The 288,358-nt window shown below is 43.2% G+C and overlaps 13 protein-coding genes across 24 annotated transcripts; 6 read left to right on the forward strand and 7 right to left on the reverse strand.

The window, feature by feature from the left end:
- The first annotated feature begins 479 nt into the window (after positions 1 to 479).
- Positions 480 to 17,022, forward strand: LOC122402456. Its single transcript, XM_043405246.1, has 8 exons — positions 480 to 602; positions 9,744 to 11,380; positions 11,728 to 12,284; positions 13,975 to 14,090; positions 14,388 to 14,525; positions 15,729 to 15,930; positions 16,216 to 16,440; positions 16,802 to 17,022. Exons 1-8 carry the CDS (start codon positions 480 to 482, stop codon positions 16,888 to 16,890), a joined length of 3,087 nt encoding a protein of 1,028 aa, XP_043261181.1. The 3' UTR covers positions 16,891 to 17,022.
- Positions 17,023 to 18,117: 1,095 nt separating this feature from the next.
- Positions 18,118 to 21,631, reverse strand: LOC122402432 (vacuolar protein sorting-associated protein 52 homolog). 2 transcript variants are annotated; one of them, XM_043405206.1, is made up of 9 exons: positions 21,250 to 21,631; positions 20,793 to 20,968; positions 20,339 to 20,723; positions 20,079 to 20,261; positions 19,561 to 19,686; positions 19,311 to 19,495; positions 19,151 to 19,235; positions 18,873 to 19,076; positions 18,118 to 18,813 (listed from the first exon to the last, which is right to left on the reverse strand). In XM_043405206.1, exons 1-9 carry the CDS (start codon positions 21,481 to 21,483, stop codon positions 18,364 to 18,366), a joined length of 2,028 nt encoding a protein of 675 aa, XP_043261141.1. In that variant the 5' UTR covers positions 21,484 to 21,631; the 3' UTR covers positions 18,118 to 18,363. The 2 variants fall into 2 exon arrangements, with proteins under 2 accessions (XP_043261141.1, XP_043261142.1); XM_043405207.1 differs by having other exon boundaries at positions 20,793 to 20,934; positions 21,250 to 21,341.
- Positions 21,632 to 21,908: 277 nt separating this feature from the next.
- On the reverse strand, positions 21,909 to 24,184 carry LOC122402446 (kinetochore protein NDC80 homolog). The gene is made up of 2 exons (XM_043405231.1): positions 23,823 to 24,184; positions 21,909 to 23,726 (listed from the first exon to the last, which is right to left on the reverse strand). The coding sequence occupies exons 1-2, from the start codon at positions 24,040 to 24,042 to the stop codon at positions 21,997 to 21,999; spliced, it is 1,950 nt and encodes a 649-aa protein (XP_043261166.1). The 5' UTR covers positions 24,043 to 24,184; the 3' UTR covers positions 21,909 to 21,996.
- Positions 24,185 to 24,991: 807 nt separating this feature from the next.
- On the forward strand, positions 24,992 to 34,590 carry LOC122402470 (transmembrane protein 131). 4 transcript variants are annotated; one of them, XM_043405284.1, is made up of 24 exons: positions 24,992 to 25,106; positions 25,167 to 25,413; positions 25,963 to 26,027; positions 26,211 to 26,239; positions 26,744 to 26,827; positions 26,904 to 27,027; positions 27,158 to 27,271; positions 27,349 to 27,471; positions 27,565 to 27,728; positions 27,797 to 27,983; positions 28,054 to 28,162; positions 28,248 to 28,507; positions 28,594 to 29,010; positions 29,095 to 29,289; positions 29,358 to 29,586; positions 29,680 to 30,061; positions 30,139 to 30,354; positions 30,447 to 30,586; positions 30,793 to 32,039; positions 32,140 to 32,467; positions 32,547 to 32,977; positions 33,064 to 33,292; positions 33,358 to 33,539; positions 33,853 to 34,590. In XM_043405284.1, the coding sequence occupies exons 2-24, from the start codon at positions 25,320 to 25,322 to the stop codon at positions 33,940 to 33,942; spliced, it is 5,439 nt and encodes a 1,812-aa protein (XP_043261219.1). In that variant the 5' UTR covers positions 24,992 to 25,106; positions 25,167 to 25,319; the 3' UTR covers positions 33,943 to 34,590. The 4 variants fall into 4 exon arrangements, with proteins under 4 accessions (XP_043261219.1, XP_043261218.1, XP_043261221.1 ...); XM_043405283.1 differs by having other exon boundaries at positions 25,001 to 25,413; XM_043405286.1 differs by having other exon boundaries at positions 25,001 to 25,413; positions 33,064 to 33,271.
- Positions 34,591 to 35,053: 463 nt separating this feature from the next.
- LOC122402440 (cilia- and flagella-associated protein 97-like) lies at positions 35,054 to 36,115 on the reverse strand. The gene is made up of 2 exons (XM_043405218.1): positions 35,256 to 36,115; positions 35,054 to 35,137 (listed from the first exon to the last, which is right to left on the reverse strand). Exons 1-2 carry the CDS (start codon positions 35,922 to 35,924, stop codon positions 35,054 to 35,056), a joined length of 753 nt encoding a protein of 250 aa, XP_043261153.1. The 5' UTR covers positions 35,925 to 36,115.
- Positions 36,116 to 36,380: 265 nt separating this feature from the next.
- Positions 36,381 to 37,758, reverse strand: LOC122402441 (THO complex subunit 3). The gene is made up of 2 exons (XM_043405219.1): positions 37,464 to 37,758; positions 36,381 to 37,163 (listed from the first exon to the last, which is right to left on the reverse strand). The coding sequence occupies exons 1-2, from the start codon at positions 37,641 to 37,643 to the stop codon at positions 36,381 to 36,383; spliced, it is 963 nt and encodes a 320-aa protein (XP_043261154.1). The 5' UTR covers positions 37,644 to 37,758.
- A 489-nt stretch (positions 37,759 to 38,247) lies between these two features.
- LOC122402449 (protein king tubby) lies at positions 38,248 to 40,718 on the forward strand. The gene is made up of 8 exons (XM_043405233.1): positions 38,248 to 38,383; positions 38,847 to 38,982; positions 39,052 to 39,144; positions 39,227 to 39,402; positions 39,543 to 39,710; positions 39,786 to 40,131; positions 40,282 to 40,434; positions 40,579 to 40,718. The coding sequence occupies exons 1-8, from the start codon at positions 38,342 to 38,344 to the stop codon at positions 40,710 to 40,712; spliced, it is 1,248 nt and encodes a 415-aa protein (XP_043261168.1). The 5' UTR covers positions 38,248 to 38,341; the 3' UTR covers positions 40,713 to 40,718.
- A 2,155-nt stretch (positions 40,719 to 42,873) lies between these two features.
- LOC122402468 (endochitinase) lies at positions 42,874 to 46,854 on the reverse strand. The gene is made up of 10 exons (XM_043405281.1): positions 46,703 to 46,854; positions 46,524 to 46,592; positions 45,377 to 45,712; positions 45,035 to 45,257; positions 44,736 to 44,859; positions 44,441 to 44,638; positions 44,220 to 44,301; positions 43,891 to 44,102; positions 43,374 to 43,643; positions 42,874 to 43,162 (listed from the first exon to the last, which is right to left on the reverse strand). Exons 1-10 carry the CDS (start codon positions 46,704 to 46,706, stop codon positions 43,037 to 43,039), a joined length of 1,644 nt encoding a protein of 547 aa, XP_043261216.1. The 5' UTR covers positions 46,707 to 46,854; the 3' UTR covers positions 42,874 to 43,036.
- Positions 46,855 to 50,823: 3,969 nt separating this feature from the next.
- Positions 50,824 to 221,014, reverse strand: LOC122402469. The gene is made up of 30 exons (XM_043405282.1): positions 220,830 to 221,014; positions 188,343 to 188,528; positions 119,768 to 119,816; positions 114,271 to 114,523; positions 110,669 to 110,879; positions 106,755 to 107,851; positions 106,090 to 106,306; positions 105,710 to 105,958; positions 105,044 to 105,410; positions 103,579 to 103,876; positions 97,742 to 102,109; positions 74,686 to 74,953; positions 73,712 to 73,869; positions 71,833 to 71,945; positions 64,712 to 64,915; positions 61,605 to 61,697; positions 60,920 to 61,156; positions 58,846 to 58,926; positions 58,400 to 58,549; positions 57,900 to 57,920; positions 57,479 to 57,746; positions 57,014 to 57,406; positions 56,765 to 56,908; positions 56,474 to 56,664; positions 56,018 to 56,251; positions 55,065 to 55,571; positions 54,730 to 54,912; positions 54,551 to 54,653; positions 54,343 to 54,477; positions 50,824 to 53,663 (listed from the first exon to the last, which is right to left on the reverse strand). Exons 1-30 carry the CDS (start codon positions 221,012 to 221,014, stop codon positions 53,551 to 53,553), a joined length of 11,076 nt encoding a protein of 3,691 aa, XP_043261217.1. The 3' UTR covers positions 50,824 to 53,550.
- Positions 221,015 to 239,372: 18,358 nt separating this feature from the next.
- LOC122402463 (nischarin) lies at positions 239,373 to 244,474 on the forward strand. The gene is made up of 3 exons (XM_043405255.1): positions 239,373 to 239,757; positions 240,180 to 240,492; positions 240,585 to 244,474. The coding sequence occupies exons 1-3, from the start codon at positions 239,630 to 239,632 to the stop codon at positions 241,548 to 241,550; spliced, it is 1,407 nt and encodes a 468-aa protein (XP_043261190.1). The 5' UTR covers positions 239,373 to 239,629; the 3' UTR covers positions 241,551 to 244,474.
- Positions 244,061 to 265,210, reverse strand: LOC122402464 (protein lethal(2)essential for life). 6 transcript variants are annotated; one of them, XM_043405259.1, is made up of 4 exons: positions 264,853 to 265,210; positions 255,967 to 256,041; positions 254,734 to 254,881; positions 244,061 to 245,425 (listed from the first exon to the last, which is right to left on the reverse strand). In XM_043405259.1, the coding sequence occupies exons 1-4, from the start codon at positions 265,038 to 265,040 to the stop codon at positions 245,231 to 245,233; spliced, it is 606 nt and encodes a 201-aa protein (XP_043261194.1). In that variant the 5' UTR covers positions 265,041 to 265,210; the 3' UTR covers positions 244,061 to 245,230. The 6 variants fall into 6 exon arrangements, with proteins under 6 accessions (XP_043261194.1, XP_043261192.1, XP_043261195.1 ...); XM_043405257.1 differs by having other exon boundaries at positions 254,734 to 254,920; positions 255,943 to 256,059; XM_043405260.1 differs by lacking the exon at positions 264,853 to 265,210 and adding an exon at positions 260,770 to 260,923 and having other exon boundaries at positions 254,734 to 254,920; positions 255,943 to 256,059.
- Positions 265,211 to 271,617: 6,407 nt separating this feature from the next.
- LOC122402465 (thyroid transcription factor 1-associated protein 26 homolog) lies at positions 271,618 to 272,475 on the forward strand. The gene is made up of 3 exons (XM_043405263.1): positions 271,618 to 271,822; positions 271,941 to 272,073; positions 272,145 to 272,475. Exons 1-3 carry the CDS (start codon positions 271,690 to 271,692, stop codon positions 272,395 to 272,397), a joined length of 519 nt encoding a protein of 172 aa, XP_043261198.1. The 5' UTR covers positions 271,618 to 271,689; the 3' UTR covers positions 272,398 to 272,475.
- Positions 272,476 to 273,008: 533 nt separating this feature from the next.
- LOC122402450 (AP-2 complex subunit alpha) lies at positions 273,009 to 281,128 on the forward strand. 3 transcript variants are annotated; one of them, XM_043405234.1, is made up of 14 exons: positions 273,009 to 273,141; positions 274,049 to 274,137; positions 274,965 to 275,176; positions 275,294 to 275,487; positions 275,583 to 275,814; positions 275,883 to 275,991; positions 276,188 to 276,831; positions 276,913 to 277,044; positions 277,118 to 277,315; positions 277,391 to 277,722; positions 277,817 to 278,085; positions 278,186 to 278,330; positions 278,614 to 278,821; positions 278,898 to 281,128. In XM_043405234.1, exons 2-14 carry the CDS (start codon positions 274,074 to 274,076, stop codon positions 278,973 to 278,975), a joined length of 2,817 nt encoding a protein of 938 aa, XP_043261169.1. In that variant the 5' UTR covers positions 273,009 to 273,141; positions 274,049 to 274,073; the 3' UTR covers positions 278,976 to 281,128. The 3 variants fall into 3 exon arrangements, with proteins under 3 accessions (XP_043261169.1, XP_043261170.1, XP_043261172.1); XM_043405235.1 differs by lacking the exon at positions 273,009 to 273,141 and adding an exon at positions 273,193 to 273,755; XM_043405237.1 differs by lacking the exon at positions 273,009 to 273,141 and adding an exon at positions 273,193 to 273,577.
- The last annotated feature ends 7,230 nt before the right edge of the window (positions 281,129 to 288,358 follow it).

Genomic DNA, 288,358 nt, shown 5'->3' on the forward strand with positions numbered 1-288,358 from the left:
GACGTTCACCGTTCTGTTCGTCTCCCACCTGGTCTTTGCGTCGGGAACTCTTCCCCTGCTGTACAAGTAAAACTCTCAGACGTTTTCCGATCTCTAACAGTTCCGAACCCGTCCTCGCCAACGTGCGAACTAGTCAGCTAACCAGAGTCTGATGCCTCATCGCCATTGTTCAACCGCGACCTCCGAATACGGGGCAACTATCGCCGGAAATAATCATAGATACCCCCTCTGGTAATAAGAAATCGTTCGAGGAATATTCGAATTCCGTTTTCGGGTGGATACGGTACGAGATACGTCGAGAATTCGGAACCCCACCTCGGTAGAACCGAGGAACAAGTGTTACTGTTCGTTCCATCCGAGTTTTTGATCGCAAGGAAGACAAGAAGTGGGATTCGATGTTCCCGGGGTGAAGTTTTACGAAGAACAGAGTATATTTTAGTGAGATCGATCGAGAATCGAGGAAAGGGATCGCCGACGCGATGAGACGGAAGAGCGCGCTGTGTTTCCTGGGGATCGCGGTGATCCTGAAGATGGAGTCTCTGGTGGCCGGCGAGGCCGATCCAGCGATCTTGTCCGGGCCCGATTTAACCCACTTCCAACAGGTAAAAATAATTACCGATAGCAAGTCAGTTCGTTTCGATCGTCTTCGATTTTGTAACGTCGATTAACCAGGATAATTGCCAAGGGAAAGAAAATGTAATTCCACGCGGAACAGAAAGAGAATTGCACGAGAAACACTGTGCTTTTGTGTATTTTCTCACTATTGTGCACGGCGAGAGCGCGGAATTATTTGCAAGCCCCCCCTCCCCTCTACCCCAGAAACGACAGCCATAATTATTCGTGCCCCCGACAATAAAGAAATTTGCAAGTCGCGGTCGGAGATTTGGATTAATTAAGCAAATCGTGAAATTCCACGAGAACTAAAATATAAAATAAATTATCGTAGTCCGATATAACTCTCTATCTTCCGGTATAATGATAGGAAGAAATAATAGAACTTTGAGGCGCCCCTTGAATTAACGCTAGAGCTACCTACAATTATGGTGTATTTGTTTCTACCAAAGACATTGAAACGATGTTCATTTATTCTGTTATAGGAAATTACGGTTCTGCAAAATTGCATTCAAGTAAAGTAACAATTTTTATTAGAAAATAAGAACTTCGTAGAGTGTTGTTTCGACCCTTAAATATAACAATTATTTAGTATCTTACTTTAAGTATTTCTTATAGTTCTGTATATCGAATGCGTTCTGTAGCTTTTCGAGAATAAAAATTTCCCATAAATGCATGAACATCCGCGGCCTATTAACGAGCCAGGCGTTTTAATTCCGCCAAGTAAAAATTCTTTGGAAGAGATCGCGTTAAACAATTAAATATCAAGCATCACACCGTGGATGAAATTCGCAGGTAGCACGTTTCAACGTGCAATTAAATCTGTTTCGAGATTTCTCCGAGTCCGGTAAAATGTATATATCGTGTAGCACGTATTTGCAATAGGTATGCAGATTTGATGAAATTACTCCGGGCCGGCACTCGCGTCTGACGTAATCAGGCCATAGTATACTACGTACACCCTTTCGCATGGCGGGCATAGCTATCTTTCCCGACAATCGTGCGCAAGTTTCACTGGTAAAGTGGTAAACCGACAAAAAAATTCTGTGCCTCCACAGTTAATTGTGCTCGCTCTGTTAACGCGCGACTTCCTCGCCTAGTATTCATCTGCATCGTTTCTGATCCCCCTCGATTTCGATTTCGATTTCACTCGCACGTTTCCGTACGATCTTTATACTTTCACGATACACGCCGGAGCTCTCCAACTTCCAAGCTCTGGAATCGAGGCTGTTCTACCAGAAGTATACATACGAAAACAATCCACAAACTACGCGCTAAAACAACCAAAAAATATCCTGGCTACCTTGGTTTTACACTTTGTCTTTTTATTAATAAAATTAAAAAATGGTAGTTTGAAGAGGGTTGTTTCAACCCTTAAGTATAATATTCTGTATCTTACATATAAATATATAAATGCACAAACATCCACAATCTATTTATGAATCTAACTAATCTACTCTGGGTCCCATTTCAACCTTCCATTAAAAAATTAAACGTTTTAAAACTATCGTTTCTATTATTGATTTCTTTTTCTATTATAGCTTGTAGAACGTCTTTATTTTACCTAACATTTATTAAGACAATCAAAGTCAAACTAGTTGACTCTGGGCCCCATTTCAACCTTCCACTAAAAAATACCAAGATGTGCTCAATAATCAGATGGTTAAAGAAGAATTAAATGTGCCAAAAAAGGTTTCGTTTCACCGTAAGATTTATTGCAACAATCAGAATTCTACTACTTAAAAAAAAAAAATAAGTTTACTTTTAATACTTCTTTCACCCTTATTATTTAATATCTCAAGCTATGTATTCACCAGTGTACTATTCATGTCATTGACCTAGTCAACATATTTACTAAAAATTCTCCAATGGAATTGATTGTAAATTTAGTGGTGTGATAAATAAAAAAAAAATAATGTTAAAAGTCATGTAACTTAAAATAATATTCATTCGTTTTATTAACAAATACCAAGTGTTCAACTGGGTCGTTGACTTCGTATAATTGAAATCAGAGCTAACCAGCCGTACAGTGTTTCTATTAATGATGTTATGAATAATAAACATCAACCTACACGAATTTAATTCAATAATTATGGTTGAATATGAGTTGTTACTTTGGATCATAGTTAATATTTATATACGAGTTTAGGTTAGAAAATTAATTTGAACGATCTCTATTCGTCTAAACGTTTAAAAAGATTTTTATCGTTATTCTTAATCTTTAATGGGAGCTAGAGGGTTGTTTCAATCTCCAAAATATAATAATTTCTATCTTACTTTAACTATTTCTTATATTTTCTTGTATTAAGTGAATTCTGTAGTTTTGTGGGAATTAAAATTCCCCATAAATGCATAAACATCCACAGATTAATAATAAACAATCTGAGGCCGGATATTGGGGGGAGTGGCACATTTTACACCCTTCTAAAAAATTATTTATTGTCAAGGACTTAAAATAGTAGCCAGGATATTCGTAACTTAATTTGAAATGTTCCAACGTAAAAAAATCGTTGAATTGATGGAAAATTTACGAGACGCTACAGCTAAAAATAAAGCGGTTGTCCCATCTGCGGGAGAAATCTAGCAGTCGGAATCAGAGGCATAAGAGAGGTCAGAAGTCACTCTGTTAGTGGGTGAACATCTTGGTCCTACTTTCATATACGCTATCATTCGCGTTCATGCTGCACCGTGCACCTGGCAAATGGCGGATAGTGTCATTATGATTAACAGCCCACGGAGGAAGGAAAGAAGACACCTGACAATTACGTTGAATCAACCAACAATCGTTGCTCGTTTAAAGAAAAGACTGGGAACGAATCGACCATGTCTCCAAATTAGAAAACGTTCGCCTGGCACACTAGCACATAATACTAAAATAAAAAAACGATATTCTACCAGGATTACGATAAATAATAATAATAATAATAATAATAATATTAGCGCGTGACGCGTATCTCTTTTTATAATAATAAATATCGTAAAATTCCTCGCGTTTCACCTGACCGGGAAGGGAGACCATAATGCATATAACAGGCGTTCAAAGCATAATCGCCGGGTAATTGAGGATGAAGAGAAGGCCGACGGCACCGATTAAAGAAACCGGAGTCGATCGAAGATCCTTTCACTCTCGATCACCCGGAATGAAGGAAAGACGGACGCCTTCGATGAGCGCGTCGTGCATGGAAACGGAAGTATTAAATAGTGACATCCTATCGGCGTAGCTTCCGGTTACTCTTCGAACTTTCAATTTCACGGATGCCACCGCAGCCTGTTAACGCGAGAGAAACCGTTCGAAAACGGGAATCCTTCTGGAGTATGCCTCGTGTCGGAGATCTGAGCCGATAAACAACGTGTTTTCGCAAAGTTTATCGTCGCGTTTAGTGAAAGTACGGTGATAAAAAAAGTACCGGAAGCGCGAGGAATTCTAGAAAGACGACTCGCTTGACCGGAGATCCTCGACGGAGGTCAACGATGACGCCTTTGGGCGTCTTCGTTAACTTATTATCCTGAAATTTAATTGCTTTTCCATGATTATTGAGTTAATAAATTGCTGGTAAATTGGTTAATTTTCTCCTGTGCAAATAAAGGATTAAAAAAAGAATATTTGTGAGAAACGAAAACTTTCTATCGACGTAATATTGTGTCCTTTATTCGAAGGCCAAACTGAGAACAGTCTACGTGAAAAGATTAATTTGCATTGTTTGCAGAAAAGAAAATAAAAGAGTAAGGTTCTAAGTTTTCAATAAATCAATAAATAACTCTGTGCACTGCCATAAGTGTTGGGACACTTGGTCGAAACGTTCCTCAGATTATTTTAAAAGCTGAATCTACTTTCCACGGCCTCAAGTTAAATTTTCTCAAAGATTTCCGCCAAGAAATTAATAAGAAAACAAAGAATGTATCGATCTAATGAATCAGACAATTTGACTGCTGTCGATATAATTTGGATTTAGATCAAGTGAAAAATAACAAAAGCAAAAGATGAGAGGAGTTACGAGGTATGGAAATTAGTTGCTTAGAGTTAAATGGAGATGTACTGGTCTGGCACACATGATCTGCATATCTTGATGGCCTGCTCGTCGCAGACAGCCGTTTTACATCTACAGAAACCTAGTTTTGTTTCGCGATCTTTTTCACGGCTACATATTTGGAAACACTTTCGTCCCGGCAAACTTTCTCGCCACTAACTGTTCCATATCCGCACTATTTTATTTAAGTTTCGATATTAATAAATAGAATTTACATCCTAGCTCAGATAAACGCAGAAAGAAATTTTTTTTTTAAATGTTTCAGTATCAGACACAATCGCAGAAAAAATTATTTCTGCATTTGCTGTATTCAGAATGACATGAGACATCAATATCGATCATCTTTCTGTTATTATTACATCAGAGTAATTATTACTTATCTGATCGATAGTATCAACGTCTATCTTCGTTACATAATAAAAGAAAATCGCATCGCGAGTATACCTATCTCGATAATTCGATATAAATAATTTATAAATACGTGGAGTATGTTAGTGGTGAGACAGAATATATGTATAAATTTCAATAATTATGCTTTCTTCGATCGGAATGAGTCGCGTCGGTGCTCTCACAAGCCACGTTGTCTCTTTACTTTACAATGTGTGCTTGCTCAGACAATATTGGCATATCGTTTGACGCATTCATAATTATTCGTTTGAAAAGTATACAAAACCAGATACTATGTATTTATCTATTACAAAGCAATATTTGTCAAATATCATCTTTCTAAACTTCATTCATTCTTTTCTAATTATTAACAATGCAGGTTTTACATTTCAAACTCAACTTTCTGTAAATCAAATCATACTTGTAATTTTATTCTTTCTTTTAAATTGAACTCTACAATCTTGACTGAACTATACAGTTCTTTTGGTCTCTACAAAAAAAATATGAAATATTTATATGAAAAATATTTAAAGTTTACCAAATTATTTTACTTTAAACTGGTATAACCTTTGAATTATTAAATTTAGGACATTGGTACTTTAATACTTTCTAGTAAAGAAACATTTACAGAAAGTTGAATTTGAAGTGACTTTGCAACCTGTATTATTAATAATTGATAAAATTTCAAAAAAAAAAAAAACGTATTTCAAAGTCAGCGAATCACAAATAGTAACTCTGTCAAAGGATCGAAATTCGACGTCAAAGAAGTTTTCCTATTAATTATTTATCGACGCGAACGTTGCTCGCTATTTATAAACTGCATGTGTTTTTTTTATTTGCTATGAGAAATTATTCAGAGCGTGTCGCAAATGACTCTACCGCAGACTGCAAATCATTCTAATTATTATAAACGCACGCAGTCTTCGAGGCATTGTATTATAGAGGAGTTTCAAAAGCGTTAAAAATTAAGATAAATTTAATCAGTCAAGTAGAAATCGTACTCAGAAGTAAATTTGCGAAATTAATTATTAAGTAAAAGTGATTTTTACGAGGGGGAAGAAGCTGTTACTATCGTGAATTAAAATGCACCTATCGTGTGCATAATTTGTGTTAAATAATACACGTTTCGAGTCGTAAATACCATTCGTGATAAGAAATAATAAACCCGGGGGAAAGTATGTAAAATATACGGTTCGAAGATTATTAGAAATATATTTGTGGAACACTTTTACTGATTTTGAAACACTGAAATAATGTGTTTCGGTAGATATTCTTTGTAGAAATTCTATCTCGGTCGTATTCATTGATATTTAACACTTGGGGCATTGTTTATTGGAGCCTGAATGCATAGCTCGATGCCAAGTGTCAATGTCCCGATTCGATCCAGCTTTTTCGAGGACACGAGGCGGGATCAAGGCGAACATATTCGAGACAATAGGTGAAGGTGAAGAATGCCTACGTGTTCTCTCACTTTCTCCAGAAACCTTACAGATTAACTGATTTCAGCCAACGAACGGACTCGTCGCGGTTTGAATCTCGAAAAATCCTCTTTGCAATTCTAAAATCATCAAGTAGACTGCAACTTTTTACTTTTGACGCGTCCAATAATTTTTAATTAGCAATAATTTCTCCGAGAAGCGTTTGAAATATTTGTAAATGCACAAAACGATATCGCGAACAATGACAATTTGATTATTGCCGGCGATTTTTAACGTACGCTCAAAATTAATAAGGAAGCTAGTTTCGAAAGTCGTGGGAAGAGGAACCGATAAAATATTGCCGACTTTCACTGCGCTTTAACAGTGGCTCGTTATTCCCGGTGTCGTTAAAAACATTTCGTGCATAATTCACGGATTATAAATTTCGTGGAGAGGCCAATCACGAACAATGATCGCCGGGACGAGTATTCGCACGGAAACGAGAATTATCTCGTCTTTGGCGACATTGTTGTCATAACTGGGAATAATTAATACCGACAGCCCAACAATACACCCTTTAATTACTTAACTGACGAGAAATTAATACGTGACATGCGATGAGTATGAAGTAAGAACTTTTTTTTTTTACTCGATTGTTACATCAAAATCAACTACCAGTTGCAAAATTAATTTAACTTCCGAAATTAAAAATATATAGTCGCTCACCCAGCGGACTGGAAAAAGCTCGTAACTCCTTTGCTATTAACACGTTAACTGCCTGTTTTCCATATCCAGAAATGTCCTCGGCGTTTGTTCAAATTATAGCCTGAAATAGAAATATTTGTTAATCGAACGGTGAATTTGTTATTTTACAATATTTCAAATTAATGTAGCGTTATTTACAACTTTACAAGTATTTCTTCCATTGTAAACAATATTGCAACACTATTGTTACTATTTTGTTTATCGCTTAGATTCTCCAGTTATGGATTATTTTTCAATCGCAAAACCCGAATACATACACGATATAAATACGTCTACTTGGTTTCTACTCGGTTTATCGCCTTATCACTCTAAAACTGTGCCTTTCCCGCCTAATATACTTAAACCATTTCGTGCTTGAAATATAAAATTATCAAGAAATATCGTTACACAGATTTCGATCGAACTCAAATCCGGTGTTTTGGACGACCTCTGCACGATTTTAAGCACCTATGATCTCCAATTATGTTTAATAATTCTGACACACTTTTGCACTGTGTTTAAGGCAATTGTCTCCTACAAAAACACAGTTAATTCGCAGTAAGTAAATTGCAACGATGAATTTACATTTTTGTTACTAAAAAAAGGGTGTAGGATTTAAAATGGGGCACTCGACGGTGACCTTGGCCTTGACTAGAGGTCGATTTAAAATCAATTTAATAAAATGATAGCAAACTGGTAGCAAAAATAGAAGTTTACGTTAAAGTCTAACTAACCCTAACTTTGACCTCTACATCAGGGTCAAGATCATCAGATACCCCATCTTTAAACCTACTTTTCATTCTTGGGTCCTGATACTTTACCTGACATTCTATTATACAAAAATACTGTGTTCAATTGTTTCAGATGATTTTTACCAATTACTTATAAATATTATATACTATATATTAGTTATAAATATATACTACCACTTTGCAATTTATATCTCGTAAACCTTCTAACATCCTGGCGTCTTACGTTCAATTATTCGGTGCTTGACTTGAAATTTACCGGTAGTATATTTTACGTTCTATATTTCCAGAATCGGTGCGTTTCATAGTCGATTATTTTACGATCGAAAGTAAACAAATGATTGTCGTAATACCGGCGGGACAAAAAACAATCGAACAACGTAAAAGCGACGGTTCCGCGGCGGTTAGAAATTTTCCGCGAAATGTGAAAGAAAGCGAAAGGTGGCAAAAATCTTCTCCATTCGGCCGAATGCCAGAAAGTCCGTGAGCCTGGTGAGCGTGAAAGTGAAGGAGCACCCGTTATATAACGGGAATTGTTTGCAGCGCCGCGTGTTTCGCGATGAATTCGATCGTATATGCCGATACGCGATTATGCCACGAGTATAGTATAATACCGTAGCACATATACTGTTGCAAGAATGTAATCACAAAAGAAAATATGGAACAGTTAAAACCAGGAAAACCACTTTCTGATATAATTTCTCTAGGAAGCACAACTTTCAAATTTTCAATCGTAACGCCCGAGTAACCATTTTCCTGTTCGATTATTTTCTGGGCATTTTCTTGTAATCGTTGAATCGAGTTTTACTTGAATACAAATTTAAATCTTAATAAAAAGGTGTTCCAAATTTTTAGAGAAAGGAAATATTGAAGTTTGCCACCTTCAGTTGTGGAGAATAATATTTGAGAAAAGTAAGACCAAAGAGACACGTAATTATTTTCTAGAAATCTTTGTGAGCAAACATTTATCTACACATTCTCTGATTCTTCATTGTTATTCTTCCACAACTTTCTCGACCGTTATAACGTAACCCCATCTATTGCTATCCTACTTGTAGCAAACCGTTCACCGGAGTTTTAAGAGTCCACATAACCGCCATAACCGCTTAAGGCATTCCCTCGACGCCAGACGAAGGAAATGTACGATCACCGATCCATAGAGTCCGTTTGGACACGAGATATGCACTTTTTGCTCGTATCGAGGATCGTTGAAAGTTAGAAATAGGAAGCCACGCCCAGAATAAGCGGCCAGCTTCTCACATCAGCTGTGGGAAATCCGCGGACTGGTCTGCGATCACTATCCGCTGAAGAATTCGATGGATAATGCTTCCACCTTGTAACATAATGATTTAACTATAACCTAATCGCTCTTACGCTGTTTGGAGGGTTACGTCCCCTCGGGTGTCGTCGTTAAAATCCTCATGGTTGTTAAAAGATTGCCCGCTTAAAAAGATTTCCGTTCGTGATTGTTGAAACGAATTATATTATAAGAGTACACAGTGGAATGAAAACCGAGAACAGTCGTACTTTCTCGAATCCAAGGAGATTGTCTCACAGTCTTGGTAAACTCGAGATGGGGAAGGGAAAGAGAACAATGCGCCGGTTAATTGCAACGATACTAATTGCATCGAACTCTCTTTCTTTCTTTCTCGTACCGAGTTGATTATGAACTAACTCGATCGCAAGATTTTCTTGAAATTAATAACTCAATCTATAATCCCCGCTGTACTACGGCTATAAAGAACGGGACAGGCTGAACATCTCACATTTTCCAACTAATTAAAACCTTTTTCTGAACTATCCAGGGTCGACAATCTCACGACCCACGACCACGTCTCTCGGCTTCTCAACAGGCTCAAATACTCAGCGACGTTCAACAACACCAACAACGTTACAGACGACCGCCGCAAGATGCCAGCAAACAGCAAACCGGCGGATCGTACCCGTCCCTGGCAAAGTACAAAGTGGACCGCTCCAAACAGCAACAGATTCAACATCTGTTGCAGCAACAGCAGCAGGTGCAACAGCTGATCCAACAGCAGCAGCAGAAGATAGCGCAACAGCTGAGCAACACGAATTACCTGGGAAACGTTCAGACCCAGCTTCAGCCACAGAAACAGCAACAATTCAGCAGCCAGTATCAAAGCGCCAACGGCCAGTTTCAGAATCTTCAACAGGACCTGTCGCAGCCACTGTTCAGCGACCAGCACCAGGTGCAGTTGCAGGAGTATCTGGAAAAGCAACGCGAGTTGGAATTAGTGCAAAAACAAAGGCAACAACTGTTGTTGGAGCAGCAGGAACTGCAACGGCAACAAGAACTGCTGAGGATCCAACAGCTTCAGAAACTCACGTCGACGACCTCGTTGCCCACGCCTGTCGCCTCGCCGAGCACCATCTCCGTCAGCACCACTTCCTCCCCAGTTCTGGTGTCGCTGCCCACGGCGAGGAAGATCACTCCCTCGGAAGCACAGCTCTTCCTGAAAGCAATCGCCACTCATCAGAAGAAATACTCCACAACGCCGATCTCGGCGCCCACGACAACAACAACGACGACGACGACGACAAGCAGGCCTGTGACGACTGTTTCGCCTAAATACTATCAGGAGAAAGTAACGGACAGCCCAAATATCCCGGAGAATCTCCTGAGCTTGATTCAGGATCAGGAGAACAGATTTGCGCAACAGGGCAAGCAAAAGCCTCAGATCAAAGTGATTTATCAGACCGAGAAACCAGCGACGGAGAGAACAGCGAGTACGAAGATCAGGTCTGCCTCTTTGGGCTCGGAACGGGATGTGTTGCTGAAACAACTGAAGCTGGCCTTGGCTCAATCCGTCGAGGACGATGTCAGGAACGTTAGCACCAGAGATATCGTTCTTCCTAACGGAAAGAAGATTCAATTCATAGACGCGCCGAGTGACCCGTCCTCCGTTATTCCCACGAGTACCTCGAATTTCTCGACTACCATAGCATTGAGCGCCCCGACGACCACTATTAAGCCTCCGAAACTAATCCTCGAGGAGCTAACGAAGGGTGTGCTTCCGCCAGGGGCGGATTTCGAGGTCATCAGGCAGAAGAGCGACGGGAAACTAGAGGAGATCGGCAAAGCGCCGATTCAGAGCCTCCCAGCGAAGAAGGTTACGTTTGTCGTGTTAGAGGAGCAACCTGACGGCAGCTACAAAGTCCAAGGGGTCAAAGGGAACGCGGACAAAGAGGGAGGTGACGTGGACTCTATCGTGGAGAAGATCAAAAAAGGGGAACTGAAATTACCACCGAGTTCCTCAAATCCGGCGACTGTGTCCTCGCTCGAATCTCTGAGAACTAGCTTCAATACTGACCTACCATCCACGAGGAGCTCATCGATATTGACTCAGAACACTGGTCCTACGACCTTTAGGCCAACCACCGCCAGGTCCACTTCTCTTTCGCCGAGGTACATCGAAAGGTAATTACTCTATCGTTAGATTTTTGGGATTCTAGTTCTAAGTAGTCCTAAAATATGAAGGAAAATCTCCTGAATATGTTCGTATGCGTATTATAGCTATTAAGGATTTTGATTTTGGATCATTGTAAATGTATATCAAAATTTGGCAAGGTGCTACTTATGACCTAAACCTGGTGGTTAAGTAAAATTAAACTTGATAACAAAGAGAAACACCGCTGTAAAAAGCAAATTACTTTTAACAGAAGCACGTACAGTAAAATGAAAATATGTAGTTGTACCCAAACTTTTGAAACAAAAATATGAAATACAAAATAGTCTAAAGCGTTAAACGAAATGTCTTTTCGCAGCAGACCCACGGAATACTTCCCCCATGTGACGATCTCTCCAAATTCAGTTTCCTCGACGGACAAATACGTGTCGTCAGCGTCTAGTGTCGCTAGCCACGTGTTCAATTCGCTGAGCACCGTGAACACCACCCCCGGTCTGACCCCTGTGAACCAGGACAACCGAGTCACCGCGAAATATTCAACCTCCACCAGGAGTCACTTCATCCCAACGATGGCCCCCGTCAATGAAATCATTACAACGACACCGTCCTCGGTGCAGACAACTTTCCCGCATCATTCAACCAATTCTTACATTCACTTCGCCTCCAGACCGACCAGTGAAACTCCCTCGGAGCTCAGGCCAATTTCTACTACCGCGAGACCGACCACCTTACATAACGAAAATATCATTTACCACGAGGGCTTCGAAAAGTCCACCTTCTCCCCTCCGACGGAATTGCCTTCCGGGAAAAGTCAGGTCCACGACAGTCTGTCGACGTTGTTGAAGAGGGAGGGGCTGTTCGCCATGACCAAATACTTGAGACAATCGGGCCTCGACAACGTGTTGAACGAAACCGGTGAGTAGACACACATTTTCTGAAAACACAAGAACATCAATTTTGCCATCAAATTTCACGGATCAATTTTTCTAACGTTTATTTTAATTCGAAAGTAAGTAGTTTCTATTTTGGTTGATTGATAAAAATTCCTGCCAAGAGAGATAATTCCTTATGTTTGCTTTTAAAAGAGATGCAATTAGGGCACAATTTTTAGGGAAATTAAATTAAAAACTTTTCTTCGATACGCGAGTATACATGAAGACCCAGTTGTTAGGATCACCCTATACGTGATGCACTTATGGCAATTACTGTTACGACGGCGTCTTATTCTTTACGCGACCGGTCGTTAATTCCCACCGGTCGGTTTTAGTCGTGGAACGTTCATTGGAAAAATGTTCTCACGGATAAACGAATATTTCGACACGGTTGCTTCTTCGCCGAGAACAATGATATCCGTTTCGTCGTTGTAAGAATCTTTAAAATTATAAATTTGCAATTTGCAATCATCGATACACCTCGAACTGTCGCGTTAATTGCCCTACATAACGTTCTATCCTGGACAATTTATAAGTCAGTCATCGGTTTTGCAATTACCTGCTAATTACTAATTGGATTCTATTGAACAGTCAATCACGATGGGAACAATGCTAAGAAACTACGGATCGATTTCATATTGAGTGATCCTTAACTGTCGTAAAAGCTACAAAAGTATTTTTTAAGCAACAAAGTGAAAACCCATACAAAGACCAGAAGGGTTTCCAATAATTCCAGATAATTACAAATATAATCGTTCCCTAATTTCCATATACAGGGTGTTCGGCCACTCCTGGGAAAAATTTTAACGAGAGATTCTAGAGGCCAAAATAAGTCGAAAATCGAGAATACCAATTTGTTGATTAATTCACCCCTGCAACTAAAAATAATTTTTCTAGAATGATTTGAAATTTTTTAATTTCGCCGAAAAATTTTTCCGGTCGTTATGGAACTTTAAACTCTTTAAAATCTCCCACTCAAATTTTTCCCAGAGGTAGCCGAACACCTTGTATATTCTCTACCTTTTTTCTTATCTATATATTTTAACAAGTTTGGGAATCATCGATTTAAACAAAATGACTATGCTGATAGATAATTCTAATTACTGGTAGGTTAATCAAGCACAAGAATCTTCCTTCGATTAAAAGTTGAAGAAGCGTGACGATGTCATTTCACGATTCACTATGAATGACCGGATGGTAATTACTATAGCGATTGAGAAAGATGCATTCGTTCCAGCGACAGTAATAGACTTTTTATCCTTCTATTTGTCTCACAATTAGTATTGCACCAAGATGGCGTTAGAAATAATTTCTCTGATTAAAGGCATCTACAAAAAGAATATAATATTATAATGTTATTAATTCCATTAATAACTGAAACACCAGATATAGCAACACGCAGAAGCACGCAAAACAATTTGAGTTAAACTCAAAATTCGTTGGAATAAATATTGCCCCCCTCTTTTCTTATAGTTCTGTATATCAAGTGAATTCTGTACTTTTCTGAAAATTAGAATTTCCCATAAATGCATAAACATCCGCAGTCTAGCAATAAGTTTACTAAAGCTTGTGTTTAGAGAAGAATAAATCCTTATTGGATTTTTTATCGAGCCATCGCAAACTGTTTTATAAGAGACAGTCGACAGAAGTTATAATGATATTGTATATTACAGGTCCGTACACATTATTCGTCCCGACAGACAAAGCTTTTAGGACACTGTTAGTGCAACTCGGAGGTCCTGAAAAAGCGGAGCAGAAGTTTCAAGAAAATCCGAGACTCCTCAGCGGGGTATGCCATACTTTCTTAATCATTACTACCCTTAAGGATTCTTGCTGCATTTTTATCTGAATAATTAATATCGAATAATCTGTTCGTCTCTTCTAATTTAAAAGCTGGAGTATCAAGTGTCCTAGTTTTATTTTATTTTCTAATTATATGTATATATGCATACCTAATAGAAATTTTCCAGAAAGGAGACTCTTCGTCCTCGGTGCTAAAATACTCGGGCATGGTTCTTTTGTCCAAATGAATCTGTAAACATATAATTGTAAGTCGTTAATAAAATGATATATTTTATGGAAACAGCTCCTATTGCATCACGTGATACCGGGAGCGTTCAGAATCGATTCTTTGCAAGACGAAATGACCGGTGTCAGCTTGGCTGGAACGCAACTGCGAGTGAACGAATATGCGATGCACGACCATGAGTGGAACGACGTGAAGGTATAATCTTATTTCACGATTTCACGATTCTTAAAAATGGCAGAAAAACTTCCCCTAAATAGATATGCAATATTTAATGTTCGGCCACACCTGGGAAAAATTTTAATGGAGGATTCTAGAGGCCAAAATAAGACGAAAATCAAGAATACCAATTTGTTGATGGAGGCTTCGTTAAAAAGTTATTAACAATGAAATTCAAAAATTTTAAATCGTTCTGGAAAAATTATTGTCGGTTGCGGGGGTCAATTACAATCATTTTTGGTGAACACGCATACCTCCGAAATCCTATCCACTTTCGAGAAAAAAAATCGGGTAGGTGTTGAAATTTTTCGGCGAAAAAAAAATTTTTCGAATCATTCTAAAAAAATTATTTTCGGTTGCGGGGGTCAATTACAATCCTTTTTGATGAACAGACATACCCCCGAAATCTTGCGCATTTTCGAGAAAAAAATTCAGTACGGGCGAAACTTTAAACGTTAATAACTTTTTAACGAAGCCTCCATCAACAAATTGATATTCTTGATTTTCGTCTTATTTTGGCCTCTGGAATCCTCCATTAAAATTTTTCCCGTGGGTGGCCGAACACCCTGTATAGAGTTGGAATTTTATTGAATTTTATTTATGGATTAATTAATTAATCGACATACGCGTCAGTGCCAATGACACTTAGCTAAAGCTATATATCGATCATCTTTATCGATCAAATGCTTTTCCTTGATCCAATTTTCTGACCTCCTATTATGGAATGCGATAGAAACATTCCGTTCACTCGTAAATAATGCATGACATCGAACATTCTTAAAGAAAAGATCATTAATCTTTCTTATATGTTAAAACCGATCAACGTTTCGTCGAAGATGATCGTAGGATTCACCAGGAGTCGACCTACTTCGAGTTTCAAGCAAACCACGAAATTTATAATAAATACTAGTTTGCAATATTATTTCTATAATCCTACAGTTACTAAATTGTTTGTTAATTTAAAAGACTAATTTCTGGAGTTTAGCATTCTTTTTAAATTTTTATACACACAGAAAGAATGTGCAGAAGAATATTAAAGAAATCCCAAAGGACCATATGCTTGAATAAAGAATAAATTATTATACCGTCTTCCTTTTTGAAAACCGTTTAAATGGGATATCCTGTATAGAGAGGTAGATAAAGGGCGTTTATTTCTTTATTCCTTTTCATCTTTCCAAGCAGGTGACAACGATAAATGGTGCAAAAGTGGCACCAAACAAACGAGATATCGAAATCCCTCAAGGTATCGCCCACGCGGTGGACAGGGTCATGTTCCCACTTCCGGTCGGCGATTTAGTGCAAACCTTACAAGCTGATCGCGAAAAAAGATTCACGACCTTCTTAAAAATGCTCTACACCTCTGGCCTCCAGGACACTCTGTCAGGTAACCGAAAAGGAATATTTTATTATATTCAATTGAACAGGTATCGAGTTATTATTTACACTAAATCGAAAAGAAAACTCGTTCTAACATCAGTTATAACCCTCTAAAATCAAAAGAAATATGGCGCCCAAAATCTGATTAACTTTTTAGTTTGAAACATTTCTTTGGTAGATTAGCAAAAATGGATGTAAAGTGATGGTCAAATTCATTGTCTACATAGTGTATTAGGTTACTAACGAAGATGACTGCATTGAGAAATGTGCGTACAAATATGATATATTTTAGGGCCAAAGACGTTTACCATTTTCGCTCCAATGGACTCCGCTTTCGAAACAGCCACCTCGAAAGATGGAACACCGATTTGGACGGATGCAGACGGTCCTGAAGCTGCGAAAACAATCATCTCTAGGCACGTTATTCCGTCTACCCTTTATACAGCGGGGATGAGGTATTATCTTCAAAAGGACACGCTTCGTCCTCAGTCGCCCGTCCATATCCATAAAAATGGCGGTAAGTGAAACTTGGATACTCTAGGGTTGTTTTCATCCCGCCATCTGACGATAAAACAGGGAACTAGATGCGTCTAGATACTTTACATTTAATGCCAAAGAGAAAATATAACTGTGGTTGCAATATTTGAATAGAAACTCGCGATACGACGGTTGAAAATTGCTGGTTTAACAATTAATATATAAACAATTTAATTCGCTTTGCTGTTAGTTTTATTTCCCCGTAACTGATACTTGTACACAAACTGGAATCTACGTTAATACGTATTTATAATTGTACGCACATTTATTATTATGAAACATTGTTCTAGAAGTCGGTTCTGTCGCGTGAAAATGTTAGAATGTTACCTTTTATGTTGCAGGTCGAGTACGAGTGAACGAAGCACATGTTGTAACACATAATGTACCAGCAACGAATGGGGTTTTACACGCGATCGATGGTGTATTATAAACGCGCAACAACTGTTAGATCATGTTTTGAAGAATTAGTCGTTCCAACGAACATTTCAGTCGCAGACCAACCGAAATATTTAATTCGTTAAGCCAGGTACATTCTCTATTCAAATCAAAATATAATACAATTACAACGATCGTCGTTAATTTTCTGAAAAATCAACGATTTTAAATTATTTTTAATTAAAATTATAATCGCAAACGATGAAACTTTTAAGTTTGAGTTTTGCACATATCTGCCACAAATTTTAAAATACTTGAAAAGAAACACTATTTCCGTGTGTGTATAAATTAAATATCGTCCTTCCACGAGAAGAAGGCACAGCGTGTTTAGATCCCCACTCTTGCTGCAAACCGCTGATTGGCTGTCACCGATCTTCGTCGCCGTTTTCGACCAATATCTGTGAGTCAGCAGACTGCGACAGGAGCGGGGATTAAAAACACGCTGTACCTTCTCGTGAAAGAATGGTACTAAATCATTGAATCGTTAAACGTAATAAGTTATTGCTTTATAATGTCTAAGTATTTTATAAATACGAATTTTTAATACAATATCCAAATTAAATTTTTGTTTTTAATATATTCGTTATAAAAATCAAAAATCAAATACTTACGCATTGAAAACACAGTTTTTGAAAAATTACTCTGTAAAATAAACATCTGCGACTATCACAGGTTTAACAACTAATAAACAAACAAGATTTGCCATAGATGTTGCAAAAATTACATGAAAAAGAGATAATGGGACCTTTTTTATAAGGTGTGCGCATAAAAGTAGTATAGTCTGGTCCAAGAAAGAATTGACTTGAGGAACCTTCCAAAACTTATCTTAAAAATATAATACATGAAAATCTTAACATTCCTAATAAAGAATGACAGAAATATGGCAAAAACTGGAAGCTCTCAGTACTGAAACTTCCGTATCAATTAATTAAATTCTTTAATAAATTGTATTTTCACATAGTCCATTATTTCTTCGTCCCGACTGTAATTTTTAGAACGTAGTGTATATTACTCGCTCGTGTGCTTTCAGCCCTGCGGATGCGAAAAATTCATTTTTGTATAGAATGATAATGCAATACCATGATTAATATTATTGGAGTGTATTATTTTATAAATAAATGTACAGTACAATTTTCGTAAATTATTATTTTTATAATAGTATTTCGCTAATAATATGAACAAAGCACTTTCAAAGTGCTTTCCTAAAAAATAAATCGTTTGGAATTATAAGTTTTTTTTTTTAAATTAATATCACGCAACAGGAAACAAGGAGTACTGTTCGTTATTGTTATTGACAATATCTTTTAATTAGACTTCCTTTACTGTTAAAAATCTTAACGACACAATTAGTACGGAAAAAACGGACGTATTATACGACTGTATTTTCAATACAATTGTCTTTAACTATTTTTTAAATATAAGTTTTCAAATGAAATCATATTTTTATCCGCAGTTGAATATTTACAATTTATTTTGGACTAACAACATTCAGAATATTGTTTGCATTGTATTTCTTGATTTCCACTTTTATATGATGAATATTTGTCAATTGTGTTCGCGCATTTAGCGGTAAGGTATTGTGAAATCTGTGGTAATATTGCACCAGTTGTGTCATTGCACGTTGCACCAACGCCGTTCCGAGAACCAGACTAGGGAACGAGTTCAACACTTCGCGATTAATTTCTTCTAATGCCCGTTTCCAATTATTCGTGAACGATTGTACGAGAGCTAACGCTTTCCCCTCTTGCCTCTTTAAATCATCCGTTTGCCCTTTTTCGATTAACACCTCTGATTCTTTGACTAACTGTATTATACCACCAAAATACGGATTTAAAACTTCCTCGACATATTCCGCAGAACGTGCGTTTAATTGATCCCGGAAACTCTCCGCTTCCTTCGAATTATCTCGCGTTCTTTCCTAACATTTGTATCGTTATAACCAGTAATTAATTTTTATTTTCCAAATTAATATCTCACCATTAATACACCGAGAACTAAATCGTAATTATTAATGAGGAAAACTAATTGCTCGATTCTGTTAGGAAATATAGTTGCCATTCTTAATAGAAAGCACTGAACAGCTTCCCGTAACTCTGCTAATAACTGTATTGCACCTTCGCAAGGAAATCCTTCGACCACGCTAATCATCGCGGCGCTAAATTCAGCATACCTTCGCGTAATCTGTAAACAAATATCTTCGTTTCCGAACAAATATTTTTGTCTCGTTTTCCTCAAGTTTGTTATTCCGAACTTACGTAATGTGGACCGCTTTCTTTATTGAGTTTCAACGGATCACAGTCCTTTATACTTTGGATATTCATTTGAAAAACACATTCAAATCTGGAATATGCAAATGTCAAATAATACACCGAATTGCCGAATGAAATTATTAACAATACCGTTATTAATATATACCTAGGCCAAATTACCGACGTCATATTGTCCCAATATTTATCTAAAGCCGGTACTGCTCTTTTATGACACGTTAATTGATAACGCATTACCAAATGTAAACAAAGGAATAAAGCAATTGTATCGTAACAATCGTCCACAAAAGATTGCAAGTTTTTCACCATCAAATTTAATGTCTTTCCCATTACCTGCACATGACACACATATTTATGGCATTCATTCTTACTCATCTTCGTGCAAAAACGTAATTTACCTGATTAAAAATATCCATTGCTTGCACGCCGCGTACTTTAAAAAATTCGGTTAAAAACAAATATTCTCGACAAGCATTATCTACAAGGGCATATTGTTCGCTTCTGAACAAGGCTTCATAATGATACTATGGAAACAAGATACATGATTAAGTTTCCATGCTAATAATATAAAAGTAAAATATATGATTAAATTTTTATACTGTAAAAGAATTATAATAAAATCACAAAAACTTATCAATTTTACACTGTACAGTAATGATTCTTAAAATGAACCCCAGACGTGATTCGTAAGTTTAAGTGAAACGTGAAAGACGGCATTTAAAAAACTCGCTGTCCTTTTTCTCGGATGTCGACTACAGCAAAAGATAAAGGTGACTTCGAGGCTTAAGAATGTCGCTGTGTATAAATATCTGTTAATGTCGAAATTTGCCTCCGCTGTACGAAAGATGAACATGCCAAATCCATCTTAAGAATCATTACTATACTGTTTTATTTTTGTAATAATTGGTCTGCCTACTTTTGTTTTAGATGCAGTATGAGGTACAATAATAGGCGCTTCCAGCTGAGAGGCTAAAATATCACCTCTATTGCCAATAGAAAATACAGTGCCCCTGTTTTTTAACGTAGTTTTATGGAAAATACCTCTCCCTATATTGTCTTCCACTCCCATCAGATCATCTTTGGTAGCACCTTCCTCAAACTATAGAATTTAACGAAATTCGAATAAACCTAAAGTTCATTTGTATTCTACACTTACGATTTTGTTAATCTTATTACCTGCAATTTCATTAGTCTTGATGAATACGATTTAAAATAAGAATAATATATTTTACTCATTGTGCTAACATATTCTCCGCATATTTCTTCCGCGACATTACGTTCGTTCGCTAAAATGAATTCGAAGAAAAATTTGTATTTCAACATATTATTCTGAGGCACTTGGTAATTCGTCATTGGCTTTCTGAACTTATAAATCTGTTCTAAAAGATATGTCCTGATTTTCGCCATTGCTTTCACTTTCAACTTTTCTAATATATCTTTCACGTCTAAACACGATTTTGCTTCTTTGAAAGTCTGTTCTTTTACGAAATTTATTTTGTGATTTAGCGTTTGTAGCTGTGTCAAGAATTCTTTTTCTGTTACAGGACAATCCATAATTCCCCTGGAAACATTAGATGTTTCATCAATTTTAGCCAAAATATGATAGTACTTTTTTTAAACTAATTCTTACGCGATCAAAGCTTCAGACACCGTCATATCTTCAATAAATTGGCTAAGAGGACCTCTAATTATTTGTCTATTAGACAGCTGTTGGCTCATTGCTACCGACTTACGCTGGAGATAAAGTATTTCTGAGCTTATACTCCCTAAATCTAATTGAAAGTTCATCAACATTAACTCCATTTTCTGCAAAGGAATATATTTTTAAATTATCTTTTAAGAATAAAGGAACATTCAAATCTCTTTAAAAAACAGCATTATTCTATATTTTTTAGAATATAAAACCTACAAATAAGCAAAAACTACTAGATGTTATCAACATTCTCCTCGTTCATGATACTTCCTTTTAATTCGATACAAAACTTACAATACGCATACATAAATAGGTACAAAATTCTATCTTGTTACTAATATTTACACTGTTAATGAAATTAAGGTATACAGGTCGATAGAATATGAATTCTAACCTCCAATATGTTGTCACACGCAGCAATTTGATTATGAAGACTCGCTATATTTTCGCTTTCTTTGATGTAATCTTGAATAGACTTATTTTCTACTTCCTTTAGTTCTTTCTCGATTTGCCTGGAATACTGACGCAAATCTGTACCAGTCTTCAGAACTTCTTGGACAACATCGTCTCCAAGATCTTGAGGCAACTGCATTTCGTTATCATCGAAAATATTAGTTTCGCCTGACATCTTACTGAGTTTGGTTTATATCTCAAAAAAATACGATTCTATAAATTTATATTAACTATCTGTACAATTGTATACGATAATTCGCACTAATTTTAAGGTAAAATTATGGCCACCATCTGTCACAATCACCGGCTACCCCTTCACCCTACTGACTGACAGGCATGTCAGTGATAGACTGGGCTTCCCCCGCGGAACTTCCGTGTCTACTTTTTTAATAGTCACAATATGATCAAGGGGGTCTTAAAACGTGATCAACGCGAGATGGCGCTCATTTATCGACCTCTGTGGTGCCCACCAAAACAGCTATTTGGTAATGGTACAGCCATCGGTTGAGATGGTTGAGATAAACAGAAACGAAAAACAGTAGTTACAAAATTTATTTTTTAAGATAATTACTACAACATTATAAACTGTACAGATACAATATTTCGTTCTTTAATTAATCGTAATATTACATATTTGTACATAGAATTAAGTTATATTACATCAAGTGTTTCATTAAATACATTTATATTATTTATCAAGTTTCTTTAGTATATTGCAAACTTCATTTCTGTGCTCACCTACGGTTTCGTAAAATTTATCGAAAATAAAGTTAGTAGATTCTTTTAGATACATCATTCTTTTACGAACTGCATCTAGTTTGTCAATTGCCTCTTCCAATTCTGCTGTAACCCTCTGTCTATCTGGCATTGAATCTTGAATTTCTTTAATGGTCTCCTGCAGAGCTTTTATTTGTTCCTTTAATTTTGTTGTTTCATTTTTAGCATCAGTTTTAATTTTATTTATAAAATTTTGTTTTTCTTTAATATCATTAGCTAGATCACTACTTTCATCTTCTAAAATTTTCATTCTCTCCTGAAGATTTTCTAATTCATTGGAATATAATCGCACTGAACACTCTTTCTCAACAATTTCTCTTTTTATTGATTCTTTTAGATTGTTCATTAAATCAGCTTTAGCATTTAATATATCCATAATTTGGGGATGTAGTATACCTTTTTCTGGCATTTTCAATTCTTCTATATTTACACCCATATCACTGTTAATGTGCATAATAATTGCTTTATTGTATGTTAAAACCTCTTTAGTTAGATTGTTATTAATAGATGCTAATTTTATGTCCATTGTGTAAAGTTCTTTTTGTATATCTTCCAAATGTTTATCAAATTGATGTGTATAATTTTGCAGTTCCGTACATTTCTCTAATATTTTATCTTTTTCTGCTTTAGACATTGATTGCTGTTTAATGGCTGAAAGTAATTCGTCATGATGTTCATTTTGTAAACGAATTTGTTCGCACAATGAATTGCACTCTGTTTCTAATTGATCTGCTTCAAAAGTAACTGTTGCTATATACTCTTCTCTTGCATTTATGTCACTTAATTGCTTCTCTTCATCACTTTGTAAAGATGACAACACTTCTCGTAAATAGTTTACTTCTGCATCAATTTTATTTGCATTTTCTTCGACTGCCTGCAGTTTTTCAGTTTCCTTTTCCAATTCGAAACGTGCATTAGAGAAATCCTCTTCACTGATACCTTGTTGCTCAATTCCTTGCAAATATTTGTCAACCAATGCTTCTTCTTCCTCAAGTTTTGCATCATTCCAAGCATTATACAAATCAAACATTGAAAACAGAGCATGTTTATGAAAATTTGCTTGCTTTTCACTACCCACAAAGGGCAAATTCTCTAAATTATATTTCTGTAGAGCTATTTCCCTTACTTCACAAATTTCTACTAACCAGCAAATCCAGCCTAAAACATTTGGCAATGAGTGCATGGCATTAGCAGTTTTTAACCAAGATTTAGCAATAACACCAGGATAATGAAGTTTTTTTGCAATTTTTGGCAATTCTTCCACATAATTAGATATTGTAAGTGTCTGTTTAATATTCAGCATTTTTATCAAATAAGCAGAAACTTCTACAAATATTTTCAAAGTAACAGGTTTTATGCTACCATTATTATTAAGCATTGAAGTAAGTCCATTATCATTAAAGTATGTATCGATTTTTTGAAGCATGTGAGCTTGATACACCTTGTCTGATAGAGGTCTTGTGTCTTTCTTGGTACTCTTTAAGCCACTACTAGCACGATCTGAGGATAAAGACCTACGTCCAGTTGGAAGTGCAGAATGAATTCTGTTAGAATTTCCAACAGAAAGGAACACAGACTGTTTGGAAGCAGTTTTAGCAGGTGTCTTTGGAGTCGTTGATCCATGACGAATTAAGGTTTTCCCTATAAAAGTAACAATAAAGAATAGATTTGCCATTATTGTTAGTCATCGTATATAACTTTTTTTTAACGAAATTAGACAAAGCAACGACACTTTACCTATTTCCTTCAAATTTGTTCCTCTGTTACTCAATCTGTCGCATGATTGGGCTCGAGGTCTGGGTATATGAGAATTTTCGATCGAAGAAACAGAATTCTTTTGTTTAATATTTTGAGTCCTTCTCGAATCACCCCGTATCGAACTTCTATGTTCCCTCTCAATCACAGATATTCTTACGGGATTCGTGGATGATCTACGATCTACAGAGCTGCTCCGCATTATTATAAAAACAGAAACTGTCCTTTTCGTTCGATAACCGTGCAATATTAAGTTTCATTAAACACATAAGATTGTACAATTTCAAAGTCTTGCAACTGTTTTAAACTAAACGTTTTAAATTTAATCGTTGCACGGTAGCGAACTCTGTGTACTACTTGCATACTTTTGAGTCGCAAGTATGGCTGCCGTCGTCCGTTATTTACTAATCAGATTCACTAGATGTTACCAATTCTATTCAAATTATAATTATTATTCCACTATATTTAAATCAACGTACTTCTCTATATATCTAAATATATTTTTATTGTACAAAATAAATATACGCGTTCGTCACAATCCTTTGTAATATCCTTTAAAAGAGAATACAGGAAGGGCTCGATCAGCTAGGAATATATACAGGGTATTTTTCATAAGAGTTTTCATTGGAAAGAACTCTGTGTTGGGAAAACTTATTTTACTCAATTCTGATTATACGATTGCAATGCCTACTTTTTTCTATAAATATTTACACATATGTATAATCGACTATATGTACAATAATTTTTAATTACAGTTATTTCATCTGATTGGTTAAGCGAATGAAAAAAACTATGAATTAGGAACAAGCAATGCTAGTAAAATCAAGAATATTCCCAGAATGAAATACAATCTGATTGGATAACTTGTATTGTGAAATGTCATTTACAATGCCTATATAATTATTTGCAAAAACAAACAATTACAATAATCATATCAAATTAAACACGTAAAATATAGAGTCAATTGTCATTACTCACAATAACAGCAATAATCGTACATTATATAATTAATATATTGCAGGTTACAAATTACTATACATACATATATATATAGAGAGAGAGAAAAAAAAACAAAGTATCAATACTTTTCAGTCGAATTGGAGATGAATTTTAATATAAACTCGTTGTTCTACCTGTCCTAAATATTATAATTAATACATGAGAGTGTAATTGCTTAAAGTCGTCCATGAAAAAGGACCAACAATTTCTTGGTGAAAATAATTATTCAGAAGTTTAGCGTATTAATACGAGCCTGGAATATCAATGGTATATTGATGTAATAATAAAAGATACGAGAACTACATACATATAATCTATCTCCGTCAGATTGGTCGCACGAAATTTACTCGTGGAAAGGTTTCAAATCGGACGGAAGTAGAATCGATACTCCAGAATTCGATAGTGGCAGAAGTATGGCCGAAAGCGGATTTTCATTTCTGCTAAAGACAAAACAGCAAACAACACAGTGAAACTATTATTATGACTGAGTTAAAAGTACTTTATTGCATCCTCTTGTTAACGTTTTTCGAGCTGACGTCACAAATTCGACCGTCCTTACATGGGCACAACAATGGTATGCTCATATTTATGCTATTTTAACGTTCTTCGTTTATACCGCGATAATACACATCCTAAACGTTACTCGTGCATTGTTATTTAACATAGAATCTATAGACGTTAACGTTCAGTGTTGCGTTTCTTTTCCAATGCTCCGTATTATTTCTCTGAAGGTGCAGAAACTTTCGTTTTTTAAGAAAACCGAAACGTCTGCATGTAACTTTAAAAAAAAAAAAACAATGTTACAAGTTCGCTGATAATTCTTTTTCTTTGTATTATGGACATGCAAATGAACTTCTGTTTATTGGTAAAAGTCATGCAAAGTTGTTCATACAAAAGTAACACATTTAAGATTGTTTTCAATGATGGTACTAGTATATAATCTCGTGCAATAGCCGATAAATGTTGTCTAATATTATATGCAAACAATGTTATTACAATGTTAAAGCAATTAGTAAATTCTGAAAGTAAAATTTTGATTATTCCTTATTATGTTGTATGCAAATGCATCCATAATTTTATATATTTTCTTTAACATTGTTGTATAATATTAAATATTTTGTAGCCTTCGTACAGGATGACAATGACGTTCAATATCTTTTGGACAACATACCAATGTCTATGCGTAAGGTTGGTTGCATTACCATTTTTTATGTACACTATATTATTACTCATGTTTTATGGCAATTTTATGTTATTATGTTGTATCAGATACTACAGGTATATAGCATTTACTTTTATAGCGTGTTAAGCCTTAAAATATAAGTTTCTTGCACTAATTACATACAATGTAACAATTCTTTTATTTTGTAGGATTTTACCAATACAGTACATGGGGCTGGGTAAGCATAATACTCATTAAAATAATGGTGAGTGGAAGTAGGAAAGGTTTTCATTATAAATTTCCTTCCTTACTTTAAAAATATTTATACACAGTATTGTAATCTTTTACGGATGATTTGATTACATGTAGAAAACAGTAAAAACAGTTGCTTAAAAATAATTTTTCGTAGAATGATATAAGTGAACATCACGGTCTCATAATTATTTATTGCAAAGATAGTGCAAAAGTTAATATTTTAAATATAAAGTAGTATCCAATATGCATTATAGGGTACAATGTACATAATGTATTTACTATTTGAATTAACATTTTAACCATTTAATCATTTCATCATAGTACCATATCTAAACAATGGAGCTTTAAAATTCTAAACACTGCTTTACTAACTGTGATTACTTCAAACTAATTTTTCTTGTACCTTTCCTATTTTCAATTTCCACTATTAGACGTATATTTAAGGATTGATACCGAATGTATAAAAATCCTGTAACTATCTTTTAAGGGATACAACATCAGACGAAGATAAAGCACAAGATTCGTTATCTCATGTTCATTTCGAACCACATGTTCTGGACTTCAAAGAAAGGTGAGTAAATCACAACTATTATTGATTGTACTCTCGTAAATGGGCTCAAGTACAATGAGGATATTTTTCTCTTTAGACAACTTGGTATACCTCACCAAGAAACTGTGATCTTATTTAATAAAGATCATAACAAAACAATCCATCTTTTATCAATTTCTGGAAGTACGCGTCATTTCTATTCATCATTCTTTCGAAGCAAAGTAAGTTTTGGCCAATTTTAAAATTGATGTAAGTAGCGTCCAATTCTGTCGGCACGTAAATATATCTTATCTATGAAAAGTTTAAATAGTTCAACAAACTCGAAAAGTTAGCAGGATTTGATTTATATAGGTAATCCCACCACTGGGGAACACAACATTTGATGTTGTCTTTCTTGGGCGAGAGGAAGGTGATACTGATACGCATCTTGTTATACATACTGCAGATGGATCTGTGAAATACCAAGTAACTAATTTATTGTACTTATAGTTACGGACTTTGAATATATTTTTCTTTATTAAAAGTACAATGTTATCTTATAGGTGAAAGGATTCAGCGTTAGTAGTCCGTATCGGCTCAGACCTCTAGTGGGTGTTAAACTACCCTTAAATGCAACATTTACTCCACGTATATACATGCACAATCCACACGCAGAAGCTTTACAAGTAAGCGTTTGTTATTAAATTACATCCAAAACTGTACTTTATTTTGGTAAGTTTTCATTATATTTGCCTATTATTATTGTTGTATCATTGAAGGTTCTAGAGATATATAGTAGTGGTGGAGAATTTCAATTGGAATTGCCATCAGGAGAGGCAGAAGGTTCGCGTGAACTGTGGGAGATCCCACCATATCAGACAAAGCCTATCATAAGATTACATTTTAATGCTTACACAGAAAAAAATCATACCGCGTATATTAGGTTTGTAGCATTGTGCGTTTTCTGCCGTAAAAATACTTTGTTCTAATTAACGTCCCTCCGAATTGCAGGCTTAAAGTAAATAACACTTCAGACGTGCTTGTCGTCACAGTTGAAGTCGAAGTTAAAAGTGAGGCTGGTCTTCATTGGGGTGGAAGTACTGGCGTAATTAATTTAGGTATGGGTGGTTCATTACAACCTGCCATAGAGTACCCCATTGCTTTGAAGAATTCAGCGAAAAAGTCATTTCAAATTCTGGTGAGTTATAGATAGATACGGATATAGATTGATCGTAATTTTAAATAAACTTGTTTTTTTTTTTTTACAGAATATAATTAATACGCCAGTTTCTGAAGCATTAAAACTTCATTTTAAGCAAGCGGTAATTCCACGAGATGCAAATATACCGATTGCTATTGGAGCACTTGTCTATGACTGTACGTAGTTAAATTTTGCATCACACTACTGTACTACTGTACAGTGTATTTGTGCATCGTATAATAATATGTGTTTGTTATTCAGGGAAGACTGGATTAGAATTACAACATTTTAAAGGGAAATTAGTGATAAAGGCAGTAAGTCTTGATGGTTCTAGTCAAAAATTAACAATTCCATGGATAGCACAAGTTCTACACGGCGGGCTAGAAGTAAACGCATCAACTACGCATTACTGTTCTCTCCAATCTAATCAAGTGCGAAACTTTAGTGTCGTTAATAAATATAAATTACCATTAGCTATCACGAATGTTACGATGACATCGCATGTGAAGTCACTTTTCATGGTACGTAGATCCGACGTAATTTTAATCGCCTAAATGAAGCACGCTAAACTCATTTCTAACCGCGTTATAAATATTAAATGTTGCAGATAAAAAATTTTATCCCAAGAGTGTTAAAACCCAAACAAAAGGTCAATATATTTTCTTTACAACTTGCCAAAGATAGAAAAGTGGATAACGTGAAAATGAAATCTTCGATTCTAATTCATTCGAATGTCTCCATAACCGAGGTGCCGTTGTTCAGTTATGACGGGAAAGTGATAAAAATTATCCCCGAGGAAACAGAGAGCGACGAGGGCACGATAAACTTCGGCACCGTAGGAAGTGGAACTCAAAACGAAGCTATTTTTGCTCTAGAGAATCAGAATCCGATTAACATAGATTTACATGGATGGGGAGTTAATATATCTGGTACAGTACTGGAACTAATGGGTTGCCAAAGAGCTCCAGTGAATTTTATGGACAAAGAGCTTCGTAATATAACCACGTGCAGTCACACTGCCAATGTAAGTGGATCATAAAAAGTAACAGTAGTAGAGTTATTATCTCTGAAACATTTCTAATTCCGAGATTAAGAAAATATCTCTTAGTTTCAGCATTACATTAAACCTGGTTATTTAGCTATTTTTAAAATTAAAGTGAAAATTCCAATGATCGACGACGATATCATCGTGGGTGATATATTTGTAAAAACAGATTATGAAAGATTCATTTTACCTGTTTACATGCGTGTCGCATACGGGAGCCTTTCTTTAAAGAAACTTATTTTTACGGATTGCTTTCCTGTAAGTATTAGATAATGTTAGTACATCATTCTTCGTAATCTTTCTTTAATAAAACGATTGCCGCGCAGGGGTCAATTTGTGTGCAACAAGTCAAAGTGTATTCGACGTTTGTAAGGTCCATGCAGATAATTCGAATCGCGCCTGTTTATAAAGATAATAGAATAAAATATATTCCATTGGAAGAAGCATCGATGCCTATCATAAAGAAAGGCGAAAATTATGTTGGATCAATAAGAATCGAACCGTCGATTACTTGCAGGCATCATTGTTACTTAGGCTTGTCGTTGGAGAGTAATGGTACGCATCAGCGATACTCGAATAGATTAACATTTTTTTTTTTTTTTAATAAAAATGTACAGAAACTTGACGTAAAATGACGTTTTATTGCAGCTGGCAAACAATGGTTGAATACCTTGACGCTTCCTTCGCACACAAGGGATTCCGATTTAAATTTGTTGAATACGAGATACACCCGTTTTCTTAATTCAACAGGCGGTCGTTCTTGGGAAAACATAACGATGCGTCTAGATACTACCGAAGTTCGCGGGCACACATTTCATTTAAACATTAAACCATACTGGCCAAGCTTATTGAGCGGTGTCAACAACAATAAAAACAAAGTCCCTTTAGTATTTCCCTTGACACAAGTTGGAAATACGTCTTACAGTACGATTAAAATACACAATCCAAGTACCAGCCCTTTAATAGTACAGTTAGTAATGGATTGGAACTATCCGCAAGGAACGCGATTGTATCATTCGTTACCAGCCAAGTATGTATTTTAAAAAAAAATTTGCTTAAGCCGTACTGTCGCGAACTGTACTAGTGTTAAAATACGACTGTGTGCAGGTTTAAATTCCCATGCGTAGAATGTGGGTCTTCAGTCGCAGAGGAATTTAAATTGGAAGAAAATGTGGAAGATCAAAAGCGGCTTGAAAGAACATGGGATGTTACAGTCGCGCCGCAATCGATTCCGTTGTATTTGAAACGCTCGGAATCGAGAACCATACGAGTGTCATACACTCCTTTCTCACCTATTTTATCATCCGCACTTTTATATATTAGGTACAATTTTTACGCGTATCTCTATTTCAAAATATAAATTCGTTGTTTTTCAACGATATACTCAAGAAGTCTTATTTTCGTTTACATATTAGAAATAATATGACGATTTTGGAAGTATTGCGCGTGATGGGGCAAGGGGCAACTGCACAATTTAGATTCGGGAACCGGAAGCCAGGTTCCACTACACCTTTGCTCTTCGAACTCGCCGATAAACATCTAAAAGATTGTGAACGTATGTACGTTTCTTTACTTTGATCCTACTGTTTCAGCAACATTAAAAAAAAAAAAAGAAAAAACACGTATCCTGACAAAACTTAAATAATCGAATGTTCAATTACTCTTGTCACACGTATATTACGAAACACCACGTACCCGATCATAGGCTTAAATAATGATCGATAACGTATTCTCAGTTTTTGTTTTATTTTTGTCCGGCAGGTGAACGATTCAAACGAAATCCCGTTCCGAACCTGACGGTGAAGAGATCTTTTATGGCGAGAAACACGGGCGAGCTACCCATAGAAGTGTATGATTTTTATATAAATGGTCTACAGTGTGAAGGTTACGGTTTCAAAGTGTTGAACTGTATGCCGTTCAAGCTCAGTCCGAACGCGACCAAGAAGATAGAAATAGCATTCACGCCAGACTTCACTTTGTCGCGGATCGAAAGGAAGCTTTTGATATCGACGAGCTTAGGTTCGGACAGCGACATCGAAAACGGTGTAGTGACGCTCAATTTACTCGCGACTCTTCCGCCGCAATCGTTAGAAGATTGCACAGCGTCACTAGCGAGACCATCGTGGGAGTACGCTGTGCAATGGGCTGCCATGAGCCTCTCGTCGGTACTGTTAATATACGTCCTCGCGATTTCGTTTCTCGAGGCGGACCGTATACTGCGAGGAGCGTTAGCCAGTTTTTCTAGAGAAAGCGTCGTTCAGCCGCCTTTCGATTTAAGATTGTTGTCGCACATGCCGGTGCATTCGGTGCAAGAGTCGACATCGTTGAAGGAAAAATTGATAAACGAGGAGAAACAAAAGGTGGTGAAAAAGGAGGATTCGCATCCAGATTGGGCGCTGATGAACGTGAAGAAGTACAAGGATAATATGCAGAAAGGGCTGAAGATACCCGATTGGTCCGCGGAGGAAGAGCGTAGATTTAAATTAGACACAGAGGCGAAGGATTTGTTGTCGTTTAAACGGTGCGACGAGTCCACGTTGGACAACAGTAATAACGTTATAAGCAATATCGCACTTGGTGCCAAAAAACGGAATAGCAAGAAACAGAATAACGCGCAGGACGTTCAAACCGACAATTGTGCGACGGAGAACGTGTTTCCGGACATTCAAGGAGCGCAGGAAAAGAAGTATACCGTGAATGCGTTTATGAAGTCAAGTCCTGTCACGAATAGAAAAGGGAAGTCTAATCAAATAGGAAATGTTAAGGAGGAAACGAAATTGGTCGATCACGAGGTTCAAGTGGACACCACGGGGCTCCTGAACAATGCGCGCAGCAGTAAATTGGATAGCAAAAGAAAACAGAGTACTGTTGGAAATAGCAATAACAATCACGTGACCTTCAAGAAATTCGAGTCAAACGGTAGCCAAAGAAGCATTCATTTGTCGGAGGAAGAGACGTCGTCTACGACGACGGAAAGTTCTGTTCAAGACGATCCGCCGACATGTAAGGTGAGATTATTAATCGACGTCGGGCAAAATGTAAACCCGACTTTGTTGTTTGTTGTAGTTCCATCCAAATAAACCGTACGTAAATATTTTCTCGTTGCAGAATTTTGATCAGCCTTGCGGAAAATCAGAAAAATTACAAAGAAAACCAGTGACCAAGAAGACCAAGCCTCAATCAATTGCTCCTGTGCCATGCGTAGATTATAGAGATAATTACGAAGGTGACTGCGACGACGACGAGTACGATAAAGAGAGACAGAATAACCCGAACAGATGGAAAACGAGTACAACAAGATCTACTATAAAGCATCACATTCACACGTCACGTACCGTCGAATCGTCTTTCAAGTTACCTCGACAAAACAAGAACCCTCCTAGGAAAGATAAAGGATCTCAGAAACGCCGTGGCATCGATAAAGCTCACGCGAAAAGTATGTAATTTTTTTCATTCATAAGTTTGTACAATACTAGAATATCAGTCAAATTTTAATCAAGTATCTTATTTTCTAGCAACATCGTTGAACGGAAGCACTAGTCAAAGGGAAGATCCAACGCGGACATTGGGTACAATTTCTGCTCCATTACCACCACCGCCCTCGTGCTGGGGTGAAAACAGAGCCAGATTCAGTGATGTTGTGGCAAGGAATCAAGAGAGTATTTCACCGTTCCCGAGCTTAAATAAATTACACAAACCTCAAACGACCACACATAATTTGTCGATGGTCTTCGCTAACGACACCAAAGATGTAGATTATGCTAAACAGGAATCGAGTCAGGAGCTAATGCAAAGTACGAATGAATACAGAATGGTATCCATGTCTCCACCTCTCTGTGTTCAAACTATCGAGAAGGAAAAGACATTTAGTCAAGATTCCTTGAAAATGCAGAACTGCTCGCAGCATTCAAATAGTTACTTTATGAATGCTTTTACAGAGCCACCAGTAAGTGAACTATAACTTAGTTATTTTATATGAATTTCGAATTTGCTTTCTATTTATGATGTGTATTATGATCGATTGCTTTTCAGTTTGAACGAGAATTGGTGCCGTACGATGATCTTCCAGAAACGGATGAACCTTTAATGGAACTAGAGAGCCCTGAGGAAGACACGCGATGTCAGTTATGGGAAGACAATAATCCCGTGTTTAATTTACTGTCCGACGGAACAAATGGATTTCAATTGGAACCGCCAAAATCCTCGGAAAAGCCTCCAATGCTAACAGACACTTTAAGGGGTAAAGGCGTACACCGAGAACGTAATGAACAAGTTCGGTAGAATTTTCGAATTTAAAATAAATAATATATTAATTTAAAATTGTAGACAACTGGGCAACAGTCGAAACAAATTGGGAACCACTGTATACGAGGGCTGCAGTGGGAGAAGAAAGAAGTGGTGTCTGGGGTGTGAATACAGGTGGTGTATGGGCTGCGGGTCCATGGGGTGCTGCCACACCACCTGTAGGTTCACAGTTGTCCTCGTTACAAACAGAAACGGATTCACAAGTAAGACGATAATTTGAATCAATCTAACCTCTAATTTGAATATTTGGATAGAATTATATCCAAAAATGATTGACTTCCTTTCACTGTATTGTACTTTAAATTATTTTTATTTTTAGTTGTTTTAGTACATAGCTGCAATTTTAGATTTTCTAAACTTTCCTAAAAATTAATTATCGCAACGTGTTTGCCTCTTAATTAGTTCGAATGTCAACATTCTACTGTACTCTTGCAAGTTCTCACGAAAACATCCAAAGTAGAGAGCGTTCCTCTTTCCAGAACATTATCCTTTTCTATTAATTAATTCGTATTACAGGAGAGATCAGGCTTTGATCCGTTTCGTTCGCTCAGTACAATATGGACGCCGTCATCCACAGAATCTTGGAAAAAGAATCACGAAGACTAATTTCGTTCCCAATATTCCCGATATTGTATCTTGTGATATCGTAGACTTGGTTGAGCGATTTTCTTTTCTAATACGGAAAGTAATAACATATTTATTAGCGACACTTTTGTGATCGATAACGCTTAAAAAAAAGGAACTACAGGCTGGTTTTTGTTATTCATATTTCGCGTATTTGTGATATGTTGTTAAATAGTACCTCGCATAATAATACCGAACATTTTTCGGACGAAATTGATTTGTACTCGTTAAATTATCACGTTATCATTTGTTAATCTATGTTATTGAATTTTGGATGTGGTACATTGAAATTTCTTCTATTGATACAAGATCGCACGTTTCTCTTTTGTTTTTCTTTTTTTTTCGTTCTTTTTTCCTTTTATAATTTCGAGTCTAAATAGTCAATCGAAATCGTATACCTGAATTCGAAGTGAGATTTTCGCAGCAGTTGAGGCACAGGTTAATCGTGACGACGAATATGTAAATTTAAACAAATTTCAAGTTTATGGATTTTTACCTCTTGGTTTCTATCATCTTCGTTTCTGTCGTACTTTCTACACAAAACGTACATAGAAAGTGATCACAATACTCAGAGAACGTTGGTCTTGGTGTTACACAAAAGGTAATAATTAAGTTACTTGGAACGAGTGAGAACTGTGATTTTTATAGTCTTGACTTGTAGAAATTTCTTCGGTAAGTTTTCAAAATATTTTACAAAGTTGTGATGTATACAAAACAAAATAAAAATGTGTACCTACACTTCAAGACTGGTAACTGATGTGTTTTAATAACTTGAATCTCATTTTTACGAACGTTCGTGATGATCCAATATCAGACGTTTTTTTAATTTTTTTAATCTTACTATTTCTGAGTAAGGTAACTTACGAAAATAGTAACTTGACTTGGTAAATTTATTACGAATAAATATATCCAATCATTTTTCTATATTTTTTCTTTTATTTGTAAAAAATACATATTCGGTGAACATTTTTCGTTACAATTTGTACTATAAGTCTTTTGTTTAAAAGGTAAAAATATGATATATAGGAATTTTTTTGGAAAAAAAATAATTTGATTAGTATAAAATATGTAAAAATAGTTTCTTTCTTACAGATTATAAAATTGTCTGTCTGCAACCAGATTTTACCATGGTGCTCGTAACTCGTGGCTTAGTATGTTGTAATCTTTGAAGGAGCAACTGTAAATAGAAATGTTATTTTAATAATAATTTCTAGTAACGTTATAACAGTGCCTTTGTGACTTGTACAACAGTATCAAATTATGTTATTTGTCTCAACTCAAATATCCATACATACTATATTTTCACTTTCGATTTTCTTCTGCAATTTTCTTCTGTTTATCTCGGAACTGCTTGTTCGGAATTGTGGTACACTTTGATGAAGTAGTTTCTCCTTTGGTCTTTGTTGAGCCATTATCTTTTTTAAAAGAAGCTGATTTTCCCATTCTATTTTCCTAAGTTCTTCGTCTGTGAAGGTCATGTTCTTCCTTTTGCTTTTCATTAGTTTAAGTGCTGTAGATTTGTCTTCGGTTATTGAACTGCAGCAACGTACCGAATTTATAGTTTCGTCATCTTGCGTTACGCTGTTGCATCTTTTTAGGTCGTCTTTGTTATCTTCTTTCTTGTATCCATGATTAGTAATTTTAGACGAAACATTAGTCTCGTTGAATGTTCTCGATGTAATATTGGTCCCTTCGGACTCGTCGCAAGATTCGTCGGTACAAAATGATTCATTACTGTAAATTGAATCGTCGTCTGCAGTATCTTTTGTTAGACCTTCGTTATGTTGAACATCTTTAAGTGTTGTCAATTCCTGATCGCAAACGTATTCTTCATCAGTTTCTTCTTCGTCCACCTCGTGAATACTGGGTACATGATTAAAATTATCTTTCGTTTCAGAAAATTGTCCTCGAACTACTTCGTTCGTTAACGTCAATGTATACTGACATTCGCAATTAGCTTCCATATTTGTTAAGCAAAAGGCACGAAAATCGTCGGAATAATTAGATACAAAACGAAAAATTAGTAATCGTAGATAATTTAAAGAATTTATCCAGGTTAAGAAAGTGAAGAGATAGGAACATATTACTATACACTTCTGGTATCCATATCAACGGAATATCATAACAATGAATTGTGCATAAGTTTTGTTACTGAATCTACTGGGTATAACGATTGAAATATATTTTCTTTTTAAAGATTTTTAACATTTTTAGGACAATTATAAGCGAATCAAATTAATTTAGCGATAAATTCATGACATTATTTTCACGTAACTTTAGCAATTCCTTTTCATAGAGAGTTTTAGTACCGATTTCAAATATTAAAAAAATACGTTAGGAAAGGTGTGGCGAATAAACTGTATAGTCTTTTTTTTTTTATACAATAATATATTTCAATAAAAAAGTTTAAAAATAATTATTTAATCATTAGCAAATCCAAATACTTTCAGACTGCCGGCGTCTCTCTTTCTGTCGTAAGTATCTTTGTCATCGCACGCGTATGCTAATAAATATTGTTTCGGATGCCACGCGACTGTGAAAGTTGCTGCTTCCACGGGTATGTCTGTGATCTTTTCGCCGGTTTCCACTTCCCCTATATCTATAACGAGGTCCTCGGACGCCGCAGCTAATAACTGTCCGTCGTAAGAGAACGATATAGTTCTCACTGGCCATTCTAATCTTGAAAATGTTCTTAAACAACATAATTCATCTGCATCCCATAGCGAAACTAACGCGTCCGCCGAACCGGTAGCGAAGTACCTTCCGGTAGGATCAAATTCTATACAAATACATGTCCCAGGATGTGCCTTGATTACATGTAACAATTCTAGATCTGGATAGCTAAGAATATGTACACAGCCTTGACCGTTTGTGAGATAAAAAGTGTCGGAGTCTTTGTTCCAGGAAATTTCATTTACTTCGAAGTTGAACTGTTCTTCTGCGCGAATCTTCATTATTCGTGCATCAATGAAAGTTACCAAATCTTCCTTGTTTCCAACTGCTATTGTATTGCCATCAGGTGACCAGGATATATTAATATTTTCTCCTCTTGTACTGATATTTGCAGTGCATTTTTGAGTTCTTGTGTCCCATATACGAACTGTTTTGTCTCCGCTCGCTGTAGATAACAGTTCTGGATAAAAAGCATGCCAACATAGTTGGTCAACGCTACCACCGTGTCCTTTAAATGTTGTTTCTTGTTTCTATAACATTTAAAAAATAGATGTCGGTTATTTATCTGCGACGACGATACAAAATTTTAGTGGGTATTTTTGTAAAATGTGCAGAACATAAATCATTGGAAGTAATTGATTTTATTTATACAAACATAATAATATAACCTAAAATATTGCACTTGACTAAGTCGATATTATTAACTACAGTTGTAATAAATGGAAAGTAATTAATTGTTGTACATTTTGATAAAATAATAAATAAACATCCAACAGGACGAAACGCAAGAATCGAAGAGAAGCCGGTGGTAGGCGGTTATGTTTATTTACCAAACGATCGGGCCCGAGGGAAAAGATACAAACGGATTTATCAAACGAGCCCGATGCTAATAGTTTTCCATCGCAACTCCATCCTACACTGTGTACTTTAGCAGAATGACTTTGTAGTTCCCTGATTTTGTTGTGGGACTTAAAGTAACTGATTAGTTCTTCAACGCGAGAAACGGACATTCTTGTTTTATTCACCGTTTGTTTCTCTGACTATTTCTAGACATACATAATTTTATAAACTACGAACCAGTTAACGAATAAGTGGCAAAGTAACATTTATGTAATTCTTATAACATTTGAAATCCTATAGGTTATGTGTACAATAAGTTTTCATACACACGGCATAAAAAACATAATGCTTATAGCGTCTACGGTCTACCCTATGACAGTGTGCTTTCAAAAGATTGAGAACATGCCTTAACGTGCAACGTAAGTGCATCTGAATCCTCCAATAGGAGACCAGTTTTCAAAAACTAATGTGCATTGTCCGAAGACCTTTACGATATTTATTATTTTAAGTCGCGAGATATTCTTGTTGTAAAAATTAAAGAAACCTTGTTTATTCTTGAAACGAGCATTTACTCGGTTACAAAGAGTATATTCAGATATTCAGGGATAGAATTTGGCGCCACTGTAGAGCATACGGAAGTTGGCCAGTTTAGTAGCTCTCTAGTAGCAAGACGGAAAACATCGTGATTGTGCTTTCGCTTAGTGTGATCACACCTTAAGAAACGATTAGGGTTTTCTGTCGTACGGTTGCCTAGGTAGCCACAGGCGACGAAATATGTTTAGCGTAAACAAACTGGTTTTCTGACAAGCTAAATCGTTCTGTGAAAATCAATCGCATATGACAGTTCCCGTTAGCACGTATCGACAAAATGACATCTCTAGATTTAAGACAACAGAAACTCGAACAACAGGTACAAGATACGATTAAGCTTTAAACAGTTTTGTGTGCAATAATTGATGAGTGTTTGATTATACGTTTGGATTGCGATTATTTGTTTCGTACGATAGATGTTTGGAGAAATACAATGTTGTTAAAGTGTGGTGCGTTGTACGAACGGGACAATTATGTATTTAATTTTTCTTGTAAAGTGTCTTTATTAATCGGGTTTCGTTACGCATGTGGAACACGCGATTAATTATAAATGAAATAGGAAGTAGGTCACATTTAAATGTTCGTTGAATTTATGTACATCGATTATAAAATAATTGCTTTTCTTGTCATAAGAATCTTCGTAATACAGAAATATATATTTAAGAATCGTTATTATTAAATCATTATTCAAGAAATGAGTTTCATACATTTTGCATAAGTTTAAAATTTTCAACAAGTTGTATGAAATATGTATCATTCTGATGATTTGTTTTTGTTCACAGAGGCAATTGATTGCACTAAAAATGAAACAGAAAAGGCAGAGTGGTGCGGGTGGAATGGTACAAGCATCCAACATATCTAGTACACAGCTTACAAGTCATTCCACAAAGTGGATGAATCCAAATAAAGAACTTAGAGGTAATTTGTTAAAAATGGATATAATAGAGTTTACGTATATTACACATTTAAAAATTATATTCACTGTAGGGTATGATGGACCACTACAGTTTAATATGTCACAGACAAATCCTGAGTTAAGCAGTTTCACAGAGAATAAGGATATGGAAACAATAATAAATGGTACGTTAATATTACAGCATATGATTATACAAAATGGAAGAAAGATATATCTAATTTGAATGATTGCATTTATCTGTTATAGAAGTCAGTCTAGAAGGAGGCTTTTATCAAACTATGGAAGGGGCTGACTGTGCGGACGAGGAATCATCACCTATAGATGTACATTCACCTTCCGAATCTTTACCATGTCCTTCGTCACTTAGAGTAGCACCGTCCGATGGTGCAAGTACCCTTATCAATAGAGATAATAATTCTTCGGTATGGAGAAATAATTATATCTTGAAATCATATTTAAGTTTTGGTTACTTTCCGTTCAGACTGCGTGGGGCGTATACACCCCCCCGCGGCATGGAACGTATTAATAATTTAGAAACTAGCAATGTTCATCGTTTATTTAGAGTCCGGAATTAGAAGGGAACGTGGAAGGGAATATTGAGCATTTCGTGTTACAACCGGCGAATAAAAAAATGCATTATAAGTGTAGAATTACGCGTGACAGAAAGGGTATGGATCGTGGCCTATATCCAACATATTTTCTACATTTAGAACGCGATTATGGGAAAAAAGTATGCATCGATTTTATACGACTATTCGGCTGTTAGCCCGAGAGAAATCAGTAAAAAGAATTTAATTACATACAGATTTTCTTACTGGCTGGTCGTAAGAGAAAAAAGAGTACAACAAGTAACTATTTAATTTCAACTGATCCTACGGATCTTTCGAGAGGCGGAGAGGCTTACATTGGTAAATTAAGGTCGAATCTCTTGGGAACGCAATTCACTGTTTACGACAATGGGTATTCGCTAATGAAGGACGACAAACGGGACGAACGATTTAATCCTAGACAAGAGCTGGCTGCCGTTATATACGAGACGAACGTTTTAGGATTTAAAGGGCCGCGTAAAATGACCGTCATTATACCAGGAATGACGTCTGATCAGAAAAGAGTCGAAATTTGTCCGAGAGACGAATCGGAAACTTTACTTGGTATGTGTTATATAAGCGATTACAATAAAATGTCGATTTCTCTAAGTACAGTAGTATACGGTTGGACTATTGGGCCCTTGATTTAATTGAGACTTCGTAATCGACATTTTACTGTACTTTTAATAGCATTGTTTCTCGTTATTTTTACAGAACGTTGGAAAACGAAAAACATGGACAATTTAATAGAATTACACAACAAGACTCCGGTATGGAACGATGATACGCAATCGTACGTGCTTAATTTCCATGGACGAGTAACGCAAGCATCTGTAAAGAATTTTCAAGTTGTGCACGATAGCGACGGTTTGTATTTTCTATTTTTAGTTTAAACATTTTAACTTCTATAGCGATCATCGGCGGCTGACTTCTTCTTGGTAGATCTGGTGTTAATCGAAACGAGTAAGCGAGGTGTCCAAACCATCTGATTTAATTGATTTTACGTTACAGTTGATTATGTTGTTATGCAATTTGGTCGTGTGGCTGAAGACGTCTTCACGATGGATTACAGATTTCCACTGTGCACGCTTCAAGCATTCGCCATTGCTCTCAGCAGTTTTGATAGTAAGTTGGCTTGCGAGTAGCAACGCAACGCATCATCAAACGAAATGTTTATCACACGTTCGTGGCTAGTAAAGTATGCCAATCAGAATGATCTACAATGGACAATCACTAGGTTCGAATGTCTTTCTTTTTTTTATTTTTTTCTCTTTTTGTAATAGAATATTTGCAATGATAACTGTTCTATCGAAAATCTGACGTAATAATAATCAGTATAAATCGTGTGTTCACTTTTCTTATATATGGAAAACATTTTTAAGTATTCAACGTACGTGTATGGTAGTTAGACCGGTTCACGAGTTTAAACAATTGTAACCGTATCATTGTTGACGCTGATGCGTTTGTATTCCGCTACACACGCAGAGCTTTGTTATCAATCGATTAAGAGGATAATAACACATTACGGGTGTTGGATGATTCACAAATAATATTCGTGGCGATTGATCATTCCTTCAAAGGAGACACATATCATGAAATTTATTAATCGATATAAACCAGAACCTTTTCCATTCGTAACTGTTATAACGTCATTTCGGTCTTTAAAGGGTTTCAGTCAAATCCTTTATTATAACTGTTTGATACAGTTATTTTCAGAACCTTTTCGACCTCTGACGCTAATACACTGCACAATTTACTGCCTCAAAAAAAGAAAATGTTTCTTTGTATTACAAAGCAAACATTAAATTCTATTCTTTTTTTTTTTTTACTACATTTCAATGAATAATTGAATAATTTCAAGAGACACTTTGTTTTGTGTTCAGAAAATGTTAAATTTTCATTCGATTCCCGTGTTATGACATATCTTCGAAAGGTGCACTAATCATAGAGATTATCGTTAGGTGCATTGATCAAAGAGATTATCTTGAAGCATCATTCCAAGTACATATCAAACATATTTATTCTATGTCATTTATGGAATTATCCATTTCCATCATCGACATGTAAGATTCACACGCGTAATTAATTGTTCCAAAAGGATTGTTACAATTAACACGATTAGAAAAATACCAAAGATGCGACTATACTCGCGTATAGTACGGAATGAATTGAAAAAAAAAGTGTTGCGGGAGGATTTTAATGTCGTGCCTTTGTACAATATTAATTACGCGTTTAAAATATATGTATATACATATATATATATATATATATATTGGAATATTGTACAAAACTGTAGCACATCTGTCCGAGTGACTCTTTGCGCCCTATACTCAACATTCTAACAATATCGAGTGTATAAAACATTTAAATGATATCGAGACGCACCAAAATATAATTTATATTCCAGAAAAACTGGAATCGATATGTTAACTTTCATTTTCGTGATTAAAGTCATAACAGAAACTATACTTGATTGCTTAGACGAAGAATAGATATTTGCCGTTGACCAATGTAGTCAATCTTCGCAGTCACGTTATAACTGCAATTGTTTTCATCGCATCCACTACGATGTGTAAAGTCTACAATTATTTTGAGTCTTTTGTAATTATCATTTTATACTATGCAGTTGAAAATCAGTCATATCATATCTAATATTCGTATGTAAGATAAAACAAGATACAGACAAACAGAAATAAGCATAAGCGTACACGAGATCGCGAGAGATCGCGAAAGTGGTGAAAAGTTCGTAACTTTGTAGATTTTGTACATCTTGAATTTTATTTGTAACAAAACGCTACTGAACATAAAAATGAACATACGACTCATCAGAGCAAAAAAACGGTGCTACTTAAAACTGCTAAAAATAATTTGTCTAAAGAGAAAGATCAGTTTATATATACATATATAAATATCTGTGTATAATTAAAAACAGTATTAATATTATTTAAAATGCCAATTGGATATTTTGTAAGTGTAATATTTCATTTTTTAATTTGATAATTTAAATACTGAATTAGTATTTAAGATGCATCAATACCACTTCAATGTATGTGTGCATTAGGAGGCAATTGAATAAAACCTGTAATTAGCTTATCACGTTCAACATTGTAAATCAAAGTGTTCAATGGGTATTATATTTTCAATAATTACCTGAAAATAAATACAAACTGCAAATTTTATTTGCGTTTTTCTGAACCAGTGTTGCCCGATCCAGGCTCGGAATCTGTTTTGGATAGTTCGATTTTTAAGATTTTTTTCAATTGTAAATAAATTTAAATATGATTTAATATAAAAAAGGCATGGCATTTATTCAGCTTTTATCAACAGATACAGTTTGCAATATATTGGTTCGAGCGAGATTACGAATGTTTCAAACATTTGACAGTCGCAAAAGCGTTTATGTTAATTTCACGAATTTAATGTCAAAAGCTATCGTAATTGATTCGGTAGAATATTTTGAAATTGGAATTCATTCTGGCCTGCACTCTTCTCGATCGGCATTTTGCGGCCAATCGCAAACGTTTTTAACGGTATTCCAAATCAAAGCGTTGGGACACGTGAACTTCATTGGCGATCCGTGGACGCATTCATAGTACTGCAAGAAGAATATTGTCGTTTCGAGGGTAACTTTTACAGTTTAGGCAATAACGTCTAAGCGCGAAGGCTGGTTCGGACACGCGATGGTTAAGGCGGGGAAAAAAATAACAAGGTTAGGTACTCGAAAACAAAAGGGTGAGTTTGGATTTGCAAAAGTTGCGAATTTGTATTACGTTCGCTGGGGCGCCTGCGTAATTATTAAAGCTCACCGAATGGCAATCCTTAGAGGGGATGAATTTTTCAGCAGACTCGCAAATTATTTTCTCAGCTTCGTTATCGTTAATCGGCGGTTCGGTAGGTTTAGATTTGTTCGAGTCATCGGTAGTGAAACTGTCGGTTCCCGGGTATGTTACATCTGGTTTATGAGTAGGCTTTTCTGGTTTTTGGGTAGGTTTTTTCGTAGCCTTCGTTGGGGGCGACTGAGTGGGTCGAACGTTGTTATCCGATGACGTTGTGCTTGGTGGCCTCGCCCATTCAGGCTGAAAACGTAGTAAAAACAATGTTATTAATGTTAATTATAATATCTGGCCCAAAAGGACTCGTAATTTCTTTCGGAATTAATCTCTTTTTATCTTTACGATTGATTTTTTTTTTCTTTACTTCAAGGTCATTCATAACTCCTTAGATAAACAATATTGTACCCTATATCGGTACATAATTATTTTATTTTTCGTCCCTGCATGTGATCCAAAGATCCTAGTCGATTAGTGTATTATAATTAATTACCGTGGGCGTGGTTTGGATATTTTTGTCCATTACAACATATCCTTCCAATCCTTTGCTAATCGTTTTCATTAGGGGGTTACGATCGCCACAGAGTCCCTGGAAGTCGTCCATATCGACGGCCCAAACCATGGCGCCACCATATTGTTCCTTCTTGATGAAATCGATTTTGTACTTCACGCTCTCCACGTTCTCATAACCGACCCATTGCGTTTCTGCAATTGTTAGTTCGTTTGTCGAGTATTTTTAACAAGATATTTTCATTCATAAATGACCTGATCGAGCTACCTTGTAACTTGAACCATTTACGAGATATTTGCTTGGACGTTTACCTTTGTAAGTATATGGAACTTTGCCAATGTCGTCGAATTTCTGTGTCCAGTTGCTGCCTGGTTCTCGCAAGCTGGTGCAAATCTATGATAGAACATTTTTTTCGTGACTTTTTCTTAATCGGAACCTCTTTCCAGAAAAATATGGAGTATTTTTATTTTTTAAATTCCACAGGGAAAACAAGGTTAGGTACACACTTCGACCTATTATCGACCGATCGTACCTCGTAGTAGGAGAGAAACCCTTTAGCTTGCGTGTATTCGCCAGGTTCGCCGCCACCAGCCTCCTTGTTAATGTAAGTGCCAGGCTCGTAATTGTGGTTAGATCGACTGAGGCTAAACGTACGTCCGTATAATGGAATCCCGACGATCAGTTTCCTAGCGGGACAACCTTTTTCCTCCCAAAGTTGAAGACCGTCGTGCTGGAGAACCAAACGTCGTTAACACCGCGTATGTAACGTACGTAAAAATATCACATCGGTCATATATTTAAATAAACGAGTCCCTTAAGATTCTTACGACATTCAATTTCTCGTATGCCCATTGGTCGTGTGGTCTACGGTACAAAGGACTGTGCACGTCCGCAAATCCGGCCCAGTTGCCGCGAAGATCGTACGACATTACGTGAATGGCATCCATATTTCTGTGGGCAAAATATTCCCATGTATCTACTACATGTTTTTGCAGAACGATTTTGTTAAGGTTCTCCGATAAGAGCGAAAGAATCATCAAGTAGCCGCCATATTTGTTTTTGAAGTTCCCTCGATCTTATTGTAAAACTCCTTGATAGTTGAAGTTACAAGATCGAATTCGCGTACTTGCACAATTCTGGTACGTGGTATCCCTCGTCCAGACGAAACTTGGCCATTGGCACCGCCATAGTGAGTTCCCATCCCTCTCCTGCCGCGTCAAATGCGCGTCTCAATTCCTCGACGAAGTAGAAAAAGTGGTTTTTGTCGGAAAAACTGCCTCCCCTGTCGGAAGCTCCCGGGTACTCCCAGTCAAGGTCGAAACCGTCGAAACGATATGTTTGCATGAATTCTAGAAAACGCCGCAAGCAAAAGAGAATACCAACGGTTAACGGTGTTTCTCTAAAGGCGTATCATATCTTTAAAAAATTCGGTCTTTATTTATGTGTCTCAATTTCCAGATTAACTCACCAACCACGCTCTTGATGAACGTGTCGCGTCTTTGTTTCAGGCCCACGAGAGCGCTGTACTTCCGCCCACCCTCGCCCCAACCCCCAACGGCCACGGACGTCTTCAAGTGAGGATATTTGGACCTCAGGTTGTTGAAGGCCTCGAAGTTGTCCTTGTCGACGTCCAGCTCCGGATCGAGGATGAGCACCTCCCAGGTGACGTTGCTCACACCGATGAACGAGTAAATGATATGAGTACAAAGATCACCCGGGATATCTTTTACACCGTAGCTACCGACATCCGGCCGATAAATGGCCCAATTGCTGAAGTAACATACTATTCTGGCGGGCTGGTTCGCTGAAAAATCGGAAATCGTACTAACAGTCTTAATGTTTTCACCCCTTTGATGAGGTATTTTGCTGTAGACATTCGTTGCATAGTCGTAGTTAAATGGATTATAAGTTAGTGAGAGATTCTAATCTGAAACACATATCGAGAGAAGTTTCATCTCGTGGAGGGTCCTTTGGAGTTGCCTGTCGCACGGTTCGCGGCACAGTGATATTCTGCGCAGCTGCGTCGCGCAGCGCGTGAGGGGATTGGCGCGCGAGTCGAGTCACGCGTCGAGAAGTAGGGGTAGCGTCTAGCGAGGGACTCCCCGCGCTCAGTTGTCTTGAATCCGTGCAATGGGGTATATGTCTCGGGTCATTGTCTCGGACATAAACAAATCGTATTGCAGGAAGAAAGATCAGATTCGAGGTAAGGAGACTGTGGTACTACGAGTAAGTAACATAACGTAAATAAGAAACACTGGTCTGGTATGCGTGCAATAAAGTACGACAAGTAGAAAAGAACATTAATGGTCAGACGCTCTAGCCAAATTTTCAAATTCGATTATATCGGAAACGAAGGCTCGAACGAACAAATGTCATTCGTTCTTTTCGACGTACTTTTACACGTAGAATCGTTCACTGCCCGGTTGTACCACTCTTCTCGTCTCAATCTGTACGATCGAAGAAAGCTGTTCCTTCGTATAAAAAGGAACAGCTCTATTCATTCATGCGTCGAATTTCGCTCGAACTTATTGGCGAATCCAATATATTTATTATCGAGAACTGGAACACGACTCTGGGAAATATATCGCGTTTTATCTTATCTATATAAGACTCACCTGTCGCGCAAGCAAGGACCGCAAGAAGTATAGGAAATACGAGACACTTTCCGGACGTCATTTTCGAAGCTGGAAATCATTAGATATCATTAGAACATTTTCTGAGCACGTACTATGAGGCAACTGAGAAAATTAACATGCATTTTGAAGTCACTTTATCCAAGCATGCAAATACAAACACATTTTGATCAGTTCCACTGCTTCATCGACAACTATATAACGAAGAGCTGTTATTATTATATTTTAATAAGTCTGGATTTCAGAAACGGGAATATTTCCGAGCGGGGCGTCACTTGTATTTCACACTGTCCGCGCCAAGAATAAACTCGAATGATTCTTTTCAGAAGCGATCTAGACGTGTCGATCGATGCACGTTAGGCCAGCGTCTGCTTGGATCGAGTAGTCAGTGTCCACGTATAAGTATTTGTCGGGGACCAACGTCTTCTAGACGATTTGATTGGCAGTTACCCGGGTGGTGGGCACTGTGATCATTTCATTGACGACTTCGTTCTTCAAACGGGGGAACGGTTCACGGTGAATCATAAAATTATCGACACGCTTGTATACAGCGAATAGCAAAAGTGAACCAGCAATAATACTCTTCTAGAAAAAGATACTATATTTGCACGGTTATGATTCAACGAATATGTATTACACGCGTTATTTCATGCTGATTAATTGACTGGTTATAAGAGCGTATTGGTTAATTTATATATACAGCTAATCTCGTGTTATATCAGCGTCTAAAACACGAGACGTTCGGTGAGGGATCGCGTCGGGAATGGTTGGCGTTTCATTGATCTTGATCTTGATCCTGAGATTCTCCGTGGCGGTGAAATCGCGGCTAAAGACTGAAAGTCATCGAATTCGATTTTCTCGTTATACTATTTTGCAACGTTCCACTTTGTATGCATTTCATAACGTCGATGGCAACAGCGTACAGTGTGTCAGATTTGAAATTCAGCGGTTCGAACGAATTTAATAAAAATAAATTACAATTGCATGGTATTACAAAACCACGCAAGGCTAATATTTGAGCATTTATAAAACGTTGAACTAAAAAATGTCGAGTAAAAAGAAAAACAGGTAGGAAGCTTCCATCGAGTCGAGACTCTCGGTGAACAAGTTCTCGCGCGAAACACGGGGCCATCGAAGTGTTAAAAGTTCAAGCACCTCTTTCGCGCGAGTTCAAACACGAGGGCCAAAGCCAAAAGCGGCGTTATTCGAGGCACACGCGTGGAATGATTCCCTTGCTAAAACCGGAGTGTGTTTTGTTGTACGTTTTTCAGATTTCCATCGCGGTAACGCGATCGTAAAAACTGTTCACCCCTCGGCGGAGCCAGAACCGGGCGAATTGGCCGATAAAATCCGCGTCGACGTCGGTTCCCTTTCTCGTTGAACGAAATCATTGATAACGTACCGGTTCCACTCGTTTTCAGCAACGTCGACGACCTTAGTGGCCAAAAATATATGTTTCTTTTAAGGAACCAAACGTATTTCGTCGACGTTCCCCCTTGTTAATGAATATTTATCGCCGGGAATGAAAAAGTTAGGGCGCAACCGGTCCCCGTAAAAGCAACAGTCAGTATCGTAAATTGTTCTCGATGGAATTGCAATTAGAAATTGCAAATAGAAATTTATACGATAACAGAGATATTTCTATCAACGCGAGATTGGTTGGATATCCGACGGCGTGCAATCACGACCGCAAACAATCGAAATCGAACGCTTCCTTTCCGGCCGTTGCTCTTGGAAAGTGCTTCATTTCCGCGCTGAAAAATAACGCGAAAGAAAATCAACCGAACGCAACGTACTAGCGTGTTCTTGACACTCACCGGTGCGCAATGATCGATCTCGTGAACCTAGGCGGAGAAAACTGCAACGGTGCAGAGATAAGAGATAACAGAACCGCCATAAAATTAATCGATAATCGATTGCGAGAGGCTGGATAAAACATCCGGTGGAAAATCGTTGTGTCGACTGGAGGACTGGAAAGGGTCGAGTATCGAGAAGGTATCGGCAATCGATAGTCCAGTCCGCGATGTTGTTTTTTTTTAAAACGCGAATCGTTTCCCGTTGGTCGTCTCTCGCCTCGTCCGAGCGTACCGGAACGGAATGACAATCGAATACGGGTCCTGGAAGACAAAGAAGACGCCACGGACAAAGAGCTTCGAATGAAGATCAAAGACCCGTCCTTGGTATTCGAGTTTCGCGTGAAATGAAAGAGCTAGATAATGGTATCCGCTCGGCGAAAATAAAGAAGGAAACTCAGACCGCTGAGTCGTCGCGGCTTTTTCGTCGCGGGAATTAAAATGCAGGGTGCATCGGAACCTTCGGCTACTATTCCGTTGGATGCGCACGGAATACGAACGACGACCGATCGGAAACTCCGGGGAACCTCCGTCTATCGAGATAACAACGCTACGAGATAAACAAATTAAAAGAAACTGAATCGAATGAAAATTAAGCTGTCTATCGCCTCCCCCTCGAACGGGCCCTGATCGTAGCCTTTTGATCGAACGTTTTTGATCACGGAACGAATACAAATAAAGGTGAACGTTCTCCTTTTACGTCACACGCGAAAGATGATAGCTGAAATTTTTAATCAGCATTCTTCGTAGGAAGCCAAACGGAAGAGCTCGCGTTCTTCCCTCCTCATATTCGAGGTTCTTCCTGGTAGAAACATTCTCGTTGCACCTTCGTAGATTCGATTAGCTCGGGGCCGTAAAGAAATCACGATCGCCTTTCGTTTAATCTGATTAACCCTTTCGTATCCTAGATTTGTTCGCTTATCAAATTATTCTCCAACGTGATTCTTTCGCCAATGACGAGTGAGACAAATAAAGAACGCGAACGAAATATTCATAGTATGACGAACGGTCTTATTACCATAAAAATGAGTACACAGAAAATCCTCGAGGTGACCTTCTGGTCGGAGACGAAAGAGAGAAATTAAAAGAAAAATGAGAATCAGAGGGACCATCGCCCACGCGACGACGTATCACCATAACTCGTTGTTTTGGAGCAGTGGTCGCCTCTGTTCAAGTGGATTTTTCTTTAAAACGTTTACTTAGAATATCCCCCTCCATCCACCCTTCCTCCAAAAAAAAATGTTCAGCTATTGTCTGAAGGTCTCCCGACAACTTCATGAATTCCAGAGGATCTTCCATTGTTAGAAACTAACCAACACAGGCTAGTCCGTAACACGTGGAACCAATTCAGACGTTTATTTAGCACTCGAAAGCGAGAAAAATAAGTTTCTACAAACTTTAGACGCACGTCTATGCCTCGACCTCGTTTCTAAGTTTCAGTGAGTTCTGAAAAGTGTTTAGTTTTCCAAGCATCGGCTTTTATCTTGATGCAAGCTTATAATAGATCTGATAAGGGATTATCGGATTCCTATCGGTGTATAGAACGATTCCCCGCACTCATCGAGATTTCGAATCACAATTACAGTGTTCCAGTTTGCGGAAACGTTGCTCAGCCTTACGCGATAACGTAAATTCATGAAATTCGATGCTATCTACAGCTATATAGAAATTTATTAGCGAAAAATCACTTTTCTCGATGGAACTGTAAAACTTGAAAGACACCCTTTACACTTCTCACACACACACATTTACGCAGAGATAAGTAAAGAGAAGACTCACCTTCGCGGGTACCACAGAAAAATCGTGGCTTCGTCCGATGTTAAGCTCTCATATATACCCAGGTGGGCCTCATTAAAATTCAGGTGCAAGGGGCCCCCGCACGATTGGTTGGTTCGTCGACCCTCTGCCTCTCGTCAACGACGAGGGGGGCGGTCATCGTTCGTCAGTCCAAACTCCTATCGACCGCGAAAACGTATCTTAAAATATGCAATCAACTTCCCTCGTCAGACCCTACATTTCCTTCAAGAAACCACCGAGGTTTCGTTCTTTTTGCTCGTCTTTCTGATAAAAAGTCAGAACTTCCATAGAATGTAAAAGCCTCGATGTTCCAAGCTCTCGGTTTCAGTCGTCGAATCCTCGTAGTCCTAAAAACAAGAATGAGGGGGAGAAGAAACATCGTCGCTCGTGTAATATGGATTTTATTTTATTCGTGTAACAATAACAGTTCCTGTTTCCACAGTAGTTTCTTTTACAGCATAGTATTTCGGCCTTATCGCGGCTCTAACGATCCGCTCGCGGCACAGCTCTCGACGGAAGTGCACGCGGCTCGGTCCACGCGAGACGCTGTTGCAAAATGGCGCGCGAAACGACCGTTCTCGGCGGACAGTGTTTTTCCTCTCTTCGCGACCTACGTTTTTCTTTTATACTTTTTGTCCTCGCGAGAAATGGTCGTCGACTCGGTTCGCCGAGGATCCATCGCGTATTATAAAAAATTATTCCTAACGTCGGTGCCTGCGAACCGAAGAGTTCTCGATTAATAGAAACGTCGTGTCTAATCCTTAATTATCGTGATTAACGTGATACCGTTCTCGGGACGAACGGGGATAGGGGACAGGGGATTGATCCTTAGGTTTAACTGTTTCGTGGTTGCGCGTTAGTTCTCGCCAGTTTCGCGGTTATTGTAATTGACAACATGTTTGGGTGTAATTTGGCACTCTTCGATTTTCCTCGAACGCTCTTTCAATCCGTTCAACAACCATTCAAACAAGCTAGAACGCCCTGCGTATTTCACGATTCCTCCAATAAAAGTTTCAAACTATGTTTCGTTTCGCTGTTTGTCGAGGAACGATATTCGAGTCTCGAGCTTCGAAGAATCGAGTTGCATTCGAATCAGATCAGGATAAATACAACGTGGATGCCATTTTCCGTGGGCGTATAAGTGTTCTTGGGGCTCGTCTGAATACGCTTTCGAGGTCGCAATTTTTAAAGAACGCGGCCGGAGGAATCGACCTTCGAAAAGGGTACGAAACACGCTGCTTGAAACGTTAAAATGCCACGCGTCGAAAGAACCAATGCAGAACGCTATAACAGGACGTTTCTAAAGCGTATACATATACACGTTACGTATTTCTTAGATAATAGGCGATTCGACATCGATCGAGCGCACGGGAAACGATACGCGTTCGTATGAAAAGTGTCGAATAGGATGGCGAGTGTTAGGTAGAGCCGCGTAAATTCGCGCGCTCGATGGCGTCGAACTCGAACTAATTTTGCGGCTGGAAACTGCAACTTAATTTAGTTTCGTCCGTTGGTGTCTTAAGACTATGCATCTTATGGCAAACTAATGACTGACGACAACATTGCATATAACAGAAGAACGTACGAGTCTTATAACAAGTAAAACATTAACGCAGCATGCTTTGCAATAACGTCGTTTAATTTAGAAGCAAAAGTCGTGGTTTTTAACATTGCACGGAAATATCGGAGTTTGGAGCAAACGCAATTGGTCGACGAATCGATCGAGCGTAAACGTTGAGTGTTTCACGCCGCAAAACTGTTCTTGTCTCTCAGTCAGTTCAACATTGGCGATCGAAATTCCATAGTAATCTTTCATAACGTTTCGCTATGTTGCGCCACTCGTAGCACCTATCGTAAACACAACCTTAAACTCTATCTTACTTCTTTACCTTATCGCTAATTTTCGTTTCTCTTACATAGACTCGCGGGTGTTGTAGACCAGTGATACCCAGATTCTTTTCGATACCCGCGTACACCATCACTCGTAATTACTTCAACGAGTAATAATGTACGCACGAACGACGACCAAATTGGAAATTAACGAACTGCTTCGGTAACAACCACGCGGGACATTACAATAAACTTTCAAACAAATATCGATTCGAGTTAACAAAGTGGTCCAAAGGTTTGGAATAGCTCGGTTTCGTAATTTATATTCTAGAACCTATTTAAAGTATTCAAGTAAATGTACAGGGCGCTAGAAAACTAATTAAACGATCGAAGTTTAAACTCTATATCGTTCGAATAATTATGAGCGATACTGTACAAGATAAATCATTACCGTTCGATAGAAATTTTAAAATTATCTCCTCGACGAATTGTTTCGAACAGCAGTCGATCGTAACGACAAGTAACAAAGATTTCGCGCCGAATACGGCCAATACGAAATTTCAAAGATCAAAACGACAAAGGAACCGTAATTGCGTGTGCTTGAGCTTAGGCAAACTCAATTTGCGGGAAACCGTGTCTCCGAATAATTATCTATCAGTGCGCTCGATTCTTTTTTTTTTTTCTTCTAAATAACGGTAATCGTTCGAATCGGTGCCGCGACCCAATTGTGCATCTTAGTTTTACCATTATTACTAACGATAGCAACTCGTGGAAGCATTCTCTTCGAATAGTAAAAAGAGAAATCGAGACAGAATAGCGTCGAAAACAACGTTCGTTCGACGACACTTATCGAATTAATTCAGTAACGCAACAAACTGTTTATAGGCCTCGTCATAGTTATTTTTATTCTACTTACTTCTAAAAGAAAGTTCTCGACGGAGCCAACTCTTTCCAACATATATTCCGAAATTATTGTACAAAGAAAAGACGTGCTTGTATTCTGTCTCGACGTCAAAGAGAACTTCGAAGTAGAAAATAGTAAACAAGAACTACTTCGCGCTAGACGGGGAATCCGAGAATCGATTAAAATAAAGAATACGTAATAAAAAAAATTAAAGGTTTCTTTATTCTCGCGATACCGTGACTGAAATAGTTGCTTCGACATTTACTATTTTCTCTTATAAATAATAATCATTCACCTAGTTCTGTTCGACACCCATTATTACTAGTCCTGGTCGATGACGGTCGAGAAGGACGACTATTTATTATCAGTTTATTTAATCGATGATTATGTACAATATCGACGCAAATAAAATAAAAAGAAAAACACGCACACCTTGTCAGTTTTTCTTAACAATAGCGTAATCGTAACAGCGTGTGCCAATCGTTTGGCGAAGCGTCGAAAAACGTTACTCGAGTAAAGGTGTTTGCTTCTCTGTTGTTCCGGGCTGGCAGTAGTGTTCTTTGTGCTAAAAGGATTCCTTATAGGTAACCATCTTTTTGGCAGCAGTGTCCAAGACATTTTCACCTTACGAATAATAATTTTCTCTCTGCTGGTAGAGCGGTAACGGTGTTACGGGCGAAAGGTCATCGTCGTCTAAGCTCGATTCGGTTTTCAGAGGAAGGGTGGCCAATGCTTTCACTGTCAATTATCAAACCGATCGAATTAATCTTTTCTCACATCGAACGTATTACGGGGAAGCTATTCTTCTCATATCGAAATTAGGAAGTCGAAAGTGTCAACTTTTCGGAGGCTCTCCAATGGACGAATCGCTTCCCCGTCGGAATGTAAGAACGAATATTGGTCGAGGAATAAATCGTATGAAGGGGTATGAATAAAATGAAAGAAAATATAAACAAACCTTAAAAACGATAATATGATGTGCGTGTCCTATATGGGGGGATGGAGAAAGCATGTCAGTCAGTGTGCCTGGTTACCTACACACAGCACAAACAATCCAAACAACACTCACTACGTACGATATAACTATATTTAACGTCGATAGAAGCATCATCGAGAAACTTAAAAAATAAAATAATTACGATAACGCATGCCATTTGAGAGCACTTTGTGTCTTAGAAAAATTATAAATAAATCGATTCGTTAGATAGACTACTTCCGATACTGTAACAAGGTACGATGAAAGAAAAGACACGCGGATAATTTTACAAGCGTAAATCTTCTGCACTAAAGAAACAGAAGGTACGGAAAGCCACTCTAAACGTTGGTCATGCTATCACAGTATCGCACCACTAAACGCAGTGTATTAGATTCGTGCAAAATGAGTCAGACGGATTCCATAAACGCGAATCGAACGTACCTGCTACCATTTTACTCTTCTCCATTACTTGTTTAGCCAATATTTGATTCAGCTGGAGAATGTGTTCTCTCTGTCGCTTCTCCTCGACCACCTTCCTCTTCAAATTGTCTGATTGCTCTATGTTAATATTGTCGTCTGTAAAGGGAATTTCATATATTTTACATTCGTTAAAAATACATCGTCGATCGTAGAGAATTCAGACGCGTACCGCTTCCTTCCGGCGCAGTCACGGTCGTCTCCGACAGCATCTTTCTAATCGCGTCGGCTTTCTTCAGGCGATGTTCCTGCTCCTCCGCGGTTAACTCCGGTGTCTAGAATTTCACAATTACATTCGTCGATCGAACCAGCGTTTTTAGAATTTTTTAAAACGAAAATCTCAACGAATACCTGCTCGGGAATATATCTCTCAGGAATGACGATCTTGTTCGGAGTCCCCAAGAGCTGATCGATCGTGCTCTCGTTGTATTTAAGTTCCTTGTGGCTCAAGGTGGACCTCACAACATCCGGGGCGTTGATCCTCGGCCTCAGAGCCCTCTCCATGTCCAGGTCGTCCCTGGCCCTGCCCATTCCCTGCAGAACGCAAATGCAATTCCTTCAAACCATGTCGAACCATGCCGAAATAACACGTATCGTGAACGAACACATCGAGAAGCAGGGAAAGAACGTGACAGGAAACAGAAAATCAAAGTGCGAAAGAAACGTAAACGCAAATAAAAAGATACCATCTTTGAGAAGGCGTCTTCTAAGTCGAGGACGGGTTTGCTACTGGACACCGTATAATGGCGTCTTTTCTCGCGCGGTATCTGCCTTCGCCTGGGTCCCTCGACCTTCTTCTCCGTCATCTCCTTGATGATCTGTTTAGCGGCCTCGCTCTTGAACACCGGCGACAATTGCGGCGAGTTCGAGGCGTTCACGTTCAACGTGGAGCCGTATTGTCTCTCCTGGGGCTCGAGTTTCGTCGCTGGCGACAGCTCGGGGCTGACCGGGTCCGCGGGACTCTCGTTCTTCCCGGTCGTCGGGTTCTCGTAATGTCTGTACTGCGCGTAATACGGCTGATGGTGGCTCGGCGGTCTGGTCATCGTCGTTTGGCCCGGGTAACTCTGCTGGCTCGGACTGTAAGACGGACTGGTCGAGTAGTTCGGCGAGCTCATCGGCACGTGGGAGCTCGAACCGAGACTCTCGGTGTACGGGGACAGCGTACTGTCCGAGCTGCCGTCTTGACTTTCGAACTGACCCCGTCAAACAAAAGTAACGTAAAGGGACCAAATAAAATCGTCTCGCGAGTGGAACGCCGGTGGGGTAGAACAAAAATAAATGGACATGGCTGACCGTGATGTGTGCACTTCAAGTTGGTTCGTACGAAATTCTCTAGCCTTCGAGTTTAAATTCAACATCCTCGGGATTTATATCGGGGAATCGGAGAAAAATTTCGTACAGACCAACCCGACGTAAAATTCGATTGCGAACGTCGATGAGGCGAATGCGAGTAATTTGAAAGTGAAGGTACGTTAAATTCACAACAGCAGCGTTAACATGCGCGATTTAGGCGTTACGAGAACTATAATCGGACCGACGAATCAATGAACTCGTCATCCCCCGGTTGAAAGGATCGTCCGTCCGATTCTTGGTAAAGTTTTCGATCAATTCGAGGCTCGTTAGCGATGCGTTCGCTTACCCTGACTTTGTTGCGACGAGCCAGCATGGTCCTCAGGGCGTGCATGCTGTCGCTTCGTGGCGGAGGCACGACCGGTCCGTGGTGTATCTCCGGTTGCTGCTGTCGCTGCCCACCGAAGCCTCTCGGCAAGGACATGCTTCTTTGGAACTGCACGTCGTCCAAATCCGTCAGCTGGACTGTGCTCTGAGCGTGAATCATCGGCGATTCTTCTACCACTCTTCCTAATTGAGCCTTCTATAATTAAATCGATTCGAAATAGAGTAGAAGGCGATAACGTGCCACCGTTTCTACGATTAAGCAGACCGTGTATTTAGGGATCGAATCGTTACATTTTATGCGGGTAGCCAGGTATCTAGAGATTCTAATAAATAATGTAACAATAGAAAAGATACGTGAAACGAATCTTGGCCAACAAGTGATTATCTTGAATGCAAACGATTGAAAAATACAAGGTACCTCGAACTTTTGAGAGCCCCCCAGATCGTCGTCGCACAATCTCTTTGCACCCCCAGGCGCTTGGAGCCCGTTCGTTAATGGAATTCCAATGTTTCCTGTCCTATCTCCACGATCGCGTTGCCGTCTTTCCGATTCCCGTTTCACGATTCGCACGGTCTTGATCTCCTGTTTCTCACGGTTGTGCATCAAGCCTTGAAAACATTAACGAACGTGAGCGTTTCGAGAAAACTAATACGCCGTCGTAGCGAATTGTCGTCGTTGTTGCGTCACCGGTCGCGTTGTTTCGCTTACCGGCGAACTTATTGTCCTCGTTCAGCCTGTAATTGTCATTGAGCAATGTTTCCTCGTTCAACGGGGGCGGCGGGGGCGGTGGAACGTATTCCGGCGCGGGGATCGAGGTGCCGTTAATCATGTTTTCCTCGTGCTTGTTGCTATCTGTAAATCAATTACCGGGGATAAAGAAAATTCTTCTAACGATCCTAGGACGTCTCTAAAGAAGCCGAGAATAGACTAGCGCCCCTGTCGCGTATGCAACCCCACCTTGCATCCTGGAATCCGTGTTGACGTACAAAGGGGCGACGTTCACTTGCATCAGGCTCCCCTTGCCTTGCATCTGGTCCTTCAACAGCTGTTGCTTGAGCTGATGCTGTTGAATCTGCTCCCGCAATTGCGGGGACAGCGTCGATATATGGTTCTGCGACGACTGAACGTACGGTTGTTGATTCTGGTGGCGACTGGTCGGCGACGAGTCTTTGATCTGCGCGGGCGACGCAAAGTGCGGATAGGGGATGCCGTTTTGCTTGCCACGGGGCGACGAGGACAAAGCTGGGCTCGAGGGCGAGTCGAGACCGTGGTCCAAAGTAATCCCGGAGTCCAGGTCGGTTTCCAGCCAAGAATTGTGCGTTCGTTTCTTGGGCTGGTGCACTTGGGGAGCTGCGTGTCAATACAGAAAATAAAATTAAGCCACCCGGGACGAGCGAAAATAAAATAACGGCGATCGTGTACCGGAAGGGGGTTGGGGACGAATCTGTTGCACCAGGCTGTGAGATTTTTCCGTCAACTGTCTGACTTGAACGCTTAGCTCCTTTCGTTGTCTCTGAAGGTCCCCGACCAATTGCTGAACCCTCCTCAACTCCGCTTCCAGAGGGCCAGTGGTGGCCGACGTGTCCCTCGCCATGTTCCCGGCGTACCTTCTCGACGCCTGGAGCTTCTGTCGCAATACCACCAGGTCTTGCTCCAGCCTCGCGTTCTCCGCGACCGTCTCCTCGAGTTTCTGAAAGCCAAAAGCGGAGGAGGATCGTTCGGTGCCCTCGGGCGGCTCGTCGCGAAAGCTAAGAGGTCGACGACGATAGAATAATGCGAGAACAGAACGAAAAAACCGTCAACGAAAGGGAAAGCTCTATTTCTGTGGTTTTGATTCATTTACCTGGAAGAATACCGGCTTTACCTGGAAACAACGAATGCGCAATTTAATCCCTCGTACTTGCGAAACTCTGGATTCGGTTCTAACCAGGGCTATGGTTGAATGGAACAATTATGATTGCAAAAAATCAAATTTTTGAACGATCCACAACCCTGGTTGTAACAATCAGAATTCTCAAAAGTTTCTAAATTGTCAGAGACTCTAAATTCCGTGCACCCCCCTCCGAGGAACACAAATTTCTCGGTAGAAAACTTTTCGATTGTAATTCTTTCGGCCCCGGTATGGAGATTCGTGCAAAACCGATTAAACACAGTTGTCGGGGCAGGAAAAGTTGCCGTTCCTGTTCGCAATTAGGCAACGTCTGTTGTTCCGAGTTCAACAGCGTTGTTTCGCGCCGGTGCTTTCCCCGATCGATTCCCATTTGTTTTAATCGGCTTTTCGCTGCTCGACGGCGAGTCAGGATCGCGCGTTAAAGGTCCCAGGACGCGTTTCGGACTTCCTACCTTGGAGTTGTGCGCCAACAACACCCTCACTCGGCTTAGCTCGCGCTCCAGCATCAGTTGCTGCTTCCGGTACCGCTCCGCTTCCGCCAAGTTGCTTCTGCTGCCCTGCAGTTTGTGTCGTAAGCCACCCAGTGCCTTCTCCAGCAGCTCCTGTTCGATAAATTCACGAGAATTTCTTAGAGGCACGGTCCGGTCGCTTGGGACCAAAGTACACAAATTTTCCACTCGTTTTTGCGCGAAAAATCGCGTGGAATTCGCGCGGAGTCGCCATATCGTTGCTCGTAGCGATTATCGGACTTTCCGCACAATTCGAGGCAAAGTATCGACTCGGTTCTTTCGATTACGTAACGTTACGCAATGGCTCCTCGTTTTTTTTATCGCGTCCGAAGCTATAATAAACTCGAAGGCGCAAGTTTCGTGGAAAAACCGCGGATCGCGTTACTCGCCTTGTCCTGCTGAAGACTGTGAAGCGTTCCGGATTCCTCCTGCAGCAGACGATCCAGCTTGTAGAGCTGCTGCACCTTGGCCTACGACACAGAACCGAGGAAAGAGTTAACCTTGGGCCCAACCGAGCACGAGAGTCGCGTTTCAACCGGAATCGCGCGATTCCGTTGAAACCGACCAGCTCGGTTCGGTGTCATAATCGCGCGCTGAAAAAATATGCCGCCTGCATACCAACACCAGCGTCGCGGTGCACTTTTTAATATAATGTTTCATCGCGATTCAGGTTTGTCGGACGACAACGTGACTCATTTGGGGTCCCCTTTAGGCACTGAGACATTTTTTATACTCTGTTCTAGCTGTTATAGCAATGCAAAGCTAATTAAGCAGTTGCATATTATTTTAATCTCGTCATTGTGACTAGGCGTCTAATCCGCCATTTTGACCAGGAACGGCCGAACTATTTGTTCGAGATTGATTTTCGAAAATCGAAGATTTTTAATCGCGTTTATTTACTATTTTGTCCCAAACGTGCGCACAAACTATATAAAGTAGAAGAATAAAACGTGCACGTATAATCTCAGTAGGTACAAGTTCTTTTTCTTTGTCGTCGCGTGGGAACGCGCGGTTTAACGCACGGCACGCTCCTCACAAAGGATTTAACTGTATCGCTATTTTCCAGACGCTATGTCGCGTTACACGAGTCCCTATTCCTCCCCCGATTTCGACGTAGCATTATGCACAGTTATCCGGGGGACTTCGTGACGCTTAATTCGCACTTATCGCGACGTAACTCGAGCGTGTCCCGCCAGACGTCCTCCGTCTATTACGTAAGCAGAATACATTACGCAAACGGGAAAAATAATTTTTGATATACTTTTAACGAGACCAGTCTTTGTCCAAGCTTTTTTCCCGTTCGTCTCCCGTAACGAACCCTTTCATCTCTCCTGCTATACCCACCGGACCATCAAATTTTCACGCTCGTACCGCGAACTCGTCGCAGGGGAAACCCGTAACGAAAGCAACAAATTATAATATTTATTTTTCCCCGACTCGATCGTTCTTCCTCGTAACGTTAAATTAAATTTCGCGCGACTGGGAGCAATTAAGAATTCTCCAGCGGGGGCACGGTGCAGGCTTTGTACTTTCGGTGAACTCGATTTTCGAATTTAAATCCCCATTCGAGAAATTAACCCTTCAAAATAGATTTTCTCTCGTCAGGATAACCACAGGATGTTTATTACAATTTTACTTTTTAGATTTACTATGTCGATCCATGGACGAATCGTGTGATTTTCGTTTTGGGGGTCGCGAAGGGTGAATATTGAAGCTATAGCGTCGCAACCCAACTCCAGTTAGTTTCAATCTTGACCACCCTTGCCGGAGAAGCTCGACATTGAGTGGACGCAACTCTCCAGCGTGGTGACCTCCCTGGAAAATTCATGGAGGTCCGAAACGTTCTTGAAACGCCCCGGCCATGTGGACACGCGAGATACGAGTTAACGTCACTCTTTCCCATGTCTTCGTGATCCTTCTTTACGGAAGGCATTCCCGGGAAACGTTCCGAGCACGAATAGTCCTTTGTTTCCGAGCAGAACGCGAAAGGAACGTACGATAATACGTATTATATTTCACTGACTTCTCCTCCAATTGATACTCTTCCTTTTTCCTTCGTTCGGGAGGCTATTCTTTGAACGTCACCCTCTCAAATTACGGACTTTGCACGCTGGTACGACAGTCTCACAAACGTACATTTAAAACGTAGAACTTATTCCGTAAATTGGGCACGAAAGGATCGTTTGCCTTTTCGAGCCGTCCATTTCCAAAATCTTAGTGTGCTTCCAAAAATTGCAATATTTTTTTCATAGTTCCAATACATTTTTTTGCAACTTGATTTAATTAATCTTACCCAGATATGGGTGACGCGATTATTTCATTAAGAAGCTAAACGAAGATGTATCTAGACAGTGCTCTCGAGGCTGTACGATCATTTTCCAATCGTCTAAAGGCAAAGTTTCGTACATCGTGGACAATTTGAGGGATTTGTTATGGCGGTGAACGCGTTAACAAAATGGCTACCTGCAACTGTCCGTGATCGGGACTCAGTCGGTCCCAGTCGCGTCGTTCCTCGGCCAGCAAACGTTGCTCCTGCACCTTCTGGTTGAACTCCAGACGATGGTCCCTGGTGTTGTCGTGCGCCAGGTCGTGTCGCGAACCCGACACGCTGTTGGTCCCATTGGCAGTGTTGCGGTTGTACAGGGAGCCAAGCTTCACCATGTTGTCCACCAGGTTCACCAACGGTTTGCCCTTCTCGTACTGGGAACGGTCGAAATCTCCGGCTTATTTCGAAGTTTCTTAATTAACCGCGCGCTCGAAAAACTCCCCGGGACCGTGGTCGAAACTTCGACGGAATAATTAAATCCTGCGAAACGACCAAGTTTCCCCCGGCTGCGGAATTTATTTTAGAACTCGTAGCGCGTTTACCGTTCGCGACGGACTTTTACGATTCCTCCGAGCCGAAAAACCGCCGGAAATTTAATTCGTAGCGCGATCCTTTCGCGGAGCACGCGAAAATTGTCGTTAGGCGATTTCTACCGTTGGCCTTTTCAGGGGGAAAAGTAGCGCGCCGCGTTTGGAAGTCGATCTACGATCCTGTTCCCCGCGATCTCGTCGATCGTTTCCACTGTCGCGTAAAACAGATCGTAGGTGCTTTCACCCGATCGCCAGGGAAACCGCGGGGAACGCTGCGTGAAAGTGACTGTACCTGCTTTTCTAGATCCATCAGGTGCTTCTTCAGTTCCTCCAGTTTCTGAAGATTCTCCAGACGTCGCGGCGTGTCGAGCTCTGCCAATCTAGCCTGCGGGTCACAAAATGGATCGACGCTTTAAAACTTGTACGTGTCCACGATCCGCTCGATCGAGCCCGTGTCTCGATCCGTTGCACGTGATCGCGTGCACTTGCGGTCCGGTTTCGCGCGTTAGATCGTTTAATGAAAATTCAACGGACGCGCGGAACGCGCTCGACGAGAGCCAACGCGCGTTGCACGCGTGCTGCTTTTTCTCCTCGTACCCGACTCTCTCGCCACTTGTCCTTGATGCTCGCTTTTTCCGCGACTCTAAATTATAGCAAACGAACCGTGGCTGAACGCGCGACGAATTCGCTATTGACGCGAAATTTTTGCCAGAACGACTTTAGAAACTGAAAGTTACGTTGTATGGAGTTGGTCCGTACCACAGACGAGGTATACGAGCAGACCTTACATCCAATGTACTTTTTCTCAGTTTTTCTCAGTTTACGGGGTTAAGGAACAACTTCTCAAAAATTTTCAGAATTTCTACATATTCTTCGCTAAAATACGCGTTGTTTGCTTTTTGAAACATTGAAATCCTCCAATCCGTTCGGAAGTTATGAGGTTTTAAAGACTAGGATGAAATTTCAGGGTACCATTTCTGGCCTCACATAAGGAATTTTTTTCTCGAAAGTGCGTAGGATTTCGGGGGTATATGTATTGACAAAAAGTGATGGTAACTAGCTCTTCTACCAAAAAATATTTTTTTTACAACGATTTGAAATTCTTTTTGGACCACCATCCATTAGAAGAGGATGCTAAAGTCACCTTCGAATTTTCAGGTCGGTGTGGTAGCCAGATTGGGCTACGAAAGTCCATATGGTATAAGGTCCATTCGTATACTTCGTTGTGACCGTAAATTGAATTAAATTATTTAATTTTCCATGAACAAAACGAGTCCGGGGTCGATGTTGACCCTGAATCTGTAATGTTTGTAAAAATTAGCACTAAGCACATCAAACTAAGTAGAAGTAGTGAAATCAGGGAACATAGAGTCGAAACAAAATTCGTTGGTCGTTCAAGGACATCGAGGGCCCCATCCCCACCTTTTCTGTCTCTGGACCGAGAGTCCTGTTCGTTTGATCGACGTTAGGGGAACTGACCTTGAGCGATCAATTGATTTTGTTTCGATTATAGGTGCAAACACGATCAGCATTCTCACAGAGTGACACAGAAATTTATTGCGAAAGAAACGAAAGAATGGACGAGAGGATCACCTCCCCCTGTAACTGCAACGTTCAATTACTCGGGTGCACGGACTCCGAAAGCATGCAAATTAATTTACAAATTTAATCCTCGTTTGAGATTGTTGAACGTTATTGGACAATTACGAGATCGCGAAGCGTTTCAAATGCCCTTTAAGCGAGGGGGAGAGGGAGGTTCACCGTCTTTGGAACGCGTCCCTCGAGCAAAGTCGATTACTTTCGTCGACTCCGTCATAAATGTTGGAATAAAACATTAGGTGGCATCAATGGAAAGACGATTCGCTGGAGAATCTGTGAATAATCGCGAATTAACTTTCACTCGACGGGGTCGCGTAATATCGATGACACCGCGTAATCAAATCTATTAGACGGCCGTCTGAAAACTTCGTTTTCCGTTTCGACGCCGGTCCCTTCGAGTTTAGCCGCCATTTTCGTCGTGCAACTTCGATTGGAAAAATAAAACGACACGAATGGATCGCCATCTTTGAACGAAGAAAACTATGAGGGGAGAACCTGCGATGATGGTTTTTATACCGTCGAAAAAATAAGAGAAAAATTGAGAAATGAATGGGGATATATTTCGAAGGGGACAATATGAATTTGAAAGATGTTAAGTAGTCCTAAGAAATCTCCTTAATTAGGGCGTCCCGGGCTATACAGAGTGATCAAAGCCAACTGAACGAGCCCACCGGAAATGGATTAGTTGAAAAGTCCACAGGGGGGGATAAGAAATCCCCTTTTCAGATTTCTTTTTCCCCAGAAACCGACATCGAGGACGGGTGCATCGATTCCCCCGGCAAGTGGCGGAATTTCATTCGCCAAACCTTTGACCTCCCTTCAGGCATCGACTACTCGCATTAAAGGCAGACTAAAGGCGAGAGCCTGGACGTCTAGACGAGGGAATAAAGCGAGACCAGAATTCCTCTTCGCCGAGGAAAGTTACTATTCTAATGACGTTCGCTCGAAACGTGTCCTTCAAACCGGTTCTTCGCAACGAACTACGGTATTTCTCCGACGTCCATCGGGATCATTTATCAACGTCCTCGTAAAAAACATCCGGCTCCGTTAACCCATGGAGTTTCGTACAAAAATTTTACGATCCTCGTACTATTCCGAATCATCGTGCTCTGTTCAGCGAGCAACGTCGTCGAGTGCTAATTTGTTTATATCAGCGTAAAAGACTTGGAATTTTACAAAAATAAATACTTTCAGCGGGGAACGAATTACATTTAACGATACGATATCTTATAGCCATTTTATAGTTATTAGTTTTTCTATTTTTCTGCTCGACTCCGTATCTCCGGGTTTTATTGATCGTTCAGAACTCCTAGAGGTCTCATTTTTCTTGTTACGTAATACAGTTTAAGGACTGTCCGATATATTACACAAAGATATTTTTACACGATTTTTCCTAGTTTTGGTCGAACTTGGAAACGCTGTGTCACATGTATGGCGAATAGTTTTGCAAGATTTGTTGAAGAGTTTCGGGAGATACGGGCAGAAAAACTGAAAAACCGTGCCTAAGTATCGCTTTTGTTAAGATTAGGGTTAGAATCTCTGCTTTCAAGGCGAATATGATCTCCAAAATGGTTGGTTCGTAGTAGAAAAGGTTACCAAAGGCTCTAATATCGTATTGTACGGTTTGTCTGGTAGTTGAAGTTTCACTTGAAAGCGACGTTGCTCGAGAACGTAGCCCGATGCTTGTCACGCCTACGAGTGATCGATCACCGGGAGACAACGACACCAGCGATGTTCGCGCAGGGTCCAGCGTCCCCGATGGCGCCTAAATCCTTTTTTTTTTTTAAAACGTCGTCGGACCTGTGCCTCGATTTCCATGTGACAGGTCTCCATAGCTTTGTAGATGGTGGCGTTTTGCCGGCGTAGCTGGATCAACAGGAGCACCAGCTCCTCGTGGGTCCTGCCGAGGAGTTCTCCAGCGGAGACGCGTACCAATCCGTGGGCGCCTGGCGGCGTCAGCTTGTACCCGGCTTCCGGTCGCTGGGAACCGACGACGACGTTACTCTGTCGAGGCATGCAATGGTTTCGTTAGCGTTTCCGGTCGTGTACGCGGGCGCAGGACGTCTGAAAGTGCTCGACGCGACTCGTGGTCGGCCATTCACGTCGCGATCGACGAATTATTATTTCGTTTGGCGAACAATTCGGTGTGTGAACTCCGCAACTCCTATCCGGAAGCAGCTTTACTTGGGGGAGGGTCGATCGGTACTCTGAAAACGCTACGTTTCGGCTAGGGTATGCACGTAAAATCATGCTACTATCGAACGATCAATGGTCGTTGATTAATGAATGAGTAATCGTAGCAGATGTTAACGTGACTATCGTTTTGAACGTTTTTAGTTTCTACGAAAGTGAACGGAAAGGTAAACAAAAGGTTGAAACGCGAACGAAAATCGATTTTGCGATCCGTGATGTCGACTCTTAACACCGAATTATTTCACCACGTTCGTACCGCAAATTATACGTCGATGCATGAGGCCAGAGCCGTCGAAATACTCGGGAAAATATGTTTGCAGATATTTCTAAATTACATACTGTCCGTTGGTATTATCTCTTCGTTTCTATCGTGTCTCGGATACCGAGTATTTCGTCAGCCCCGAGATAAGGTCGTAAACAGTGACTGGCATGGAGAAGATGAAACGAACGGAGGAAAAGTACGGGTAAATGAAGAGTTTGGGTTACGAGTTGGATGTTGTTTCGTCGATCGTGTATGCTGGATGCGTATGAAAATCAATATCTTGTAAACATTACTCGATATGCAAAGTAAATGCTGCGCAAATATTAATGAAACAAAGAATAACAGCAGCGTACCTACGCCGCGACGCGACGAAACGATTCGACGCGTGTTTGTTCGCTCGAGTATGCAGAGAACATATATGTATATACGTGGATAAAAAAAAAAGAAATCTACATACGTATCCTCTACGAAGGTACGGGGGGGTAAAAAAGCTGCCTTCTAAAACGTGACAGTCGTATGCATGAATATGCGCTACATGAATATTTACGAACTACGGGATACAATGCTGATATGCGACCAAAAGTTCCGAGGGACCCCGTAGTTCATACTTTTTCTCTTCGAGCCGCCATTATAAAGTGTAGCGTTTAATTCAGCGATTCTCAATGGGGGGGATCATATATTGCCCCCTCTCGTGGGCCACGCTTGGAAGATTCTTGGGGGTCAGAGACGGGCAAAAGTTTTATCCAGATAAAAGATAAACTGTTTCTATTATGGCATTAAGTATTAACTATCTGATGATCGAATACAATTTTCACCAGCTCCGGAATTCATGATGTAGAACCGTGGGAAGACATTAACGCTGTATGTATACAAATAAAAATATACCATTTCGAGTGAACGTTAAGATTCTAATCCTAATTGTTAGGATGTTGAATACAATTGCGAGAAGCGAACCCCATCTGACACAAGAAAGTGAAAATCGGTATAATGTACTAACGATCGGCTGGGAAATGACCTATAATAATAATCTTTTCCTAACGACCTTAGAAATCGAAACTCCTGTCGATCTCTTTTAACATATTCGCTGACTGGTCGAGATTTAAGCTCTGATCGAAATTCTAATACCGTTTTTTTAATTTTCCCAACGACCAGTTTCTCGTTTCGTGACGAGATTTAGCGAATCGTCCCGAAAGTTCGTCTTATCGTTTCTGATCCTTCCTGTGCGTGAAAGGTCTCGTGCAAGAAAATTCCATGCTATTATTTCATGCAACATTTATCAAAGCAAGTTTCCCTCTTGACATCCCTGACGCAAGAGGTCTTGCAAAACCATGCGACAACATTGGTCCCCGGCACAGAGGTTTTCACATACGAGCACTCGTGTATACGCTGTACTTGACATTAATAAGCATTCACCCATAATGATATGACTTTGGAGTGACCTAGAAGTCCCGAATTAAAAATGAAAGGTCACCGACGTTTCGTAATAATACGTGTAATGGAGACGCAACATGGCGACCGTGGTTCGCGGATCTCGCGCCATCGGACTTTCTCCCGCGGAGGAAAGTTCGAGGAAAACATTTATCGCGACGAGACGAAACACAGGATGCCAAGAATACTAAATATCGTCGATTTTAATCAACTCTCGTCCCAGATAATTATAATTCGACTTCGATAAGCGATCGAATCCGTATAGTTGAATGGAGAAATCTAATGAAAAGGCACCGTGTCAAATTTCGTAAATTTTACAAGAACAAACGAGCACTTCTTCGAAGACCCCAGATAGATTTCTATATAACGTCCCCGTAAAATTGCCACGAGTAATTTTGTAGAATTCTCACATTTTGCAACGGAGGGTGAACGGTGGCACGAAATTCGAGGAAAAGTCGAGCGCGGATTCCGCAGCATCCCCCGATCGATCCGTAAAGAAAACACCCAGGACACTGGCGTCTCGACGAACCACGGAACAAGCAATCCTCGTACCTGTTTCACGACGTTCCTGGCGCAGGTTCCATCAACCGGCGAGTGGATCCCAATCTACCGAACGAGGATCGAAGATCGTCAGCCTTTGGGACGAGAGATCGTGGATGAGAGGCTCATATCGATACGCGTATCCTGATCGACGGAGCTAGCACAATGGAGAGCACTGTAAGGCGTCACGAAGGTGGAAGACTTTGGAAGACTGGCGTGATGCCCGGCCTGATCGGCTCGCCTGTTCAACCGACTCCTACAGTATACCCGGCATGCACCGTGGTTCCTTGCTCGGCTTGTCGAGCCATCGTTTTGTATGTTTTGCCTGAGATCTGGCTGGCTTCGCCTCGACCGCACGAGCCTCTATGTTCCTTGCTTAAAGCGGCCTTTGTAACTGAGATCCGATTATAATGTTCCGCTCCTTTCGTCGCGGTTCAACAATTTCCAACAGTTTCCAAATCTAGGCCATCGCAGAAACGAAAAATATGAAAAGAGTTCACGTTATCGATAATTATCTGTGGCACGACAGGAGGGTGAACAGAGTGCAGAAAAATTAGGGGTCTAAGAATCTTGAGAGTCTCTTTGGCTGGAGGGGTTAGATCGATGGTCGTAGCAAGAGTGGAGTAAAATTATTACGTGCCCACTCTCGTTTCACTTATCCCCGGGGTTAATTGTGTCTAGTTTTACCCGGGTCTCCTTTGCTCGCTTTTCATCTTACACGACGTCGTTTCACATTTTTCCAAGAAGTCTTAACTCTCGCCAACGACGTCTCCTTAAGCCCCGTCCGTGTTTCTGTATGTACACCGGGAGTCGCTTCGAGGCGACCGAGATTTTCGATTCTTTTCGAACTGTAAAGCTCCTCGACTTTCAAACCTTTGAGACTATCTAGATTAAGACTTTCGAGAGTTTCAAGAGCTTTAAGGTTTCCCCAGGACTCTGGAGGCTTTTAACGGTTCGAAGAATCGTCTCCTCGAGCGTCTATGCGAGACGAACCCATTTCTCGTAACGAGTAATTTTATCTTCACGCTTGATCTTTATATAACAATGTTGTTTATGGCATTCGATTACGTTAAACGTCTCTGTTCTCGGATTTATCAACGCTTTGTATGAATTTTCAAATTTTCTTTGATGAAAATCTCGAGAAGGCTGCATCGAGCCTGGAAGTCTCGAGTTGGATTCAAGCGTTGCTCGCTAGGCATCCGGAACAAAGAAACTCCACGAGTACGTAACCAAAGGGTTATAAAAGCTTGTCCCAACATACTTTTCAAGGCAGCATTCCATTGTGTAGGAGGCTTAAGGTCCGTCTGCAGTTCCCTGGCACGGTGCCCTTGCTGACCATTGCTGACCGTATGCAGGATCGAACCTGGCCCTCGGTTTTCTTAATCCTCTTCCCCTCTCAACCCTCTTGGCCAGTTCTCTCGTCGTTCTGCCCTCTCCCTCCCAACCTTCTTCTTCTTCCTCTTCTTCTTTCGTCGTGATCCTCCTTTTGGACCGTTCTCCGCACACGTTGTAGGTAACGGCAGCGGGAGGACGACACTTGTGTCGTTACTTTCTCGCCGAACCACGTCCCCAGATAAAGAAGACCCCAGCTAGGTTTCCAGCCCGGTTCGACTCGAATAGCTATCATTGACTAATTCTCCAGGACCTTAGGACGCGATCACGGGACTCCAACAAATTTTGGAGCGTCCATGTTCGATCGGGATCGCATCAAACGGGGGTTATTTCCGTTTAGAATTTCGAGAAAATCGATTTCCATGTTTTTCAACCGTGCGAAAACGAATTGTGCTTTGCTCATCGGTAGCTCCAGGTCGTTTGGTGGTGGCAATACATTACAATTTTAAAGACGAGACCTCTATTTGCTATTCGTTTACTACCCCCGAGAAACGTCAAAATAGCAGCCAACGAAATCGAGCAAAGTATCGTTTATTCGAGCAGTTCCATTACGTTTATATCCTCGCGGACTTTCCCCGATTGGAGTTCCTTTCAGTCGTTCGATTTCAACGTAAACGATCCACCTGGGCCGTCGCGATTTGAGCTTCATCGATAATCCGCGCTATACGATCGAAAGGTAATTTCGAAGGTAATTTCAGTGATTATACTCTGCGAGATCCTGGCTGAAACTCCGGGTATCCGTTCGCCTAGGATCCCCCGGTCCTTTGAAATCCTCTAATAATAATAATTGTGTATATTCGACGGCAAGGTAACGGGAACTCGTTGCAGGAACGAGAACCGTGTACTCCGTCGCTTGCTCGAGTTCGACGTAACGCGCTTGCAAAGCGTCGTTCTATATTTGCGGAAAGCGAACCTTCAGAATTGTGCAAACTTCTCCCGCAGGAGAGAAGCTCGTTCCCGTTTGTCGAGACTTCGAAATAACCTTTTGTACATTCGTAGAAAGAACCGTAGACCGGCCATTCTGCCGGAAAGTTTACACCTTAGAATTTTAAAAGTTTCGTTCCGCATTTACGTAACATCCTTTCTTCCTCTCCCCGCCGCCGCTTTGACGCAGGGCTCCTTTTTTTTCTCGCCGTTTCTCTCCGCTTTTTAGCTGCTCGCGCGACGTTAATCTCACGGACAAAGCAGAACGAGTTAACTCAACTTTCGCGGCAAATATAATTGCGCCACAATTACGTTCGAGTTCCGAACGCTTGCCTACGCGTTGGAGGAAAAATTATTCCCCGACGTAATATATTTAAACGATAATCAACACTGCATCGGACGATCCGTGCTTCTTCAAAACGTAAGATGCGGTCGTAAATTTTTCTAAACCCGAGCTGCGAGCGAAGTTGAATCGGTTAAGTGGCTTCTAGTTTAGATGCGACTCGCGTCAAGCTCGATTCCATCGCGGCAGCTAAACAGTTGCATCGCGTTAGCCGAATCGGTGAAAATTCTAACGCGCGACACGCGAGCCGGGGAAACTCGCGATCGTCTCGGAACGAAATTACGCCCGGCGGCGGCTGCAGCCAGACAAACAGTATTAAATGGAACCGACGAAATTTCTAACTCCGCCCCGGCTGTTAGCGCATACGCGCAGAAAGACACGTGTGCTGCATCCCTCTTATGCTAATGAATTTCAGCGACAACCAGTCTCGCCGCCCTCTACCACCCCCGGCGCTAATGAAAATACCCGGATACGCCGCTTCAAACGGACGGGATTGAATCGAATGTCCGCTACTCGAGGTCCGCCATCGGTTGAAAGCATCGGACCAATACCTGGGTTTCCCCCGTGAAACGAGAAACGCTACTCGTGACTTTGAATAGCTTTCAGAGGTTTCGTCGGCCGTGCCTCTTGTTCCCTGCCATAATGGACAAAGTCCTCCGATCCTCCAGTTACGCGGATTCATTAGACGCGCGCTCGCGCCTACGATCACCCTATTATTTATACGGTTGCTTCGGAGATCGATCGAGCACTTCGTTGCGCTCTTCATCCTTATTTTTTCGTTACCATTGTTCGAAACGTTTTTGCTTTGGAAACGATTCAATCGCGGAAGTTAGCACGAGTAATTCTCCCCCGAATCAGCTAATACTTTTTTCCTCGAGATCTCTCGTCCCCCTCCGTGCTTTCGACTACCGCCATGCTGTACATATTGCATTGTAAAAGTCTGCGACGCGATCGATCGCGACCTGTTGATCGCTAGAACGCGACTCCGGCCTCCCACCGAGCTCCGACGACTCGCTATTCCACTTTTCTCAAAGTCACGGTACCGAGAAGTCGGGAAATTTGCAACTTATCGAGTTTCTTTCGCGGCCGGGATGCTGTTGCGAAACACTGGGAGCGATCGAACGCAGAAAAGGCGAACGACGCGAAACGGGACAGCGAAACGAGCGAACTCGTACTCGCTCGACGACGTTTACCGTCTTGGGCTGGACCCAGGCATTCCGTTTCGCGCAATTATAGCAGAACTCGAGGCACAGCAGCCAAAGAATTTTATTACACGGAATTTGCAAAAACAACGTCTATACTCACGCAACAATTTATCTTCCACTTTTGTAACTTCTATCTTCGTTAATTGATTCTTCGGATAAAATTGCTTCGTATTGGCTACGCGAAAACAATTTAATTCGCGATCCTGGCTATATCTTGGCCCCCTCTGCGATAATTTCGTTCGCCCCGAGGGTCACGCGACGTTTTAATTAATTGGACTAATGGAATTTACATGCTAGGACGATAATGCGGACTACTGCACACACACACACACACACACACATGAGCACGCTTGTCGAACAGAACTCGAACAAAACTGTAAGTACGTGTGAACGTGCTTGGTCGTCGCGTGACACTAAAATTGTGTACGTGTACCGTGTGATAAATAAAGAAACACAGAGTGGGATTAGGTATAGGGATATCGTATGAGAGGGAGGAGGGATCGTGTGAGAAAAAAAAGCGGCTAAATCAGCTGAAGCCGAGTGGTTACGTTAGGTTCCTTTCTCTTTTCCATGCTTCGCCATGCCAATCAACTCGAAGTCGTTTTCTCGTTGCGCCAAGTTGTCTTTCACTCACCCTCTTCTGCAGCAACTCGTTGCACTCCCATGCACGGTGATTTTGCCTCGCGGCCGCCATGCCCCCGCCGCGGTCCACCTCTCTGCCGATCGGGCTGACCATTTTCCTCTCGACTGGAAAAACGAACGCTCTCTGTACTCGATTACCGTGAAATTTCCCGCTGAAAGGCGCCCAGGCGACCCTTTAGCGCGACGAAATTGACTTTCAATTTCAAGGTGAATTTTAAAGCGTCGCGTTTTTGGAAAATTGCCCAGCAACTTCTTCTTTTTTTCGCGCTACGAATTCAAACCGAATCCGCCATCTTGGTTCGGTGCGCGCAACCCTGGCGGTCGTACGATGTATTAGTTTCTGTAAATTCGATTGGCGGGTGGGTTTTTCGAACACAGGGTTGATAGATTTAATTAATAACATTGCAATTGCTACCCCCTCACGATTTGTAGTAATGAATATGCGAATGTAGCGCCGGTTGCACAGTTTTTAAATTTTGTCTCTGAAAGGGAAGTGAAAATGTCTGCACGATATCGATAGTGCGAGGTCGGGTCGACTTTCCCTTTAATCGCCACCGAGAATGGAGCAAGTTCTATACTCCCGCGGATAGAAATGCAGAAAGGCAGCACTTAATAACCCCCTGCGCTGCCCGGGACAAGAATGGAGCAAATATTGGCTCGATATCGCTTAACCGTCGCTCGAATTCGAGCGTCTGGCTACTATCGTTAATGTTTGTTCAATAACGAATACCCCAGACGCTACCGCGATATTAAACTAAGTATGAACTGTACAATATTTGCATAGAATGATCCGAGATTGTGCCAACAATCCCCATCCCTTATCCTCGTTCAAATATAGATTTTCTCTCGTTTCTTGACGCTAGATTTCTATACACATACCGATAGATAAATTGTGGAAAGGCAATACTTCAGCACGGAAGAAGGGGCGATTAGTTTTCGAGCGAATGTACGCACGATCGAATATGTTCGAAAGGGGCTCGAAGAAGCGTCGAACGAAGTTAGGTTCGTTGGCGTGGCGAATACACGCGGGATTTCTATTATTCCTCGATGCCGCTTTATGCTCCGACGCGGGCCATTCCTGCTTCCCCGTGGATATTTGAATAATTAACCCCGACGGTACGGCAAACTTCCATGCCCGAAACCGGGTCCTTTTCAGCCCAGCTCGCCGGGATTCAAATTTCATCCGTGCACTCCGTCGCCCGATCTCTGATATTAATTCTTCGGGATCCGTGATTCATTCATGGAATTAACCATTTCTACCGCCCTGGGGTCCCCGATTGGTTTCGTTTCGCGTCGAGTTTCGACGAATGCGATTGCACCGCTGCCTCGAATAGAATTTATCGCCGGGCAACGCTTTAGAACACGATTACACGCAGAAACTATTCCCATTTCGATCATTTTTCTACGTTTAATTTGCTTCAGTTTATGCGGAAATTGGAAATGGGACGCAACAATGTCTGCTCGCAGGGAAAAACGGCTGAGCGATTACGCTGGGAAACTTCGAGTGTAAGTACAGGGTAGTCCGACCTAAATTCTAACCCATACGGCGTCGTAAAATTCTTCTCTGGAGAGTAAGTTGTGGGAGGCGTTGCTCGTAAATCTATATGCTACCTCGGTGTTGCTTTTGCTGCGCGAACGCGTACGTAAAAAACTAATGGAAATTAAATTTGAAAACTTCTTCGTTCGGAGCTAATAATCTGCGCGTGAACGAAGCCATTTCTCGATCGGTTCGATGATAGGATTCGAGGCTGGTGAAACCAACCCTTGAGAGATGTTTAAATAAAATCTGTATCTTGTAGCTGGTAATTTCATCCCTTAAAATCGTATCACGTCGACGAGAAATGGTTTCGTAACGCGGGTGCAAGGCATACTTGGACTGTGAATTCGAATGTCGTTGTCGCTGGGGCTGGACACTCGATGGTCGTTCAAAGAAACAACCCTTAAGGCTGCTGCAGGACTGATCAGTCGTTGAGTGGAATGGCCGCTCGGAGACGTCAGCCTCGGGTCTTTTCCTTCGTTGTTGTTCAGCCTGCAATTTTAATACCGAATCAACGATTCGACGAGAGTTACACAGATAGGTTTTAGAATTTAATCGAACGAACGTTCTAAATTTCATACCCCATCGAATATCGCCTTCGAAGATTCAAGGTAAACAGTGAAATAGTAGAAGGATCTCGATAAAAATAATTCTTCTATCTTCGATTAAAAGAGAGGTCCAATAATATTCCACCGGAAATGCAACTCTAATTAGAGTCTTGGTAAAATTTTCTCGGACCTCTAATTTTGCACGAGAGTGCAATTTCGGAGTTCACGACGGTGTTGTAATTAACGTTGAAAAATCGTGTCTGCCCGCGACAGAGGGCTGAAAATACTCTCGCTGGGATGGGGGGGATATAATTTTTGTTTAATTAACGCTTTCCTCGGACGGACGAATCGAACGGTGCTCGACGGAGAGCCGCTGGCGTCGTTCAAAGGTTCACGCTAGCGAAACACCCGGGAAAAATGTGTCACCCAGGGGATTGCGACGTCGACGCTGGAGCTTGTCGATCCTTAAACGGTTTTCGCGCCGTGTTCGTGGGAATTTTTTAAAAAACTCTACGACCTCTCGCCAAACAATGTCGGCAATTTATTCGCGATCTCGGTTACGTCAAAATTGGATTTCTAAGCGATACACCATGTGGTCCAAATTCGTTTCCTGTGTCAACCGTTCAGATATGACGCAAAATATCAGTCCCAAATCTTTCTAGACGAGCGTAATATCGTTTGCATATCCACGACCATTATAAGGTGCACACAAGGGATTGAGATCGAGGGTTTAAAGATGGCTGACGATGTTGGTACTCACATGGCTGAGCCAGTCTCGATGTCGCCGCTGCTGGCAGCTCGCAGTATCTGCGAATTGACGTTCACGTCGTTCTCCGACTGTCTGATCGACTGAGGGGTGGACTGGTGAAGCGGCAAGGGTTGTCTGTGCATGGCGTTGGCCCTCGGCAGCGGTAGGGTGGACACCGCCGTGGCCGGTGGTTGCGTTTGTGTTCTTTGAGCCAGCTGCGACGTGCTGACAGCCCTCGGCGGCAACGGGTCCCTTCCTATCACCGACCCAGACCCGGAAGCTGCGAACAAAATAGTTTTCCCAGCGATAAAAACTCTCCGCCTCCTTCGCTTAAATATTTAGCTCGAGTATGCGCCGAGGATTTCACTCGTTCAAAGGTTTAGGGTCATCGGTGATACGCCGTAAGAGACACTCTCGCGCGACACTTTTCATTTCCGAGGGGCGGAGGAGACTATCGGGCACAACCATCGCTCCCGGTGCAAAATCGTCGAGATAATGCCATTTACAGGATAAATAAGGGAATAATTTTACGCTGAATAATGAGAGTCAAAGTATAGAATCGAAAACGCTTTATTTCTGTTACAAACTGAGTATTACAATTTCTAGTAAGTGGTACAGTTTTGTTTTTTGAAATCTTCTCCTTAATTCTCGTGCTATTTCGAGCACCGGAATCTGGCTGACACAATTCCTGTTGCGATTCGTTGACCCACGCGTCAGCAGGGTCCCTCGAGGATCTATAGAACCATCGGAGATAATCGCGTTGCGTGGTCCCCAATTAAGCGTAACAATCGGAGGCCGTTGCGTTCGTCTAAACGCGGATTATCGTCGGTTTCTCTCGGCGGGAGGCAAGATCGTCGAAAACAGGGGTCATCGGCCCCTTCAATTATCAGGGTTGCGGTAATTGGTGCATCGAAACCAGCAACAGGAAATTCCGCAACGCGCGGAAACCCTGCAAAACGCTTCCCTCTCTCGATCCACTGCTCGTTGTACGATTCGTTATTGTTCCCCGGGGATTCGATTTCGATTCCAAGCAGAATTTCGCGATCGAATTCCGAATTCAGCAAACTTTTTACGATCTTACGCATTCGTCTGTGCGATTCATTTAAATTATATTCACGGTGAAATTCGGCGTTTGTTGGAATCATCGTCGAACACGCGAAGAGGGCACGTTGAAATACCAAGATGGCGTCGATAGACACACGCGAGCTGGTGAACTTTGAGAGAAGAATATTTCCTCTGCGTCCGCGCGGATGAACATTCTCGTAGTATAAATAAAGGTGCGATCGGTGCAAAGTGCGAGCAGGAAATTCTTGCAGTGAAAGTCCCGTGATTGCATCGTTTTTTCCGAGAAATAAAGATTGGCCGTCGCGGATGCAACCGTGCCATTTCGATCCAAGACATCATTGTGTCGCAGTTTCGTACTCGCGAATAAAGGAAAAAAAGGAGATAAGAGTTAGGATCAGATTGCAATTCATCTCTTTATTTATGTATTTATGCCGTGGCTCGTAACAGGTCTGTGTTACGTTTTCCTTTGGAACGCAGTAACAATTAAATATTTGAACTGCTCGCGATTATAGAATGAAATCGAATAGATAAGACAATAGTTCGAATTCTATACAGTGTTTCAATGGCTCGGATAACAGTAAAGGATACACAATATTTAACAATAAAAAATAAGATTAATCTAGAGTGGCCCAACGCGCCAGTAACCTTAATTAATGTTAATCAGATTCAACATACGTGAGAACATCTACGTGAACTCGAACGAGAAAATATTTTTGTCCTTGCACGACCAACGAGATACCCGTGAGAGATACACACGGTAACTATAATTGAAATGCAAGGAATATTAGTCGGAGTAGTTGTTCGATCGCGTGTTGGCCACATTCCGCGAAAGTCCGTCGGAATATTCGATACTTTGTATAATTTCGCATAGTTTCGACATTCTCGACCAGAGGATATCCGTGGAATTGCATTATCGTTGCATTCAGCAATTGATTAAACAAGAAAAGGAGGGTCAGTGGATACTTTACGCGAAATAATTGATCTAAGATAGACTCAACGTTCGCGCCAATCGCCCAAACATGGCGGATCGTGAGGGTCTGGAGGTTAGGAGCCGGTTGGAGCATTTATTTCTCAATTTCGATGGGAAAGAGAATCCAGTTGGCACGGGAATTCCCCCCGGGGCCGTGACTTCCTGGCTGTCGTAGCCGCCGGAAGGTATATCACGGCCGAGGAAATCCTCGAGCGTCGCCGAAATTCCAAGATGTCGCGCGACACCGACGGAGGAAGATGGAGGACGAGGCGGAAAAGGAGGCGCGCGAGACTGGAAACAGTCGGGGTACAGTAATTGAATCTCACGATGGCGGGCTGTTAGCGGCGCGACGACCGGCCATATAATGAGCGGCCGGATGTTCCGCGGACATGGGAACGGCACGGAACGAAATAGAACGGAACTACCGGCGAACGTCTGAGGGGAATTACCGCAGGAACCGCCTCGTTTGAAAACAGACCGCTCCGGAGGCACGGGAAGGGACAATTTATCGCGAGCAATTAACCCAGCCTCCGAAACCAGGCCATCCGAGCAGCTACAGTTACGCAAGGAGCATGATTTCTGCTCTGGGAGGCCGGACCTCCGCTGGACCCTGACTCCCACACCCTTTGCTATAACCAATCTCGAGCAGAAACGTCAAATGTTCGACAAAAGCGAACAGATGAAACCTCGATCGTTCGAGACGCTCGAAATGTGGTCGATTTCTTTCGACAAAGTATTGTTTCCCATTGTATATTCATATTGTGGACTCGTAGTAAATGTGGAGGAGAAATCTCTATAGATGGACCAGAAACTGTTCCACCGGAAGAGACTGGACGTCGATGATCTTCAGCAACAAAGTATGGAACGATTAATGTTTCTCTGTCTTTTAAAAGTAAAACGAAGCGTAGGAAAAGTAATCTAATGTGGAGAAAGTTACTAGAAATATTTCCCGTCGATAAGTAGATTAGATTTAGAATAAATCAAGTAACGATTATAAGCTTCTAATTACGTTGTTCTTGGAGAGGTTGGACGAAGGTTGTAAGAAAAGGTCCATCTTGCTAAGTCTTTGGTATCCCGGCGGGCTGGGTATCGGAAATTTGTCTGGCCGGGGAATAAAGGATATCCTTTGTTCTCCGAATCGCGAATATTCGTCGGGGCGAAGAAACAATTCCGCCCCCACCGGGAGGAGTTCGTTCGAGAGAGAAAAAAAAACTTCGGAAGAACGTTAACCAGACAAAGGGGAGACGAAGCGCGATCGAATCGGGGAAGTTCTATTTTCTCCGGCCGCGTCGAAGATGCACTTAAAAAACTCAATTTCCTTCATTGTCGCGGGAAATCATATTAAAGCTTCGCCTCGGCGACGATCGCGAGCGCCCGGGTAAAAAGAAAATTTCGTCCTTTTATCTGGGCGCTGGGAGGGGAAAAATCGCGTCGCGGAAAGAATGCTAAGGAGCGTTCTTTTCGTTGCGGTCGCGAAAGTCGTTTAACCCGAGGGTAATGGCGACGTAAGTCAATTTTACCGCGCCGTGACGTTTCTATTTTCCGTGAACACCGTTAACAGGAAATTGTCTGCGCCGTGGGAACAGATGCATCGCCGCGGAATGCGTTCGCCACCCCTGGTCCAACGAAATGGCAGAAAAAAAAAAGCTGTTAACCTTGTCCGTGCATCTTCCCCGATATTAGAATCTATCAAATTTCCTCCCTTTCGACGGAATATTCTAGCCTGGGTTAGGTTTGCAGGTTTCGCGAATTAAATTAACATATTCGAGGATAGTGTTTACTATTTTTGAAACTATTTTAATTCGATACGAACCGAAGCAATTATCGAGGCATTACGGTTTCTATCATACTGTTAATCGTTTCCCCTTTTCTCCCTTTAATTTTCGACATTTTCAATTTAACGAGAACCCGCATTTCTCGAATCGCCGCACGGCCGCGTAAAGGCTCGACGGAACAACGAATGAAGCCTCGAATTGGCGAAAAAAAAGATGAACAAAATAAAATATACTCGATCGAAACGTAATCTCCATACGGATAACTTTTTATATTGGCTCCCGGGGCATTGATTCGGCGGTATTTTTCGATTCGTCCATCGATACTCCGCCGTGCTGGTATTTATATAGCAATATCAGTCCTGAGATTGCCTAGCGTTTGATTCTACTTGCGCTCGACACGTTTGATTAATGCAATATGTCCCGTAGGATCGATTCGCCAGGTCGTTTCTGCTCATCTGTTACAACTTTACTTACGCTGCCGTATTCTAAAGTTTTATACGCGTTCCGTCGACTTCCGGTTCGCTCGTAACGCCGAAAATTTCTGACCAGAACCGGAACGTGACGGATAGGCTTCGTTACGAGAATCCCAACGTCGAGCCCGAGCACGAGCACGATTCGAACGAGAACATTTTTATAAACGTCGCTCGGACCACAAATGTATTGAAAATTAATGAAAATTTGCGCGAGAATAATATTTTATCGCGCTTCTGCTCCGAGGTTAACGTTCGACGTTGAGAGATTAATGACGCAACGATAAAGCCAGGCCAGAAACGTAACAAAATGTCTGACATTTGCAGATTACATTCCAGCGAGTCGTGTGCGTGGAACGCGAAGAAAGTCGTCTAAAAAAATTGGCGCGTTGCATTATGAGCAGAAAGAACCGATTGTCCCAAGGATTTACGTCGATCGCAGCTGTCGCGTCTGGAATTCGGTTCTGGTATTGGAATGCGTGACGTCGCGTCGCGGATGTCCGCGATTTCCGCGGATTTATCACCGACGTGTGCTCCCCAGGCCAATAATGCGAACCGTGGCTTTCAAAATCATGCTTTCCAGTTATTGCGTTGCAAAAAACTCCGGTTCCTCCGTCTCTTTTTATTCTCGTTCGATTTTTGAATTACATCGGTTCCAAACTGGACTTTGCAATACGCGTTCCACGATCCATTCGATCTTATTAGTTCGTTATTTATAGGTGTACCGTATTTAGACTAAAATAAAAGCTAATAAAATGGCGAGATATTCCAGTTTCGGTAGAGAAATGGCGATCATTTCAGGGTGCGTGCAGACACAATAGATTCTAAGCTCGAATCTGTAAAGCCTGTTTGGCCTATTTCCCCGCGTATTTCAAACAGAACTCACCGGTTAATTGCTTCGCATGCATATGATATCAAGAAACCAGACAATTTCGTCGTACGTGACTCCCACTAATTACCGCGCCCTCGTGAAGCCGAATAGACCGGGAGAACCGGCTTTTCACCCTTTGCCTTAATCGTACGAAATTTCTACGAGCACGCAGTAACATCGTCGTCGCGTTAGTTTCACGTCTAATTACGCCGCGGGAGTATCGATCCTCGGAAAAATTCATTAAACACTTCCCTCTGCAATTTTGTAACATCGAATTCAGTTTAATATTTTCCAACTTGAACGTTGACGGTTCCAATTGGAAATCAAATTGCAGGAAACTCTGGACCAGCATTATAATTCGATTAAAAAATTGATAAACAGGCGACGATAACGGTTTGAAATTTTTATTTGGCGGAACGATTGGCCCACTGCGCGTCGTAATGGCGTCGTTCTGCGACACCTTGATCTTTTCTGCGTCAGTGCCAAGTAGAACGTCTATATTTACGGGTGCATGCGAGCGCGAGGCGAGTTCCTGCTCGAGAGTGGATAATGTTGGCAGATTAAATAAACCGACCGGATTAAATAGCGCCGCTGCATTTCGCCCGCGAAACGTCTACCGGGTAAATGGGTCGACGTTCAATTTTGTAAGAGGCCGTTGGAATTGAATCGTTTAACATTTCCCTGCCCGGTCGTACGTTTATTTTTTTATATTTAGACGCCGAGGTCGTCTCACCGTGAGTGTTTCGTTTGGAATTCAAGATCGAATTTAACCCCTGCCCGTACTGACTCGTGATGGAGACTTTGGCCCAAACCTGAATATCACGAGCCAGGCTCGCGGGCAGCAAATCACGACCGTGATTGAGTTTTAGTTCCTATCGGCACAAGAGTTGGTCACGATTCTTATAATCTCTGTTACAAAGCAGTTTAGCATCAGTCCAGCTGAATGCCACGGAAAAGGGTTAACAGTTCGCGAGACTAAGAATTCGGTTGAAACGCAATGGTTTAAAATACCGAAAGAGTCTTTCGTTTGGCAAAGGGAAGGTTACTGTCTGGTCCTTTCGAACGTCTAAACGAATAAAGTTTGGACCAACTGCGAACAGGGACCACCGGTCGAGGGTGGAGCCGTCTGCCGTCGAGACAGGGGTTGTTCACCCCCATAATTCCGGCCAGGAGACGGGGTGCAGTTTAACGGCGGGTGTCGCGACGCCGGAAGTGGCGTCGAAGGGACATCCAAGGGGGAATCGAACTTGTTATTGAGGGATTGCGTCGCGGGGATTCGCGATCAAAGCTTTGAGGCGATCACCAGTCGCGTAGCTTTGGCGCTTTCTCCCACATGCGAGGGGGCTGTTCGATAAGCAGACGCGATGGAACATTCGCTCGAAAGGTCTTCGGACAAATCCCACCCGTAAACGTTTCGCGCCGATCCAGCTATTTATACTTCGTGTCAGACGGTTTACCAAATCTTTTGCCAGACATCTTCGCGAAAATGATATTTTTCTGCGTGTTAAATATTTCTAGATAACCACTCGTCTCCGAGTGCGTATATTCGAGGGGGTAGCGACATTGGTAAGTTTTTCGTAAACTGCAGAGTAAAGTGTGACAATTATAAAATATATGAAACGGAGGGAACGGCAGAATAGTTGTCAGACTCGCGGCCATAAGCCGGCTAGCAGGACAGCGATTTGGAGGATCGGTTTTCCGTGGAAGCGAAGGGACGATTTATGGTTCGTGGTCCAAGTCAGAGAGATCGCGAAGATAAATCGTGAGCAAGGAGAAAGAAATTGATCGAGGTGGTACGGACAGGCCGAGAGCAGAAACGCACTTCCATGGTCATTTGTATCGTTCCCGGACCTGTTGCTGCGCAACGTCCGACGAGGGTGTTGATTTTCCTTTTTCTCCGACGCTCTGTCTCGTCCCTCCGCGCCTCCGGCTCGGTTTTTTATTATGGCGGATTGTAAAAAGGCGAGGGGAGTCGCCGCTGCGGCCAGCCATAATAAATATTTTACGTTCTCCGCGGTTCGGGGATACCCCGAATGCGGCGAACCGCCCAGAATTTCGGGCTTCTTCCTTTTGCCCATGGAAATCCTGATCCGATACTGCGAAACAACCACCTGGGGAAAACCTACAGCTTCTTTCAAAAACCATGCCTTTCGATAGGAATTCCAACTAACGAACGTACTCAATTTTTTGCCATTAGAATTTTATTGTTCGAGAATCATTACAATTTATCATTTATAGACTCAATATCGATTTCGATATTGACTAATGGATTTTTATTATTGTTAAGTATTTACAATATTTCTGAAGCACTGCTATCGATAAATTATCGACAAGTTATCGATAAGTTACCGACCTCCCAACGATATCTATCGGTATATCTCGATACGTAACGATATTATCGACATATCTCGATACGTAACGATATTATCGACAGTACAGTGCGAGTTCCGGGTACCTGGCGCAACGCGGAACGCGGGTCTCGCGTTACACGGGGGTCCGGCTTATATAAGGCATTCTGTAACACCTTGTACCGGGCGTGGAAAAAAAATATATTGTCACGGCTTTCGCGGGATGAATTGATGCATTCTGATCAATAAAGATTCGTTTCGCGCGACGCGTAAAATCACCGGAGAATGACTCGGAACGGGAGACGAATCTCGACGGAGATCGACGCGGAAACGCGATGAAAGGTCCGCATTGTTCTATTCCAGGGACGCTGATGTCGCCGCTTGGGAATGCGTCGGCCACCGAATCGGAATTTTGCAACGGGCTCTCTCGCGCATTGCCGTATAGCGACAAATTACGCGCGTTCCGGCATTCACGGATTCCTAGAACTCAAAACTATTCGTACCCTAGGAGCAATCTAATTTTATTAAATGAAATATTCTCAAATATCATAAAGATTACACATGCACGTGTGCAATCCTCCTGAATTGCTGTCGCCTCCTTAAAATCAATCCTTAATCCGGAGAAATAGTACCGACTTGTTAGTTCGTGAAAAATGGCGTCGATGGATGGTGACGATTTCGAAGCGAGGGTGCAGCAACGATATCCCCGGCCAATAAATCGGCCGTAATTCAACGGAGGCGGTTATCCTTCGGGTCTAGTAGTCCTTCGTCCACTTTATTTCCCATCCAGTCGGCGACATTTTCGCTCGGTAGCGAGCACGCCGCGGGCAAGAGTGTCGACTCGATGCCAACTAACGGGATCTGTAGTGATCAAGTAGGTCAGATGAGTCGATACCGACTCTTTGTCCCCGGCGATTAACCATTGCTGAGCGTCAAGGTCTGTGAAACGCTCCTTTTCGTGTTAGCACGTGCCGCTCGGTCGTGGTAATGCGCCAGGCGTTTATCTCGAACGCTGACTTCGGTTCGAATTAGCGGACACGATCGTGATCCTCCGATCTTACACCAGCGGCGGATAAAACGAACGAAAACGGTAGCCATTGCTTTGCAACCGTATGCACCGTTACTCGAAAGGCGTACAAGGTGCACGCGATGTTTTCAATTTGAGCACAGCTGTGAACTTGACATCTGGCTGCGAGTTGTGTCATTGCAATTCGTGCGCTGGTCTTTGGATAATTTTATGTTTCATTAAGAGATTCTCTTGGAATCGGTACGCGCGTCGCCCTAGACGTCGAAACGCCCGTTACAGGTCCAGTTGTTGGCGTAGAAAAACAATTCCCATCCGCGAAGAACGAGTCGAAATCTCCGCACGTCCGTAGAACCGAGGCGTCCGATTCGTTTTTGCTTTGCCCGAGTCGCCGGACTCGTTTCGACTCGATTCCTCCGTCTTTTTCTCGGCGGACGATTTCTCGTTCGCTACAACGACGGGCGTCGTCTTCTCCGCGTACGCGACAGGTGATTCCTCGACCCGAGAAAAACTTCGATCGTTTTAAACCGTTTTAATACCCTCCCGTCGATTTCCTTTTTTCTCGATCGACTCTCTCTTCCAGCGCAGCTTCTTGCGAGACCCTCTTTCGCGGGAAAATATGACAACGTTTCGAAGAAATCCAACGCGAACACGACACGGTGTACGATTTCCACTTTGTGGATAAATCGTAAAGATTGTTTCAACGATCGAACGAGTAAACCTGACACGTGTTGTTTTTCTAATTTTATAGTACGATTTCGCGGCACGTTCCGCGAACGCTGCAGGAACATTCCTTTCTAATAGGGTACCGTTACACCGAACGCGGCACTTTCGATGATTCGATCATCACTGGTGCCGTTCCCTATACGCCATTCCATATATTAAATGCCATCGACCACTACGGTCATTTAACTAAAAGCTCGCAGCTCCGGATGGGTCGTGAGCCAGCGATTGCAGCGTTACCCGGATAACTGAAACGATTTTCCCTCAGCTCGTATTTGAAATTTGCGATCAAAATCGAAATTTCTATTACCAATGGATCGGTCAGGTTCTCCCGAGAAGAACGAGTACAAACACGACTATATTCAGACTATTTTTAATTCCACGCCGCTGAGAGATTTTCAGAAATGGTTCGGACAACGTGTAAGTCGAAGAAGTCCAAACCGGGGCGTGTTTGGACTCGTTTTAGTCGGGAAAACACTGCCAGATCGTTGATAATACTCTCGTAGAAATCTTATGGAAAAATGTAAACATTTTTATTTGACATTAGCTCGCTTTCGTTACATTCACTTTCCTCGTTGATATACTTCCTGCTTTGTAACAACCGGAGGCCCCGATTTTGTCACTTGAAAGCGGGAATCTATCTTGTAATAAATTGAAAAATAGATTGTTAGTACCTCGATTCAAACTCGATTCAATGTATATAAAGCTCGCGTGAGATTCGAATGCACCGAATAAAACAAGCATATTATTATTTCCGGTGATAAATCCATTACGGACGCGTACCCACGTCGATTCTGGGGCTCAATTATCTCTGTATCGTCCGTATTCCGGTCGCGTGTGTCGAATAATTTCCAAACGCGCGCGCACGCACAATGAATTCGTACGAAAGTACTGAGAAAACCGGGCGACGGTTCAACGACGAAGAAACTTGAATTCGGCTTATGAACCGTTAAGAAACGTGATTTTACATGCTCGTAGCTACATGATGCAGAACCATTCTGCCTCGCGGATACCGTTACTCGGCTGGCGTTCCCTCTACACTCTACGTTTCATTACATAATTCTTATGGCCCGTAACATCGGTTCGGATTTTTCGACATCGTACCCTGGATCCCGGTACTTGGGTCGCGTTCTCGATTCTGGTTTCTCGAACCGAACGCCTGGGCATTCTAAACTACCGTGTATTTCCCTCAGACGCCAACGAACGCTTGGAAAGACCACATTTCTCAAAGAAAACTGTATTTGTAAAACGACCAGACGTCTTTTCCAAAGAACAGAAGTCTGTAATTTTGATCGTACTGTTCGATGCAGTTAGAAAGAGTGCTAAACCTGGCAGTTCAAGAGGCTGTTTGATTATGAATAAAGTCTCATCAGCGACCCCAGCTCATCGTAGATAAAGGCGTCTCTGTCCTCGATGTCCAAACTCGCTTTTAATGAGCGTCGATTAATTTTTAACAGCATAATTACCAATTGCTTTCAACCCGTCTGAATTGGAACTATTTGGAAGTTTGACTCCGCCTGTTATATCTCGTTCGAGATCGATAATCAAGCCGCGAGAGTGGCTCGGAGCAACAGTCATTTTGGCACCGTTCCCGGCTGCTCAGCTTTTCCCGGCCTGATGAATCCGAAAATCGTCCTACAGCGTCGCGACGCCTGGCTGTTCTCTTTCTCGCGATCCATTAACCCACTGCCGTGAGCGCATCGCGATTTTTGGCGTCTCCCCTTTGCTATTCGTGCAGAAAAACCAAAAAAAAAAAAAAACGCAACGAGACAACGTTCTCTTCTCGAGAAGCCCTAGAGCAGTCATCTTTGATCTTCGTGAAACTTTGTCCCTTCGAAATCTCCGCTAGAAAGTCAACGTTGGACCATTCTGCGACTACTTTCTTCGTTCTAGGTACTCGTACACCTGCCTCTCGAATTGCCACCGCGTTGTCCCCGCCTCGATGGATTCTAATTTATCGAGAAACGCGTCCGACGATCGTGGACTTTTCAATTGCTCGGAGCATTTTCGTGTCCAGCGGCACTGAACGATCGTGCTTGTAAACTTTTCAGTTATGGTTCGTGCTCGTAGCTCGTATCTGACAATAGCGGAAAAATAGGCCCGCAGACTTTTTCTGCCGGAGTCGTGCTCGAGACGCAAATAACGCTTTAACACGAAACGGAGGGGTTGAATAAAATGTGGCTTGCACGGGTGCGCGATCCTAACTTTTATCAGGAATATGGACGCTGATTAAGCAGTCTAAAAAATTGCAAAAAGGTTAGGGAATGAAATTATAGCGTCTCACGTTCCGTGATCTGCAAATTAGGGACTCGAAGGTGGCGTTCGTTTGTGTCGTGTTACTGATTTATCAGTCTAAATACGTACTGTACTTTCCGGACCAGCAGCTGCCGCATATCAGGCCGACTTTCCCGCCCATTTTCTTCCTGGTCCAGGCTCGTTTCGCGACGCTCAGGCACGCAGCCGCGACGAAACGAGCGTATCCTCGCGTCGCGACGGAATCCAGCACACAATACGCGATGCGTGGCCACGCACGTGTCATCAGTCCGTCACGCGACCTCTTCGAGAAGTTCCTCGTGCTTTCTTTGTCGCGCCTCGACCGTTCTTTACTTCACGAACACAATACGCGGATCCGAGTCGCTCACGAAACTTATCCCTGGTCTCTCGCTGATACCGGACAGTCCTCGTTAAAGGATCAAGCTTTTCACCTCGATAAAACCATCTGGTTATCGCTACGGAGCAAAACGTCCGGTCTATTAATACGCGTGGCTGCTGGCTTTTCGGTTTGAGATTGGCTCGCGAAAGGTAAACCGAACAAACAAAGTTACGGGGGTGAAATTTCTGACGATACAACGCGCTCCCCTAAGTTAAATTCCTCCGCGCGTATCGATAACAGTTTTCGAAAAGAAACGGGGAAGTTCGACTGCACCGTCGAGATTTATTCGCTTCCAAGGAGTTCGCGTATTTTCCTCCTGCGATGCTCGTCCGGGCTTCCCCGGAAATATTTTACGAGTGGAAAATTATCGAGATACTTTCGCGAACCGGATCCCCCTTCGAGAGGGATCTATCGTCGGTTCCTCCGCGAAAGTTAAGCGAGTTATCACCCCCAACGAATCGACCGGATTTACCCCACTTATTCCTACGCTGGGTCCGTTTCCCTTTGTTGCTCGGCGAACACAAATATGCTCCTCGGAATGTACAAACTCTCCGAAATGCAGTGATTCACTCGTCGACTAAAAATAAATTAAATCGATCTCTCGGGCATCTCGTTTCTGTATTCGATTGAAACGAACAGATAAAATTATTATTAGAATGCACAAACTCTTCTGGTGCAGATTCCTCAGAATGTACAAACTCTCTGAAGTGCAATGATTCACTCGTCGACTATCTATTGAGCACCTTATTATGCTGCAATCCTGAGAAGCTACTAATCGTCTATTTCCGCGCAGTCTAACGAATAAATACAGTCAAAGAGTACGGTTAACAAATCATAGAATCCTCGAAAATTAATTATTTCGAGGATCTAGGAAGGATTCCCTCCAGCTGGCGTTAATAAAAAGGACACGGGCGGATTCGTTCGTAGATCGTTCGCGCAGCGGCCATCCATGAAATTGGAAATTCAAACATCGAACGGGAGTTACGGCTCGACCATCGGATCCCGAAGCCGGGGATCAACTTTAGCTTCAATTTTAACTTTCGCCGGAATCGAGTTGCCCGCTGATAATCAGGGAAACGGCGATCGATCTGCCGAAAAGTTCCATCGTCGAACGTGTAAAATTAACCATCGAGGGGTCCCCCTCCCCCCGTCGATAAAACCCTCCCCTTCTGGGTGGGACGTAAAGAGGGCAACTTTTACGAGTGGACCATCCGCGCGCATTATAGAGCCGTAAAAACCGGCGGTTCGCTTCGCGCGCCAGAAAATCGCGCGATTCGTTGTCGATAAAACGAATGGACGACGATAAAGCCAACTGTTTACGCGTTTCGAGGGGATTTAATTGGAAATACGCGAGAACGTTACCGTACGCGACTTGCAGGGCCAACGAGAAACGGCGGTAAATTCGAAATTTAGTTTTAAAACCCCATTGTCGTCGCTTCTCCGTTTTGTTTTGTATTCCTACGGTTTCTTCGAGCGGAAAATAAGTGAATGAAAGCAATACTGTGAGCATATCGAATTCAGCGGGCTCTTATTATCCAAGATTAAAGTTTTCCGATAGAGTTCGTTGCATCCTCGAGATTCGAGGCGAGAGTCGATCCTTTCGGGGGTGGGTCGAACGTGCTCGAAATAGTACTTGGAATCCATCGAGCGGAATAACGATCCATCGAACGACACATTATACGCGCACGTGTACCGTGGAACAGTGCGTCCAGATTGGTGCCGCGCCGACCAAATTGCCAAATATTGCCGTTAGATATTGGACCAATAAATTAACGCGTTTAACGATACTCCGCGTGGTCGAGCTTAGGCGCGTCGATATTGGAAACGCGGGGATCGATCCGTCGTTTGCGCGGCTTCGACGCTTAAACGGCTCGCGTTTTCGAATAAATTTGTCACAGAGAATAGAATACAATTCGAATTAAGATCAGTCTTGCTCGATTAAGATCAGTCTTTAGAATGATTCGAGTTAATTAGACCAAGATTTAGGGGGAGGCGGGGTGGATTGTAACAGCGATAAGTCGAGGAATAAAAATTTGAAACACGAGCCAGTAAATGGAACGCGACCCGTGTATTTAAAGACGGGAACTCAGACGGTTTAACGTCCGTTATAAATTTCTCGTCGCGTGTATCGTTAGTAGCTCGTAAACTTCACCGACCTTGTTCGAAGGCAGTTTGTTCGAACGGAGTTGACTCGACAATGGATTTTCGTCACTTCTGAAAATGGCACGCGATTCGTTCTACCGAACGATACGTCAGCGCGACCGAACGGTGTCGATTTTTATTGCCAATCGCGCGGCGAGGAATTTTTAATTCGGTCGTTCGTCGTCGAAAGTTGTTCGAGGACTTCCTTTCCCGCGAAAAGATACTCAATTTTCACGGGGAAAATATTTTACGTGTAATTAAAATCTCAAGCGACTGGCAGGTTAGTTTTCTCATTCCGAAAAAGTGAAATTTTTGATAAAATACGCGCGCCACATTTTATAGAAAAAGGTTCTGAAATTCGCTCGACAATGATCGTAGAAAGTTTTGCAAGGTTCGTCGTGAAATAAATTTCTCAGTTTACAAACGGGTTCGTTAAAAATTCCAAAATGTTTCGAAACCTCGTTGTTCCCGTTAAAAGTTTCCGCGGGCTTGTTGATATCTCTGTAAAAATAACCGACGAAACTCGCGATTGCGCCATCGTTGGAGCGATTTAAAAATTTTTTAAAACCGCTCGTGGACACGTTCGGAACAACTTCGCGAAGTTTGTAATTACGCTTTACACGTTTCGATAATTCGAATTAAATCAGAAAAATCTGCCCCCTCGAGCATTCTACACTTAATTCGAGCCGCGCAACTTTTTCCACCGATCACCGACACGTGTAAAACGTTTCGTCGCGGAACCGAAGGCTGTTTAATTTGTACGTGACACCTGTTCGCCATATTGAATAATCAACGGCTCTCTGTTTACGTTCCTGCGTGTCGTTTCGAAAATAAAACCACTTTTTGTTTAGTTCGATACCCGCGTGTTTTAATCATCGACGAACAAATTTCCGCCGCGCGTAACAATTTTCTCGTAAATGACCGTTGTTTGCCCAGGAATAATTCCAATCGAAACTACACGATCGAATCACACGAGAAAATGACCCTGCCTATTTCGACGAGTAAAACAAACCATCGTAAAAATTCGCCCCGATATCAACGAACAAATATAAACCTCGTAACGTGGTACGAAGCCACGAGTCTTGGAGATCGTTTTAAAAGATGTTTCGAATCCAACAGCACAATTTTTAAACCGCTCGTACACTTTGTCGAATACGTTTCACAGAGGATCGCGAGTTATTTCGGGTCGGATGCGATCCGAGAGAGGTTGCCGCGTTAGATCGTGATCGAGGGATCGATGAGGAACCGAGTGGAAAGGCGCGTGTGGTGCTGTTCGGAGCGCCACCGGCTGACTGACTGTCTCGTGTGTCGTGTACGGTCGGTGGCTCGATCCCCGTGGCTCGTTCATTCCATTCCGTCCTCCGTCGATTCAAGGACCGCTCCAATTCTCGCCGCCTAATCGCACGCAGAAAACCGCGTCGGGAAGCGACGCCGTCGCCACGAGCCGCTCTTTTGTCGTTCGTCCGCGCAGTTAGGTGTCTCGACGAGCTTGAATGGCGCGGGGGCCTTTCACAACGAATAAAAGTCCTGATATTTCGATTGTTTGCCGCGCGTCTGCTGTCGCTTGGTCCGACAATTGTCCGCGTCTACGTTAATGCGTTCCCTCCGCGACCAGACCATCCAGTTCCTGGTCCCCCTTTCGCCTCCCACGGTAATTCAACTTCCGCCGAAAAAGTTTATTTAACCCTTTCCACTCCGAATTATATTTCAATTTTGTTACCAGCAGCTCCCAACGCCTTCAAGTGTTTTATTTGAAATTTATCTGTTAAAATATCTGTTTTATTTACATTGTTGTTGTATTTTGTAATTTTCAAGTGTACGATATCTTTGGATACCTTTGGTTTGGACTTGACGAAGGAGCTCATGAGATAAAAATTCATGTCGAATCACACTCGACATAGGACTGCAAAGGGTTAACGAGCTCTTCTACCGTAAACCGCCAAAAAAGTCTTCTTGTCTTTGCATTTTCTTAAAGGATACAGTCTTAGAAATATATTTAAATTATTTTGTAATTATCAACGTCTATCCTTCGAGAAGCCTCGTCGGTGCATTCCAATATCGTGGAAACTCGATAGTCGGAGAATAACGGGTTCGAACGACTATTTGAGTATCGATTCGTGCAATTATCGAGGAACCGGATCCACTAAGGAAATCCCACCAGCTCGATGTATCCCCGTTACCTACGAGACTCGCGTTTGTATGAAAGAAATAATCCACAAGTGGAATACAAAAATGAAAGTACAATAATGGATTTGTATCCAGCACGGAACGAAGTCTACGTGTTTCTAAAGCGTTGTTTCAATTGTTGAACGATCGGTGTGGGCGTTCTTATAGAAATTTCTCAGGCATCGAAGTCTCCGGCAGCCAAATGGCAAACGTCGCGTATTTACACTTTTACTGATTACCGCGTGTACTCGAAAGCCTCGTTGAAGTCGTAGTTACAAATCGGAAAGCGTCTCACCGAGGCGTTTCCAGCCGCGCGAGATTAAATTTGTTTCTCGATAGTCGTTCGGCGGAGTTTACCGTGCTAAGAGAATTAAGAACGTCGTCGAGTCTCGTTGAAATATTTCGTACAAATAACGCGGAACGAAGAGCTATTCCTATTCCGGGACAATTAAGTTTCCCAGCTCGGATCCTTCGCGGCTGTCAATTACGATTTAAAAGCGAAACAAGACCCGGATCGAGATACACTCTGCGTTCGCTGAATATTTTTATCGTGCTCTTTCGAGTCGTCGCGAGAGATCAATATTCGCGGATAAAAATTCAACATTTTTAAGTAGACCGCATTTAGACCGCATTTAATACTCGACCTCGATGGTGAGCAAGGAAAAGAGTGCATTAACTGTCCAAATGACTCGCGCGAGGATTGGAGAGATTCTGGAAAGCTTCGTCGCAAATATACGTTACCAAAAGGATGATCAAGGAATCGCGCGATCTTTTATTTAACGATGAAATCTTTTATTTATGAGACCAGCTAAATACACAGTGGACGAGCCACGTTCTAATCCGTGTTTTTTCCTCCGTCCATAATGTTCTTTTTTAAATTGCACCGCAACGGTATTCGTAATTTGTACCCGGCGCTCTTAAGTGGTACGATTCAGGTTAATCCCCGAGGTTTTATTTTCAGATGGCAAACAAAGGCAAGGAAGTACGTCCAGTGGCCAGAAGAAGACATGGAAAGGGCCATTATGGCATTTAGAGGCAGTGATACGGGAGTTTCGCGATTCTGATCGAACATATGGCGCGATTTCGTCCTTTCAAGGCTGCGATTAAAGTAAACGCGTAACCGAACTTAAAGCGACTGTTAGGGGGAGAGAAACGGCGCGATAATTCTGGAAACGACCGAGGAATTTCCAACCGGGGACAAAAAGCTGTCCGCAAATTGGAAATTACTCATCGAACGATTTATTCCATAACGGATGGCCTGGATCCTGCGGGTAATTGCATAGTTTCTCCTAACGGAAGAAACGGTTGTAAAATCGTTTGGACAATAACCGGGAAACGGACTAGGCTGTGAAACGTTTGTCGTTCGCCGCGAAAACGCGGTCTGTTCGAATCTTTACGCCGCGCTGTTCCTTTCGTCCAAGACCAGGGATCGGGGAAATAAAATCTCACGAGTCAGAATTTACAGGGGAAAAGATCGGATTAATTATTGCGATAAATCTTTCGTAAATTTACCGTTAGTATCGAGGAAGGCACAGATTTGGATTCGAGTTTGGACCTTTGGGGCCTCCTATTATCCACCTTCCAAGAAAATGGCTCATCCAGCGATCAGGTATACGCGATAGAGTTGCGCCACAGGCTCCTAATTGACGTAAACCATTAGTCCTGGGGATTCGTTAGGGTTGTCTTAACGTAAGTCCCTCTGTCGATCCCTGATTGAGATACGTTTACGATATGCTAATCATCAACGAGCAGGGAAAGCTACGTTATAAACAATCCTGAACTAACAATTCATTTTCGACCACCGAGGAGTCTTTCTCGAAGGGAAATCTTTTCTTTTGAATATCATTCATCCAGCAATTTCGCTAAACGACAGTTATTTTTTAACGTTTGACCGCTTATTGACGTTCAAAGGGAATGGAGAACGTTCAAGCCAGACGTTCGAACGGTTTTGTATTCGATCGACGCGAGTCACAGGAACGGCAAATTCGTTGTATAATTCAGTTAGGCGAGGGACTGCCCAGAGATCGATGCCTCGATTCCTACGTATGTCTTGAAATATCGATGAGAGACGCGAACCGGGAGCTTCTTAATCCGTCTTCGATTCCTCCGAGAAATACGTTCCCTAAAACGCTACCGTTTTAACACTTTCGTTCCGCGTGATTACCCGACGGATGAAACACGCGAAATCCCCCAGCTTTGGGGGGAGGGAAAAAGCTATAAAACACGCGAGAAAATTCGGGAAAAACGGGTCGTCGATCTATACGCTGGTTGCTATTTTTATTTTTGCAAATTCCGTCATTGAGTGACATTTTTCAAACGTCTGTTTCTCTAACTATATCTTCACGAAGTGTGTCACGTAACAAATACTTTAAATAAATAAATAGTATATCGTCGATAAACCGATTCGTATTTACTCTGACCGGGTTATATCTATCCCGAACTTGCCTGAGAACGGACACCTGGGAACACCTGTGGGGGGGAGGGGATTAAATTTTTTATTCGGACGTAAATAAATCCTTCGTCCACGCCAGGAACGCGTCTTCCTCCTAAAGCTGACATCCGTGATCTAGATTCGTCAATCAGAATAGGAAACTATCGTCGAATCGATTACTTCGTAAGCTTTCATCTGTATTTATGGAAGACGAAGCTCGATAGTTTATTCACGATTATCGATCATTCGTGCATATCCTTCGTTTAATCAATCTTGGCTCTGAATTTCGTTCGAAGGTTTAATATCTATAATTATATTGCATTAGTCGATGGTGCTGTCTCCAGAAAGAGTTAATTCAAATAACAGTCAGTGTTATAAAAATAGCATGGTTTCCAGGGAGCCATAGTGCACCGGTTATCAGCACTTTACGACCGAGGAAAATTTTAAAGAATATAATTATAAATTGCTTTATATTAAAAAACTGAAGTTAATAGTTTCCCCAGATATTCTAATACCGCGAATGCCTGGTCGCTATAGCATTATAATTTCAATCTCTGAATCGCTGTGTCGCGTGTGCCGGCGCAAAGAAACGTGACCACATTACCATGAGCGCATAGGCGATGACTCCGGCGTATTTATGGCTGTGTGGACTAGTTTTTCTCCGGGGCTACGTGCTTTATCGTCTCAGACGCAAATAAACAGTACGCGTTATAATTTATTTAAATATCCATTTCATTCCGTGCTCTGTCATTTTCTGCTATTCGATTATTTCATTACTCTCCACTGTTAGAACTTTTCTATTTAAAAATACGTTCGAGAGGATCTTTCGACACAAAAAATTTCACAATATCGCTCGGGCGCGTATACGGTTCCATCGCAAAAAATTTCCCCCCCCCCAAAAAAAAAGTTTAAAGAATTTCACGCTCGAAGGGTCTTGCAACCGTTTTAAAGCCGAGTTTGCGACTCGTTCGCGTTCGACTTCCGGTCGCGTCCAGCTCGTCGGGGAAAGAGACTACACTGTAAAAGTAAAACGACGTGTCTATCGATTCACGTCGGGTGTTGTTGAACCCGCGACAAAGAGCAACGTACAACGAGCATCTAATGCGTTAAGCGCATTATATTACCACGGGCGTTATGAGCTACCGCGCTTATGGCTGTCGTTCGCGGGTGTCGGAGAAATGCCAGATCGCGAACGCGATTCGGAAAAGGTCTTTCGAGCGACTACCGCGAGACGGTGTCCACGATAGCGATCTGACGATCCAGGGCGAGAGAACAGACTGTTGCGACACGCGAAACGCGAGCACGTCCATTGTCCTCCGTGATAAATTCCAGCAGGATCGCTGCAGGTGAATTTCAAGGCTTGCTTGTTCTTACATAATTAGAAACCTAGGCCCTTGGATAATTTTTTCAAGAAATTCTTCGTTAATGGTAAAGAGGACGTCTCAAACGAACGCTCATAGTTTGCGTAATAAATTCGTGAAAATAGCGTTCGTTTGGTGCAACCCTCTAACACTTTAGCCGCCATACTAGATTTATAATGCTCCAAAATTAAAATTTCAGTCTTGCAGAATATTGTACGTTGTCGAAGCGACGTTTTCTATTTAAAAAAGTCGAGGATTCGAATTGGAGGAAAAAAGGCAATACGGTTGAAGACGCCATTGATGGATGCGCGCGCAGTTCGTGCCAGTTCTGGTGCGATTATTTGACGGTAAATAGAATTAATGCGGATTACTCGGGCGCGGTGATCCAGACGGTCGTCGTACGGATTCGTTTCCTGCTCTTTTTATTCTCTTCCGTTGCCAGTTCTCCTCGCGCGACCTTCTCCACGGTCTCGAACCCGTTTTCTCGATAGCACACGGGACTCCACCGGAGCACCTCTCCTTCCTTTTCTCGCCTCGTGGCCCGAGAATGCGGCCGATCGCGATCCCCGCGCGTCCACTTTGATCCCCAGGTTTTCGACCACCGAAGGTGAACGTACTTATTAAGTCGGTAGGTGAGAGGGCTCTTGGGCCACTCTCGAGTCTCTCTCGATCGGTCAGCGAACGACCGTTATCCAAACTCCCCAAGCTCGTTCGTGTTTGCTTTAAATCCCTGACTCCCCGAATGGACCGTTTCACCTACTCGACGATTTTACGTTCGAACGTGTATTTTCAGTATTTTCGTTGGCGCCTCTGCGAGAGGATTACGCCACCGCCAAATTTAACCATCGAGGAGTCGCACGGGAATTCTTTTTACAATAGAAACAAATATCGTACGCCTTAAGTTTCTTACAAAACTATCGTCTTAGCATCTGACGATGGATTCGGTGGTAAATTATGGGAGAGTTACTCACTGGGATGCCGGGCTGCGTCTCCAAACCTGCAAGAGAATCTCTGTGGAAGGTAGTCCCGGATAACTGAAATGTCGTGATTATCTATTTTTCAATTTTTATTGATAGTGTCCAGCTTCGATGTCGATTCACCTACGATTCGAACAAATTTGCCTTCCAGTCTCGCGCACGAATGGCCGTCGGAAAGTGTAACTTACTGGAGGAGGGGGGTGGGGGGTGGGGGGCGAGATAACCGGAAGCGGAACGTCGCTAATTTCGCGACGTCGCGTCACAGCGAATAAATTTCAGCTTATCGGACGTGGCGGTAGAAAATTGTCGAGTTTCTGCTGAATTTCCGGGACACCGGTGGGAATTATGAATCGCGTCGAGGAATTTTACGAAAATATTTTGCAGCGCAATTTGCCTTTTTTTTCTTCTCTCTGGCTCGTTTCGAGGTCGAGGACGCAAAGATGTACAAAAGTCGGGAACAACTGTAGGAAAAACGTCTGAACTTTATATATATATCTCTCTTAATCACGCTTAAGTGCTAGAAATATTAGTGAATGTCTGAAGAAAACAGAATCGATTAATAATATGTATATACAACACTCGGGGGAACTTAACGCAAGAAGCTGAAATCGATAGGTCCGATATATATTACGGCGTCGTTATCAAAATCGACCCCTAGTCTTATACCCTGCAATCTTAATCGTTAAGTAATTTATCTACTAGAAAGGAGTAGGCACGTTAAGGTTTCAAATTGCTCGCTTGGCACTTTTGCTGTCACCGAACACGTTTGCTCGCGTAATAAATAAAAGTATCGTCCAACTATCAATTCTAATCTGAAGTTAGCACGGACAAGCTGTGGAGAAGCAGAGAAGGGCAAAAGTTTGACACGGCGAATGAAAAGAATCGTGGAACGAAGCAATGTTTCGCCCTAATAGTCGCCTATAAATTATTTTATAAAACGTTTCTCTTTATCTATTATTCTAAGAAAAGTTTTACCCATCTCTGTGCAGAAGTTTTGTGCGTAGAATGCTCCAGTGTATTAATGACAATAAAAGCGTTAAGTGTTTCATCGCGAATTGTTCAAGATCTAGCTGAACGTAACAAATTAAATACAACGAAACTAATTATCAATATTAAGTTGCTGCGAAAAGTCGAGCCCCAATCTTTTACTCGTCAACTTCTGACGGTTTATGCCAACTTTAATCGTGATCCAATTAACAAAATTATTATTATCGCCCAACGAACAGGGCAAATTCTAAAATTAATCGTTTAGAAACCGTCGAAATTCCTTTTTGCTGACCTCGTATTACGCTCCCCGGGCAATATCCACATACCTTTGGAGGTACACGTGATTCTCGATTCGTATTCAAGACAATCACAGGACAGGACTTACGGTAGCAACCTAATAAAACGACCGTGCGGGAACACGGTGATTCGCAGAGTAAAACTGTTCGTTCAGTAAAATCGCGAAGCTTTTTCTTCGGCATACAATAGGCTCTAACGAGAGTCACTCACACGCGTATCAGCTCACGCAACACTCATCTGTCAGGCCGTGTTCCAACTCGCACTAATTAGACGCTGATCGAACGTTTGTCGGGCTTCGATTATTCACGATAATTATCGTTGTCGCTACTCTAACGTGCACGCGAAAATCGTCCCGAAAGTCTCAGAGCAAACCAATTGCGCAAGTTGGAACGCGGTCTGTCGTATTAACTAGGAAACAACGACTGTATTCTTTTGAAACGTCGATCGCCGCTCCCACAAAACGTTGAAAATTGTATGGAACCGCAAGAAACGGATTATTTTCGTATGAACCTGGTATCCTCCATGAAAAGAAACACCCCATCGTCGTGCCCTATAGTTTGATCTTTCCACGAAGCACAATTGCATCGTGTTTGAGGGGGTCGGCGGTCGCTGGGATCGCGGTGCAAAAGAATACAGCGTGTGGCTAAACGCTATACAAGCCACCGTAAACGCAGGTACATTTGGTAGTCGCAGTGAGTCCATCGGGCATTACGAACGAGGACGTAGGCGTCCATCGAGTCCATGTCGACGCTTTGGAACACGGCCAGTCACTTCCTGAACACACCACCGGTCTTGAGGAGCCACTCACCTGTAGCTCGGTTAGAAGCATCCTTGGTCTCGTTCAGTTCCTGCCTCTTGGTCGTCCCGGCGACGTTCGTCGTCGCGCTCGTGCTCGTCGAGACGTTCGCGGCCAGCACCTTCAACACGACGTCCGGCTCGCTGGCGATCGCGGTCGTGGTCGTGGTCGCGGTGATGGCGTCGCCAGTCGTGGCGCGCATGCTGTTCCTTGAATCGAGAACGTCTCCAGGTCGTTCTGACGTTGGCAACCCTCGCCCCGAGTCCGCCATCGAGCCCCGCTGCTGTTCCTGGAGCAAGCAGGCGCTCGACAGCAGGTCCCACTGGCGTAGTTTCTCGCGGTCGAGCTCGAACGCCGCGGACGTCGTGCCCGACATCTGCGTCTCCGAGATCAGGCGAACCGGGGGAAGGTTGCCCTCCTCTAAAAAATGATTCGTGTCCTCGGCGGTTGCTTTCCTGTACGCCTCGTTCTCCGCGTCCCATACGTAACCGCCCGCGTGTATACGGTCCATCGAGAGGCTCTCGTAGGTCAGGTCGTCAACCTGGTCCTTGTTGGGTCTGCGTTTCACTCGTGGCCTCTCCGCGGCGTCCTCCAGACAGTTCTCCCGCCTCATGATCACGCTGTCGTTCACGTAGATGGCGCCGCGGGTCACCTTGTTGCGACCCTTGGCGTCCGAGCTCGACGAGCCCGTCGGCCTGGGCGGACTGTCCAGGTTGTCCAGGGACCTGGCGTTCCTCAGACTGACTCTCCGCAGACTCTCCCGCCACAATGAGTCCTGCTCCCAGGGATCCTCCGCGCTGAAGTTGCCGGACGTCGATACGTTGCTGACGTTTTGCGGCGCCTCCTCGGTTTGCGTTGGCTGAACGGTCGCCACGCGGTTGCTACGGTTCCTCTGCTCCATCAGGTTCTGGAGACCCACGTCGTCCAAGAGACCCTCCAACGATCTTGACCTCCGGTGAGATGTCTGCGCCATGTGCATCAGCTCGAACGCCTCCCGTAGACTCGACTGGCCGCTAGACTTGTCCCGGAGACCGTGAGGATAGAGGTTCCTGGTGCTGATCTCCGCGGATGAAATATCAGGCAGTGGGTCCGTGGACTTGACCCGCCTGAGGGTGTCCGCCTCGTAGAAGTTCTTCTTGTCCACCAGGTCCACCTTGTTGTCGCCCAGCAGCTGGCAAGTGGTCTTCCTGAGCTCCGCGGCTATGCGTCTGGCTTCGTCGATGTCCTCCACCTGGATCTGCCTGGGCATTTGTCTGGCGATGGGGTTTATTATGCGCCCTATGTCGTTCCTCTTGTTCAACGCTGACGCGTCGTCCCTCTGGTTGTTCAGCTGAGGTAGCCTGGAGGTGTGACCGATCGGTTTGGCCGATTCGGTGTCCATGGCGTTGGCGCTGGCTTGCAGGTCGGAGTAATAGTACGGTGCACCCGACTGCTCGCTCTGGGATCGCGACTCGTTCGGTAAATAGGACTGAGGCACCGGGGTGGCTTTCACGGTCGACGTCGAGGTCGGATAGTGGCTGGAGTCTTGGCTGGACGACGACCTGTGGTTCGATATCATCGAGTACCGGGCGGAATCCTGGCTGGCCGATCTCGAGTGGCTCTGGAACCGCTGATCGGAGTACGGACTCGCGTTCCGCATGATGTTCGCGACCAAGCTGTTTCCGTGGCTCCCCAGGGAGATGGAACCGGTGGGCGAGTGCATCGAGGACTGCGCGCTGGCAGGCCTCTGACAGGCCATCGAAGTAGAAATGGAGTAGCTAGACTCCCTGCTGTGGGAGGACGTCATCAGATTGTTCTGAGAGGTCCTTCGAAGCCTGTGACCTCCGTCCCGGGTCTGCTCGTTGTCCGATCGAACGGCTGGCGAGCTCCTCAACGGAGAGAAGCTGATAACGTTTTCGTAGTGGGCGTCGCCAGTGAAGGACTGCGAGTGTTGATGAGAGGGAGGAATGTCGCAAACCCTCATGGAAGGCAGACTGCTGGCCGAGCCCATCTTGTTCACGGCACCGAGGTTCCTTAAACCCAGGTTCGTATGCCGCGACAGGTTCTGGCAGGTGGTCTTCTGGAGCTTGTCCACCACCATCATGTTCTCGTTGAAGCCGTATATGCTGTTGTAGCTGAGATCCTTCGCGTACAGGTCCACGTTGAAGGCGTCGCGGGCCTGCAGTTCCTCCAGGTACTGATCCAGGTCGATGCTGGCCCCGTCGAAACGACTTCCAAGGGATTCCAATTCGTCCAAGCTGTCCAGGACCTCGCAGACCTCGCTAACGGGTCTCGTTTTCAATTGTCTGTGCCTCGCCTCCTCCTCCGGCGTTCTCAGCTCGACGGAATCGCTTCCAGACGCGCTCTCCAGGGACATCCGGCTGTCCCTGAACGTGGAGCTGATCGTGGCGTCCGAGAACCTGGACGGGGGTCTGTGAGTCTCGACCTGACCCATCGGTTTGTTCCACGATTTCGGCGAGTCCCTGCTCGAGCCGTTGTCCTTCGTCACGGCCACCTGGGGCGACACTTTCTTGATCTCCAGCGACTCCTGCATGTCCAGCGAGTCCAGATCGTCCAGCGGCGGTGGAGAGGTGGGAATCGGCGGCGGTGATACTAGCTCACTGTCGGAGGAATCGTGGAGCTCGGCGATCATTGTTCGACTGGCGCCTAAATAGTAGGAGGCGGGTCGAAAAGTGTCGGATAAACTGAACCTGGGGTGTCGCGGAGCGTCGATCGAGTCGAGATCCTTGGAGGACTCGTCGTCCGCGTCCGAGCTGTCGGATTTCAGGGCCGTCAGGATGTCCGGCAGGTCTGTCCTCGAGTGTACGGAATCGTTGCGAGACGTCCTCTTCTTGTCCTCTTCTTTCTCCGACAGCTGGCTCACCTCCATGTACACCGGCTCCATTTTGCTGTCCGAGACGCAAACGAACTCGTAGTGGGGGGTGTCCAGGGTCGAGTAGTCGCCGGAATCGTGTTTCCTGGTCTCCCCGTTTGGCGCTAGTAGCGAATGAGTCATACCGTTTTGCGCCATCTCCACGTACGAGCTCTCCTCGTGCTCCAGGTTCGCGAACAAGCTCTCCATCATCCTTGGATCTGGCCGATCGTCGCAGTTAGGGTCTAGTATAGCTTTCCTGGGCGACATGGGCAGATAATGTTCCTCGGGATTGATGTCCTCGTGCTTCACGGTGGGACTAGTCGTTCCGCTTTCTCCGGAGAACTGGTCACCGTGGGTCAACAGAGACTCCGTGACGCTCAATCTGGTGCAACCGGGGTTCGACGCGATGTCCAGGTCCTCCGTAGGCGCGACACGGTCCCTCGACGACGATCTCTTCTTCCGTCTGAAGGAAACGTCGGTCTTCTTCTTCACCGTGTCGACGTAGACCTTGTCGTTGTCGACCGGCTCGGGGAGGAGCTGATCTATCCTGACATCCTCGTTCCTATCCAGGTCGCTCCCGGTATCGTAGAGCAGGGCCTCCGAGTCGCTGAACACCCCGCGATGCTTCACTTCTTGACGTCTACCGTACTCCTGCCTCTGGATCTGCTGGGACTTCCTCTCGAAATCGGCCAGCAGATCCTTCACCGACTTGTTGCTGTCCGTGGACGCTTGCTTCGCGTGGCCGTTCTTCGCGTCCCTGTACTGGGACTCGGGCTCGCCCAGAGCGAAGCTACGGATCACCGACGACGCCTTCTTCGACGAGTCCAGCCTCGAGACGTGAGCCTCGGTCGCCTGGAGGGGCGACACCTTCAAGGGTTCCTGCATGGCGAGCACCTCCTTCACGGGACTGGACCCGTCCATGCTCTGCTCGAACGATCTGATCCTGCACTGCACCAGATTCATGGTTTCCGGTCTGTCCTCGTTCCTCTCGGATTCCTCTTTGGGCTTGATGTACTGGTACGAGAACTCTCTGATCACTTTGCTCTCGTCGATGTTGGAGTCCCAATCGTCCCTCGTCCCGATCCACTGGACGTTCTTCTGGGACGGCCAGGTGTCCGCGTACTCGACGGACGAGTTGTCGACGGGTTGGTCGCCGCCATAGACTCCGGAGGACTTCAAGATTCCTGACGGTTTCTTCTTAAACTTGTTCTCGTCGAGGTCCTGATCGTTCCTGGCGACAGACCTCTGTTCCGCGGGCGGGTACGGCGAGGAACGATCAAGCCTCATCGTCGAGGGGAAGCTGACCTCCTCGTAGCCGGCGTCGGGGGGTATTCCACCCATATTGGGCGGCAACGAAGCGTTGGGGCTCGTTTTGCGGTCGGTCGAGGTTCGTGGTGCGTTCTGATTCTGGCGGCCGGTTCCGGTGACGGCGTCTTGGACCGGTATTCGAGTGTCTCCGGTCTGCCGGGGGCTCCTTCCTGCATGCGAGGGTCTGCGCGTACGCTTCCTCCGGACATCTCCCAGCTCTGATTTGTCCGTTACAAAACAAACACACGAGCACGTTCGTTACTCACGAATCAAATTAATGGACAACCCAAACCCTCTCGATGCAGTTCAAGCCAAGGTTAACCAAGCTGCGGTCGGATCCCGATCGTTGCGAGAATGATTCTGGATTATGGATTCTGGGATCCTCGCGACAGTTCCCTAGTTTTGCGCTCTTTGGTGCGCGTGGTTTAGCTTTTAAATATCGTTTCCAAGCACCGAACCGATCCCGCAACGATCCAAGGACCGATCGTGTTCTCTGGATGTATCTCGGCCAGCGGAGACACACGTTTTGCGAGCTGGAAGGTAAACTGCAGCTGCGGCTGAACGCCTCTACGATAGTGTTAGTGATAATCCTCTGGCATGCCATGCTGACCCACATTTCGCAAAGTAATACAGCTTTAGTACGAGTGGTTAGGTCGTAACGGTCGACAGTTAGATTCCAAAGGTGTTAATTCGTTCCCATTCACCAGTCAGACCCCGACAGCAGCAAAGAGAAGGAGCCCCCACGGAGAAAACGTTTGCAGATTCTGGCTCTCTTATATCTTACAAAATATTTATTTGATTTTGTACATTCTTTTTTTTCCATTCACCCTTCGAAAGATCGTGGCTATCTACAAACTTTCGTCTCTGTCCCTCGGCGTGGGGCGGTCTCGGCGATAGAAAGAGAAACAAAACCAGAGATACAGAGAGGAGGAGAGCGCAGGGACGAGAAAACTCGATATACTCGTAGACGACGTCCGCTCGATTCTCGGGGTCGCAAACAATACGGTGTTTTCTTTCTTTTTATTTTTTTTTTTTTAATCGTGCGTTTCGTGTTAGTTCCAAGGAGCTCACGAATCGATCGCATTGGAAATAACGGTGTAGGTAGGCTGCGATGCACACAGATTAATTGGACTCACGAGTTCAAATGGTACAAAGGCACTTTATTTAAAAACTAGAGAATATATATCGTCGTACTTAGGGACAAAAAGACAAAATAATATCCATCGTCATGCGCAGTCAGCGTCACGCGAACGAGCGTGCCCGTAGTCTTTGGTAAACGTGTCTCTAAACGAGATACTGTCTCTCTCGACGTGCAACACCGTACAGAAGCGTTTTTATTCAAACTCGCGACGTATGCACGTTTACCGTGTTAGAGCGGTGTTAGGGTTTTTGCTATCGTTCTTTTAGTACTGTCCAGCCATCTACTCGCGAGTGTTCTTTCGACTTCCGTGGGACCTTCGAACCTCCGGGGCAAAACGGTACACATCTCCATGCAGTGCGATTCACAAAACTCAAATTCAACGCGAGAAACATTGGTCGAAAAGCTAGCCAAAGACAAACGAAACATCGAACGTGTCGCGTTCTCGAAGCCGACGAAGGATGTTAAAAACGATCGAACAATCCCACGAAAGGCACGCGTCGCTCAAAGCCACAACTCAGATAATAAGTTCAGGCGAGGTGTCCCTACCTTCGTCGTCGCTGGAGTAGCTGTTGTATCGCGAAACGTTGGCGACCGTCCTTCGTCCGTCGGTGCTCTTGCTACGCGTGTGCGGACGATGACCGACGTCCTCTCTTCTCCTCGAGTGCCGACCCTCTGCCACGGACGCTTCGTGGGCAGCCAGCTCCAGAAGCGCCTGTTGCTTGTAATAGCTAGACAGCTCGTTCTGCGCTCTGCCTCTGTTTGCCGAGCCGGATGGCTTCCGGGTTAGCGGCGACTGCAGCATCCGCTGCTTCCATTCCAGCAGCCGCTTCATCGACTCCTCCCGCTGCAACACGTCCGACAGTCTAGACTACTTCTTCGATCGCGACCCCATTATGCTACTCCCTTCAACAGGAAACCGTTAAAAACGGCCCCTCCAACCCACAGAAACATTATAATACTATTCTCATTCACGATTATAATTATTTACAACGGGACAATACTTTTACGAATATTCCTTATGGTGTACATCGATGTGGTTTAAATTTGGGATTAAGTTACACTTCTCATATTATACCCGTTATTATTCGTATGATTTTTAAAATATCGTGAAACAAATGGACGGTGGGATTAGCAATGTAATTATTTGAAAATGTATGTAATCCTCCATTAGTTCTATAAATGTTTAAAAGGAAAGTTGATTTCCATTTACCAATTTGATAAGAATGAACGTTAAGTAAAATAATTCGGTTGAAATTGAGTTCATTTAAGGGATAAAATCCGTAACCGTGGCGAAGATGCTCCTGATATATTTAGATGTAAATCGTTGGAATTCGAAGCGCATGGGAGGAAGTGGCGAGGCCACGCGCGATCTTTCACGTTCGCGGAACGGCGTATGCACGCGGAAAGGACAAGCAACGTCGTTACAACGATGACGAGCCCCGTAGAACGGATCGTAGTGAAAGCAGAATTACGAACGACGTGACTGAAATGCAGGTAGACGAGGCAGGTTGCAACCAAGTATGAATCATCGTCTCTGACCGTGCAGTCGACGTATTGTTTCGTCCACTGACGAGCCAACGGACGCTCGTAAGCAAAGGGACGATTTGTGAATCATCTCCTTTGAACCCATATTTAGGTTCACGGAAACTCTGCTTGTTGCTAGACGAAGCAAATTGGCTCTTGCACCGAATATTTAAAAAAGAAAATTATTACGAGATATGTTTCCGTTAAATCCGCCTTAATCTAGGTAGAACAGCATAGCGCCGTTAATTGCTTAATAACAAGAACTGTTTCCACTGTTCCAATTAGCGCAACTGTTTAACAGAATATGTCTGGCGGACATGCGTGATTGAAAATCGCTTCGGGTTAGGTGGTTTCGAAAATCAACACGGTAAATCGTTCGGATTCAAAACTATTCCGCGATTCGAACAATTCCGGTTAACACGGTGGTTTCGTATCTTTTGTACGCGTCAAGTCATTTGATCGATGATAAATGAAAAAGGAGACCAACCTGCTGGATTTTGCGTTCACCATCTCTGGAGTCCTGCTCGGATGATCGTTCGCCGTAATCGTCGTCGTCGGGGTCCAGGGCCGCCGGATGCCTCGTCCTCGGGAGTCGCGCGGACGCAGACCTGCAGAACTGTTGCTGGTCGTTCCATCGTCTGGCGCCGACGTGAGGAGCGTGACACGGTTGGGCCAGATGGGCCCCTTGGCTGGAGTGACTCGCCGGCCTGCCCCACCCCATCGACGACTCGTAGTCCCGTGGAATTCTTCGCGGAACCGTCCCGTCCTCCATATGAGTCAACATTTCACGGCTGCTCGTCTCGTAGCTCTTCTCCCGCAAGGACCTCCTCAGCTTCGCCTCGCTGCTGTTCATCCTGCCCGAACGGACAAATTCCAGCTGTCTTGTACCCTCTAATTCGATCTTACGCTCGCAATTAACGCGTTCCACCTTCGCGCGACGCTAACTTACCGTAGGATTCACAGTTCCGCGAGCAACAGATCGAATCTGATCGTCGTCTGTTGCTTTCGCCATTTATGACAACGGAACCATTTTGGTTTGCTCGTGAAGAGACGATCAGATTTTTACTAGATTCGCGGGGACGTGTAAATAGCGAATTTCTACAGATTTCGAAGAACGCGATGAAATTGACAAAAGGATATTGGCGTGACTCACTCGGTATGCCTATGAAGCGATTGATGGGACACCACGTGCTGCTGATGGACGTGTTCGCGTTGTCCTCGTCTCAGCCCGGAGCACGAAGCCTCCGGCAACGTTGCTATTCTACTTTCGTCGCCTCTGTCGCGGATTCCCGTTACCTTCGACGGCATTGTCGCCCGCGAAAGTGATTGGTTCCTTTGTTGTTGGTGATGCTGTGGCGTCTGGTGGAGATAAACTGCGGATTGCCGCATCTGTGCCGCGTATCTGATCCAAACACACCCGTAAACAATATCGATCCCCCGAGAGAATAACGATTTAGTCTATTTCTATTGGCTGGAAATCTCTTTTAACGATTATCTTTATCTCGATGACGTCGAAGCTACGCGATTCCTTACCTTTCTTCCGAATAGAAATATCCATCGTTCGCAGCGTCCGATGGAGTGACTATGTCTAGGCTGGATTTAGGTCTCTGTGGACGCCTCTGTTGGTTCAACGCTTCCTTGCATTGCTGTTGCACTTGCTGTTGGGGTCTCCTGGCCGCTTCGTACTCCAAGAAGTCCGCACTGTGGGGCCGCGGCGGTGGCTGTGCCCTGGGCTGCCTCATTATCGGCACTGCCAATCCAATTAACAACGTTTAGAATTCGATTAGAACCCGCGAAACCGAGACGAGAGCGAACGATAAACTTTCGACCCACTTTTCAACGTCGTCAAAATCGTCTCGACGGGCTTAAAACGAACCGTCACATTCACGAATTTTTTACAAGAAACGCGTGCGTTCGATTCAAATAACCTCTTCACCGCGTCTAAAGCGTTCCTTTAACATTCGAACACAATTTTTTTCAAACCTCTGCGTCTATTTGTACCGGACAAAATGGCGGTCTTCGGTTACCATTTATATGCTCCAGGGCAACACCATTTTGTTCGCTACAAATAGCAATAGACACTAAAAAAAAACTGTTCCCCAATGTTCAAGAAACGCTTCATAAACAAGTCACTTCGATCGATCGTGTGCCAAAAATTAATTTGGGCCCGTCGAGATGGCGGAACTCTAGACACTCACCGTTAATGGACGCGACCGGAGAGTGGACCTGCTGTTGGTGTTGCTGGTACTGTTGCGCGTAAAGGGGTATCGGAATGGGGGCGGGCGAGGCCCCCTTCGAGTATCCAACGGGCCCAGCGGGCCTCTGGTAGAGCTGTGGCACGCCGTACACCTCCTCGTAGTCCCCGTTCCCTCTGCCAGACCGAGGTTTCGTCGCGCTGCGTCCATAAGTATCCGGCGTGCGTCTCTCGGTCTGCACCTGACCGTAGCCGTAATTCAGGCCCGATTTGTCGGTCCTGAGACTCTGCTGGGACGGCTGGCTCATCCTGGTTCCGTAGATCACGCTGCTCCTGTCGTAGTCCGACATGGGACTCTTGCTGGTCACCGTAACGTCCGGCGAGACCGGAGATTTCCTGTAATCGGGGTCCGGCGAGGGGGTGGAATACTCCGTCGATCCGTCTGTCAGCCTCCTTGGTTTGGGCGGCGCGTTCGCGTAGATCGGTTGTCCAAATTTCCTGGGCATTGGTTGTACCGTTTGGACGTTGCTGGCGGTTGGATGCGGCTGGGACTGTTGCTGTTGCTTGTGCTGATGGGCCTGATGGCTCTGCACGGCGTTCTGGGGGGGCAGTAGCTGGTGCAGCAACGCCTGGTGCTGGCGGGCGTAGTTCTGCTGCAGTTGCTGGGGCGAGGGCATCAGCTGGCCGTATTGTTGTTGCTGTTGCTGATGCTGGGACGTGCTGGGCTGACCGTACTGCGACTGTTGCTGGATCCAACCGTTCACCATCGGCTGGACCTCGTTCACGTTGTTCGTGGTCGCGTTCCCGGCGTTGTTGTTGCCGTTGCTGTTGTTGTTGCTGTTGGACCCGTTGCCGGTGTTGGTGTTGCCGTTGCTGCCGCTGAGATTCGGGAACGAGGCGGTGTTCACGCTGTTCGGGCTCGAGTTGTTGTTGGAGGCGTGACTGGGATCGTCCCGCGATTGGAAACCGTGGAATCCGGAGTCGCTGTCGTCCGCGCTTTGATTCAGGATCGAGGAGATCGACGAGACGCTGGGTCTCGCGCTACGCTCGCCGTCCTGCTGGCCTTCTATCTCGATCACCACCGCCGCCTCGCCGACTCCGCTGGAGCACATCGAATTTATTCATTATTCCCCGTCGTATTTGCATCCTCCCGTCGAGTCGCGAACAGTCCTTCGAGACGCAGAAGCATCGACGTCGTGCATCGACGATGTAATTTGTCGGGGAATTTCGAATTAAAAACTTTTCCATGGCGACCGAAAATTCTCGCCGAACGCGGAGTGTTTTTAAGACACGGTCGCCGCCCTGAATCGTTGAAAAATATTCGACGTTTTTTCCATACGGTAAAAAAGTAAAAGAGATTGTTCCGTTTTCACGTACGCGTAAAGATCAACACGGAGTGTTATCGCGTTAAACTTTGTTTTTCCACGGAACGCTTGTGTCTCTCTATTTACCCGGATAACAAAAGTTGAATCGAGTTTCCGTCAAAACATCTCCATCGTTTCACCGTATCGATATTTGCATCGGCAATTGTAGGATCGCGTGCCCACTACGAAGCTGCCGGTGAGAAACGAACAGGATCCATTCGCCGATTAAAAAGTTCAACCGTGCATACGTTGCAGGCTCTCGTCCAAAAGTTTACATCGCCGCTTTTCACGCGCTCGAGACTTCCGTAAATATCGTTTACGTACAGATCGAGGGATAGTTAAGTTTCGTCTTTTTCTTTATTCTTATATCAACGTGACGGAGTCTTTTCTTTTGACATTATTAAATCTTTTACGTACACGATGGAACATCGATTGTTCGGAAATAATAGGGAGACCTTTCCGATAATCGATCCCGAGAAGACCTTATTTGATGAACCCCGCCCTTTCGCTCTGCTTCGTATAATTCCTCTTTGCTTTTATTTGGCGAGTCGTTCGGTAAAAAGGAGGGAAAATCAGCTCGTTCGAGTTCACTTCCTTGATACGACACGTTAACATAGTTATTCATATTCGCCAGTCTGTTACAATAAACCGGTCGACTGCAACTTTGCGTTCACTTTACCAACCCTTTGCACTCGGAGGCTATTTCTCACGAAATAGATAGCAAATATCCAAGTAAACGTATCTTTTTTTTACATTCTCCGCTTAGAAGGTACATCCATATTCTTTGTCGGTTGTCCCCTCAGAGCAGTCGAGTGCAAAGGGTTAATTTACCATCGACGAGAAAAGGATCGCTCCGAAGAAGAAGAAGAATATTATAACTAGACTGCGGATGTTTATACATTTATGGGAAATTTTAATTCTCAAAAAATTACAGAATGCACTTAACACGCAAGAATATAAGAAATACTTAAAGTAAGGTACGAATTATTATATCTAGGGGTTGAGACAACTTATTAACAAAAATATGAATTTGCATGAAGATCTGCAGTCTAATTATAACTTTGAAAATCCACTCTTAAAGAGTTACGACACAAAACTAGAATCGAAATCGAGTCGAGGGTGTGATCTAACGTTCCAGCTGCCTGTGACGAAGCCAGAGAATGGCTGGGAATTTGCATAAAAGGACAAAGCTGTTTCTGTTTGGCGGAAACCGTCCTCGGAAGTGAGCTCGAACCAGGAGGAACCAGGGTGTGAGATCCGACCGATTTGCCGTGCAATTAATTGGCGCGAACGGACGTACTGGACGGAGGAAATCGGTGCCCCGCCGGGGTAGTCGTCCGTGTTTATCCGCCACGGAAGTAACGTCGTGACCAGCCGCAGGATGCTGAGTTAGGCTCTCGTTTCGCGCGTAATCGCGGCCCAACTATCCAACTCGTTAGTAGTTTGCTTTCTCGAAGTTGCCAACGAACGAACGCGGCCGGAAGAACGAGCAGAACCAACGACAGAAAGTGGCAGGAGGTGGCGGTTTGTCGTTGCTGCGACGTTCGCCGAAAAACTACGAAACGCTCGTTTAATTTGCAAGGCGGATCGCCGCCTCGTTGCGAAGTCTATCTCCGGGAGCTTGCGGTTTCGGGTCAGCTCGTTCTCAAAGCTAATGACTCCTCTCGCCGGACGCGACGAAACTTCTCCCTCCCCCACATCCGCGCTGGGAGCTCCGTTCGATCTCTATTTACTGAACGATGTTTCGAATTAACCGTTTACCCGCGGCGGACAGCCGCCATTTGCAATCGAATTCCAGTGTGCGGTTGCACGGTTGGTCCCCGGAAGTATTTGTCGTAATTATGCGACTGATCTGAGCTTCGCGAACGAATCTGTCGCTGTGAATGCATAAAATGACTGATAAACGAAAATATTAACAGAGTCTCGTATCGAAAATAACTTTGGAACGACACTGTTAAATAAAAATGCGTCTTCGTCGAGAGTTTGCAAATGGCGTCGCGCTGCCCACACGATTCCAAAACGAAATCGCTAAAAATGGGAGCGAAAGGACAGCCGATAAGAGCAAAATGAAGAAAATAAGAAATAAACGGAGAGGCTGTATAAAGAAATCCCGGCGAAATAAATGATTCCGCGTAACAATGGCGCTCGTCCGCGTCGAGGTCTCCTTCTGCTCTTAGCTAATTGAACTCCGATAAAAGTGAGTCGGCTGAATATCCAGCGATAAATTTCGATCGATCGACGAGTCGATGGGGGAACAAAGTCGTTCCAGCTGGCGAACTCGCGCGAAATATCGCCCTCGAGTTCTCCTTTTTGTTCCCCCCTCTGTCCGTCGTAATAAATTCTATCGACTCCTCTCTGGCCATCCCAAGCAAAATGGCGACGAAACGCTTCGTTTCTCGATGCTTCGAGTCTTCACACTCGCGTTACGCGTCTTAAACCGAGACGCTCTGATTTGCAGTGCACAAGTTTGCAAAGCAACGAAGCTCGTTTAAGGAGTCTCGATTTTTTTAAAGTTTGAAAGGGTCGAACAGAGTTAGAGAAAACGTGGACTCACGGGCTGGGATCCTGAAGAAGGGTCGCCAGGGTCAACGCGTTCACCCACTGATTCATACTTTCGCGACTGTCCGCCGCGAAGTGGTAGGTCCTCATGTTAGCGTGCTCGGCTTTGAACGCGAACTTTCTGTTGACCTTGTCCTCGGGCTTGCAGACAGTGACCCTGTACGACGGTAGCAATATCGAGCCCAGCAATTTCTCCTCTTCCGGACCTGAAAGCAAATCGTCCACAAATTCGCGGAGAAAAGGAAACCTGGGAGCCATATTAACGTTTCGAACCCTCGAAGAGCGCCCCTTCTCTTCAGAAAACGTTTGTCAATTGCAGACTCGGACGTTTCGCGTAGAAAAAGTGAACGATGGACGTTTAGATTGGGGCAATAGATCCTGTCAACCGCAGGGGGCTTCCACTTCCATCAAAGAATTTATATTTCTCAACGACTCTGCGTAGAATAAACGCGAAATTTCCTTAAAATGCTAAAATATATTATTTTTCTATAATTCGATTATTCGGTGTCACGTGCACGTGCACGGCGAACGCGTAATTGCCTGCCAACAGCAGCCTGCCCGTCCAAATCTGTTTTCTCTTTCCTCAAAGCGACATTCGTTCCGAGTCTCGGAGCAAAGCACAGAAAGATTCCAGAAAGATCGTTCGCGAGACTTTTGCGTCGAAAGTCTACGAAAAAGCCGTGGAAAGGGAGTCGACGTGCTCGTTCGTTAATGAGAAATATTCATCAGAGCTCCTGGTGTACGCGTTGCGAAATCCACGCGTAAAAGGAACGCGGGGATCAAGGATGAAAGGGTCGCCCAAACAACTGCAAACTCTTTCCAGAAACGATTCCCAGACGAATCTCGTGCTTGATTCAGGAAGGATCGGGCGTTTCGTTAACGTTAAAAATTTTAGGGACAAAACTGTCAAGATTATAGATAGATACTGTGCGTTGGTTAATCTTTTCGAAAATAGTACCGATGCATTCCTCGGATTCTCCCGGTTGAAACGAGTACAAACACGACATAGATCGGACTAATTTTAATTTTTTTTAAATACGCAATATTACACTATTTTTACGACTACTTTTTGCTAAAATTCTAATGAAATCTAAAACCCCGGTAAAAGTAAGGCCAGATACTTTCGGAATTTCGGTTTCTACAACGATAGAACGATATGTCTCGATAGAAGATCGGTATTTTGTTTCGATGTAAGTCCCTGGCAAGAAGTCGACGACGTTTTTTTCCGATCGCGAGCCAGGCAATGTCCCGACGACGGGGACAAATGGTACTGGGAAATGATTTCACTGACAAATCGGAAGGCTTCGAGTCGACGCATCCGAAAGCTTCGACGCCATTGACACGCGTAGATATCGCCTAACGCACGGTTCGCTGCCGGCGCGGGCATAAATCAGCTAGCACCGCGGACAGAGGAAAAGGAGGAAGATAAAAAGTGCCATAAATTTCGGCGTACGCGTCCGAATGAACACGTACGAAGAGAAAAAGGCGCTGTATCTGGCGATGGCACCGGAGGGGGCCGTTTCTATTTTTACCTTTGAAATTGGTACCTTCGAATCAAACCGCATAATGGCTCGCGTTAAGATGCTCGGGATTTATGGTGTCTTAAAATGCTAACAAAGAAATAAAATACTCTATTCTGAATCTCACCGTTTCATCGTAGTATCAATTCGAACAAAACTCGCGAATGAAAAAGAAAAAAGTTTGCGCGCTATTTCAGTCGAATTCTACCCTGCTCCTTGATTTTCGAACGTTTTGATACGCCGTGCGTTTGTTTCGTCGCGCGGCCGCCCGACTAATTATTCTCGAGAGTACTGTTTCGGTCTTTAAAAGCGCTGGCTGATACCCAGCGAACGAGATAAATCGTAAATGCGAGCCGACAGTGCATTAAACTTTAGACGACCGTGGACGAATCGCGACCGGACACCGAATTTCTGCGATAATACTGCGGCCTGGGCATTTAATAGCTCTCGCCCGACGATCCGCTGGAATTGCAGCGAATATTAAAATCCGCATTAAGCGGGGTTCGCGCTCAGATGGACCAAAACGCGACGGTAAATTAATTTACACCGTCGGAATAATAACCCAGACACGCATTGTTCCTATTGTACGTCCATCCCCGCGTATAATATCACGTTAATTAACAACGGTGTTCACGGGCGCGTAAACGATCGAGTTGGTTTCATTCACCGAAACTGCGGAACAGCGCGACGGAAATTAAGCGATTATTTACAGGTGAACACGAACGCGAACGAGATTACTTGGAGCTCGTGTAAGACTTCCCAGATTCGCGAAGGGACGGCCAACGAGACCACCGAGGGGAAGGATTCGATAATTAGGGAAATCCATCGAATCTAATTTAACTAACTTTCGCAACTGTAATCCAAACGTCGCGTTTCTCTACGCGTTCGGTTTTCTCGCCATTTTCCAGCCACTATATACTATTCCCCTTTCAGTCGATTCTTAGTTTATTAGTAAAATAATAAGATTAGGTAGGAAAAATAAAGGATCGATCCTCGAGGCACGTAAGTACGAAACCGGGGAACTCGTTGCAATTAGTGTTCCCGGGGAACGATCTGGCGGAAAAGAGTTAAGGGCGAACTTGGGGGTGGGCGGGGGACACTATGACGGCCGGAAATTGGGAGAGTGTACCACGTGAAAAACAACGAGAGCGTCGAGATGAGGGTTGAAGCCGTGCCAAAGCCTTCCGTCCCCGTCGCGTGGCCATCGAACGGGAAAGAAAAGTTGTTAATTTTATTGCGATCCTCTTATCGGAATAGGAATTCCTGTTACCGTCGCTTTTATTCGCAAGTATTTCCAATCCTTTTACGCTCGTATCATCGAGAGGAATTCAATAATGGACGATTAAAATTCTGAACAATTCGTCGATTCGCTTTATTTAATTTCTATCGAAGCTAACAAACGATACGTCGATTTATTTTTAATAACACGGGCGTTAACTTCTCGTTTCCCGTTTTTCGTTAATTATCGTTACCCGGGGGCGTTAATGTGCACAAATTTGTTTATTGTTTCGCGGTATCTGGTTAATACTGCGACGAAAGAGAACGGTAGATACCAGTGGTGCGTTATTAATGGGAACCACTGTCTGACCGACGTTGACCGACATCACTGTAGACTGCGGTTTCGCTATAAACGCTACCAATTTTCCGGAACAAGAAAGCAATACCGTGCGATTAACCCGCAAACGATTCTTTCATGCTTCACAGTTGTACGGCCACGTAACAGTTAGTCATTTGTGGGAGGGGGGATCGCAAATTTGATAAAAAAATTCTGTGAATAGAAAAAACCAATTCAAAATATACAAAACTGCGTTGTTAAATTTCTACTCGGAACGAATCGGAAATCTGTCAAATATTTGTGCAACGCTCTGTGTACGTAACAATGCGTGGAAAAAGTACGTATCGCGAGCAACAATGCACTCGCGGGGTCGCGAATATTTTTTATGAAGGAATCGCGCCAAGGGAAGAACACGCGGAACCGGGAGGTTCTTTGTCTCGTTTCATATTTTTTTGTTTCTTTTCGTATAAAAAGTAGGCGACACGTAATTCCGCGGTAAAAGAAAACCAGGGAGGGTCTGACCTTTGTAATAAAAGAGGCAGTACTCGGAGAGGACGAACCACCGTTTCTTCCACAGCATGAGACCCTCGGAGCCCTGTTTGTGTAGCCAACCCTGAAGGGCCACGGGGGCGGAGAGTGGCCTCTTCGCGGCCGGCGATCGCAAACCCTGCGAGCCGCTTCGTCTGCGTACCCCCGACACCGACGCCGCCACCCCCGAGCCATCGTTCTTGCTACGCACCTGGACAGGTACGGGTAGGGGCGCCGCCTGGACAACCTGCAATCATCGTTCCATTTCTGTTACGTTTCACAACGCTCCCGACACACTCCAACTTTTAACCACTACGAAAGATCCGAGAATCTCGGATGTATCGAGACTGTTCGAATTTCATTCCGGTGACTCAAAAAATTGGATATGTAAAACACTTTTCTGGGTATAATTAAGTACGATCTGTAAATAGTAAGCATCCATAAGAATTAATAAATGTTAAGGAAGATCCGAGTATCTCGGGTGTATCGAGACTGTTCGAATTTCTTTCTGTTGGCCCGAAAAATTCGATATGTGAAACACTTTTCTGTATATAATTAAGAACGATCTGTAAATAGTAAGTATCGATATTGTTTTTTAAATATTGTACACCTGAACTTCCTTTTACATATATAATAAACATCTAATTACATTGTGTCGTAATTATTTATGTCGAAAGTCGGAGGAAATTTAACTTGCACAGAGAGCGATACGAGGCAAAGTTTGAAAGAGGCTTTGCCCGACGACGAGGGACATTAGAAGCGAAGATTGAATTACGGGATCGGTGTCGATTTCGTCGTAAATTTCGTCTCCACGGAGTTAATGTTTCACCGGATGACGGGATTTATGGGGAGGGATTTGTTTTATTAATAAACAGCTCCTCCCGGAGACCCGTTTTGACGAAATCGAACGCAACGAACGCGATAATCATATCCAATTATCCAAATTTCCGGCAATTATGTAAATCGAATCGAAATTTATGGTCCGGTACCCGGTCGAGATAAATATTTCTATTGTACTCCGGATTAAATTACAAACGACGTCGCGTCCTGCAAACTTCGCGTTTTGGCGGATAATTAATCTGGCGAAAAATTACGCGAAACGATAGACGGGAGACGTTTTCGATAAAGCGCGAGACACGAAGTGCAGTGTCGTGTTGCCTTTCGAGCGATAGATTTCTCGACGGGCGATAGAGATTCGCTCTCCGGTTTCCGTCCGGCCAAGTTACCGCGAAAATTCCGGGCGTACGATAAAAAATTTATCGACTCCCCGCAGAATCTCACGTTCGTCGAAGAGAAGAGGAAAAAGAACGTCTCCGGGGGATCGCGACGTTCCAGAAACGTTGAACGATAATCGCGACGAAAGCGCAGAATTCGTCCGCGTTCGACGAAACGTCCTTTAATTTCGAAAGCTGTACGATCCTACCAGCAATACGTAATTAACTTGTCCGGTCCGTTAACGCGAGAATTAACGTGAATTAATATCAATTCCGTAGCCATGTCCGACGTGAACGTGGAAGGATCATTTTCGCGATATTACTTTCCGGACTACCGCGGAGCCCAACATTCTTATTATTAGATTCTTTTCGGGAACAAGTTTCCTTGTCTCAATTTTCCGCGCGAGAACAGTTCCCTGGTAGTTTTATTAAACTTTTGGAGGCTAAACAAATTTACTATCGTTCGTTTTTAAAGGCTTCCAAACCATACTTCATTAAATACAGCGAAAGCTTGTTAATTTGAGAGTCGAGGAGGACTATTATTTTGATTTTATACAGCACAATTTCCATTATCCGGCATAATTGGGACTGGGACAATGCAGGATAATCAAATATGCCGGATAGTTGGACTATACTTACCTATGAAGTAACAAAAACGAGGAATTGAACCATTTTTATAGGAGTTTTATCAGTTTACAGAGTTAAGAAGCAACTTTTCGAAAACTCTTAGAATTTCTAAATATTCCTCACTAAAATACGCGTAGTTTGCATTTTGAAACCTTAAAATCGTCCAATCCGTTAAGAAGTTATGATGTTTTAAAGATTTTCAGGGAAACATATCAATGTATGGTCAGACATTAGATTTTCGGTAAGGAATTTTTTTCTCGAAAGTGAGTAGGATTTCGGGGGTATGTGTATTCACCAAAAATGATCGTAATTTACCCCTACAACTAAGAATAATTTTTTTAGTACGATTTGAAAATTTTTTTTTCAGCGAAAAATTTCTGCACCTACGAATTTTTTTCTCGAAAGTGGGTAGGAATTCGGGGGTATTTGTATTCACCAAAAATGATTGTAATTGACCCCTACAACTAGGAATAATTTTTTTAAAACGATTTGAAAATTTTTTTTTCGGCGAAAAATATTTGCACCTACGAATTTTTTTCTCAAAAATGGGTAGGATTTCGGGGGTATGTGTATTCACAAAAAATGATTGTAATTGCCCCCTACAACTAGGAATATTTTTTTTACAACGATTTGAAAATTTTTTTTTCAGCGAAAAATTTCTCCACCTACGAATTTTTTTCTCGAAAGTGGGTAGGATTTCGGGGGTATGTGTATTCACCAAAAATGATCGTAATTTACCCCTACAACTAAGAATAATTTTTTTAGAACGATTTGAACATTTTTTTTTCAGCGAAAAATTTCTGCACCTACGAATTTTTTTCTCGAAAGTGGGTAGGATTTCGGTGGTATGTGTATTCACCAAAAATGATCGTAATTGACCCCTACAACTAAGAATAATTTTTTTACGATTTGAAAATTTTTTTTTCGGCGAGAAATTTCTGCACCTACCCCGTGTCGATTTTTCTTTAAAATTTGTTTTTGCTTTATTAGTCGAATATTTAGTATCGACGTCGTTTCAGATTGCATACAGTTAGGGTAATTATATTTGCTGGGAATGTTTGCAACCACGCAACGCGCCACGGCGCAAACAACAAAATTACCCCGTATCGATCGGCGATGTTTTCATTCGTGTTTCCCTTATATTTTCTATTGTATTATTTCAGTTTTGTGCCACGAAAAGAAAGAATGCGTCAACAACGATAATAAACGACAAAGTAGCGCAGTAGCATTGCGCAAATATTTGATCGCGTCTTCGGGGGCACAATGTTTATTTTCGCATTCTAAAAGATTGCAGGTCCCGTGTTCGGGTTTACATATATTTTTCTTACGTGCACGTTCACCTTCGCGAAAATATAATAAAATTACATATATTTCCCTTGGAAATCAGAACCCCGCAAACCGCGCTCCAATTCCTCCACACTTTCGCGATCTGTCACTTTCTCTCGCGTTTAAGCAAACCGCACTCCCCCGTAATCCAGCTTAATCATCTTTGAAAATACTCGCTGTTGCTTTTGTGAAACTTCTCGTCTCGTGTAACTATCAAACTCCGTACCATCCCGTATCCGAATCTCCTGCTCTATGAAACATCCTCTCGCCAAAACTGTGTCTCCCCAAACTACTCTGTTCGACTAGGCGAATACTATTTACAACCCCTGGTCTACCAAAACTTCCTCCTTTGGGGTGCAATACACGCAGAAGACTCCTGTCTTTGGTCCTCTTATTTTGGCGATAATCGTGTCTCGTTTCATAAATTTCTATCTGGTTCAGATCGACTCTAAATTAAACCTCTGTTAAACCTTCTTACATTTTCCTCGAGAAAAGTTTTACAAATACTTATAAATCTGATATATTTTCATTTTTCGTAACACTTATATTTGCAACTATTTCAAAAATTGAAACGCATCTCAGCCAAAGTCGAGTCGAGGCGACTGATTGGTGAATTTAGGAGTACAAAGGTCACCGAACGACAGACATCATCGGCAATTTCGGTTTTCCCCTCGATTTTCCAGGTGAAACGTTGGTCAAGCTAACGAATCGAAGCGAGACACGAGCTGGCACATCGGTGTAATCGGCTTCTCGCGAGTTACGCGTCCCGTTGAAACCGATTTCCCCGGGAAAACACGAGTTTTCCGTGAGCTTTTTCGCGATCAGTCCATCAGGTCCGGGGTTCGAGAAACTCGCGAAAGCCCCGTCCAGTGATTCCCTCCTCGTTTTGCTCAATTAAGACGACGTTCGACCGGGGCTCGAGCTGATCCATTCGGTTGGAAAATCTCGTCGAGATCCACGGAAATTGATTTAATCGTCAATAATTTTGCGACCTCGATGGACCGTTTCGCTGAGTCGAAAAAAATTAATTTTTCTCGTTCTCTCTGGCCGTAAAACGCTCGACGAGTCGATTCGAAATCAGATACCAATGCATTGTCGTTAATAAATTAAAATTCGAACGATTTAATCGAGTAAATATAATAATTATGCGACATAATTACTACGCTGTAAAATCGCTGTACGGAGCACTGGTGCAGCGATCAACGCGTTAATGTTTAAGGTTACAATGGTATCGGTTTTCGATATTGAGTTTCTACTAAATGATATTTCATTATGCCTCGTTGACCCGAATCGATGGTCAATTCGTGTTTATTTAATTGTTATAACTATTCTAACTGTATAGAAAATTGAATCGTCAACGTGGATCCTAATTTACACGGATGGCGAGAGAAGAGGGAAATACTGGAGAAGTTTCGGAACCAATGCATTTTCACCGTCAATTTTCTTTTCGCTGCTTTCCGGGGATCCGCCGGCCCAAGTTTTTCGAGCCCTCGAAGTTCTCGAACTGGTCCTTGTCCGGAATCGCGTCACCGACTTCCTAATTTAACGAATTACTTAAGCGAATCTGCCTTTCCGTCGACTTTTCGGGGCCGCGAGACGTCTCGAGTTGGGAACGAGCCTTTGTTTACTTCCGGTTTCGAGAGATAGGTCGCAGGGAAACCGCGGAGACGTCGTAGACCTGCTTCACCACGTTTTCTCAAACGTCAGAACGTTGGTTCTCGGCATAAAATTTCTAACAGTATCTAGTTTTCTAACTTCGTAGAAATTCGGTAATTTCCTTAGATAGTACAGAGCTCGTGAAACCTCGCTATTAGTTTGAGAAACGCTGCCGCGGTCGGTCGATACTTTGAATATGCAAAAAGATATCACGTGCTGTGCATTCGAAGTGGAATTTAAATGAAACGAAAAGAAAGAAAGTGACCGACACTTCAAACTCGAAGAAAAACAAGTCCCTCGTACGTTTTCTTTAGGTATAAATTAGTTCACCGATGCGTAAGAAAATGCGTTCGAAGGACTCTGTTAATTCGATGGGATTTCTGCGTCGGTTCCGTACCTCTTATCGCGTCGATTTAACCGCGTTAACTTCGAACGACACCGTTAACCCCGACGGAGTCTCGTATCGGGCCACTGGAAGCCTTTACAACTGCTATAAACTCGTATGACGCGTATCGATTCTCGAACTTCCGCGGAACTATGCATCCCCCTGGAACATTGTTCAACGTCCCAAGGATCTTCGCTATCAGCCGCGAGTTTCTCGAAACTCGTCGAGCGCCGTATACGACGGCAAAACTATACGAATTCGAGCAAGTAAATTCAATTCGAACCTTTTTGCTGTCCATTCCGGACGTCGAGCTGGTCACCGGCTGGTCGAGCCTGCAACAGAAAAATAACCAACACCTAAAGCACGCGTCGAAAATATTTCTGAAAACAAACAACAGCAGTACGATACAACTTAAGCTTCAGTTTCGTGTCTAAATTCTATTCTCTCTTAACACCAGAACTACAGACAATTACAGTGTGTTTATTTGTACCAAGGAAATTTAAACGATAGATGAAGAAATGTACAACGCAATGGAAATAAGCGTTTATTCATTCTCTTATAGAAAATTACAGTAAATTTCCAAAAATTCGGTCGAGTAGATTTTTTACAGGTTTTATTAGAAATTACGAATGGGTCATTTTGACTGGTTTGGTAGTTCTAGCGTTAAATGTGGAACAAAGGAAGATTTGTTTGAACTTTTAAAATTTCACCCCCCTGCGCGTTAATATGAGAATAATTTCCATTATTGTTTTGGCCCGCTGCGCCCCGTTCTACGAGCGGTTAATAAACGAGGAAACCAATTTTACTATCAAAGTAGAAATTACAGTAATTGCGAATAAATATTCGCGCGGCTGGACAGAGACGTTCTCAACTCGGATTAAAACCGTTTGACGACGAGTTTTGTTTCCATCGTAAAAAGACGACGCCTGGCTTTAACCAGCGTCCGCTCCCTTTATCGACTCACTTGTCGTCGGTTTTCCTGTTGTTTCTGTTTCGAGGCCCGACGTATGTTAACAACTTCGGCCCCTTCGCGCGGGGGTGCATACGGAATCGACTACGAGCCTTTGAACAGCACTTTAAGCGAGTCAGTCCCGTCAATTAGAGGGAAGTTCCATACCGTTCTGCGCGTTGGCTTTTGCAAGCTTACGAGCCACCTTTTCTTTCTTTTTAACGAACGCGCAAGATCCAGCGGACTCTCAGAATTGTTATAACAATTCTTTGCCCCTTTATTGCGTACAGTTGCTCTCTCGAGCAATAAAAATTTGCAACGTCACAGTGTAATATTGTGTCGGCGAGCTGGAATCAATTTCGAATTCCTGAACCCTCCCAGCTGCATTGAAAAATGTTTCGAAAATTGTAATGTTTCTTGGAAACGATCGAAAGAACGTTTTTATCTGCGATTAAATTTCTGCTCGTTTCGATTCTGAAACTTTTCTTTGCGAGTCGATAATTTATCCCTTGAACCGGTAACGTAAAATGCAAACTCATTCCGTCTGGTTGAAAGAATCATAAATGGGCCACGGGGGGGTAACGATCACCTTGAAAAATTGCTCGGTTATTACTTTCGCGATGCAGTGGAAAGTAAGGAACGGTAATACGCGTTCTGTATCAAACGATCAATCACCTTTCAGCGACTTCCTATTTCGCCGAACGAACACTCGCAATTTTTTCCATTATTTTATTAACGTCTTCATTACGCTGCTAATGGGAGCGCAAACACGTGGCAACGAAATTAGCGAAACGGGAAGTGCACGAGCGCGACAGAGGCAAGGTGCAGTTACGATCCTGTTACGAGAAACCTGACCTCTATTAATCGTCTTACACCTCGCGAACCGATTACTCTTCGTCGGTGGTTCTCTAATTTAATTGCCTGCCAATGATTGGAACTGCGAGATCGGCTTGAAATAATAATCTAAACCTCTGTCTCGTGAATTAAAAATATTCTCGTACCGCCAGGACCGTCGTAATCGGTTTCGACAGATTATCGAACGATCGAGATCCATCGCGTTGCCTTTTGCATTCTTTATTTTACGTTCCCGTTCCGCGTTCTTCGATCTCGCCGACGAAAACGCGGCCTCGTGGACGACGTCTCCATCGAATTTGCAAGATCGAAGTTGGACGAGCTGAAATTCCCGTATGCGCCCGTTACACGGTTATAGGAAATGAAATTCCTTTCCAACGAATCGTGCCCAGCATAACTCAAAGGCGACGTGGAAACGTTGACAATATCATTTTTCCCCAGCCCGTTGCTCTTTAATGGACAAACGGTCGGGCACGGTATATTACCATTTCGTTCAATATGCGATTATACGCAGGGAATTCGCGTCTACCACAAAAAAATAATCACGCTCGCGATCCCCTTTTGACGGTCGGCCAGCGAAAAACCGGAACACCGATGAAAGGGAACAAAGGGGCCCATAAAACATGGCAGAATTCAACAATGGGCGTCGCCGGTGATTAAAAACGTGCTTCATGTTGTAAACGAGGAAAAAGGAGGCCGCGGTATCGAACGACCGTGTCCTCCTCTGAAGTCGTAAAAATCCACCGATCCACCAACGATTCCCTACGCTCTTTCGCCCCCGGAAAAATCATAAATATCGTCTCCTGAAACGTACACTCGGAGACGCCGAGATTCGAGGATCAAACGTGATGGAAACATGTAATTCCAGGTATTTTAAACAAGGTACACACCGAGACGTGGAGATTCGAGGGCCAAACGTGGTAAAACACGGTCGAAGTAGTTCGAGGTATTATAAACGAATCTATTTAGTCGCATGAAAGACTTTTGTTCGCTTCGAAGGCTGGAGACGTCGGTAAAAGTTTGAACGCGTTGTTTGTTGTTTCCAAGCGAGCATAATGGCCTCGACACGAGATCGTGGTCCCTCCTCGCGACCAAGGCTGTTAAATTGTATTCGTTCGGATGCGAAACGGTCTTTTTTTCTCCTCCCTCGAGGCTTGTCACAGTCCGTTTACGGAACGTGACAACGCGAGAGAAAAGAGTCGAAGGAATGTTTGCGCGCGTAGATCTTTAGAAGTATGTCGTCGAGCGTTGGAAATTTCATTCCGTCCGGGCGGATGGGGGAAAGGATACGCGGCAAGGTGTTCCGCCGGATGGAACGAGCGTCCTTTTCCATCGGAAGTTTCCCGCGGATGAAAGAGAAACCGTAAAAGGGACGGGGGTTTCCGGGCGGCCGTAACGCGTCGAGAAATATTGCGCTGGTCCTCCCCTCGTGCGCTTGTTCCGGCGACGTTACCGTAATCTCGCATTGTTTCGCAAGAGAAATTACACGGATCGCGCTCTAACGAGTCACCCTCGTTTCTTTTCCCACTCCGTGAAAATTTTCAACGGGTATATTAACTCTCGCGAAACGCAACGTTGCTTGACCGTTCCTTATTTTCAAATTATAAAGATTATTGGAAATAATTTGCCCGGAGGCCGCCCGTAAATCCTTGATCGACGAATATTGATAGTAGGTGTTGAGAATAAGCATAAGCATACGGTGAACGGAGGCTCGATCGAGCGCTTGCGAGAAAGACAGGTGCGAGCCCTGTGGTAGCCAGCACGGGAGCTGACGTTTACTGAATGAATGAATAAGTATCGCTGATCGGCCGCAGGTATGGCGTTGACGGTTTTAGACCCGTTTCAGACTTTTTTATCAGGGGGACATGATATGGGAAGAAGTGACGCGTACCTTATAACTATGGGAATGATTTGATGAGGAAAAGAAAGGTAGAAATGATGAGAACACATAGAATTCTTTGAAATTATATCATTTATTGCCATAGATTTACATTATACAAAGCTTTGATACATATATATAATGTCAAAAATTGTAATAAAGGTTAGCAGTGGCCAGCAGAGTCCAGCGGAGACCACCATTGACAAGTAGTAGCAAGCAGAGACCAGCAGGGGCAGGCAATAGCAAGTTGTAATCGTTATACGTTGTCAGAAGTAACAGGAGTGGTCAGCAGCGGTTAGCAGAGGACAGCAGAGGCAGGCAGAAGTCAGTAGTAATCGTTGTACGTTGTTAGAAGTATCAGGAGTGGTCAGCAGCAGTCAGCAGAGGCCAGCAGAGGTATGAAGAGGCAAGCAGAGACCAGCAGAAGCTGGCAGAAGCAAGCAGGAGCCAGCAATAATCAGCAGTAGCCAGAAACAGTCGCTATATGGTGTCAGAAGTTGTCAGGAGTTCTCCAGTTTGGTCAGTAGTGGTCAGCGGAGTTTAACAGGGGCTAGCACATACCAGGAAAGGCCAGCAAAGGTCAACAGAAGCTAGCAAAGCCTGAAGCGACCAGCAGAGACCATTATATTTATTTAGCAAATAAATATTCATCGATAGGATTAAATTAAATTCCAGTAATATGTTGGGTGTGTTATTTCAGAGTTGACGCGCTGCACGAACGGAAATACTAGGATCTGTTGTCGGTTGTAAAAACGTATTATTGCGTTTGTCGCGTTTGGAATTTAATTCCTTTGTTCTCCATCGATATTGCGATGTTCGGTTTCTTTAATAACCGCCGGTTTGATGCTTCAAAGGGAGCGGGAAGTGCCCCGGGGCTCTCTGAAAATCGCGCGAAAGCGCTTTTCCCGTTCGCGCGGAACAAGCTTTTCTCGTCGAACACGTTCGATCGTACGCGCGCGACTCGCCGAGCAAATTCAAAATCCAGCCCGATTGTTTCGTCCCTCCTCGGTCAGCGGAACGGGGTCGACCTGGTTTCCAGACAATGGCGGCGGCGTTTTTTACGCTGATGTCGTTGAAAATTCATCGACCGATTCGCGAAACGTCTGAAAGGGAAGAGCTCCTCCGGCCATTTCGCGACCGATACTCGACTTGTACGAGGCGTCCCGCGAGACACAGGCCCGCCCAACCTTTTCCACCTTCCTCGAAGACGATCGAGACGATAAATAAACTTCTACAAACTTCCACGAACCTGAAATTGTTTAATAATTTAGGAGTCGTGAAGGCGCAACGATGAGAAACGCTTTTCCCGCGACGGGAAGTAACAATATTACGTTTCCCCGATGTAAATTGACTCGAGTCGCCCAAACGAATGCCTAATTAAAAAGTAATTAAGCAGGTTACAAAGTCTGAACATCAATTAGGAGCGCTCCTTTCCGTTCTTCTTTCCTACCGGGGTTCCCGGATCAAAAGAATTATCCTGCAACCGTTGTCTTCGTTTTAATAACGAAATTCTCGTAAAAAGTTCGACGAAGAAAAAGTGCTGCTGCTAACGAACGCGAATAAATACATTCCCGCGGTAATGTTTTGAAGAATGGCTCAATCTCGGGGATGCGATTCTGAATTCGAAAATTTACGCCGTTCGAGAATGTTGATCAACGCGATGGATGGCGTTTGGGGATGATCGTTGCTTTCCGATCGGTCCGGCGATCGTTTAAACCGTCCGACTTAGAATTACAGGATAATATACGATACAGCGGTCGTTAAATGGAGTTTCGGTGTTCCGTGGCTAGGAAAATGCACCATCTCGGCGCAATTTATGGGATCGTACGCGTCCTCGTGGAATATGAGAGCAATATTTGCATGCGCCGTAATCGAGCTGAAACACGGTGCAGCGACGTGCAAGTTGTTGAATGTACAAGAGCTTCCACGAAGGTTGTTAATAAAACGCGTCAAATGGAGATATTACCACGTGATCGATCCTACGCGACTAAACGCCGCGATTTACATCCCTGTGAAACACAAATCAAATCCTCTATTCCTTAATAATACACTCTGAAGAAAAACAATATTTGCATCAGCGATAGAAACTAGCGAGCGTCGTGATTCGAAAATATGCGACGACGATCGATTTGTCGCGACGAGTTAAAAAATTATTAAATCTCGCACGAAACTCGTGGACGAGAATTTCTCGTGTTCCCGGTATTTATAAAACGCGCGACTGTTTATTAACGAATTACGAACGGAACTGCGTCGTGCTCGTTAAAGTTTGTCGATGTCGCGTCGAAGATCGATCAAAAAATTACCAGCAACCCCTGGCTGTCAGTTTCACGCGTTATTCGTTATGGATGTGCTACAGCGTGTTTTTACGACGGGGCTTTTACCATAAAAATGACGATCGTGCGATATCGTCTCCGGCGACGGTTGAATTTCCGGGTATTCCCATATTCGACGCCCCCGAAAACCATCTTCGAGAAGATTAGCTTCTCGATGCGGCTCGTATCGATCCTGTACTTTATCAATGCCCCGGTGCTCGAGTTTTGCATAAATAACGGCCTTTTCCGCTTTCTTCCTGCGAAGTTTAAGAATTAAATATCTTACATAATTGAAGAGGGTTTCAACGGAGGCTGCGCGGCGTCCGTGCCTCGAGATATCCAGGATAACCTTTGCTCCGATACAATATTAATCAATTTAGCCTCTGACGGACGGGGGAAGGTTCTACACCGATTCTTTTTCAGCCTCTGACTTTCTGCTCGAAGAAGTTTGCGATAGTACAGGTTTCGTACCGACGTTTAAACACATTCCTGACGCATCGCGAACGAGAAGAGATACAGCTTCTGCGATATTTGCGAATACGAACTTAACGTTTGGCTGAGCAGCCATTGTCAGAATTATTCGAAGGCTCTTGACGAAAAAATTGTAGAACAAACGAGTTAAAAAAAAGATTGGATCACCGACGTCTTCGTAATTCTTTACGGAATCGAGTGGTTCCACGTTCGTAAGAATTTATGATCGGTATCACGGAGGAAATTTAATAAGGGAACAAAATTCTGGCGGATCCATTTAGTTCCGGAGCGTGCATTTATCGGGGCGGGCTCCGCCGCGACGCTTCGGTACAATAAAAGGATCGATAAATCATCTGGAATTTTTTTGTTCCCCCGAGGCGCGTCCAAGGTAATCCGACGAGCGTCTCTTTCTGAATGCAGGACGTTGCATCAGACGTTGGTGGTTCGAGTGGAATCGATTCACCGGGGTTTCCCCGGAGTACTTTGTTCGCGAAGGCTGCGGCCACGGGCACTCATTCGATAAAGTGGCGTAACGATCCACCGCGTGGCAACAATGTCGCCGGGAAGATTTAGATACCAGTCGTCCCTGGAACACGTGAACCACGGAAACACGCGTGCAATCAAACACCGGGGGGGAACACAGGACTACTTCTTCGAGTTTCCTATCTGGCTTCCAGGATCCTCTATTTTTCCCCGGGTTGCTTATCGACGCGCTGGTAAACGGACCGAGAACTACGAGACGAACAATTGGAACAGAACGTTTCGAATGGGATCCAAGATTGATGTCGAGAGGTCCAATGGCGCGCGTTTGTCAGCAAAAGGACGGCTATTCGGATCGAGGAAGAGATTCCACCGACGCGGAGACTCATTTTATTATTATTATTCGTTTAATAACGGGAATAAACCCTTTGGTATAAAAGATATTATTGGAAATAGGTGGTGGAATAGAAACAAAACATACAGTTCAAATACTGTTTTAACTAAACTTTGACTTTAGTTGAAACACTCGGAAGAGCACGTCTGTTCGGTTGAAACTGACAGAATGAAGAAAGGTCAGTGACGAAAAATTCGTCGTTTCGTTGTTTAAATAAGCCAAGGAAGTGAAAAATTAAACGCAACACGCATGTCGATGGTTTTTGTAAATGAACCGTAGAATACCCAAAGAATAATAACACTGCCTTTTGTATTTTTGCAGTACGGGGATGAATTTCACGCTTACGGGGTGAGAGGGGTGGTGGACACGACGAGGGATGATTCTACATGGAAAAGCAAGTCGAAAGGATAGAGTAACATTTTTTCGTTCGTGGCCCCGTTGACGAGAAAATCAACTTTGAAAACTTGGTTGCTTTAAGTAGTACGAACAAATATTTGTCAGACATGTCGGACACGTGGTATGGATTTCTACTTGAGTTCGAGAAATTTTCTAATTAAATTATTTCGAAAAGAAGATACAAACGACCTTTGATTAGCTTACTTACAAACATAATATCTGTGATTTTTCTTCTATCATGCAACGTTTGAAGACTAGTGATAACAAGTAAGGCATCATAATTACGTGATTCAAGAGTCATGGAACACCCTCTATGCCTCTCTCAATGTTGTCGCTGTATGTTTTGTAACATGAAGACCTAATGGTGCTGCCATATTCTAGAATAGGTCTTGTCAGAGCACAATATAGGATTTTCATAAATCAGCTCCTTGCCTGCACGACGTATCTATTGTACACGTATCGCAGCATCGAATGCCGCTTGACATTTGAAAATATAAAGGCCAAAGCTACGTAACTTTGATATTATCGACGTAAAAATAAAATTGCGACCGGGATGCACCGGAATAGAATTTTTTGTTTAATTAGCAACGGCCTAGGACGAGGCAGTTACCAGCAGACAGGTTAGCTAATTGATTAGCTAACTGACGTTTGATCGTTGGGTTAACTATTCCCTCTGTGATCCGGTGTATCTCGATGGATATACCTATCAGGGCTGTCCGTCGATAATTGATTACCTAAGCAATCCTCTAAGTCCGTTATCTCTTCTAACGTACGAACGTTACCGCGGCTATTAAACATCAGGGTGAAACTATTTTTCTCTCGGGTCGTGGGTCGAGCAAACAACAGATCTCGCTAAAAAAACGGATTGAATTATCGCGGGGGAGGGTGACTTATTTCAACATTGAAAATTACGCGTGAATCAATAGCCAGGAGAGGTCCGGAATATTGAACGACGGGGGAAGTGGATTCCGAAGAGGAAACTGCCGGGGAAACTTGTTAGCGAGGCTGCTCGAGCGTCAGGACCAAGGATTACGCGTAGAGATCGATGCCTAGGTCTGAGGTACGTCGAGCAGAAAGCAGGGGGATGCATTTTACGCGATCGGTAGACTCGTCGACGGAGTTTCGGGAATCACCTTGTATTTCGTTCTCGACGACAACGACAGGGGAGGGGGAGGGGAGGGGAGCACGCGTCGATATTCGCGACGCGACGAAACCTCGGGCAAAAAGCAACGACGCCGAGGAAGCCTGGCGTCGGGGCGGACTCCAGGCACCAAGCAATGCAAACTGCATCGGCGCACGTAACCTCGTTGCACGTACGCGTCATTCGAGAGCTTTAATGCTCACCCGAAAATATCAACGAGGCAACGCAATAACCGTAAAAGTAGCTTCGGGAGTCTACGCCCGGCAATTCCCCCGCCTGGGGACCGGAAATTAGTCCGTTCTTCCGGGGAGGGTGGGAGGGAGGGGTGGTGTATTATTCAGATTAGAATTTCCATTTCCATTCGGTCCCTCGCGACGATTAAACGTTAACGCCCAAGTTTTTGCCGGCGATAATGCTATTGCTTCGCGTGACTTTTTAGACTGCCGGGTTGAAACAATTAGGCGATCCTATCTGGCCCAGCGCGATGCCTGTTACAGTTAACGCCGGCCCGAAGCGTCTCGGTGAATCGTTGATGCAAAGTTTCCTTTGCCAAACGAGGCGCAAAACGTATTTGCGACTCTGCGTGCATCGACGCGAGATGGTTACGATTATTCTGGGTCTTGTAAACGTCAAAGTTTTCGTCCATTAACCTTTTTATTCGAATTGTATTACAAATTCGGATTCATCGAAACGATGGGCAGTTGCTATTGCAGGGGATGAATGAGAGTTAACTGGAGGGTCGGTATTATCCTGGTTTTCGAAATTGATCCAATGCTGTGATGTACACGTATCTATTCAATGACTTTCTATTTAAATTGTAAAACGAATGTGCATTTATCGAAACGATGCGCAGTTGTTATTAATAGGGGATGAACAGTGTTGATCACTTGGGGCTTAGAATTATTCTGGTTCTAACCAATGCTGCATCTAAACGTCAAATTTTCCTTCCCACAGATACACACCTAACCAATGGACTTTTTACTTAAATTATATTCAGAATTTGCATTTATCGAAACGATGTGCAGTTGTTATTAATAGGGGATGAACAGAGTTGATCACTTGGGGCTTATAATTATTCTGGTTCTAACCAATGCTGCATCTAAACGTCAAATTTTCCTTCCCACACATACACACCTAACCAATGACTTTTTACTTAAATTATATTAAGAATTTGCATTTATCGAAACGATGAGCAATTACTATTATAGGGGATGAATCAGAGTCCATTATCTGGGGGATTAGAATTATCCTGGTGCTCGAAATTGATCCAATGCTGTAATGTACATATATCTATTCGATGACTTTCTATTTAAATCGTATTATAAATTTGCATTTATCGAAACGATGTGGAGTTGTTACTAATAGGGGATGAAACAAAGTCGATCGCTTAGGGTCTTGAAATTGAGAATCAATGCTGTACCTAACCAATGACCTTCTACTTAAATTGTATTATAGATTTGCATTTATCGAAACGATGTGCAGTTGCAGTTAATAATGAATCAGAATTATTTTGGTACTTGAAATTGACCCGACGGTGTACCTAAACGTTCAATTTTCCCTTCCATATATAATCTTGACGGTATTTACGTGCAGATGAGGGTAACGGAAACCAATGATGATTTCAGGACAGTTTCCTGATTATGGAAAGCCCTGGCTGGGGTACACCTGCAACCAGGCTTCGTAGGAACGTTGCACAATGAATCCCGTTGTTCGACGAAATCGGTCCATAAATCAGAATCCCTTTTCCGCCGTTACTGGGCTTACGATGCATCAATTACCATTGTGAGTGCTTCTGTCGAGATAGATTCCAAAGGTGGCTGATATTTCCCAGCCGTATCGAAGCCCTTCGTAAACAACTGACGGCTCCATAGAAATCTCTATCGTGCATGCTCGTAGAAATATACTCCCTCTCATCGACGTTTCTATTTACGGGTATGTTTCCCGTATCTCTTTTCAACGAATCGTTTTTGAAAAGCTATAGAACAAAACGCATTGTACCAGAGTCGATGCAAATTGCAATTATATCGTACGCAATCTCGGTTCGAGTTTCATTTATGTAAACGTTTATAAATATTATCGGGAAGCAAGGAAGCTTCCAATTATCGGGTGATGGGACTTGTTGACAGGATGTTGCAACAACTCTGCTCGAATAAACGATCCCCTAATTGTTTCGATCGGTTAATTGCACTGGAAGTTCCGCGAACGTAAACAGCATCCATTCGTAAGGGATTTTCGACGTTTCGCCGGCACAGCAGCTAGTTTTACCGGTAGTCCGAGGATGCAGCGACACACAATAGCCTGTAATGCCGGCGAGACGTCGGAAACGCTCCCAAAAGGACACGGTTTGCACCCGGAAACTACAAACATGCTATTAAGTGCAAATACCCGGCCCGTGAAAGTGTTGTATTCCGCTAAAGGGAACTGATAGCGCGAATGGCGGACACATTCCGGCTTGTCATCCACCTTTTACCCTCTAATCCGAGTCCGTTTACAGTTCCCGAGACGAGCAACTATCCAAACATGGTTTATTCGTCTGTTTCAGGGGCTTGAAACGATATTAAAAATAAAAATCCGTAGATTTGCATAATCTTATTTGGTTAATATGGTTGGTACTCTCAGAAACGGTGATGGTTGCTCGTGATTAGGACCATGAACACTGTTTTCCAACTTCCGGGTCCGCGTAAACTTTGGTCGGTTTGTTTAGGACGATCCAAAAGATATACGTAGAATAAATATTCTCTTAGTATATCTTTCGATACTTTTTGTCACTTAAACAATTAATATCACGAGGCACGTTCAGGTTAAACGTCCTCTCGAAGCTAGACAGTAGAAAATTTGTGCAGAATGTATTGGGACTCTTTTTATAAGAATCGTGCTCTACATTTCCATTGTCTCGCCTCCTTTTACCATCGATTTTGTCACTTGAGCAATTAGTGTCATAAGACACGTTCAGGTTAAACGTCCTCTCGAAGCTAGACAGGAGAAAATTTCTGCAGAATGTATTGGGACTCTTTTTATAAGAATCGTGCTCTACATTTCCGTTGTTTCGGCTCGTCTTGGATTCGAAATTTGCTGTTTGATACGAGTAAACTCCCAACGACGAGAAATCGACGATATTATTGGCGAGTACTTAATCGTATCGCAAATTAATGTACATTGGTAGTTAGCACTGCGACCGAAATGGATGGTCGAAGTTGCTTTGTGCCGCAACTGCGAACTGAAACAAACGACTAACGGGTAATAGCAAAAGCTACAGTGACAAATGGCTCTTTCGTCGATGGCGGTAAAGATAAATATCCCCCAGCAGATATTTTATGCAACGAACGAAACGAATGCGCCGTGCTGTTCCATAATTTGTTTCTTCGAACGACCAGCAGCGCGACCGTGCAACTTTAAATACACGTCGAAGCTATTCGCCGCAGAAACATTAACATGGTTTTCGTTTCGCTCGATATTAACCATCCTAACAACTTCGAGTATTAAATATCTCTTATGATCATACAACCGTGTAGCGTATTTTAACGTCAAATTTAGAAACTACGAATTCAAAATGGCCGAGAATGCTGTATAGGGGCAAATTGCTCGGAAAATTCGCAAGGAAAGGAGAACCTAATGGGCCGGCTGCGTCGCGTTGTCGAGCGTCGGGACGCGTCTCGCGTCTCTCGGCCGTAAAATCGTCCGGGTCGATCGATCGATTTCTCCTCGAAACCTGACTGACCTTCCCCACGACCCTGCTCGTTTGTTCGGGTCGACGTGCAGCCTCCTGCCTCGCGATTGATAAAGTGCGATAGCCCGATACAGCTTAAACGGATCAAATAAATTCCACGATTCCTGCTTGCGTTTCCTCGCGAACATTTTATTAACATTTTATTCGCGAAATGCAAGTTAAACGTTTCCATGCCACGCTGGAACGTAGGCGACGAATTTTTGTGGCTCATTGATTTGATGATCAAATATTCCAGTGTCCATTGTACACTTTGTTTGGGGGGGAAAAAATGGTAAAAAGCACTCGTTGGTGTATGGAATTTGTAATTTGAGATTTCTATTTGTATTTGGAATTCGTAATATTGTGTTAAGTGTTTTTTATTTTTGAATAGTATTCTTTGGGGTAGAAAAATGTCTCCCGGTCGAGGGTTGATATCCCAGTTTCGCTGTTAAGAAATTTTTCAAGAATTTTTAATTTAGAATTTAGAATTTTTTAAGAATTTCTTTTTATTTGATGATCAAATATTCCAGCTGAACAATATTTTCAAGAAAGGGGCTGAGCAATTTTTTATCATACGTTGTACACTTTGTTTGGCACTCGTTGGTGTATAGAATTTGTAATTTGTGATTTCTATTTGTAATATTGCGTTAACTGCTTTTCATTTTTGAATAGTATACTCTGGGGTAGAAAAATGTCTCCTAGTCGAGGGTTGATATCCAATCTGATTCTACTTAATTTGCATTTAGCCTATTTAATTTGCAACGTATAATTGCGGGACACGAAACGGCGTAAAACAGTGAATAGCTCGGTCGTCGAAACGTCAAAACAGAGACGATAACGAGGAAGAACGTGGCGCGTGGGTGGTCGCGACCGATCGAACCTGGCAACGGGAAGTTCGTGAAACGCGTCGGGACGCGGTAATAGTTTTACTCGTTCCGGGAGACCGGAAGTGGACGGAATTCGAGGGGGTCGAGCGTCGACCGCAGGTTCGATCGGTCCAACCAGGCGCGACGTTCCTTTTCCAATTTGGACGGTTCGTGCTTTCCATTAAACGGGTTTCTTGCTCCCGGGTAGCCGGTTTGGGGGGGTGGTATTTACGCGATGTTAAACCAACTCTAATGAACTCGACGGAATTCGCGACGCGCTCCTCAACGTTCGAAACCGATCCGCGGGAAATGTAAATCAGGAAAAATCTCGTGTAATTACGAGATTGAGTGAGTGAGCAAACGGCGGAAAGTTCCTTTCTAATAACGTTACTCGGATCTCTAAGAGGGCCAAGCTCTTCGATACTTATCTCCGAGTTTCCCTTTGCGGGCAAAGAAACCGTTTTGCAGTCGTTTCCGTTTTCGCGAATCGAAGGAATCGAATAACCGAACGAGTGTAAATTAATTCGATCAGGGGATGTTAATCGCGACTGGGGCCGGGATTCTCTCCGCTTTTATTCTTCAACAGGTTGCTCCCCTTTAACGCGTAAACCGTGTCTTTCGGAATATGGGTTAATCTCGGTGTAACCCAATTAGTTTCCAGTTTTGATGGTCTCTTCGCTGTAATGGGGCTTCTTTTTCCGATCGTTGGGACCGCGTAAAATTATTATCGGCAAGAAACCGAAAATCTCGTCGACGCTGGGGAAAAAGACCATAATCCGATGGAACGCGGTTTGAACTACAATTCACGATCGAGTTCACGGAAATCAAAAATAATATCAGCCGATGGTCTCGATAAAATAGGATTTCTTTATATGAAAATTCATCTTCCGATAAATGACAGTATAATTCGGTCTCCTTATCACAAAACATACATAAATGACATTGAAAGAGTTCAACGCAAATTTCTTCGTATTGTCGCTAGACATAATGGGAGTCCCAAAAGGTCAGCGTTCCATTGACGTTTCTAAATCCCTTTTTGGTTTAGATTCCCATTTATTTAACACTAAAACTGCCCTAGGCAGTGGCAGTCTTCCAATATAATTTACGCAAACATTTCAGCCTGAGACTAAATCCATCGACTTAAAAATTTCGATCTCCATCGACTCGTGCAAAGTTTCCTTTCGAAGGAGACCCCCTCAATGAGAACCAGAGTGACCAAATAAGAAACAAGTTAAATTCGAACGTTCGAAAACAATCGAGCCCCGGTTCGATCGCGCAAAAATTCATTAAACGGCCGGACGAATAATTCAAGCCCGGCCGAGTGCATTGTAAAGTTCGGATCGACAGAACGATTGCAACGCTTTGACGCGGCGATATCGATCCGGAAGAGTTATGATCCCGGCGCGTACGGCACAGGAATCACTGATTTACGCTGTTTACTTCACCGCCTACATAATTGCTGGTATTCATTACCGGGAACGTTCGCGGCATACCAAATTGTTACCGAATGCATCGTCAGCGCGGACCAAATGGATGGGAAAATATACGGGCGGCCCGCGGAATATTCGCGTTCCCCGCTTCTGCCTGGTGGCGAACGTTATCGTTAACAACAGGCTTGCAAGCTCGTTGGAAACGTCGTGATGGAAAGTCGCTCGGGAATTTATGATCGCCATGTTGGGGGGGACCGCGATCTTACGCGCGACAGGGAATACAAATTGCTACGAATTCTACCTTAATTTCGCCGTTTCTCCCCCGCCAGACCACCTTTCTTCTTACTCTACTTCAAAACACTCAACAATCGTGTCAAACTATCACAAAACACACGTTAAAAGCTACAACTGTGCTTTTCGTCCGGGACTCGGAAATTGTTATAATGCGTAGATTAAGAGGTTCTTCGAACAGCTACGAAGGAACTTTGTAAATAGAATTGTTATTAAGTACATAAATTTCCAACTATATCACTTCCTCGAATTCGTGTACTGTAATGGTGATTCACCAAATGTTATTTGTTATACTGTGTTTTCACTTTTATTTACAAAGAAATTAATTTTGGTTATTTTTATTTAATATTGCCTGGGAAAGTAAAATATTCAATTAGAAGATCGACGGTAAGATTTTAGAATAATTCTAAAACAACGGCGGTCACCCATCTCCTATTGGACGCACTTCGATGATCTTCACAAGCTTTATTTTTAATTTATTATATATCTCGATGCAAGTAAAAATATACCTGCGCCAATTTTAAGAATAACAATTTATAAAAAACAGGTTTCTTTTCATTTACAGTACGAATACGAGTGGGAGTAACTGTACATACACAGTAGTCCCAGTAGCAGTTGTTTTACAGGTTTCGTACAAGTTCTGAAACGGTTCTGGATCTAGACTGTGTAATAAAAAATCATTAATTTTGAAGATACGATCAATGGATCACGATTCGAAACAATTATTTTCAGAGTCTGTTCAAGTCCTGTCGAACAATTCCGAGGCAAAAATTTCGAGTCTCGAGGGACGGAAGCTGAACGCTCGATTGGTAGAAGACAATGGCTCGGATTCGCGGATCGATGACGGATCGAGGACGGTCTGGGCTGGTCAGGTCGATCCGCTGGACGCTATCAATAACCGCGGCCGGCGGTCGTGGCGGTGATAATGCTTCGCGGAGTGATAGATTAGGGTGATCAGGAATGAGAAACGATACCGGATGGGGGCAATGCCGGTGACTATGGCCGGGCAACGATTGCCTCGGATGCTCGCGATGGCTTCCAAATTGCGCGTTGAGCGATGCGTGTGCATTACAACCATTCCGGCCAGTTGCAAACGTAATTACGAAATTTGATAACGACGATTGTTCCCGGGGTTTTTAATAAACTCGCCTCCGTAGAGCGGGCATCAAGGTTCTCAAATTACGAGGTTCATATTAAATTTACCATTCGTATGCTTAGATCCAAACGTTTCGAAATCCCAAACCTACGTTGCAGGCTATGTTTATGCGTTTATGGGACATTTTAATTCACAAGAAACTATAAAATGCACGTAATATGCAAAAATATAAGACATACTCGGAGTAAGATACGAATTATTTAGGGGCTGAGACAACCCTTTACAAAGCTTCCATCCCTCTTTCAAGCAATGCTCTTCGATCTTAGAATTAACTAATAATCGTTTAATATATACCCTCCATTAGTTCATTGGGTTTTAAGTGCTTTAAGGGAAAGTTGATTTCCATTTACCAATTTAATAAGAATCAACATTAAGTAAAATAATTCAGTTGAGATTGAGAGTCCACTTAAGGGTTAAGAGTTTAGAGATCATCTTGAAGAAAATAAACATTAAGTTTTAAACTGTGAAACTCGAGCTCCGGATCTTCGAATCTCACCTATGAACAACACGAGTCGTGAATCGTTAATTTCTACCGGTGAATTTTGGGTCCACGATCGAGAGCTATAAAATTTCGAACATTTTCGTGGTATTTCGAGGGGCGCCAGAGTTTCCAGACTAAGGGGTAGCCCTGGACCATCGAAGGTGGTTGTAAAGAGAGAAGCAAGAGGTGGCGGCGAAGAAAAGAAAACGGAATCGATCCGCGGTAGCATCTTACATAATCGAGATCGGTACAGTGTGTGTCTTAACTCGCGCGGGAAATTAGGTCGGCGCTATGCGCCACGATGCGCCATGGTTTCGCTGTTCAACGTGCTCTTGCATGCTCCTGCGTGTGTAATGCTGCGAAACGACGCGCGAAACAGTTCCAAAAAGCCCCGAACGGAAACGAGTTTCGTTTCGTTCGGTTACTTTTTCAAATCGAATCCACGAACCCTGTTCCAGCTTACCGTGAAACCAGACTGGGTTGCCTATAGAGTGACCGATCTAATTCTCAAAGACGCACATTCGCCTCGAGATCGGTGAGCTTTCAACCACAAATCCAGAGCTCGCGAACTTTAACACTTAAGTGGACCATTGGGGCCCTGGTCAGGTATAAACTAATAATTATTTAAAAATTTATGTAATCTTCTATTAGTTCATTATTTTTTAATTTCCAAGAAACTACAGAATGCACCTAATATGCAAAAAATATTAGATCAAAGTAAGATACAAAATATTGTATTTGGGGGTGGAGACAGTCTTTTGTATTTTATCAATAATTAATTAATATATATCAATGTAATTATTTTAAAATTTATGTAACCCTCTATTAGGTTCATTATTTGTTAAATGCTTCAAAGGAAAGTTGATTTACCAATTTGGTAAAAAACAACATTAAGTAAAATAATTCAGTTGAGATTGAGAGACCACTCAAGGGTTAAGCATGGATCCTACGATTTCGATCTTTGAATTTCACTAAAGAATCATGGCGATAGTTTCGTATGTACGTGCTTCACCCCCTATATAACAACAATAAAATTTTGTGACGATCTATTTCATAGAATAAACGTATCCATTAATTTCGTTCATACGCGAACACAAACATTTACCGATAGACGTGAATTTGAATTTATTTAAACGTCCTCTAATAAAATACTAATCCTCCCCCATGGTCGTAGCCGTTTTCAATTCTCGCGCGTTCGTGGCGTTTCGCAAAATACGCTCGCGATAAATAAACCGCGCGCGGCGCGAAAAGAAATTTCCGATTAACAAATTTCGGCGGTGAAAAAACCGTATACGATTTATCGATTTCGAATGTTTGCGCGGATGATGGATATTGCGTGCATTTGCCAGGCCCCGACAATATTGCTACTGAATAACGGATGAACGTGGAAACGACGGAATGAGGTACTTTACATTCGATACGCGAGCAGCTCGCTTGACCTTTATATCGAAAGTATATGAAAAAAAAAGAGACATCGATCGTAATCAAGACGAGAAAAATAGGCAAACTTTGCGATTGCAAACTAAATCTCGGGCGCTTGCATAGTATTTCGAAGGCTATATTTCGGTTTTGCTTCTAATTTATTGAGAATCGGACGAATTTACAGGCTGTAATAATAGCTGGAAAATAAATGGGAGCAAAGGGAGAGAAAAGAATTCGAGTATTTCGAGGAACAGAACTCTTCCTCTTCCTATTGCTGTTGCACTCACCACTCACCACTCACCAATAATAACAGTAACTGTTACTGTTACTGTACGTAAGTAAGTACTAGTTACTGTAGATAAGTAAGTTAGTAAGTAACTAAGGAAGTAAGTAGGAGGTCGCCTAATTCCTGCTCGAAAAGTCGCCCTTGGAAATTTGTCGGTGACAGGAGGAACTTGATAACTTTTAACCATAGAAATATTTCAAAATATTTCAGCACGAAATATACTATCGAAGAGTAAAAAGCTACGACTTCCTTCTATAACCGACTAATCTTCAAATGTTGCATAATAGAAGGAAAATCACAGATATTACGTTTGAAATTCATAACTATCAAAAATTCAACTCTGATGGACTAAATTTGCCGAAGAATAAATTGCCACTAATTTGATCGATGGATGAGGACCGAATGGACTAGGTGGCCTGATTCGATCGAGCCCCCAAAACGGTTCGATTACTCGTAAGACTGTATCGTCTTCTAAAATAGCAAGATCGAATCGAGACGCGTATCCTGGCGGATTCGAGATACGTAGTCCGATTTCGTTTTACTCCCGCTTCCGTCGTAATTCTTTTCTCTACTTTTCTTTACAGCTGTTCGAAGGAAACGACGCTGAGCTCGTTTCGCTCCGCACGGGTTAAATCTTATTTCTCAAAAGAGTGGCTCCCGCCCTCGTCTTCCTCTTCCTTGAAATTTGAAACCAATTTGTCCGGCGCACCTATCGCTCCCTGTACGGAAACAATACCGGGATCTCCTTTGGGCGACTTTCGTCAAAAGGTTACCATGGAGACTTCGAACCTTTTATCGTCGTGAAAAGGGAATCGAACCAACCCGTTATTTAATCCCGGAATCTCTGCTATTTTATTTCATTCCTCGATCGAAATTCTGTCGCGGAGCTTTTCAATTTTCCCCGTTCGACGCCAGTTAAAATCGTTTCAAGTAATTAGAATCAAGTCCGTGAACGACGTTTCGAATATTTCGCGGGCGAGCAAGCTTGTTGAGAAAAGTAAAGTTGCGCCCGAGGGAAAATTTTCCCCTGCTGGAACGTTGATACATTTATCTAATCAGGAAATCCAGTTTTCTTTCTAACGCTGGAAAATAGATTGCCAGGCTTTTAGAGAATTAAACGTTAAAAAATTAATTGAAAAAGTAATCGCTCGCGCTAATCGACTCCCGCGCTACGACCCACTCTTCTTCGTCGCTCCGCTTCCATTTTATTCCGTGTGCAGGAATAATACGATCCTCCCTGTTAATATTAACGCTAAGCCTACCACGACCGGTCGAATGATTTATATATTGGAGCTGGACAAAATTTGGTATCAAATTCTGGTCAGCTTAAAACCAAAGGAGAGAATTTTCAGTTTCCACTGTCTTAGAACAGTCTTACGACGCGTATAAAAATAGTGAAACTTTAGAAGCGTGTAATTCCGAGGCTATTAGTGTTTAATCAAAAATTGAGCCACCGTTGGAAGCGGCAAACCTTCCCCTTCAAAATGGTTTTTGGTTTTTGGCGATCCGACTTTTCGTTTTCGAGATATCGCAATTTATGTAGAAGGTAATTTTTCTTAATTCGACTGTCGCTGTCTCCGTCTGACGCGTCGCGCCGTACCTCTCTTTCTCGTACGTGACTCGTGACCTAGTTTCGACGAGCACGTGCGGTCAACGACCTTGACAAGGCCGTAGCGAAAAAGTAAACAAACGCTTCGGACCCTTGTATCTCCGGAACTAGCCACCGCATCGACTTCAAACTGAAATCGCTATATCTCCGGAACTAATAAAGCTATCGACTTGTTCGAACGCTCATTTTAAAGGGCATTTCATCCCCTATACGATGAGCACATCAACTATTATAATTTACGCTGTCTTCTATGTTTATTTTGCAATTTACTGTGATGCTATGTATCTAAAGTAATTTCAGTAATTCCTACTGCTTGTAGTACTGGTTTATTTAATTGAAAATTAATTTAAATACAGGATGTTTGCGTAATTACTAGCCAGCAATTTTTCTTAAACAGTTGTTTTCTCTAGAACCAACTAGGGTATCGACTTGGAACAAATTTAATTTTTTTAACATAGAAGAGAAGGGTATCTTACGAATAAACATCAAAACACAACTTTCTATACACATAATGCAAAAATTAGAAGTACGTTGCCTCGTAAACGAGAAAAAGGGAGGCGTATTTCGTATTTAAAGAGAAAGTTTAGTATTAATGAATTAAAGCTCTCCAAAGAACGAAACTTTTTTTCCTGAAATTTCTTTGATCGAACATCCCACATGGAGATTTTTGTTTGCCACTTGTTACGCGAGAGGATTACAACGCGAGACATCGGAGGAGGACGTGTACGCGATCTAGGCAAACTGCCTCGATCGATTTCGAGTTTCCCTCGTGTTCGCCACGATCCTCGAGATACGGGGGGGACACGTCGAAAGTTCTTTTCAATTCTGCGTCGATCGACTCCTATCGACGCACCAGCTTTCTTCTCCCCTTAATGTTGACAGACGTTCGTCGATAAAGCCCCGGCGCACCGAATCGCAAGATTTATTTGATTCGATGCTAGGCGAACGGTTCCCTGGATTTCCTCCATTTCTATCTTCGGCGTTTGGCTACCTTGTACCGTTTACAGATGTTTGGGATTCCATCGTCCGGAGTCCGCCATTGAAAACACCGGGGATAGAAAACCGAGAAAAATTTCGACGTTTTCGGGTTTGATTTATCGACGATGTTTCGATACACGACCAGCGTCTGAAAGTCGAGGAGGTTTCGGAGTTTCTTCGGAGTTATACCTTTCGATGTGGACTCGACGTTTCTTTTTGTGCGTTTTCATTGACACGATTTAACTTGTTGACTTTGGAACGAGCTTCGATAACACGAGAGACGTTTGTAAGGAAGAACAGAAATTTGGTGAAATGGCAAGTTATGCACATTATCGATCGATGCATTTCTCGCGGTCACCGGTGATCCCCACGGCGCTGTAGGCACTCAACTAGTCAAGTAATAATTGTTTCACATTTTCGAGTACTCTATCCTCGAATATTATCGGCGTCTCCCCGTTCTGCGTCGATTCATTTCCCTTCCAAGCTTCCATTTGTATTTTTCCAGGCACGACGGTTACGAACTGGAAGCTCGAGATACGTTTCAGGAATAATTCAGTCCGAATTGAAAGCTCCGGTGTTCATGCTGAATTCAATGGTGATTCTCGTGGCTTATGCATACCCCGGAAACCACGGTCGGGAGGAGGAAGAGGACAATGGCATAGTAATCGCGAGGATGAAAGAGGTGGAAGTCAGACGGGAGAGGCTCGACTTACGCTACACATGGGGGGACATTCTTTGACAAATATTCCTCCACGTATCAAACGTTAATGAATATAAACGATTAAATCGTCGGTTTTAAAGCTTCTCGCGGGGAATAGAATATCGACGTTTATTCAGGCGACGATACTGTGGAGGAAGGAAATACAAAAAATGAAGTGGAAAGACAGGGGGTGGGATCAAAGGACTCCGAGCGATACAAAGAGTCGAAAGATTAAAGAATCTGTGAAAACAAAATGAGGGGGTGGGTGGAAAGGCGAGGCGGGATTGAAAATCTGAAAAAAAACGAGGGCAAAAGGGTGCGGAGAGCGACCGTATGTTTACGAACGTTAAGAATAATTGCACCTGACGATTCGGCGATTCCACAGTCGGGAATATTAGACCCCCGTTGTGGAAAACGAAGAATCTGAAGGAGAGATCCTGGATTCTGGATTCTGGATTCCGGGGTAGCAGAAACGCGGCGAGAGGAACCGAGGGGGGGGAAAAAAGAAAGTCGATGAAAATGGAGCGACGAGAGCGCGGAAAAAGAAAAGGGTTGAAGATTCCGCGGAGGCAAAGGAGGAAGAGGAAGAAAAGTGATTCGAAGAGTCGGAAGTTGCCAGCGGTGCAGCCGGATGGTATCCAGGCGTACTGGAAATTCCCTCGGAAGCAAATAAAGTATTCCGCGCGTTTCTTCGCCGAATCCGTCTCTCGCGAGAGAAAAAAACCCTTCTTTCTCTGGGCGCGAGCCGTGGATTTCGAAGTGTATTTGGGCAATTTTCCAGCTGGCCCGTCGGCCACGGGGTTTCTGGATTTACACCTGGCGGTTTTCGATCGACGAACCGTGTCCTCGAGACTTGTACTTCAAACCGGGGGGGATCGATGCCTCGAAACGGATCCGTCGTGGCTAATCACACTTTCGCCCTTTTGTACTCGCGTTGGATTCGGATCTCAGAGAGGCTCGCAATCATGCTTTAACTCCTAATCAAAGTATTAACCGTGAAAGCTTTACTTTTGGCTGTACACTGTATTACCTTGGTCCATTTGTTTTGGTGCGAAGAAATTCATGAAAGTTAGGAGTGACAATAAAATTAAATATTTGAGAGATTTATTCTTGTTAAAAATATATTTTATAGGCGAGTAACTGTGTTTTATGCTGATAAATGCCTTTTTAATAAAATAGGTTTGTATTGCATTGGTTATTTGCTTGAGTCATCTGTTTCATAAATGATATGGGATCCAAATTGGGTATAGTAATCCGATTATATTAAATCTATATAATAATCTACATATAATATAATCATGCATTCGAGGGTAAATTCCGAAAAATTTTTCAAACGTGTACTATTCAATTTTGGTTAAATTTGTTCGTGTTCAACAAAATGTGTTGATTTTAATATACGAGCGAGTAGTCTCACGATCTTGAAACGAAGTGAAACTTGACATCCAGAATTGTAATAAGACAGACACGTTATCATGCGGCAAGGGGTTGATTTTAATATACGAGGCTCGACGACCAGCGAGTAACCTCATGGTTGCGAAGTTTGACATCAAGAATTGTAACGAGTCAGATACGTTATTGCATACCAAGGGGTTGATTCAATATTCTTAAACTCGAGACCATCCCCTTTCTATCATTGCTTGGTGTTCGCGCGACAGTTGGAGGGGTGTTTTTTTGAGAATCTCGGAAGGTGGAGGAACGATCAAAATTTCATTTGGTGTCGGAACTTTCCGAAGAAGCTCCCCCCTCCGTAAGCTCCTGGGGCTTAAATAATGGCCGCGTTCGAATTCTGTGGCAGGGGGGGTCGAGCGACGCTTAAACGTTTCCCGTGCTGCATTATGCAGAACGGGGGCGTGCAGCTGCGAATTACACACGATCGTCGAAGGGAGCGTAAACTCTGGGAAGCTGCCGGCGCCGCGACGCTGAGTTATTGCGTCGGCATCGGCCCCCGAAACCCGCCTCGGGATCCATCCTCCTGGACAAAAGCCGTCTCGCGCATTCGAAATATCCTCGAGTTTCGCGGGGAGACTCTTGACCCCGGCGTCTCGAGGCTCCCCCGGTTCCTCGGGATTCGACGCTCGTTCGGTTTATGCGAGCGGAAAACTTCGGAGACGAGGTCTCCTCGAGGCCTCCCCCGCCGCTGAAGAATAATCCTCGACGAAAGTTGGCGAAACTCGCGCTTGAAATTCTATCGAACGCAGTCACGGGGAATCATGAAAGTGGACGAGTGCAATTGGGAAATCGTCGGGAATTAATCATAATAGCTGACTCGCTCTCTGTTAACAGAGTACTTAATGGTGGGATCTCGTGTCCGAATATCATTGAAATCCCGAACACTACTTTCTGAATTATTTCACACAGAACGCCATCGAACACTTGGCTTCTATAATCATTCTTTTAACCATTCGATTCTATTATTTAAATGTTTTTTACTTGGCATCCCCTCGTAATTATTCACGGTCAGTCTCATACTTGATAACACTCGATTCTGTTTTTCTGTTTATCTCTGTTACCCAACTATCATCTTGTATCTCTTTCTGTGCTAAATCACGGTATTTAATCCCGTGAATAAATAAATAATTCTCTCACGCGAGAATAAAATGGGAAAACAATAGTTTTGTAAACGGTCAACAGGTAGGTATCTCAAGAATTTACGATTCTCAGCTCTGCCTCTGCTTTTAAACTACTTTTGCAGCGTGATGGATCGCTGCTATCTATAAAGTGCACTTTGCAGGAATGATTATTTCCGACCCACGTTTCACATTTTTTCTTAATAATCGCGTACACGTGCAACCTGGATCGGGACTGCCGGCTTTGATCCACCCGAGAGAAACGGTCCTGAATGGACCGTAATCACCTGAGTCCCTCGCGAGAGAAAAAAAAAAGCACCGGCCCCGGTGCCAATCTCTCGCGCCAATTAAATAAAATTGCGAGCACGACGCGTTGCACGCGAAAGGATGAATAATCTTTTGGTTCGCGTCTTCGCGGCGACGAACTGAATTTCTTCGTGAAAGGTGTGCATAGCCAAGGAGCTCGTTATCTTCTCAAATATGATACACGAGCCCTCAACGGCGTAGCTACCCTATGTCAGCCTTCTCCAGATACTGGCTGGATTCTACTTAATTACAACATCTTGTGCATCGGAGTATGTCAATTCACTCGAGTCTCTCGTACGTGGCAGCTTCTTACTATACTCGGGCACACAGGGCGAGCCGCGTAATATCTGTTCCGCGACAATATCCACGCGATAACTAGACAAAACACCCGCAAGATTTCCCAGCAAACGGAACCGAATTTTCACAGGAATTCAAAGAAAGACGGTAACCAAATTGGAAATAATTTATTCTTCGTTCCTTTCGTTTAAATTTTAGGAAAAGAGCTCAGGGTTTAGTCTCTGTGTACTGATAGTTATAATTGGAAATAACTAGACAAAATACCCGCAAGATTTCCCAGCAAACGGACCCGAATTTTCACGGAAGATCAAAGAAAGATAACCAAATGTCTTTGACTTGAACTCGAACAACGTACATAGGAAAAGGGATCGCGTTTCCCACTCGGGGAACACGGAACATTGACGCGGTATGTAAATTTCAACGCGACCCTAATGCAACCGATAGACGTCACGACGACAAGGGAATTGCACGGTGTACATACTGCATGATGGAAAATCGATTCTATACACCGCCGATGAGCCTTTAGAGTCCACCCTGAAGGTTTTTCTTAACAGGTTGCACCGCCTCGATAATTTCAACACAACGACAACAATTTTCCCTCGCAGATCGGTGGACAGCCCAATACAACGATGGATATCTGCCTCGTACTGTGACATGTAGAGTACGATTCTTGAAAGAAAAGCCCCGGGAGGAATGCAACTTTCTCTTAAGATACCTTCCGAAGTATCACACATTTTTTTATGAAAAAATTCACGTACTCTGAGAAGATACGTACAAATAGCAGTGCAAAGTGTCGAATCGATATCTCGACCAGTGATATGTAGAGTCCGATTCTCGAAAGAAAAGTCCTGGGAGGAATGTAACTTCCTTTCGCGATACCTTAGAAACTATCACACATTATTTTATAAAAAAATTTGTGTACCTTGGTAGGATACGTACAAATAACTGCGCGAAGTTTCAAACCGATATGACGATCGGTTTTTCTCCCATAAAATTCCAAAGATCGGGAATCTTTTATCGCCGACACGCGCGTCGGAATGAAAACGTGCTCGCGGAAGAAATCGCTGGAAATTCTAATCCGCAAAGCCGCGCGATACGTGTTTTAATAGAACGATCCTATTTAACAGAATCCGGGAGATCTTAGTTAATGGAAGTGGCTCTCGCCGCCGCTAACCGGTTTCCAATACGCCCGATAACCGCAATTAAATCTGTTCCCTTCCGCATAATTGAAGCTCTAAAAACCACCTAAAGTCTATCGATCCCGTACGATGTTTCGGTATCGATGACGAAGACACTCGAGACTCCCCCGGAGTGTCAATAATTATCGGCGGGATGCTCGAGCGGCCGGCGTTTCGAGTGCGAACCGTGACAGTTCGATCGCGACAGATTGGATCTTAGGGCGCATCGATGGGATTAATCCTTAGGGACGGCAGTTAGGAACGTTTATCCGTTCGGTGCATCGCGAGCGACGAACGCCCAGGGGCGTTCTTGGCGAACGTGACTACCAAAGTTCAGCATACAGAGCGCGCCTTCGAAACTTTGGGATTATAATCCGTGCCTTCGGGAAACGATCCGGAAGCAAATGAGAACGAAAATAAGTAAATAATAAAAGATCCATCGTTTGGAAGGAAAGATGAAACTGGCGCGTGTACCGGATGTCTGTATAAATCGCCCATGCGCGTGTCACGGATCATTGATCAGCACACGCGACGTTTAACTGGTCAGCTGATCCGGACGAAGCGCAAGGGCGCACGACATCCGATTATCAAAGAGCGTCGTTGGCGTAATTCGATGTTCCTTTGATGATCGGTTATTTTTAGGAGCGTATCATCGGGTTGTAACTAGTATCAGGATGTCGGATGGAAATTGTACAGGTCGTAGGATGAATAAAAGGCTGTTGGAGGCACAATGGCGTCGTTAAGTTCTCGGATCCGCGACAGAGCCAGCTGCGATGCAGGGCGAAACGTCGGAAAAGAGCACGGATTAGCACCCCGGAAGTTCCTAACAGTCTTAACTGCAAGAACCTGGACCGTAAAAGCCTTAGGGATCAGGATTAATGAAGATCCTTGATTCCCCGGTAACTAAGAGCTCGGGACCGACGGAAAACAGTAACTGCGAGCGGTGTAGCGTGGTTACCAGCTTTTAAAGTATCAGAGTTCGTTCGATCAATTGTATCTGTATGTATTCGGAACGGGGACGATTATTGCTTTTTTGGTCGGTAGAAGGAAACGTTTTTGCGCCGCTTGAACCGCTTACAGGTTCGTTCAACCCCGTTCTACTTTCCGTTTTCGTCGTTTCGCGGGTCCTCGTCGTTGGAAAAAGGACGCCCACGCGTCCCCATCTGCAATCCGTGACGCTCAATTATTCAAAATTGTCTCCGAGTTTCTGGGACGATTAACGCCGGAACTTGCCGAGGGGGGGGAATTCTTATCTGCTCGCTGCAGCCACCATTTTAATTCTGCGCGCTCGTCGAGAATCGCGAGGTATTTTCGACTTCCGGGCGCGGGGAATTCTTGTCGGTAAATTGCAGCAGTTTAACTATCTCGATCGACGCCGGATTCCGTCGAATTCTGCCCAGCGAATCTGGCAACGAGTGGTTACACCGTACAATGGCGGCCATGTGCAATTCATCGTTTCGAAAATAATTCCATTAAATATAGAGACTTAACAAAATGCCACGTTACGCATATATGGGTGATATGTTTTTTTACTAAGAAGCTAAAACGATTCATTCTCAACATCAGATGTTAAACAGAACAAATCCAGATAGGACTCTAGTATTTTAACGACTCTGTGAAAATAAGTTCAATAACAAATTATGGGTATGCTGGTTTCCAGTTGACTGAAAACAAAGTTTCGTTTTCGTGGACAATTTGGGGGGTTTTAAAATTAATTTTACAGAAATTTCGAACGTTCATAGTCGAACAGTAGTGTCTTTCTACTTTCGAGGTTTCTCGAATCTTTATAAATGACCAACAACGTTGCATATGAAATTTTGCAGAGCACGAGATGAGGTAGCAGGATTTAACAGAAAGAATCCAGTCTCCCCCTAGTACACGCTATTCCTTTTATCGCGTCAAACTTTTCCTTCCCTTGAAAACTATGAATACAGAAGCATCGAGCAGCGACCAGGGGACAGAGGATGACTGCTTCCGGTCGTCTGTCCGTATCGATTGCTCCGCCAAAGGGAAACTGTTCGAGAGGTCTCCATTTTGGTCCGGACGTTTTCTCTGTTTTAAAAATTTTTACGCAAGACCGGACCTTGAAGGAGCTCCTTTGTCCAAGCCAAAGAGATATCATATGCATGGAAATTCCAAAATACAACGATAGTGTAAATAAAACTTCAATTGCATTTGTTTGCTCCCCTGTTTAAATTGCCCTATTTTTAAGTGAACATAAATTTCAAATAAAACTGGTAACGAAATTGAAATATAATGTACAGAGGGTTGACTGAAAAATCGACGTCTAAAGGCCTTCGCAATAATGTTGAAAATCATCAAATCGGTTCATATACGTCAGACGAAATTTACGGCTTTTTGTGGGAGTAAGAATCGTGCGTTTCGTGTCTTTGAACAGGTGGAGGCTACAGTGTAAACTCTTCTATTGTCCTTTCCCACGCGTGACCGAAAATGAGACACGACCCAGTTTCTGTGATCGTCCTGTACAACCCTTTGTCCCGCGAACGTTTCCGTTGCTCGGTATGCAATTCCGTGACACTATAGTCGAGTTTGCGTCAAGAGGAACCGGCTGGCGCAATAAACCTCTCGATTCGATGTCGCGCTACGTTCTTTTCCAGGTAAAATACGGAAGCAATATGCGCGGGAATTTAGCGTCTGCACGCTCCCCCCGGGACGACTGCAATTCTTCGAGACGCCGGGGGCCATCGTCGACGGTAAATTCGAAATTGAAAAACATTCGTTAACGCCGAATCGGCAAATATAACATCCTTCGTTCGTTGTCTCGTAGGGGAAACGAGCAACGAGAGAAACTTCTTTGCAAGCCACGGAGTTGCAAATTGGATTTAGTTTAGGGCTTTCGAAATATTTCCTCCTGGGCATCAGACAGCCAACGATTAGGGTCACGGAGATATCTCGTCATAAGCGTTAAACGAACGACATCAGGGCCACGCGGTATCTCCTCATAAGCATTAAACGAACGACACCGAGATATCTCGACGTTGCTAGCGAAAGGGGTTAAGACACATCGGTCTTAGAATGTCTTTCAAATATTAAATCGTCCGTATCTCGAGAACGGAACGCGCTGGGAGAACATTTTTGCGTATAACCTTATCTTTTATGGCTGTTCGAGCCATCAAACTTTTATCGTTTTCGATGGAGTACTAATAGTACTATATTTCGTTTGGTATATTTTTAACGTCGACGAGATAATGTTTATAGAACGTGATTTATTTCGAAACCGATGACCCCTCGATTTTATACAATTTTGGCGGAAGCTATTTTTTCCACACACGGTGGATAAAACTGTATAAATTAAGGATCATTTCTTTTTAATTAAGGTTCGATTCAACCGAGTGTCGCGCCAGCGAAAATAGTGCCGGCTGATTGCGGGTCGACGATTCTTGAAATTAAATCCCATTTTCACGTCGAAAAATTGCCACCGTGAAATATAGAATTAGATCCTTTTTCGATGATTTGCAAAACCGTGAAACGTTGAGAGCTTTCGTAAATTCTGAAATATAGAGTCGATTCTCGAACGAATTCTAATGCGGTGGAATATACGGCGGGTCGCAGATAAAATAATCTTCGTACCCAAGATATATGTCGGTTGACTGTCGCCCGCATATTACTACAATTCACTTCCTTCCGATATATATGTACTATTCAAACTCATTTTTCTTTCGAACCACTTTCTCCATCCTCCATAGCTTTCTCCAGTATTTTTATTTTCTCTGTTAATTTAAACTGTAGCTGATTTAATATTCCCTTTATGCCGAATGGATTTTTTAGGAACGCTTTCACGATCTTTCATTATTATCATTACAGATGCAAGAGGATAAAAATAGGTATATACGAACAGACGTGTAATGTCGAATGAAAAATTCAGAGGTTTCGCATCGAAACGGTTAAAATTTACTCGAACCATTTTCCAGAAAAATGCGCTCGCAAAAAGTTACGGCACGTTGAAACGGTGCTTGAAATATTAATAATTTGCCTCCATTTCGCAAGAATACCACTCTTCATTCTCGCTCCGACTGCTTTCGAGCCACTCGTAACTTTCGAATACGTTATTCTGCAAAATTGTGCGGTTCAGATTAAGGAAACTCGTTGTAAATTTCACGTTACGTAGTTCCTGCACTGCCTCGGTTTAAAGTTTCAACGATGTCCCCTCGGATTCCGCAACGCGCGATCAAATGTACCGAAATAAAAAGATTAATAACAATAGATGTGTCTTCGTTGCACCAGTGCTCTATACAAATTAACACATTAAATAAAATATGACAGATACAGACTCTCTTCGAGTCAGTATATGTTTGACTATATTGCTGTTATATTAAACGTTGCAATCTTCTCACGTCTAAACGTTATCTTATCAATTTAAGAGTCTAAGGAAAGGATTCGAAATCTTGGAACGCAGAAGCGAACCTCTCGCAAATTCTATCGTGTAACCCGACGTCGGTGTTATAGCGAGACGACGACGACGACGACGACGACGCCTCGTGAAATATTCAAACAAAAATGAAGCTGGGTCTTAGCTTCATGTTAATGGAATTACCGAAGTTCATGAATGGGCTTCGGTGCAACGTTCGTTCGTGAAATTTACATTAGTAACTTCCGTGTAAATTAGTCGTAGTGTTCTACACAAGTTCTACGCAGCGTCGTGCACATCGCGCCCGTCTTTGTATCGCGTTTGCTATTTAAACGACGTTGTTCGAAAACGCCAACTTTTTATGAAAAGCAGAATTTTTTATATACGTCCAAAGACCTTTTGGGAACAATTGTTATTTAATCGTCGAGCGTTGGAAACGTTTTAACGAACGCGTCTGGCTACGTAATTGCATGCAGCGCCACGCGGCGGAGAGGTGGCGCGTCGTATCCGAGATTCGGACGTGATTCACGCGAAAGAAGATTTATATTGCGGCAAATTGCAGGTCGCTGGAATGATTTCGACGTTTCCGTTGGACGTGTCTGAAACTGCGCGTGGCAAACATTGTGGATGGACGACAAACAGTCCTCGATCACGGGAAAATTGGAATTTGAAGTTCCCGCGACGAGAAGTGCCGGCAAATAAGAAAATATTTGCCGCCCGACTCGCTGGGATTCCCCTCCGGTATTCCACCGTCGAGCAAAAATGACAAGCTTTCGAAAATAGCCTTTGACGGTAAAATAAATTTTGTCTATGATTTTCATTGCATCTGTATGAGAGTATCGCCGATTGGCGAGGTTCTCCCGACGAAAACGAGCCCAAACGAGGCCATAGTTCGAAGAGAAATATTTTCAAAATTCCTGTTTTACGCGTGATCAAACTAATTTGAACATGGTCGTGTTTGTACTCGTTTTCATCGGGGGAACCTCGCCTATTCGTTAATCTCAATTTCACGAAGCTGAATCGTTACTTGAATCCGGGGTAAGTAATCTGTATATCTTACCAGTCGAAGAAGTTCCACAGGCACGTGAACATGATGGCGGCACTTCTCGTACATTGAACTCACTAGTCACAGGTTGATTCACTCGCGGCGATAATCACGCGATCCCAGGACTGTCATCGATTACATTTTCATACTAATATACGCGTCGAGCACGCATCCACGAATTTCGTCCCTGTTTCTCTCGAGGCTTTCTCATTGCGTACGCGACACACGATCTTCCGGACGAGCAGGAACCCCGCCATTTCATTCTTAAGCACTTTGTTTTCGGAACGAGACGATCGATCGTTCCATCAAGCTTGTTTATTACAGTCTTTTAAAAGCATCCCGATATCACTGATAAATCGACCAAGAAGATCGATACTTTTCATGACCCTTTCGTTTAAAAAAATTCTCCGATCTCCGGAGAAACTGTCACAAATATTTTTCAAAGTGTGCACTTTGAATATATTTATAAATCGTTTCTATCAGAGATAATTCGTCGGTTTTCGAGCGAGCGTTTCCCTCGAACTAATACTCGTGACTGTGGCCCATGGAATTCGAGGATATTCGATCAAAGGGACGAGGTAGTCGCGTTACAATACTGCTTCATTCAATCCTTGTAACTCCTTTGAAATTATCTATTAAAGCATTTCGATCGAGAATCTGATCCACGTCGATACGATATGTGCGCCTCAAAATTAGAACTAGAATCCACGGACAAAGGATCGCAGTTACTCCCTGTACAATGGCTCACCCGCGCAACAAAGGGAATTGCTACCGCCAGAATGCTCGTGAAAATGGATCTTCCTTTCCCTTTTTGCGCTAAGACGTGTCCGTCGACCCTTTGGAATCGCAAAATTTAATTACAAATATTTCTACGTTCGCGCGATTTTGTCGAATTTTCAACGTCCGCGACGGCCGAAACATTTTCGAGAAATAAATTGAAAATGTGGAATATTTGGAAAATGTGGATACTAGACGGCTAATAGGAACACTCGATAAAATATACGCAGCGAAATTAATCGACCCGTCTGACCATCGCTACTGTTTTCTACTTCGATTCGAGTTTCCTATCGTTCATACTAACCGATTCTAAATATTTCTAGCAATATTTACCATAAATACACCCACAGTAGGGTAAACAAATACGAAAATTTCATTATATCAGTCGCCAGTGTCGAGTGACAGGAATTCAAGTAGAAATATCTGATATTGGTCGGACATGATCCTCGAGTCGACATTTCCTCAGACTCTAACGTTGCTGACGAACAAATTGAAAATATTTTCATCGAATATTGTTCCTTATTTACTATATAATGCGTTACAAAAGGAAATTTTAATTTAACTAAATCAAATAAATAAATAACTGTTCAACTCGAGCGACTGATTAAATTTGATATTTAAGTTTCTACGTTGTATTTATCGAGTATACGCTTCTGTAGTGCAGTTAGAAGTACAGTAGTCTTCAAATAATGGCGATAGGAAGACTTGAAAGGGCCTGGAAAATCTCAAACAGTCGTTCCGATGAAAATAGATTAAATGTTTGCGGGAATTATGCTGTCTTCGAACAAGGCGTGCGTTGTACGAGTCCCGTATACCGTCCCCCGCGTCGAGTCCTTTTTTCCGCTGGCAATTTGTCAACTAATTCGAACGCGGAATTGCAAATTAGCCGCGGCCCCGGAAATATCGGCCTTTTCTCGGCGCACACGAATGTGTAATCCCGCGCTAACGTAAACAGACGGAAGAAAATTGCATACGCAATTTCGTTGCTACGGGATCTTCATTAGCTTTTCACGACTTCGCGTTACATTTTCGCGACGCGATGCATTCTCTTTTTTTCTTTTTCGCGGGGAAAAAGGACGAAAGACGCGTCCGGGGCGAATTACAGCGCGGTAGTCGCCTCTACGCGTATAAACGATTTAAAATTCTGACGTTTCCCGGATCAAACCTCCGGTGGGTATTTTTCTGCGTTCGCGGAGACGCGCGGAAAAATAATTCCTTTTTTCGGAGGGATTCAGTTTGCGAAACAATACTTGATCGCGGTAAAAGCTCGAACAAAACACTGATAACAAACGGTTCTCATCGTCATTCGATGCTTTGAATCTCGTAACATGGATTCCGAAAATTCCCTGTCGTATGAAAACTCCGTTTAGATATCAGTTCTCTGTTTTATAAACCCATTTTTTCGTGCATCGAAATATTTAAGGGTTAAATTTTATTATGCAATGATTAATAAAATTGTCAAGGAAAGCAAAGGATCTTTTAATATCGAAACTACCATTTAGAGAATCGTTTCGAATATGTTTGGTTATAACAATTGGGGGGCTCGAAGTCATTGGAGATTCGTTGTAAACGCATTTCTGGCTGCATCCCCTTGACGAACGTCGTGGAACAGATGTTAGGCGCGAAAGTCTACTGTTCGACGTAACCTACAATACGCGAGTACGCGACAATGCGCGTAACCTACAATGGGGGAACAATGGAGAACGAAAAGAGAGTCTAGGCAAGGTCAGTGGCGTAACGCGGGCATCTCTAACGCCCCTCTTTCTCCTTTTTTAATTCGTAGAGGGACGGAAGGGGCGGAGAGGGGTCGTTCACCGCCTCCGATTAGCGTTTACTTCTGTGTGGGTTCGTTCAACGAACCAGGGGGGTGAGGACACAGGAGGCTCGGGGGAAGGGGAGGGGCTACAGGAACCGATTCAATATTTGCGAAGCCTGGATGAAGTTGTGGCGCGGGAACAATGGGGCGTTTTGATCGTTCGTCGAATCGGAGCAAGACTACCGTCGCGTTTTATTTCCGATGTTTGCCGATTTTAATTGCTCCGAGCGTCCAGTAATTTTTAAACGGTAGCCGGGAATTCCTTCCCGTAGGATTATTCCGCCTCCCGATCGCGTCGTTCAGCGACTCTCAACGCGCGACTGAAAGTCTTGGAAACGATCAATGCAAGATCGAAAATGAAATAAGCTCGGATAACAAACTCGTGATGGAATAGCGATAAATTGCATCGACGGCGAATTAACTGTGCAATTGTAATAGAAACGTCGACGAACTTCGTTTCTAGAATTCGTAAGTAGCTACAGAAATAAATGATAGAATTGTACCACCGGGGATGAAAAAGTTTGAGAGCTACCGGCATAATGGATACTCGAGCTAGCTCGCGACTTTTAAGGATTAGAGAATTCTTTTCAACGATACGAGCGACGTTTCTGAATTTTTTAACGTCGACCACGCGTTTCGGGGTTCGTCGAACCGCGAGAGCGAAGAGATCCTCAAAGATATATATTTATCTTCCGCGCGAGTGAAAAGAAGCGTCGTTAGTATTATTCGTTTTCGCGAACGAAGGCAATTTTAAGCCCCTCGCTTGGGTGCTGAGATCATTTTTACCGTGCCTGGTATATCGACGAGGAGAATCTACTCCTTTTATAAAAAACCATTTCCTTCGTCTGTGCTGTAACCCTCGATCATCTGAATATTGCAAAACTTGAATGAATATATCTCGACAAGATTTGCGATTAAATATCCCTACTAGTTCTTTCTATTTTCAAGAAGTTTTGTATTAGCAAAAATCTTGAATTCTTTATTTGCTTACGCAAGAAGAGCGCGATATATCTGTTTTTTGGAAGATGCACGGAGGAGAGTGGTAGAATCTGGGAATGGTGGCGCGTTAAGGGAATCTCGAAACTCCAAAGAATCTTAACAACCGCAAGAACAGACGCCCTAGAGGTGCTCAAGACCAAAAACACCTTGGAGAAACTTGGAGTCGGTCGCAAGATCAACGAAACCATCGTGATCCTCGAGGTTTGCGAGGACATCGCGTCGTTCAAGGGCCCCGGGAACTTCGAGGAATGTCAAGATTAGAGAAGATTCCGAGTAATCCTCCAACTTTACCAGCTGGTCGATCGAAGGTCCCGAGACTCGAGGATCTATTTTTAGAACGCCTATTACGAGGCATAACGAACAAACTATTCGTTGCTTCCCCCCATTATCTCCCGCGTCTAAATATTTCAACCTTTCATTTTCGTGATATCCTTCACGCAGTCCTTGACCTTCCCTCTATTTCATAAGTACGGAATATAGATCGAGCCCACCACTCTGAGAAATCTCTGATTTCTCGTGTTCACAAAGGTTGGCGATTTTTCCATTCTCCAAGGAGTCGTCGACAGTCTTTTCCCGGTCTCGTTAGCGATAAACCACCCTAGAGCAGAACGTGCATCGTCCGTATACGCAAACTAATCTATAAACGTTTACCTTTGTGTTCAAACAGCGCACTACTTGCCCCCTGTTTTTCGCCCAGCCACCCTCTCGGCGGTCTTCCAACCCCTCGACCGCAGAGAGGAAACCTCTCGCTTTGTGTACCTTTTACCCGAGAAACTATTCCCGGGACCGGGTATCCAAATTTCCAACGCGCGTTGTTTCGTAGATATTCCGCTGTATTTTAACGCGTCCAAACTGTTTCGGCGCGGGCCAACCCCTGCAAAGCTTTTAATCAAAGTTTCCGGGGCGAGACCGTTTTCTTCGGCCCCGCTTCCAGGGAAACTGTTGCAACTTTCGATCGTTTCCTTCGCGCTGCCTTTCCCAACCGGCGATAGTTATTGCTCGGAAATTCGGCCACCTTCGTGCACGAATGGGGTGCAAAAAATATTTTTCAAAGTTCACGAGACTATCGATAACTGTTTCGCGTATAATTGTACAATTTCTTTTATTCCATCGTGTGGCTGATGCAAAAATACGTACTTTACACGATCTTCTAGTTCAAAAATTAAACAGAAGCGTAAATAAACGCGTCCACGTAGTTTGGGTTTATCAAAGCTTGATCTATAACTGTCATCGTCGTTTCAGAATCGACGAGATTGCAACAAAGATAGTCGAATACGATTTTCCACTCGATCGTTCATCGATTCGCGTTTGGCGCGTTATCTACGTGTCCCAGGCTGGCGGCGGAAAAAATCGCGCCTCGCGAGTCCTGGACACTTCCGGTCACGTGGGCGTCGAAACATCGCAGCGACAGGAAAACAAAGCGGATATGTTAACTGTGAAGCGTCGGATTAGCCCGATTTCGCGTGCGCGAAAAAAAGAAAGGAAAAAACGAGAAAAATGGAAAAAGAAGTAGCGTAATTGAACGTCGAAAGGGCGAGAGGCGACAGAACGAGTGAGAAAAAAAAAAGTGTGCCGGGAAGAGCGCCGGGGAATAATTCTCCGGGCGAGGCAACGGAAAAGAGAAAAAGGGTTTGTATTTGCGTTTATCCCGTACGGGCACGCTTCCTGCATTGTTAAATCCCCCCTGCGGCTATATGCGCTTTTTAACCCCCTTTTCGGCGAAATCCGTTTCGGATCGCGTCCGACGAAAAACGCTTCGACTTTTTACACGACCCACCCCCGCTACCAGGACTCGTGTTTCACGAGGCTATTGGCTTGTACCCGTTAACGCTTCCACCGGGCACCGTGATCGTTGCATATTTATTATTAATACGAGAATGGATCGCGCAAATATGGTAAATATTTTTTAATTTCCATCCGTTAAAAAAACAGTACCTCGATTCCAATATCATTTTCCAACTTCAAGCAGAGGTATTGTGGGTCACAGGAAATTGTACATGTCGAACGAACCACTGTTAAATTTTAAGAGTAAATCTTATTGATGATTAACCCCTTCGATGTGCAATTTATTTTCGAATAATTCGTCAAATCTATATAACTTCAATTTCGTTTAAATCCGTTCTTATAATGGTCACGGAAATGAATAGACTTGTTTTACGAATACCTCGTGAATGTGTTGATTTTAATATACAGGATGTTCGGCCATCCCTGGGAAAAATTTTAATGGGAGATTCTAGAGGCCAAAATAGTACGAAAATCAAGAGTATCAATTTGTTGATTGAGGCTTTGTTAAAAAGTTATTAACGTTTAAAGTTCCATATAGACCGGCGAAAAAGAAATTTCAAATCGTTCTGGAAAAAATATTTTTGGCTGCGGGGGTAAATTATAATCATTTTTGGTGAATAGACATACCCTCAAAATCCTACGCAGTTTCGAGAAAAAAATTCTTTACTGAAAATACAATGTCTGACCAGACTGTGATTCATTTCCCTGAAATTGCATGCTTATGTTTAGAAAGTCATAACTCCTGAACGGATTGGACGATTTTAATGTTTCAAAATGCAAACGACGCGTATTTTAGTCAGGAATATGTGGAAATTCTAAGAATATTGGAAAAGTTATTCTTTAACACCGTAAAGTTAGAAAAACCCCATAAAAATGGTCCACTCTTCAAATAGCCATAACTCCCGGAATAGTGAATATATTTCAATGAAACTTTTTTCTGAAGTAGACCTCATGGGTGCCTACAAAAAAGCCCTAAACGACTTTTCTGTAGGACGTAAAACAAAATGACTAAAAATCAAAGTTTTTAAGAAAAATCGACAGTAGGTGCCTAAATTTTTCGAGGAAAAAAAAAATTTCAAATCGTTCTGGAAAAATTATTCTCGGTTGCGGGGGTCAATTACAATCGTGTTTGGTGAATAGACATACCCTCGAAATCCCACGCACTTTCGAAAAAAAAAATTCTTTACCTAAAATACAATGTCTGACCAGGGACAGGAATGATTCCACTGAAATTTCATACAAATGTTTAAAATATCAAAATGCAACCTTACGACCCACTGGACAATTGGTCGTCCAATATTTAAGGGCGAGTTTCAGATCCTGTCGGGGAAAATCGATCCTCCGGTGGCGAAATTCTCGTAGCCAGTTTAAGGGTGACTTTCGGGGATCGTTTCGGGGGTTCCTAACGAGGGGATACAATATTTCTGGGTAATTCGAAATCCGCGGTGTCGTTTCCCGGACGAGATAGGACAGCCGGTGATCCGCGGATTTCCATATCAGGGTTGACGTTGCTGTGTGCATTCGGGCGCGAGTGACGAGTGTCATCAGCGGTCGTCGACGACGCTTTGAGAGGGAATTAGCCGGCGGAAAGATAAATAACGAAAGGGGAAACGAGACGGGCGACGAAGAAATTATCGTTTAATCGCGACCGTGTCCGTAAATAACGAGGTCGCTGGTTCGCCGGACGTTTTATTATCAGCTGTCGCCGTTGCGTTTCTCTGCATACTTAACGTCCAGGAAACGGTCGACACTCTGTGTCCAGCTCGCGCCAAGTCGCCAGGAAAAATGCCTCACGGACGGAATTACCCACCGTGTTTCTTTTTGTTTTTTAGAGTGTGCATAACTTTGTTCGCTCAAAGGGTAATTAGAGAGAATGAGACTGGAAATTTACGTGGCGCGAAACTTTTCGTCGCGAGATCCGAGCTACTTACGATGGAACATGGCGTCCATTCTGACCGGTGCACCGTGGATTATTAGTTTACTCGATTTAAATTTTAAATCTTTTACTATATTAGTTATTTTGGAAAAACGAAAGTGACGTTTCGATTATCCTTTTCGAACGAGATCCTTGTCCACTTTAGTAGAACGATACTTTTAGGTATTCTAATTTCTGAAATATAATATTGATCCGAGGTACTGGTTCCTAATGAAGGTATCGAAATAGTCCCAAATTATTTTTGTATCTCAATGGTCAATATACAGTTTTCAGACTCCTAATTATTATCGACGTTTCACGCGCGATCTAAACTGGAAAGCTAGTTGGAAATAGCCGAAACGTCGATAATACTTAGGTGTACTAATCTCTATTTGCGAAAACCTCTTGACCCCTTACCCTCTCGCGTCCTCCTTCGAGCAATTACTATGTTTACGCATACGCGTTCCAACGAGATGAATTTTGGAAAGTTTTTTGAAACAATGTCCCTAAATTAAGACAGATAATTAGTTTTCGCGGCCTCCGGGTTTCGTCCCGTGACGCGGCCTGGAGGAACATATGTCAAAACAAACTTCAGACTTCGCGGGAAACTTAAAATTAACACCAGAACGGAAATTCGACGTAAGAACTTCATTTCTAGGTACGAAGTACGTATTCCTAGAGTTCCTAGAGAAAACGACAAAGAGATTCATTATTATCGTTATTGAAGCAGCAAGTTAATTGAAAAATAAATAGATCAACCGACTCTTGATATTACGAAATTGCACGAATAACCGGAAGCCAGAAATTTTAATTACTTCGGAAGTATCAGAAAGGTTTTATGAAGGTTTCATTAGATTATGCTGAAAGTGGGTTCGAGGAAGTTTTAATTAACGTTATTTACCAGAGAAACTTCTCTGACCTTTCCGCCAATCCCTCTATACTTTCAAGGGTTATGTGAAAAAACTGCGCGCCTAAAAAATGCAATTTAACTTGCGCGCAACTTTATTTTGACACGGCCTGTATACCAACGCGAAACCGTTGACCCCGGAATGCCGGAAGTGTAGCAAAATTTGCCGCGGGAACCGAAAATATCGAATACCTTTACGAAAGCAGTCGACTACCGGGGAACATAAATAAGTTCGCGCCGAATTAACAAGGAAGAGCAAACTTGCCTTTGCAATTTGCTGTTTATTCATCGCGTTCGTCTTCGAAATACTGCAAATTACCCAGAAAACCTCGAGTTTCATTCACGACGATGAGAGAGAACGAGAGAAACGCACAGCAGTCAAAGTTTCCTCGAGCATAACCGACGGGGAAAAGACTCCGGCTGTCCCTGTCCGATTTTAACGCGTTTTCCCAGAGCAAATGGTCCCTGTTGCTGTGTGTAGAACGTTAGGCGTAGACGCTCGATAACTTTCGGTGTACAGGGTAACGCAGAAATAGCTAGCCCCCCCAACTTAGGACAATCTATACGAATAAAAATTTGACAAGGAATTTTATCGTAGTCATTTCTCGCCCAATAAACGAGTAGAAAAGTTATTATTACAACGCGAGAGATGCTCCAAGCGGGTTTCCCAGCGCTGCAATGCGATAGAATCAATCCGGAAACGATAAGAATGCTTCAACAGTTCGTCGATTGCGGAATTGCGTCGACACAAATGGATACCAGCTCGTTGTTTTGCTCTTTGATTTTACAATGTCGGGCCTCGCGTTATAGGTCGACGAAGTATTTTTTAAAGTTTGACGAATAAAACGATCTCTATGTTGAGAAGAAGCACCAAATTTTAATCGCCTTGTACAGGCACTCCAGTCGCGAACAAAGTCTCCTTCTCAAAGCGAGAAGGTCCATCAAAAAGTCAAGGTCGCCACTCGTTGTAATTGCCTAGCCCGCCATTAAAGTCGTCCCGTTAACTATAGCGGACAACAATACGATCCTCAAACTTCTTTCTCTGTGGATTCCACCCACCAATATCCAGAGTTTTAACATTTTTTAGCTGCGCGTGTATCTTATCCGATCGAGAACAGCGTGCAGTTATACGAAATAATAGCCTCGAATCAAACGGGGGTTCGAGAAAATTTAAAAGGTGATTTTAGACGCTGAAAAGACTCTGTTTTGCAAATTATAAGAGTCGAGAAATTCGGTAAAATCCGTTTGTAGAGTGGGAAAAAGGAGAAAACTGGGCAAAGGGTGCACCAATGTTGGACGAAATAACTCGATCATCTTCCGAAAAACATTTTAAAAATTGATTTTAGACGCTGAAAGGACTCTGTTTTGCAAATTATAAGCGTCGAGAAATTGGGTAAAATCAGTTTGTAGAGTGGGAAAATGGAGAAAACTGGGCAAAGGGTGCACCAATGATGGACGAAGTAACTCGATCACCTTCCGAAAAACATTTTAAAAATTGATTTTAGACGCTGAAAGGACTCTGTTTTGCAAATTATAAGCGTCGAGAAATTCGATAAAATCCGATTGTAGAGTGGGAAAATGGAGAAAACTGGTCAAAGAGTGCACCAATGTTGGACGAAGTAACTATTGCACGGGGTCACTCGCCTCGAAGGAGCTCCGAGAAAATTTATAACACGATATCTTTCAATTTTTGATGAAGCGTCGCGGGAATCGTGTGGCCATATCGAGTGCCATAAATTCCACCGTAGCTTCTCCGGAGGTGGGTGACCCCGTGCAACGTTGACCACCATTGCTGACCCTGCGTCCATCTTCGTCCGCGTGCGCAGGTGTTAGGCGAGTTGCCGCGTTTTAGGCGAATTTTACCAGCTTGTTCCCCGAGCGTCGTGTACAAGGTTACCAGACAAATTCGAACCTACTTCTCGGACGATCCATCTCAATTTTTAATATCTAAAGAAACGGGAAAGATAAATTGTACGTACGAACGTAGACAACGGAATATTATTCTATCTTTGTACACAGTTAATTAAGATGCTCGAAATCCTGCCAGCGACGAGACTTTAATGCACTTATTTGCAAATTTCCAAGGAACAGTCCGAAGTTTGGAGATTGTCTCCGAGACTGAAATAGCCACGGAACTCTCGACAGTCTTGAATATTTTCAAAGTTTTTGACTGTCTCGAAAATATTCCGGGGGGAGACGCACAACCCGCCGAGAAGTTTCGAGCACTCTTCAATCTTTAAAATAAATGAACCTTACCCTCCTGCATACGGGAACGTTTCGCTCGATTTATCGCGTCTCCATACTAATAAAGCATCGGGGAAGTATGATTCGAGACGAGAATTACAATTTAAATTTGCATACTTCGCCGCTTGTAAATTCTTAACTTCGCGAATCTCCACGACGGGGCGAGAATTTGCATAAGTCGACGGTTTTCTGTGTTCGTAGATGTCCTCCCGACGTTCCTTCAAATTGTAATGTTAAAATTACGCGAAAAAATTTAGCATAAAATTATTTATCGATCTTCGATGACCACGTTCTACGAAATGAGATTGGAAATGGCCACGTGCCCGACAGGAATTCGAACACCTCGATTCAAAGAAACAACGACTTCCTGCATAATTCCCAACCATCGCGACTTCAAAGGGTCGCTCGAGCTTCGCTAACCAAAAAGGAAAATTCTGTACGCTTTGAAAGGGTTGGAAGCCTGGCTCTCGGGGTGAATTATCCTCCCACGATGGAGGAAATATCACTGGGAACGCAACGAAATCCACCTGGGCGAAGTACCTGGAATCCCCACCAACTGATTGTGTGATTCTGTGCAACAAATACTCCCGTCTAGACCGCAATTTTTCGACCGTTCTTTGGAAATTTTCGTTAAAGGAGGGTATTTTGCCCCGAGAGTATTGAAAACGATACCCTCGGAATCCTAAGACGAGCACAGAGGTTACAGATTGCAGGAGACTACAAGCCAGCGGTTTGCTCCATGGATATCCTTTAACAGACCATCCGAAACTGACTTAAGTAGATCGCTACGGTTAACGTTACACCATACCGTACACGCGAACCGCAAGAAATTACTCCGGGCGATGTTCACTCGGACGTAGCAACGAGATTAAACCTGCAGATTGTCCAACAGTAGTTTCGACTGTCCAGGAATTCAAGACCAAGCAGAGAACGTATGATACGTACACGTGAAACAACGGTGTTCCAGAGGGGGTGAAACCTATAGATTGCTTTCGACCGCCGCTAATGATTCAAGGTTAGAACAGATCTTTCCCCCGTACAAGAACTCGCGAGCGTCGTTCAGAAAATAGCCGTCTCTGGTCGTCGAACCACCCTCGAGAAGGGATAACAGACCACTGGAGAGTGGCTTTCGATCAGATCGCGATGTTTGTTCCACGAAACTATACGTACACTCGGAGGCGGCGTCTAGAGGCTGGTCGAGATCGCCGCGATCGCCGGAAGAAGGAACGTTCTCCGTGCTCGATGCGGGAGGGTCGTCGCCCGCCGGGGTTGTCAGCCCTTCCGTTAATTATCAAAAACACCAATCGATCTGTGTCCGCCAGAAAATTCGACTCGAAACTCCACGGGACGAACTTCGAATCGTCCTGTCCGCGTCACCGTTCGCACTTCACGGGCCGTGGATCGCGAGACATCGAGGGGGATGGTTCGATCACGCGTAACGAATCGGAATCAGGGGTCGGACGAAAGCACGGAAACGCGACGAAAGTCCACGGAAAAGTCGCGAGAAAGAGGCTCGTCCGGTGGCGCGAAGAAAGGCCTGGGCTGGTGGCCGGCTCGTAACGCGGCGACGGCACAACTGGCATGCGCCTTTTCCACCCTCCTCTTTCACCCTGTCGGATCGCAACCCCGCGCCCCACCACACCGAAAACCCCCCGACGGTTTCCCGCGTCTCCGTCGCGCCGACTGCTGCCCTCGTTCGCCCTCGCTTCGGACAACTTGGCCCTGCCCCTCCGTCCCCACCCTCCCTCTCGTTGCATCCCATCCCCTACAACCCCCACTAAATTCTCAACGGCGCATTGTCCTTACGACGAGCTACGTTCTGCTCCGCGGTGCTTCTTTCCTCGCTGACGATATTCTTCCGAACCACCTCTAATTTACTTTTCCGAGATATTCCTACCACGGTGGGGGTTTCCTAACGATTAATGTACGACATATTCCCGAGGGGGTGCAGCAGTATTTATGAATGGATGGCATTCACGGAGATCGAGGAGGTAGGCTTGTTTGGAAGCGTCGATTTTTGAAGATTCTTAGAGTAAAGACTATTCCTACGTTCTCAATAATATTGGCCAACCATATCTAACCAAGACCTAATCCAGACCGTCCCTATGCTCTTGTTTAGTTTAAATAATATTGGTAAGACAGGGAGTGGAAACATATGACGTAGAGGAATAATTACATTTATAAATGTACACTTGGATAGTTCAGACAGCGATGGAAAGGGTAGTTTTTGATTTTTTAAAATAATTAAAACACAACCTAAGGCAATATTTGCATTTATAAATGTACACTTCTATGGCTCTTCAAGTAAAAACCATTCCTACGAGGTTCTCATTTATTCTCAATAATATTGGTCAAATATCGAGTACCAAAGAAATTTTTTAAAATAATTGACACGCAACCTAGAACAATATTTGCATTTATAAATGGACACTTCTGTGATTCTTCAAGTAAAAATTATCCCTACGAGGTTCTTACATATTCTCAGTAGTAATGGTCGAACATTGAGTCCAAAACAGTGATATTAACAGCGATCGAGATGGGTAGATGGTGATTTCTAAAACGAAGGAAGTTCGAATATACTTTTGAAACTATGCATCGAGTACAGGGAGGAGTAGAATTTTTGAATTAGTTAAAAGTACAACGGGGGTCATTCTTCTCGTATAATTCGAGACCCGGGTATAAGTTTGTAAATTTGGAGCAGGGGGCATGGCTGGTTCTGACACGTACCTCCGCTGTACCCAGGTGTTTTGCATAGATTGTAATAATCTACGCGTCAGACGCCAACTTAATCTTACTGTGCAAGTAACTACCGGATAAATTGTTCTACGGCACTTTACGCGATGAGTCTGGCTGACGTCTGTCGTTTACGCGTTACGCGAAGCCCGGAGTTCAGAGTTCGTATATCGGGGGTGCGTTGGAAATTGCTCCTGGATAAATATCGTCGATTCGATCGTCGGGAATTTTTGAAAATTCTTGCGGTTAAGTGCTCCCTGCTCGTCTATACAGCCCCGCGCAATCGGGGTACGAATATTAGAGTTCGAGGATGTTTGGAAACGCGTTAAATTTTCAAAAGAAACAAAATTTGAAATTCCATACGCTTGAGTGTCATCTAATAAAGAGTTCAGGCGGGGAAAAAACGTTCAACATTTTTTGATAGTACAGTTTCGAGGCTCCTCGAGCCTTTTATTTTTCGTTGTTTAGAATCGAACGTCTGTCGCGAACGGATTCTGGGCGCCACTGGTATTCCCCTTTGAGGATGCGTCGCCTGTGACGAAACTCCCAGCCCATAGTCGGCATAAGATCGGTCGAGGATCTTCGAGGAACATCTTGTATCCTACGACGTGAAAAGGGGGAAATCAAATAGAGTCTACAATGCGCGTTTTCAATACTTCGATTCGATATATACGTATGTACATCGAGTACGTATGTACGCGAGGGTCCGCTACAAAGGCAGAAACCCTGCGTTACAATTTTATAATGGAATCGCGGAGTATCGGCGTTCCCGTATCTTCCTGCGCCGTTCAATTTCATAACCGTGGAGACGCCTTTGTCCCAATAAATTTCGAAAAATACGAGGCAACGGTGACATTGATTCGCGTTTCCTTTTTGGCAACGAGAGGGAAAAGATTACGCGCCGGGTAAATCTCGTTTACCGGCACGAGATTATGAAATTGTAACGACGTGAAACCAATTGAACCGAGAAATTGTATTCCCGTGTACTTTGCTCCGCGTTCGTACAGACTAAAATAATACAAATTTAGAAGCGTAGAATGCGCCGCTAAATATAATTTGCAAAGACATTTAATGAAAATATGACCGTGCCAAATGCGAATATCCACTTTCGTGTGTCGCGTTCGATCAGCTCTTATCAATAATCGAACAGTTTAAAGTTGCACGGACTCTTTCCACAAATAAACTCCTATTTTCTCTTCGAAACTGTTGGCCATATAGTACGCGAAAGACGTAGTTCGTCGGAGCCAGAAATACAACACGCGAATAATTATTGAACAAGAACTTTTCCTTGGCTGATCGTTCGTTTAAAATTGGCGACAAACATGATCGAACAAAATCACTAAATAATCTCTTAACGATTTAAACGAACCTAGAGAACTAAGCAGATATCCGATATCTACAACGTGTCTAAAAACAAGGATGAATATTCATATTCTTGATACGTGCTTCAGGAGTTGAATAAGATATAACGTAACATCGAATTTACTTTATCAACGAGGTCAAACGTACATTAAATCTGACATTTTGGCCCGTCTGAAATCGATCCGGGAATCGTATCTTACAATCGTCCTCTCCATTTATATTAAACCCATACAATTTTAATATCCGCCACAAATATCGGAATACAAATTTGCTGGACCCGTTCGATAAGATAATTCTGACCACGGGTAACATTTTATTTCCAAATCACTCTTCTAATAATCTTCGCCAGTTTAAATCCAAATACGACGCATTCAAAAACAAAGTTCCCCAAATAGAAGAGAACGGTTTATTTTTGGGGAGGTTATTCCGGTACACCTTGTATATTTCCATTGGAATCGAGATTCCGCGAGTCCCGGTGAAAGGAGAGACGCATCGAGCAGTTGCGATCCGATGAGTTAATCACAGCTCTCGGGGGTCGGAAGAAAAAGAGCGCGAAACTCGTTTCGACGTTCCACGGCTCTCGCATTTATCTAATCGCGAGAGTCGCAATTAGCGTTGCCACGAATTATCCGCATTGAACGAGCGCCTGCGTCCACTTTATTATCGTTACTTCCACGCCTGGGGGTGGGGTGGCGAACGAGCGCCGTTAAAGAAGACTTTTCTTTCCTCGTCGTTGATATCCATCCCTCTCGGCGTTCATTCGATCGACCGTCCCGTGGATGAACCACGCTGCCCATGAATGAACGGCTCACGGAACGATTCGCGCGTACGCGAGCCTACTTGCTCGCCTACTACCGTTTCAAAACGACCTGGCCTCGCCTGCAGCCTTCCCCGTTTATGGATCACCGGGGCACTCGACCTTTCCGCCATCTTCCTCGTTTCGACGACCAAAATACACTCGAAGTTAATTCGAGAGAGATCCACGCCTCGAATTGTTTCCTCTTTGGAAATAGGCGGTGAAATAAAAATAAGACATACAGTTCGAATACTTGTTAAACTGAACTTTGGTTTGGAAGAGAGGTCAATGAGACAGACCCGATCGATCGTATTCATTGTCTAAATAAGCCAAGGAAGGGACACAGATGCACCCTCTTGACTTGCGTCTCGAAGCATGCAACGATGGTGTTTGCGAATGAATGAAAACTTTCTCTTTTCGAAGGAGACGAACCAACAGCCGGATATTTGCTTCTCGTTCGAAAATATCGTACAATTACGTTCCATTTAGCCGCAGTTGAACGCTAGATCGACGGATACGACAAAGTAAATATTAAATATGGATTCACGGCACGGAACCGTCTCTATTTCCACAGTGGTCGAAGCAGGTCGTGAACCACGACCTCATTGTCACTGCCTTATTTGATTTGGGGTTGTGTAGCGGCATGAAACCCCACCGTTTCTAAAAGGTCATCTTACAACGCCATCTTGTTAGTACGTCCTGATTTCGAGAACGAGAATACCGAAATAACTTAATTCGTGAAATTAAAACGTTGAAGGAAATTGTTTCTAATTAAATTGAAGTGACAGCATTCGATATTTAGCCGAGTTTTATTATAGTTCTCTGCAAAGCAACTGTGTTTTCGCTTGTTTCCAAGCATTTAAACTTTACTATCGGCGTATTTCTACTTTTAACACACTAATACGCCACTAATTCTCAGTTACAACGACGGTATATTCATTTTCTTACTGTCACTTGATGAAAACAGATGCTTTCGGATGCTCCTAATTCAATGGAAGTGACAGCATCCTTAGACGAGTTTTATTATGTTTCTATGTAAACAAGCAGATGTATAACCAATTTTTCGATTCAAAACCGTCATTTATATTTCCAGAAATTACACACTCGACTCTTTCGCGATGTTCGCGTTTCCCTTGAAATTCGTCTGGATCCGACGCTGCGTATACGTTCCGACATTAAATAATCACAAAGCGGTAAAGTACGACGAACGACCGTGCCACGCAAGCTCGTCGTTTCCAGAAATGATGCAATAACGGAAGAATAAGCAAGCGGAGAATGCCTCGGGAAGTGCAATGTCGGCAGATAGTCTTTGTCTACGGATGTCTACGGATGAAGCTATAAGTCCTTGCTCATTATTCGACGAGGAGATCGTCGACTGAGCTCCAAGGACGAGACACGTTCCTCTAACGAACGTTGCGGTTCCTCCAACACGGACTCCTAAACGCGTTTGGCGTTTCCGCTTCGTTCCGATAAAATTCTGTCTTCGACGATCTCGAAAACTTCTTACTCGTGCGTATTTTATTCGTGCTTTCACAACCAACCGGGAGACTACAGAAAAATGTGATGTTCTCGTCGCGTGAGTAAATATTAAACTCGAGAGAAGGAGGAAGAATTTAATGGAAACAAATTTCGTGGCGTCGCCTTCCATGCTCGCCGCCAGAGGGCTCGCGCTCTCACAAGCGCTCGACCGACTGACGAGTCCACTAGAAACGCGCCCCCTCCTTTCCTTTTCTGTCCTACGATTCTCACGAGATCCTAATTGTCAGCAATAATGCAGCACCATAGCGTGCAAGGTGTTTTAGGATCGCGAACCCGACCAGAGGTAATTTTTGCGCTTCCCCTTAACCAGCCAAGCTTGATTATTCATTCTAAAACTACCCCCGGTACGAAATAATGAAATTCGTTGTCGCGGAGCAACGTAAATCTTAAGTTACCGCAAAAAACCTGCGAATTCCCGCGCCTTTTTACCGTTTACTTCCTCTCGTTCGGGGTTGCGATGACTTGGATGCGGTTAACCCAGAAACTTGGGCGATTAACCTTCACCCTCGAGTCGCGACTCGAAATGCGCGATATTTGTAACGAAAATCTGGGCAAACGGTTGCAGTATATGGGTTGGTAGGGCGTGTTAACCTGCTGAAGCGTCCTCGTTGCTTTCGAGCAACAATGGCGATCGAAGGAAGCCCGAAATTGCAAGTACGATCGTTTTGGGGGCGTTTGTATTCCGAGTCTGCAAGGTCGAAGAAGAATCGCGTCAGCCTTCGTCAACGTCCCCGAAGGGGGTCAGCGACGCGAAGACTAAGAAGCTTTTACATTTGGTCAGCTTCCAACTGCGATCATCCTCTGGCGTTCGAGCCACCCTGGCCTACTAAACACGCCGGACAATTTATTATCGCGTGACCCGGTCGCTCGTTCGCGCGAATACCCCAACGTCTCCGAATCTCTGCCGTATCTGCACCAGAAAGGCAAAGATCGATTTAAAAAATTTTTTACGAAACGTCTGGTCGGTCAAAACAGCCCGATAGCCAAAGAATAACAACGCTCCTTTTTGTATTTTTGCAATTTGGGGATGAATTTCACCCATACAGGGTGGGAATGATGGTGGACCCGAACGGGGGATGATTGTACATGGAAAAGCAAGTCGAAACGATAGAGCAACATGTTTTCGTTCGTGGCTCCGTTGACGAGAAAAGCGACTTTGAAAACTTGGTCGATTTAAGTAGTACGAACAAATATTAGTCAGACATGTCGGGCACGTCGTATGGATTTCTACTTGAATTCCAGAAACGTTCGGATTAAATTATTTCGAAAAGAAGACACACAATGAAGAAGTATTTCCACGCATTTTCTTCGTTAATAAAGTTTCCTTTCGATGAGAAATCTGGAAACAAGGAAATTTTTGTAACATCCAAATACTTTTAATTTGGTTCGGTCTAACGATCGTAACCTATTTTCTGGGCATGCTTCGTGGTATCGTCCGGCATTTCCGGTGTAAATACGCCATTGTGAGTAGCTGGTTCGCCTTGTTTTCGCTCGACCCGAATAACCGCCGTCCCGATTTCCTGGAGCGCGAACTACGCCGCAAGATAGATCGGTTTCTCGAGCGGAAACGAAGTCGTTCATCATTCGTCGCTTGTCATAAACGAGGCTTTTATTGGACGGACAGAAACGGTCGGGTCGATGGCGAGGCGAACGATACATGAATCATGCCGGAATTCGGCCGACGAAACGCGAAATACGGAGGAACGGAGTAAGGCTCGCCCGGCCGTAGGCAATATTGACAGAAGTCTGAGACTTCCAGGGGCCGTTGAACCGTGCTCGACGTTATACAGTGTGCCTCCGTAATACGCAGGATCCCTTCCACAGGATGGCTTTACGATCCCAGAAAGGGAAATACGACGTCAAACGATCGATTCTGCAATTCTCGTTACTCGAGACGATAAACTATAAAATATTATTATTATTCATTTATCAACGGGAATAAACCCTTCAACAAAATAAATTGACGCACGATACGCTGCAAGGATAATTTTAGGCTTTCTAATGATCGTTAAATTAAATCAGTTTTAACGTGCACAAAATTTTCATGACATTCTATTTACACAATTTTGAGATCCAGACGTTGTGCGATGACTTTCAAAATAAAATAGATAGCGATTTCAGACGAAACAGATGGAACAATTGAGTAATCGTTGAACACGAAATATGACCTTTTATTGTATTTAATATTACGTTTAAAGTAATAAATTTGTACGTTAATTGTAGGGGCTTTGACTGGTTTATAAACGATGTCGTGACGCAGTTAGCAACTTAATAACGGAGCAAACAAATTTTAACTAAAATTGAAACGTCTGATTAAATTCTACGACGACGAAGAAGCAATTTGTAGTTTGTTTCTCCAGGTGCTTCGCGCGAAGCTTTAAATACGCTTTTCTCTTTCACGACCGATTGGTACCAATCGACTTTCGATACTCTTAGAAACGTTCAAATTCGTGAATATAAGCCAGACGCTTTGTCCTCGTGTTGACAGTTTCGAGAGGCTTTAAAGGGAAACACAGTCTCGCTGTTCTGAGTCGCGAGAGTGGAATCTTACCTTGCGTCACCTCCGTGGGAGGACAGCGTCGGCAAATATTTAAGAAATCTAGACGGGGACTCACCTGCAACAGAAAAGGAAAAACGTGGAATGAGCGAATCCATTCAGCGAAGGAACGTACGGGGAGCACAAAGATGCATTGTTCGAGCGAAACACTTCGTTAAACTCTGGTGAGATCAGCTTCTCGAAGCATGCAAATTACGATAAATCCGTAAATTCTTCTCGTAGGCTAATTCAGCGATCGACAGGCGCTGGTATCTTTAATGAATATGGATAATCAGTTCGATGCTTTCATTATTTTGATGTAATTTCACTCTGGAGAATATCGAAGCTGTTGCACCTTTTGCAACCAAACAGCGAACGACAGGGGCGAGCGATAAATATTCGAATATTTCAGTAATGCGATAAAATACATCGTCGAGCGTCGATGCTAAAAACGATACCAAAAGCGATTCTATCCCGAATTATGGCTCTTAATTCCGGTGTAACCCAGAAAAACTCGGTATCGCCTGAAAAGCGACTCGCGAAATTCCATAACGTCGACGGATAAAGCCGGACTGTCGGAACGGGCGAATAATAAAATAAACGCGGGCGGGGCATTTTTAGAATTTAATTTCCATCCGACCGAGAAAAGGGAAAATTTCATAAAATCCACGGATCAGCAACGGTGCACGTAACGATTGTATTATAATACAACTTCCGGTGCGAAAAGGTGTCTCAAACATCGAACAAACCATGCATGCCAAATATAAAATTCAAAGGGCTGGTGTTTCGTGAAAAATCTAGTGTCCAATCTTTTTAAAACTATAGTTTTTAGAGTTGCAAAATTTTTATCGGTGTTAATCCCTTCCAGAACAAGTAACGCGACCGGTAATTGCCCGGAGCATTTGTTATACGGTCGCAGTAGAATGTCGTTAGAACTCTTTAAACTCGAAAACGGAAGTCACGCGAGTCGCCGGGCAACGCGAAAGCGGGCGTTCATCGACAAGCGGATAACAAAGAGACTCTTAACGAGCAACAACAACGGCAACTTCCGTCTACGCCTGGCAATGATAAATAAGTCTTCTCGCGTGGCGAGTTAGCGGGCGAACGCTAACGCACGCTCCACCCTTGTTTCCAAGTTTCCAACGACGCGAGAAACACGCGTCTGCGGCCTCGTGAAACTTCCCAACGGCGTTAAATTCGCCCTCTAAGTATCGCCCTAGCGTACACCGAATCGGAAAACAGATATTTCGTCTCGTCGCGCCACGGAGGACCGTCGAACGACCATCCCTCTTCCCTTAAACCGGGCGAAATAAATCCTCCTGGGGGGTTCTTGGGGTTCTTACAGAGATTTACGGAACAGTTCGGAACATAATGTCCTCTCAGCGGGATCTGTACCGCTATGAGTATACGAGAGATCGACTCTACGTACGAGGATAGCGTGAATCGTCGCCCTTGTACCAAGCCAGGCTCACCCTACGCCCAGGGGCTCTCAAACTTCGTCCGTTTTTGTATAAGATTCATCCACTGATCATATTAAGCAGATTGCATTATTAGCTTCCAGGTCTCTTGGTTTCATTAAATGAATGTCAACACATTTTGAGACCCCTAACACATTAAATATCCTTTTTAACGCTCTGGTTCTTCCAAACCTTGAATATTGTTCCCCCAATACCACACCAACATACACTGTATTAAAAGAATTTACCATGAATTCCTACGCATCCTCTCCTATAAGCTGGGTGGCCCCATTCTGTCGAAATGATGAAATTATGAATTTTGTCGAAATTAGAGTTTCTACAAAGGCTTGAACAACGTAGAACTATATGTTATTTGATTATAAAATCATCGATAACTATGTAAATTGTCTTGAAAATATGGAATTATTCCATATTCCAACATTTAAACGACATTGTATTAATCGTATTCTTGTCTAAGCTAACCTGTTTAGCCAGCGCCTGGACATCTTTAATGTATCTCATAACACACATAATCAATGAGACTTTTACCCATACCATGCAACTGTATTATATCAAAGGGTGTACGAACCCGTAAATAAATAAATAAATAAGAAAAGAACGCGAATTTTTCTTTTCGCCAGGAAGAAAAGTGACCGTTAAAGGTTGAATGTATAATACATCGTCTGGAAAATTGATCGAGCTTTGATTTCGACGGCGAAGTCTCAAAGACGTTGGCCTCGATGGATTTTCGATGGTCGGGGACGCGAACTGCGGTCAGACCTTCTCGATCGTTCGAATCGAATCGCAGTCGCGAGAGATAACCCTCCACGAGATGAGATATTAATTAGCGACGAGCGGTTCGATTACTACGCGCGACTGTTGCGACTACGTCCCAAAAGGAACCCCCGGTTGCCCCGAAAGCGAGTCAGAAACTGTTTGCCAGAGATCGAGACACCGGATACTCCGGGATTCTCTGTTTATGCAAGCTGTTTGCATGTTTCTATTCGGGAACGTACTAACAGATCAAATAAATGGAATTCTTCTTGTTTAGATAACCGACACGGGGGGCAATATAAACATTGTATTTAATATAATTTTATTGGCGAGCTTATTTGGATATCAATGAAACGGGAGATTTGTAGAGGGTTGTCTCAGCCCCTAAATATACTAATTCTGTAATTTTTTGTGAATTAAAATCTCCCATAAACCCATAAACGTCCGCAGTCCAGTTATTAACGATATTAAAATAAACCCGTCGTATCACACTTGGGGATTAACACTTCCAAAATATTCAACGCGCGATAAAATAATTCCAAAATACCAAATTCGCTGCTCCTCGAATATCGTCAGAAATTTAAACAGTCAATTCAATCTGTAACCGACCGATAAAATAGATGGAATTCCGAAAAAAGGGGTGCTTGTTATTCCTCGCCGATCCAGTTTGGAACACGATGGCGCGTTTTGTGAATACAGGATGCCCGGTTAAGGGTTAATCGCGATCATCTAATCGTATCAATCCCATCCGCGTCTACGCGTGTCGTGCACGCGATGCTTGCACGGACGAGCCGTGGCTCGCGGGTATGTTTGTGCATTATGCAAAGCGTGGCCAACACTTAGCTGCACGGTTACGCACTCACGTAGCCGCGCGAGCCACGAATTATGCATGCTACCCCTTTCCCGGGAAAAATATGCACCGGCGCGCAACTTATGAATAAGTGAATCGGTCCATTCGCCGAGATGGAATCGTTAAACAGAAACGCGAACGGATATGAATTTTCCATCGGTCGCATCGAGAAACCTTTCCTTCGGTTTTTATTACGTTCTCGCGATATCAACCGCGGCGTGAGTGAAAATGGGGGATGATTGAATTTGTACGATCAAAAAACATATTTGAGTTTCGGGGTTTATTTCGTTTGAATCTTTCAATGGGATTCCAAGAATTAATTACTGAAATTGCGGTCTCAATATTTGCTTCGAAATGACGTTTACAAACAGGTCGGATGTTGCGTGGGGGTATCGTATAGAGAGAAACCGGAAATATAGACTTTTCCCCATACATTTATACGTTCTCTGGGTATTAGAGTTATCAGTGCCACCATCTGCGAAACACGTAAAGTATCGTTTCGAGCGTACAAACATCGGGTGGAACTAATGCAGGATCACCTACAAACTTCCGATTCCACGTTTTCCAATAACCCCGTTAACGATACCAAAATCCTCCGCATACCGCAGGGATAGGAATTGTTTTCCACGAAGCTTCCACGGTTGCAACCGTTCTACGGGGTGTCCAATCAGTGACCGATTTTAACATCAGTTTTCTACCCAATGCAAATTGCATAACCCTCGGAGAACAAAAAATCCAAGTCAACGCGGATTAATTTGGGGGAAGTTTCGATTAAAAATGAGATTTTATCGTCCGGTAAATATAATTCCAACGCGCGCTATGGGAAGGTGCATCGAAGGAACAAATCTTCGTTTACCGTTTTATTAGAAGCAAAGAAAATCGATGATATTCTAGCCGTTTCTAGCGGGACACCCCGTACGTTCCGATTTCCATTCTCCGCGGCGTCGCTGAGCATAAACTTCCGGGCCAGGTTGGTTGCAAATGGGGCGCGTTCTTCCTCCGAAATTGCGAAAACGCGGTGCGCGAGTAACCGCGGGAAAAGGATTTAATCTCCCGCTACGAGCACACGCGGCCTAGCCTAGCTATTAGTTATTAGTTATTAGACAAGATGGATGCTCCTGCAACGACCGCCGACCAAGCTCGCCCGACTCCACGCGGATATTGATAATGGCTTAATTAAGGCGACATCCTGCACGAATACGGGAACATTTTCAACCTGGACGCGATGAAATTGCAATCAGTGTGCTTTTGAAAATTCTCTTTTGTATTTTAAAGCTGAAAGTTGAAAGGAAAATTGAACCAAAATTTTCACCGTTCGAAAGAAAAGTAATTTTTAATGGGGTACAATCGAGTGGAATGGTTCGCGATTATCCCTTAATGGTTTAATAATCGGAAACCCTACGATATTCACGATGAATTCGAGGACATTATCAACGACCACGATCGCGTCTGGACGCGATGGAACTGCAATCTGGGAGTTTTTAACAATTTGTTTGTATTTCGAAACTGCTTCTTGGACAGCAAATTGTATCGAAATTTTCACTGTTCGAAAGAAAGGCAATTTTTAATAGGGTGTAATCAAGTGGAAAGGTTAGGTCTGGGTTAGGATACCTCTACGAACTCTCTGAAATTGACGATGGCTTTGTTAAAGCGACTCCATGCACGAATTCGAGGACATTTTCGACCGCCACGATCGCTTCTGGACACAATGGAACTACAATCTGGGAGCTTTGACAATTTATTTGTATATCGAACCTGCTTCTTGGACAGCAAATTGTATCGAAATTTTCACTGTTCGAAAGAAAGGCAATTTTTAATAGGGTGTAATCAAGTGGAAAGGTTAGGTCTGGGTTAGGATACCTCTACGAACTCTCTGAAATTGACGATGGCTTCGTTAAAGCGACTCCATGCACGAATTCGAGGACATTTTCGACCGCCACGATCGCTTCTGGACGCGATGGAACTGCAACGTGGGAGCTTTTCGGAATGTTTGATGTATTTCAAAGCTTGAGAACTGAAATTCTCACTATTCGAATGAAATTTTTAGCGCGATAAACCATCCACGAATTAATAATCACAGGTCCGGGTCGAAGTTCGCGTGGACCGTGCGCTGCGAGTTTACTTTCGCCGACCGCAGGTCAGCGTACGCTTCCGACAACTCGAAGGACCGATTCATCGAGGAATTATCGCCAGCACGTACCGAAAGCTCGCCGTGTAATTGGCTTCAATACAACTCGCCTGGGATTTCCGTGAGAACAAACATCAGCTGCGATCGACGTGTTTCTGCGATATTAAACCTTCGACGCTCGTATATCCCCCCCGTAAAATTCGTTAATAATTCGCACCGATTGCTCAACACTTCTCGCAAATAGGAAATTAAAACCAATTTCCCGTATAAAATGCCGGCCATTAAAAAAATAAAATTGGCTATTCGCGCGGTACGATTTGATTTGATTTATCGGTCGAGATATATTCGAAATATTTTTAAACCCGTTCGCACTCGGAACAATAAAATACAGCGTTTCTCTTCGAATAATTCCGAGAGCTTTTATCGAGATTAACTATCATGGTAATCGTGGATTAAGGAATTTCGCGTGAGTAAAGAGTTTCCAGAAGAGAACGGACGAACTACTTAACGAAAATATCGCTGTCTTGGCTCTCGTAAGTAACCAAAGGGTTGCTCGTACATCGTATTTTAGAGGCGTTAGATCCTACGAGCTCTCCACCCTCTGTCTATCGGAGTTTCGTATTTCTCCCGCGGCTTTAAGGGTAACTAACTGCACTCTGGAAATACTTTCATTATCCCGTGGATTCTCTGGAAGTTCTTGACAAAAATCCTGATTTGTTTCCGCGGCGTGCAACCGATCGAAATTAATTTTCTACCGGGCTGTCTCGTTCGCCGAACAAACGCGTTTCGATGGTCGTTCAATTTAACGTTAACGCGGACAAACGATAATATTATTACAAAATTGCGATCCATTGTTCTTTCCCCGATTACAAAATAATCGTGTGTAACCTAATTAACGACCACGATGGAAGGCAACGGACAAAAGGAGGCAGAAATAGCAAAATCATTTACCGATCCCAATGAAGCTGAAAGCAGCCCTCGACGCGCATCGAGCAACGTTTATTCATTAGGTGTACTTGTATCCCCGAATGCCAGTAATTATGATCACGAGCTCTCGTTTCGAGCCGCGCCGTGTAAATTGGAAAACGAGGACAAAAAGACCAAGCTGCGGATCCCGTTGGCCCGATTGAAAAAATTCTGACGAGCCTCCCCAGCCGCTCGTTTGTCATGCCGGTGTAGTGCCTTTTCTGACGCAGCGATGGATCGCGTGGCAATTATTTTTCAAAGAACAAACTGCACCCGTGTTTACTCGTCCCGTCGGCGCTGAGAAACGCCCGGAACAGAAATCGATGGCTAAACGTCCGAAATACGCGGGACCAAATGTTTAAAAAAACGGAGACGAACCTGAAATTCCTTCCGCGATAAAAATTCCGGGCATTCGTTCTATAGAAAAAAATTCCTCGATGTTGACGTAACAAATTGTACAGCAATTTGTGCCAAGTCCTCGTAAGCACGACCATCCATGGGAATTTAATTAACTATCCGGAGAAACTTTCTCCGTGGAATAAAATAAATTTTGTTTCGCCGGACCGCTCGAAGCTCGGATCTTTTATTCCCCGAAGGTAGAGAGGAACGGTTAACGCTTGTATACTCCTTCGCGTAATTAAAAACGCTGCAATCGCGGCCCGATAAGAATGAAAACCGCGACTCGAATAATAGATCAGCCAATTTATACAGGATAAGCTACCGATTCTCTGTAATGTCGGAATCTTTGTTTTTTTTTTAAATCGTCCGATATCGATCGCCCGGCGAGTTTCCGATTGCACGCTCGCCACTCGAGGCGGAATCAGGGGGCTCTCGATCGTCCGCGAAAACCGGTGAAAAAGTACCACTGTTCCGGATTTCCTGAGAGACGATACACTTTTATTCGTTTCGAAAGTTAATTAGAAGTGCGGCGAGGAGTTTTAATGGCCGTGCGCCGGGAGCAAACTTCGAACTCGACGAGCCGGAAAAGCTTCGAGAGGTTTTGGCCGCTGAAAACGAAACGGGGCGCGCGCGTCGAACGCGAATTTTTTTCCCTTCGATATTCGCTTCTTTGTGCCGTCTGGCGTTGACTGATCGATCGAGAACCGATCGATAAAGTCGTCCAGATTAATCGCCGATCTCTTCGACTGAAAATGTTGATGCGTACAGGGAGCGTCATTTATCACGACCGCCTTAAATATCGCGTATACCGTGGGACGTTCAACTCGATTCGATAACTAATAATACCTGGAACCGAGAAACCATAAGTAAATTGCTCCGTTGATCGCTTGGGCGACACTGACACCCGCGTGTTTCTCTTCCTGGCTCCAAACCGATTCGAATCGAGTAACCACGACTGGATTCGCGTTCCATTTATGGCAACACGAACCGAATCAACCAAATTAATAAACGGAATTATAATTACGTGTTACGATACTTTACATACAACAGTAAATATAACGATGTTTAATTTTATTAACGCGTACAATCGGGCTGGTATCGGAAACGCATTAACCGCTCCATAAATACGACTTCGATCGCCATTCTAAATCCAGTCTTCTTCTTCGTCGCTAAATTATTCAAGGAGTGCGGTTATTTTCAGCGACAAAAAGCCGCGAAACTTTCGAGTCGAGGACCACCGATCGTCGCTACCCGGGCCACCAATTTCTCAGACATGCTCCGCTAAGCTGCGACCGCTTCGAACCGTCGAACGTTTCATCCGGTTGAGTGATAACGCGCGATTAACGGCCTCGTTATCCGTCACAGCCCATCCTTCGGCCCTTCCTCGTCCGTCGTTCGGTTTCGTCCCCTGGAAATTCCATTTCCAAGCCCGCACCGCCGCGTCTCCGCTCTCTTTCATCCCTCTATCTCTCGCGAGAACGTACTCGCCTAAACGAGGGGAGATTCCACGACCCTGGGAGAAAAATGTTCGCGAGGAAATTACCGCGTGGTCGGGACGTTTCCGGATTAAGCGACGCCGATTCTCTGTTCGCGTTCTTTGCGAACCCCGACGAGAAGTCGACGTTTTTCCCAAACCTCGTCCTCTACGCCCCGTTTCACACCCTGAAAACATTACTCAATGCACGACGATTATTTCCTCGTCCCTTTTCAACTCGATCCGTGTTGGGAATAAGCATTGTAAGCGTGTATTTTTAATGAAAATTGGTATCCATTGGTGCAGTCCCCTCCCTTGCAAGGGTCAGTACCACCTCATGAGGACACTCGTTATTGCACTGAGTAAAACTACATTGATCAAATACATACTTAGGTTGAAACTCTGTTGTATTTATTCAGCAACTAGCAGTGTGAACTGTTTCTTAACTATTTTCTGAATTTTTTGTTGATCAAGGAGAGCCAGAATCGAAGACAGCCGCTTTTAAAAATGGCGTCTGGAGGAGGCGTCCGTTTCAGCGTTTTTCCGTGGGGCGCGTCCGCAATTATCAGACAATCGCGACGAGGCTCGTAAAAGGAAATGGGCCCTCAAATTTCCTGCGGCGCCGTTCCCGTTGCACCGTGCAATTCTCCGCCACCGTGCACCGAAACTAGCATAAACAAGACGCGGGGGCCGCATTACGCCGCGGCGAGCTTTATACTTTCGGAATAAGCCAAGCTTTTTACGACACGATAAACTAGAAGCCGCCCGATGTTCCCCTGGAAAGATGATAAAAGATGGAGGCTTTTAGGTGCCGGGGGTAGACTCGGGATAGGAAGATCGGAGATTCGTTAAAGACTTTCCATCTTTTGCACGCCACGCGTGCTTGTTAGTTGCCTGCATCGAACGACCGGGAGCCATCGAAGCCCTTCTAGACTTTAATTTCGATTTGAAACCACCTTTGAAAGTGCGCTTAACCGTTGTGGCCACGTTGTATTGGCTGCATTCATTAGAATTGTTTCTTAGACTCCTTCTTTGAGTCTTTCAAGTGAAATTTCCATGATTATTTATGAAAAACAGCGCGATATTATTATACAATAGCATCTATGGGTAGTTTAGACCATCTAGAACACATACAACTAGCAGAGGGCTACGATCGATATACATATATCTTCCTCACAAGTACTCCTATAGAAGCACTCTTTGACAGATTGTCAAATGTTATGACGTTTAAGGCAGGGCCTGCTGGGATTACCTTATTGATGAGTCTAACTATAGCAAGGCCTAATAAGGTTGCCTTACTGATGAGTCTAACTCTAGCAAAGCTTGAGAGACAGGGTTGCCCTATCGATGAGTCTAACTATAGCAGGGCTTATTAGGGTTACTTCATTGATAACTCTAGCTATAAGAAGGCTTTCTAGAGTTGCTTCATTGATGGATCCACCTATAACAGAGCCTGAGAGACAGAGTTGCCCTATCGATGAGTCTAACTATAGCAGAGCTTACTAAGATTGCCTTAGCAATGAATCTAACTATAGCAAGGCTTGCTAGGGTTGCCTTATTGATAACTCTACCTATAGCAAGACTTTCCAAAGTTGTCTCATTGATGAATCTACCTATAGCAAAGCCTGAGAGACAAGAGTTGCCCTATCGATGAGTCTAACTAGAGCAGAGATTACTAAGATTGCCTTAGCAATGAATCTAACTGTACCAAGGCTTGTTAGGGTTGCTTTACCAATGAGTCCAACTATAGCAAAGCTTGTAGTAAAAGAATTCTGCGTAATACCAGCCGGAACGAGGCGAAAAATTGGAAAATACGAGTCTAGGTCGACGCAGGACCGCAAAGGGTTGAAGTATCGGCTGGTTGGGTTCGGCGGTAGATCGATTACGCGATCACTGTACCCCGGTCCCTTCGAAAAAGAGCAGGGGGCACAAAGCGTAGCAGGCACACGCGCGTTCGAAGAAAAATTACATCGCGGGAAGCCAGTGGCAGCGCTATGCCGCTCAATTTTTCCTCCGGCAAATCTCTCTCTCTCTCTCGTTCTTCACGGTTAGGGAAGAGGTATAGCCCATTTTCCAGGATCACCCTGTAAACACGTCGGTTTATGGATCGATCCAATACGTTCTGCGACGCGAAAGCTGATCGAATTCGTTGCCCCTTGTCCCCGACAAAGGTGGCTGCGAGCGTTGGAAAAACGACGGATGCTTCGAGCGGCGAAGGGCCGAAACGAGAGTACGGGGGAGGAACGGTGGGCGGTTCGACGACCGGTGTCGCTGGCAAGAATGATAAACTTACGGCACGTACGACGGAAATCGTGTTTCGCCGGGTCAGTGCTGGACGTCTCGTGAATAGAACGAACCGATATCGATTCCCGGGAAATTGAGGGATAGTGGGTGCCTCGCAACTGAATTAAGCTTTTAGAAGTTGAAGCGCCGTGGTACTCGTTCCGGCCAGGCGTTATTTCGTTACGGGGCGCAAGTAATATCGTTGCATTACGCGAGAATGCGGGAGTGGTTTCGTGGCAGAGTGCGCTTTCGCGACTCGGAAGATTGTTATCCCTCTGCTTGGGGAACGGTATTCGGTTACCAACTGTTTCGATCGAGGAGTCTCTTTCTCGTCCACGTTACCATTCTTCGTCCAGGAAAGATCCCGGGGACGTTCATAACGAGATATCCGACAATAGGAGCCCGGACGTTGTTCGCGGAATTCGCGATCGACGGAAGGCCAAGCAGGAACGAAATTGAAATTTCTGCCCGGCGGCGTCTTCCGTACTAAATATAAACTCGAGCGTGCAATTTAGAAGACGCGACAGTGATACCCTGCGTGTCTGATCGAACGCGGAGCAACGAATTAGCCCCGAAATGCCTAAATCGAGGAGGTACGAATTTACGATGCTGCCTTTGACGTCGAGTTTTCGATTAACGCGGCTCGACTTCCGCGTGGCAAACAGCCGCGCAGAGGAGACAAAGGCCCCCCGCTGGCAAATAGGGATGTCGCCAGTTGCTTTAATAGAACTTTTCAAGAGCAATAAAGTCGGGAGAGAAAACCGCGGGGAATATGGAGAGCAGACGGATCCGCCGGCGAGAAACGCCGCGCTTTAAACGTCCATTGTTTACAATTTCCTTCGGAGCCCTCGACGAGAGACGTTCGGATGGGACGCGAGTAGCAGAAAGAACGACGCTTCCACGGCGGCGGGATCGGTCGTCGTACGAAGATTGAAAAACGGCAGGAGAAATCATTTTCCAGCGAAATTTATCAGAGCCGTCAAATGGACGCTTTGTCGAGCGACGAAGCTTTTATCCGAAGCTTTCGGGTCCCAACCGACGCGACGGAAGGCTTTCAGACTCCACGCACGTGGCGCGGAGGAAACTTTTCAATCGAGCGTCGATGGATCTTCTCCTCTCTTTGTTTCTGGCTGTTTCCAATTTCAATCCCCGATGCATGTCGACCAACCCCGCTATACGAGAACAGGCAACTCGAATATTCGCTGCTGCTAATCGTCCTCGATATAAATAATAAATATCTACCCTGGTATCGACATTATTCGTACTTTACTTTAAGTTCTTTGGTAGTTTTACTTCCCTGCATAATCTAGAATTAATGACATTTCATTAGCGGAGTCTGGTCTATTTAGTTTCATCGAGCAACAATAACTTTCATTAGCAACGATAAATATACACAGAAAATTGTCGAACAATTTTATATAAACGTAACCCAAGTAATCCTGAATATTCTTTTCTCCTTTGTATCGTTCGATTTCGCTCTTTGCAGTTTTATTATTGCATTTTCTATACTTCCACACGTCCCTCTGTTATTACACGCTCTCTAGGAGTATAATAAAATCGTATTATTCTTCTTACTATTATTATATCGATCGATCCACCAGGATAAAAGGACGCAAGGGAAGTCGATTAAAACAGGTTCTTCGTGGAAAATTCAAGCCCGTGATATATGCAAAGTTCGTTTGAAAAAAAAAAAGTTATTTCGGAAACGTTTTGGCCAGATATTCGGCTACGAACGGACCATCGCCCATTCCCTTTCGCGTTCGAATTCTCGCCGATTATTTTTTCCCGTTTCAACGAGCCCCGGTTCGAATTAAATCACTGTCCCGTTTGTACCATTAAAAAGACACCAGGCCTAATGGATTTCGAGTAAATATTTTAAAGGTTTCTGGAAATTGGAACGACGGGCCGCTTTTAATAAACCATCACCGTCGCCACTGATCCCGCGATTCGCGCTAAATATCCCCGCTGCTTTTCGTCGCTGAAATCTATTTAGACACCGAACAATGAAATTTTTATACGCCGTGCAATACGAACGGGATCTCTGTTTTAAATTGGACGGGGACAGTGCTGATATTTCGGAATTTTTTCTGGACGTCTAATATAAATCTACCGTCGGGTTGAGTTGGGGATAAAATATTAAACTTTGCTCATTATTATTATTAGTATTATTGTTATTATTAACAGAAATTGATAAAATGTCTACTATTATATAAAAAAATATAGGTATTCTTGTATTAAAATCTATGACGATCAACGACAAATAATATATACTGTGTCAAGCTAATATCGGATAATATTAATAAAGAAAATTGCAATAGAAGATGAATATAAGAGAATCTAACCTAAACCTAATTCATTATATTAATTACTAGGTAGAATAGTTAGGTTTAAGTAAGGTTTGGGTAAAATTTATTTATACTTTTTACTAATTTTTTTCTTTTTTTTTGTCTAGTTATTATTGACAGTAACTATAAAAATCTTCATAACAGCGACCTTGACAACATATTTCAAGGTCATCGAAATTGGCGAGGAATCGCTAAAGCAAATAATTACCGAAATATCTTTGAGAAAGGAGCAAAATTAAACGCAAAAGATCGACGTCTCGAGCTAAACCGATGACGGAAACAATATATGGGAGTTTTCTGGCGTTTCTTGGTCCCGTGACCGGAATTAACCGGGTCTGTCCTACATTTCCGGGAAGAATTTTGATCGTGATCCGTGGAAACGGTCCGATCACCGCAATCCTGTCGCGAATCCTGATCGGGAATACCCCGGTTACGGTTTAATTTCCATCCGCGCGACAAAGATCGGGTCCGTTCGCACAGTTAACCCCGATTCGACGGACGAACGGAACGCGTTTTGCATTCCCTTTTCGATCGGAAAGGTCGCGTACTCGCTCCCAATGGAATTACGCGGACGCTACGACACGCGTACAAATTACACCCACCCACGCGCTCACACGGACCCCGCTCTACAGATCCGCACTGCGAATCCTCTTCCTTCCCCGGTACCCGTTAAAGAAAATAAATCGTTTCCTCCATCGACTCGATAACCCAGTCCTCCTCCATCCCCTTGCGGAAGACACCCACCCACCCCCCACGGTCGGAGCCATTTAAATAATCAACCGGACGGAAGAACCCTTCCACGTTGCTTCTCCGTTGGTCTCCCGCCCCTACAGGATGCTTCCAAAAATATATTAACGCCCCGATGACCCCGGGCTTCTGCCACCAAAAACGTCTAAATAAACCTCCATCGATTCCTTTTTATACACACGCTTTCTGCTTTATTTTCTACACTCCATCGGGAACTCTTTCTCCGTCAGCGTTCGGGCAATATCGATTCGCATTTTTCGAGCAAAAATCTCTGGGCGAAATCGAGCACAATATCGCCAAACTCCGGACCCCTCGTATGTAAATCTCGTTTTATGTTCACGAGTTCCGATTTAAAGTACGCAGATTTAAATCCAACTATATTCCAAACGCTTCGCGAACGAAAATAATCCCCGAATTCGTAATTAACGTTAAACGCTCGGACCGCGACTCCGTCGAAGGCAGCCCCGGAAACTTTTCGTCGTTTTATATCGTCGCCGCAGGAAATCCCGATTCACTTCGGCCGGAAGTTCCTAAGCTACTTCAACTTCGAACGTGTAAACGCCAACTCGCGTAAGTAGAAGTTATAACATCGACGTTACTCACGGGGGAACCAGCCGGACCATAATGTCCGATTTACGCGAAACTTTGCGGCACTCCGAAGCGCCCGAAAATATTCGAACTCGACGAGTGTCCCGCTTTTTTCGATCTATTTTCTCGTGTTCAAACTTTCATATTCCACTGGTCCGTATTTAGACTATCTTTCTGAGGCAAAGGATCCTTCTACCATTTTAAAATAATAATTTAAGCACGATTTACGCGAAACTTTGCGGAGCTCAAAAAGATCCAAAAATATTCGAACTCGACGAGTGTCCCTGCTTTTTCAATCTATTTTCTCGTGTTCAAACTTTCATATTCCACTGGTCCATATTTAGACTATCATTCTGACGCATAGGATCCTTTTACTATTCTAAAATAGTAATATAAGCACTATTTACGCGAAACTTTGCGGAGCTCAAAAAGATCCAAAAATATTCGAACTCGACGAGTGTCCCTGCTTTTTTCAATCTATTTTCTCGTGTTCAAACTTTCATATTCCACTGGTCCATATTTAGACTATCATTCTGACGCAAAGGATCCTTTTACCATTTTAAAATAGCAATATAAGCACGATTTACACACTTCAGAGTTGGAGTGTTTTTACTTTAACGACGATGTAATTGTTTTGAAGGGTCCTGTACTCTCCGGGCCGATCCTGGGGCACCGTCCTCCGTTCGGAGATTCTTTTATTGCTCCGTCTCGGTTTTTTTATCTCCTGGATAGCGAGGCAGAATTTATGCGCAGCCACGTTAAATTCATCGTCGAGTTCGTTAACAGTATCTCCCGGACTGCAGCGTCGGATTGTTTCGTTCGACGGAGAAACGAACGGGGACAGGCTTGGCGAACAGACAACGGTCGACAGGATCCCGACGAGACCGCCGGAGCGCCTCGAGATCCTAATTGAAACGATATCGTAGTTTTCAAGCGAGTTTGTTCGACGCGAGAGGAACGTTTCCGCGAACGGATCCGGCCCAAGTTCCCACCGGAATCTTCATTATTCACGGCGCCATTTTGCAGACTCTTCGTGCGACGTTCGACTAAAAATTCCAACTTCGAGCGATCATTTTCTGAAATGAAATTCCACCCACCGCCGCGTCCTCGTATCGCGAAGCTTTCAATTTATCTTTCGCTCTCCCGTCAGCGATCCTTGATCTTTTCCAGTTCACGGCACGATATAATTAAAGATACGTTTTTCTTTTTACGCTCGCGGGGAAATGCCTCCCGCGGGTTTTGTTATAAAATAATTGCAACAACGAGGACAGACGTTCCATGAAACAAGAATTTAACGACGTTATGAAACGAAATATGCTAACGACGGATTTCTGACAAATATTTTTTAATACGGTCAAACGTCTAATTATGGCGTAGAACGTGGAACGACTTGGGTCATTATTAGAGGGTGGGGCGAGTTTGTAAGTCCCATTAGACCCGCGTCAATCAACGACGCCTTCTTTTATACCGCCATTTCGCTGTCTAGCGGTATACCGCCGTGATGTCCTGACACGGGTCACGTCGTCTCAACGTCAGGAAGTGGTTCTCGAAAATCCTCCCGTTATCCGACCAGTCACAATACGGCGGTAGATTTTTGATTGTCATAATATTTAGCCAAAGTGCGGCGTCGCTGTTGCTGGCTATCGTGTTCAACCCCCGAAGACTACAAAGGGGAACGATGACAGGGCAGAGATAGAAAATGCAACGCCAAGGGGAAGTGCTTTGAATCCTGCTTCCGCCGTACAATACACCCTTCCATTATTCGTACCAAAAAGAAAGCAAGGACTTTCAGATAATAGGAAGCTCGTCTTCCCGATATATCAAGGAGCTGACTGATAAGGTCTCCCATACAACGTGTTCGAAACGAAATAATCGAAAGTAATTTGAAAACTTTGATTAAAAATAAATTCTCCGATAAATGCGAACGCACGATAGTATATTCGAATAATGGTGTTTCGATGAATGGTGGAACAAGGACAATAACGAAGCTTCGAGCAGTGTTGACCGCGCCAGCTTAATAAGCTCCAGGGGGTGAGAGATCAAAAGCGTAGCGGAAGCGTATTTAGGAAAATTGGAAATCTTTGGACGCGAATCGAAGTCTAATTACTACCTTGAGTCGCGTTAGCGTCCAAACTTGCTGATAGATTTCGATTAAAGTCTGACCCCAATTCCTGCCAAAGTTCCCCGAGCGATGACATTCCAACTTGTGTGAAAACCGTCGAGTTCCTAATAGATTATAAACGTATTTCCCAAAAAACTATTTTTCTTGATACAGAGTAGATCGTTCAGCCGGTTTCGCCGATAACTGAAGAAGGAAAAGGAGGCTAAGAAGGCGAGTGGAGGCAGAAATAACGAGTGGCTTTCGGTTTCGAGCGGAACAGAGTCGCGATTAAAGGTCTCGTTGAAAGAACTCCAGTGGCTGCGAAGAGGCTTTTGGCTTTTTCCGTGCTCGTTGCCACGGCCCTCCGAGAACCACTGTAACGACCTTAAAAGCATCTGATGAATTTAACGCCGTGCGCTTTTCCGCGAATCGAACGGAAACAGACCTTTATTAGCTCCCTTAACAAATTTCTCGACGTCGAACACAGAGACGAAGTGGCAATCCAACGTGTGATTTTCGATAAATCAATTTTACCCGCTGTTGCTGGGATAAAGGCAAACCTGGAATATCATTATACGTCGAATAACAGATAACAATTGCGTATATCTCCGTTGTCTAACTTTCCGCGAGTTACGGAGTCACGCAGGGGACCGTGTATGCTTCTCGTTATAAAGTACAACCTTGCTCGCGAACTAATAGGGCTACGCGACTGTTACGCCAAGGAAGTTTTCCAGTAATAGAACGCTTACTTTTACGAATTTCTAAATTACCAGCGAGAAATCGGGTATAGAAAATTGAACGTTATAATTAAAAATAAACAAAGTTGATCTCCACGTCTCTTGCACGTCTTCGTTTGCAAGCATACCACTTGTCGTGTACTTTTTTAACCCTTTGTTCTTGATGTCAAGTTTCACGATCACGAGGCTACATTTTTACATTCGCAAGGTACGAATAAATTTAAACAGAATTAAATGGTACGCGTTCGAAAAATTGTTTGGAATTAAATGGTACGTATGTAACATTTTCTCGAGACATTCGGGTGAAATAAATGAATAATGGGCTCGGAGCAGTTATGGAAGACCGTGTCGACGGAACAGAGGGACGGATATTGGCTGGAAAGGCCGCGTTCGAATAATGGAACGATCCAATAGGGTGTTCCGATGGCGGACAGTTCGAGTAACAGAAGCACTCCGTTCGAATAATAGAACGTGCAAATAGCACGGCACTCGGATGGCTGAACATTTGGATAACGTAGGTTGCACAGCGCCGGTCAGCTGTGTCTCGCTGTCAGAAATACCTCCAGCGTTCTTTCTCGAAAAATCAATGTCCCCTCCCCCCGTCGGTTCGACGATTCGCTTTAATTTAATCCCCCCGGTTACAACGCGCGTACGTTTCGTTTTCGCATCGATCGAGTCGCAATCGCGCGTGTTTACGGCCGCCTGCGTTTTTGCCCGTTTCAGGTCTTCCCGGTCCGTTCCTTTACGTAACAATTATCCAACACGTCGTTGCGTCCCGGTGTCTGGCAACGAAACGAAAGCGTCCCCGCACACGTGCACGCCCTCCGACGCGGGTTACGAGGGTGCGCGGAGAAAGAGGGAAACAAGAAAAGCAGTCCGGGGGTGGCTCGTTGGATTAATCGACGAGCGTGGTCGTGATGTTTTCGAGGATAAAGACGGTGAATTGAAACGACTCGTGACAATCGTGTACTCGTAACCGGTACGTATGTACCAGTCAATTAAGCCGAGGTGGACGTGGAAACACAGGGTGGCGACTTACCTCGAATGCAGGGCGCAGCCACGCTGCACTGTGGGGTAACTAGAGGACACCGGCGGAGGTGGAGCGCAGTAAGCCGGCGGTAGCGTTGGATCATGTCTGTGGAAGTGGTTATGCCGATGGCTGTGGGAGTAGCTCAGGGAACCCCGCACACTACCGGGCAGCTGGCGATGCGGCGTTGACTGATCGCTGAAACAGGCAAAACGGGAATCTTCAAGGTGTGTTCCTCTTAAAACCCTGGCTAGCCAAACTATCGTTGGGCAGGGTAGAGATACGGGGATGGAATTGGACTTTTTGGGTCTAGATAGGTCGAAATCCTTGATGAAGATTGCGAGAGGACCTGGGGGCACTGCATCGCGTAGATACAGGGTGCTAAAGAGTGAGTGGTGGTAAAACTCGACCCAAAAAGAGCCAAGATCCTAGGTAGCCAAACTATCGTTGGGTGGGATAGAGATATGGAGATGGAATGGGATTTCCTGGGTTTAGGTAGGTCGAAAACCCTGATGAAGAATCTGGGAGAACCTGGGGACTCTGTATTACATCGACACAGGGTACTGAAGAACGAGGGATGGTTGAGGAAGAAGTCAAGGACCTGGTGGTCAGACTCGACTGGAAAAGACCCTACAGGAAATTGTACTCGAAGTCAAGATGGGTCGTCGAACGATAGGGGACACGAAAACACTGATAATTCCGAGTCTTGGCCCCTGGCTGATGCGCCAAGGGGTAGATAACGACACTTATGAGATCTTTGGATCGTTGTAATTATAGGCCAAGTGAAAAACTCGTTGTCAGGTACGGGATTTGGGTCTCCCGATTAAGTATTTTATTATAAAGTGATATAATTTACATTTTGTATTTAGTTACCGTGATAGTAGGGAAGGGACGAAGGTTAATTTCTACGTTATTTACTTCCTCCGTCGTTTAAGTGACGCTGTAAATTACCGATGCGGCTACACAACAGTCTAAAGAGACATAACTGGAATGTAAATCACTGTAACATAATGCGCATGCAGTCGGTTAACCGCAAAACGTTTTATCCGTCTAGCCGTGTACTAACCGAACAATTGACTGCCAACTGGCTACGCGATAAAACCAGTTATACCGAAGCCAATAATCATCAATCATTGCGCGTATTACAAGGTAACTGGCTCCGACTGAATTTCCCCTTGATATCGAGATTCAACCTATGATTTAATTTCAATATCGATGGTAGGTGGAAAGAAAATGATAAAATTGCGACGATAGATAGGTAAGAAACCCTTGCAAGTTTTTATCGTTACCTAACTCGGATCAATGTCTGTTTTATTCGCTGTTGATGATATCTGACCCTTTAAAATCTTAGATTTATCGACTATCGCAAATAAACCTCCCTGCTACGGTTCTCGCGAGCTTACCATTCCAGGATAAGGCAGGAATCTGCAGAACATGGATGAAAAAATACAAGTTACCTTACCCTTCAAAGATAAGAGAGGAAAGTGATTTTTGACGATATAGCGAGTTCGATATTTATCGAACTCTTTTTTTTCAACGCCCAGAAAATGCACAGCAAATACTGACGATAAAAATGATGTAAATAAAAGCAAACAATATTGAAATTTACTATGATTTCACACCCTGATAAAGAAATCGAAATGGCTGACTTTCTTCTACTCCAAGCGTTGGAAATTCGCGTAGATCAATTTTAAACGGAACAACGTCGAATAACAAACCTTTGATTTACGACACAATTTCATCCAGAAATAACTCTTTCCAGATACCAAGTGAAGTCTTATCGGAGATAATACGTTCGATCGACGATTAGAACACCCAGAACTGATAACAACTTATTCAGATTGAACTACATTCATAATCTACTACTGGGTAGTTCAGGCACGGTTTTCCAATTTCATAGACTAATCGATCATCCATTATCGCAAATAGCGCGTTCTAACTGCTGTTCCCAACTATGCAATCCATCTCCGAAACTCTAACGCTAACGATTTCACAATTTTCATATCGATTAACATGTGATAAACCAAAACTGAAAATTCCCCTCGTTTAACAGCCAATCGCTGCGCCGCGATGGTTGCGCGCAAAACCGACGTTGTCGAGCTTTCTAATTGTTTTAATATTCTTAGAAGGCGATCGAACAGGACTTCAACTACGTGAATATCGATTCGTTAGGCAGCTTGTAACAAATTTATGGGATTTCGCACCTGCTAAATAATTACACACAATAGGACTCTCGTTACATCCGGTTACGGCATGTAAACCACCTGGACGCTTCCACTGAACGCACGAATTCCCACGAACCTTCGCTTCAGATAACGCGCCAACGCTCGAATAGAATTTTACACGACTGGAACGTTGTCTGTTTCGCATAAACTATCGCGCCGCTTAGATAGCCCAACGAGACTCCGTGGAAAACAATGTCCGATACAATTTATCGTAACGATTCGAGCAACAGAATTATTTCCACCGTGTATTTATAAGTTATCTTCGAATAAAATGTATTTGCGCTGTTTATTGTCCAGATTAGTTTCGTCGACAGCCTTTGCGGCGTTTCTCGATGGCCCTCGATGTGTACTTTTCTTTTTTTTTTTTTTTTTTTTTATCTTTCCTCGACAAGATATCGTGTCGTTAAACCGTTTGGTTTTCAGATAAGAGTGCAACCGTTGCCACGGAGGCTTTAGTCCGAGCCCTTTCGACACTTCCGGTCTCACACTCCTTTTCACGTAGCCGCGCCAGATAAAATCGTTTGCTCGATGAAACTAAACCGCTACTCGAGGCTACGTGCTATCCGATATATTCTCGAACAACGTCTCGAAACAAATTTAACATCCTCCATAAACGAAAAATTCACTATCCACCGTCGGATAGAAAATTAAACGTGTTTTCCTTTGGGTTACGTGGACAAATATTTTAACGGTTGAAATATGGATATTTCTTACGCACCCCCATCTCAGCCCCCAACCGGAAGAGACGCTGTTCGCTACAATGTTCTACGTTCGAGTCTTCGTGGAGTTTTAATTGCCAACGCAACAATAGTCGCGAAATCGAGATCGAGATAACATCGTAATACCTACTTGAGATTGTCCATGCGTCATGCTGCTGGCCGTACCGTGGGCGCAAAAACATCGAGTATTAAAAAATTGGAACGATCGGAATCAAGTAATTCACGGAACAATACGCTCGTGAGCCACTTCGTATCGATGCTTTCGTTTGGGCGGGAAAACATGCAAATTTCCAACGGAAGATAAAACATAACGATCGTATTATCGTATGGAACGTTGCAACCCTCCTTCGATTCAGTTTAATCTTATCCTTCGCTAAATTAAATGATGTTATCGGTGCGCGAAACGTATTTAAATCCGATTCTCAGCTGGTGCACAGCGGTGTCTGCATATTTTTGAAAATTCCATAAAGAACAAACCGTCAAAGGTTTCGTTCGCGAGGAACGGAATTACCAAACTCGATCCCGGATGCGCGAGTCGTCAATGTCGGCTGCAATGTCGCAGTAACTAGATCCCTGGCGAATAAATTACGGAAGCTTAACCTCCAGATCGTCGGAAGGGAGCACGGAGGACCCGGGTATTTCAATTACAGGGAAATATGCATGAAAAATATAACAGGCAAAATATCGCCGTGCAATATTAATTCTGTGTGCCCCTTTGTGCGCGAATATATCGCTCGGCGATCTCCGCGCGACGTATCGGCGAATAAATACAAATAATCGCCCAAGTGATCCGTGGAATTTACACAACAAAAGTCGTCGATATCGCGTGCGCAATATCAGAAAAATATTCCGACATTTAACAAGAATTTATCGACGTTTCGACACTGTCATCGAAAATTGTCCAGATGTACAATTTTACGTAAATTTACAGGATACGAACCAAAGAAATCGTCTGCTCGTTATTGTATTTGTCCAGATGGGACACTGACGGTTTAGAACTCTGTTCAGATTTATACATTTTTCGTAAAATGCTCGTCCAGGCGTAATCGTAACTTTATTAGTTTTTTCTTATCCGTCACGCGTTATCTGGAAACAGATTTACCCGACTGCGAGCAACGCGTGTGAACGGCGGCGCGACTAAATTCCTAAAACGCTCATTTGCCTCGTGGCAAGTTTCCAAAGCGTGTTCAATTAAACAACCGCAGGTTTTCATCGATAACCCAGGCTGCGTAACGACGTTAATTACACAAACGAGAGCAAACTCGCGCCCCGAGTCTGTCACTGTGCGCGTGGATACCTCCGCGAAGCGGCTTCCGGTCGCACGATCTCGCCTAACGAGAAAAGACGAGGAAGTTAAAAGACGAACGAAGAAAAAAATGGAAGTTCGTAATACGACGTCGACGGAGAAATAACGTTAGGTCGTCGCGATGGATTCGCTACAGGCGCAGTTAAGAAGGGAAATTTATGCCCCGGGTTGCGCGACAACTTTCGCGTAGCCCGGTGTAATTCAAAATTACCCGACGCCCTGGTAAAACTTTCGTCGAAAATGCCTCGAAACAGTGACTAGAATGAAGTTCACTGGTTCAAATCGATCGCGTAACTTTCCTAGGCGCTGGACTCCGGCGTACAGCGTTCCAGAAAATTATTGCTATGCACGCTGATCGTTGGAATGATCGACAATCGAATTAACTGGAAAGCTCGAATCGTACAGTTGCTACGTATATTACGATGTGATTAAATTGAGAAATTCAAATACGACACATACAATTGAATTGACGGCGGTTCCCTTTAACGCGCAAGACAAATTACAGCAACCTGCTTGCAATTAAACAGGAATTACCTATTCGTAAAAGTTTCCTCGACGAGGTTCGCTCGGAAGAACTTAATTATGATTCTTCTTTGGGCGAGGTTGCCAGTAGAAAATCTGTGCAGGTGCTCCGAATGTCGTGCATCGGTGAAAATCCATCGCGTTAATTGGGAAAATGACCCCTGGCGTCGGCTAAGTGCGATCGTTTTTTGCTGTTTCCGAAGAATCGAAACGACGTCGATGAAATCTCGAAAATATTTCCACGGACGGATTCAAATTGTACGCAGTGGATTCGTTAACGACTGCCATCGAGATTGGAAATTTACGCCATCGCGCTCGAAGAATATACGCGATATTAATTGTGCATCGCACGGCCAATGTATTCCAATTACAAGATGTCGTTTTCCAGCGATTTCCCAACGCCGTCCGTGGAAAAATCTATAAAACGAGATCCCAAATGGAATCTGTTTCTCACGCTAATGCAACGAGAATGTGTAGAATTCCTCTCTGTCCTATAAATATTTAACGAACGGAGCCCAAGAGAAAGAACTTGGATTTATTATTCACCTCGTCACTGGCGCCTTTACAGTTTTAACTTGTTATTATCGCAAATTACTAAGCTGCGACAGAACGTCGATTCACGGTTTCGCGGATCGAGGATAAAGGGAATGAAAAAAAAGAGAGTCCCTATCGAAAGGCACTGGAATTTAATCGTTTATCGTTTAAATACCCCTTTTCGACGTACCTCGCGAACGACGAATTTTTCGACGGTATAATTGTTTCAATTTTTAATTGAGCACGTACCGGAAATTACTCTTCGGATATGAGCCCGTCGCCATTAATGCGCCAACGTGTTTCGATAAAAGGCACGCGCTTACGAAATCCGATTGACGCCAAATTTCAAAAAAATGTAACCTAGTTTCGTAAAAAAAAAGGGAAAGCCTTGAATACCCCTGTACAAATGCAAAATATCGACGTTATATGGCGGAACTTTTATGCTAATTTCCGAGAAAAACGTTTTATTGACTGGCTAGTAATTAATTCTGACACAAGCTCGAACGTATTTACAGCGGCTATCGATCACGACGTTGCAAAAACTTATACAAACCGCTATAAAATTACGAATACGTTTAAAAAAAAATTATCCCAATTACGAGTGAAAACTCCTTTTCGTTCCATTCACGTGAATATTTGGCGCGGGACAGTGTAATCGTAAACATTAATTCCGTTTGCAACGAAGAAGAATCATAATGTACTATGTGGTCCAAACAGAGTCGAATTCAATATATTTGAAAGGGGAAAAAATTGTATTCCGACAGAAATGTTTTCCTCGATACGCGTACCACGTTCGTGAGTTTGAATCGATTTCTCAAAAGCATCCTTCCGCCCGATATTCATCATAGATGCAAGAACAAAGTAGCTCCTGTTAAAGCGTGCCCGTTTCGAGACATCCCCGTATGGTCGTACGTTATCATAAAGGGCACTGAATTTTTCACGGACAAGCTTTAAAACAGCGTTCAACCAGCTTACCAGGAAAAAAATTCATTCTCGTTTCGTCGACGGAAATATGGTATTCGAGACACCCGGTATGGTCGTACGTTTTCATAAAAGGCATTCAATTTTTCAAACGAGACACGCGTCGTTTACTTCGCTGCAACAACCGGAGTTTAATATTTTCGGTACAAAGGATGCGAACGAATTAATTTCTTACGAGGGGGGGCGGCTTGTTATTTTGTTCTCGAACGACGTCGCCTAGCACACGTGAGGGGAGGGAAAAGGGAAGAAAAACGCGGGAAAAATCGAGAAAAGAAGGATAAATCTATGGCGGAGGCGTCCATTTAACGGGCATCGGCGCCTCGGTGCTCGTCGGATTAAAAATTACAATGCGCCCGGGGGGAAAACGTTTTGTACCGCTTCTTCCTGGGCTTTCCGGGCCAAATAATTAATCGTTTCCTCCAGACAAAAAGGAAAACAGACACCGGTTAAAATATTTATTTTTACGTGCGTCGAATCAGAATAGAATGTGACTTTTCGAGAACCAGACTCGTGGATTACGTAAAATTTCTCGGTAACGTGTTTCGTATTCTTGTGCAAATGTCACGGTTTGCACAGGTAGTCGTTCGAGCGCTAAAACATTTTAACTTCCACGAAAACGAGGAACCTCTTTTTACGTTTCGCGTTAAAACGCTCGCGATCGTTGTTGGCGGCGGAATAAAACCAAACAACCCCGATTGTTCGGTTTCAAGAAGATCAAAGTGAATCGAAGTTTAATCGAGAGTCTTTTAGATGCAACCAAATTGCGTTTTAGTTTCTATTTTAATTCGCGTTCTAGTCGAGAGCCTTGGTTTCGTTCCACGGTTCAGCTGGTACAAGGTTGTGTTTCCTGCATTTCCGATTTTAGCGCCACCGTTTCACGGTCCCGCGTTTAGCAATAAAGCGACTGCGTCTTTTTTATTGGATGTCCCCCGCATGGAACACGCGGTGGTTGTTCAAAACTCGTCGAAGCCGCAGCCAAGTTTAGACAACAAACGTTCTATACTTGACCTTAATGGCGACCGTCCAATGCCACAAACTTCGCGGTGGTCCTCCTACGTTTCTCCTCTCATCGCTCGAGCCCAATATCTGGCAACTTCTCCACGAACATATCCATCGATAAATCGAACACGTTTTAGGAAAATGAATTCTCCATACGTGTCTTTGGGTATTGCAACCGGATATCTCGGAATGTACTTCGTTTTTAAACTAACTTCGAAACATCTCGGTTCACTCCGGAACCTGCTCTTCTTCTAAAGAGGGTTCAGCTATCTCGATGAGGTGTTCGAAAAGTTCTATAAACTATAAACAAGCTCTCGAATACTCTTTCTATACGATTGTACGAATCTTGTGTTTTGTAAAAAGTGATTCGAAGGCTTCGAAGAGTAAAACACTGTCGTGGACAGACGAAGGGAAGGTAGAGTACAAAGCAGGATGTATCAAATGGGGAAATCTTGAACCTCGAGTTGTTTTGGAGGATCCTTGAAACTTTCTGGATGTCTGACTCTCAAAACCATACAAACTTTCCACTTAAACATATTTTACGATCTCCAAAGATAAGAGGACGGTTATGGTGTGGCACCAGGAGCGTAGCCGGGTACGCAATGATAAAAAATATCTTAAATATTCTTAATTCAAGCGCGCTAGTGAAATCTCGATGTTTGAAATTTTCCAGGCAATTTGTGTTCGCGTTAAATCCTGAATACCGTTTCTAGGATGGATCCATCGTTATCTCGAATCACACAGACTGAAACGCTATTACCTGGCTTAAAATAAGAACGGTTTCGTCTGCACTCGGTGTTGCCAAAGGGATTAACCCGATATCAATATCGTTCGATAATCTGTCGACGATGGATCGTATCGAGGATCGCAATCTCGGTACGTCCGCCGTAATCCTGAAGATCCAATCAGAATACCTCAAACCATCGATGGAATGTGGTCCATTGCAGTAGAAGCGAAAGCGCCACCGGCAATTTTCAGCCTGGAAACTTGACAATACTTGGAACCAACTCTGGCTCGTTTCAACGGTCGTGCAAAATATTTTTTATCAGCTCGCAAAAATCTATACTACTTTACATTTTAAAGTTTTTTGTTAAATTTTCAGAGTGCTCCATTTTAATCTTTCAGAGATATGTTAAAAAGATAGTTAAAATTGACACGCAAACAAGACCCATCGAGTATAGTAATTGTACAGAAAAAGTGGTTTTCGATCTTAATCTATAGAAGGGGCTATTCGAACAACATTATAATCGATCTGGCTCCGATGCGAATCGCGACGAGGATAAAAATGCTTTTTAAGACCGATCCCTTTCAATTTTTGAAATAGGAAAGTTGTCAAACGACTAGTGGACCTGCTATGCAGGCCTAACCGACGAATCCAACTAAATAGCCCGTGAGCGATGTCGACGCCTTCGAGGTCAAACAAGCGTATCGCCTGTGATTAGGTACCGCTATTCGGTCACAAAACACATAGGAAAAACTTGGAATTTTATGCTTCTATGCGAATAGGAAGCAATACGCCTGCGTTTGTTTAAACACTGATATTTGTATCAAACAGAATTATAATGCTTTCGAGTCTCGTTCGCGTGGTCCTAATTTTATAGGCGCAGATCGAAACTAGAATTTATATTATGGAACATCCGTAAAGTGAAAAACTGTCATCCACCCCCTTTTTCTGTCTTCCGCCATTCGTGCACAATTAATTGTTTCGTTTGATAGCACGCGTTTCCTCTAAAATATATTTCGAACGCGATGCATTTGAAATTCATGAAAGTGCAATCGACGAATTTGCGAAACAATAATTCTCAATTTTCGCGGAGCCGCTCAGTCTCTTGAATCTGCAATTTAATACAGGTAAAACAATACGCGCGACTCGGATTTAAAAAAAAAGTGATATTCTCCGCGTAGCTTAATGCCTCAAGTGATTTATTATCTCCTCGCAGATTCTTTTTCTTTTAATTGCATCGATGCACAGCGTTGGAAGAAAAATATTCGCGGACGTTGAAACTTTGCATTGTCCCGTAGATAAACTTCAAGAAATAACTGGATAAAGTATCGGAGTTGAAGATATTGAAGCGCGAAGAGCAATTACTCGACTCGATTATCGATACGCTTCTGCAATGAGGTAATCGTTCTGATTTTTCTGAAAGCTACGGATGAATGTTTATTCGATTTCTGACGTTCCTGAAAGCACGCGAAACGAGTTAAAAATGTTATAACGTGAATCCCCTCGGTTTCGAATTTAATATTGGAAACACGAAATGCTGGAAAGTCGAGTTACTCCACTTTTCAAATTTTCATTCCACCTTCCCGATACTCCGAATTGCAAATCGCACTCGCGACGTAACTATTACTTTCCAGTGCCCAAGAACCGGAAGCGCAAAATTCATAAACGCTCCACCATCGCGCTTTTCGCGATACACGGACAGTGGGCACTCTCAATTTAAAATTACGTTCGACTGCAAACATTTACTGAAAACGAGGAACTAAAGCGAGAGTCTCCGGTGCCGGAAACCGCAAAACTTTTCACGGTTTGGAGTAAACTCGACGACCATTGCGTCTGAAAGTACGAAATATTCCCTTTCCGTACGGTGGAGGCACTCGACCCTGAGTACCTGACGCGCTATGGGGACCCGCAGAAATCCTCTCGAGCGTACCTGTCCACGTTGTTGTTCTTAAAGCTGACCATTCCGCTCGAGACAGCTTCCCTCATTACGCGCACCTTTTCACACTCGTTACGCACTAACCCGACGACGCACAACCACCAGACGCCTCGTAGAACAACACAAAGAAACGACGCCGCACGACACAAAGGTGCATCGCGTCACGTGCACCGGACGGCAACGAGCAAACTCAGAGAAACACTCATCGGACCTTCCGACACCGAGTTTCCGGACCGACTGAAGAGAAGCCACGCTTCGCGAACCGCTACCCCCCACTCTCTCGCCCGCTACACTACCCCCACCCAGTATCTAATTGCACCGTTCCCGCAACCGGGAGGCCAGCTGACGTCCTTTTGTTGCCATTCTCGACTCGTCTCCAGTGACAACCGATCACGATCGGATACCACTGTGACACGGGTTGTCGAGGGTCGGCGTTACCTTCTTCCCGACCACCGTGTATGCTGGGACACATATGACCATCATAGTTTCGGAGAAAACCAAGGGAGACTTGCACTCCAAAGAATTACAATGCACAGAACACGCAACAAACTTGGAAAACCAGCAGAAAAAATTATTTTCGGTTGCGGGGGCCAATTACAATCGAAATCACAGCGAAATCCTGCGCACTTTCGATAAAAAAAATTCGAGTAGGTGCCTAAATTTTTTGGCGAAAAAAAATATTTCAAATCGTTCTGAAAAAATCATTTTTAGCTAGGGGGGTCAACTACAATAAATTTTTGTGTCTAGATATACCCCCGAAATCCTACGCACTTTCGAGAAAAAAATTCGCATAGGTGGACAGATTTTCGACAAAATTGAAAAATTTCAAATCGTCCTGGTAAAAATTATTTTCAGTTGCAGGTGTCAATTGCAATCATTTTTGGTGAATAGACATACCTCCGAAATCCTACGCACTTTCGAGAAAAAAATTCCTTACCGAGAATCTTAATGTCTGACCATAAATGAATGTTTCCCTGAAATTTCATGCGTATGTTTAAAAAATCGTAATTTGATTTACGTCTTATTTTGGCCTCTAGAATCGCCCGTTAAAATTTCCCTCAGAGGTGACCGAACACCCTGTATAGCTTACGCTCTTCAGCAGTCCGTTCTCATTTGACTCGACAGAATTTCGCAAAGGCGACCCGTTTAACGAAAATTTTATTCCCGCCAAGTTTCGCGGACGGGTTGACTTAATTTCCCACGCGAAATAATGCAACGCCCCCGACGTCGACGCGTGTAAATTTTATTTCGCGAGACGCAAGTTCTTTCGCGCGATAGAGGAGGTTGCACGCTTTGGAGCAAAATTACATTCGGAGCGTTTAACGCCAGGCATTCCGGGGAGCTGGGCGAATTTTGTCGAAATATCTGTTATTTAAATAAAACTATGCGTTTCCAAATATCATCGAACGCGTATTAACATTTATTCGCTGATGAATCCCATCGAATTTGCGCCTCGCGAATCCATCGATTAACGAAAGATAAACTTCATCAATTGTTACTCTTGTTTCTGAACCGCGGCACTCCCAGCCGACCATTATTATTCAGTTTACCGAGATCTTGCGTAATTTAAAGAATCGCGTGACAGGAATTTCGAGGGCAGTTGTTATCCATAAATCGCGGTCCGGTTGATTAAAATGTAACGCGAACAATGGCGAACGACCCGAGACTCGAGATACCCGACGACGATTCGTTTTCCAACGTATCGTCGAACATAAACTCTAAGTCCAAATGATCGTATAATTTTCATGCATACAATTTCCATTAAGTATGTTTTCGTTCGATCGTGGTTCGCGCCGAGCGTCGCGAGTTTCTTTCCATTTTTCAACCGCAATTTATCGGGCGAATAAATCATTAAGATTATCGACGTTCCCCCTTCTTTCGCCGAGGAACCATATTTCCTTCGAAACGGAAGGAAAGCACAAATATTGAGAAACAATTTTCAAAGATAATTCATTACGCGCCGGCGTTTCCCGCGCCTCGAATAACCGTCTTTCCCTCTGGAAATCTCGCGGCGACTAATAATAGATCTTCAACACCCCCGCAGAGGGAGAAGAGGGTAAGGGCTCGTAGACAGCGATTCTATTCGAAGCTGAAGGTGGCTCCGCAAATAAAGGGCCTCCATTGATGTCGAGTAATTCCCAGCTAACGATTCCAATCGAAGTTTTCAATTTTATTTCGGTGTAAACAATTATTTTCCACTCGATCGACTTGCAGAAAAATCTTAAAACGAGATATCTACGTTAAGTATATAAAATTGTGTCGCACAGTGTCTCCGAGTGGTAACTGTTTTTCTTTTGTAGGGCCCTGTACGTCGTAAGAGTAGCAAAGTTTCCGTGTCTCGAAGCAATAAATAATTTCTTCGAACGTTCGTTACAGCGACTGCAAGTACCGTCAAAGGTGCGAGAACACGCGAGTTTTGGGCGCAACGTTCGTTAAACTCAAGGCCCTAGCCAGAAGGGAACAAAGGTCCCGGAGATGGCAATTGAACTTTCGCGTCACGTCGATCCCTTCCACGCTGACATTCCTTTGGCCCCCTAAGGCAGCAACTTTTCGGACCGGCTTCAAAAGCCACCGACACGAAATTCCATGAAAATGTCACGCGTCGTTCTGAACTTTCCGGAACCGTTCCGCTATTTAAGGATCCGCCCCCGCCGTGAATCGTCAGATTTCAGACCCTTTGCGATCTCCAGAGCACTTTGGGCTCGATGGCCCGTGACGCCAAAAACCGTTTCATCGAACACACGCTTTCGGTAGAACGTCAGAACATCGTAACGGAATTAGGAAAGTAGGTAACCAACCGATTTCCCATATTTTTATTTTCAAGTGCAACAAACGTCTATCCTACTTGATGGCAAATAAGTCACGGGAACGTTATTTATCGTCCATTATTCGCTAATATCTCACGATCGTACCGTGCGAAGAAAACGTGCGAACAGCTGGATCTCTCGATATGCTTTGAGAATATAAATACATCTAGAAACCATTCGAATTTCTAATATAGTCCACAGTAGCTTTTACCAATCCTTTAAATAACTTTCTCTTGTGGTTCTCCGACACTTGAGATTTAAAGCGAGCCTCTTGTTCTATGAAAAGTAACATCGAGTACGTTTCGATCTGCCACAAAGGCTCTAATTTTCGAACCAGCGTAAACTCGAACAATAAAATTTGTTCCAGGCCAACGGAGTGTGTGTGTGTCTGTAAAGAACTAATATGGAGGGAGAGGATTATTGTAAAAGGAGGCTGAAAAGAACCTCGGTAGCCCGAATCGTACATAGACGATGCCGCGTGAAGTAACGCTGGTCTCGTGCGTTGAATGCACCTGACACGAGGCGCATTCGAGGACACAGGTGAACACCTCAGGTAAAAGGACCCTTTTCTTTCCCGCGGCATTGTTACGAAACGAGGGGGCGGAGGGAATCGGTCGGGATGCATATTCGCGGACGAACGAACGAACGCGACCGCGGCGTATGCACGAGCTCGTTAATTTATTTCGGTGAAAAGACGAAGGAGAACAGACTTCTTTCACGTGCCGGGAAATAATGGTTTCTTCGCAGAAGCGGAACAACATTTACAATTAAGACCAAGGCCTCTGACGGAATCAGGGACGCGCTATTACCGATTGCAATTAGGTTCCGCGGCTCGTACGAATTTTAAAGAAACGGGGTATTTCAAAAGTAAAATTATCCTGCTCCGTTCTCGATGGATAATTTTCTAATTTCCCCGTAGAAACTCGATAGCTTCGAGGGACCCCGGGAGTTGGTTTCTTTGTCAATTTAACTTTTGTCGAGCGCATTTCTCAGGGATCTAATTCCGGTGCACAATCGGTCGTATTCTTGTCACGCACAGCTAAGGATTTTACTCCGGTGACACCGAGACTATACAGCGTTCCACTTAACCGGAGCATCTTAAATACGCACTGTTGACGACACGAGGAGAAGAAAAATCGAAAGAGAAAGGCGCTCGAAAAATAGAAGCGAGGTAAATTATTTAAGTGGCGCTTTTTGCATCCTCCTCCAAGAACGGCTCCGGAGTCCATCGTTTCGTAAAAACAATTACGAGCAAAGTCAATATCTGGTTACCGGGGATTCACCGTACGCGAAACTAGGGAATTCCTCGTAGCCAACGTGTATCCGCAAAAAAAAAACACACACGGGTTGCATCCACCGCTCGGAAACCATTAAGGCTACTTTAATTACGAGTAGAACCACGATACGTCACTTTTTCTGGGATCTCGTCCGTTTCCTCGTATTTCTTCCCGATACGATAACATCGTTTCCACTGGCACGGTTCCAAACGTATCGTAACCTTTCTGCCATAAACTGCATCTTTGACCCTTTTACTAGGGAGCACCGAAATTAACTTAGGATCCTGTTGAACTCGCATTACCGGTGTCTCGATAACTTCCTCCGGCACAAATTACCAGAGTTTGCCTCGTTACCTTCGACAGCGGAAACAACGCGGTTAGACGGGCAAGAAGACAAAATCCAAACGGTCGATTGTGCTTTCTTTATCGAAGAAAAGATTCTTTCCAAGCTCCTGGAACCCTATCTTTCGTGCATGCCTTGTGTAGACAGAGATATTTCCGTGGATCGATAGACAGGACCGTGTTTTCGTCATTAAACGAGGGACTACTGCATGGATTTCTGGAGTCGATCTAACCCATACCAAGACATTTGCGTAGACCAATAGACCAGATCAGTTTTTCGTCATTGAACGAGGAAGTACTGCATGAATTTCTAGAGTAAATCTAACCCAGACCGAGACATTTGCGTGGACCAATTTTTCGTCATTAAACGAGGGAGTACTGCACGAATTTCTGGAATAAATCTGTCTGGAAGTTTCCGGCCAAGAAAAGGACGACTATTCCTTGAACGGATCGGTGTTTCAGGAATTCCTGTGGCACCGAGCAACTCCCGGTGACTTCGACTCCGAAACGCGGGTTTATTGTCGACGTCGAAAGCGGCGAAAGATAAAGAAATTCCGCATCCGTAACGAGAAGGAAGAAGGATCTGCCGTAGCCGGCCTTGCTAGTCGTAAATCACGAGCCGCTCCCTGTGATAAATAACTTATATGGGTTCGCGGTGGAAACTACCAGCCCTCCTTCCCTTCCTCGTCGTCCGAATCGTCGAGATGCTTTTCGACTTTATTCTCATCTTCCGGCGGAAGTTCGCGTCGCGAGCTCTCGCGTTCGACGTCGCGCGGCTGGAACGATGAAATTACATTTCCAGGCAACGCCAATTTTGTTCCGCGAGCCCGACGACACAAAGATACGGCTTAAAATTGAAACCGCGAGGGCCGCGAGGAACCCCGCGAACGATCCGTTTTCCAAATCTTCGTTTAAACGAAACGTAAAATATTAGATTCTGCTCGTCCCCGTGACGATTAAACTAACGAAGAGTTACGGATGATTTCTTCGACGACACGAACGTTCCCGGATAACTGATATCCATCGTCGGTTCCTGCGCCCCACTATTTCTCACAGTGGATTCCGTCGTACGAATCACAGATATAAATCGCCCGTTACCCTTGACTTTTTTTTCTATCTATCGTTGGAAGAAATTCGTGTTCTCTTATTTAACGGAAAATGTTATCACCTGGAATTAGAGACGCCATTACGGAGAACTGGTCACGGTTCTTCTTCCAATATTATTTTATCTCCTTTTCGACGTTTACCAGCGTGTTATTATTTTTAGTAATTGAAATTGCAACGATCGAGGGAAATTTTACTTCCGATCGACGGAGGCGCTCCAGGCGGTTCTTTTATCGGAACACCCGATAGACTCGGCGAGGAACAACGTTAAATCTTTCCGTCGTCGGGCGGTTCAATACCCTTTAGAATCTGCTCGAGTAACAAACGCCGGGATCGTTGATCGACCGAGCCGATTTTCACGGGGAACAATGATTCGCCGACAATGAGGTGGTGCACGACGCTCCGGCGCGGTACGAAGTTCCGTAGGTACGTTTCACAGGTGAACGAGGAACTCCCCATCGAAGAAACTTCCACCGATCCGCTGGAAAACGCCCAGCATTGTGGCGGAAAGTTCTCGGAGACCGTTGGCGGGGGTAAAGATATATTGGATCCGAGGGGACAATTTATTCCTACCGATGGAAACGAAAAATTTTCCAGCGGTTAGATGCCCTTCGGCCAGACGGCTAGAATACTCGCCTCCGATTCCTGTTTTTTCTCCTTTTCCTTTTCTTCGTTTCCTTCCCCCCCCCCTCCCCCCTCCCGCCGAACAGGAACTCGATGTCCCGGGGTTCCGGCGACGATAAAGGTTTAGCGACCGGGTGTCCTTGACGTTTTATTAATCGAATCGTGAAATAACGGATTAAGAGCCGTGCCGTCTGGTCGGCAAAAACAATCCCTCGGACGCGATCAGCCTCGAAACTGTGACATTCCCTCTGTACGTAATCTGCGCTTTATTGAACGCTCCTTTTTCCTGCAATATCGCGACCAGCCAATGGGACAGATTAGGTATCGATCGGCGCTCGAAAGGCTTCCAAAAATAATTGTTTCAAACCGGTAGAGAAAAGATGGAAACCGGCGATATCGGTGCACGAGTTTTCCAGACGGTGAGTTTTACTCGGGCAGGAATGCAGAGAAACACCCGTCGAATCAAAGGGTAACTTCGTTTGGGGGGGCGTTGAAAATGGTGGTTAACCTCGCAACCTGAAGGATTTCCTTTTCGGTTCGGGTGTTTACTTTCGTCGGGACGGAAGTTCGACTCGGTGGGATCGTTAAGGGTTCCACAGGTGCGCGAGAGGCTTAAAACAAGGGGAAAGGGTGCAGACTCGCCCTTATTAACGAGACGTCTGGAAATAGGCACGCAGACACCGTCCTGCGGTGAATAATTATAAACTCAGTCGTGTTCCCACATTTTCTCGCTAGCGAAAGTGTATCCTAGGCTGTGAAAAATTGTTTAACTGCTTCGTTTCTCGACTTTCCTTACCAAATCTATGATTCAACTATGCCATGTCTGGGCGCGTGTTTCTTCTCGATGAAAAATTACCTCGAGTAGGTAAATAAGGGTTTAGTGAGCGGGTTTGGCTCCGAGAGACCTCGCTCGCGGACAACTTTGCTAATCCTCCGGGAGTTCGGCAAAGTAGATGTGTACAATACGCTCGGGAAGCTTTCTTTAGCACGAACGGCGAGCCACAGTTTGCAACTCGCAGGATGAGGAAGCTCCTGTCGCCGATGAAAAATCAAATTTCTCGTGTGCATCGTTATTATTCAGTCGCGCTAGCTAAATAACTCGGTTCGTCGCGAAGGATCGACGTTTAATCGAGACCGCGTGAAAAAGAGAACCGAACGAGCAAAAAGAAAGAAGATAGGTTCGATCGCCCACGGTCCTAATTGCAACTTCCCCGTCGCGTATCGATTAAACTGGCTATTGTGTCCCGACTTCTCAGGATGCAGGATTTTATAAAAATCGTTCTCATATCCGACGAGGGCAGCGAAATTGCCCATTTCCCGGCGTTGTCCTTTCGAAAAGTCCGCCGGCTCGGAAATTAAGGTCGCAAACGGGGTAGTGACCCCCGTAATTGGTCAGGGAGCGTGCGGTTACTCTGAAAGCGTTCACAGGGAGAAAAAAACCAGCTTTTTCCCGCTCTCTCCTATCTCCACCAGCCCTCGATCATCCCTTTATCGCTCGCTGGCGACCGTTTCTTATTGCATATCAGGACTTCTCCCAGCCCCGAAACCTCCAAACTATCGACCCATGTCGCTTCAATCGTCGGAAAAACTATTCTTCAAAAAATAATCATGCTAGATGTTTCTTTCATTTACGAACGAAGCTTAACCCCTAGACATACAATTTAACTTCAAATAATTTGTCAAACCTATGGCCACGAAAAAGAATAGATTTGTTTTACGAACGCTTCGTGAATGTAACAATGTGTCGATTTTAATAAATAAGACTCGGTGACGAGTGAATAGCCTTATGATCGTGAAACTTGACATGACAAGGAGTTGAGCAGAGCTTTACGAATTATTCGTCGTTCGTAAATAAAGTTTCGTGCACCCTGGTTGCAATAGAGAATAGACAGGGGCTGGGTCGCTTTTAAATTGTCGAATCCTTTCCTTCGAACATCTTGTACGGCCCGGGGGCTCGTCGAAAGTTGTACGGAAGTGCCATCGGATTCTCCAGTTTCCTGGAGGACGCGAAAGGTGCCATCCACGTGGCGCGCACATGCTCGTAAACGCGGCGCGGATTTCCATGAGAGCCGTTCGCAATCGCCAGAAAAGTTTCGCGCCATGTGACGGCCAACTGAGCGTGAGAATGGCCAGAGGACGTCACGGATAAAAGGACGCTTCCCGGTAAATACATACAGCCGAACTTTCGGGGGCTATTGTTTCCTGGAGCGGGTCGCACTTTTCCAAGGAGACCAGTTTCGAAAGTCTCCAAAGACCGAATCGGTTTCTATCGTTGTCGAAAAAACGAAAAGGGACTCGCAGCGTGTCGCTTCCGTGAGAATTACGAACGAAAGTCGTAGCTTCGAGCGATCAATTTTCGGAGCCAGGAAATTCCAAAAAATTCTGAAACTTCGTGCACGAGTAAAATAATATTTTTTTAGAACGGCGAAGGGACACCGGGGAGAGCGTAGATACTGTTTTGCGAAAGTTTCTCGATTACTCGTCCTCGCTGTCGACGAAATAAACTTGCTTCCTATCGGGAAACCGGTGTCCTCGTTGATTTTTCGTCCCCGATGCTGAAATCCGCGCACGTGCGGCTCGTTCCTTCCGTGCCAGTAAACTTCTCTCGAGATTTCATATTTACGGGTGAAGTTGCGGGCGCTGGTGAATGGGAAAAATGCCCGGTAATGCACGCCCCGTGAAAACGTCACGATGACACCTTTAAATTTACTCGCTCGAAGACCCGACAACTTACAAAAGATGTTTCGCGAGACGAGAAAACACGTTCCCTTCCTCCTACAATATGTATAAAAATATTTATTGAAACTACTACGCGCGCGTCTGGGTAAACGTGTCGAAAGAATCGGGAGCATCTTTTCGTTGGGAATTAATCCCGTTCCGTTGCTACGTCCCTGGGAAGCCTCCGGTTCGATAAATTTTAGATGTTACTACACTTGCACGTGGATATCGAATATTGACTGTACTCCGTGAACACTCCCGGAAGACCAGCCCCGGAATAAATAAAACCTTCCTGTCTATCCGTCGATCCCGAAGCTACGAACTCGCTTCGAAGCTCGGGTGTTCGCGGGAATTATTCGTCGTTCGTTTGCATCGGGAAACAAATTCGGGACGCCATTAAACATTGAACGAGGAGTCGCAAAGATACGCCAAAATATTTCGAGAAACGAACACCGTGTACATCGTTGCAGTTTAACCCCTTTCCTAACGCGTACTTGTCGTCGAGTGAGGTTTCCGGTTTTGGGTTACCGCGTCCGCGTTGGAGATACCTTGTAAACGTACTTTTTATTTTTTGCTTCCAAACAGTAGACGATATGTTCGCTGTCTTACGTTATTCCAAAATTGTTTCTTCCTCTTTAATATTACCACGAAGATTCGAGCGATTTTTATTTTAAAAAGTAGCGTCCTCGCGAGCAATTCGTCGCGTATTCGTAAAATCCGGAAATTGAGATCGAAACAAAGAACGGGAAAGTCGCGTAGCCGGGGCGTCGCGAACGCGAGTGCATTCGAAACCAGACACGGCCGTAGGAATCTCGTTTACTTGTAAATTTCAGCACGCGTCTGGAAATGTTCAATCCTGTCGCGACCTCGTCGGGCGCAGAGATCCTGGAGGACCCTTCCCCGTGAAATATTAGGTTCCTGCGTGAGAATCCGTCCGCTGGGAAACGCGTGTCAAAAATTCAATTTTTCGAAACCTCTTACACATTGAATTATATACGTTCCTCGCCTTTGTTTCCAACCCGTTTCCCCTCCGTCCGAAAGTCGAACATTTTCTGCACGACCACCTTCGTCTTTGGTATTTATCAAACAGTATTTCATGTACGACCGACAAGAGTAGATAAAACGATTAATTTTGAGGACACGGAACCGTCCTTCGAAATACTTTCCGCCCTCGATTCTGTTCGCTGGAAAAAAGTTCGATCGTCGAGATCGAATCCTGCTCCCATGATCTCATCTATCGAGCACGAATGCGTACAGTGCGCGCTTCGAGGCAACGTCTTACCTTGACCGAGCGCTTCCGGTATTCCCCCTGCGCGTCGTGCTTTCGCGTAAACCTTTTTTACCGCGTTACGTACCGCGTTTTCCTTGGCTCTCTCGTTAAAAGCGAAATCGAAATCGAAATCGACGATCATCGAGAATACAAATAATAGACTCACATCTTCAATATGTGATCAATCCCATTAAAAAATATAAATAATACAAAATTCCACGCGACCATTCGCGTGGCTAATTTGTCTCTGGGTGTCCACCGGTCGATTAAATTGACTACGGATCGTCCGTGGACGTCGATACCATCGAGTGTTCGCGATGGTCGTCCGAGATGGACGCAACAGTAAGCAAGATTCACGGAACAGATGTCCCTCGTCAAATTTCCGGAGCGGATATTTATTAATTTCCGGTTGTGTCGCGCGGTTCTCGACTGCGTTGGCCGGTAATTAAGTTCGGCGAGCTGCACGGAACAACCGACGTGGAAATCGTTAAATCGTTAGGTACTTTCGCGTGGACGTGGAAGTCTTGCGACACCGAGCGAACTGCGACGGCAAATTAGTATTAATTTGCTCGAAATTCGAGCCTCCGTCGAGCATTTAATAAACAGTCACGGAGGAAGGCGCGTTTCCGATTAGAACCGATAAGTATTTGACGAGTTTTCGCAGTCGATAACAAGCTGACAAATATTTTGTCTTTATATTTATGTCTTACTATTGGAGGCCATTTTTGCACGTTGTCTCCGGTTACTCGATAATTGCGATCCTCGTCCGCGATTTATCGAGGAAATTGTAAGACTAATCGCCTTGCTCGGTTCCACGCTGATTACCAGGCATTTGCAAGTACCGACATATTGATTTCGCCAGATTCCGTAGCAGAGATTGGACGTCGACGAAAGAATTCTAATTCCGAAGGACAATTCTGAGGGCTCGAACGCCGTTTCACATTCAATCCGGGATTTTCTTGCTTCGGAAATCCGTGGTAACGTTGGTCGGATTTTCTTCTCCAAGTAAATTCGAAAACGCCTTCGGAGAAACATCTAAGTAATTCGTAATCAACCCACAACGATATGCAAATATCCTAGAATCGTATAATAACTCTATCCCCAAGTTTGTTACAAAATTATTCTACGCGATGAATAAATGGCGTCCCCAGCATCCTCTTCGATATTTCCAATTTCCAGCTGGCTCCAAACTATCGACAAACACAAACTATGTCTTCGACCAGTCTCAACGATTATATTCGATCACTCACCCCTCGTTTTTCATTAGGGTTCTTTTCACGACGTTATGTACACGACGTTCCCCTTTCGTCTGGGTCGACTTCGAATCAGGATTAACTCGCTGCGATGTTTCCTTGGTCGATGGGTGATAATGTAAATCGTGCTTCGAGGATCAGCCTCCGGTGCAGCGTCGATGGTCCAAAAGGATAAAATCGCGAGGATCGCGACCACGCTCAGCCAAAACGTTCTCCGACGCATCCTGCGATTTTTCTAATTTCTCGACGATCGGTCTTTTATAAGCTGCTGTTTATCAACGTTCGTGCGAGACGTGACCGCGAATCGCGCCGTTAAAAATATAAGAACCCCGTAAACTCGAAACAACGGACCGATAAGCTTTAACGGTGGAAAATTTTCCGACGATCGTTCGCTGAAGGATGTTTGAATTATTGCAAGTATGGTGTATGGTGTTCGAAAGAAAATGACAACGGGTCGTGCAGCGTAGACCAAAACAGAATGGAGCTGGGAAACTTGAAGCAGACTGTTATAATGGGGGCAACGTTTGCCGAAACTTCGCCGGGGTCAACGGCGTAATCTTGTAATCAAAAGTCCTAGCGTATAAAGCGAATTTAATCAAACTCAGACACACCGAAGCCGCGTCCAGGCTCGTTCCAAACTGAACCGGAAACTCCGTTGCGCCCCGGTTTGGGGATTCCATTCGAGCTGACGCGTTACGTGTGCTCTTGATTCCTGACAACGTCGACGGCGCTTTCGACGAGCAACGTGTAACTTGATATCTGCATCGTTAACGGTTCTTACAAACTCGAGAATTATTTTTCCAATTCTACGCGTTCGTCTGTGAGACCACTCGAGGCGGAAGTTCCTCTTGCAATTTAACCTTTCTTCGATCGTAACGATTAGCGGCGATCCAGTTCCTGGCTTAGGTGGATACTCCCGATTATCGCGTCTCGGGCAATATTTCTCGCTACGCGGTAAAAGTGTTGTCGTTTGATGCGTTTCTGGCTGATCCCGACGAACGACGGAACTTGGGCGTCGAGCGAGCAAAAGTCAGTCTGTAATTTAAACTACGATTTCCTGGAGCTTCGAAGGAAGATGAGATCCGCGCGGTGACGCCAGTCGCTCGACTGCGCGTTGATTAACGCGCGAGATCCTGGAAAAAAAAACTGCGTCCCCGTTTCTCCGGTTGCAAGCCGCGTGCACGCGGTTATTTTCAAAAAATTATTGGAAATAATTTGTGTCGAGAGCTCGCGTCCTAGGTGTCGAATAATTTTATATTTCCTTGCAAAAGAAACTTGCACCGTGTCTGAAGCTCGGAGTTCAAGTATTCGAAAAGATGAAAAACCGGATGGATAAGGTAATGTAAATGCACGGGGCTGGGAACAAATATCGAATTAACGTTTAATAATCGAGGCTCGGATAGACGATGCTGCGAGTTGGTCGTCGAAGGCGAGCGATACGACGACAGATAGCGGGTGGAGGAAATTGAGTGGCCCCTGGAGAATTGGAAACGAGATCGGATCGCGCAGCTATTTAAGAAACCTTGGGGTAAGATCAGCTGGTCTTTCGATACCAATAACGATCGCGAGCCGATCGTGTTCTCGCCTTTCCCCGTGGAAAGTCGATTTGTCTCGATTTGCCGTGAAAGAAGCTGAAAGCACGTATCTTTCCACCCTTTAGGATTCTAATCTTCGCTCGTTCACGTCAGGCCGTTAACCGTCCAGCGTAAGAACCGTTAAAAAATTTATTTCCTGCTCTCGATGGTGTTTCGAGCGACTACGAACCGGATAAACTTCTTAAACCGAAACTTTTCAGAGGAATATTGGAATGGAAAGGAGCGATTAAACGGAGAGAATTCTATATCCGATTCGCGGGAGCTTCTTTCGCCTATCGAGCGGTAAAAATCGAATGGTTTCGCGACTGGTCCTTCTTCAGATTTTCTTCTCGCTCCTCGCGAAATGTAAACCGTCGTGGAATAGTAACGAGGTTTAAAGGTCTATGAAAGGAGGACGCGACGAAAGGAAGAACGACTCCTGGGATTTCCGATTTCTTTGCCAAACGCGAAACGATGTTCCTGAGGGCCCTGCCAACTGCTCGTAAACCACGAAATAATGTTCCCCTTCAAAACGCTGGAAATCAGTCTGCGCCTCGGATTTCGACTTTCAAACGATTCCTAGAACACTATCGTCGACGTTGAAAAATGATTTCTAAACGCAAAAGGCAATGTTTGAGTAAATATTTCTTAAATTACATCGATGAACTTAAATTCTGATGTTTCTGTCTTAATACGCGAGAAGCTTTCGAGCGAAACACTCCGCATCGTTCATTTACCTTCCATTTATCCCAGTCCCGTTAAAATCCTCCCATCCATCGTTTTCCTTCTTCCCTGAAAGTTTGAAAAGGCCGTCTCGAGATCGATAAACAAAATAAACAAGCAGCAACCGTGGCAACTTCGCGCCGTCTTAATCGGTAGATTTACTACTCGATCTTCTTTCACCCAATATTACCTTTCTATACAATTAGTACGCTTTTCGAGCTAACGAGTTTCCGAATAATAACAAGAATATCCATCAAAATCCAGTGTGTACAAATATTTGAAAAATAAATCAAAGTACAAATTGCACCTGGATATTAATATTCTCAAGCCCCCGGGCTCGATCCAGTTCGTAATTAAAATAAACAAATGTTCGAAGAGCGGAGTTTCTGGGGCAGAATTAAACGAAAACGTCGTGGACAGGAAAGGTTTTCGATGTAATTACGATGTACGACAGAGTCGTTAAACCGGAGTTATCGCCTGACCTTGGCTAGAAACCCCGCGACGACATCGAGAAAGCATAAAATTTACAAGCTCATTTCCGGCCGCGCGGTTTTTCCTCGAACGACTTACGTATTTTAATCTCGTCCGCCTTCGAACGCCGATGAAAAAATTGAAAGGGGTCGATCCGTACAATGAAACACTTGTGCAGGCACGGAAGTGCTTTACGATAACAATTCCATTTCCCGTCGAGCTCGATAATCGATTAAAAAAACTGCTAATAATTAATTTTCACGGTCCGAGCTGTACGGGAAACGTATTCTTTGTTTCGACTCGTGCAATTAATTATAGAATAAACCCCGCGCTGAATGGAACGCCCAACAACGACAGTTTCGAGCTTTTTCCAATCCGCTCTTATAACTTTGTTCCTCCTATTTCCCTTTACTTTTCTGCCTATCTTTTGATTTACGTAGCGTTGCGTTTCTTTCTCAAGCGAACAAATAAATCACGTCTCGAACAGCGGCTTTTTGGTTCGACTTACCGCGAGATGATTGATCGCGACATCCAATTACCTTCGGTTTTCAACGAAACAAAGTCGCGTCGTTTCCTTAATTTTAAGGAGTATCTGGACCGGTACCAAAGGAATTTCCACGCGTGGATAGGTCACGGTGGCCGTGGAAACCGCCACGACCTCGAAATTCCCGTCCGCGATTAAATTAGGCGGTACCAGGAGGAATTTCGATACGGGCTTGCGAACCGCTACGCTCGCGAGCATAAAGACCCGTGATCAGCAACGAGTTATATCCGTGTCTCGTTTAAGCTCGTTGAGCGAGATATTAATCTCTCTTGCCGGTTTCCTTTGATGTTTTCGGACTTTAAGCGGGTCAACGGGTAATCCGATTTGGCTGCTCGCGAACGCCAGCTCTTGCGTTTGATACTTAACCGTTGCTTAGGTAATTAAACGGACGCCATTTTGCGCCGTCTCGAATTAACGTTCCTACCTGGATCCTCATCCTGCGAGCCTCTTTTTACCACCCCCCCCCCCCAACGCAACGAAACCTCCTCCTCGCCGCAGATTTTGCAACGCAGTCACTTCATTTCAGATTTCTACTTCAGCGTAGACATACTTCCGAGCAACGTTCCTTGTTACATAATTGTTGTTCAACAATGTTAAGTAAACAGAGGGTAATTGTACAAGTCGAAAAGAACTTCTCGTTCTCGAGATGATCGAACTTTAAGTCGAGTAGGATTTGGGCGACGCGTCTGACCATCCGTGTCCTTTTCTACTTGCAATTCAACGTCGATTTTCTCGAGAACGAGGTCTCCGACGAAAAAATGTTATTCCCCCTGTTTTATTCGTCGTTGTTCGTAGACTTGAATTAGAAAATAAGTTTTTGCAGGATTCAGAGAAACAAAAATTGCAACGAGAGGATGGAATTTCAAATATTGGAATCTCGTGAAACAGTGGCGATCTTAAGGATTCGAGGAGGTGGTTACGGATAGAAAAGAATCGCAAAAGATCGTAAGTTAACCCCGGTGGCCCTGTGTGAGACGGTATTTTAAGAAAGCTCGAAGGTTAATGATAATTTACGTTTCGCCGACAGCGTAAAGGGCTTCGCGGCGCTAACACAAATCGTGGCACACCGTCGTAGCAATAAATTGCTTGCCTAGGAACGAGCTCTTTGCCCCGGCACTCCGTTGCTTCCACTTTACTCTGCAAACCGAAGTGTCGCCGTTTCGCGTAAATTCTGTAGTTATAACCTGGCTTATCGAACTAATAAATAATCGTTTGATACAGCCAGCGATCCTGGCCAACCGGGACTCAAGCACCTGGGTTACCAGGTATACGAAATAATAGTCCCCTCCGATCTATAGTTAAAAGCTGCTAACTTTTTCTAATTTGGAAATGAACACGGAATGCCTTTGATGCCTTTTTGAAATTAATTAATTACGGTCGCTTCCTTGGATCTCGAGTTCCCAAATTGAACGTCCGGACGATAAGGACAGGACACGAGTCGGAATTGATCCGTCGTCGCTGGAGAAAGCTTTGTCGAAGTTTCGAACGACTCTAAGGACGAAGTCCAGTCGCGGAGGAAGGTACAAGGGAGGATCGCTCGAGGGAGCGTGCTAATTATTATGCGGAATGTGTTTCGCCCGAGACTGTGGCTGACCCGAATTAAAACGGACGCAATCGTTATTCACGGAATAATTTGATTAAAAAGTTCCACGGATTTTTCCGTCGGGGCTAATAAAATGGCGAAAAGCTGTACGTTATTTAAGAATGCTTAGAATCTACTCGCGAGCCCCATGCAGGCGGTTTCTCGAGCGTAGTTTTCATTCAAAAACCGCTTACCCAGACCGTGACTTTCCCTTATTAGAGCAGCGTAATTATTTCTATAGTAGTTCGCGATGCCAGATAGAAGGATTGCGTGAAAAGTACGATCACGGTGTTGCATGATTTAATTGACGCGGTGTAGTCGGTTTCGTGACCGCGAATGCAGCCGCGCGTTTATATGTAATTAAACCAACCAACGCGATCAAACGGACGGTTATAGGAAAGTGAGATTTAATTACAGCGAATTGATCAATTACCGTGTGGTTTCTCGAGCACGCTTTCGTGCCGGAACACGGCGCTTTACTTCGTCGCCAAACGGAGACACTATAAATCTTCCGGGTGGATAAAAAAAAAACTAGCTTGTACCGCGGACGACAAGGAATTGACATAATTCTCCTGTTAACAGGTTCCGTGAATGATTCATTAGACTTTCGAAAGCGTCTACGCGGCGAACCATCTGAACGGGGCACGCCTAACGTACGATTGCGCGTGTCTCCGCGTCCGGAGAAAAATAAGAACATTACGGTCACGCGGCCTTTAATTTCGCGTTGCGTATAATTTAAGGGAGCCTGTTTCGAAACCGCGGCCAAAGGTTTCCCGGGGCACGACGAAATTCCAAAGGGGAAATTAATACGCGCGAGCCTGCCTCCTGACATTTACACGGCGCGTTTTTAAGCATCCCTTGCCCTCGACGCGAGCTCGCGAGCTCGCCCGTTGAAAATTGGGGTTAAAAATAGTAAAAAATCGTACGCGGGAAGCGTAGAAACGAAAGATAAAGCGGAGGGATGAATAAGCGGGGTACGTACGTATTCCTTTCACGGAAGGAAGCTCAGGGTCGCGGCCGGTTATTTCAAAAGCGGAGGAAACTGGAACGATTCTTTGCCTTTTTCGAATCTTCCCGGTTCCTCGCACCGGGCCAAAGAGAAAACCGCGTACGATTCCAATTTTCTATCCGCGAGCGGTTCTTTTTCCACCACGATGTCGCGCGACTCAAAAATTATTTCCTCGAAATTTCTTTGACGATAATAACACGACCCTTGAGCTAACAATAAATTAAATTAAATTATGCAAAAGAGATATCGAAGAACCGATAAACCGGACGGATCTCTCTCTGGAAGGTTTGCAACGTTGCACGCGATAAAAACCTCCACAGTTTTCCGGGATCGATATTACGCTATTAGGCAAACAGTTTCACCGGATAGCATCTTCATTCCGACGCGATTCGTCGAATAAGCGTCTAACGATATTTACCGACGCAACGTTCCGCAGCCATCTTCGAAAGCAAACAAAGTAACCGGGAGTCTATTCACGAAGTTTGAGCCGGCCATTGTGAGGCTGGAGAAGAACGCCGTGGAAGCCGGCAACAACGAACGACGCGTCCTGTGAATATTCAACGAGAACGAAATTTGTTCGACCAATTAGACGCCATTGTCATTCTTATTTCGCGGCTCGCTTCATTGTTTCGGCAACTACGAGCTCCGAAGCGTCAAAACGAACAAAGGGATACCTTCGTGGCCCTGGTGTCCCGAGGAAATTCTTCGTCGATTGTGCGATCGCGATTAATCGCCCAGTCATCCGTGGCTGTTCCGTATCGTGGCAACTTCAACGTTCCGGAAATTGTTTCGCCGCGTATCCTTTCGCTGTTGCAACTTCCTCCGAGACGCTCGAAAACACGTCGACCTCGATGATTTTTACGCTCGGGTCCGACTCGATGGGTGGAAAGCGTATGTAATCGATAACACGCTCGAATTTATCACGGGAAATACATACAGATGCGTAACCAGGGAGTATCAAATATCATTCGACGGATCCTGTTGTGCAACCGGACCATGTCGAAGCATAACAATGGACGACTGGTGCATCGTACAATTCGTTAAACCTGCATTTATATTAGGCAGCTTCCGGTCGACCGACCACGTATCGTATTAAACGTATGACCCGAGCGATACGCAAACAAACTAACGAAGTAAAATTCTCGTCGACGGGCGAGTTTACGATCGATCGAATAAATTATTTCGTACAAGGTAACACGACGAAATTTTTTGGGCCGATTCTCACCTGAATGTGGTATCCAGCGTACAGGGTGGACGCAGATCGAATGATCGATCCGTTCTGGCAATTAATCGAATTAAACGAAACGATCGCGTGTAAACGATCGCGGGGCACACACCTTTTTCACTTTCACTCGGCGCTCGACGACTCTCGGGGAACGCGAATGGCCGTCGCTCGTTAGCAGCGATCGAAAGGTCTTGGAGAATTTCCCTAACGGGATTTCTGTTCGCAGGCAAACGTGTAAAAAAAAAAAAAGAATAAAAGACAAACCCGGGGTGAGAAAAAAGGATGCCTCGAGCGTGGCTCCGCGTCGCTGAATATTTATGGGGTCGCATAAACAAACGTGACCGACCGCAATCACCGCGAAATTATTTCGCCATTCGACGATACGCCGCGAACAATTTGCATACCGAAGTATGCGACACTGGCGAGAAGGAGGGCCGCCGGAAAAGGCGATTTAGAACGGCCAAACGAACCATTTAAACTTTCAACGATACAAATACGCCTGCCTGGCTTCCAAATGTGAATTAACATAATTTTTGTTCGTACGCTTAGATTACCATTGCGTCAAAAATATGTAAATTTTTCCTTTTGCAGCTTTATTTCCGGACCAGGGAAACGCGTGTATGAATAATTTAACCAAAGCTAGACACCGTGAGGACACAACACGTATCGTGGCACAAAGAACCGTGCGAATTTTATCCTCTTCAATGAGTTCTCGCGACTGTTAAACTTGGGCGGCCACGGTTTACGTTCGCTTTGAGTGCGTTCTGAAATTCAAAGGAGCAGACCATTCGAAAAGGAACTCCTTGCACCGAGTTATTGAATTCTGTCTCGTTGAAATTAAATCGCTCGAGTAATACGTTACCTTTGGTTAACAGAAAATTCGAATTTCGGAATACGTGTAACGTGTCTGGATTAGGAACCCTGTATATTGTCCGATTGTTACCCGATATTCAAGGGCCTATTACCGTTTGATGCACCGAAACTGCACTATTACATATACTTGGTAAAAATTGCATACGTATTCAATATCGTGTAATTCGGTAAACTCCAGAGGGTTGGATATTGCAAAATGGGCAAATGTAATGAATTCACGCTGTACGAATCGAGATGGTTCGATCAAACGTATAAAGCGTATCGAAATCGTTGAAAAGGAACGTGAAATTTGATAGAGCCAAAGAAGTCGCTTACTGTTATAAACGGTCGGGTTTTCAAGCGAGTTTATTTAAGAATTAAACGTTCTACTTCGCCGGAGATAAAATACGAGTAGGAGGAACTTTCGTGTACGCGATACTCGGTCGAACTGGAAGGAATGAGCTCGTTCGAGTGGATCTAAACGCCAGAAAATCTAGGGAAGAGCTACTTTTAACAAACGGAATGTAGAAGGTTTCCGTTGCAATTGGATCGGGAATATGCTGACCGAAGAAACGGGAAAGTTAAACTTCTTAGACGAATTGAAATTCAACCTCGCTGGGAAAGATGTCTGAATATTTTTGCTCGATCCAGCGAAGAATTTCCCGTGGAAAGTAAGCTGACTCCGCACCGTGGAACGATATTGAGAGAAATAATATAGACAAAGAAACGGAAATAAATGTTATTTTAAAGGTACACGATAAAACGCAATGTTGTAAAATTTTATTGAAACGTATCGTTACGGAAATCGATTAAGTAACCGATTGCAATTCTAATCGATTAGTCCCCGACTCTGATCGAAGTGTTCCCGGCCTGGTGAAAATTTTACTTATTCCGTCGGTGACACGACGCGTTATTTACACGACGCAGCCCTGGGCTCTGGGGAACGGAGAAAGAGGAAATCCAAATAGCGAGATACGCGACACGCGAAAACGAATTGCAACGTCGAGCGCGTGATTTTTGGCGCGAGTAATTCGATTCCTGTCAGAATACCATGGTTTTTCGCGCCATCGCGTTCGAAGAATCGCACGAAGACCATAATAACGAGGCTACAACAGGCGATAATAAAGAAACATAGACACTGCAATCATCTTCACGCAATCTCTGTCGCCCTACGATGCCGAAATGTAGAAACTTTCGACGCCGTATATCCAAACTGTGACGTATTCGCGTGATTTCCATCAACGAGTCAAATCCAATCGTCTTGCACACGAACTAAACTAGATTTCCTATACGAATCAACATCTATGCTCGAAACATAACAAAAATCACAATTCTTCGTTTCATTTTTGCGACCCGTGTTATTTGATTCCGACCGCAGGCCATTGCCAACTATTTAAATCGTGTGAAAAGCAAGAAGCAAGAGAGATTCCGATCTCGCGGAGTTCGTGGCCTTTTAGGGGCAATAAAACACGACGATAAACGGAAACGAACGATGCGAAATTACCGATAGACACGGGATTGCGATTGGTCACGCACGCAGGAAGGAACCGTACAGAGAAGGAGAGAGAAAGAGAGAGAGAGAGACGGAGAGAGACGTAGATACTCGTGAACGTCCGAAACACGCGGGAGTTCCTGCGGAACTGACTGCCACTTCCGCAAGACCGTGGAAAAATCACGAGTCCATCCCCTCCAGTGGTCCCCGGGTCACGTGACTGCAACCCCTCGCGCACCCTCCCGCTCGTGGTTCTACTATAACTGTTACTCTGGCAGTGGCGGTCGATGAATGATCGTCCAAGCCACTGGGGGTTGCGTGCAATTTCGAACATATTGCCTGTTTGTGAAATATTGGGGGTCAGGAGACGCGAAACCGACCAATTTTGCTCTTTTTTTAAGCAAAGCCTTTTACGGATCGCGAAGGCCTTTATTAAGAATTTTTCTAAACCCTACGGGGACCGAGTTATGGACAGTCGTGGACCAGAGGGGAGGAAAGACCTCGTCGAGCATTAGTTTCCCATAGTTTTTTATTGGAAAACTTTTTACTGTCACGACGCGTGGGATGTCACAATTTGGTCGACGCGAAAACTAATAATTGGCGTTGTCGTAACCCGATGTCGCCCGGTGTCGTGAGATTAAATTACCTGGAAATGATCGAGATGGAAGCGTCGTGACGTAATGGCACCAGATGCTACGAGTTTTTACGTAAACTTTGATTTTGGTATTTTGTAAAATTGTCCCAAGAATAAAAATGAAATATTATTGGTAATAGCGTGGGCATACTGCGGTATATGCATGCCACATTCATACGGTCAAAAGTTTACTGTACGAATAGTGTATGTCCTTTGGCATGGCCACACAACGTTTGCATAGAATATTAAATTAAGAGACAGAGTTCGGAGTGTCCGGTAAATTCAAACGTCCGTAAAATAACGTCTACACGGAACCAAAACGGAGTTAAGTTCTAAATTATGTACTTTCGAACATAGTAAAATCCCTTTTTACGTTAGAAATAACAAATCCAGCACAAATTGGGAAAACTAGCAAACTGCACATATGTTTACCTTGTTCCTCGTATCAGAAAAAAACCAATAACGACTCACCTGCAACAGAAAAAGAAAAAGGGAATGTAATTAAACTATATCGCTTGAAAACTACAATAATATACCGTCTCGCTGAGATTAAAATTCAAACAAGAAGTAGAAATTCCGGAGACGAATAAAATCGAAGGGTGTTATCGAACGAAAGAAGGTAGACACCGATCTACGGGGCACTCGAATTCGAAGTAATATGACGTTTCGATCGTGTTTCTGCTCCGTAACGCCCAGTCTCGCGCCTCTTTGATCCGAAGATCATGATTATGAGCTACCCCCCAACGCGCCGCTATCGAGGGAGTATTGGATTCGGAGTAACTAGCCCTCTCGTCGTCATCCGAGTCACAAAGGGACGAGTCCGGGAGACCTGCCAGACTTCAGTCGACGCGAGGAACATCTCCCCCGGGGGTTATTTTCGCTGTCGTAGTCTAAAATCGTTGTCAAGTCAACGAGATCCGTCTTCATTCGCGGTCCCGGTTTCAGTGTCGCGTTTTACTCGAACGAAACCAACACTTTTCACGCAATTTCGCGTTACGTCTCGGCCCAATTAGAACCGTATAATTATGGTTGACGCGATATTTGTCGCTGACCTTGCTGATCCGGCGGGCCTGACGGCGTCGTACCGAACGCTGAGCTTTCGTCGCTGATTCCTCGGGCTTCTGAGAGCTTCTCTGGCATCCTTGGAGAGCTTGACGCTGCCACGGGAGATTTGCGAGCTCAGCGGCTGATAAGTGTCCGCGTTGCAGCGACGGATGCAGCCGCAGCAGTTGGACATCGCGTTCCCGGGACGCGGAAAAACTGGAGCGTTCTTTCGAGCGCGTTGAACTGCGATGGAATACGGTTCGACGAACTTTACACGGCCTCGAGGATCCCCGAAAACGCGGTGCAAACGCGAAACCCGGTCGAGCTCGCGTATCGATTCGCGGATCGTGGCGTCGGGCGTCTTCTTTCGAGCTTCGAGGAATCTCTCGTCTCCACGGCGTCGTTTGAACGCGTTTCGCGCGAACAGCTGCGAATTGCAACGCGGACACGACGGCTTCCGGGTTCCTTGACACGTCCCTCGCGACCGGATTCGTAAATACCGTCCGCGCTTCTCTGGAATTTCGGGAAACGGTTCGAGATTTTCGGATTTAATTGGACAATTATTCGGAAGAGGCGAGGATTTCGATTGCACGGCGATCGTAGAGCGTTCGCTCGAAAGATCTTGCGTTTAATAGCTCTGTGTCATCGAGAAATCTATGGGATTTTTTACGTATTCGATGGGGTCTCTTCGTGAACGTATAAAAACGTATACGACGCAAGTTAGACTAGAATACCCAAAACACAAAGGGTGATCAACCCGTTAACCAAAGAAGTATTATTATCGTTATTATTATTGAAATTCGAGAAACACGAGAAGCCAGGGACGAAGGTTGTAACTGGACAGAACGCGAAACAATGCTGCTGGCGAACCGGTTGCGCCGCCGATTGCTCGTCGTGCATTTCAGGCACGTATATGCATAGAAAACGTCGTTCGCGGTACAAGCTTTTTATTCGTTTCCCATCCTTGTCCCCCCGTTGTTCTCGTGCCTCGTCGCCCGACCGGACCGGCACCTTCGATAATTGTTCGAAGAGTCTTAATATTCAAGCCGCGCCCGCTACGCTGATTCTACATCGCGTACGAGCCTCTAACGGTTTACGATGCTCTTTCCGTACCACCGCGCGTCCATTCTTTCGATTTTTCTGCCCGCCCGAACCGTCGTCGATCGAATTTAACGCTCGATAAAAGACAGGATAAATCGGGTACGGGTTATTCCACGAGAAATTGCTCCTATTCGATGATCCTTTTGGAACTCGGACTCTCGACCATTCTACGACGAATCCAGTTTTCGGCAATAAACGAATCGCGAAAGGAAATGGAAAAATGCGTGGAGATCCTTGGCGTTGTTAACGCGCGAGCGTAAAATATTTACGAGAACACCGGTCAACGAAATTGTTAAATTTTCATCGACGAGGTAGAAACGATTTCTCTTCGTTGGATCGCGAATCTTTTGCCGGAGCACACAGAAAATCGACCGTCGAATTTCGATCGACGGATTCGCGAGTCGTCGGGTTCTTTCGCGGCGGCAGTTTGAAACGGTACTGACCGAGAGAACTTCGCTCCGAATGAACCGAGGAACGAAGACATGGAAGAGGGCTCGAAGAGGAGCGAGGAGTAGAGGAGACGCACGTGTTCGCGCGTATGTCACCTAGGGATGTTTGTACGCGGCTCCGGCTCGATTTTATGCGACCAACGCACCGTGGGGTAACGCGCGAAAAAGCTAGCCAGGCGCCACGAAAATTTCTATCGCAAATTAAACTTCGAAACTATCGTTGCAAGTTTTTTTTATGGAAAACTTCGGTGACTTGTACTATTACAAAGAGGCGGGCGTCATTTGGGAATTATTTGGCATCCTTTATATTATGGTTGGAGGTACTATAAACTGCTGAATAGTCAACGTCAGTTCGTGTAGCTCGACTTTAAAACGGTGAAGATTTTTTAAGTAATCTGAAGCCTGCAGCAGTGTACATACATACATCTTACAAGAGTGTCACACATCATTTAATCGATACAGTGTAACATAGCAAAGACGATGGTTTGGAATGTGACAGTGAATGGTCCAGAAGGGAACAATTTAAAGTTCTATAAATAAGCGTCGTATTTAAGACGACACGACGGTCTTCGTGGTCCAGAATTCCGCGCGAGACTAAGAGTGGATCGCGGGTTGTGGCAAACTTCGTTCATAGATCTCCCTAATTTGTACGAGACTCTCGGAATTTTAGAGAGTCGGGAATTAAGTAACGAAATGTTTTTAACGAGACGTGAGAACGAAATTAAAATGATACGCCGTATGATTCACTGGTAAGCAAAATGGCTTCCGTCGAGAGTGGCTGGTGAAAAACCGCAAGTAACAAACTGTGGATAAAAACGTAGCGTCTATTTCGATTCGCGACTGCAAGCTTGATCATTGCTAGGCGATCGATGTCGATTACCCCTTCGTTCCACGAAACGCAACAGGATCGACTAGTTCCCCTTTAAACGAGATAATTTCGCGCAATGACCAGCCCTTTTGTACTTTTACTGAGCTCGCCGGCCGTGTTAGAGTAAAGCTGGTAAGTGTTTCCCAGAAGGCTGCACTGGCAACTTCTTTGCGCATTAGGCAGTGGCACGAAAACACCGTGGAAATAAGAATTCCAGGTCCCGGCGAAGGAACTCCGGTTCTTTGACGAGCAACAGCATTAAGCGCAACGAAACAAGAGCAGAAACTGAGGCTGCACGATTGAGAAACTGCAAAACAAGCTGCGCTCGAATTATAACCCGACGAAAGAATCGACACCGGGGCGTGCTAACTTCCATTAACTAGATCCCAACACTTTGTATAATCTTCTCGTAGCATTCGAAAGAATTTACCATTTTTATTTCGTACAGGGTTCTCTGGTTGTTTTCGAACGTCCAACATTGGCACCGAATTTCGTAAGAGTAAAGTGCGCTTGCAAAGCCGAGAATACACGGAATATATTAACCTTTTGCACTCGAATGGCGAGTGAGAGGCGACGATAACTGTTCATGTTTGACTCGAATAGTTTCCTAGAGACACGATGTCACTTAAAAATTTCTGTACGCTCTGTGTTTGTACAAAAAATTCTTATTGACTCGGTGAAACTAATAAAGGAAAATTTGTTTCCTTCACGTTGAAAAGAAAATTAGTGCTTTTCTGTTTCGGAGCATTCCGTTTTGCCGCGTTAATTACAATTACGGGACACCGTGTAGAAATATTATTCCCCGTCGTTATCGGGCCGCCAGCCGGAGAGACGAAACGCAAAAGAAGCTGAAGTCCCGAGGAACGTCCGGTTGTTGATCTGGCTGGCCGACAGACTACAGAAGTGCATGTGTCGGGAGAACGCACTCGGCGAGTATGCGCCGCTGATGAACGTTCTTATGCGGATGCGATCGCATATGTTCGCCAATGGCGTAGCAACCGATCATAACTCAACGCGAATACCTTTTCTGTGGCCGATCCGCCGCGACCGTACCATAGTTAATCCGTTAGGCGCGATATAAGAAGCAGAAGAGAACTCGTCTCCTAACCGCGATACCCACCTTTTCAACCTCCGTTTTCTACAAAATATTAACGCGATTCGAAGAATTTTTTAAACGAGAATAAAATTTCATTCGCAGGTTACTCGATTACAATTTGTCTGCTTTCACGGCCAGTGTCTTCCGCGTTCGATGAATATTCGGGAACGTGAACGCGATGGGAACGAATTCCCGTCGATCGCGTCTAAATCCGTGACGCTCGCATTTAGGACAGAATTTTTCATTAGCCCCCCTCTCCCCCTTGTGACGAGTCGACGCGACAGCAGTATCATTTTAATTGCAGCGTGATCAATTAGCTAGAAGCAATTCCATTCGAACACGTTACACGAGAAACGAGACGATCGACGCCCGGATATATTGGAATTCCATAACGACGGCCATTGTGCGCGTCGATGAAATTAAAAAATATAATAGCCGAGGGATGTTCCGGGCGTGCGTGAAAATCGCTCGTAATCGTTACTCGCCAGTAAATTTTAATCGAGAAAATAATTGTTGTCCTGTAACTTTGTTTCCGTTGTAACAGGGTCTCCGCGTTGTTCTTGTAAGCTATCAATAAGGAGAGTTGGTAGTATCCTTTGTTAGTATGTGAGTAAAATCACAAGACCGTTCGATTATATCGACGACGTCCGAAATGAAAAATTCCACGTAGGATAGTTCGAGCGTGTCGTTGACGCGGACGTTTGAACGATTCCCGCAAATATTGGGCCGACGTTTAGTGCGATCATGCGAGTACCCCTGCTCGTCATAATGAACGTACCAGGGGGAGGCGTTCGAAAGGCGTTAAAATTAGTTTTCGCATCATCGAAACGCGATCCCAGCCTACGGTTGCTCGATACGATTTTCGCGAGTGCTTCAGAAGCGAAATTAAATCGAGTCCAAAATTAACCGTATCCAATCGTTATCGACGTGACGGGCAATTAGAATTTCTTTTTTTCTACACGGGGTGTCCCTGAAATCGGAACCAAAACGATCGAAGGACCATTTTTCAAAGTTCATCGCGCCAAAGAGTACATAAAATAAACTTTGATCCGCGATGCATCCTGTACACTTGTTAGTAGAATACATCGCGGGGCGAAGACGTCTGCCTGGAACCCGTGGTTGAACAAAATTTGCGGAGAACAAATTTGTCGTTCCGGATACGTAAAGCCTCGTTGAAGTTCACGTTCCGTAGCATACATAAATTTCGAACCGGTGGTCCGAATTCTCGCGATGTTTTACCGTTTGAATTTTACATTCCTCCTCGTCTAGCTATCGTGTTCGTTAATAAAACAGCGCGGTCCAAAAGGCAGACGTCCGGGAACGCGGTGGAAATTCGGAAAATTCGGGAAAGGAATGCACGCTCTCCGAGAGGCAGTCGACGTTAGATAACTATTGCTCATAATTGCACCGACGTTTCGACTGCATCGACGCAAGTTCCGCCGAAAGCTTCGATTAAATTGCAAAGATTCTGTACCGTGGGAGCTCGATTATTGCAAATAACTGGGCGCGTGCGCGTGGAATTTTGCATTTTTCAGCACACTTCCGACGATCGATGTGAAATCGATTTACAAAGAAACGCACAATCGCCCTAATAACGTGGATATTATGTCAAAGTTTTTTCCAAACCGGGAGTTTCCCGGGACCAGGGCAAATTTCGAGCGTACGAACGAATTTGGAAAGAAAAAGAGGAAAGCTGGAAATCGCGAAAGGTGCATTCGCACGCACTCGCGGGGAAGACACGTGTTCGCCAGAAGCGCGACGATCTCACGCCTCGGCGATCCGGAAACGGTTTTTCTCTTTTTTATATTTTTTTACACTTTTTTGCTCCTTCCATCTGCGCGAATAAAAGCTCGCCTCTGGCGCAATATCGAGCCATCGCGAGAAAATAAAACACGCTCTCCGGGGCCAGAATCGAATCTCCGTTTCGGAGCAAATTCGCAATATTTTCGCGCGTACGTCGGAAATTCTGCAAATCTACCTTCCGGTTAAACGAGAATGAAATATTAGGTTGACGCGCGTGAAAAAGTGTCGTTTTTTTTTCACCGAGGCGCGCGAATTTTTTCCGTTACGACTCGGATGGAAGTTAAAAACGGATTTCGTTCGAACACGTTCGAACGGTCAATGTGAAAGTTAACAGCTGATTTCGAAAATCCGATTGTTTTTTAACCATATCACGGAATTTCTTCTTGAAGTGAAATGGAAATTGTTGATATTTTAAGACGACTGGCATGGGGGTCACTGGTGACCGGCGCTTGAATAGTTTAGTTTACGAAGGCAACCGAGTTTAGGGTTGTACGGGAGCATTTTTAGCCACAAAACGGAGGGGCACGATTCCACGTAAGGCGTTCCCATATTTCGTTGCAGTAAACCGAGTCTCATTGTCGGGCGAAGCCCCACCGACTGTCCCGGCCAATATCCTAAGCTGCACGAGATGCTTGAATTATTTAACCGTGCATTCGTTGCCCGTGGCCCTGTTGAAAATTGGGAAGCGTTTTCCGAGGAATTACAGTGGAACCCAAGAGTCGCGCAAGCTCGCAGAGAAACAAAAGACTAGAGAATAAGGTTCGTCGATGCGAAAATCAGACTTGACACGTACGCTCCTTCGTTAAAACTCTCTAAAATCGTTTATCGGTTCCCAACAAATTAACGACAAAGAGAAATTAAGTGCTGACTTTCCTGTAATATTGACAGTAAGATCTGCTCGATATTTTCAGACCAGTTTAAGCTCTATTTCGAGAAATATAAAAGTTTTTAGTTTGAGTCAGCGTTTGTCCTCGGGGCTTAGGCTACTCGCGTTGCTTTCTATCCCCGTTCAATCTTCTCGACGTACATGCCAGCCTCGGATCGACGCGAAAAAGTCGATTCCAGGAACAAATGTGCCACCGTCTCTCGTTTGAAACCCTCCGAGCGGACCTGAGATTGAACGTTTTAACGAAGCACTGCTGTATTTCGTTTTCATGGTTACAGCTGACCGGTACATCCGGCGAGAGCTTAGCCGGACTTTTAACGGTATTGGTCCAACTTTACAAGCGAGCCTCGAGCACCCGAGCCGGGAAAAAACAAGCTGCGAAGGTGCAAGGGAATTCCACCCCTATTGGAAGCCATACACGTACTCGCGCGGAAATTCACCCTTTCGTTTACCGCAAACTACTCGCATCGTATGTTTTCTTCCTTCGAATTCACTCAACGGTTCCAACGAAAGGTTCGGATAAATGTTTTTCAGTGGAACAGGTTTCAATTATGCCAAAGATTTCGTTTCGTTGTCAGCTGCTTCCTTTTTCGATCGCATTTGTTCAGCTCGTGTGCTCGGATCATTGTGCTTGAAATATATATTTTATCCGAGATTGCCAGGCGAATATGGTAACAAAAAGCAAGCATCCCGGTGACGAGGATCAACGAAAATGATTAAACGGTCGCGGAGGAAGGAATTTTAATTCCTTGGCATCGTGTTACGTCGTTTCTACATTTCCCCGCGGGATTCTCGACGTCGCGCGCTTTTCAATTGCCTCTCTCGAGAGCAGCGAGCTCAACGTCCTCGCAGCTTTTCTAATATCTGTACGAGAACGCTGGAAAGCGACGAAACGAACCCCGACCGGGGGCGGAGTAATTGTTTGTCGTCGACCCGTTACCCCCGTCCTCGTCGTCCCCGTTTGTGCAGCAATAATTTCGTTGCTGTAATTTAGCTGCGAACGACGAGCCGCCGCGAGAAACTTGCCGCGCGAAAACCGGCGTCTTAAATCCTACGGGCCGAGCCCAGTCGTTCGCCGTCGTTTTCGTTAGCAGGCCCTTTGTTGCGAGAAATCGCGAAAGGATCGGTGCAAATTTCCAATTGCGTCTCGCAATTGAATTCAACGTTAAAGGACGAGCCAACGTTTGGTACAATATAAATTTTTAATCGCCCGGAGCTCCGAATCCACTTTGAAAAATTTGTTTCCTAACCCTTTATCGTTCGATCGCAAATAACACGCAGTGCTCGCAAAGATGTATCGATTTCCGTGTAGACGAGACTTATTGACGAAAGACAAATTTTTCGATTTTGACCGCCTAGCCGCGGTTGGCGACCGTGTGATACATCGACGCCAATATCCACCTGTTTGGCATGAAATACGAAAGCACGCTGTCGTTGCACGCTTCCGTAGATCTTCGATATTGCTCGGCCGGGCTGAGTTACGGGAACGTTGCCATTTTGAACGTCGGCTCGCTCATTGAATACACGGATATCGGCGTGTCCATTTGTTGGAAAGCCAGAGCCGTTTCGTACGGTCCTGGTCCCTTGGTCGACGCTCACTTTCGATCCCGAACACGCTCGCGAATCGTTGTTGCCCCCGAGCGAACCATGAACCTAGATCTCGCCCCGATTTCCTCGATCGCCAGCGAACATTCTGGGAACCGTTCGTGGCCGGAATCTTTGCGAACGTAGAAGACACCATTTACGAAACGCTGACACGATAATTTTATGTCCTTTCGCGACTCGAGTTCTCCCCGAATATAAATATCGCTTATGTTCCGAATATTTGGAAAACTTCTTCAGCATGAATGATGGATCACGATGGATATCGATCGCTATCTTCGGGCTACTAAGGTTACGAATTTAAAGGACATTAAATCTTCCGATGTCATCGTTCAACGTCACGTCGACATACTATGATTCCGAATCCCGACGTCGCGATTCCATTTCCATAGGGTTATCGGTTTTCCGTTACTGCGTTTACCCCGTCTCGATTCTACATTTTCGACAGAAAACGAGCAACACTCGCGCCATTTTGGGCTCAGAAAGACGGAATCGAAATGTCAGAGAGACCAGTACCGCGAGAACGCGTCCTTCCACGACGTTTTACACGCTCGTTGCCTTTTATCTTTTAACGATCGACCACCTGTCCTCGATCCTCGAGTACTCGCGGTACTTTTGCGCTCACCTGAGACGCGATTGTTTCGCGTGCCGCGTTAATCGAGCGTGTAGCCTGCCGCCGAAGACACCGCGGCAATTTCAAGGCAAGAAGATTCTTCCACGGTGGCGAGAAAAGAAAAAAACACACCGTCGTGGAAGAGGGATCGCCACGAAGCACGGTCACGTCCGATCGACGATCCAGCCAGCGAAAAATCAATCGGTCCGAGTGCTCCGAGGACCCCTTTTCTTCCGTCGGTGGTGTTCTCTCTGGCTCGATTTTATCGTCCTCCGTCCTCCAGTTCTGCACGCGTCATTTAAGCCTGTCCCGAAAACCGGAAGTCGATACGCCGCTGCTCGGTCTACCGCGCTCTGCCGTCGGCGCATACCCTATGCACGCAACGTTCGACCAGCTCCCTCGTAACTTTCAACTTAAAGCCGCGTTCCCACCCGAATACGCCCTTTCCGTCGGGGATGTTTCCATTTTTCCAAACAAGAACCTTCCAGGACCTTATTTTATTCGACTGCGCGAAGGATTAAGGAGAATAGGATCGTGAATGGTTCGCAGAAATCATTTTTCATCCCCCATTCTTTCAAATTAAGAAAACTAAGATTCCTAAAAAAATCCATTGTCGAGTAATGGTAAATTCTACTGGAAATAACAGGGAATCGATTTGAAACAGAAAAGTATTTCTATCGCTCGGAGTAGTGCACCCCTCGAAGCTTTTATCGATCACAAAGGCGGTCGTTTCGAAAGAGGAAATACGAACGCAGCGAAGAAAAAAGAAGCGAAAAAGGGATGAGATATCGAGAATAAAGGAACCTATGGACCGCGCGATGCTACTAGCTCTCATTCGAACGTACTTGGCAATGGAAATTCGTACGCTTCGAATTCATCGTTCCGTACGCTTGTTTTTCCAACTTTCGAGTCGTCGAAAACACGTGCAAACGATCCCGTTTCTCTTCTCGCGCCCATCATCGATCCCCGTCGCGGATAGGATTCTTGGCTCGCTGACGAAGTTAACAGAGATCTTCAAATTTTCTTCAAATTCGTTGGCCGTTATTGGAACGAAGTTTCGCTGGTTTCCGTTCGAAAGCACCCGAGGCGCACGCGGAAGACTGAAATTATAACGGAGTTTCAAGAACGCCCCGCCGCGCGGAGAATAAAAGAACACGCAGTTTCATTCCGCGTTGCGTTCACCATCAAATTTTTTTCTGCGTGGCCGTGTTTTCCCCCACGACACGTCCGCTACACCCGTTCGTTCCTTCCATTCGCTTTCTCCGCGAAATACGTTCATTCTACTTACGCTTGTACAGACTCCGTACTGCCATAACGAAATTGATTTTTCCCAAAAGACGGACTCACCCATATCCGTCGAACGTTCATAGTTTCCCAAGCGGGAAAATCAATAGAATGGGGATAATTTTGTAGAATGGCACTTTTTAAGAAGTGGCCCATTCGTCGATTGTTTGGTACGGTTCAAGTGCAACGTGGACGCGTTCGGATGCTGAACTCGACAAGAAAGCGTGTAAATGGGCACGCCGGTAACGGAGAAAGAGCAGGAGAGGAATGCGGCGCGGGTACAAACATCAAAGTGAAACGAGACGGTGAGTTGTCTGGCCGCGAGCGAGCAAACGCGTTCAATTCGCCGGAGTCTTACGGCGTTATGAGCCATTGTCGAGGCGCGCCCCTATCAACGAAGAAAGGATCTCATCGCGCGTGTTCGAGTCTCGTTCTTCCTGTTGTTTAGACAAAACCGCGAGGCAATCTCGTGGGAACTGCTGAAATTTTTCGAGGGACCCGTGGAAACGCAAACGGATTCGGGCAAGTGGGTCGTCCCCGCTTTCTCAGCGCAGGTAAAAAGTCCCACAGTCCGACGAAACCGCGAATCTTACCGCAACTAACGCGAAACTTCAATATAAATTATCACTTTTATCGTCCTGAAGATTTAGTTTGAAATCCATAGATTGTTATAGGCGCCTTTGGTAGTCAAAGGGTTAAATAACTTGTAGAATTTTTGTATTATGTTATGGTAAAAGAATTTGTGCTTGCTCCCCAAGGATGAATAAAAAAGTGAGCAGAAAAATAGCAGTAGTCGATCTTGTAACGTTGCCATTTGGAGCGGTTTATTCGCGTTTCGTTCTCGACGCGCCACTAATTAAACCTAGCGAGGTCGGATTGCAATTTACAAGAGTCGTTGAGATTTAATATCCTGGTATCTCCGGGTCATCGGTATATTCGTTCCTGGGCAAAAAGATACCACGAGTGTGCTATCTTTAATTTCTCATGCTGCAGGTAAGATAGCTCGAAGGTTGTAAAGCAGCATGTAAACGTTGCGTCATACGAGCATATAAAAACCAATATACAGCCTCTGACGAAAGTATTCGAAGACGCATGCATGTTCATGCTGGATTTACAGTCGTTAATTAGGATATAATTGCTAACTGACTCTTTTGATTCTCCCAGCTGTATCCTTCGAGATGCTGTCGATCTCGGTTCAGTTTCCCAACGCTTCCACTTCGAAAGTGGTCCGCGACGAGCGATGACATTGTTCCCGATACGAGACGAGTAAACCGTGGACCTTTATTTCTCGGTATCGGGTCGCATTATCGCATTCCCCGCGGAATTCCACGAGCGGCTCGCTTCTAATTCGAGTCGCGGGTAAAAATGGTCGTCCGTCGGAACGCGTTACAAGCCGAGCGTGGCCGCGCGAAAGGCGATTGCGTGGCGTTGCGTTCGTGTGTTTGTGCAAACACGAGAACAAACGTCCACCGATAAGGACACTCAGCGTCAAACCGACTAGCGCGATTGCCCGGTTAAACCCGTTCGAGGATCTCGCGGACAAAATCCCGGAGCCGTTCGATTGGAAGTAATCTCGATCGATCGAGTTTAGCGACGGATCGTTATCCCGTACGGTTCGATAGGGCGAAAAAAAAACCATTTTGTAATCCTTTACTGCAACTTCAAACGCGTTCGCTTTTTCGCGACCGGTGTTATCTTCGGTGGCGTATTACAGTGGAACTCCATTTATGCGAATCCACCGTACGATAAGCAGTTCGTATAATAGGAGCCCACGGGATTACCGATTCTAACTTTTCACTCGGATAACTCGGAATTCTGGTTCCGATAAGTGGATTTAATTACGCTGTTTAATTGATCGATAGATCGTATAAGATTGGCTTGGTCGAAAGTAATGTTTCTTGGTAATTTGAGGTATTAAAAATTATGATACATAGCGCAAGATCGACGATCTTTCTCCCCGCTGGCGTAGCTTCGCAAATATCAAAACTGGTTATTGTTATTTGTTCGCTCGGTGGACAATTGCTTTTTCAATATCACCCGGAACACGGCGCTACGTATTCTGCGATTGATTTTTGTTTACTAATTGGTATCAGTGTTTATTCTATATTTATTCTTTTATTACTCGCACACTCGAATCAAAGTACGATAAAACGTCGAAAAGGTTGCGTCGGAGCACGCAGTTTCGATACACCGGCGCTGATAACTCTGTAAATATTAATTTCACAGCTCGAGCGACATCGAATAACTATTTAAAGTTTTCTTCGTCGCCGAAAATATTTGTCGAAATCGTATTTACGAACTCGTGGAAGCAACTCCAATCGCATGCCCTGCTCCGTGTATTTATTTCGAAGCGACAGACATAAATCTAATAAATAATAGTTCCAGGAACTCGTTATAACTCGGAAAACGAAGCCCCGGTAAAACGCTTCCTCGCGTGACATTTTTTCCTTGCCGCGAGTTCTCGCCCCCGCGAACTATTAATATTTAATCTGCATACGTTTATCGTCCATTTTCGCGTAACGATTTCTGACCCCATTTCCCTCGAAGAAATCAAGGAAACTGCGCTCACGTTCGAATAAAAATTCGCGAAAAAATCTTCTCGCGAACTTCGACGGAGAGCATTTTCGAAAGTTCGCCCTTAATTTCGTACAATTTCGCACCGGGTTCGCTGCAGCGACGACGGGGGCGTCGTAAAGCGCGAAATTTCGAGCAACGACTTATGCAAATTCCCGTCTTTTTTAAAGAGAAACTACGACCCAAGTTATTACCAAAGTTTCATACATAAAACATTCCTGGTGAATTTTTCGCTGACTTTTATCATCGCCTACCGCGGTAACACAGATTCCGCGGGAGCCAAACGTCCGGCGACTTACGCTCCAAAACGAAAAACTGACGTCCATTGTTCTCACGGCGATCTCCTCGCACTTTATCGCGGCTAATTCGCTTCAAAGTCTGCGAGAACGGATTCTTATTCCTCGACTTCTGTTCCTGGCTTATCTCTACCGCGACCTCGGTTTCGCGGAACAATGAGACACGAGTGAAAAGAAGAACCGCGGATTCCACCGAACCCCCCTGAGAAGAAAAGCGATTCTTGAAACGAAGCACACAATTTTCTGAACGTAAATTGCCACTCGAAAGAGTATCTTGAATATTTCTTTACGACGAAAACTCGACGAAGTAAAAATTATTATAACAAGAAGCGGTGACTTTCCATGTGTTTTGTGTCTTTACAGACCCCGATGGGGGGTCGAACGCCCCCCGTTGAGAATACCTGGTTCGAGGAACGATCTACTTTTGTCTCGAGCGGAAAACACGACTCTCGTTAATAAGCGACTCGCCGAGTGCCAAGCATCGAGATCGAATCTACCGAGGTTTTATCGTATTCACAAAGTAACAATCTTATCGCCTCCGGGGAAGCTCCGTTACTCAAATGGACGTCAACGAAAGACCTGGCCACGGATGCTTTCGTTAATCTTGCGGTCGACCAAACACGCGGAAGGCACACCCTACGAGCATTCGAAATCGCTGGTAATGCATTCCGCGCGAGACACCGTGTACTTTACGAGTTTCGACTTGGCCACGGTGTAATGAATGCAGTAAAGGACATCTGTACGGGCACTTAGCGAAGATATTGCGAGCGTTCGCGCGTGTCGTCGATCCCAGCCATTATCCGGGAGGAAAATTGCCCCGAGAATATTCTACGAAAATATTAGAAAAGCCTACGCGGTGCGCCAAGCGACAAACTTTTCAGTGACGGTGTACGATTCTCGTAAAAAAGAAAATCATATTTCCGGTGAGAATGCATAGACACGGGCGCGTAAATGGGACCAAGATGGCGTAACTCGGTATATTGCGTACGATATTAAAAAAGTCTGTGTCGTTGACGGTCGAGAGGAATCGACGAAACGGTGGGCCGCGTAAATGAGTAAAAATTCAAAGCTAGGATCGAGGAATCGGTCGCTGGAGGTTCGTGCAAAAGCGATAAACTCCATTCTTCGGTAAGAACGCGAGAAGAGACGCAACATTCCTCGGAGAAGAGAGCGGACACTCACCTTTGGCTGCGGTCTCAGCTTCTGCTACGTCGGTCCGCCTCCCGGCAGTCGGCATCCTCCGTTCTCGTCCTCTTCGTTATCCGCTCCCGCCACTTTACGCGTATATACATACGTAATCGGAAACTCGGACCTGCGACAAAAAGTCCACGGATTAGTTTCACCATGGCCGATCTACAGCACCGTGGTCGTTACAACCGCCCCGAACGCTCCACACGATTAACCCTATTTTTCCCAATGGCTAGACACTACACAGGGTGTTTGGCCACCCCTGGGAAAAATTTTAAAACGAAAATCAAGAATATCAATTTCTTGATTGAAGCTTCGTTAAAAAGTTTATAAAAAATTTCAAATCATTCACGGAAAAATTATTTTCGATCGCGAGGGTCAATTGCAATCATTTTTGGTGAATAGACATACCCCCGAAATCCTACCCGCTTTCGAGAAAAAAATTCTTTACCAAAAATATACTGTGTGGCCGAAAATGTTTCTATAACTTTTTAACGAAGCCTCGATCATCAAATTAGTGTCCTTGATTTTCGTCTTATTTTGCCCTGTAGAATCTCCCATTAAAATTTTTCCCAGTGTTGACCGAACACCCTGTCTACTCTTTATCTTGGAGGGTTAAAAGATTGAAATCATTCAAATACAATTTTTAAGAAGCTTCCCCGATACCCTGAGTTAATTAAAATAAATTGAAAAACGCTTTCGTCATAAATTTCGGGAGCAGAATTTGAAAAAGTAAGGATCGTGACCACTCAGCGAAATGAAATGGGAAAAAATTTATTATAGACCAGAATACTTTGCGTGGGTCCAAACGGACCCGGAGTCGACGGTTACGTTAACGTTTAATCGCGTAAAATTGATTGAAAATACCTTTTGCGGTAGTGATATAATGGACGTAGCAGAAAGAAGTTTATTTCTTTATTTAATCGACGATCGAACGATCATTCTCTCGGCGCGACCGAGTGCTAACGACACGACAAGAATTCGAGAGTCCGCCCACCATTGAAATGCCTACCTGCCCGAGCGGTTCTCTCGAGGTTATGAGTCACGAGGCTGTCGCACGCTTTGCTAAATATCTCGACATTTTGTCACGCGTTGTTTCTTCCCTTGATCGCGGCACGTTCGACCAGCTTCGCGTTTTTCTGCGTTTTACTCGCTCCGGGGAACGAGGACGACCAAATAAACAACGCGACTGTTTACTCTACGCTTACGCAGTTGCTAACACAGGGTGTCCGTTTATTCAAGAACGACGAACGAGAACTTTATATTTCTTAGCCCATCTTTTCTACCAAACAAGGCACTGACTCGATTTATAGATTTTTCTATCGTTCTGCCATGCCCGCCGACAACGAACTATATATGTGAACTCACCGTGGTTCGATATCGTCGCACGTAGGACGAGACGCACAACAATGGACGTCCAAGAAACAATCGGTGTGATTCACAAATTTTATCTCACTTCACTTGCTCCACGCACATAAATGGACTCCCTTTCTTACTTTCGGTAAGAAACTCACAAATTCCACGGTACGCGTTCCGCTCGAACGCCACGTTTGATCATCGATCTATCATTTAAGACGCGTCCGCATCAAAATCTCCATTGACCGCATCGCGACACAAATCGAACACGAAGAAATCACGATGTCACTTTCCCGACGATGCGAGTTTCACAAATGTTTCGCAGCTGTACGAATCCCTGTGAAAGTGGACGTCACTCGGCTCGGTCGACGAACGAAGAGCACCTAATCGCGAAAATATCGTATCGTAGCGTGATCAGCGAACGAAAGGCGAAAGATTCTCAGAATCGAAAATACGAGCGCATTTTTATTGGCTTTTCGTTGACGGTGATAAAATATCGCGGGGCAAAGCGAAATATGAAATGTAGCTACTGCTTCCAACAGCTTGTAAAGCATCGTCCGATGTTCAAGGAGATCGATTTGCGTTCGTCGCTCGGGAGAAATCGTTTCCCATGGAAATACCGATCGCGTCACCGTAAACGCGACCGCTGAAGCCCTCCGCGAGGTGTTTGACTTTAACTAAGCATACCTGGTGATCATTCGAAAAATAAAAACAGGTATATCGATATTAACGGGAGCAGAAATTTCAACTTCGAAAACAAAGCGTAGAGTCTGTTGGAAACGGAGAACACGAAACACGGTTCACGGATGCTAACGTTGGTCGAACGCGAGCTATCGCACAAAGACTGGCAAGCATTTCCAGAGATCGCAGTGACAGCGAGTCGTAACTGGTATCCGAGCGTCAGGTAAAGAGGGACGCTATTCGAAAACGGGATTATCTTTCTCGACGACGGGCGTATCGTGGTTGAAATCGCAGGCACGATATCCGACGTTTCCATAGAAACAGCCTCGAATTCACTGATCACGGTCGACGGTATGAAATTCGTCGAAACGCGATCGCCGCTGCAGAAGCAAAACTACCGAACGTACCGATTACAAATCGTCGAGCGAGGATGTAACTCCCAGATAATCTCACTCGCGGCGCTCACAAATCAACGTACATGGCCACGGAGAGTCGGTTCACGGCGCGAAGTGAAATCGCGGACGCTGGTCGCGCGTAAGAAAACCGTCGCGCGCGAAAAGAGAACCGTTTGACCGCGGTGCTGCGCGACGGCGAACCGGATTCTCCGAAATTTCCTAGACGAATTCCTTGGAGCGGTCGGTTTTCGAAGCGTAACAGCCGCGATGAACCGCGCACGACCGCCGTGAAAGCGACACGACACTGGATGAGAACGGGCAACAGGTTCGTCGGGTTGCCCTGAGGAACGTGACCACGGTACGAACAGGAGGGGAGGGAGGATAGGTACTGGCCAGGTAAGCCAGTGCCGCCATTGCTCCTGACGCAGCATCCACCGATTTGCAGTGGCGTAAACGCGCCGATATTCTACCTAGCGAAGGGTCCGATACCTTTCTCACGATTCCCGAGCAATTCGGTCAGCTTCGAAATGGCTTCAAGCTATCGAGACTACGAAGATTCTATTCGTTTCTGGTAGGATTCTAAGCTCAGAACTTGTATAATAACACGGGAAAAGGCTCTTAACAATCTCTGAGATACATGGTGAAACACCAAGCTTCGAAAATGATTGAAATTACTTAAACTGGAAAGGGATCGAGTAAAATAGAGTACATCTAGGAAAACTAATATGTACCTGCTCGATAATGGGTCAAATTCCCACTATTATCGACCCTAGTTTTTGATCGACCCAAAGTTTCGGAAAATATGCAACACTTTATTCAAGAATCGACGTTTCCAAATAAAGACACGACGAACCCAGGGAAACGTGTATTATCGAATGACTTTCGAACCATAACTTAAATATAAGTCGTAAATAGCTAGTGAAACCAGCATCTTTGCTCCCGTTGCAGCATCCACTGATATCCAGTGGCGTAAATGCACCCATAGTCTACTCCCAATGAAGTTCCTTCGTACAATTTGTATCATCTACTCATCGCGAGTAACGCGATATTAAAAATAATTATTTTACAGATTATCTGTACGCGCAAGAGATTGTTAACGAAAACAAACATTGCTAATGCGTCGTTTAATCGTATAATGTTGTTACAAAAAGAGTTAATGTAGGAATATTTATTTTACTCGCCGTATGCCATTATCATTACATGTGCAGTTGCAGGCTATTTTTATCGTTGGGGTCGATTCTGTCCTCGACCAGATTGTTGTCACGCCGGCGAAATTTTGATTACGCCATTGCAGCAACAGGTTGTCGCCAATGAGAACGCCGTGAATGGGCGCGTTCATCCATTTGATAGTGGCACGACCTGCCACTATGAGAAAACAGGGCAATCCTTTAAATCTACGAATCTGTATGAATCTAATTATGAATTAACAGCTCGCGTGAATAAGCATGCGCTGAACCAGAATTTGCAAACCAGTTGTAGAACAGGACTGTGCAAATTATGCGGACAAAAACGAACGATTTTTCAGTTAATGGATCGATATCAGAAACGTTCGCTACTGCTACCTTATTTTACAAGTAAAATACGAATAAATTAGTCATATTTATGGTCGGAAAGCATGCATCCATTGTGGTTAGGTACACTGATGTGGATACAGTCGTGGGTAAAAGTATTGGCACACCTAGCTTTTGATTATATAATTGCTTATAAACAATCACTGGATCTACAATGTTATAACATCGTGCAAATTATATTTTAGCTAATTACATTAGCAAGAGACAGAAATTGGCACACGTATGAGTAAATAAAGATTTGGCATAGAATGGACTAAACTTTTTACAGTTTCGGGCATGCCAATACTTTTATTGGCGACTGTAAATTCTAATCAAGGAGGAAGAGAACGGTATAGCAAACATTTGTACCAAGCTCCAATCTCGTTTTATCGGGACTTTGATTAATCACAACACGCATGGGAGAGGAACAATAATTAATTTACTATGTTATGAATTAGTGGCGACGAAAGTGTCGCCATAAATTTTGTTCAAATACAGATTATATTTACATACATTTTTTCCAGGGATGTCTGGTGATCTATAACACGGTTATTTCGATGCATCGGGTGACACCTCGATCACGAATTCCTCAGAAAAAATATAAAGTTAAATTATTAGTTACAATCGAAGAAGACCTGAAAACATTTAATAATGAAAATATCAAAACGGAAAGTCCGAAGTGGAACATATCGGATCCACGCAACACCGAAAGTGTTAATTTGATAGCGTTTGCATAAAAAAAGAAATTGCTGAGCGTGTATCTCGGGTCGGTCGAAAGGTGGAAGCACGGTATATGCTTTATAATACGAATCACTGTCAAAGATGTACGTTTTCACCGTGAATTTGCGTTATACTCCGAGAAGAGGACCAGTTGAAAAATCGCCGCGGTAGAATCATCAGCAGAGTATAATGCACTGCACGGATAACAGTTGTCTCTCTCTCTGATGTGAAACAGTCGGTATTGACAGCTCTCATCGCGATCCGGGATAACCTCTCGGCCCATTCGACAACAGTGACAACTCTTGCCACGTACCGAGTCGTATAACTGAAACCGGACTCCGAGAGAATGGCGTGTCTTTCGTTAAATCAGGAAAATGTCCACATAAAAATATCTTCGGCCGACACCGTTGACGGTGTCACTTATTATTGCATCGAGGTTAGGATTGCTTCTATCAAATGGACTGTGAAGCACAGGTGAGCGTTTGAAGCTCGCGTACCGTGACCGTAGTTTGCAGTTTTAATACTTCTTTTATCATAGCTGTCAAACGTCACTTTTCAACATTTTTAGTCGAAATTATTTTTCAAATTTGATCATTTTGTCTCCGTAACATGATATTGAAAATTATATAATTCACATTAACATAATTACTTCCACAAGAAGACTTTTGATTGAAATAAGTATGCATAAAACTATGGTAGAAATAATTTTAAACAGTTTCTGATATTTATTAAACTGTAACGCTTGCTTTTCCGTCAAGGAAATGGTTTAACCGGTGCATCTATTCTATGCATGTAAGCTAGAATATGTTGAATCTGTACAACCTTCCACATTGTAACTTCCTGGAGAAAACTTAATTTACTTGTCTTAACTTTGTCTTCCTTTTAATTTGTTACAGATACAATGATTTTGTGGAACTTCACGATAAGCTTGTCCTGGAGCACTGTGTTGAGAAGGATATATTGCCACCAAAGAAGCTTATCGGTAACAAGTGTGAAGCTTTCGTAGAAAAAAGGAGACAAAGCTTAGAAGTCTATTTGAACGGCGTCTACAACTACTTGAAAAAAGCAATGCCTAGGGAATTGGCAGTGTTTTTGGATTTGCACCTATACGACATATTTTTCCTATTGCAGAGTCTGGCTTTAGAATTTTATACAGAGGGTAGTTGTTTGTTACAGAAGTCCAAGAGTTACACATTTAATCCAGTGCAGGTGATCATAATTCTTAAAGCTTCTTAGCATCTGTCTTTTCGGACATGTCTTCTATATTCTCATTCGTCTGACGACGATGTTTTTTTTTTCAGTTGTACGCTATTAGCGAAAGGTTAAAGCATCCTTGTCCACCGTTAGAAGTCGTCGATCGAAAATACGACTTCAGTCACGTTTTAGATTTCACTTCGCATTTAACCGGTCTCACGATCGAAGGCAGCTTAGAGCCTTATAAGACGAGCAACATTTACTCGTCGACGCTCGCGATCGAATTATCGAGTTTCAAGAACGTTGAAGATTTAACTATCGTACAATATCCGGTGGATAAAATCTATCACATGGGCACTCTTCGCGACACGGTGAAACATTTGACGGTGAACAACACGAAACTGAGAAATATCGTCGAACTGGCAATGTGCGAGGAAGTTCACAAAATGATTGACAACGCCAACGATTCTCACATCTGGATGAAGGTCACTCATTTGGACCTCAGCGACAACCGAATAGAAATTATAGACGTAGCGATCAGATTATTGCCGCACATAGAGTGTCTCAAATTGAATAACAATCTTCTTTCGGAAATATCGAATATCACTTTATTACCGAGACTGTCCCAATTGTACTTGGCGTCGAACAACTTCACAAGTCTGCCTGAAGATTTACACACGAAACTCGGTTACATCGTCTATATCGATTTATCGCAAAATAAGCTAACTTCGTTATCGAGTTTCTCGAAATTGTATTCGTTGGAGGGACTGGACATGAGTTGCAATCGCATCGAAAAGATCGAAGAGGTTAAGAACATAGGGCACCTGCCCTGTTTAGAAAATCTCAGATTAACCGGTAATCCTGTGTCGACGATCGTCGATTACAGAGTGAAAGTGTTAGAACCGTTCGGTAAAAGGGCGGCCGACATTTGCCTGGACAACGAAAAACCTAATCAAAAAGAACTGGACACCGTTTCTGTTCATCAAGCGCTACGGATCGCGAGGGAAGGTAAATCGCCCACGTTTACCGCATCGGATGCACCATTATTCTCCGCGGAAATTCCGAGTATATAGAAAACGTGGAAAGTCTAGTTCCGAAACTGCAGACTTTTCGCGCAAAGAACACTTTGATATTAATTTTTATAATCAACTCGAAGTTTGTTCCGGGAAGAGAACCTTTTTAAACGTATCGTAGATTTTACGAAGAGTCGATAAAGGACCGCGAAGTTACGAAACTATACATTCGAAATATTGCTTTTCCCAGTTGCGTGAGACAGTGTGAGATACATAAAGACAGGCCACCTGAACAGTCATTTTATAGATGAACAAACACACTTGCAATAAATCTTTTTTGTAGGTGGACGTAGTAAAAAAATATAACGATCAATATTTTTTTAATGGAATCAACAACTTTTTATGACAGAATTCGATATATGTAGTAAGGAATTTTTAGCATATTTATTTAGCAACGAAATTAAAGAAATTACTCAGGCTGCTTGCGTTAAGTGCCCTGCCCTGTGTTCCCAGATTCTGCTTCTGAAAACACAAAATCTGTATAAAAATGGAAAAAGTTGATCTCGAAGTGATATTTCGTCCAAAACAATACACACAAGCGAAGCAAATGTACGCGAATAGGTTCCTTCGCGCGTAAAATTGAATTTCCTATTTAAATCGGCGTAAATTGACGTGACTCTCGCCTATGATTTTTTTATATTGTACTTATTGCTGATTAAACGCGTCCATACTTTTGACAGAATGATATGCAATCAGTATAACGTATACCAAAACAGTAAGCGAGTAGTTTAAGATCTAGATTTGTCCATTGTATTTATGTAGTTGAATCCGGGTATTAAAACAATTTAGTACATTCAGGGTAGTTACGAAAATTATCATTCTCTCTGTTTGAGGATAACGTGCCACCTATTTGTATAAAACGAACGAATTTGTAAGATTTTTCTGTGTACATAATTCCTTTTAAATTCTATATTACACGTTACCGTCATATATTTTTTATACTCAAAATAATTGTAAAGTGGAATAATCGGATCGGTTGAATATATTTATTTGTAATTTTAGGACAGTCTATTCTAGGTCGTATAGTTGCAACGATTCTCAAATTTCGATGCAATGCCCGTTAATTATATTCGTAATATTTAATCGAAATTTCACGTTACACAAAGTGCTCACAGCATCTTTGTACGATTTACTTTGAGAACGACTCTTTCGAAGGATGCTGTTTTAAACGAAACTTATTATCGTGCATTTAAAAATGCGTATCGCATACGATTTAATTAAATAAATACGTACGAATCGTAGGTTTCTCAACGATGCAATAAAAATGTTGCTAATGAACGCGACTTTAGTACATTTTTATTTGTTGCGATCACTCGGATGCCGATTATTATTATCTGTTGTTTATTGTATAAATCTTTAAAGCGTTGTTGTACGAAATTTATTTCGAAAAATGTAATCACGTTCGGTGTATCAATTTTACAATGATTTCGCACCAACCAACTATATGTGTATATAAAATGATAGAATATTTTGTTAATAAACAATCATAAATCAATAAACTGTGATAAAATAAAGAAATGTGTGGGACATTTTTAAACCTGGAAAACTGTCGTGGCGAAAAAATAAACTGATCAACGCTACTTCCCTTACCATAAATTATATAGTGTTCCCTTATTTAAACTTTATCATAGCTAATGGAACAATGTATTTTCTTGTGATATGCCCCTGTTTGGATCCTCAAACCGTAATTTGAGGAACATCGTGCTAGACGATGATAGTAGAATTAGCATTATCCAGAATAGCCTCGAAAATGGCCAATTTATTGGCACTAGCTTCGCTCCAAGACATTCAACGTTAGATCATAAATCTACATATTTGAAGGAATTGCAGGCTACGTAGTTGGGAACTTGTATGATTGGAAGTTGATGAATAGTCTTCTAGTGCCAAGAACGCGAGATATAGTCACGAATTTAACGAAATGTTCCATTCTGTCGAGTAAAAATATAGACATTTTACCTCTGAATTTTTCGTAAATATGTGCATTCGAAATATTAACAAAGTTACAACGTAGAAAATGACCTGGAATGAAATTATATTTTAGAAAATAGTATATAATAATTATCACTCTGCATCTTGCACGATGTTCCCACAATAAAATTGCAAAAAATCCATATAACTTTATTTAACGAAAATCGATCTTTAAGGCCTGCAATTTACATGGTACTTATATGTAGTATAATGTTTGGACGGCACAGCACACGAGGCGGGAAAGCACAGAAACGAATAAAATGTTTTTAAAGTTTATTTTTATTTAAACTTCCACATTGTTCGCATTACCTTTTAAACATTATACGTATATCTTCGACAATAGTAAAATATTCATAAATAATAATAATAATCGTTACAATGCTTACATACTCTAAGCATTCTCGTGTTATAGTCTTTTAATGTAGTACACCTAAAAACTAACACATACATAAGTTATTGTTTAAAGATCGCTTTACGTTCGCGTTTAATCGTTCGATAGAATTTTGTGCACAAGCACGCGATGTGTTAATTACTTTTGCGTGTGTCTGTTATTATTTATTTATTTATTTATTTTTTTTTTTCATTTTCTTCTCTTTGTGCTTCTCACGAAACGATATTTAAAGATACACTTTCAAAGGCAATGCGTGTTTCTGAAAAAATATTTGTGTTACTTCTAAAAAGGAAGTATCAAAGCGTCGTAAAAGCTGGTCGTACCAAAAGGAAAAATAATTTATCAAACATCTGTTTTTCAACTACTCGCACGACGTACAGGCGCCGTTCAAGACCTTAACGATCACAATTATTTATCTATTTTCCGTCGACTGTAGATCGTAACAGGGCGGTCTTTCAAACCGATTCCGCATTTTGATTCGCTGCTGGTCGAGATTCGATCGATTAACGACAACCATGAAAACACGTGTACTTCGAAGAACCGTCGAAGCGACAAAGCTGATCGAGAAAAAAAAGAAACACTGCGTATATCAAACACACACCTATACGTTTAAAGTTTTATACAAAATTAGGCGTTTTGTCGCGTGGTTGTCGAACACCGTTTACCGCGACGTCCTACGGACTCCTATACTTTATTTTTGTTTTCCGTCCATCGAACAAACGATTCGTTTGAAATTTGATTATCCTTCGTGACGCTTTGGCGCGACGCCAATCGAAATCAACTCCCCCTCCAGCTTAAACATTTCGCCGGAAGGAAACCGACCGACGCGATCTTTCACCTTTCGAGACGAATACAAAATGGCCAGCGAATCCTTTCGATTCGCGATAACGGACGCTAGATTCACGGGCATTGATGTTCCACGTAAATAGCTATTCGCGAGTTCTGTCGCGTTAAATACGGAATCTGACCGGGAATACGCGAATCTAGCGTTAATTACTCGCGAGGGTGTCTGTTGGAGTTAATTTCGCGAGCGTCGACGGTCTCCAAAATCGTTCTCATCTGGCAAAGGACTCGGGGAGGATGAGTTTTCGCGGAAGGGACGTTGATAAAAATCGGATACCACGAGTGAAAAGATTTGGAAGAGAACAAGAAAATCGTTGAAGGAAAAGAGAAGAAAAAAAAAAGGTGAACTTACGGGAATCGACGTCAGGGACAGGAAGGAGCGATCCGACGGACGCACGAATAATGGAATTTCAGGGAAGATATCGAGGATTGGTATCGTGCGTACGTCCAGGTAAATTGTGCTTCTTTTTTTTTTCTTTTACTGGTGCGCGATCGGGATGAGTTTCTCGCCCTGGCCGATCGCCGGAAGTGGAGCCTCGACGGTCAGCACGCCGTCCTTGCTCAGCGAGGACTTGATGGTCTCTGGGTTGGTTCCTTTCGGCAACAAGAACTCACGATTGTACTCCCTGTACACCGATTTGCTCTCCGTTTTTTCCTCGTGCTTCGCGTGGACCTGGACAAACCAACAGAAAACCGTTTTAGATTCACGGTTACCTCGACCAAAGCTTCGGGATGGGCATAAATTACTATCTGAGTTACAAGATCGAATAGAAGCTCGTTTGAATAAATGTTTAATCGAATAAAATTGTTACGAATAACCTGAAAGTCCAATTCGTAATTTTTAGGTTCCAAAGGGGTCCTGAATCTGTATAGTACGAATTGAAAAGATAATCGATTGACGATTTAACTAGTTTTCCAGGGAAATTCAGCGATTTTCGTGAGCGTATATGCCAAGACAAGGCCGCGGATTTAGGTCGTCGTTTCGATTAAGTGTCCGTATTAATAAATCAGCTGGGACATGCTCGTTTCTGCGATCACGCGAACCGAGTGCTGAAAAGTCGATCGAGTCCAGCCCGTGGTCAAGCCGTACGATAACCAACGGTGGTATTGGTTTCAGCAACGATGTTCCATTCGAACAGTAGCCATAATTTTATTTGGAAACTGAATCAGAGACCTTTCGAGTCGTGAATATTTACGAACACCGATAAGTCGAAACGGTTGCAAAATATATTGCAGTGAAAACACCGTCCTATCTTTACGATAAAACGTCGAATCGGTAACGCTGACGTCTCGTTCTAAAATAAATATCGTATCAATTATAATAATGACGCATCTTCATTATGTAAAACGTGATACGTGATAGCAGAAATAAAATACGGTCAGCACCGTTGCTAATAAATATATTAGAGGTAATAAGGCAAAATATTAAGTACGTATCTAGATCGTACACCGTATCGAGTCGATTAATGGCCACGTCTGCGCGGAACTTAATGTTTTATTGATGACACAGATCTAGAACGATATAAAACACGGAAAACGAAAGTCATTGCGCGAAGAAGAGACCATAAAGTAGCCGTACTAGAAATAGGAAGACGACTCTTGACCTAATTCTCTGTTCGATGAAAAGGATCGAATGCTCGGAGTTGATAGAGTCGTATTCTAGCTTTTACTCGTTTTTATAGATATCATTTACCAACAAAAGAACGAGGGTGGAATTCCAATGTGCATTTGCACGCATTAACCGAGTTTTGAAAGTATCAAATAAGTGGATACATATATGATACGAGATCCAAGATAATTATCTAATTTACTTATGCGAGCTGCGGTCGCTACTTGAGATCTTCAAAGGTAATCGATACGACTTCTATTATTAATCATTTACTATTAATACTCCGCGTAAAGATGTCGGTCGACCTTGTTAACGTTAGATCGGTATCGTTGAAAAATTATATTCCGTTGTAATTTTGTTTGCAAACTTCGGGGTCTACGTTTATATTATTAGCAATACAAGTTGCATTTGTGAGGAGTACGATTTCGATGGAGTACCCCTGGCAATAAGGGTGACCGCGAAGGGGTGATAGCGACTGTATCTCGTAAAGTGACGCAAACATTCTAGGAAAGTAGGTTATGGGAACCAGCGATAAAGTCGGAACACGACAGTGTTTTACGAGTCTCGTTACGTGGAACTGCTATCAGTTGGGGTTGGAGACGAACGGGAAGGAGGGTGAAATAATAATACGACGAAAATGACGACGGAAGGGCGCCACGGATTCGAGGGAATCGATTCCCGAAAATTGCACTTCTTCCCAGTTTGTTGTTCGACGTTCCCATTCGCCCCTTCCCCTCTTCCATGGCTGATTTTAATTTCGGAAAAACAACGTCGATAGACTCGACGATTCCTTACGAAAACTTTCGTAGAAAGAATCTACTTTTCAACTTTCATTTGACAACAGAAATTAACTTTTATCAGGTTTAAACCGATATAATTTATCTACGAAGAAATGGACTCGTCGCGACGAAAGTGATCGATGAAATGGATGGATGGATCAGATGGATCAGAAGAGTACTCTTGCTCGAGCAATTAGCGATCCAACCTTCGTTAATTATCGGTACAGACTCTCTGCTCGCGTGTCAATCTCGAGACACGAGTAGTTTTGAAACAACGCTATCGTTGAAATTAGCTTGCCACCTGTTACGATACATCGACTACAATATTGCCAAATGTTTGCAACTATGACGACCGCCAACGTTTCATCATCCCTCTGGGGACCGAGCCAACGATCCTCCAAAGCGTAGACGATACTCGATACACGATACGCGAATAAATTTTCGAAATAATTCCCACATTATTCTTATCTCTCGCTCGAAGCTTCGAGAATTCCAAATAAACGTGGTTTGATTCAACAATTGGACAAAGATGCACAAAGCAGTTACAAAAGTACTGTTCCAAGTTTGTTCCAGTTTCGAAAGAAACGAAACCCAATTAAAGAACAATTGGACGAGAACGAAGCCACGTCGTTCGTGCCAAAAGAATACCGTTCGAAAAATGGTAATTAAATTCCCGTCAAAAGCCAGGCCAGTTCCAGCCAAATTGTCGATAATTATCACCGATTTGCGTATCGTCGAGCGATCGTCCGACGTTGTTTCGAGTTCCTGGAACACCGAGGGTTCGCGTGATCCGTCCCCCGACTCCGTTGCCGTTCGTTCTGCGTCGTGGAACACTTTTTAGATACTATCGACGAGTCCGAGGGGCCCCGGCTCGAATATACATGAGCTCCGCCATGTTGGAACACGCCGAAGCTGCTTTGGAATCGTTGCACGAGTCGAAAAAAATAATCGAAGCGAGTGTATATTTGCTCGAGCACGCTCGGTATCGAAATTTGCGAACGTCGATTTGCAAAATCGGGCAGCGGCTAGCCAGGCTTAGGCGACCAGACGTATTAAAAATAGATATTGCATCAGCCGTAGCCGGCTAGCGTCGAGTAGCCATTCGATGGCATGCAAATAGTAACGCGGCAGGTAGTTTCTTACGGGATTTCGTATAAATTGAATCTCGTTACCGGGACGGTTGCGTCACGGCGATGCAGAGAGCCTGTGATCGTCGACTGGTGTCATCGACGTATTTAGAAACCGTATGGCCAAACAACTTCGAACAGCCTCGAGTATCGACTATCAGCTCGACCATCTACGCTCCTTCTCGCGATAACGGAAGTTGCGACCGCGGGTACGCAATAACGCTGCCCGTATTGGAACCTCACGCCGAGTTACACTCACGATTAAATTATATTAGATTCCATTAAATATGTTTGGACTTCGTTGGCCTTCGATGGGCACGCGGCCATAATCGCTGTCGTCGATATGTCAATGACTGTCGCGTTCAAAACCCTTCCGGATGGTTTCCAATCGTGCTACATGCATCCCTGCAATTCCTCGAGAGTTTGTATCAACCGCCTGCCTGGCATTCGTTCGTCTGTTTTATAATTGCTCGGCATAATTCGCGTGCTGTGACCGATAGTGGCTCCAAGAAACAAACGTTCAACCCTTCCTTCGAAAACTGTACGACTTTGCAAGTTTGATTCGCGAAGGTGCAAAAGTTTGCGATCACGGATATTGTTCTAGGAGCAATTTAAACGTTTTCAGCATTGCGTAACGCGCGGGGCACTCGATTCGTAACACGTTCCGCGATTTTTCGCAAGGTTAAGGCCAGATTATTTGGTTCGTTGGCAAGCGGACGACGCCGCGGACAGATCGGTCGAACTGGTCCAAGAACGAGAGCACCGCGACGCGTCGACACCGAAGCGCCGAGGACACCGAAACGCAGCTCATTAGCGTCGTTTGCGTAACGCAATTAGCGCGATCGGCCTCGCCCACCCCTCGAACTAGGCTTTTCGCGCGTTCATCTGGGCGCGGTCGAACCGTATCCTGCACCTGCATTTTTTCACGACTAACTTATTTCGTCACGCTTCGCGAATCCTCCGAGACGCACAAGTATCCCTCCTTGGTTACGAATCTATTTCCAGAGACCCGTTTTAACAAGCACCGGTTCTTGACCTCTTACAAAAATATTTCAACATTAGGGGAGGACTTTATGTTTCCGGAAGTTGGTTTCAGAGAGGAAAAACGAAGAAGAATTTTGAATGGAATTCAAATATAACGAGGTGAAGTAGAATACAATGAGCCACCAGGCATTTAATGGGGAACGTTCGTTCCATTGTCACGCTCCTCTGTTTAGAGGATCCCCGGACGAATAACTGTCCAGAAAATTTTGCATGCCACTGGATCCAAACGTAACGATCGATGTCAATTCGTATTGTCAGTAGTTTGAAATAGCACGGACGAGGTCTGCGAGCTAAGCGGCCGTGTCTCGTGAATGGGAAATGCGTCCCCTGCAAAGAAGAACTATTTCTACTCGAATAAAATATGCCCAACTCTGGTATAAAATAAAACGTCGAGAGAGTTTCAAGTTTGAGAAACACTGGTGGGAAGGTGTATCGAAAAATCGTGATTTTTGACGAGCGGAGAACAGGTTGATGGTAAAGCGACCGTAGAATCGCGGTTTTCACGCGACAATAAGACCCCAGAGGGAGAGAGGCTGCGGTCTGCGGATGGGAGAGACTTTTTCGTCTCATCCTCGAGAAGAGGACGAGGAAGATTGCGTTACGGTCGAGAGGCAGGAAGAAAAAGGCGCGAGATTCACGTGCAACGCCGCGAAATGCAGGATATATGCGTGTAAATGGAACGTATTGTAGCCGATAATGCGGTTTCGCAAACGTCTCTCCCGAGAGAGTATCGCGCTCCGCTTGGGAACACGAGCCGTACGGAATAAGCGCGAAAGCGCGATCTCGGCGTCTCGACGGCGATTAACGAGTTCACGCGGAAAGAGAGCATTAAAATAATCCCCTGGATAAATAGTTCCTGTCCCGTGATCGCGTTTGTATAAAATTCTCGGGTTCTCCTCGAGTGTTTCGAGAAATAGAGAGCCGTGCAAACAAAAATTTCTTACGATTGGTATTTATTTTCGACGCCCCCAAGAGGGTTGATCGTTTACACTCCGCCATAACAAGTTTCGTTTATAATACAAAGCCACGTCGCAAAAATTACGATTGATAAAGACTCTGGGAGTGGAAGAGGGTTAAATTCCGAAGGGATGGGAGACCCTTGCGTCGCAGAGGGGTTAACACGGCGGATTCGAGTCGTTCCGGACAGTTACGAGGTCTCGAGAGCAGCAACAGCCGCGTATCTTTTGTTCCCCGGCGAGTACCATCCGTGCGAATCGATACCTCGAGGAGACGAAGAGAGAGCAACGGTGGATTTCTTCGACGCGGAGCGTATTCCGTCTGGTTCAGGGCGGTCGAGGAAACGCGCTGGGTCTCTCCTCCGGGGTGGCGTGCCCGGGATATCGATCGGGCTTTGCCCGTAAAAGACCAAGAGCAAAGCGAGCGAGCAAGCACGAGCAACCGGAGCGCCACAGGTAACCCTAGACAGAGGGAAACACACGGAGGGAAATGGCAGCCCGAAGGGAGCCACCGATGGACGAGCTCTGACACGCTGCTGCCGGTAACTCAACTCTGACTAGAATCTAAGCTTTCCATCTGGCTATCGTCTTACCAGGCCGCGAGGATTACGCAAAACTGTGGAACCGGCTCTAACGACATCCGATCATCGAATTCAGAGGCGTCCAGCATCTCCTGGAAGCTTCCGTCCTTGGCCTAGGGCACTGATTCTCAACCATCTTAACGTTAGACTAGTGTTCGTTGTTCCAAAGGAACGTTTTTATATTATAGCGATCATCGATGTTTCCCAGAGCCTAAATATAGTCATTAAATTGTCGCGTTACCGCCTCTGCTGCTTTCCGCGGTCGTAAAACAAACTCGTCGAATCGTCCGGAGCTTTCGAAAGTCAATTAAAGCGTAACGTGTAACGCGAGACTCCTTTCCGGACCGCCTAATGGCGTACTCGCCTTGACCGAAAAAGGAAAGCCCGCGCTTTCATAACAGCCTCATCCGCGACCCAAATTTTGCCGCCAAACGGAGGAACCGTAAAAGACCGGCGTTTCTCTTTTCGTCAAAGAGTTCGTTTCGCGTAAATAAATGAAAGAAACATCTCGTATTGAACTCTAACAGCGTGCGATCCGCTCGTATCAAATAACGAGCCTCGAGAGAGGCTTTATCGTTCGATGAATAACAATACAAGAGCCGGTGTTCGAGTGGCAAACACATCTGTAGCCGTCAAATAGCCATAAGTGCATAGATCAAACCGTGCTCGATGGCCATTAAAACTCATTCGTTTCTCAAGGGCGACCCGGTTGCCCCAAACGGGCAAACGTGCGAACGTTTCGCAACCGCGTGCCCTCGAACCGGCTGCTCGTTTGAATAAAACCACCGAACGAAACCGGTCCCTGCTCCTATTTATCCGTTCGAGTACTTTATCGAGCAACCATGACGTCACCGAACCCGCGGCTAACTCGCACAATGTGCCGGAGATAGCGTTCCCCGGTCTGTTGCTCATCCTTCGGAACGCGTCCTTGAAGCAACCCTTTAAGGACCGCCGATATTACGAGCAACCGTCCGACCTGAATTCTCCGAGGACCTTGACCACGATCGAAGCGCACGCGGACAACCTGTTTCGAGCGACCGTTCTTTAAAATTCCGCTCGCGCGGGGGACCGGTTACGGAAGATCTCGCCATTTTGCCAACGAACAGGGTAAACGTACCTGTCGTCGAGGAATGTTTCGCTTCGACAAAGAACAATGGTAGAAAATAGCCGAAATCTGGGTTCACCTAAAATGTTGATAGAGATTCTGAATGTTCTAAGATTTAAAATCACAATTTCATATCCCGCAAAAAGAGATACGAAACACGATCTTGCATCGACGTGGAAGCGCGAAGGAACAAATAAAAGTCTCTTAACCGCATTGTTTGGCGATTCGAGCGGTAAAAAAAAGCAACGAAGGTTTATCGGAGACAGACAGGTCTCGTTTAGCGGGTAAATCGGAATAAAGCAGTCGCTGTTCGTGGGTGTACAGGGATCCGTTGCTTTGATCTTTCTTCCATTACGCTGCGCAGACGCGGTGCAACGACCCTGTCCTACGGATTTTTCTAACGCGATCGTTGAAAGCTTCGGCGGCTAGTTTCCCTGTTTCAGCGAGTCTTTCATCCCATCTGCGTTCTTCCGTCAGGTTCCTCTCTCGATGGAGATCTCTGACGCCTCTCGGTACCGGAGGATCAAAGCGCGTCGCGCGATTTCCAAAAATAAACGCGAAACGAGAGAAGTCGTATCGCGAGAATCGTAAGGAATCCCAGCATTCCTAGTTGCCGCGTACGGAGGATCCACAATGGCCGACACATTATTCTAAGCCGTCGCGGTATGACGAGCGCCATGAACTTATTTTCGTCGCTGGTTATTTCCGTCGACGGGTCGACGGGAACGCCTGGCCAGAGAAGTAACATGAAAGCGCGCACGCACGCTTGGAGAAAATTCTGCTACCGACTTCCTGCGCGAATTTTCTCGGCCGTGGACCAACGATAAACTTCCTCCCTTTATCGGTATTACAAATTCGAGCAAATTTAAACAGTACAGATGCGGGAAATGTAATTAAATCGTGCGTCGAAGGATCAGTTCGATCCGTGCCCGAGTAGCCAGGCTACCCGGTTAGGATTGAAAGACAATTTGGATCCTCGAGGTTGGTACACCCGGGGAGTCCCAACGGTGCAATTTGCAGTACGCTTAATTACGAAGACGCGAGACGCTTTTAAGTAACGAGAATTACACCAAGTTACACCGCTTCGGCCGGTGGAGCCGACTTCCTGCCGGGAAGTGACGTAACAAGAGCAATTAGAATGTTCCACATCGTTCGTGGAGTGCTCAGAGTGCCGGCAAACCGGCAGAAAGTTCTGAACCGCTGCTTCCTGTTCGCCGTTCCTCGCGCGACATACAAGGGATACTCTGCATCCTCGAAACAGATGTTAACGAACAAGCGCCGATACGTTCTTCGAAACGAAGAGTAGCCGTGTCTCTTGTCAACGATAGGACCAGCGAGCAAAATAAAACGCCGGGGACCGTAGAGAAATGTATTTTCGTGTATCGAACGCGTACACGAAAGAATGTTATAAGTTATGAATGCAAGGCACGGGGCAAAGATTGTTTTTGGTCGTGTTCCAAGTTACTGAAGAGGTCGATAGGATCATTTAACATATTGACACGTACATATGTTCCGACGATTAATTCATCCATGTTTGCTATGTAGCGCACCATGCATGCTGTCTCGGATTTCACGATACGGTACCAGAATATCTGGGCACGTCGTTTGACATAGCATTGTCACGCGTACGAACGAAACGTGAAACGTCTATTTTGTTCCCCGATGTCTCCTTTAAAAATAACTGAAATTTTAAAGGCGAGCTTTATCGTTTGAAATCGAAACTTTCGGAGATACATGTCGTTCGATTTGGGTTGGACTTTCGGGCAAGTTACTCTCTCCGAGACAATGACCAAGGTCGACGATTGTGCAAAGAAACGTCCGAAAAGCCGAAACTGACGATGGGACGTTAACGCGAACCGCGGCGCCGATTGCGTAAAAAGGTGGACCAGATTCGCGTGCTGCCAAGTTGTGCAACGAATATTCTCGACAGCGAAATATACGCCCGATGAGTCAGGCTCGATAATTTCACGTTTTGTCACGGGCGAAGAAGAAAGTCGCCAATTGTCTTCTCGTCCCGATTAAACGACGCACGGTGGAGCATTCGCGTCCTTAAAAATTCTAGACCTTAGCCCTACGACCTCCTGATCCGAAGATCAAGATCTCTCTATTCACCGCTACCAGAAAAGGTTATTAGACCCGGAATAACTAGCCTTAGTTATCGAAGTCATAAAACGAACGGGTCTTCGCGAGACCTGGTTGACCTCAACGTGCAATGGCTATTAGGATTTTTCCTCTACGATCTTTTTTACCGATACAGTCTATAGATCGCTTCCCTCGTACAGAGAATGCAGCCATTTTGAGCCTAGCTGTTTCCAGATTCTTCGTTCAAGTTTGTTTGTAAAATGCTGTATTATACACGAAGAAGTGTTGCATCTACCGTGTGCAATATAAACGTCGGTCTCTTTGATGGTCTATTATTCGAACAGAATTTAGCCTATTTCTAAGGCACTTAGTCATGGGCCTAGATTGAACGCGTTCGATGGAAAGATCTGGTTTAACGCGGGGACTATCATTCTTGGCAACGAGTTCTCACGCACGGAAATAACACGGTGCCGCGAATTCTTCCAATAAATTCACAGTCCGTTCGAGTCTTCGGGACGTTGAAAACTTGGTTTAATTTAGGCTACGAGAAATTTCTATGGAACTATTTGGAACCGTTTCTTATTCAATTTTTATACTATTTAATTCGTCAGAGCTGGATCTTCAGGCCTGCTAGGATCGACTAGTTTCCCTTCTAGTAAAATGTAGAGGAACGGAAAAGTGAGATACGAGGAACTCACCAGCAGCTTGTTGTCCACAGTTTTGACGACGATCTCTTCCGGTGTGTACTGGGAGACGTCGAATCGAAGCTTCAGCATCTTGTTGTCGCCTTCATCTTGAATGAGGGGGCTGTTGAGGCCATCCAGCCAGGCGGAATCGTGCTGCGGGCTCAGAGAACTGCTGTTCTGGGTGCTCTGCGTGGTGGTGCTGAAAGGACAACGATCAACGATTATCGACCGATCCATCGATCCCGGAACACACTTTGCGTGAACGAATGCGTTCGAACGATGAACGAGAAAAAGACAAAGACGAATGTGCATATCGGCGACGATGACTGCGTGTGGATCGGGAAACAATACAAATGAGAAAAGAAGCGTCTCGACAAAGACTCGTTTCGCCTACGGGGTGACCTGGGTGCACGGTTCGAGAGAGGCCTCACCTATCGGATGATGATGCAACAGACAAGGAACGCAACATAGACAGAAACTGGTCACGGATGGAGGGACTAAAGTCGTGCGCATCTACTTAACGGGTAAACTCTACCGGTGCTTGTGCATTTGTTAGCTTAAATGCTAGCGTGCCGTGTTTATGGTTTTTCGCTCCGACGTTCGCTCGCAAAAACGATACTGCAAACCAAGCGTCGCTAGCTATGGGGTTAATTGCTGTCGGCGAACATCGTGAAACAACATACATACTAATATATTCCCATTACCTTTTACGGAGCGCTTATTCGTGTCGTGTCTTGCGGTTAGCGGGTGAGAGAGAAATAGGTAGGAAGTGACGAGAGTTACCGTCTTGGCATGAACGTTTCGCGCGCGTTACTCGTCGCCGGATACCTTCGAGGATTCGCTTTGTTCGTTTCAGGCGACAAATATTCCCGTGAGATCTCCGGCGACGTTAACGCGCGGTGTTTTACGAAATATGTATGCAAAGTGTGAGAGATACGATGGGGGTGGACGGGATCTCGAGATTCCGACTTTCATTCGATCTGTTTTGGCTGGAAATTCGACTTAATTTCTACGTTCGAGTAAAGTTAGAAACTTAGAGAATCCAGGCGTCAAGTTCGAGTGATCGAACGTTGCAAAGTTTCGGAGTTTGGAGTGCCCGACCACCGCTAGAAAACAAAATGGGTGTCTCTATCGAGGTTCTAGCTAAACGAAGGTTTCCCGAACATAGTTGTCCGGGCACTGAGAGGGTTTCTGTGGGTGTTTTTTGTACAGTGGCATCACCTTTTGAAGCTGTCGAATGCGGACCGCTTTGGCGGTGCTGCAGAGTTAACCTTGTCCCAACCTGCGGTCTTCGAGGTCGTCGACGTACTGTGTTCGGTGCTGCTCGATTGATGCCGACTTCAAGTTAGTCACCAACGTGCCAATGCAGAGAGCCAATCAGAAGGCGGGACAGAAGTCGAGCAGGGGGGAACAGGGGTCATTATTATTTTTGTTAACTTCGGTGGTTAGTTTCTTTCGTGCCGCTTCCGCTTCCGTCAGCGGCCGTGTTAAGTCGCTAACACTCTTTCGGAAAATTTCTAACGTTTCTTGGCGACAAACCGACCGGCCAAACGACTGTTCGCCTCTGGAAACAAGAAGTCGAATTTGTCGAAAAGATACCAAACGAACGAGTGTGTACGGGACGTCTTGAAACAGGGGCTCGAAAACTGTTATAGAAACTTTAATTTCAGCATCCTGTACGAGTTTGTCGCCAAGAAACTTAGCATACAAGAGGTGTTCCAAAGAAGGTCCATTCCCAGGATAAAGTTAAAGAGCTTTCTCCGTATGTACATGTAAGAGAGGCATAAAAGTAGCACCGGAAGTTACATCCCCGCCAGTTACTCGGAAAATTGTTTGAAGTATCTGTCAGAATACATATGGCACTCTTATTTAGAACATCTGTACTTTTATTTGCTCGTTGAATCACGGGGCGACGTAAGACTACAAACTTTTTCTACCACGAATTTAACAGCGAGTTTCACCGAGCTCAATGTCTGGGTATACGTTATGGAAAGCTAGAAAATAAATTCCGTAGCGTTACGTCGCTCGGTAATTCGGTAATTAAGTAGGCTAAAACCAAGTGTCCGTATCATGCCAATCAGCAGCAAGAATTACTTTGGTAAGCCAACAACCGAAAGTCGTTCTTGAAAACGCAAACAAAATCCGGTTAAAAAACTGTACGCTGCCGTTGAGAAAACCAAATTAACGCGTTCGTCTTATTAGAGAATCGTATTCGAATTTACAGAGCTTGCGAATGCAGGGAACAGACATAAAAATACCGTTTATTAATTAAAGCGCGACGTATAGTAGAACAATACGAAACATTTACATCCGAGATAGGGGAATCCATTTCTGATTGCTTCGTCCAATCTCGGAGTGGTTCGTTTGTCGATCGATGCTGTGCTAATTACCCCGGTTTAATCGATATTGTAGCGATCCTCGTCTCGTCGCGAACCAATTTATCACCAATGCGACCCGACACCGTCCTCGTTATTTATAGCGACTAAATGTCTGCACGGTGCAAGTTTCATAAAACCGATAACCGGAAGTCACGGCTCTTCTTCGAGGAGGTCACAGACCCGGAGGATTCTAAAATAGAGCGCACCCGGCTGCGACGTCGCATCAGGCTCGAGATTATCCCTCCGGACTCGTTATATCCTTGCGTATAAGCCACGCGTGTCGTATGTTTTACGAAACTTGGTAATTTTCTATCGTCAAAATCAATCCCAATACTAATAATTATTTATCGTTAAATCGATCGTATTGTATATTCCTTCGGAGAATGACTCGAATACCAAGTAAAAGCAAGCACTAAAATTTATTTATTAACGAACCGAGCAATAAACTAGAGCGTTTTTTTAGAGGAATACCAAGAAGAAAATGAAATACATCAGTGATCGAAACAGAAATACGTGAAGTAAGATATTAATATCCAGGAAAAATATTTCGCCGAACGATGTTACGCTATGCAACTCGTTTCATCCCGTTGGGAGTCGTAAAAGGAAAATGAGATACGTTGGGTTGCGAGTCGACGATCGAAAAAGAGAACAATAATCCTATGTGTGTTGTATGCTCTAAATAGAGTGCACGGTTATTAGTTTCGTTGAGGAAGAAATTAGTTCTCCGCGACGACAAAAAAGGGAGGCAACGATGGCGGATCCGGGACAGGATGCGAGGCTGGTACCGCATTCTTCGATCGTCTAGTTTAATATTTCCAAGCATATAAGACGATAAACTGTTCCCGTTCCTGTTTAGATTCCACGCTTCGATCGCTTTGGTTTATTATTGACAAGAAGCAGAATATTCTAAAGAAGACTCTAAGTGTATATACGCTGGCAGTAGACGCGTTAATAAATATCTAAGCGGACCTAGATGCGACAGACTATTATTATTATTTCTATTCACACAACGAGTTCCAGAATCGGCGAATCAACCTGTCCACCAAGATGGAACTTCCTTAAAATTGATAAATCTAGAGCTCGAAATTGAAACGAGAAGAATCTTGTAGCAAAGGGTTGAAAATGAGGGTGAGTTCGCAAACATCCGTTTAACGTAACAGAAGGGGCGAACGAGAAGCCAGGCGGTTGGTCGGCGAAAAGAGGAACCAAAGAGAGGAGAAATTAAAAGAGGCTCTCTTCTCTTTAGGAGGCGCCTTTCACACGGAACAAAAGCCGAGCCATATCGGAGGAGATCGCGAGACGTCTGTCAAAATGTCTTTCAGAGTGAAACGCGCAGGAAGCGTCGTGGGAGAGAGGCATAGAAACGCGGCAGACAACAATTATCCTCGGCAGGAGAAAGGTCCTATTCGCGTCTCGATGCCAGAAGAGGTCAACCATGCCGAGCAGGATCTCTCCTCCGTGAATCGTCGTGCTGGAAAGGCCACGGCGATACGTCACCGGGCTTTAGACGCGCGTTTCTATCGAGCTGTGTTCCTCTCCGTGACCGGGTTACAAAAGGTTTTACGCGTCGAGCACTAGTCGAGATGGAAATCTCGTCGATTAAGAGGATATAACCTACTTCGGGGACTTTCAGCTTCGTGGTTCCATTTAAATTTTGAACGCCAACCTCGCTACAATGGCCCGCCGTTGCTACGCTTATACGCTTTCTACGGTTTAACCAAGACGAAGACACTCGCCTACGCGTTTGCATTCGAGCAGTTTACGGAGAGAGGACGGGGAAATCGATTTTTAATCGAGATTAAGCAAACATCGTGCACCTAGCGAAACTTTCATTGAACGGAGCTCCGTTTTCGAGTTGCGTATCGTGTAACAGGGCTCGTAGTCTCGCCGCGAGAACAAAGATAGGACGAAGGACATCCAATTTATCTCTGGCAAGGTTTCAAGGAACAGTTTATAAGTTTCGCGGTATGGAATGTAAATCGACGCGTACTTGGCCCAGAAAGCCGGCTCGGAAAGAAATCAATGACTGGCGCGATATAACGCCCGGCAGTCGAGTGACTGACGATAGACCTGCCCCTCGATTAGCCACGCAGCGAACGAGCAGTGTGCAAATTTGTCGGTAAACTTTCGACTAATGCTCGGAAAGCCGATATCCTCGGCAGTCGAGCCACGTAATGGCAATTTTTCCATCAAACATCCACCGTTCGCCGATCATCATTCGAAACAGTCCATTTGTCGTCAAATTGATCCCGGAAATGATACATTAAGTTTTTATGAAACCTAAAACCAGCTTCGTCCGAGGTGCTCGCGAACGAATTTTCGTTCTAACAAGACACCGCGGATAGTTCAAACAGTTCGAATCGAAAGAATATAATAAAAATCTTTGATTCTCATCTTTCAGACAATAATTGCTAGTAATCGTATTTTCTCGTTAGGAGCTGCGAACTGTTAACGGCAGTCAATCGCCTAATTCAATTACAAGGAGCAGGTCAAGCGCTGAAGCAACAGCTTACTCCGTGTCTAGACGAGCTAGTTATATCTACGGACGATCCAAGAGTCGAATATTCTTTTCCCATTTTCCAAGAGCGCAAAGACACAGCCTGAATGGAAACTTTCGCAGTGATTCGTGCTATTAATTAAAAAGGCATTAGACACCGAGGTGGGCTGCTCGAAATGGTACCCTGTCTATTAATCTCTGGTAGGAAGGTGCACGGTGCTTCGATGCACACCGAGTGTGAAACGGTGCGCTAATCGCCTCGAAACACGCCATACAGGTTTGATCGTAAGTGGACGTAAATCTCGGCCGCGGGACTGCTCGACTATAAAGTTTCGAGCATCAATTCGGCATGCTCGTACAGAGCGTAACGTGTTACACGCGACTCCGGTAGATTAATTTCCTGCAACCAGTCGCGCGAAACGAGCGTCTTCCTATCGCTTCCGAGGATCTCGATCGAACATCGTCCGTTTCCATGAAACCCATTGCGTTCGATTAATTACAAGGGTCACCGCTATAAATACGCGATCGCGACACCTTCGCGGAAAAATGCACACGCGATGTTTTGGCGCGTCGCGGGAGTCGCGGAACCGAACGAAAAAAAAAAGAAAAGTAACTTCGAAGCGACCGGCGGCGAGCACTGACTCATCGCTGGTACGTTCGTTAGAAAACATTTTCGAAAGAAGCTCGCGGGAGAGCATTTATTTCGAACGATACTTGTCTATTTGCGGCGAGCCGTCCCTGAACGAGGATTGCGTCACCGCCCAGAGAGTCCTCGGACCTCGTAATGGTCCATATTCGCCTCCCACGGGTTTACCGACGATTTATGATCGACCCCGAGCACCTGCCCTGCTTTCCAAACGCGTTCACGCCGCTCGATAAAATCGAGCTTCGGAACGCGATCGAGCACCGCGCCATTTTTCGAAGCGAGACACGAGACGCGAGGTCGGGAGCTCGAATTTCACTCGAAGTTTATCGAACGAGACTACGACTACACGGAAGACGCGAATATACTGCGCAAGAGCAACGGATGACACTGTATCGAATGAAATCATCGAAACATTGGAAAAATTGAAAACATTCCTCCGCGTGCGTTTACAGGAGGCCTGGAAGGAAGCCAGGAGCGATAAGCGATCATCTGCTGGACATTCAAAGAGTTTACGAGTCGTTACCTACCTACGAAACTTGATCACCGTTTTGTGATCCGGTGGATAGAGATTCTCGTCGATGATCATTGTCGATTGGTCGAAGAACGAGAAACGCGGAAACGACTCGATGATACGTCGGTGGAGACCGTGAACGTTTTCCGTGTTGCTTTCAACGAGACGGAAAAATTACTGCGCAAAACTAGACAGGATCAACGCAAGCTCCTCACCTTTTCCGCACGGTTCAATTGCAATTTAGTGCACGATCCCGAGTGGGGATTGTCGGCCGCGTGCAACGTGTCACTGTCAAGGATGCGTTTACGCAATAGGCGTTTATACGTCCAACGTGTTTCTACTATCGGATCACCCGTTGTTTCAACGATTCTTCCGCTATGGGTGCCCCTGAACGTGAAGTACCAAGTTAAACTAACAAGGAAAATTCCAGATTTTCGGATCACCGTTTTAACTGGCGGATCTCACGTACGAAAATATACCTTTAAACTCAATATTTTTCGAGTCGATTACGATCAATGTTTCTCGATAGATTTAATATCGCGGTCCAGTCGAACAGAAATAACTTTTCCGTCTCGCTTGCATTCGTTTCTTGAAATTAATTATACCGTGTATTGAAAAACATCTTCCACCAAAGAGTACTAGTAATTTCTCGAATTCATTCACGGATGTACAAAGCTGTTCGATGACGCGATGCGTTCGACAAAGATTACAGGAAGAAACGTGGTCCTTTGTCGGCGCAACAAGTTGCATTAAATGACGATCCATTACGCAATGCATCGGTCTGACTGACGATAGGCGTCGAACATTTACATAACGATCGTCACTCGCGGGACGAAAAATTGTTTCACGATCCGATGACTGACTCGTTTGATGCACCTTGTAATCGCGTGGCGTGCAATTTATCACTACGAGCCAACCATTTTTAACACCTTGCAATTGCAATGTTTATTGTTACTATCAAGGTAGGACAAAGCTTCTCCCGTTTCGTATCTTTGTGTACTTGCAGTACAATAATAATAAATCTTCATCGCGCACAGATACACACTAGTAACGAGAAAAAGGAAGTCATAAATGACGTAGCAATTCAGCCACGGTATAAAAAGACGACACGTTATTAATCGTACTATTAATACGCTAGCGAATATTCGATCGGTGAAAAGAGGCGGTCGATAACGTCCCAGAAATTACGAAATTTCCCGTAAATTTTGCGCGTCCCGAATTTGCATTTGCCAAGAGGAACCCGAGAATTCGTAGAACTTGGTCGAGGCTGCCACGTGCAATGCTTATAACGGACGATAAAATTTATTGAACGGAGGGTGTGAACGTATCCCTCGGGTTAGATAAAGAAGATCCATAAAAATTTATGTCCGGGGGAGAAAAGGTCTGCACAGACAGCCCTTACTGTTTTTCCTCCCCGGAAACGCAAACGGTCTTTTGCTCCGATATTTCAAACGTCCCTGTTCCACCAAAAAATTCGTTACCGGAAAATAAGCTTCGGGAAAAAGGTTTCCCTGAGGAACGTTCCGTCCATGTAATCGATTATAGAAAATACCAATTTTCGAACGGCCGTGCAATAAATCTAGAACGACCAGTCTATAATTAGTCGTTTGCGAGGAACGATATCCAAGTTCGAGCAGGCCTTCTGTTAAAATAACACGACTGTTGGGTTTCGCGATGTTGGCATGCAAAAACCGTGGCACATGGCGCATTTCACGCTTTCGTTCGATCCGCTGAACTGCGCGAGGTTCGTTCAACGCGAATTCCTACGAGAAAATTGTTCGATTCGCGAAATGCGTACCTCGAAGTTGGCTAATCGCTCGTATTAAAAATAAAACCAACGAGCGGATTGTATTTCAACGATTTTAACTTCGAAATAAAAACCGAATTCGATCGTAACGTCGCGCGTGAAAGACAATAGAGGTGTCCATGTTTATTCGAACGAACGTTCAAGGTCCTTCATGGTGAGCATCCACGAATGCCAGAGAACGGGTCGAGGAGAGCAGGTGCAAATTTTCGGGTCGACCGAAGGTTTGTTTTTCGTTTACCCTCCCCTCCCCCCACCCGGCCCCCTAGCAAGAAATGCTAGCAGAGAGAGCTTCGAGGGGGCTCGTGCTGTTCGCACCGAACGCACTGACGAAACCTCTATAAATAGCGAGCACGTTACTGAAATACGTGAAACGAATATACATGTGTATGTACGCGTAAAACGAACAGAGACGTGACCTTAATTTACACCTACCTCGACCAACGAGCGATTTCATTATCCTACAATAATAAATACGTTCGCGCGCTGTCAGTGCCGCATTCCTTCTCTTTTCGTTTCTAACCCCGAAACATTTCCCCGGCCTTCGAAACCAATATAATTTTTTTTTAACCCACAAACTGGCGCGCTCTTTCCCCGAAATTTTTATGAAATTCATCGACGTGTTTAATCCAAATGTGTTTTAAAAAATAACGAGCTACGTATTTCTTACAAGAAAATTCAAATCGGGGGATATTTTCAAGTCTACGAATTTATCGCGAAATGGCAACGTAACCTCGAATAACGTGACCAACGACAACACGAGAGGAGTGGTAGGGTTAAATGTGCGATACCCGGGTGGGGACCAAGGCAGCTAATCTGTTAACCCATTGCACTCGGAATTCCACTTGTCCTAACACTGTACAAAACTATAACTGTAAAATGTAAAATGAGGAATTTATATAAAATTCGTTCCCTTCTCGCATCAAAAATATAACCTATTTCTTGAACAATTCTGTTCGTCGATTTAGGTTAAATGCTCGAAATTCGGGCCGAGTATAGTCAAGTAGTCGAGTTTCAAGTTTGAGCACTCTACATATTCGATCGGTTGACTCGGTTTGAATATTCGAACGAACTCGGCTCCATCGCCTACTACGGATAGGTTGTGTTTACACCGGTCGTTGGAGCAACCGACACACTGTTATGCTAATTCGCGCTAAAAATCAACAGTCGTTGTGTAACCGCCGCAAGCATCGATTCGAGAGAGAAAAAAGTGCGTCTTAAACTACGGCTCGCGAACATTGTTGTACCTTTTGTGTTGCGAAACACACGTGTCGGTGATCCTTCAATTAATTCCGAGCGATCGATAATTTCCTTTCCGTATTAGCTTCACTCTCAAGATGACCTGCGATGACGTAATTAGAAAAAAGAAACAACGATACGTTTACGTAAGTAATCGAAGTCTATAACTTACAGGTTGAAACATTCGTGTAGCGATACTCGAGATTACGTACGAAATTATCGTTGCGAGTTATGGTCGATACGATCGGTGATAAAATTGATTCGTACTATCGGTCGGTACGGTACATAAATCATTTGCCCGAATCGATCACCGTAATCCACAGCACTTTTTAAATATTAATCTTTAAAATTGCGACGCATCAATGTAAATAACATTCCTTTCATCGAAGCACAGCATCGATCGATATATTTCCATACGTGTTCGTCGATCGCGTCGATAAATATTGAACTTCAACGACAACACAAACAAACGCAGGATAAAAATTAAGAACAAAGGTGGTCGTGAATTAAAAACAGGCGTTTCTCAGTTCTGCAGCGTTAAAATATCAACTTAATCATAGCGGTGTTATATATCGATTATCTTTTGCCAGCATCTGCGATGAATTTTCATATCCTCGGTACCGTTACACGATACCGTGTTCTAGTTAAAATCGAAATACCAGTGACTACATCAACAAATCTGTCCAGAACCTCGATAAAATAAAAACAATAAATAACAAAAAAGACTAGTGCGTATTATAATAAGACTATCGATATGTACTTTCGCATAAAATATCTCCCGAATATTCTAACAATTTCCTAACCTATCGTCCCAATATTTCTCTAGTTTCTCGAAATGTATAGAATTTCAAATATTTAACTTTCGATACCGTAACCAATGTCGTTGCAATGTTGAAATATTAACATTGATCAGTTACTTTGGCACGGTATCGAAGAATAGAATAGTCCTATCTCAGAAATACATCGCAAACGCAATATCGTAAGAGTAATCGTGCCGGGTGTGCGCGCGTTAAAAGGTTAGGTGCGTCTGGACACCAACGCCGGTAGTTATCGTACCTGGTGGTGCTCTTAAAGAAGTTGTTGCTTTCGCGGTTCATCAACTCGCTACGGAACCGTGACATCTCGTCCTCCATCTTTCTCATCTCGGCGTCGAAGCGTTCCCGTATGTTGGAAAACTCAGTGTCGATCACGCTGAAGTCACCAAGCTTGATGGGAATATTACGTTTGATACCACTGTCAGCCATGATTCTTTCTTCGACCACACTCGTGTCTCTTTCACCAAGCCACTAAAGAGGTATACTCTTTTTAAGCAATAGCACTGCTTACTTCGTGAACGATCGCTTGTGATAGCGGAATACTTTCTCGACACGTACAACCGTACTGCGCGCTGTCTTGCCTAAGAATGAGCGCGGCTCACCGGCTGCTCCTTAAATAGTCGCGACGCAATCGTCGAACCCTTCGTGGGAGTTCGGTGGTGCTCGGCCACCTTCGGATGGACTCGTGTTCGTGCACGCGGTCCAAACCGGCTCCGATGTTTTACGAAATTCGATCGGATCTGGACAAAATTTCTTTAACGCGAATACTCTGATAAATCAATGCTGAAAATACCACGAATCAAATACACGACGAACGATGAATTTCGGTTCATTTTTTCTCCATCAATCGTCGATAAAATTAATGGAAACAAAATAATTAAACGACGACAGATCCGAGCGCACTCGAATTAATGTCAGTCGAAATACTATTTTACTTAGTTACCTACATTATTAATAATACATGCATTACAGGATTGCTCCGTTAATAAATAAATAAAGCATCTCATTATAGTACCTAATTGACTATAATTGATTGACTCTGCTATTAAGTTATTAAGGGTAGCAACTGAAATTGATAAAACTTAACGAAGATGACTCTCCGTAACTGGGTCGCCACGGTAATTAACGTCTCGACGTCTCTTTATGCACGTTGTTGACTTCAGAAAACCCTTAATGTACCGTATAATCTAATCACTCAATTGATATCGTGAAAATCAGATTATCCATGATCAAGACCCATTAACTTGTACAATGTACGCGTAATGACGTGATCAATGATCGTGATTTAAAGATTAATATTAAGAAAATCATTAATCTGCTAAACTACGTAACGAAATGTTGTCTAATCATAGATCGTCCTTCGTGTTTCCTGTGCTACGTGTTGGATTTTCTTTTGGAATCCGATATCGATGGAAATGAAATCTTACATCGATACATGCATTCTTGTATGCCAAGTCATATGTCTCATCGTGTTTACGTATCAATAGTGATATCTTCTTTCCACAAGAACTGCAGAACATGCTAAATTTTTTTCCTTAGCGACTCTATCATTTACCCCTGACTTAGAACCGAACCTTGATCGATTTTACTGTATTACTAGTATGCTAAATAAAGTCATTCAAGAGGGGTACAACAGTATGTGCATCTTCGAGGGAGACAATCAATAAGGAAATGATCGCGTGACCACATTAGTCATCGTCTCCTGCATAGAACACAATGATTCGTCTTGTCTGCGAAACCGTAACCTATCAACGCCCACGAATTCCTCTCGTTAGATCACTTACTTATTCAGGAGGCTTGTATGCTAGGTACGCTTAAGAACGACTTCCTTGCAGTACGTGGCAATTTATTTAAGAGATCCTATTTCGCGCGTAAAATATGAAATTTTACTTATTCGCATCGTGAACGAATACTAAATATATAGTTCGAAGATTTCGTGGAATTTTCTAAAATTCTTCGTTTGAAAACCCAAATCGTAAAAAAATAAAAAAATGCTGGTTTTCCATCGAAAAAATGCCCGTCGAAATTCCAACAAGAGGAATCCCGAGCAACATTTTCGTAGTGCCTGCGTCCAGCTTGAATCATGCAACGATAATTTACATTTTCTTTCGTCGTTCTCTCGGAAAGAAACGTTAGAACGCATTCTTGTTAATCGAGCGCGAACATTCAGGTGTTCTAATTTGGACAGGCGTTCAAAGAAGCGCGAAGGCCGCGCGTATGTCGCATAACTTTCTGTTTACGTCGCGGAGAACTGCGTGAGATTTTTTTCGCCGCGTTAAATCAAGCCCCGCAAATGATGCCGACGCTATTTTCGCGCGTTGCATCGTCACGCACACGCCGAACTGAATGGACCGCCGCGTCACAACGCCTCCTTATTGTTCATAAATAGTTCTGCAACGCGGCGTCGTCTACGATTTCCGGTAAATCGAGTCGCGCTGAATCTTTTCCAAGATGCGTCTAATAGAGTAATCGGGGGTGGCGGACGACGCCAACAAGGGCTGAATCACCCTCGCCACTCAAACTGGATGAATAAGTGGCACGTCGCGAGTCGCGTTTCCCTACTTTTGCACGCGTGAATAATCACCGCGTCAAAATTCACCGGAATCTCTAAAACAAGAGTATAATCGAACCGTCGAAACGTAGTTAGCTTCGTAGAAATCCGACCATCGCATCTAAAAGCTAAAAATAACGTTTCGAAAGCCATTGTTTGACTTCGTTGTGCATCACAATCGGTTTAAAAGTAATCACTGATGTTTTATCGAAGAAAATTTCAATTTCCATGAACGTTTCTTTCTCCCTATCTGCCGTTTACCATTAACGGGGTTAAGTTTAACAACGGCGCTTTGAATTCTGTATCTCTTCTTGTAAATGTTGCGTGACAAAGACATTAATATTATTACTCGCTCTTCGTTTGTCTATCGCTTGGAACATTTTTCAATGTGAATGTTGGAAAAGTAGAGCAGATAGTATGATACTTAAACAAATATTATTTTCATTAAATGCTCATTAAATACTGAATATTATGTTATTATATTATTTGCTTCGGTTTCGTTTTGATTGATAAAATGAAAGAATCAACCGCGGCCGGCAACATTGAAATTTATGGCAACGAAGAGCATAGAACGCGAACGGTCAAGACGGTTCAGTATTCGTAATAAAGTGTGTCAATGTCAAACAGTAGCGCATTATACCTTCATGGGGCCCAAAGCAATATCGTATTTAGGGGTCCCATTTAAAGAAAAAGTCGAATAAAATATATTTTTAACTCGAATGTCATTTTCTTACAACAACGAACAAATTAAATAATATAAAAGAAAAATCTAATTTAATAAGTAGTTATGCTAATTGCGTGAACCCTGTGTACTATGTTTTGTGAAACCGGAAGTGCTCGCGGGCTTAAAAAGAAGCGACCTAAGATTGCTACTGGGGAACAGTCAGAAATTACTGTTTTGGCTGCAGTAGCGAACGATCCTCGGATAAGTTATCGACAAACTGATATATTTCTGATATTCCTAAGTATTTGGCGAATAGTTCGAAGTCATACATTCCATCAGTTGCATGTTTCTTTACATCTTCATGGCATCAACTTTAAGAATTGCAACGATCACAATAGAATCAGCTGTTTTTTCATGGTGTTCTTTTTACCGACGAATCAATTTTTACCAACAAACGTATCGTATTTTTGCAAACTTACATTGTTGGAACATTTTGCATCGATTGCATCTTGAACGAGCAAAAAATAAACAAATGACTGCTCGATTACCAGGAGCTATTATAAGAAATTCCTTTAATCGCTTAACGTACAGCGACCTAACAAAAATATTCTATGCCGTGCTGAACTCGAATAAAGAAATTTTCTTCGTACATTATGTTTTCGAAATGCTAATTGTCGGGAGTCCTAAGCAAACGCCTTGTTTGCCTCCAGCATCTCGCGGTCCCTTCGAGACCGATTTGTTTCTCAACCGCGTGTATATCTCAAACGATCACAGAATTCTTATGTTTCTGTCGTGACTCCGCGTGGGAGAACATGGCTGCATGACGTCACCTTTGTGGGAGTTTGGTGATCGATAAACCGCGTCACAATGGTCCCTAATATGGATCGGGCACGCGTTCATTACACAGCAAACTGCCACTACACAATGTGTTGCTTCTTTTCTGTTGGGAGTTTTTCTCCGAACAATGGTGATCGCAATTTATAAATATCATTCGAAACAATAAATTGGTTAAACACAGAACACACTTGTTGCAATAAGTAGCCTCATATTTCATTCTCTGAGAACGAATGCTAATTACAATTACGAAACTGACTCATCCGTGGTGATCGATTCATAATTTTATAATTAGAATTCTTACTACCGAAATTGGTCATCCAAGAATTGTACTCAGAAATAATGGTTCCCGCCCACAAAACTCTAAGGCTGACGATACGTCGCTAAGTAGAGTTTCGACAAGATTAAAAACTATCAAATCATCTAAAAAAATTATTTTCAGTTCCGGGGGTCAATTACAATCATTTTTGGTGAATAGACATACCCGCGAATTCCTACGCACTTTCGAGAAAAAAATTCGAGTATGTGTGAAATTTTACAACAAAATTAAAAACTATCAAATCGTTCTAAAAAAATTATTTTCAGTTCCGGGGGTCAATTACAATCATTTTTGGTGAATAGACATACCCTCGAATTCCTACGCACTTTCGTGAAAAAAATTCGAGTAGGTGTGAAATTTTTCGGCGAAATTCAAAAATTTCAAATGGTTCTAAAAAAAATATTTTCGGTTGCGGGGGTCAATTACAATCATTTTTGGTGAATAGACTTACCCGCGAAATCCTACGCACTTTCGAGAAAAAAATTGTTTTTCCGAAAATATAATGTGAGATTAGAAATGTTGCCCTATGCGTATGTCATAACTTCTGAACGGATTGGAGGATTTTAAAGTTTCAAGATGCAAGCAATGCGTACTAATGGGACTCTAGAAAAAATACATTGGATGTAAGGTCTACTCGTATACACACAGTTCAATCAACAAATTGGTATTGATTTTCGTCTTATTTTGGGCTCTAGAATCTCCCATTAAAATTTGTACCCAAGGCGGCCGAACACACTGTATGTAGCGGGGTATGTCGAAGAAAACAACTAAACTGAGACTGTGGAAAAGATAGTAGACTCCTCGCTACGCGCCACCAACTATTAATAGCTGACGAAGTCCGAGAGAGCCATAGTATCCGAGGCCAGATTCGACCGAAGGAATTCTTTAACCATTCGACCCTTTCGACCGTCATTCTTCGACGATTCAATGTCGAGGGTACGATCCGGAGCAACGTGACTCCTTGGCCTTCCTCCGCGGCAACTTCCTTCGTAGATTAAACCAGAGAACAATGAAATTGTCCAATTACCTATTTCGCCCGCAAAACGACCGATACGAAATACAAGTTTGCTAGAGGAAAATCCGAGAAATACGGTGCTTCTGGATAGAACTTAAAAGCTCTCTTTAGCCATTCATGGACAAAATCATAACAGTGATTTTAAGCGCTTTACCTCGAATGTACATTACTGTACGAAAATGATGTAAGCAACGAAAACGAGGCGAATGTAGTTCAGTTTGTGAGAGATGAAAGTAGGTGTTGATGCACGACGGGGCTGTAAAAAGTGATTTCATTCAATGTTTCGCTACCAAGCAGACAATGAGCACTTAATAGCCATTTGTACTTGGCTTACTTAGAACGATTGAATGAGGAGTACGTCGCTGTCGTCGTACGACGACTTCGCATCGCTACCACTGACTTGAGTACAAATGGAGCTGAGGTTAACGCGCCGTGATGTCACTGCTTGATATGAGCCGATTATTATGAAAGTGGCTTATGTCACGAAACCAACAAATGTCAGATTTTTCACGTTCGTTTAGATGTATATATTTTTCTACCAGTGCTGTATTTACTTTCTCTTACACCTATCTTTTAAATATGAAGACGCGTAGTTTCCAACGTTTTCTACGTCGAGAAAACAGCCTTAATTCAGTTTCGTATTTATATAACGTTTTCGTGACTTCGTGATGATTATCACCGAATTTTCAGCTACTTTTCTGCAAACATGTGAAACACGATACCAACCGGTTTGTTGTAACATTCGCGGTACGTGGGTTTGCAACACGATCCGATTGCAACTGCTTACAGCCTTCGTATGCACGTGTACTTGGTACATAAATGAAATACCTCGAATAGGTTTTCAATGTCTAACCTGGTCACTTGTTCGGTCATATTTTAGCGGTTTATGTATAAACAATGTCTATCGCGCATAGATATATACTTGGATCGTGCCAAGCATCCAAGATTTATATTTGTTAACGAGAAACAAAAGACAAGGAGTATGTGTATATAAAAAGAAAAAAAATGGAAAAAATTTCCATGGAATCCGGTTGTATACGATATGAAGTTTATATTATTACAATACAAACGAAACACTCGATTCGAGTGTACTATCTGTGATGCTCAATATCGGTTGGTTATCGTCCTTTGCATTTCAACGCGCGTGAAAAAATACCATCATTCGCAAGTTAATATAGCAATGACTAATATTACTGCCACGAATAAACTGTCAATACGCAACTCGATGACAAATGACCGTGTTATATCGAACCGATTGTGCAAGTGCCATACTTTTATAATTCGCTTTACTTAGTACAAAGTGATACTGTACTCGGTACATTGTGATGCTAAGTGCCAACAAGGAAATAAATGTTAATTGGCGCTCTATGACTTCTATTTAATAAATCCTACTTATCGGTAATATTAATAATAATACCTTACGATATAGCGTTACCATATTAACCCTGCAACATCTTATCGTCTTGGAATATTTTTTTCCTGGAATATTGTGTTGCTTTCGAACATCGCGCGATAGATTGTTTCATCAGGCCTAAAGAAAGCACCACGACGACGGTCAATATACTCGTATTGAATAAAGGAGGGAAGAGTTCCATTTGAATTGCCGTCACTTGACGCGCTACTTGATTACTCTTAAGTCCCCCTTGCGTTTACCGACGGTACTAAATTAACGTCTCCTGAGGCCTGTCAACAATCATGAAGACACGCGTGAAAAACGTTTCTGACAGAAAGCGTTCGAGCAATGCTACCGAAAAAGATCAGAAAAATGGGAAGAAACCATTCAACAAAAAGAATTACAGGGCACAAAAATACAGTAACAAATACAAAAGTACGTTTGAAACTGTACGAGTAACGTAACTTACATTTAGGTTAGGTCTAAACGTTGCTCGATATTCGTTGCTACGCGATCGTTGCACGAGCCTTTGAATTGTATTATTTGTTGGCAGTCGATCAGTGGCAGGAACGTAGGAAGAAGGCAATCTTACGAGATTATTATAAAGAGGTTGACAAAAGCCGACGTCAGAATCTGAAGAAACCAGTTTCATTGGAAGACAGTAACGAAAATGAAAATGATAATACGTATGTATACCGATTTTGTATTTTGCACAGATAACGGTAACGATTGACGTAATTGAGTTTCTTGTTTAAAGGACGCAACCAAAAAAGGTCAGCCCATTTCATAAAGCTAAAAAGGAATTCTTGCGCAAGAAGGTTGATAAAAGAAAAAAACAGGAGCAAATGGAACAGATAAAATCGGAACAAAAGGAGGCACTTAAAAAGTATAAGGAAAAGAAGATGCAAACATTTAGGAAACTTTCAATGAGGACAAAGAAGGGACAACCTGTGATGAAGGGCAGATTAGAATTGTTACTGGAAAAGATACAGCAACAAGTATCTAACTGATACTTAGAAAGAATGCGACACAATTTATGCCCAGACAAATTTTATGTTAATAAATCTTGTTCAATGTACATAGACTGACAAAGATATTCAATAAAGTATGTTTTTTTTCTGAAACAAATGTCAATTCACGTTGAGATACACGTACACGAAAAATATTCTGAGATTCGATAGTTTAACCTCTTTAATATTTAACATGTTCACTGCCATGCCCGTGTTATTTTACAGCGTTGCTAATTACAGTAGCGTTATTCACAATTTTGCAAGTATTAATGTTCTATCGTAAACAATATTGCAACACGTAAATGTAAAGTGCCGATCACCAGTAACCACTATGGCAGTCAACGTATTAAAGATCATTGATGCATCGAATATATAAGACAATTAGAACGTCTACGGTTTACCCATTAATCGATACACTGGCGAGTCGATGTTTTCGATAATCCGCTAAAATTCGACCGATGAACTCTAAACATTTTCTCCTAAAGCGGAACGAATAATCACGGGCACAGTAATCGTAAAAAGAACTTAAACGATCGATGAAGATTTTCCTCGATTCGAAATACGAATTTGCCTGCGCAACGCATAAAGCGCAAGCGCAATGGCATTTGACGGGCAGCCGTCAGCTAGTCAGCGGTTGCAAATGGCGACAGCCACGAAATCTCTGGCACCGACTCGCGAATAGTTTCACGCCTACCGAGTGCTGCGTGACCGAGCCGTGCGTGAACGTTACCCTAACCCAGATCGGTATGTACTTAAAACTGATCCGATAATCTACGCGCACAGCGGGATAACCTCTTTCCTTTAAAAACGTAGTCGCGCTAAGTTGCGCTCTCCTTCCGAGTACGACGGCCCGTCGGGTGACAAAAAGCCATCGTACGACCTGTCTCTCCTCTTCGAAATATTCCTTTTGCCTGCTCGATCGATGCATCGTGATCCTCGAGCAATCTCTCGGCGAGCGTTACCGCGATTCGCGGACCGTACGGTCCTGAAAATAGTCTGGTAACGGGTGCCGCTATCACCGTTTGCACGGTACTGCTGTCAAAAAGTGTTTGGCTAGCAGAATCTAGGACGCGGTACCGGCTTAATCGCTCGATTTTCCTTTCGAGCGTTCGAATACTCTGCTCCAGTTCGTGCCGCCTTGATCTCTACCTTTGCTCCAACGTGCTGATTCTACTGGCTGGTATTATACACGAGTTAACTGTACCAAACGGTTTTTCGGAGTTACTCCGAGGACCGTAGGGCTCGTCGACTCGAGTACACTTAATCAACGAGTATCGTTCGATTATTTTTCTTGGACCTCCCCCTGTACATCGGCCGCGTGTCATTAAATAACGATGTACAACCGCTGACGGAATAACGTACGCGAGTGCTTGCAATTAAAAACTACAATGGACCTGATATATTGAACCGTGCATTTCAAAATATTTTCGTAACCACAATCAAAGACTATCAAGTTTACATTTACAAAATTTCAAGAAGAATTTAGTAACATAAAGGACAACTATAAAGCATTCATTTAAATATCAACAGCAAGTGTTTATTGAGAGAAAATGATCTTACATATTTCTTATACAAATGCCCAAAAGATTAGAGCATTCATTTGATCTGTAAATATGTACATAAGTACCTTTAAAATTATTTTATTTTACAGGTGGTTTTGAGAAGATCCAGACAAAATGCCGGCTGTGAGAGGAGATGGCATGCGTGGGCTAGCAGTGTTCATTTCTGATATTAGAAATTGTGAGTTCAATAATTTTTGTCCTTATTATTTGCAATTTTGCTCGTTATATTTCAAGAGTCTACCACATTGTATCCCATGATTTAATTGTAGCATTCATACATATCTTGTTATAATATTAGATAACAAGGAACACGAGTTAGCCTTTGGATTGTTGAAATTATGACCCATGTTCCATCCGTTAAGAGATACGATGCCATTGAAACTAACGTGACATGCAAAGTATTTAAAGCAGACAAGAGTAGGAGAAAGGGGGCGGAGTTCTGATATAGGCATATCTTTCTGATATAGCTTGTCTTTCAAACACCAATATGTAATATTTGGCATAATGTAATAAATGTCTGTTAAAAGTAACACTGAATTCTTTTGAAAAATTTTTATGAAGATGAATAAATTGTAAAGTGATGATAGATATATTATAATTATTTAGTATTTCTGTAATCTAATACCCTAAATAACTCATAAAACATGGAATATAATACTGATATAGAACAAATCAATACATGCAAACTTTGATGCTGATCCAAGTGGCAAGCAGCCATTATACTTTTCTATAAAAATTATGACAAATGCATACTTGTATATGGCATATATGTAAATGTATAATTGTATATATTGTACCTACAAATACTATGTACTGTCTGTGATTTCATACCTTATTTATAGCAATAATTTTCTAAGCTTATAGTCCAATTTTGTCTTTATAATTGCATAATAAAAGGAAAAACAAATCATACAATGGAAAATAATAACAGATTTAAAATATGATAAATATTCGTATAATATTTACATATTAATTGATTAAATATGTAAATATTGATTTTGTCAGGCAAAAGTAAAGAAGCAGAAATCAAAAGAATAAACAAAGAGTTGGCAAATATTCGTAGTAAATTTAAAGGAGATAAACCACTTGACGGTTACCAAAAAAAGAAATACGTTTGCAAGCTCCTTTTTATTTTTCTGCTTGGTCATGACATTGACTTTGGACATATGGAGGCTGTCAATCTCCTTTCATCTAATAAGTACTCAGAAAAACAGATTGTAAGTATCAGCTCCCGAAACAAAAATTTAGTACATCGAATCGAAGTGTTTAAAATTTTTACGAACAAATTTCACGAAAAATTGTACACAAATGTATAAATATTTTATATATTTTAGGGTTACCTGTTCATATCGGTGTTAGTAAATACAAATAGCGATCTCATTAAGCTCATAATTCAAAGTATAAAAAATGATCTTGTATCGCGTAATCCGATTCACGTGAATCTTGCGTTGCAATGTATTGCCAATATTGGCAGCAAGGAAATGGCTGAGGCTTTTGGTAATGAAATACCAAAACTACTTGTTTCTGGGTAGGTTGACGTAGTAAATATTTAATTCGTTTATATTTAGTTATAGTTTCTGTGGAAATGGATTATTGAAATTTTCAATAATTTTTATATTCCAGAGATACTATGGATGTAGTAAAACAAAGCGCAGCACTATGCTTATTACGATTATTGCGTACCGCACCCGATGTTGTTCCCGGTGGAGAATGGACTTCGCGTATAGTCCATTTATTAAACGATCAACATCTTGGTGTTGTAACTGCAGCAGCATCTTTAATTGATGCTCTCGTAAAAAGAAATCCAGACGAATACAAGGGATGCGTTAGCCTAGCGGTTTCAAGATTAAGCAGGGTATGGTATAATTTGATAGAGAAGCCTATAGATAGATAATTTCTCGATATCTTTTTTTATCTCGCTAGATCGTGACAACAAGTTACACGGATTTTCAAGATTATACTTATTACTTTGTGCCAGCACCATGGTTATGTATAAAATTACTAAGATTACTACAGAATTATACTCCACCTGGTAAATTATCTGGATTTCGTTTAAATAATAAGGAACCTAAATTGAAACGAGAATAATGAATTTCAATTATATTAAAATTAACAAAATGTTACTCATTGGAAAAAAATACACGTTTTAATGGTTTTCTGTTTAGGTCCCTATATATGATAATTTTACTAAACAGAGTATCTCTATTTTAATCCTAAACTTTTAATAGCCGAAGATCCAGGTGTAAAAGGCAGATTAAACGAATGCTTAGAAATTATATTAAACAAAGCTCAAGAACCGCCGAGATCGAAGAAAGTGCAGTATTCGAATGCGAAGAATGCTGTATTGTTTGAGGCCATTAGTTTAATTATTCACAACGATAGCGAACTGCCTTTATCGGTTAGAGCGTGTAATCAACTTGGCCAATTTCTATCGAATCGCGAGACCAATTTGCGTTATTTGGCTCTTGAATCCATGTGCCACCTAGCCACGTCAGAACTCTCGCACGAAGCAGTAAAGAAACATCAAGAGGTTGTCATTCTTTCCATGAAAATGGAGAAAGATGTGTCTGTAAGACAACGGGCTGTGGACCTTTTGTATGCAATGTGTGATAAAGCAAACGCGGAAGAAATAGTACAAGAAATGTTGAACTACCTCGAAACTGCTGACTATTCTATTAGAGAAGAGATGGTTCTGAAGGTCGCGATTCTGGCCGAAAAGTATGCTATCGATTATACTTGGTATGTTGATGTAATTCTGAATCTCATCAGGATAGCTGGTGACTACGTTTCGGAAGAAGTTTGGTACAGAGTTATTCAGATCGTTATCAACAGAGAGGATGTACAAGGGTATGCAGCGAAAACGGTTTTCGAGGTAAATAATACGGATTTAATTGCCGAATTGAACATCGATTTAATTTTAATCGCGATAAAACATGTTTACGATATTTACTAGGCCTTACAAGCACCAGCCTGTCATGAGAACATGGTCAAAGTCGGTGGTTATATACTTGGAGAGTTTGGAAACCTCATCGCTGGCGATCAACGTTCCTCGCCAGCTGTTCAATTTCAGTTACTACATTCCAAAGTAAGTTTTCCAGTCTTCTCTCTTTTCAAACTATCGTATTTAATACGTTAACGCGATTTTGTTTCCTTTCCAGTATCACTTATGTTCCCCAATGACTCGAGCGTTATTACTATCCACGTATATCAAATTCGTTAATCTATTCTCTGAAATGAGGAGCCAAATTCAAGATGTTTTCAGACAACACAATAACTTACGAAGCGCCGATGCAGAATTACAGCAGAGGGCTTCCGAGTATCTTCAATTGAGTATTATCGCATCCAACGACGTTTTGGTAAATATTAATACGACGACCATTACAGACACTCGAAGGTCAATACTATTAATAATGCTTTCGGCCTTCCTATAGGCTACTGTTTTGGAAGAAATGCCTGCATTCCCCGAAAGAGAATCTTCCATTCTCGCAGTTTTGAAAAAGAAAAAACCAGGCCGAGTGCCAGAGAATGAAATCAGAGAAAGTAAGAGTCCTGCACCAACTACCAATCACCATCCGGAAGTACCTGTTATCGCGGCAGCAGTCGTTAATAATACATCGGCAGATTTATTGGGCCTTTCTACACCGCCATCTTCTCAACCAACTAGCAACACGGGAGTTCTTCTCGACGTATTAGGAGATATTTACAATATGACGAACAAAGTCGGTGCTACGAACGGTGCCCAAAATACATATAACCCTAAAAAGTAAGATGCCTTTAAAAATCCTTAATCCCGAAACGTTTCGTAATCACTCTAATACACTGTCCCGTTTCTAATGTTTGAATTCGACATTTTTCAGGTTCGTTTGCAAGAACAACGGTGTTCTATTTGAGAATGATTTGATCCAGATCGGAGTTAAATCCGAATTTCGACAAAATTTGGGACGCGTTAGTCTTTTCTACGGGAACAAAACTCAGTTCGCTCTTCATAGTTTCCAAACTCAGCTTTCTTGGTCGGAAGAAAATCAAGCGAAGCTAGCTGTACAAGTGAAACCAGTTGATCCTGTGTTGGAAGCCGGTGCCCAGATTCAACAAATGATCAACGCAGAGTGTATTGACGACTATAACGGTATGACGAAACGAGTTACATAACATTCTGAGAACGACTGAACAAGTGCCGTTCAATTAAATGTTAGAAAGATATCATTGGTTTGTTTTTCTCTGTACAGACGCGCCGAGTATGACCATCTCGTTTATTTATAATAACGTGCCACAGAAAATAACGATGAAGTTACCGTTAACGATCAACAAGTTCTTCGAGCCCACAGAAATGAACGAAGAGTCATTTTTCGCGCGGTGGAAAAACCTTGGGGGGTATGTAAATATTTATAAAAAAAAAAAATAATCTCCCTTCCATTGTTTTTGTTCATAATCGACATTTAGCCGTGTATATTCGGAAAACTTTCACAGCAGCCTAGGATATATACGTGCTATTCCAACAAAAGTTATCAATTAAATTAAGCCGATAAAGTCGTGTCTATATTTCCTAACTAAATAGCTCTAACTTCCTAACCTTATTAACGCTACATTTACGGGCATCGATTGCGCAAACTTTTATTGAAATGTTGGAATAATAATCGAAACGATGTTCTTCCAGAGCAAATCAACAGCGTTCGCAAAAAATTTTCAAAGCGCAACAACCGATGGATCTTGCGCAAGTTCGCACGAAATTGCAAGGATTCGGAATGCAATTGCTCGACAGTATCGATCCGAATCCCGATAATTTCGTATGCGCGGGTATAGTGCATATGAGAGCGCAACAAGTAGGGTGCTTGTTACGTTTGGAACCTAATAAACAAGCGCAGGTAATTTTGTAACAGTGTGAATTTGTTTAAAAGACATACGGTTGGAAATTGGTGATTAATCGTACTTCGTTCGTAGATGTTTCGTTTAACGGTACGTTCGAGTAAGGAATCAATGTCGGTAGAGATCTGTGACCTGCTGGTGGACCAATTTTAAACGGCCTAGCAGGCGTGAAATTAATCTAAGATACATAAAAAAAAAACGCCGTGGGAAGACATATCGTGATCATAAAAGGATGTCGTCTCTCGACGTTCAGAAAGATACTGATGATTATTTGTTAAGAAGTATTCGTTGTACCCAAGCTTACGCTCACAGCGCGGTCGTGAGAACTGAAATCCTTGCGTAGGCGGAGCGTTGTTATCACGTATAATCCATAAAAAGCATGGCATAGAATTGCCGAACACACACACAATCAAGATTATCGCGTATAATTGTGTATAATTGTCGCATATAATTGCATGCATGGAAAACGAAACAAAAAAAAGAGCAAAATCCAGACGACATGTACGATGACTATGATGGACAATATTCAGTCCACGAGCAAAGGTAACAAAGCATAGACATTACCTTTGTTTGTATGTTGTTTTTTTCTTTTTCGTTTAACGCGTGTCTTTAGCAAAAATTATAATTCGTAACTTATCCAAACGACGTATAGATGTTTTTTGCCACGAGCAGTAGCAAAAAAAACGTTCGGGTCCAACATCGCGATCAGGTTAATAGCATACATGTTTTATAGAAGATTTTATAGCCAATTACTTTTCCCACTATCGTGTGTTTTTCGATAAGTTCATATATTTCGAGTCAACGGCCCGCGCGTTTACGCTTCTCGTGGCACGTTCTCATCTACGCCTTCTTAGCTCTTCTTTTTTGTTCGAGCACACGATCTTTTTTGGTTCGTATCAAGTTTCATTTTGAGATTATAATCATTGTTGCGTGGGCGAGAGTAAATTTGGGCACGATGACAGTAGCTGTATGATATTAGTTGTTTATCGTAGATTTCCTTGTATTTAACGGAGCTCAAAATTTCTCTTGTAATTAGTAGGTTCGACATCATTCGCTCCCGTCCCGATCCCTCGTTCCGCTTGCTCCCCTAGAGATTTTTCTTTTACCTCAAACGTTGGTGTATAAAAAATCCATGGCTGGTCACATTCTTTGGCTCGCAGAGAAAAGAGCGATCGAGTTCAAGCGAGAGGTGAACGAACCAAGAATTTGTTAGATGAAACTTTTTCTAATCGTCTTTAAGGAGTCTTGTGTGAGATGTATATTTCAGTAGTATATCTTGTACAGATGATATTCGCGAATGCGTTGATGATTAATTATGTTCCCGTGAGTGCTGACGAAGGAAAGAAAAAAAAAAAAAAAAAATAGAGCAGCTTTGAGCGACATTCGAACCGCGTTTAAATCGCGACCCATGCTTCGATTACGCCTGTCTGTCTTTGTTATGGAAATTGTAAAGCTCTAATTGAATTGTACATAAGAAATCCCGTTAATTAAATGTGCTGATAAAGAGCCATTGCACGAGACACAGAATCCAGTACTTGCTGGCACGAGGATCTACAATATCGTCTCTTCCTGCTGTTTCATTTGTATTTCTTTATCATGCGAACACGAGATGTATATTTTTTTATGTTCGTATAGTATAAATTTATATTCGAAACCTTTCTCCTTATTCCAACTGTAATTTCTTTGCCATCTCTTCTTTTTTTTTTTCAACCATTCGTTAACGATGTATTATTTACATCAGCATTAATTGACAATTTAGCATGACTTTAGGGAGATCTGTACGAGGAACACATTATTAAAAATGCTAATGTCGCTTCGACTGGAATTTTTGGCGTTATGGAATTTGGAAAATTTAAAGATGTTTTCTGATGATTCATTTGGAACTTGATATTTATCAACGCCAAAAGTTTCAATTCACAAAAGGCTTGAATACTCGACAACGTGTTCCGAAAAGAAATTTTGCATTAAAATTACACGAGTATTTCTTCTTTTTTTTTATTCGACATCGATGAATCAAATAAAAGGAAATATTGGAAAGAAGCAAACGATGTTTGTCCTTTGTTTAATATTGTTCCTTTTATTCGACTTCTCGACACGATTTCTGTAAATTCAATCGAATCACTCTCTTAGATAGTGAAGTTATCGCGTGATACTCTCTTTATTCTCAATGATATTTCATTGATGATCAAGATACACTGAAAGTATACTACAAGAATTATGCAAAAAAAAACTGGCGATATTTAAGTAACGTTCGTCCAAAACGTTTAGTCTGTTTTTACTTAGGCAAACAAGACATTTTATACATTATAAAAAAAACAAACATTCCTAACTTAAAGTGGTGTGAACGGAAAAAATCGATAGTCATAGAAATATTTTGTATGTAACTGGGTTAAATGATTTTGAAATTTTTCCCTTTTTTTTTTTTTTAATTTAAAAGACTTATGAATTAAGTTCTCTCATATGCTTTCCTATCGATAAATATATATTTAAATTACTGCTTTGCATCGGTTTTACTTGCTTTTTGTATATATATATGGTAGAATATACTTCGATATTCCCAATTCTCAAACAAGAGACCACTCTGCAAATAAACAATAATGTAAATATAATTAATAATCGAGAACGAGCTCTCGAACACAATGAATCGCCCCAGTCATGGATTTGGTAGAATGATTTACGTTTTGGAACTTCTACTACTTTCACGCGTGTTTGTATGTACATGTTTATCATTACGGAAGCGTGAATCATGTTGTTCACTCTATTAGATTTACGTTCGAAATAATTAGTACATGCCTATACAGGATGTTCTATAATTTTTCGGCCAAACTGTGTCGGGATTCCTATGGCTAAAGGTAAATGCATTCGTAGAATGATTAATTGAAAAGCTATAACAGAGCTACGAGAAATAAAAGAAACGATACTTGCTGTTCAAGGTCACTGTCCCTCCCACAAATTATGCTAGACACTACTGTTACTTTTACATCGGTAATGTCACGGATGAAACACTCGAGCCACGTTTCTACATACTAAAAGATTAAAGTACTCGAAATCGCTTGCGCAAAGTGTCTTGCTATTATAAATAACGGATAACAGTTTATAAATTTGCGTTCGTTACGACGAATTAACGATATCCTTAATCTGTCTATTTAAGAGAATGCGTGTAGTGGGGATAATCACTTAGTGATCTCAAGTGGCAAACGTTTCCAACCAAAATATAATACAATTAATTTTAATTACAGAACCGCTAAAATTTGGCTGCAAAATTTTCGAACAGCCTGTATTCGTACATATAGAAGGTATTTAAGTTGAAGCAGACCTAAATATCTCCTTTGTTTTTAATGGCACAAAAATTATTCGTGGCACAATTCGAAGTAAAAGAAGTGTGCATTTTTTTTTTATCGCATCTGATGGTGGATGACAAAGTACAATAGAACGTGTCTAAAGCTTAACCTCCATATTCACTCTTTAAACTGTTCCATGCATGATTCTCGTATCATTAAAAACAAAGATATTTCGGTACTTCGGCTCGGATACTCTGTATAATGTAAGTTATCTAAGACTGGAATTGCAAATAGTTCTGTTGTTTGTTTGATACACGGAAAATAACCGAAGGGAGAAAATGTTCCGGGGGGGCACGTTAATAGGATAAAATTCACACTTTTTTCAAGGTCGTAATCGACGACAAAATTTGAAATTTCGCCAAGTATTTTTTTAATCAAATCCATATCTTTGTCGACGTAATCCTTTCCGGAACTTTCATACTATCGCCAAAAATCATGGACATACTTACAAATCCAATCTTAGACGACTCACCCTGTATACACGCGTGCGCGCAGATACATATATGCATATAAATAAAAATATATATATATATATAATTCATATAAATATATATATTATATATAATACGAATTATTGAAAAATTGAAACGTGTGATGACACACGATTGTTAGATTATTGTGTTACGGTGTCCCTGATCAAGTGGCGATCATGACATAACAAATGAAACGCATTTGTTGCAACGCTATAGAGATTTATTCCGGTAAATTCTTTGTCGATCTCCTCTCGTTACTTTCTCAAACCACCGTGTATAGATTTAATGTAGGAATTCGATAGGAACGTAATTATGAACGAGGTCTGATACAGATTACGATCGATGGCTCTAATCGAAACTAAATTATACAGGTTCATTCTAACTAATACGGGCATGGCTCTCCTATAAGTTAACAAAAATGTTGGTAGAGTTACGCTACGTTCTAAACGTCCTGTATGCTTAACATCGATATGGTATAACCTATAAAATTGCCCAAGGTACTGTTGAAACTTCGGTTCAAAAGCTACCATGTTCAGAGCCACAATCGATATGAAAATGCATTATACTCTTTGTAGATCTCACTCCCTTTATTTGCAATTGTCCAATACTCGTTTGTATTTATTTGTGGTTCTAACGTGCAGACATAGTATAGCAGGACTCGGTGGCTTGGTGGATCGTTTAAGTAGCTTTGAAATCTTTTCACGAACGCGAATAAATAACGATAACTAATCCCACAAGATTGGTTTAATCTTTTAAACTTTGAAAATTGAAAACTAATATTATACTATTTAAAAAAAAAAACGAATGTCGGATATTGTGAATTATTAATAGTATGTACAAAGCAAAATTCTGATGCTTTCGAAAATACGAATAATGCAAAATTTTACGAACCACGATTCGCTGAGCCATCGGCGATGGTAGTTCCACGTTCGTCTCTGTTCAGTTTATGGCAAATGTAATTTCTCTCCATACAGCACGGCACAAAGCTAAATACAGGAAGCACCCACACGTTACGCTGTTTTGTCCGGTCATGAATCAAACAATCGAAAGTAGGGTTATCCTGTAAATAAGATTTCTACATTCAATCTTTACGCGAAATTTTCGGGTCGTTTACGAATATGTTTCTTTTTTGGGACATTGTCAACGATAGCAAGATTCACTTACGAAACTGAACTTGCAATCTTCCCCGCGAACATTCTTTTGTATTGCTCACCACTACGTACATGTACGTTTGTAAAATGCTAATGATTTATATTATTAAACTATACATATATACAATCTCATATGAAGTGTGCCCTTTCGATCAATCGACTCAATCTGCTGTTGCTCGCGTCAGGGTTGAACAACTATTGAGTAATCGATCGATAGAAAAGTGAAATATTCTACATTCGTTATCGACCGCAAATTTCGTTGGTAAAAATAATTTCTTTTTTTCTGTTATTTCCTATGTTAATATACATAATAGTTTAATAGAAAAATTATGTACAGTTTTGGAAATATTAAGTAGTCACGTATCGGATTCTTTATAACAATTATTTTTGGTATTTCAAATTTACTTCTAATTTAAAGAAAATATTCGTTTCAAACATATAATAAACGAAAATGGTCAAAGTATATGATGCAATAAGTAATTTAGAGGTTAAAGATTACCAACGGTTATTACATTTGGAAAATTTACCAAATTGTTATGCGTTTGAATGGTTTCGTAAATAATATTCAACTCTGGCGCGTGCAAGTTTGATAATTCACAATCAAACTTCGTTTTCTTTCATTCAGGTTTCGCAACGCATAAATTGACATCTTCGTAAATTTAAGCTTTCGAGCATCGTGCCAAAAAATAAAAGTAACAGTTTCTTCTGCAATTTGAAAGTATGGAAATTTCCATAGGGTCCACACTACGTGAATGAAAGATCAAATATCATGAGACTGTGCAGAGAGCGTTGTGAATTTGCACGTCAGTGTTCCGTGACTCATTGTGTTCGCGACCTGTCTTTGAGGGTACGTTTACACTGTTTTAATCTTTAGAGCTTTAATCGTAGGCTTGAAACTATCTTGAAAGATGGCTAGGGATTTATTTCGTTTCCCAGCCATCGTTATCGTGCGGCTTCGAATTGTCATTTTTCCCTTCAAAATTGTTCTATATCTTCCGAAGCAACGAAGATACTTAAGGTGTTCATTATAAATAGACCAGCCTGTAGAGTAATGCAAGAAATATGTATAGTAACTATGTATAACCACTTCGAAATGAATAGCTTTTACACTTGTAATCTAAAAGTCAAACACCAGATGTAGATATACATTTTTAATATATGAAGATTACAGGGTGTTTCATTATTAGTGTTTATTTTTGCATTTCGTCTACTAAAAGGCTGTTTCCAAAGAATGTTCTGCTTCGATATAATTTTACAAATAATAATACTTATTTACCAATGTTTGTAATTAATTTATATACAAATTATGGTAATTATGGAGGGTGTCCCAGATGTTAACAATTATTTTACCTTCGATAATAATGAAACACTTTGAACGTAGAACGCGAACTCCTTTCGTATTAACGACAGCGTGAAACAAACTTCGGTTTCATTAAAATCAGTCCTTCTCAACGACGTCAAGTGTCTTCTGCTACAGTGTAAACGTACGCCTACGCCTAACTTCAAGAACGTCCTGGAACACGTGGTTCCACAATACGGTGTCTTCTCGGTAGCAATAGAACGGTTTCGATTCTCCTTTTTCCAACCATTACCGATCTGCGCAACCCTTAATAATTGTTCGGTGGTATTAAGTAGAAATCGCAACGTAAGAAGTATGTATTCGTTTATCGCAAGAATGTGTGTACGTTACGTTCGATACCTGAGTAAATGTGGTATACAGAACCGCTTCTTATATTACACAGCACAGTTTCAAAAGTTCGAGGCAGTTACAGGCTAAACACAGTCGCATCAACTTTTTCAAGCTGAACCTATAGCCGAACAGTGAACGTTTTATATGTATGTACTCTCAAAGTTCCTTAGAAAGATTAGAGGACATATAGCTGATATTATCTTAATTACTAAAGAATAATTAATGCAGTTGAATCGATACAATGCGAGAATCATCTTAATCATGTTTAACCCATTACGGCATGTTTTACAGCGACTTATTTTTATAGGCAGGTTTTACGGTACGAGAATATACCGACGTTGTTTCAGATCATTTATAGAGCATTATATGTATTACCGTCACTCGTCGATATAGCGATTCTTAATTAACGATTGAATTCATTGTGTGGTAGGATGACTCGTTTAGAGTTATACTAGTTGGTATTGATCGCGACATAAACGTTTTCACTGCTGCCAATTGGTCGAATTAAATTGTCGTGGCATAAACTAAAGAAAGTTATAGGAAAAGTAACAAACGTACGAGAAATTGTCCGTGGAATATGTATGATATACTCCACATAAGTTTTCTAATTATGATATTTCTATTCGCCGAAAGGATGAAACGAACTATGTTAGGAAATTATTAAAAGTTTTGTAAAATCGTAAGACGTATAAATGTATAATTATATTTTAAGCGGGAAAATTCTATAAACAAAACCACGTGATTCGTGATGAAAGCTCATTGGTCCGTTCGTGCATCGTAGGAGCGTAATTAGGAGTGTTCCAATGCATAGCGAGGCGATAAATATACTTCTATTTGTATTACTTTATTTGTTTATTTTTATATAGTTACGTTTATTTGTACTTTCACTGCCAAACTAATTATTATACATAAATGGTAACTTGTATACTTTTGTTTAATGAATGTTCATTGGGGCACAGTGTCCTTTTGTTTCGTTCCTATCGCAAGTCACGTGGTTCTATCTACAGAGTCCTCGCTGGATGAAATATACCTTAGTAACACGTGTGGTAGCAGTGGAAATATTAAATCGAACAATGTCACCGTTCAAATTGACACTTTGAAGTTTGATATTATCATGAAACCGCCATCTCAATTCTTTTTCATCGTTAATTTCGAGTTAGTGTATCGTTCTCGGATGTTAATCGCCGAGAAAATGGAAAGGAAATGAAACAATCATCGAACTGCGCCCACATAGATCACATAGCATCACAAAAGGTTATTCGTTTCTATTTTTCTTCGACAATATTAGTACCATTTATATCGTAGCGCACTGTGCATAATAATTCATATATCGATAATACCTGACGAATCACGTAAATACCTGATAACGAATGTACTTCGACAAGCCGCGACAATAGATAATTTCGAGATCGTAGCACGTGGACGTGTGGATATGTGCATCGAAGAAGCGTAACTCTTTCTATCGTTTCGAGCGCGAACGTAATAATGGAAAGGGGCTGTAATAAAAAAGACCTTAGATTATTATATCTGTATACTTTATTGTGTCTTTAGTATGCGTCTGTTGCGGCTACGTTTATCGACGGAATGAACAATGACGTAAATAAATAAAATACGAATAGAAAATACAGTGGTACTTTGGTGAATTTCCAACCACGATTTTTACGCGCCAGCGTCGATAGAGAAATCGATAGAGCTGCTGCCATCTCTGTGGTATTCTATACAAACACTATTGTTTTTCAGATTCGAACGTAACCTTAATTTAAAAATATTTAACGCGTGAACTGTCTCGTGACCGTGTTTAAGTTTTATTTAACACGTTGACTGTCATACCAATTCGTAGTGTGAAAAATAAAAGCTGTTATTACGAAACACTTTTATGGTGAATACGAATATTATTCAATACTTAAATGAAATCGAACGTTACGAATAAGCTGCTACAGGTTTACGTTATTGGTTATCTATTAACGAAATAAAATTTTGTTCATCTTTGCCTAGACAGCGATGAACCGCGATACAAAGAATTCGAAGAGTATTTGTTGGACAGAGAACGGAGTTTCTCTGTTTTTGTTTCGGCCGCGACTTTTTCAACAGCAACCGAATCGCTTCGTTACCGTTTCTATATTTACAGATGTGTATTTACACGCTTCGCGTAGTACATGTTCGCGCGAGGACCGTGCACTTCCGGTTACCCGGAAGGTCGAATGTCCCGTGTCGGGCATGCTGAAGCACGGATGTCGTACTACGATAAAAGAGTCTCTCCAGGGAGAGCGAGGAGGACGAGAGTGCTCGGAAGTGTCTGGACGTACACGAATCCACTTTAGAGTAGAAGAGTACTACGATTTCCCCCATTCTTTTTCGCGCATCGACCGTCAAGGTGACTTCAGAAGAATTTCCCTCGAGGCCACTTTGGTTTTTTTTCGTAATTTACTTAGTTTTGGCCATGATGCTCTACTTTAGATCCGAATTTTCGAAGTGAAACGAAGTTTCATTTGTTTTATTTGTTTAAATCGAAGTTATACAGTGCTACCTTTATTCTTGCCAGATTTCATGTAGAGAGGCTTAGAGAAGACGTTCTCGGAACAAATTGGACTCGTAAATAGGTCGCTCAAATGGGCTTTTAAATACACTGCTGGCCACTCGAGTCGAAGAAACGTAAGTAGTGGAGGCCGCAAATATCCCTAACGCGGATAGATGCAAGAAGCAAGGCACTACTGTAAGTTTTGCGTGAAAACTATCACACGTACGAATGTTCAAGTATTGTGTGCAGAACTGACAATATGTTCGATCGAAATGCGAATTACTCGATGTCGGTATTTCTTTCTTTCCATAAAAAAAAGAATAATTCGTTAACTTTGAATAAAAATAATTCTTTTCAATCTAT

This window comes from Colletes gigas, unplaced genomic scaffold (assembly GCF_013123115.1).
Source record: "Colletes gigas isolate AHSC1104 unplaced genomic scaffold, ASM1312311v1 Colletes_gigas_Sc00036, whole genome shotgun sequence".
Classification (NCBI taxonomy): Eukaryota; Metazoa; Arthropoda; class Insecta; order Hymenoptera; family Colletidae; genus Colletes; species Colletes gigas.

Bases quoted from the DNA above. Each gene is read 5' to 3' on its own strand.
- LOC122402456 (XM_043405246.1), top strand. From the start codon at position 480: ATGAGACGGAAGAGCGCGCTGTGTTTCCTGGGGATCGCGGTGATCCTG. The intron at 15,931-16,215 runs GTAACCGAAAAG...GATATATTTTAG, and splicing joins CCTCCAGGACACTCTGTCAG to GGCCAAAGACGTTTACCATT. The intron at 16,441-16,801 runs GTAAGTGAAACT...TTTATGTTGCAG, and splicing joins CCATATCCATAAAAATGGCG to GTCGAGTACGAGTGAACGAA.
- LOC122402432 (XM_043405206.1), bottom strand. From the start codon at position 21,483: ATGTCAGGCGAAACTAATATTTTCGATGATAACGAAATGCAGTTGCCT. The intron at 20,262-20,338 runs GTAATAAGATTA...TAAATTCTATAG, and splicing joins CAAGACTAATGAAATTGCAG to TTTGAGGAAGGTGCTACCAA. The intron at 19,077-19,150 runs GTAAGTTCGGAA...ATTTGTTTACAG, and splicing joins AAGAAAGCGGTCCACATTAC to ATTACGCGAAGGTATGCTGA.
- LOC122402446 (XM_043405231.1), bottom strand. From the start codon at position 24,042: ATGCGGAGCAGCTCTGTAGATCGTAGATCATCCACGAATCCCGTAAGA. The intron at 23,727-23,822 runs GTAAAGTGTCGT...TTACTTTTATAG, and splicing joins AACAAATTTGAAGGAAATAG to GGAAAACCTTAATTCGTCAT.
- LOC122402470 (XM_043405284.1), top strand. From the start codon at position 25,320: ATGACTGAGTTAAAAGTACTTTATTGCATCCTCTTGTTAACGTTTTTC. The intron at 29,587-29,679 runs GTACGCATCAGC...GTTTTATTGCAG, and splicing joins CTTGTCGTTGGAGAGTAATG to CTGGCAAACAATGGTTGAAT. The intron at 30,587-30,792 runs GTATGTACGTTT...TTTGTCCGGCAG, and splicing joins ACATCTAAAAGATTGTGAAC to GTGAACGATTCAAACGAAAT.
- LOC122402440 (XM_043405218.1), bottom strand. From the start codon at position 35,924: ATGGAAGCTAATTGCGAATGTCAGTATACATTGACGTTAACGAACGAA. The intron at 35,138-35,255 runs GTATGTATGGAT...TTCTATTTACAG, and splicing joins AAATCGAAAGTGAAAATATA to TTGCTCCTTCAAAGATTACA.
- LOC122402441 (XM_043405219.1), bottom strand. From the start codon at position 37,643: ATGTCCGTTTCTCGCGTTGAAGAACTAATCAGTTACTTTAAGTCCCAC. The intron at 37,164-37,463 runs GTAAATAAACAT...TAAATGTTATAG, and splicing joins CCCTCGGGCCCGATCGTTTG to AAACAAGAAACAACATTTAA.
- LOC122402449 (XM_043405233.1), top strand. From the start codon at position 38,342: ATGACATCTCTAGATTTAAGACAACAGAAACTCGAACAACAG. The intron at 38,384-38,846 runs GTACAAGATACG...TTTTGTTCACAG, and splicing joins AACAGAAACTCGAACAACAG to AGGCAATTGATTGCACTAAA. The intron at 40,132-40,281 runs GTATGTGTTATA...TTATTTTTACAG, and splicing joins CGAATCGGAAACTTTACTTG to AACGTTGGAAAACGAAAAAC.
- LOC122402468 (XM_043405281.1), bottom strand. The intron at 43,644-43,890 runs GTAATTAATTAT...CTACGTTTTCAG, and splicing joins ATATCCAAACCACGCCCACG to CCTGAATGGGCGAGGCCACC. The intron at 43,163-43,373 runs GTGAGCTTTAAT...TTCTTCTTGCAG, and splicing joins CCTCTAAGGATTGCCATTCG to TACTATGAATGCGTCCACGG.
- LOC122402469 (XM_043405282.1), bottom strand. From the start codon at position 221,014: ATGTCCAACTGCTGCGGCTGCATCCGTCGCTGCAACGCGGACACTTAT. The intron at 71,946-73,711 runs GTATGCCTTGCA...TCGTTTTTCCAG, and splicing joins CATTCGAATTCACAGTCCAA to TCGAGAGGAAAATGGTCAGC. The intron at 61,157-61,604 runs GTACAGTCACTT...GACCGTTCCCAG, and splicing joins TGATGGATCTAGAAAAGCAG to TACGAGAAGGGCAAACCGTT.
- LOC122402463 (XM_043405255.1), top strand. From the start codon at position 239,630: ATGGCGTGTCTTTCGTTAAATCAGGAAAATGTCCACATAAAAATATCT. The intron at 239,758-240,179 runs GTGAGCGTTTGA...AATTTGTTACAG, and splicing joins AAATGGACTGTGAAGCACAG to ATACAATGATTTTGTGGAAC. The intron at 240,493-240,584 runs GTGATCATAATT...TTTTTTTTTCAG, and splicing joins ACACATTTAATCCAGTGCAG to TTGTACGCTATTAGCGAAAG.
- LOC122402464 (XM_043405257.1), bottom strand. From the start codon at position 265,040: ATGGCTGACAGTGGTATCAAACGTAATATTCCCATCAAGCTTGGTGAC. The intron at 256,060-264,852 runs GTACGATAACTA...ACTAACTTGAAG, and splicing joins TTCTTTAAGAGCACCACCAG to TCGGCATCAATCGAGCAGCA. The intron at 245,426-254,733 runs GTGAGTTCCTCG...TGGTTTGTCCAG, and splicing joins CTGTGGACAACAAGCTGCTG to GTCCACGCGAAGCACGAGGA.
- LOC122402465 (XM_043405263.1), top strand. From the start codon at position 271,690: ATGAAGACACGCGTGAAAAACGTTTCTGACAGAAAGCGTTCGAGCAAT. The intron at 271,823-271,940 runs GTACGTTTGAAA...ATTTGTTGGCAG, and splicing joins ATACAGTAACAAATACAAAA to TCGATCAGTGGCAGGAACGT. The intron at 272,074-272,144 runs GTATGTATACCG...TCTTGTTTAAAG, and splicing joins GAAAATGAAAATGATAATAC to GACGCAACCAAAAAAGGTCA.
- LOC122402450 (XM_043405234.1), top strand. From the start codon at position 274,074: ATGCCGGCTGTGAGAGGAGATGGCATGCGTGGGCTAGCAGTGTTCATT. The intron at 275,177-275,293 runs GTAAGTATCAGC...TATATATTTTAG, and splicing joins AGTACTCAGAAAAACAGATT to GGTTACCTGTTCATATCGGT. The intron at 275,488-275,582 runs GTAGGTTGACGT...TTTATATTCCAG, and splicing joins CCAAAACTACTTGTTTCTGG to AGATACTATGGATGTAGTAA.